This window comes from Corvus cornix, chromosome Z, assembly GCF_000738735.6.
Source record: "Corvus cornix cornix isolate S_Up_H32 chromosome Z, ASM73873v5, whole genome shotgun sequence".
NCBI classification, from domain to species: Eukaryota; Metazoa; Chordata; class Aves; order Passeriformes; family Corvidae; genus Corvus; species Corvus cornix.
This window is the reverse complement of record NC_046357.1, coordinates 63368540-63627204: the sequence shown is the minus strand read 5'-3', so window position 1 is coordinate 63627204 and position 258665 is coordinate 63368540. Positions and strand designations below refer to the sequence as shown.

At 39.2% G+C, this 258665-nt stretch overlaps 1 protein-coding gene and 1 long non-coding RNA gene across 6 annotated transcripts; both read right to left on the bottom strand.

Moving 5' to 3' along the window:
- Positions 1–49296: 49296 nt before the first annotated feature.
- On the bottom strand, positions 49297–52871 carry LOC109143658. Its single transcript, XR_002043965.2, has 3 exons — positions 52471–52871; positions 50032–50153; positions 49297–49936 (listed from the first exon to the last, which is right to left on the bottom strand). It is a non-coding gene; the product is annotated as an uncharacterized LOC109143658 (long non-coding RNA).
- Positions 52872–59614: 6743 nt separating this feature from the next.
- Positions 59615–221008, bottom strand: GLIS3 (GLIS family zinc finger 3). 5 transcript variants are annotated; one of them, XM_039567598.1, is made up of 10 exons: positions 220938–221008; positions 185596–185803; positions 180133–181249; positions 106820–106981; positions 105322–105432; positions 88094–88235; positions 78895–79042; positions 70334–70515; positions 64810–64992; positions 59615–63603 (listed from the first exon to the last, which is right to left on the bottom strand). In XM_039567598.1, the coding sequence occupies exons 1-10, from the start codon at positions 220999–221001 to the stop codon at positions 63467–63469; spliced, it is 2454 nt and encodes an 817-aa protein (XP_039423532.1). In that variant the 5' UTR covers positions 221002–221008; the 3' UTR covers positions 59615–63466. The 5 variants fall into 5 exon arrangements, with proteins under 5 accessions (XP_039423532.1, XP_039423533.1, XP_039423535.1 ...); XM_039567599.1 differs by having other exon boundaries at positions 78895–79039; XM_039567601.1 differs by lacking the exon at positions 220938–221008 and adding an exon at positions 220602–220824.
- Between the last annotated feature and the right edge of the window lie 37657 nt (positions 221009–258665).

Here is a 258665-nt window from a genome sequence, read left to right as displayed (position 1 = left end):
TTGTCCCAGCTGGTACACCGACTCACAGAATCGGTTGGGCTGGAAAAGACCGCTGAGATCGTCGATTCTAATCTGTGACCGAACGCCACTATGTCATCTAGACACGGCACTGAATGCCGCGTCCAGTCTTTCCTTAAACACCTCCAGGGAGGTTACCGCTGCGTGTGATAACCAGATGCTCTCCTGTCAGGCTTTGTCTTCTCCTTCCAGGTGTATACAGAGCCACAGGGTTGGAAGGGATCAAGGCAGGGTCACCCAGAGCAGGTTACAGAGGAACATGTCCAGGTGGGTTTTGAATGTCTTGAGAGAGGAGAACTCCACGACCTCGGTGGGCAGCATGTCCCAGTGCTCTGCCACCCTCAAGGTAAAGAAGTTCGTCATGTGGGTAGATGACCTTGAGGTTATGTACAGTGCCCCCGCATCTACTGGCTGGTACTATGTCTCCCTGTAGTCTCCGCGCCGCCCTTTACTAACCAGAAAAGGGTTAGCTCTGAAGCTTTATACACAGTTGGCAGCAGTCTGTCTGCCCAGTAATGCTTGCCTGTAATCCATGTAAACCATGGAGCTCCCTCTTGACCTGTGTAGTGGTCTGTGTTGTCACATGTTCGTTCTACCAACACATGGTTTACCAGTCACATCTTTCTCCTACCTCCTGCTAAAAGCACCTGACATTTGTGTGGAATGCCCTACAATCAACTCCAGTCCACCAGTCCCTACAGAAACAAATTGAAATTGCTCTTACTTTAGTAGATCTACTCTCATTTTAGGGCTCTGTGTAATCATCATAAGCTGTAACAACTATTTACTAAAAAATACTGGGAAATAAGGTTAAGTACCTACAAACAAGATCTTGACTGACAGAGATTTAAAGTCTATAACAGAAAAATTTTGAATTAATAAAACTAATTAAAGCATGCCTATAGCTGAGGCTATGTCTTGCTACTTCTGCTGTGGAACCTAATTTTCATGAGATGCTAAACTAGTAACTTCAGCTGAGATCTTCAATCTCATAGGATGTCTGGGTGTTTTAAGAGCTCACACTTACTTGCATGACTAGCCTTTTTAAAAACATGAAAATGAGACACAACTGTAAGCAATCTAATTTAATAAAAATATATAGCAATGCATTCAGTTAATTAAAGGTGAAGTGTATTTTGATAAGCATCTTTCATTCTGTCTATTTAGCAAATACAGGTAGTTTAATTTAGCTGGTACATGGGAAGGTTTTAGGATTTGGGTTTCATGCAATTTAAAATTTTGTATGAACAGGGTGAAAACCAAATAGAGGTGTCAGATACTGAGTAGTTTTACCAGAAAATTGTTACCTGAGTGATGTGACCTAATTCCATGGTAAGCTTTAGCAACATTGATGTCATCTATGTTGCTAAAGGAAGTGTTGACCTTAAGTATTTTAACTGTGGATAACTGTGGATATTGTCTTTTCTGTTGTGTCAATTGTCACTTGTTATGTGCTTGGCAACCTTAGTAGGGTGAGCTGTGGTAAATGCAGTAAAGCTGGAGGATAAAAGCACTGGTCTGTTGTTTTTCTTCCTGAAATCACAGAACTTTATGTATCTATCTGTGTGGAAAGAAAAAATCAAGGCCTTGGCAAAAATTTAAAATATACGTATAAGTATCCCTATATATTTTCCTTGAGCCAGTATATTTGCAAATATTTTAATCTATAGCAGCATTTCAGTCTATAAGAACATGATAAATTTCTGTCTCAAAGAGAAATAACTACTTTTGTTACAGGAAAATTATTTAATAATTTCAATATTTTCATGCTTCTATCTATAAAGTTAATTTGTACCTACTTGGATCAGTCAGGACCTAATGGAATCTGTTTCAAATAATTTCAAATAAATTTCTGGAAATCTTTATCTCGACATTTTATCGATTAGATCTTTATCAAAGAATGCATGTCTCATCGTAATTTTTGATGAAGTCCTTTTTTTTAACTTATTCAACAGTTAGTCACTTCAATAGTCACCATTAATAGAATTTTTGTAACTAATGACAGTATTAAACAACCTGCCAAATTTAAATATGAAAGCAGTGTTGATTAAAAGTGGCTGTGTTGCTAAAAGGCTAAAGGCCTCTTGTTTTGTATTTAGATGCAGAATATGCTGCATATCTCAAAGTAATTTTATACCTTACTATGTGGATAAGGAATAATCAGAATATAATCAAAGTTTTTCACCAGTGAACTAAAAGGTGGTTGGACAGAAGTTGCTCATGTACCTTGAAAATTACCACTTTTTGTTGCCAGATTCAAAATTTAAACACTTCTGAAAAAAGAACTGGTGTCATATGCAGGAATTTCTACTGTAATTTTTTATGTTGAGAATGGTAATGGAAGAAAGACTATTCCAATGAATTACTTTTTTTTTTTTAATACTAGATTTATAATGCTTTAAGTTTTTTATTTTCAACAGAGCTACATTGCCATCCCTCAGAACTTTTCCAAAATACGGAATCTTATGGTTTGAATATTTCTTATAAAGTCCTAATTAGCCTGTCTAGTAATTTCATACATTGCCCATTTTTTCTTTAAGTCCATTTCAGAAGTTGTTTGCATTTCCAAATGGTTTTCAGATACATTCTACCATTTGTAGCATATCTGAAAGGTACCATAAGGCATTCCTGTCAGCCATGTTGTGCAGAACACAATAGCTATGGATCTTATGAAACAGTATGAAGACAATCCAAAATACTAAATAACACGTGTGAGAGTAATCAAACTGATTCAGACTGTGGGTACCTCTAATCCAGTATACTTACTGGTCCAGACAGTATAAGTTAATGCCTAGGCAAGTGCAATAAGAAGCATAAATGCATTCTACTTGTTTAATTTTGCCACCTTTTGGCCATTTTCAGCTGAGTGATTTTCTGAATCCTACATGATTAATTTTTTTTATATACATCAGAGGATCTTTTCCAAGAACTTCTGTAGTCACCCCTTAAACTCATGTATAAGCTTTGCATTTGCAAAATCTTTTGTCAAGAAATTCCAACTGTGTGGCAGCTGTTATATGATGAAACAAGCCCTTTTGCTTTCTCAGAAGTCTAGTCCCATTGATTTCTATGGTTTTAATTGTCAAGAATGCTCATGATGTGGGGGAAAAAGGTGAAGGAGGTATGTATAGATGCTGATGTTAAAGGATAGGCAATTTAGGCGGATCTAGAGACTGCAGTGTCCAATTGCTTGCCAGGCATGGTTCTTTTGGATACTGTAGTAAATATACAGAAGACTAAACAATTCTACTTAACTAAGTTAGTTAGTTATTACTTACCTTTTGGGTAAATAGTAGGACATATAACAATGTTACTCTTCCGTTATCTTATAGCCATAACAAGTCATTCACTTGTCTCTTGAGTATTTCTACTTAGCTCCCTTATGAAGTGAATGTCTCCTCTTACTTGGTGATCTGCATACCTGTACTCCAGCTATATGTGGTACATGTTCTCCAAAGGCCTACTAGTATTCTGGGGTTTGTATAGGGTTAGGTGAAGTTGTCTTGGTCCATAGATTCAGTCCCTTGGAGTTTGCATGAACAGTATATGGGGTTTTTTATGTTGATTTCTCTTCTTCAATTAGCATCCTGGAATGTCATAGAATCACAGTCCTAAAATAGTTTGGGTTGGAAGGGACCTTTAAAGGTCATCCAGTGCAACCCCCCTGCAATGAGCAGGGACATCTCCAATTATATCAGGTTGCTCAGATCCCTGTCCAATCTGACCTTGAATGGTTCCAGGGGCATCCACCACCTCTCTGGGAAACCTGTCAGTGTTTTAACACCCTCATTGAAAAATACTTCTTCCAAATACCTAGTCTGTATCTACCCTTTTTAAGCTTAAAACCATTACCCCATCCTATTGCTACAGGCCCTACTAAAAGGTCTGTGTTAATCTTTCTTTTAAGTCCCCTTTATAAGTACTGGAAGCGCACAGTAAGATTTCCTGAGAGCCTTTTCTTCTCCAGTATGTTCAACCCCAAATCTCTCAGCCTCTCCTTATGGCAGAGGTGCTCCAGCCCTAAGCCTTGTGGCCCTCCTGTGGACCTGCTCCAACAGGTCCATGTCTTTCCTGTACCAAGGGTTTCAGAGCTGGATGCAGTACTTCACATGGAGTCTCACTAGAGCAGGGTAAAGGGGACAGCTACCTCCCTTGTTATTCATTCAGGTACATCAGCATTTGTCTATCAATCTGTAGCAGACAGTTGAGGAACTGAGACTCCTTTTCCTCTGCCGACTCAACTACCTGTGCAGTCTGTGTGTTTGACCTTGGGGATCGGAACAGATGGCCTCACTGCTTTGCTGGGCAGGAGGCTCAGGTGTGCGCACACTCCAGGGTTGCCTAGGCCCTCTGTTATACTGCTATGCTGCTCTGCAAGTCCTGGGTTCTGATGAGGATAAGTTGGTATCTTTTCCACATAGAGAATACTTAATTTTCTTAAATTATATTTTATCCTCGCTGCTGGTCCTCTCATCAGTGGCTGATGAGACATCACTGGTAGACCAGCAATTTGGTGTCTTCCTTGCAGTATGAGCTCCCTGTCCACTTTTACAAGAAGTGCACTTTCCTGGATTCCCTGTAGGTTCCCATGTGGTACCCTGTTGATAATTCCGAGACGCAAGTCATGGGTGTTGCTGTTGTCCCCAGGGATGGCGAGAATCACCACACAGAATTCAAGTCCAGGATAGAATGGAATTATTTAATTAATTACCACCTCGTTTATGTAACTTGATTCGCAATAGAGAAATGACATTATTGGCTGCTTGACCATACACCTCCCAGAGTGATTGGCTGAATGCTACGATGCCTATTTCAAAATATTTTCTTCAGTGAACCAAAACAAGACCATGCAGGTGCAAGATAGAGAGTTAGTTTACCAAACCGTCTTTCACTGTTTCTCAGCTAAAGCATGAGAAAGGAAAACTTCACAAAATGCTTCAGCAGCTGGAAAATTCCTCTGCTCCCGCTTTTTAGCATCCACACATGGGCAGTACTATCATTTGCAGGAATGAAGAAGGGGCAAGATTGCAAGAACTGATCATAAAGGCTGATCATAAAGAGCATATGTAAAACTGATGACACCTGGCCTTTTATGTGCGTGAAAAGCACGGCAGGGTGTGCTGTACGTACTGAGCTTTCTCCTCCTACCTCTGTGCTTGCTATACACTGGTGGACTTAAGTGGGTGCAGCCTGATCACTGCGTTGACGCTCTTGCGTCTGCATTAGCAAATGAAACATGTTATGTGCACTCATGGAATGCACCTTCCATTGGTTACATTGGAAAGTGTTTTGAAAAGTTGTATGTAGTTTGTATGTACCAAGATGGCATCACGAAGGGAATCAAAGCACAGTGACTGAGAACAATGGTTTTGCCTTGACAGTGTATGAGCTTTGGTATGAACTGAAGCACTGTAGTTGCACGTCCATGGATAATTCAGAAGCTTGACATGTTAATCAGTATTTTCAGTATAATTAGGAATTATAAAAAGGGAGGGTGTATGACCTTTTTATGAAGAAGGAGTAGGTAAGTACAAGAGTACAAGAATGTGATTAGCACAAGTAGAGAGAAAATTAGAAAGGCAAAATCTCATCTAGAACTCAATCTGGCCACTGCTGTGAAGGATAAAAAACTTTGTAAATACATCAACAAATAGAAGACCAAGGAAAATCTCCATCCCTTGTTGGGCATGGAGCAATTGATTGTCACCAAGGATGAAGAAAAGGCTGAGATCCTAATGTCTTCTTTGCCTCAGTCTTTAACAGTAAGACTGTTATCTTCAGGGCAACCAGCCCCCTGAGCTGGGGTACAGGGAGCAGAATAGATCTCGTGCAATACACAGTGAAGTACTAAGCCATTGAGACACTCAGAAGTCTATGAGATTGGATGGGATTCATTCAAGGGTACTGAGGGAGCTGTTGGAAGAATTCACCAAGAAAAGCTCCACCAGTCCTGGCTAACTGGGAGGGTTCCAGACCTGGAGGCTGGCCAATTGATGCTCATCCATAAAAAGGGTCGGAAGGAGGATCTGGGGAACTACAGGCTGGTCAGTCTGACCTCAGTGCTGGGGAGGGTCATGGAACAGATTATATTGATTGTGATCACTCAGCATGTACAGGACAACCAGGGGATCAGGCCCAGTCAGCAGGGATTTAGGAAAGGTGGGTCCTACTTGGTCAACTCAATCTCCTTTTATGACCAGGTGACTTGCCTAATGGATGAGGGAAGAGCTGTGGATATTGTCTACCTGAACTTCAGCAAAGCCTTTGATATTGTCTCCCATGGCATTTTTCTGGAAAAGCCGGCAGCCCTTGTCTTGGACTGGTACACTGTTCACTGGGTTAAGATCTGTCTGTATGGCCAGGCCTAGAGAGAGGTGGTGGATGGAGTTACATCCAGCTGGTGGCCGGTCACCAGCAGTGTTCCCCAGGGCTCAGTACTGGGGCCAGTTCTGTTTAGTATCTTCATCAATGACCTGTACGAGGGTGTCAAGTGTATCCTTGGTAAGTTTTTGAACAACACAAAGTTGGGTGGGACTTTTGATCTGCTGGAGAGTAGGAAGGTTTTTCAGAGGGATCTGGACAGGCTGGATCAATGGGCCAAGGTTTCCAGGTCCTGCCCTGAGGTCACAACAACCCCAGGCAGTACCACAGGCTGGGGTAGAGTGGCTGCAAAGCTGCCCACAGGAAAAGGACCTGGGGGTGCTGGTGCCAGCAGCTGAACATGAGCCAGGGTGTGCCCAGGTGGCCAAGAAGGCCAATGGCATCCTGGCCTGTACCAGCAACAGTGTGGCCAGCAGGACCAGGGCAGGGATTGTCCCCCTGCACTCAGCCAGTTCTGGGCCCATCGCTGCAAGAAGGACATGGAGGTGCTGGAGGGTGTCCAGAGAAGGGCAGTGGAGCTGATGAAGGGTCTGGAACACCAGTCCTATGAGGAGCAGCTGATGGAGTTGAGGTTGTTTAAGCTGGAGAAAAAGAGGCTCAGGGGAACCTTATCACTCTCTACAGCTGCCTGAAAGGAAGGTGGAGCCAGGTGGGGGTTGGCCTCTTCTCCCAGGCAACAAGTGACAGGACAAGAGGAAATGGCCTCATGCTGTGCCAGGGGAGGTTCAGGTTGGACATCAGGAGGTCTTTCTTCTCTGAAGGGGTTGTTAAGCCCTGGAAATGGGCTGTCCAGGGAGGTGGTAGAATTACCATTCCTTCAGGGTTTCAAGAAATTACTGGATGTGGCACTAAGTGCTATGGTTGAGTTGACAGGTAGTGATAGGTCAAAGGTTGGACCTTATGATCCTAGAAATCTTTTCTAACCTAATGGTTCTGTGCTCATTTGATTTAAAGTTGCCTAGAGTTTGGCTACACTGTGTTTTTAATAAACAAGAATCATACACAGAAGTGTAATTATTTTTAAAATTATATTGAGATATGTTCTTAGAGCACCTTTACCTGTATAATGAGTAAAAATAAGACATTTATTGTTCTTCAGTATCTGATACTACAAGTAAAAGACATTTACTAGGCATATATTATGCCACATTGTATCTGAAATAGAGAAATACAGATTTGTTTGGTTGCCAAGCAAAATCTGAGATTATAGAAGCCACTGAGAATCCGTATTTCTTTTCAGAAAATTACAAAAATTTTTAGCCCTAATCCTGAAAGAAATTCTTTTGATTATAGAATTCAGGGGTTTTAGTTCTTTAACCAGAGTTGGGATAGTCTGTGGTGATGCGATACCTTTATTGTACTTTTATATAAGTTTTCTGTACCCCAATGGTTCAACCCTGCCTTCCCCACTCCTATTCCCAGTTGGTTTCCCCCAGACCCAAGCCTCTCCCCCGGTGCTCCCTACATGGTTGTTCTCCTCCCCTTGTTCTAACTCTTTCCCTATCAATCACCCAAACCCCTCCTGTTGTTCCCGAAGGTCCAGTGTCCATCATCTGAAACCTCCCAATTTACCCTTATGTGGTCCCCATCAATCCCCCGAGACCCTACCCCTCTAGATACCTCCCCCTTTGGAAATCCCCTAAACCTCGATGCCCCATTAGGGCATGTGATCCCTTTCCCTCCTCCGCTTGGGGCTATTGGCCCAAGGAAATGTCTATCCTCGTCCATATCCCTCCCTTAGAGATTTCTATTGGTCCCCAGTTAAGCCATCCCCATTGTACCACCTCCCTTTATAAGAGGTTCCGTGGAGTTGCTCGAGGCTTGTCTCCTGGGGGTTGCCTCCAATAAATTTGGGTTTTCCCGTGTGGCAAGCCTCCTTGCTACTTTTTATCCTCTCCCTTGTCGGGACTGCTGACAGCCACTGTGCCTGGAGGGAGCTTCAGCTCCCGTGGGCAGAGCTGAACTCCCGAGGAGCAGCTTTAAAGCCGAGAGCCTCCAGCTGCTCCCCACTCCTGTTGCACACTGCAGGATCTAGCCTGCGCAGTGGTCAGTGGCAGTCATTGCGACAATAGTCATTTAAACAATTGCTACGGAAGTAATTTTGCTCCAGCTTTTTAATGTCAGGGACTGGTGCCAAATCGATGACTTTTGTAGGCATGGCAGTATCAGACATTTCTGAGTCTAAGCAGTTTTTACAGGCAACAGAGAAGTGAAGTGTTCAGCTGTCTGGCTGGTCACAGATGAGGCTTCAAAATTTCTTCTATATACTCAAAGACAATGGCAGAAAAGTCTTTGGATGGATGGATGGATAGATAGATCCTCAAGATCCTCTTGATCTGTTCTGATTAAATCAATCCACTTCAGACAGTGACAAAGGATAAAGTAATTAATTGTCACTTTCCGTACTCTGGTGTCTGGCAGAGTTAGTACAAGTCCTTGCCTTCATCCCGTAACTGCTGTAAAGATCAAGTGAGCATTGTCCTTTCCAGAAAAACAACTTTCAGATACCTGAAGTAGTAAATGAATGCAACACACAGTACTGCTTGTGGGAACTCTACTGCCTATTCCATGAGTAGGTGATATTGCAGATGAAATTTAAGAATTCAGTAGAGACTTTCTCTAATACAAATACCCACCTGCAAGAACATATGCCTAGTAGATCTTAATTTAAATTCAGCATCCAATTATAAACCAAATCATCCACTTATTTACATAGATTTGGCTTCTTTGCTGAAGTTAAACTGGGATACTTCATCACTGGCTGGGCTAGAGTAGACCAATCTAGGGTCTTGTAGTAGGCTTGGCATTTGTAAGCAACAGCCTTTGTTTGTGATATAAGGCTTTGTATGTTGAGTCAGTGAGCCAAACACATACAATGTTATGAAAAACAAATTAGCAGTGGGGGTTGTGGAATACAGTCAAGGGCACTGTAGCCTTACAGTTCTGCACTACACTTTTTTACCCATTGCAGTGAGCCTAGGGAAAACATTTATTCAAGCCTCTTATGTACATTTTCATTTCTTTCCTAATTTGTACAATCAAATCTGTCAGATTCAAAACCTGTTACATACTAAAGCTTAAAATCTGTTGCTATTTTGGGATTTACTTTTTTTCTTTTTGGTAGCATCTAAAATTAAAATCATGTAAAAAGACTCAAAATGTGTACATCCCATTCCACATAGGCAAGAGTCCCATTTACCTGACTGTGGCTCCGTGAGGTTCTCCAGCTCATTTTCACAGTCTGTGATACCTCTCCTGGAGGCTGATCCTATAATGAAACTGCTGTCTGTGCGCATGGGTGGTGGCTGCAGGGCTGTGAAATGGAGGCAGACATGTCTGTCCCAGCAATAGTGGTCAAGCAAGTGCCCAAAAGGCCTGCCCCAGGAGGCTGATGGGGGGACCTGGGCTGCGCAACAAGCCTCCTGCTTGTTTAAAGCAGCAGGAGGCATGAAGAGCAGAGGTACTATTTGCAAGAGCTTGATAATCAGGGCAGGTGCAACTGCTGCCAGCAAGCCTGCTTCGTAACCTTGGTGCATCACTCAAGGGGTGAAAGAAGCTCCAGTTCTTTGAAAACCATGGGTGTGAAATCCTTCCTTGCTAAGAGCATCACATGAGCTTCCTCAGCAAGCTACATCGGGCTGCGCAGGACCATCTTATGGGTAACTGTGAGCCAGGGTAAACAGGGGCATCCTGTGAGTGCAGAGCTTCCTCACCAGGCTGCTGGTCACAGGATTGCCATGCAGGAGCATGGCATGGCAGCAAAACAGGTAAGTCAACACAGGATACCATGTCCCCTGCAACAGCAACTAGGAAAGGCAAAGGCCAAGACTCAAGGCAAAACGTGAATGGTCAAAAACAGTGGCACAGGCTGCCATTAAAAGATAGGGGCAGAAACAAATATTGGTTTTCATCCCTGTTCAGGCTAAACCCTCTTTTTTTTTCTTCAGGTGCTGTCGAGTTTTCTTAAGGCATGTGATATACAGAATGAAAGACTACAGATCTACTCCACATGCCCTTGTACTTTTTAAATACAGATTCAGATCCTGTTCTTTCTTGTTGAGAGAATATTGACAGTAGCACAGTGTGTCCAGTCTTTATTCCTGTGACTGTACTATGCTACCACTGGGTCTAACTGTGGTTCTAGCTCCAGAATTGTAGAAGCATCAAAGCTAGTTGGCACCTCTGGAGCACACACAGTCCCACTGCTGCCCAGTACAGGTCAGCCACAGCAGGTTGCTTAGGGCCATGTGTTCGATTAAGTTCAAGTATTTCTAGGGATGGAGACTTCACAGCTTCTCTGAGCAGCCTGTTCACAACCACCCTCATTCAGCCTTCAATCAGTCACTCTCATGGTAAAAAACTTTCTTCTTATTTTTAAATGGAATTTCGCATATTTTGATTTTTGCTGTTTCTTCTGTCACTGAGAGAAGCCTGGCTCTGTCTTTACTCTGCTCACTGGATATTTATATACAGTAATAAGATCTCCCTGAGATTTCTCCAGACTAAAGGTGCACACAGCTCTCTCAGCCTTTCCTTCAGTGAGAGATGCTTCAAACTCTTTATCATTGTGACCCCTTGCTGGACTCACTCCAGTATGTTCATGTCTCACTTGTGCTGGAGAACTCAGGACTGCACACAGCACTCCAGATGTCTCTCATCAGGGCTGAGCAGAGAGTGAGGATGAAATCTCCCTGGCTGCTGGCAACACTCTTCCTAATGCAGACAAGGAGGCTGTTGACATCTGCTGTAAATGCATGTTGCTGGCTCATGGTCTACTTGCCCTCCAGGACCTCCAGATGTTTTTTGGTCAAAGCTGCTTTCCAGCTGGTCAGTCCTCAGCCTGTGGTGGTGTGGAGAGTTATTTCCCTCCAAGTAGAGGACTTGGCATTTTCCCCTGATGTTTCTGTTCACCGATTTCTCCAGCCTGTTCAGATCTATCTGAATAGCAACACTCATCTCAGTTTTGTATCATATGCAAATTTTATAAGGTTGCACTCTTGTCCCACCACTCCTAGGCCCTTAATAAAATTGTTAAACAATAGTTGGCTCAGTCTCAATCCCTGTAGCATACCAGTAGTGACCATCCCACACCAGCTGGTGTTTGTGCAAGTCACTATAGCCCTTTGAGTCTGGGATTGAGGTGAGGATGGTAAGTCTGTAGGTTTCTGAATCCTCCTTTGTGCCCTTCTTGAAGATGGGGATGGCATTTGCTTTTTTCCAGTCTTCGGGAATGTCATCCATTTGTAGTGACCTTTTGTACTAGCTTGAAAACAAACCAGTGGGAGGCACCAAGTCAGAATACCAATTTAATGGGGAAATTAAAGAAAAGGAAAAAAAATAAAACACTGGTTCAAACTGACAGAGTCAGGATACAACCTGACTCCCTGTTAGGCAGGGTGGTGGTAACAGTCCGATAAGATGGTGGCTGCAGTCCTCCTGAAGTGGTGGATGTGGTTCTGTTGGAGCAGTGATCCTGTAGAAAGGGTCTGCTCTTCCTCGGAAGGTCCAGTGGTGGCTGTGTAGCTCTTGTCCTCTGGGAATCCAGTGGAAAAGTTGTCTCTGGTGTTCAGAATCTCAGATTATATCCAGGATGGAATGCTTGGTTCCTCCCTCTGGGTGGAGCATCTCACAATGGGATGATGAGTCATGAGGCCATGTGTTGCTGGGCCCATTAAGCAGAAAATAGTCTGGAGGGAGTTATCCCCTAGTCATGTGGCGGGGCATTGATGGGCCATTAACAGAAAGATAGTCTGGAGGGAGGAGGCAAGGAAACACTGCCCCACCTGGTTTCAACAGCTCATGAGGATGGTAATAGAATACACTGCAACCCAGGACACCTTCCGAAGATGCTTGAAAGTGGCCTCACAATGACAAGGGCCAGTTCTCTCAGCACTCATGTGTGCAAACTGTCAGGTCCTGTGGATGCATGAATATCCAGTCTATTTAAATGTTCTCTAACCTGCTCTTCCTCCACCAAGGATAAGTATTCCTTGCCCTGGCCTTGCTCCCTGGTCTTAGTGAACTGGGACTGTTTTATCTCTAAAGACTGAGGTGACAAAGGTATTGACTGCTTCGGCCTTTCCCATGTCCCTTACTTCTAGATCCCTGACCATTCAGCAGTGAGCCCACATTTTCCCTTGTCTTCCTTTCCCCAACAGTATACCTGTAGAAAGCTTTCTTTTTCTCCCCACATCCCTCATCAGAGTCAACTTTCCTAACCCTTCATAAACCTCTCCCAACATTAGGATTTGCTTAGTAATCCTTAGCCATCAGGACCCAGCCATCTCATCACCCCTCCCAAGGCAGAGAACCGTCCCAAGGCAGAGACCCATGCATCCCGACTGCTCTCTCACATAAAAGATGATGTCCCCTCCTCACCTTCCCAGCCTGTTCTTCCTGCAGACCCTGCATCTGCCCATTGCAGTTCTCCAGTTCTGTGACCTGTCCCAACATTCTCTCTGATCACCAAATTTTGTTTCAGGCCTTATAGTTATTGCATATTTGTGCTTTTAAGCACCAAGTAACTGTCGCTCTCATGATGACTAATGTATTTTCATAATCTTCGTGAATCACAGAAATCCTATTGCACTTGAGTATTTGGACCATATTTCACAAGAATCTAAATACAATATATGTGATAAAAGTGCACTCTTACTTTACATCACTCTTAAGAAAAGTCAAGAGTATATTTTCTGAATTTAGACATCCCTGATACAGAATTTCATGTAAGGTTTTAGATGAAATGTGTTTTAAAATGACCGTGATTAAGTGGATGTATCACAAATTAGAAGTTATTTCAAGTAACTGTAGCATGTTTTATCTTTTATTTTTGGCAAGGTGTAGGGGGAACAGTAAGATCTAGATTGTGCAAGTTGCTTACTGCCAAATTCAGTATCTATTCAAATACAATGTTATCATCCAAAGGAGTACAAAGACAGTTTTTGAAGACAGGAGAACAGAAACATGAAGAAGTGTGAAGATTTTTCCATGATCACACACTGAAGCAACAGAAAATCAAAAAATTTGGATCCTCATATTCTGCATCTTGGTAAGAATATTTTACTTCACTTGTACCTATACAATTATTACACAAGTTCATAAGGCACAACTTAAACCCAGGAATTTCATGACATTGTTATTATCTCTATGTCCATTCAGAGAGTACAATCTGTAAGTTGTGTTTGTTGGCTGCAGAGACACAAGAAACAATTTTAGCATGCAGTCCAAATAGTATGCATTCATAGTCTAGCTATGGACAGAGTGGAAGGAATTGAGTGCTGGTCTTTGTCCAGGCAGTGGAAAGGGAGCTGTGGTGGAAGGGTAGGTATTTTTCAGTTCAATACCCACAAACATATTTGTTGCAAAAGTGAGTTTACAGTATCTACCAAAAGCAGAAGCTAGGGTCCTGGCTGCCCATGAAGCTCACACGAAGATTTTGTTGCCGTAGGAGTGGTTCACTGTCTCTTACGAAGGCCAAAACCATCTAGCTTTCAGACTACCCACTGTTGACAGTGTTGTGCTCCTAAGCCTTTCATTCTGGTAGAGCAACAAGATAGAAACAACACAGAATCACAGAATCATCTAGTTTGGACAAGACTTCTAAGAGCATAAAGTCCAACCATTAAACTCCACTGTAAAGTTCACCATTAAACTTGTCCCTAAGTGCCACATCTATGCACCTTCTAAATCCCTCCAAAGCTGGTAAATCTACCATTCCCCTGGGCAACATGTTCCAATGCTTGGCCACTCTTTCTGTGAAGAAATTTTTCCTAATATCCAACCAAACCCTCCATTAGCACCCTTGAAGCCATTTCCTTTTGTCCTGTCACTTGTTACCTGGGAGAGGAGGGCCAACTCCCACCTTGTCACAAACTCCTTTCAGGCAGTTGTAAAGCGTGATAACATTTCCTCTGAGCCTCCTTTTCTCCAGGCTAAACAATCCCAGCTCCCTCAGCTGCTCCTCACAGGACTTGTGCTCCAGACCCTTCCCCAGATCCATTGTCCTTCCCTGGACATGCTCCAGCACCTCCATGTCCTTCTTGCAGTGAGGGGCCCAGAACTGGACTTGAGGTGCAGACTCGCCAGCACCAAGTACAGGGGGACAATCCCTGTCATGGTCCTGCTGGCCATCCTGTGGGCAGCTTTGTGGCCACTCTGCCCCAGCGTGTGCTGCTGCCTGGGGTTGTTGTGACCCAAGGGCAGGACCTGGCACTGGGCCTTGTTGAACCTCACACCACTGGCCTTGGCCCATCGATCCAGCCTGTCCAGATCCCTCTGCAAAGCCTTCCTACTCTCCAGCAGATGAACACTCCCACCCAGTTTGGTGTCATTCATACAGTGCCAGAGAGTGCACTCGATTCCCCATCCAGATCATTAATAACAATATTAAGCAGAACTGGCCCCAGTACTGAGCCCTGGGGAACACCACTGGTCACTGGCCACCAGCTGGATGTAACTCCATCCACCACCACTCTCTGGGCCCAGCCATACAGCCAGTTTGCTTTCACAGTGTACAGTCTACCAATTCAAGCCAATTTCTCCAAGAGAATGCTGTTGGAAATGGTGGCGAAAGGTTTACTAAGTCCAGTTAGGTAGCACCCATATCCTTTCTCTCATCCAGCAAGCATGTCACTCTGTCATATAAGGAGATTGGGTTGGCGTCATGATCCGCTAATGCAAGTGGGGGTCGTGATGGGTCGTTTATCGATCTCAGAGTGCAAAAGGACACAAGAGATTTCAGTTTTAATCAAAACAGTGCGCCTTTATTAAGTGTCCACAACACAGTAATGCAATAGAGGAGAGAAAGAGAGAGAGAGAAAGAAAAACAAAGTAGAGAGGAAGAAAAAGAGGGGGGCAATAGCTAACAACGGATGAGACGAAGTCCTCGTGGTCTTCCGCCAATAGATTCGTCTTCTTTCCGTGGGGAGATCTCGATCTCAGTTATTTCAGAAAGTCCCTTTATAGTCCTTTTCCGAAGCGAGGGGCAACTGGCCAAGATGTGGGGAAATCTACAGCCGTTGTTATGGGGCCCGTTGCTTTGGGAAACAGGTACAGGACAGACGTACAGGACAGGCGTACAGGACAGATGTACAGGACAGACGTACAGGACAGGCGTACAGGACAGACGTACAGGACAGATGTACAGGACAGACATACAGGACAGACGTACAGGACAGGCGTACAGGACAGGTGTACAGGACAGGTCGTTCCTTCCCGCTTCAGTGCAGTCCTTCCCGCCTGGGCAGCAAGAACAGCACAGTCCATTGCGACCTGCACTAATTTTCCTCAGGAATGCGTACCAGTTCCCAGTGGGCACACCCGTAGGCAACACTTGGCAGACATCCCACCTCAGCCAGGCCAGGACTCCTGTGTTTAGCCTCTGTCCTCGGCGATGATCGTGAGGCAGATGAGGGATCTTCAGACCATCTCTTACAGTTGGTTAAGCAGCACCTGACTTTCACAAACTCCTACTTACTGGCTCTGATCCCCCTGGTTGCTCTGCAGCTGCCACATGATGAGACTCGGGATGATCTATTCCACAACCTTCCGTGGCACCAAGGTCAGGGTGACAGGCCTGTAGTTCCCTAGGTCTTCTTTCCAGCTCTTCTTATATATAGAAGTCACATTTGTCAAATTCCAGTCAGCTAGGACCTTCCTGGGTAGCCAGTACTGCCAATAAGTCACGGAAAACGGCTCAGCAAGCACTTCCACCAGCTCCCTTAGTACATCTGGTTGCATCCCATCTGGCCTCGTAGACCTGTGTGTCTAAGTGGTGTAGCAAATCAGTGACTGTTTCCCCTCGGATTGTGTGAGCTTCATTCTGCTCCCCATCCCTGTCTTCCAGCTCAGGGGGCTGGGTACCCTCTGAACAACTTGTTCTGCCATTAAAGACTGAGGCAAAGGTGCCACCAAGTACTTCTGCCTTTTTCGCATCCTTTGTCACTATGTTTCCCGTGGCATCCAATAAGGGATGGAGATTGTCCTAGCTTGCCTTTGTTGGGAATATATTTAGAGAAAATTTTTCCTTTGTCTTTTATGACAGTAGTCAGATCAAGTTCTAGTTGGGCTTTGGCCCTTCTAATTTTCTCCCTGTATAATTTCACGACATATTTGTAGTCCTCCTGAGTTGCACGCCCCTTCTTTCAAAAGGCTTAAACTCCTCTTGTTTTCTTGAGTTCCAGCTAAAGCTCCTTGTTCAGCCAGGCTGGTCTTCTTTCCTGGGACCTTGTCTTTTGGCACATGGGGACAGCCTGCTCCTGTGCCTTTAAGATTTCCTTCTTGAAGAATGTCCAGCCTTCCTGGATATCTTTGCCTTTCAGGACTGCCTCCCAAGGGTTTCTGTCAAGCACTGTCCTAAACAGGCTGAAGTCTGCCCTCTGGAATTCCAAGGTAGTTTCGCTGACCCCTCTTCTTTTCTCTCTGAGAACTGAAAACTGTCACTTTGTGATTGATGTGCTCAAGACAGCGAACCACCACATCACTCACCAGTCCTTCTCTGTTTACAAAAAACAGTTCCAGCAAATTCCTTCCCCAGATGGCTCACTCACCAGCTGTGTCAGGGTATTATTTGCCACATGTCCTGGGCTGTTGTATTTCCAGCAGACATTTGGTAAGTTGAAGTCCCTCACAAGAACAAGATCTAATGGTTGTGAGACTTTTCCCAGCTGCTTATAGAATATTTCATCAGGCTCTTCATCTTGGTTGTGTGGTCAGTAACAGAATCCCACCAGGATATCTGCTCTGTTGGCCTTTCCCCTGATTCTTACCCCAAACCTTCAACCCTATCATCATGATTATTAAGCTCTAGATAATCAAAACACTCCCTAGCACACAGGGTTACCTCACCTCCACCCTTGCTTATCCCTTCTGAAGAGTTCATAGCCTTCCATTGCAGCATTCCAGTCGCAGGAATCATCCCACCATGATTCTGTGATGTTGACTATGTCATAGTATTCCTGCTGCACAGGGTCTTCCAGCTCCTCTCGTTTCTTGTCCATGCTGTGCACATTGGTGTAGAAGCAGTTAATTTGGGATATTGATCCTGCCACCTTTTCAGGGGGAAAAGCTCTAATGCTTATGTCACCATTCTCAGGCACATCTGTGGTTTCTAACACATCAACAGCCCTCACGTCTTTGCTGTTCCATGGTCTTCATCTGCTACCTCTACTGAGATGGCTGCGCAAGTGACCTCACTAGCACACCACCCCTCAGTGTCATGCTGCTCCCAGGCTTATCTCTAGCAGGCCCTTTCCTCTAGATTTTATCAATGAGTCCTGTTGGCTCCTGTGCAAGTTCCTTTTCCTCCTTTGAGACAGGTGTACCCCATCTGTTGCCAACAGGCCTGGTCTCATGTAAACCAACCCATGATCAAAGAACCTACAATTTTGCCAGTGACACCAAACTCAGAGCCAGATATTGGTCTGTGATCTTCCTGTTTCTTCTCTTATCCTTCCCTGCAAGTGGCAGGAGAGAGGATGACAAACACTACATGTGCTCCTGATCCCTTAACCAGTCATCCCAAGGCCCTAAAATCTCTCGTTTGCCCATGAACAGAGACCAGCAGAGCCATGAGGCTCCAATTCCCCCTACTCGCCGTTACACATTGTGTATTTGTGAGCAAAATCCTGGGAAGGGGAGAAAAAGCAACATGAAGGTACTTCTGCAAATCAGAATGAAGAGGCCTGTAGGAGGAGGGAGAGCATATGTCCTCAAACAACGCCAAAAAGCAGAAGTAGTATTAGCAGCAGGTGAAGATTTTGACAGTAGGCGTTAAGTTCAAGAATAGTAAAAGAAGAAAATAAAATACCAAAATTTGTTATGTTCCAGGTTTTTTTGCCTACTGCAGATTGTTATCCTTCACCTCTTTTGATACATGGTGTCATTTTGCTGTGTTACCCCTAGTTGTAGGATACAGGCATTGCATGTTCCTTTTGATGCAGACAGGAAAGATGCTATGGTGATTGTAAATGATGGGGTGTTGGGTGTCCCTTTTGTATGTAAAGATTATAGCATAATAGGTGAACTACTGAGGCAGCTCCAATTTTAAAATTAAAGTTTGATTCTGGCATTTCTTGAATTCCAAGCATAACTTCACACATTTAATATTCTTTCAACCTGTTTTTTCTGTAGGGAATGTTAAAAGAATCAGCAGTAGAGACAATTCTGTCATGTATATGCACAGACAATTAGACTAAGTTTTAGAATACTCACAAGTGATTCTATGTAATTCTCTGTCTGCAAACTCAAAGAGCCAAGAGGATGCCTTCAGAAAAATGTTTACTTGTTTATGCACTTTCAATAGTTGAAGGAATGGGATTCTAGAACAAAAGTATTGTAAAATTATATATTAATTTTAAGATGTACTTTCTTATAAATATAAGGTATTATGTTTTTAATACTAAAATGTTTTCTTGTTACAAGTTCTCACACAACAATGTTTCCTTTATAATTACTTCGGGTGTTTTATTTTGTTTTGGGGTTGGGGGCTTTTTGTTGTTGTTTTTATTTTTATTTCAGGGGTTTTTTTGTGGGTTTGTTTAGGTTTTTTTAGTGGTTTCTGTTTTTTTTGTTGGGTTGGGTTTTTTTTTGGTGAATTCCTTGGAGATCTCAGGATTATTGCAGTTCTATTTTTATTGCATATTTTTTATTTTTTTAATATAATATATGATGCAAAATCAATGGTATTCTATTGCATTCTTCCCTCAGTATATATTGCACTTTTCTTGTCTGGGTTCAAATAGACTTAATCAAAACATGAAAAGCAATTTCTCTGGTGCTGGCCCTTTTGATAAAGTCTCTAGGCTCCATGCTTATGAAATATATATAGTTATTAGTTTACTTAGCATGCTAGTTAATTTCAAAGTGTGATCTTTTCACTTTTTACCCCAAAAAAATCTTGTTTATGCTAATAATTAAAGTACAACCCCATCTGAAAAGTGACTACATAATATGGCACCTTTTTTATTAGACAAGGACTCTGTATATACAGCCAAGACAGATGAGATGTGAACCCTGAAGATCTCATAAGCAGTGTGAGAGACAGGAGAAGAACTAAACACGAGAGGAGGAAAAACTAACTTCACAGGTGCATGTTAGCACTGTAGGACTTCCTGTCCTTCTACTGAGAGAAGAGCCCAGTTGGCCCAAAAGAAAAAAGGATTAAAGGAAGAGCCTGGGGTTTTGCAGTGTTTGCTTGTTTTTAAGGTTCAATAGGAAACAAATAGCTTGGGAGCCAGCTTGGGATGCATTTAACCACTGCGGAAGATAGCCTGCCAGGCATTGACTTAATCCACTACTTTTTGACTTTCTGTTTGTATACGGGAATGTGTTTATGCCTTACCAGGAGACATTTTGATAATAGTAACTCAAATATAAGGTAGTGAAGTGATAGGAAGGGAGAGGCTGAGTGGCATTCAAGAGCTAATTAGAAATAATTAAAAGCAGAAGAGGAAACTATCTGTGTGATACTGGGGGGCTAACAAGATGCACTGTGGATGGTAGCTTGCTGCTACCATTCTGGCTGCTAGTTTAGGGAAAGTGTTATTTTATTACTCCCCCCCCCCTTCATTGCCCCAGTAAGTCTGCCTGGCAGTGCCTGAAAGTTAAAAAGTTGCACTGAAATTTTGAATGCATAATGCAGCAAGTAGTGTCAATATTCTTTCTTTTCTATAAAATGGGTTTTTCTGAGCATACACATCCTTTTCTAATAAGTCATTGTTGGAAGGAAGCTAGCTCAGCACTTTTAGGAAGCCTCCCCAGGAGACTCTCTCTAAAGTCATTCGGAAATCTGAGAGTAGATTTTCAAATATAAGAAAATTTGAGTTCTTAGAGCAGTCCAAAGCAACCTAAGCATAAAACTGTCAAGCTTTCTGCACCAAGCTTCCATTGCATATGAAAATTTAAGAAAGGAAAACTGCCCTTCAGGACACAGGTGGTTTCTGTCAGTCCTGCCTCTGCTGTTTCTAAAACATTGAAAAGCTCACCCCTCCCCGCCCCAACTCAGATTGTAACTTCTCTGTGCACGTTAGGAAGGAAATACTGAATCTCGTTTTCTGGTTTTTTTAAATATTTGTATGGCTATAACCAGCACATATCAGTACTAGAAAAACACCAAGGAAGTGGTAAAGCTGAACACCAGTTAAAGCCATGCAAGCATTTTGAGCTATCATAGTTTAATTTTGCCAAGATGTCAGTTTCCCAAAAGAGCTGGACAAAGGAATACTGCCACAGTATCTGGGACCAGCACCATCAAAAAAGAGAGTAGGGAACAAATCAAAACAAGTAGGTTGCTAATGGCTCTTTCAGCCTCCAAAAATGGCTGTATAGATTCTACTGTGTCCCCTGCTGAGAGAAATTATAGGAAACTCCATCCTGACCTTTCCCATTTGTCAGGGCCAGAAGCTATGACACACTCACTGCCTGGTAGGTCAGTGTTTATACTGACCATCAGCCCACTCTTTGTCCCTATAGCCACATTTATAGGACCTAGATTCAAAAAATTATATGTCAGTCTTATGAGGTAAAAATAAGTGGCAGAATACTAAAAGACTTCCTAGCAAAACTATGTAGGAAGTACATAAACTTAAGTAGTCCTTATGCTGCTAGAACAATTTTATCTGGTTTTACCTTTGGAAAGCTAATGTAGGAACCAGTTAGAAGATTTCTACTACAGAAGAACATTAATATAGTAGTAGTATTTCCACTTTCACAGGAGAAACAGCATGTCTCAAACAGCAGAGGAAAAAATGAAAGAAACAAATGGTAAGGGATTGTTATTTCAGCCTTATCCCTATAGTGGCATTCATGGGTATTGGTTTAAAAAACTAATACTGCCAAACTAACCAACTGAAAATAACTAGTCACTACTTCCAGAGGAGACTGGGTTTGAAATTTTTAAGATTTTTAAAGAGACTATACTGGCTCAGCCTCTATTTACCTTGGCAAGTATTCTTCTTGAGTCACATGTTCCCCAAAATGAAGTCGTGTTTAAAAGTCAAAATACAGCCTTAAATTCATGTGAGATATTTCCTATAGCTGCTGAAGGACAACTCCTTTAATCCCCAGCCATTACAAGACAAAGAACCTGCCTTTTCATCCTTCTAAACATGATTAGTCTCTTGCAACATTTTACACAGTCTTGCCTCTAATTACTTTGTAGTTTATTCTTTGTACTCCTGCATCTCATTTACTTACCTTCTCTTTACACTTTAGGGTTCCAGTGTACATTTTCCAACATCTCTTTTGCTTCTCATACTTTCTAAGCAGCATTTCACAGTGCCCTGTTCAAATCAACTATCCTCCCCATACACAGAATGAGAGCAAGTAGTCCTGGTAACCCTGGTCTTCATTAAAAAAAAAAAAAAAAAGCCATACAGAAAGCATTTTAGCATCAACTTAACTTCTAAGAATGCCTGTTTACTGAAAATTCAACTCTGCACTAATCTAGCACACCTAAGTGTGTGCTAAAATTCTCTGACTTGGGGCAAGCAATGCTTTGCTTTTAAGCTAGCAGAGCAATATCAGGGTATCAAAGCTCAAAGGCTGCTGCTGTAATGTATCAACTAAACTTGGAATAGTTTTTGTTAATTAATATATGTAACCTGCATGCAGTTTTTTTGCAGCCTGAATTTTCCATAACTGTACTAGCTTACATGACTTAATCAGAAAACAAACACTAATTTTAAAGAAAAAGTATTTATCCTGTTGACTTCAGCCCCGCTGAAAGTAATGGAAATGCATGGACTTTTGGGTGGGAAAAGTGGACTGCTGAGTATTACCACTTACATGCCAAAATATACAAGGTTTGGCACGACTGCTAACATAAATAAATTAACAAATGGAGATAATGTAGACATTTCCTACAATGCGCTGGAAAAAGTTGGAACCTGTCCAGGTGAAAGCCATGTGCATTACAACAATAAAGACAAAGATATAGTTAATAATGATGATGATGATGATCATCATCATCATAGTAGCAATAATAATAGAATTTTAAGTTCAAGTCAAGATGGAACTAAGAAGCATTTAACCATTTCTCTTCAAAAACGATTACGTAAACTGCAGGATGACATAAATTATAGCATTTATATAGGCCAAAGGACAGCACTAAAACAGTTAAAATAGTTCAGAACAGAAAAGATTTACAAAATGCTTTCTACATACTAAAAGACTGTATAAATTTACATTGGCAGAAGCCCTGCTAGGGGTCACTAAAGTTTAAATGGTTACCTTAGCACTTGATCTGTGTAATCCATAACCAGCTGTTACGTGTAAAGGGAATGGCTCCCTCAGCTGAGCCCGACTTGGGGACCAACAGGCTCCTTTGGAGCCTGTTATTCACTCACAGCTAGTTTAAATGCCATTAGCTTCCAAAAAATGAATTTTTGGAGTCACTGGAACAAAACTCTCTACTACAATTTGTACAGTTACTGCATTAATACTCAACCACAGTCCTTTCATAGCAGTCAAAAGAGTCCCTTTGACACAAAGACCTAAAAAAAGCCAAATCATGAGCAAGAGATGAGAGGTAGACAAAGCAAAATCAGCTAAAAGTGGGAACACTCTGATTTCAATACTCTACCAATACACAAATTTAATTAGATTTTTTTCCTTTCAATTTTAAATTATGGATGTTTACTCTTCTGTTCCTGTGGCAATAGAGGAGATGATATTAAATGACTGAAGGGTAAAGATGGGTAGAGACAGGTAGGAGAGATTTTAATACAACCAACAAAGCTTAGCACATCAGAGTTAAGCTTTCAATGAGGTTTCTCTCAGGTATTTCCACTTTTCTATAGTAGGGGCTTTGGTGCAGGCCTGAGAGAACAGTGATGAGAGGGATCAGATGAAGCTATAATTTACAGCCTTCATAATCTGTCTGCATTGGCCTCAAATGCACAGAAGGAGCTGAGAAACTTCCACTAGGCAGGCAAAACTCCTCCTTCAAGCAACTCCTACTGTTTCCCACTGGTGCTTGGAAACAGGAGGCCTTGAGCCCTGGTGCTCTTTGCCAGTCTCTGCAGCCTGTGTCTGATCTTTTCCAATTATTTCTGTGTTACAGTTAGTATTGAGTTTGTTGTGCTAGGAAACTGTTTGGCCACAGATGTGAAATCAGTAATGAAATAATTAGGAGAGACGTTATTTCATTTCCTTCAAAGTATTAAAATGAATTAGTTTAGTATTTGAGAGGAAAGGCCATGATTTGATATTAAAATGGAAAGTGGCAAATTAAGCTCTAGTTGTTACCAGCTAGCACTAGCTGACCTGTGCAGTCTTAGGTAGAGACCTGTGAGCTAGCTGGCATTTCATCCAGTGAGCTCACATTGCAGAACAGCTTCATGACAATACCGTCATTAATCCTGCAAGAATTCAGGCATGCGTATTGTAAAGAACGAGAATGGTCCCAAAACCCCAACTGTCTCAGCATTTCTTCATAGGGGATTTGCTCCAGCCCTCTGGTCACTTTTGTGGCCCTCTGGACTTATTCCAGTAGAAGTCCTATAGCTGGATGCAGCACTGTGGGTGGGGTCTCATGAGATCAGAGCAGAGGGGCAGAATCCCCTCCCTTGCCCTGCTGGGCATGCTGCTTTGGATGCAGCCTAGCACGTGGTTGACTCCCCGGGATGCAAGTGCACATTGCTCACTCATGCTGAACTTCTCATATACCAACACGCTCAAGTCCATCTCTACAGGGCTGCTCTCAGTCCATTATCATCCAGATTGTACCCATGTTTGGGATTGACCCAATGTAGGTGCACGATTTTGCACTTGGCCTTACTGAGCTTCATACAACTCACACTGGCCCATTTCTTAAGCTTTTAAAAGTCCTTCTGGATGGCATTCCTTCTTTCTGGAGTATCAACTGCACCTAGAGTATCAACTAAGCTTGGCATTGTCTGCAAACTTGCAAAGGGTGCACTCAATCCCACATGCCAACAAAGATGTTAAATAATACTCAGTACGGATCCCTGAGGGACCTAAATGTAAAATGAGAGTTTCTTGTGCATTTAATATATTAAGACAGGTATCGTTTCTAAAAAATACTCTATAGAATAAGGAATAGGTAAATCTGGCTCTACTGTTGAAATCTGTTTGTTTAGCTGAAATCTGCTGTCGTACCTGTTTATCATGGTTTTTTTCTTACTTCTTCAAAAATCAGTGATCAAGATATTGAAATTTATTTTACACTTTTCTAATGGTTAAATCACCAAAGATACTGTGCAGTATATATAGAAGAAGTGATCTCAGGAAGAAGTGATCTTAGAACATACTTCTAGGTAATAGGATTTTAAAGAATTTCTGTGGCATTTTGGAGGATGTATATAAACAGAAGTACGATCCAGAACTGTTTTGAGAAGTTAACTAGTAGTTTTTTCATTAGTGTTAATTATTCCTAACTACATAAAAGGACTAGATGAAATCTGCTTAGGTGTTCATTAAACACATACCAACTGAAATGACCGAAACCTTTCAAAGATCATGCTCACAGTAAGTGAAGAAAACGCACATTATTATCTATCTTCTGCATAGGACATGAAGACTTAGAAAATCAAGGTAAAATACATTAGGAAAAACTTAATTCCTGACAAAAGTTAATAAATTAATTGCAGGTAAGGGGGAGAAGTATGGCTAAGGTTGGAATACACTATGCTTTTTAGCGTGTGTAACTTCAAGCTAAAGAATGTTTCATTAAGAGTAAATGTTTTTTTTCCTCTCTGCCAAATATCTTTCTCTTTTTTTTTCAGTTTATGTCATGATCTCCACTCATGGTGATGCTGAAGAAAAGGTAAGAAGCCCCAGTGGATAGGAGATTCCATCTCTTTACCTTAAGTGACAGTATAGTAGTAAAATGTTTACTATAAAGTGGGATATAAGCAGATAAATATAGGGTAAGAAATTAGGCTTTTATATTAATGCATTAAAGCTAGACAATTAAAATGGAAATCTCATGGGACTGTTCCTTCTGCCCATCCTTGCTATTACCACGTGAGATTAGAATAAAATTTATCTGAAGTTTTTCAGCATGATGGTCTTGATCCCACATTACAGCATGATTTTGATATTACAATCCTACCATATTGAAAACTCTCACAGAAGGAAGGCAAATAAATCTGGTATTAAGGAGTATCACTCTTGTTTAACATATTTCTTGTTATAAAACTGAAACATTTCATTTACACATTTAAAATTGACTTTTGGCAAGGCAGCAGTTCTATAGAGGAGTCTTGGCTATTGAACAATAGTGAATAAAGGGCTCCACACTTTTCCCCATCTGCTTTTCCAAGTGTTAAAATAAAAATAACAACTCTGAATGGGAATGAAGTATTATTTTATACAACATTGCCTTGCAAAAACATTTTTGGTGTTGTTAATTTAAAATTTCTTGATCTGAAATCTCCTCAGTACTGATTACATCCTGCAAATTTTATTCTCTTGACATCAGTCTTTAGTAATAGAGATGTTAACTGACAGAAGCTTAAACACGTCCTGTGCCTTTGTATTATCACAGTGTACCAGAGGTGATTGGGCCATGTGCTCAAAAGATCTTGTTATCAACTGATGAGCAATGGTGCCAGGTCCAACCTCTTCCAGGCAGAAGAAACAGAGATACAGAAAAACACCCACCGTGTTCTTCTTCTAAATTGCTGCCAGTGTTTAGATTAGTAGTTGCAAGGCCATTACTTCAGGACTCTCCATTCACAGGGATACACACTTAACCAACAGACAAGCAATAAATTAAAATAAGTGTTACTTACAGATTATCCATATAAATTTAAGACTCAAAACTTGTTCCTGGTCAAGACAACACTTCGAGGCACTGACTTACCACCTTCAGTTTATTTAGTTTGTACTTTTCTGGTAACTAGCAGAGGGACCAAGATTAAATGAGGAAAATAAGTTACTTCTCAAAATTGTGCAACTATTGGTGCATGTATGGAAACAAAAGCTTTTATCTCATGGGCTGGAAGGATTCATCAGCCATGTAACTACTGATCTTGATATTCAATTAAATCAGTGATGGCTAGAGACTCTTCACTGAAAGAGGCAAGGGCCCTGGCTCTGAGGCATTCATAAGAGAAGCTAAAACATAATATGATTAAAAAGACCTGTTAAGATTAGGACAATATAAAAACAATGCTCAGTAGTTGTGACAACGTACACGGAACTGCAGCTCAGGAGCATTTTTTTCTTTTCACTGAGGCAAGCTATAGGAAAAATTAAACAAAGCTATACAGTTTTCATTGTTGTTCCCACCTTCCGATCTTAACAAGGCCAGACAGAAATTTGGGATGGGGCATGTATTACTTCAAGATCTAACAGTCAGATGAATGGTTAAATGTCACTCTGAAGATAAATATATTAACCATGTACCTCTGCTGTCTATTGAATACTGAAGTGCCTTACTGTTCAGAGCTGCTTCCAAGCACCTCCTATTGTCACCTGGATGTGTATGTTAGGCCCTCATTAGAAGTGTCTTTCTTGGTTATTTTAGAAGTTATAAAATTAGAAAGGTATCAAGAGACTTGAGCCCAAAGGTACTGCACCTGTTACCAGTACAGGGAAATCAAATACCATTCTGTGCATATTTTGCTCACCCTAACCACAAAATAAACATCTCCTTGCATTTTGCCCTTTCCAAAAAACAAGAAAAAATCTTCAAGGATTTTGACAGACTATCTTTGTGCAGCATATCACCTGGATATATATGTGCTATCAGCCTCCCTGAGTTTATTCAGGCATATTGGAAAAAAGATTGGAAATTAGGATTGCTGAAAAAGGCCATATGGAGATGCATAAAATCAGAAGATGACGTACGTTCTGTGTGCTTCGTAAATATCCAGAGGAGCTGATTTTACTGTCATATCTATGACTATCAGAGCAGCATGAACTCTTCATTCACAGCCAAAATTACTCATTTCAATATTAATGTTTTGGTTTGTGGCCTGCCATGTGAAAAAAAATGAACCATAGTTACTCAGCAAAGTCAAATTTGAAGATGGTGGTCAGAGAACGTTCCTTGCCATACTTACTCAAGGCCTCAGAAATAAAGCAGACATTAAATTCTTCATATGAAATAAGCCAATGTTCATACATGTATCATAAATTCATATCCTGGTTATTCTTCACCTTATATAAGTGATTATCAGAATTTTTTATACTACATTCATTCTTTCAGTTAATCAGACTCATGAATCTCCCTTTTAAAATAAAGACAATGGATTGATCACAGCCCTCATATACACTGTACAACTTCAAGTTGAGAGATGAAGTAGAAATACTCTTTAGTAATAAATAGATGATCTGCATATTTATTTCACTGGAACAATAATGGAAGAAAAAACTGTCAGCCTGATTATCATCTGCAAGACTTACTTCATGTACCTCAGTGCTGAAGATGATGAAAATAGACATATTTACATTAGCATTACCATCAGCCGAAGTATGAATTGTAGGGTGTTTTACTGGAGTGAACAAGATGCTCTGGAGCAAAAGCATATCACTTTAAAATAATACCATTCATCATGACTGGGGAAGGTAAAAAAAAAAAAATGAAGAAGAAATAAACAGCTTGTGCTGACAAACATTGTCAGTTCTGTGTTCTGTCTTCTACCGACTTGTGCACTTTGGTAACATGATGTAAAAGCTGCATTCTTGCATGTTCATGTTTTGTTCAAGTACCATCTGCCAGGGACTGGGAAAAGCTAACTGGGTGCCTGCAAATGCAATTTCTGCAGAGAAACTTCACTGTTGACTGCAGGAAAGGCAGCTCCACCTACTGACATTTCTGTCTGTCTGCTTTTTAAAGGGTGGAGGGATTACTTAGAAGTGGCCTCTACTGTCATTTCCCAGAGGAAATGCAGCTCCCAAAACACTGGGAACTAAGTTCTAACCTCTAAAGATAGAAGTCAACATTAGGGTCTATTTTCTCTCTTAGGATATCTCAATCATTCTGTAGATGCCGTTAGTTAAAACATGACTTTCTGAGAGTATGACATCTTACAAGGGCAGTACCTTAGCACATTTAAAATGAGATACCAATTTGACTTTACCCGTGATATGTCCTGAAATAGCTTAAGTCTATCTCTTCACTTTTGATCTCCTCATATTTTTATGTATTCCAGGTGCTCAAATATTTTTCTTTATAACCTGGAATATATTAGTTCTCAAAGGTCTTTCAAAGGATTTTTCAAGAAACTTGAAACTTTTGTCAGGTTTGTTTCTGATACAACATTGGTACATACTTGGTACATACCTACTTGGTACATCACGGGGTTTTTTTGAGAAAATACCAAATGCATGCTCAATGCCACTGAGGCAAATAACACTTGACTTGGATGGTATCAGGATTTGGAAGTGGATGACTCGCAAAACTTGCTCCATGACCTCACAAAGACTGCTTCTGACTGCTTTAGTACAAGTCAGAGAAACTGAAAGCACACCTTTCAAGTGGCCAGATGTGAAAAAGATGAAAATATCTGTTGTGCCCTGAACAGCCTAGACTGACTGCTGTAATGAGATGTTTGGGTGGAAATGTGAGTGAAGTGAGCTTGATCTGAATGCTAATGTAACCGTAAGTAGAGCTGACCTGATTTCTACTGACTGAGTGGATGGGAAATGAACTTACACAACCTTTATTCTGCTTTTTCTGGGGAGGGCAGATGTCAAATACACATGCATCCCAGATTCTTACAAAAATAAATTATTTTTAAAAATTCTAAATGGCACAATTTTGCCCCCAGATTTCGCAGAATTTTGAATAGTTTGACTTAATTCACTCACTTAGAAAAAGTAAACTTCTAAGTCAAAACAAGCTTGCCTTGCTGACTTTGTTGCCTGTGTACTCCCTTTCACTAATCCAGACTTTTTTTCCCAGTTTGATTCACATCTATGAAAGTGAAAATTAGGTAATCATAAACACTGGTCAGTCCCCTAACATATCCAGTAGATGGCTACTCACCTAAAAGCAACTTGTAGTGGTATATTGATCACAACTTGCAAGAGAACCTTGCTTGCTGCAGTGAAGACATGCAAAGGCAGAAACAACAGAGTACCTTAGTGGCAGATATGGTGGTGTAAGTATTAGCAGGAAAAAAAGTAGTGCCCAACTGTAAAAACTAATATGAGGTGTTTATCACTAGACTAGTGCCCAGTTCCATGCAGAAAAACACTGGTTTTCAGATTGAATCTGTATTTAAATATCAAAATTGCAAACTGCTCTATAGCTTGAGGACAGGTGCCTGAGAGCTTCACTAGCAGCAGAAGATATTACTGAGTGATCAACTTCAGCCAATACCTGAGAAATGACGGTGTTATGACACAGAAACTGACATTTCTCAGCTATGACAAAAAGCTACTTTGCCTGCATTTAGTGTTTCACTGGCAGTTAAGGAGCGCTAATTTTAACAGTGAAGAGGTAAATGTGCCAGCACTTCTACCAGAGAGGTAATCACAACCATTGTCAGGTTAGCATGCAAATGGTTCACCTAGGCTGCTGTTGAAAACACAGTTTTGAAGAGAACTGTTTCTGAGCCTCAGAGACATAAGTTGTTGCCTCTCCAGAGGCACACAGCTCAAGCTGAAATAAACCAATTCTGCCTCAAAACCTAGAGTCCTAACTATTCTTTAACACAGGACTCCCATTTATCATGTCTGATATTTCTTGGCTGAGTAACTTTATGTGCATTATTTCATTATTATGCTGGAATACAACTTACTAAGTGCTCAGCAGAAGAGGAAATCATTATGGCCCAAGGTCAGAAGTATTTCAACAATATAAAATTAACCCTTAAAATTTCTTTGTTACCACTGCAGATGTGGTTCCATCTCTTTTCAAAGACACACATGTTGTAAATGTAAAGCTTAGGGAGCTATATATGACAGCTCTCAGAGGCAAAACAATTTGTTCCATTGTTTGTCAGGTGATTAAACACAAGCATGTTGAAACTCCTCTGTAATGAAGTTGTGCCACTTTGCAATAAATACATTCAATTAACTGAGTTAAGGTCTTCATTTTCAGAGGAGTAAGACAGCATTGGCTTTTTTCAACTTTTTAAAGCAGTTTCACAGGTGCAAAGCTGATATTCAGAATAATTTCAGAAACGATCCAAGTCCAGAAACAAGGGAATAAATGAGGGTGCTAGAAAGGAAGACTGATGACAGATAGGCAGATTACCAAAATGATGTAAAAACCACAGAGCTAGACATAAAATAAAAAAATTTTACTCCTTCCCAGAGAAGTTGTCTATGTAGAGTCTGCTAACACTACTGCTCAACAATATAGGGGTTTTGTATGTTTTATTAATATTTTTCACCAAGGCTTACCAAATTGTGTCACTAGTTTTTGATCAACATAGAAAAGCCTTCTGCAGATCTCTAAAAATCCCCTTCTATGTGAATAAAGGATATGGATATTAGCACATTTTCCAAGACACACTAATTTGTGAAAAATGAATACCCTCGTGTTTCTTTCTCATTTGGTTTCTGCCTCATATCTCTTCCAGTTCTTTATCCCTATCCTCTCTTGTGCAAGCCTACTGTTCTATTTCCTCTTCTGTTTTGAGAACTTGAATTTTGCTGTTGGCTTATGTTCTGTTATTATGAAGTCACAGTATGAGATAAGTTACTGTAGGTCCACTGAGCTCCAGAAGATTCTGCTCCAGTAGAAAATGCAGACCCCTTGCTAGGGACAGTAATGAAAATGAGGACAGTAGTCTATTGTCCACAGCAGTTTGATTTAACAACTTCAAAAAGGCTCAGGGTAGTACCTCATCACATCATTGACTGCTGAGAAATTCCTGAAACTGGTGGAAATTTAGGACGGGAAAAGAATGGAGACTACAAGACTCTTAGGTTTACCTTCTGTGAGCTATTTTATGGCATGTCAAGAAAGTGAGAGTATAAAAATTATTTCTGCATAGTTTTATAAAAATCCATTTTCTTCTGTTTTCTCCTCCCCTCTCCCCCCCCATAAAAGATGCAAGATTTTATGGTTTTATTGTTTATATCTACTTTTCCAGGCCTCAGTTTCTTGAGGATCTTTACCAACAGCATGAAAATAATTTGTTCAATCTGAAATAATATTTGAAATACATTATAAAAAATCACACTCTAAAGTGTGTAACTTATCCTTGCTTAAATTCTTAATTGATTTTCTGTTTTGTTTCCCTGTTTTATTTTCCCATTTTGGCATGTAAGATTGTTGGTTGTTGCCATGGTAATTCTAATTTTTTTTTACTGTTATTGAAGCTTTTCAGAAGAGAAGCCCTTCTTTATGCACATTTTATTTCCTGTAGAACAAATGATCACACTGACTGCTATTCAAGTGTATAACGCAGCATCATCTTCAGCAGAGTGTTAGGCCTAGATGCCCAAATTCTTACCATAACGATCTCTTGTATACACTTCCTGAATGAAATCTGAGGTATGGCCTTTCTAATCTATCCACACAAATAAGAAATGTCTTTCAGGTCTCAGCTGCCATCCTAATTTTCAAATGTAATTATGTCAACTCTCTTTTATCTCTGAGCAAAGCAAAATGTTTTCACTTGCAGCTCTTTAGCATGCTAATACAAACATATTTTCACTAAACTGTGATTTTCATTACCTACCTGGGCCCTGCCACACTCTGGAAATTTCTCTCTCTTTCACCAACCATAAAATATTGATTTTCATTTTTATGTCTCCTTTTAGTCTTACCTCCCATGTTTTACTTCCTCATCCTCACGAATCCATCTCCTTCCTCTAATCTGTCCAGAGTATTAGTAGTCTTTGTTGCCTGTTATTTATACACACAAATAAACATTTTCACATACTTCCTCATGATCAGAAATAACTTTCACTATCTAAGGCTAAATAATCTCTATTGCAAGTGTAATGATAAAGCCAAGAACATCTTCAAAAACCTCTGTAGAATTGTTCTTTGTCAATCATAGTTTTAAAAATGCAATTAAATGTGTTTATTTATATTTTGGTGTCATTTCAGGCATCTAGTAACAGAAGGGAAACAGAACATCTAATGTGTTGTGATGGTGTCCACATTTTGCAATCTATAGTGCTTAGTCAAACACAAGTATTATAGTTTTGAGTAATAAACATACACATATATGTAATTATATCTACAAATAACTGTATATATGGGTATGTATATAAAATATATGTACTCTCCACATATTTTTTTTAAAGCTATAATTTAAGTATAAATTTAATTTTTTTTAACCTGAGGATATGAAAAATATGGGAGGAAAGTGATCACTTTCTTAAACTTTTCTGTAGAAATACAGAGAACAGAGCAGGATTCCTAAACAGAAGAGTCTAGAAATTTCTTGAAAGGATGTGATAATTGCAGAAGTGTAATAGCACCAGAAGGCATGCAGATGGCTTTGACAATACGCAACATTTTTTCCGTTATTCATTGTCTCAGAAAGGTGGAACAAAACCAGGGGAGTCTCAAGACAGCTCCACAGGCTCAAGACCAAAACAATACAGAAACCAGTTCTCTGTTTCTCTGCGAAGCTACACATTTTCTTGCCTGCAAACCTATGAGCACAGATTTATGTTTGCTCTTCTTCTTATCCCTATCAGACTAGTGCAGCTCCATTTCAGGGAACTGTCTACTTGGCTTTCACAGCCTCAGCTCTCACCCTGGATTAGCATTACCTCTGTGGTGCCACAGAAGCAAAATGGTGCTTGAGATCAGCCTGTGAGGGGAAGTGTGCTCAACTTCCCAGTGCGTGGTAGCTCAGCAAGAAAATTCAGGACTCGTCACTTCCCACTCTGAGAGCACAGAGCACAACAAATCTCTTTTTGTGGCATATTGAGGTTTTGCTGCACTATGACTCCTCTGATCTTGTTATCTTCTATTTGCGCTGTGGAAACACTCCATGGCCAGTTACTATATGGGCTGCTTTGGAACAGGAAATGATGAAGCTTTAACACCATTAGTCCCATTATTGTTCAACATGTTAGGATAATTCTTTTTAGATTCACAAAAGTTAACAAAGGGCTTTTCTAAATAGAGCTTGAATGTCTTAAAAATAAATTTGAGTCTTTAATGCTCTGTAATTATCTTGTCTATTATCTCATCTGCCACTTAATCTTTCATGCTTTCTCCTGATCCTTTAACTACATGGAGGGGTTGCCATTTAAAAAAAAACCAACATATCTCTTCAAACAAATTCTGGGCATTTTTGATTTTTTTTTCTCTTCCAAAGCTTCATAAAATTCACTTGAAGGAAATTAGTTTTGGGTCCTCATACAGAGATCACTGGCTTTTTAAACTTAAAAATAGTATCTAATTATGTGATTGCATAAGAGTTGCTGAATTTAAAGCAAAAATATTTTTTTACTTGCCTAAAGCACAAAATGGTAATTCTATTTCTTTCCTGTGTTAAGTTGTATACAAAGTTTTTCTGCCCAGACATAGTAGCATTAAGGTGACTTTGGAAGGTAGATCTGTGGGGGCCAATTTCTAGATTTTTCTGTGAAGTAAAGAACTTGTGCTGAGTCCCACACAGGATTAGATACATAGGCTCAACAACATTGACTTAGAGCCAACACACACCATCCAAGAAATGTAACTTGGCTTCATGCTATGTTTTAATGCATTTTTCATCCATACTTTATAGAAGGTAATCTGTAATCAGTGATAACTTCATCACAGCTGTTGTTAGGAGTGTAAGAGACCCAGTAATTGGTTCCTGCCTTATTTTGACAGGTTAATTTTGCAGAACAGAGTACCTAGGGAGGTGGTAGAGGGAAGAAGATTACCTTCTCGTTCCAGGGTACTGATGGCCAGAGATAGTGATTAAATGTATACACAACTTATTCAACAATATCACAGTCTATGACCAGCACCACAGTAAAAAGTTTCATCTCTTGTGTGCCTGGAATTTATGCATTTCTTCAGGCAGAGGAGAGGGCGGGATCTCTCCCTGTCCCGCTGGCAGCACACCCAGTGCCCCCCAGGAGGCTCTTGGCCTTTTGGCCGCAGGACACACCACCAGTGCCATTCGCAGGTTGATGTCCCCAGGCCCTTCCCTGCCAAGCTGAGATGGCTCCCACAGGAATGCAGCTCCGGGGCCTCACTGGCTGTGGGGACTCTCTGCCAGCAGGGCGGGGGACCCATGTGGGATGTGGGACAAGAGTCTGTGGGGCTGCCCCAACACTGCAAGAGGGGACTGTTGCAGAGCTTGTGGAAATGTTCAAGCCTGGTGCTGGTGCATCTGGGGAAAGGATTCAAAGTGGGGGACTGGGATGGGCCCAGTAAGACTGGGAGAGGGGTGAGAAGCCCATGTTTTGGCCCACGGCAGAGATATGCTTGGCTTGCATGGCAGTTTGCTTCCTGGGTGGCTCCCGAAGCCCCGGGATGCTTGGAGTTTAGAGCTTTGCTCTCCAAAAAACGCCAAGCTGAGGTGTGCAGGTCAGCAGATGGTCCCCAGCAGTATCTTTTGTGAAGCCTGAATCCAGCCCTCTCCTGCCTTCCAGCCATGGCCGTGGGGTTTGGGGCTGGAGGAGTTGGGCTGCTGCTGTACAGACGTGTCGGAGGAAGGCTCAGAGGGCTCTGACAGGGGGATGACCGAATTCATTTGGGTGTGGAGGCACCAGGAGGGAGAGGGTTGTCAGCATGGCCTGTATCTGTGGACTTGGCTTTGCTTCAGGTCAGGCATCCTGGCTGATGGCCACAGGGCTTGGACAGCCATGCTCTGGTGCTTGGAGAGGGAAGGCTTGGGGAGTAAGAGTGAAAGGGGCTCTGTCGCAGCATTTATATAAAGTTCACAGCACATTCCAGACATTCTGCCCTTTTGTTTTCCTACATTGATGAGACAATGCTGGAAAGCACTGCCTGCAGTGGCTTTCTTTGATTTTGAGATAATCATGCTCTGAAAAGCTTCTGGATCTTTGTTCAGTGTCCACAAAGCCAATGATTTTCCAGCACCAGCACAACGAAGTGGAGAACCCCAGCCAGCAACTAAGTTCCGTGCAGCCACTTGCCGCCCCCTGTAGCATCAAAATTTTGTAGCATCAAAATTGGAAAGACAAGATTAAACCTTGGGTTTAAGAACACTTTAATAATTTAAAAAATAACAATACTATTATGACTAATAATAATAGTATTGAAAAAGAGAGGCAGAGATAAAGTAACACCTCCCCCTAATTAGTGTGTTCACATGCAATATACCAAGTGGTTTTGAGAGACGCGCACTCTGGAAAGCTGCTGGATATTCATTCCAAGCGCGTGAAGGCCGCAGGCCGCGCTCCCAGAGGATGGCAGGTCCCCCGGCAGGGCCGCTCGAGCGCAGCCTATCAGGCAGAGGTGTCAGAGGTCCTCGGATCTCTCCCTCGGCCCTCCGCCGGCGGCCCCCTTCTCCCGGCAGCGGGATCGCTGCGGGGCCGGGGGCGCAGCTGGTAGCGCCAGTGCGGGGATGTGCCGCGCACCCTGGGCGCGGCCGCGGCGCTCTGCCGGCAGCCGGCCGGGCCGAGCACGTACTCCTGGTAGTCGTCGTCCGCCCGGACCGCGTGCAGGATGCGGCCGAAGCGCTGGCGGCAGAGCGGGCAGGCGGCGCGCACGGCAGCCCACTGCCGGATGCAGCCGAAGCAGAAGGTGTGCAGGCAGGTGTCCACGTGGGCCGCGTCGTCCACGTCGTCCAGGCAGATGGGGCACAGCCCGGCCGCCGTGGCGGAGCCGCTGTCCTGCAGAGCCTCCTCGGCACCGGGCGCCATGTGCTGCCGAGAGACGGGCGGAGTGCCGGAGCTTCTCTGGCGCCAGGACCCGGGCAGCAGAGGGGGCCCCAGGGCACGGAGGGGAGACAGGGGCCTCCCGAAGGGTCTCCTTGTGGGGCAGGGAGGGGAAACAGGGGCCTCCCGAAGGTCTCCCTGTGGGGCAGGGAGGGGAAACAGGGGCCTCCCGAAGGTCTCCCTGTGGGGCAGGGAGAGGAGACAGGGGCCTCCCGAAGGTCTCTGTGCAGGTGACTGGAAAGTGGCCGACCGGCCCCTCAGCTGCCTCCAACAGGTGCCTCCCCCCCTCCGCTCCCCCCAGGCACGCTGCCCCCCATTGCAGGAGAAACCTCCCTTCCACACTGCTCCCGCCCGGCCAGTGGGACTCAGCTGGCACAGGGTACCTGCAGGAGGCGGTCGGGGAAGGAGGAAGTGGCTGGGAGCCCTCAGCGGTGCCGTGGGGCACTGCCAGTGCAGGGCCAGGGTCCTGCTGAAGCCCTCACACTGGGCCAAGTGTGCAGGTTCAGGAGCCTGTGGCACCCGGCCTGGTGAGCGCGACAAACATCCCAGAGGGGGAAAGCCCCCGCTCCACAGCTGTCAGACGTCTTTTGGTGGCCTTAAACCCCCCAGTTTGTCCTGTGGTGTGTCTGGTGCTGCTGTGCCTTCTCCAGGGAGAACTGTCCGAGCTCTCTCAGCTTTCCCTCATAGGACAGACACTCCAGTTCCTTCACCGTGTTTGTGGCCCTTCCCTGGGCTCTCGCCAGTAGCTCCTCATGTCTCCTGGGCTGGAGAGCCCAGAGCTGGGCACAGCACTCCAGGTGTGGCCTCACCAGGCAGGGGAGAGGGCGGGATCCCTCCCTGTCCGCCTGGCAGCACTCCCAGTGACCCTGGCGGGGCACTGGGGCAGTCACTGCTGGCCCGTGTTCTTCCTGGGCCTTTCTGGCCAAGCCAGTGTTGGTTCATGGGGTTATTCCTCCCCAGGTGCAGTGTTTGGAGTCTCCTTTGTTACTGCATGAGGTTCCTGTTGGCCCCTTTCTCCAGCCATTTAAATAAAATCGTTAAAATAAGTTTTGAAAATTAAGTTTTGAAAAACACAAGTGATAAGGCAATAGTAAGAATGTCTAGGTTAAAAGGTACAATCTCTTCCTACAGGGAGACCAGAGGAAAGAGGAACAAGAATGAAGAATTAAATTTTCACTCTTCTCGAAGAAAAAATAGTGAAGGGGTTTGGGATCCAGTTGTATTCTCTGCAAGGTGAAATGAAGCAATTGTACTAGTATGTCATTGCTCCTGACTCTGAGAGGCTTTCTCCACCTCACCTTTGGCCTTCAGAAGACACAGATATCTCTAAATTTGTTGTCTTGGTTTGCTCTGCTTTTTTTCTTAAAATCTAGGACATTACTTTTTCATTGATAAAAATTTTTAAAGTGAGGTTCAAACAAGAGATTGAGCCCCACCCATGAGATGTACCTTCAGTCTTCATATCCTCTTTTATCCTTTTGCAGGTCCAATTTATAGAAATTAGTACTGATAAATGCAATGTACATCAGTGATGCTATAGCATCTGAGTCTTCTGTAGTCTATAGCCTGTAGTGAATTCTCAAACTAGTCTTACAGTCTCCCATATGTTTGTAGGTTTAAACTTCATGAAAACAAACCTGAATGATAGCAACTGACATTTAAAAGCATTGCTATATGTACTGAATGATTTATGCAGGCCTAAAGTTGAATCCAGATCTTTTTCTAAATCACAGAATCATAGAATCATAGAATGTTAAGGGTTGGAAGGGACCTTAAAGACCCTCTGGTCCCAACATCACTGCCATGGGCAGGGGCTCCTTCTGTTAGACCAGGTTGCTCAAGGCCTTATCCAACCTAAAAAATAAACATCTACCTGGAATATTGCTCTGCATCTCTGGAATAGTCTTTCTTCAGAAAAAAGTACCAAATTTCAAAGTTGATTTCTGAAAAGCGTTTAGATAATGTGTAGAAGTCACTGACTTAAAATTTGGCATGCATCACATGAAAACACATGCTCGATGATCTCTCACTGGTGGCTATAATAATGATGTCCTAGAGAGCTACAAGACCATTTATTACCTGTATTCCAAGAATGTTGCATGTGGGTATTAAGGTGCCTTCTGCATGAGCAGTAAGCTCATCATAGGAAACTGTATCACTTGGCATATGCAAATTTACTGTATCTTTTTGGAATGACTTGCAACTGACTTTTGATTTTGTCCTGGAGCTGCAAGTAGAATGTTGCAGCTGACAATAAGGAAAAAAAAAAATCATCATCATCTTATCATGGTATCTCAAAATTCATTTATTTGCATTGCTTGTCTGTCTTGTCAGAACCTTGCTGTCATTTAGGTAGTATGTAAAAAAATTCCAGATACTTTAAGAAAGATATGAGAGGGAGCAAGCTTTAAAAAGAAGGAGAAGATGGGAAAACTCATGAAGTCATTTTGGGTACTAAAAGCAGCTACTGAAGCAAACCGCTAATTATTTTTTCAATAACATTTTCTTATCCTTTTTAAGTACTCTGTACAAGTTTTATACAGTCAATAGGGGAAACTGATATGGATAATAAGGGGCATTAGGGTAATAAATTAGGATGAAATATATCACAATAGTGAAAAGGAATCTTTCTTTGTTAGTTTAAAGGATAATCAATTACACTTGTAGCAAAAGTGGGGATTAATTATAAGTTGTATTTAATGTTTTAAAATGTTTGTAAACATTTTTTACAGTAGAGTGCATTGAAAGTAAGCATATTCCTGCAGGGGATTTCAACTCAATGCCGCAATATCGTATTACCACATGAGACAGCATGTTAAAATGAATGCACTCAAAAAATGAGTCTGCATGGTCTGCTTTTATTGTTCTAATTGAAAAAAAAAATAAAAAGAGCCATAAAAATGGTTCCAATAAAAGGGATTTTTTTTCATGGAAGTTTTTTACAAAAGATTTTTTAAAAGACAGGTTTTAGTCTGTGTCCCTTTCAGTTTGTGAGATCAGGCAAAAAAACTTCTTACACCTACTCATCCTTCACACTGCCCTGAAGGCTGGCAATTGGTAAGATAAGTAGATCTCCATTTGCAAAAATAATGTTTTTCCCACTTTTGATTCTCCAGAAGTTTCAGAGAAAGCAATCATCTGTATGATTGAAATACTACATTCTACTTTTCTTCAAGAAGAGCACACTATAAAAGAAGTTCAGGGAATGCTATTATTCTTTTCACAGTAGGCTACAAAGAAAAAAACTAACACTGATCTACACAAGTCATATGAAGTAATACAAATAGCTTGTATCTTAGACACATTTAATTCAATGAACCTACTGTCAAGTTACAATAAAAAACCTCTTTCTTGCTGTAAGAGAGGCCTAGCATCTATTCAGGGTAATGGCTGCCTTAGCAAGCAAAATGATTATATTAAATCCTCTTGCTAGAAGCATCAAGTAGTTTCTCAGAGAAACTCAACATAGCTTTTGGTTTGTGTAACAAACAGTCTGTATAAAAGTCAGATCACAGTGTACTTGGTGCATGAAGAAAAGTTTTATGTGTGGACATAATACAGATACAAATCTAAACATATGTGTTTATTGTCAAGGATTACCCAGTCTTTAAGGTCTTATTTCATGGCATTGGGCTGCAATGCTTATCTAATGTAAATGTGGTGAAATATTTTGATGAGGACAGGAATGAGAACTGGTTGGATCCCTCTGTTTTTTCCTATGTCTGTATCTGGAAGCATGTTACATTTTTCCTACTGGTAGAGAAAAACTGCAAAGATCTGTATTTTCACGGATTTCATGGGATTCCTCAGGTGACCCAATACCTAACAATGTAAATTAATTATGCAGATTGCATATTCTCTGTGGTGTATCTGTATCCTAAACCACTGACCAGATAATAACACAGTTTTGTGTTTTGACTGAAATGTTACTTTCCTGAGGTCCTTATTTTCCCCTTTCATTATGTTAGTACCACAGCTAGCTATTAGGTCAGTGCTTTCAGTTACATAATGTACTGATTCAGGTTGAAAAAATGTGACAAGAGGTTTCTTCATCACCCGTATTTTGTTATTGATTTGTTCATCAGAATAGTGGCAGGGTTTTCTTGTAACACTTTGACACGTAGTGTTGGATCACGTACTATACTCTAAAATGTCAAGTGACAGCCCAAGATATAAATATAGTATGACAGGCTGTCTTCGAATAGTCCCTCACAGCTGAAGGACACATGATGGTTAATCAAAGGTGGCAGATTAGCCTGTTAGAGAAACGTTTCTTTTATATTTGTAGCTGGATTCAGTGTTAATTTTTGATGCCATGGTTTTCTGAATCTGAAAATATTTTTGTCTAGAATAGAGACCAAAATGCTGTATTTTAATAAGTTTTGAAGAAATGCAAGATTTTTGTGTTCTCTAGGGCTTCCCTCCTTTAATTGGTGAACACCTAGAAGAAGGGTGCAAGGCAAGTCTAACTTTCTAAAAAAGGTGGGAAACTCATTGTCCTGACACTCCTTTCTGTGGTTCAGCAGAGTTAGAAGAGAATATGCTTTTGTCCTGCCATTTCGGGGATGGTCACTTTCCCAGCTCTGCCTGCATTCCTTCTCCTGAAAAGAGCTGCTGGGTAAGAGAAAACAGCATCTTCCAGGCTTTTTGCAGCATCTCTTAGAGCTGCAAGTGACCCTTCAACTTACCCAGATCCTGCTTTTCTAAACAAATTGATTAATCCCATGATTTTCCAAGAAATACTTTGTTTTCTGTAACATTTCTGAAATTCCTGGTGAGAAATAAATTTGTCTGGCTTTGTTAGACTGAAGTCTAAGATGATGGAGAAGAGAGAGATGGGGAATTTAAACCGTGTGTGAAACTCAGAATTGCCTGCAAAAATGTTACACCACACTAAGAAATTCTTCAGTCCATTTCATAGTTTGAATGTTATTGATAAATTTTATAATTGGTAAATAGAAGTGTTATGTCTAAACTCAGTGATTTAGTGCTTCCCCTTTCATTGGGTTGTAAAAATGTCCTTCCCTTCAGCTCTAAGTTTGCAGTTACCTTGTGTCTCCCACACATGTACTAGATTTCACTGCCAAAAGACCAGGAATGGTGGAGAAATGTCTACAGCTGGTCTGTATTGTACATATGTTGCTTACCTGTAATAAATTATTTATCTTAGCTATAAAACAGACATAACTTTTATGGATACATCTAGGTTAGACACTTTCTACTTTATATGCATTTCCATGATGAAATAACAGTTGTATGCAATTAATTAACAAATTTCAGCTTCTTTCTTTAAAACAGTATTAAAAAATTAATTTAATGTTTCAGACATAGTGTAAAAAATTCCAAATGTTTTCTATGGCTGTTGTGAGGCAATGGCCTACATCACACTGTCCTTTTAAAGAGGAGTTTATATTGTATGTTATCTTAGTCATTGTAGGAATCAGTGTATTTAAAGAAAAAGAGATACGGTTCTATAACTCTACATCTCCCTTAACTATTCTCCAGAGGAATGTAGAGTCACTGAGTTTGTTTGATGAAGGACTTCCCATCATTAATACATGACTCCAAAAGGAAGAACTTAGGCTTAGCACAGAGTGTTTGCAGAAAGAGCTGTTGTGGAAAGGAATGGTAGGAACCTTCTCAGTGCCCTAAGCAATGTGAGACACTGCAGAAAGTGTCTGGATTCTCCTTGTGATTGCTGTACCATTTAAAGATTCCTCTTCTGTAGGTCATAAAAGAAATACAGCATTTGTACAGTAAAATAATTTTCATCTGATAGTTTGACCCTTTTGTATTTTTGGTTTTTTTTTTTTAAACGGATGCAGGAATATAATTCATTAGATTAAACCTGTTTAAGGTATTACACTGTCTTGTACATCTTTCAGGTCTGCTGCTAGCCCGGCTGCAGAAGAGCTATTTTCTTAGGCATGTCATAAAAGAATGTCCTTTTCATATCGCTTTTCTTTGTTTTTTTGATGACAGTGAGCACTGAACTATTCTTCCAAGTACATCTTGATTTATAATTTAAATGCAGTGCTTAGTTTATTCACCAGGGGTCATCAAAGGTCTGGATTTTCTTTGTCTACTGAGGTGAACTGATGACATTTCACAGCTTTCTTCAGGATTTTGCATTTGGAAATGTTCATGTACCCTCTTACAGCTCTATTGCTCAGTCTGTTGTAACTATAGAATGCATTCTGAAGACTTATTTCAAGTATCTAAGACCACAGTGTTTGCTTTGGCATACAGTTTAGTTCAAGAGTCTTTTTTATGCAGCATTATTTTAGAAAATGCATAACATAACGTAACAGTTCTTGTCCCTTGCAAATATTTGCAAAAGCAAATACGGGATAAAGTGGCAAAACTTGCATTAGGTACAAATTTGGTCTTGCTCTGAATTCTGGACTGTTTTGACAGCAGACAAATCACTTTTCAGGTCTGACAGCATTATAATGTCTCACAAAAGCAGCAACAAGGAAGAAAGCAGATACACATTTGTCTAACGAAACACTTCTAGTAACTACTTTTCCAGCACTGGGTGAAACGTGTACTGCTGGAGATAAACAATGCAATGTAACGTCAGTATGACTCATTATCTGTAGGCTTTTGTCACTAAAACACTACAGAAGAAGTACTTATTGTCCTGAATCAAACTTGTTGATGCTGAATTATCAGATCAAGTATGTTCTCCATCAGCTTCAGAGACTTTTGGACATAAACTGGAAACAGTTTAACTCACTTTACCAGGCACTTTAGGATCTACTTCCTAATCCAAGCCTGACAACAGAATCAGTGAGAGCTAAGTTCTGGGTGGCAACAGCAAAACCAGCAGCTTCAGGTGCTCAGACTGAGTCTGAGGTGCTCTTCTTACTGTTTCTGCTAGTGAATAACGGCAGTTCCCTAACCCAAGATTTTGTTGCACAGAAAATTATTTCTAAGAGGCTGAGATAGTCAGGTAGTGTAATTAAAGCATGTGTATTAGAATGTTGCATAGATAAACAATTCTGACAGACCAGCATTCAGACAGTAATAAATGTCCTGGCATTACTCTGTCATGCCTAAAAGTTCATTGTAACCTACTGTCTTCTCTAAACTTCATTATTGTTTGCTGTGGTAGGTGTATTTAGTGATCACCTCACTTCCATTAGACTAAATACCAGACCTGTGACACATGGATTTGTCTCTTTTCAGAGAACCTCTAAGTTCTCTGTAAAGTGTACCTTCCACCCAAGACATTAGCCACACTTCTAAAACATCCAGCTCTATGAGCAGTAAATCACTATTTCCTATGGTTTCTGTTTCGTGTTTGCATTATTCTGTATCTTGGAATAGATGCACTCGTATTAAAATTTGTCCTATAATGAGAAATTTTCTCTGTATGTTTTCAGTTTCTAAAGGCCAACTGCATTCACCCTGCATCCTGTCAGTGAGTCACTGGAGCACTGATTAATTTTCTCTTTGCTCTATTTTATGTGCATCTGCAAGAGCTGTTATCATTGATACCTGTGTCATATTTGTCTAAAACTGACCAAAGGCATTCAAAAATGCTTAGGGGAGACTTGACTGACAAAAACATTTAGAGATAGCTAAGTTATAAAACATACTGTTGCCTTTACTCCCAGAAAAATACCCTAGGAAAGAGACATCTAACAGCCACACCATTGCCTTGAGAGAGATTTTTTTGTTCATCTTTTTTGCACTTCTGTGCTGTCATTTGTAACACTTTCATGACAATTACTATATAGATGTTTTCCACTTCAGGTTTTTTAAGTCCTTATCTGGGTCTTTATATATATTTTTGTCTGCATATATGGCTAAAATCTTCACACGCTTTTATGATAAGAAGCTTGATAGGCAAAAAGAAATTACTGAAACAGTAAGAGAGTCATGTCTAAGGGAATACTTAAAATATGGAAAAAAACCAACAAAAATATTCTTTCTTAGCACACTTTCCATATATTCTGTATATTCTGTAAGTTGCTTTATGACCTTTTTTGAAATCTCAAAAAGATTACATACTCTGACATACTCTGTTTTACCAGGAATACATATCTGATTTACCATCATGATGGTCATAATGGGCTGAAGGTAACCAGACAGAAAATGTACATATTTTGTCTGAGATTAATGCAGCAGTATTGATTTAGACCAGCTAATTAACCATTCTTAACTCAATAAGGGATTTGTAGGTCTGTACAATTAATATTAACTGGTTTTTTTCTGAAAAGCATCTATTTAATAGTCTAGGCCAGGAATAAGGAAGCTGAAGGAGAAAACAGCAGTGAGTGAATTGCCAACACTGATATACTTCTTTTTTGAGATGAATTTCAATGAAATTTTCCAACATATAATCCCTTTGTTGGAAGGACAATGAAAGATAATTTAAATTAAAAATTACAGATTGCCTGATTATAATTTAATCTGTTTTAGTATAAAATGTGTGTCATCAGAGGTATAAGCAAGAAAGTGTTCAGCAAATAGAGTCTCGGTGACTGAGTAGCATGTAATGAAATACATTCAGTGTGTGTAAGGGCACCCTAAGAATTTCCAGTTTTCCCTGTCTGCTCTGACCTTTACCCGCGCTGAATTTCCCTCTTAGGCTTTATATATACCTACACATATATGCATATCTGCATATGCAACGGCAACTATATATATGGTAGTAATACAGTCTTTTGCTCCCAAACAGGAAAGCACTAATTAGTGTACATTTAATGCCTTTAATTGTCTAGAGTTTGTGGTCACCTTCTTTGATGCTGTTGACAGACAATTGCATCTTTATAAGCTTAAGTGTTTTCAACAGTAACACTGAGAGAAGACTAGTGAACTCTGCCAAAACCACACCCAGGAAAAAATGTTTTGCCAGCATTCTTTTACCTGGTTTTATCTCACAGATCTCAGGATTGTTACTGGTAACATGGAGAAAAATGCTCAAGTGGTGTCAATACTCCTTATACACTTGTCAAGCAATTCTTCCTCTTGAGGGAAAAGGATAGCAAATAGATATCTGAAGCCTCTGATAGTTAACTTTTTGTAAGCAGGCCTTGCTCAGCTCACCTAGAAAAAGTAATCAGTTTACTTTTTTTGCAACTTTCACTTGTGGCAGTTGGGATAGGCAGAAGGCCATGAGCTGTTGGTGCATCTGCACTCATCTCAGATCTTTGCCTGTCTCATTTTATACTCTAAGAACTTCTACAGATAAGGAGCAGATATGCACACATGCCAGGCTGCAGCATTAGACTCACCAAATTTACCATAGTGTCAGTCTTGAGCGAAACCAAAGCTGTATTTCATTGTTTAACAGATATGTCTGTCCAACCTGGGCTGTGCTGACTCCTGTTGAACCTAAGAAAGCTTAAACTAACTTCTTTCACATACAGGCTGTGGAAAAACATTCTCAGAATCAGAAATATAATGGATGATACTCTTTCTCTGAGCCTAGTTGCACAATTTTCTTGACAGTCATTTTCAATTAACTATTCCCTTCTCACCTGTTTTTATGTTCAATTTAGTGAAGAATGGCAACTACTAGAAATAAATTTCTTTTAGCAAAGACAGAACATCATATTACTCTTTGGAACCATCTTTGAGATAAATAACTTGGAAAAACAAATTCGATTTCTGTCTGCGCCTCATAATTGTCTTAAACACTGTTAAGATCACCAAAGGGTTTTGCCCACTGTGGCAAAGTGTATAAAAGCTGTGACCACTGAAGCCCAAATATATATTCACAGGGAATGTGCTTGGGCGTTCCCACATATATCTGAACATGTATGAACCCATTGAACTCTATGTTTTGTGGGACAACCCCACTACTAAGAAGACAAGAAGAAGAGGACCAACAGGACACCACTAGATCCACAGGGGTGGTGATTATCTTTCTGCTTAATCATAACACTGTCCAAGGAGGGAGGCAACAAGTCGAGGCAACACATCATTAACATAAGTATAGACATTGACAAAACGTTCCTAATTTACAAACACACAGGTAATCTGGGTTTTAGCTGTGGAGGTAGGAGTGTGTGCTTGCTTTTTTGTTGCTGTGGGGTGTTTTGTTTCCTCACAGACAGCAGTTTATCTTTACTTGTCTTTCATTTATGAAACTGTAAAAGAGTCAAAAGTAGCACACTGGTTTGCTATCAGTGTTACCTATGAAATTGCAGCAATGGGATATGTTGCAGACTCCATTAAATATAGAGTGCAATAATGCTGAAGTTGACAATTTGAAGTATGAGAATGCACTTTACCATCCTTTGCCATCTTTGGAATAGATGTAATTGATTCAGTATTCACTTCTTTCTTCAATCTATTTGGAAGACTTCTTACCAGTTGAGTAACATTTATGTCCTCTCATAAATGTGTGTACTAGTATGTAATTCCCTGTGCACTCCCCAGAGTAAAAAATGTTTCTGTGCTGGAGACAGGAAGAAAAGTGAAAAGAAAAGTGTGATAGTAACAGTCAATAATACTTGCTATGATTCTATGACTCCTCCTGATTAAACAACTGTTACACCATACCTTCCCATGCCTTGCAGAAGCACAATACAACAATTGAAACTGCTCTGCAGAAAGCATAATGCTATTGTTTATATGCTTTTGCTTATTTTTTCAGTTTCATAAAGTTGTTATAACTTTCTTAGTTGAAGCTCCATTTAGACAGCAAATTTTATATTGATTTTAAGACTGTTATTGTCCTTGACTACCATTAAAAATGGCTTTAAATTATTCAGCTTTACTTTTCATAGAAGTGTGTTTTTCTGTTTTTTTGTTATTGTTGTTGTTTTGATTGGGGGGGGGGGCTGTTTTGGATGGTTTTGTTGTTTTTAACCTGGGGGAAACAACATAAGTGTAAGGACACAGCATAAAAACAGTCTCTAAATTAATTGCTGGAATTCTATGCAAATGTGGAGAAAAAATATGTGAGGGGGTTTCTTTGGACAAGTGTGGCAACCAGGTTAAGGAAAAGAGTAAGTTTACTTTTTAAAAGTAATTAACTTTATAGACTATTATCCCTGTAAATGGATGGATTATATGAGGAAAAGTTAAATTTGAAATTTATAGGAGGACAAACCAGATAAAATTAATTATCAGATGCAAGCAATAGCACTAGGAAGTGTGATAGCACAAAACAGTGAATAGTCGTTGTACTAATTCCCATTCACATTTTTTGCTGACTCTTACAAGAAAATCATCTTGGTTTTGTTTCGTTTTGGCTTTGTTTCCTCCTGTGTTATTTGTAGAAAAAATTGTAACATCCTCTGAAATACTTGTGAAATCTGTTCATTTTCCCCATTAAAAATCTATAACTTTGGCTTGAAAATTTCTTCTTAGGTTTTAAAGAAAGAGGAAGGCTGAGAAGATTTTTAGTGCTCCAACTTTGAATTTTGCTTTTGCTATCTATTTTCTGCGTGACCTTTACTTGAAGTGCTATATAGTTGCCATCATTAAATGCTATACACTACTGAAATTCTATCAGCTGACACTAATAACCTGGCAAACATGCAGCAGCACATTTTCACATGAATTATATATCCTTACCATCTTTTCCAGATTATTTTTAAAATAAGGTGTTGAACTCTGACAAATCAAAAGGTTTCAAAATATGTTTAGAAGCAATTTTCTGAGGTATTTTCTATCAAAAGCATTTAGACATCTATCTGTTTCTTGAGTTAGCTTCTAGGCAGTAATGCACTTAGAATTGAAGATCAGTAGCTTATTCATAAAGTTGTAATTTAAGGTAATCATTGCAGTTGGTACATTTCCAACTTGTGCTGGTTTTTCCTCCCAAACGACTTCTTTGACTGATAGTTTACTGTTAAGGTATGGTAATTATGTTTCTTTGCTTTTAAGTAGCACTTCAATTAGAATCTCCTAGAGTTTCCACTGGATTTGCTTTTTTTTAATAAACCATTATTTGTTCTGCTGTTTGCAGAACTTCAGAGTGCTTTGTTACTTGTTTAATAGCTATTGGAGTTTGCATTTTAAAACTCTATTAATCAGGGAACTCAAAATGTCTTTCCTAATTTGTTGTTTGTTACTACACCAAACTCTGTCTCAGCAAATTTTTCATTACAAATCAAATGTAAAAACTGAGAAGTGAGAGACTGGAATTTTTGTACCAAATGCTGCATTGAAGCTGATTGTGTTTCCTTTAAAAGTCCTTGCTATACCTGTATGTAAAGCCTTGACATTTTTAATTGGTTTTGACAGGATGGAGTAATATTCCAAGTTGTTCCAGGGATATGAAAAAATTCAGAAGTTTGATAAAGGCTCTCACATGCTTTCTTCAAACCCAAGTATCTATGGTGAGAGACTTTTGCTGTTGAATGCTGTTATTGCTGAGTTGAAGGTGTTCTAGGTCAAAAGTCTAGCCTGCACTTCACCACAGCCACTTCCATTACTCAGTCTTAAAAAGTTTTCGTGGCACTACACTTATTAGAATTGAGTGATTTTCCTGTTCTTCTTCTTGTCAAAAGCTTTCACTTCCCTAATCTTGATCTTGAGCTTCCCCTTCAGCTTCCCCAGATCTTAACTTTCTAATTTTTCTTCCTTGTGACTGGAAATACTGCACTGGTTTGCTCTGCATATTTAAATTCTTTTACAAAAGGATCACAGGGTGCTTTGGGTTTTGTGGTTTTGGTTTGTTGTTGTTGGGGTTTTTGGTTTTGTGATTTGGGTTTTTTTTTTTGGTTGGGTTGGGTTGGGTTGGGTTGGTTTGGTTGGTTGGGGTTTTTTTACATTGAGCATTTACTATTACTTGAAAAATCTGTTTGTTGCTTTTTTGCAGGTCTTTCCACACTTCCCTGTTGCGGTGAATAGCACAAGCTTGTCCATTAAAAACTTGCTAAGCAAGATTTTACAACTTCACAGCCAAAACTTTCTGTAATGTCTCCAACACTAGGAATACGATTCACTGGTCTCCAATACACAAATATGCCTCCTGGAAACGTTTTATTCAGCAAACAAAGAGAAGACAAAAGAAAAGTTAGGAAAAAATTAAAAGTTATACAGTTGAAACAATGGAAAAAAAATATGGTGAACTTCTGGACAATGAGATTAAAGATGAACACTTTCTATCTGGATTACTCACAACCAGGAGTCAAGCTTAAAGTTGTTCAGTGGGAGGATGCTGCTTCTTTGTCTGAAAACTGTCACCCAGTTTTATTTCATGGAAGGGGAAGGAGCATCATACCATCCAGAGCTATAATTCACATAACCTGCCCCCCCCTCCAAGTCTTGGCATTTTTATCAGAGTGTGCTAGTGACATTGTTTGCATCTCCATGCAGAAGTTTGTACCTGTGTTTTCTGCCACCACTGCTTGCTTTTAGCTTACCCAACTAGAAAAGTCCCCACTTGGACATCCATTTCAGATTGCACTGGATCTATCCTGCCTTCTTTTGTACCATATGAGCCGATGGTTTGTTTTATTTTTTAAAGGAAAAAACTAGACGTTTTCCACTTACACCAAAAGGTAGAAGCACCTTCAGCCTCCACAGTTTTCAGGCAATTTGTATTCTGTCTGAAGTGCTTCACACATTAAATTGTGACATGCACTGCTGTATTTTGGCATCCTCACTGTAGATCAAACCACAGGGTGTGCAAAACATAAAATCATACCAGGAAAACCCTTTGAAAAAACTATCAATAAATACATCTTACATAAAAGTTGAAATTTTATTTCTTTCTTGTGTTTTTCTTCATATAAAGTCAACCACCACCAGAAAACGGCAGTATGTGGATCAGTAAAGGGCCTCTTGATTAATCATTGATGTACTATAACCTTCTGGCATCAGGTAAAAGATTCTGCATATCAAAGACGGGAGAAAATTTTATTTCATAGTTAGATGTATTCCAGTACTAAGTTATTTAGGAATTTTAAATCTTAGCATTAATCATACCTCTTTTTATTTTTCATTTGTGACGTTTCCTCAAAAATGGGGAAGTTTGTTGCTTTTAAAATCTCTTTCTCTTCTTTCCCAAATAAAAATATTGTCCTCTTCCCACAAGGAAATTGAGTAGTCTGGTATAATAACAAATTGCAAAGAGCAGGTATTAAAAGGTTTGAGAGAAGAGTGAAAGAGCAAAATATAAAAGTTTAATTTGAACATCCATTATTACACAAATTGTCTGTGATTTCAACAGTCTTGTTCTTTTGTTGGAAATTTTAAGTATGGGAAGGAGTTAAGATTTGGCTTTTGCACCAAAACAAAATCAGGAAGAATCACTTGTGGAAAATAGAGAACTGATACAATTACACTCAAGTGCTTTAAATTACTACACATTAAAGCATTGTAGATAGTATAGGAAATGAGTAGACAGAAACTAGCATTAGTGAAAAGCAATTGCAGTTAAACTAGACTGAGTTTAGGGCAGGATGTTGTCTTGGGGCTTCATCAGCTTAAGTTATGTTTATAGACAAATGGTAGTAAAGTACCTCAGAAGTTTCTGTGAGGATTTTGCCAGTGAAAAATTAATTTTTTCTCATTACAATTTTAATGATATCCTTCATGGTTGAGAAAAATATATGAAATATTCTTGGTCAACATTTGCAAAAATGTGCTCATAAATAGTTATAACTGTTCAAAAGCTACTACAGGGAAGAAAGATAATAGGCATTATTGTTTTGAGAGAATAGGATAAAATAAAAATCCATAATTTCTTAGAAGTTTTTGAGTGGAGTCAGAATGCATAATGAGAAACTGAAATCTGGAGCCAGATTTAGTACAGTTGATTCTGACTCAAAACAGACATAAATTTCAAGATAAAAAATATAATTTACTCATCAATTGTCATATTGGAGATTTCTATCTTTGCATTCTCTTCCGATTGCAGCCATCCTACAAACACATACAGCCAGTTTGCATTACTTTATAGTACAAACTGTACAAGAATACGGAACTAAATCTAAACAGCTCTTAGAAAAATCAGTAAATACTGCTTCAAGATGCATGACTCAAATATTCATCAGCATCTATGGCTCTTTTTAAATCACTCTTACAGAGATTTTGGCACAATCAGAACTCATCAGATTTGACTTTCGCATTTTGAAATACTTTAGTTGACAGTTTACAGTTAATGGATGGTAGACAAAGATGAAAGGTATGCAGTGCAAATAGTTTCTCTCAGCACTACCAAGAGAATTACTTAGACATGGCATTGTTATCATACACTGATCACAAACATGAGATTAATGGTTAACCATGGAGTGTATGAGTCATGAAGCTTTCTTCTGGTGCTTACTTCAGAAGGTATTTTCCGTTGTGTACCATGTGAGAAGAAATATAAGGTAAGGGATTTCTAGCTAAGGATCTAATTTAAAAAACCAACAAACCAAACACAAAAAAGGACCATCAAGGAATGTCTTTGCTTATGAGAATAAATTGTCTCAGCTGAATTTAAGAAGACATAATCACATCAGTCCAGACTTCACTGTAGTTTGACTGTGGAAATGAGACCATTTTATCCACACTCCAGCTCACTTTTAAAGACTGCTAAGCAATAAATTTCTCACTTCATTCACTTTTAGGTCACCTTATGCTGCTACATCTGTGGCAGATTTGCTTTGGAAAAGTAAAGAATGTGACATTGATGACAAATTTCTATGCATCTGCTTGCAAATAGTTTGTAGTTTCTTTACAGCCTGTCTTGCCACCCAGAACATCATAGAGAAGATCCTCAGAGCAAAATGTAACTGCTACCAGCTGTCTTAAAAACCAAAATTCATCTAAATATTTTTACAGTAGAGTGTTCTTTTGAGTTCCTTACAGTCGGGGCTCCAAGGGAATGGATCTGTACACACTTCCCAGCACAGTCACTTTCTAAGGCTGAATGCCTGATTTTGACTCTGCCAGTACTGATTTATGTCAAGCTAGTTCCAGGAACTTCAGAGAAACTGCTGCGGAATTATAAGTGCCATCATTACACAAGTACATATCTGATCAGTAACAGCTTCCTACATAAAGGAAAAAAATCCTGTGAGCTCATTTTAAGATATCTCCTGAAGTTTGACTGTACTTTCCCTTGTACAGAAAACTGCTCTTTCAGTCTATCAGTACAAATAGGCACCATATTAATTTCCCAAATATTTTTATCAGTGCAACCTTTCAAATATGTGTAAAGCACACAGCACATTTCTGCTAAACATAAGCATTCTGTGTCTTCCCAATGTAAGCATAAAATTAATTCCATGGAAACAGAGTGATACTGCTTCAAAATCAGAGTAGCTTAGCTCAAAACCAGGACTATCAAACATAAAGAAAGGAAGCAAACAAAATTAGCATTGTCAAGCAGTAGGACTGACGACTGAGACAATCAACAAATTTAGAAATATCACATACCAACTGAATGAGGTACATCAACAGTTGCAGGAGTGAGGGCACAGTTTCTTAGAATTCTATGACTCAGCAAGGTTATTTGAGTTGGCATTAAGATTGGATTTTTAAAACAATTTGTTTATTTTCACTTGTCTTGTGCAACTGCCACGTGTTACCAGGGCTGTTGCTTTGAAACAGAAACCTTATCCTCTGTTTCGTTGATTTTTTTTTGTGCGCATAGTTTTTCTTGGTTTTATGTAAATTTAAAAATCCCCTGGATAGTAGAAGAAACACATGCTTGCAGTTGATCTGCTGCGTGAAACATGAGTCTTGCTAATTTCACGTTTTCCTTTTTGGTATTGAAGTAACTCAGTGGCCAGTACCAGCTTTTGTTCTTTGTTGTGCATGCTTCTAAGTTGTTTTACACAACAAAGAATCCCTTGAGCTCAAAAAGGCATTTTCCCTGACATTCTCAAGAATATTCTAGATACCCGTGATCCCAAGGGAACAGGCAGGTGTGGGGCCTAGATCTCTCAGCAAATGCAGAGCCTGGGCAGAACCTGCTGTTATTTTTATCAGCACTTTCCTCTTGCTGCAGACAGAGGGAGAGAAAAGGGATAAAGCCTCAAGGTTGTTTCACTCAACTCCTGCATTTTAGATAGCAGGTCTTATTGTCTCAACATGTTATTCCATAACAGAACTTACTTACCTTTGCTGAAAAGAAGTTATGCTCACCCACATCCCTGAGTTTTCCTCAGCTGCTAACCTTGTAGTACCATGACCAGCACTGAAAATGGCTTTGTTACTTTCAGATATGCTTGATGGTGATGACCTTGTAGAAAGACAGCAAGTCCAGGAGATAATCTGGGCAATGCATCTTTCCAATGTATCCTCACTTAGAAAATGCACACTCAGAAAGGAGAGGCTGGGGGGCAGGGGTGGTGGGGTGTTATCTTTGCTGAATTTGGTCTGGGGCATAGCTTGATTCTGCTTTTCAATTTTTTTTCAAGATATGCCATGCATATATTTTAGGGGCCTATCACAATTATGTTATTCAAATAATTAATTAAGAATGTGACCCCTTGGAGAAGTGTGGTCAGGCAGCTTTTTTCACCATGTTGTTTCTGGAGTGCCCTTGCACCCCATTAGATTTTGTTATGTGCAAAGACGCATGTTTGAAATTTCCACGTATATTTTCCAGGATTAATTAACTGGAGGCTGTAAGGAGACTCAGAGAAGCAAAGAACCTCTCAATTCTTGCCTGTATGTTCTTGCAGCAACAAGCCTTTACACACTTACGCAGGTTAAATGATGCACAAACAGGTGACATACTTGTTAGCTGCCATTTTTCATCAAGTGCTCCATCTCCTTTGCTGAGAAGAGTGGGCCTATTTCTGGAGTGCATGAAATGTTGTTGTACTGAAAGCATATGTTATCCTAGACATCTCAGTAAATTATTAACATGCCATCATGTCAGGTGCTCTTTGTCCCCTTTTTCTCTCACTCAGTTCTGATAATTATTTGAAACTCAGCATTTAAGAATACTGTCTTTGTTAAATGCCTGTGGGATGAGGTAAGGCCATGAGATTAATTCCAACATTTTGCAGACCCACACATAGTTTAGCAAGTAGCAGCTTTGAGAGGGAAAAGAAGTAGATTACTCACTTTTTCTCTCCTCTTCACCAAACCCCAAGTGTATGAAATTTAGATGAGCTTTTAGTGTGGCACTCACTAGGCTTGATTTGGTATTCATGTTCATTACAGGCTTTCACACTACAGACTGTAGGAGAATCACTCCTTGTTCACTACAGTTCAAATGGGGCCTGAATTAAAGTTAACGTTTCTGTGTCACTCTTTTATAGACTTTTCTATTATCTCCCACTTCAACAAAAAACTGGATGAGAAGATCACAGAGGTTCTTCCTGACTTTGGGGTGAGATTTTCTGTACTTCCCATGTAGGCACACTCGTCTTACAAATGAGTCTCAGGGTATTCAGTAAGTGCAACAGAAACACCAAGGAAGACTGCATATCTGGTATCAGTTCTCTCTCAAAAAATGCAAGACAAAAAACAGAGGAATGAAAGAACAGGAACCAGTGAATGCAAAATTCTCCTCTGTGGTATAGTTTAGGCAGTTGGTTACGTCAGGGAAGACTGGATGTACAACTCTGCCATGCCAAAATGATAGTACTTGTGAACATGGCAAGTTGCTGCTAATAGGTACATATAGCAAAGTGCCATTGAGAATCTGCTCAAGGGTTTACATGGAATTGGAATAAGACTCTCAAGTGCAGTGCACGTAAAATCAAGGTAAGACAAAATTGGAAGGCAAAACCCCATGATTGTGAGGTTTTCCAGGTTATAAGCTACCTATGTCTTCCAGTAACTACTGATTTCTGTTTCTGATGATGCTCGCAATGGCTTTACCTAGACTGAAAATATGTAATTGATAGTCTTATAAATGCTACTGGCAACTACAACCCCAAATTTAGGTTAATGATGCATTCTCCTCCTGTTTTAGGAAACAACCTTGAGACCTTTGAGAAGAAAAAGCTTTTGTCAGCTTCTGTATGTCCTTTCTCTGTCTCTGTACATATATAGAGGTATATTGTACTATGCTGTACTGTTTTTATTTTTTCCTTCACATATCACATTTCCTTCAGTAATGTGTTTCCTGAACTTATCTCTGACTTATTTTTGCTTTTGAATCCAAACTTCAGTTCAAATTTAGACTTCTGTATGATTCTCAAGCAAGACATACAACATCAGTTTTCCTACTTACCTTTTTCTGCAAAGAGAAAGGGGTAAATTTACCCTCATTCACATCTGTGAAGCCCCAAAATGACTTAAATGTTTTGTGTGATTTGTCAGGAAGACTTTCAACAAAAAAACAACAACAAAAGAGAAAAGATATCATAGAAAAGAGAACAACACATGGGAAAACATACTTTTTCCCTCTCCCTTCTTAGTACTGATTTTAGCATAAAAATATGCTAAAGCCACTAAACAGAAAGACGCAGCAGTAATGACAGGAAATACTAGACTGTATTAATTTGATGCAATATGTTGCATTAATTGGGAACCCTGCAATACTAGGTTTCTGCTCCAGTTTTTCTCTAGTACAGGCAGTCAGAACTACATCCAGTGCCTTTCGTGTTGTTCAATAACCATGCTCATCCCAAGTCCAGTGTAAAATGCAGCTGGCCAGCTTTCTGAGGATCCTTCCCATGGTGGCATTCTCAGGCAGCAGAGAGTCACCAAAACTACTGACCTTTGCAGAAAGCATATTTGGAATAGGTGCAGGCTGCAGTCAGATGTGGGCCACACTGGTCTCCAGTTGCTTCAGTGAACCTTTTGCCATCAGAGTGCTCCAGTTTGCATTACCAGGCTCAGCAGTGGTGATCCCTTTGTCTAAAGCAGCATGAAGATGTCTTTAAGCTATCACGTCCCCTAACGTCCTTGTTTATCTGCTAACAGCCTTCATTGTGTGTGATGACTTGTGAAAGGCCGTAATTCATACAGTGAAAGTAACAACTTCATCCATAAGGCATGAAAAACTGATCAGACAAGCATTCTGGCTTCTGCTTGTTCCTGTAAGGTAAATGTCCTATTAGAAGTCACATAGTGATGTGAAAGTAAAATGAAGGACAATGGGATTGGCATGATCAATTCCTTTTGTCCTTTGAGCCATTAAGCATAGCCTCATTTGACTGTCGTGTTAGGGTTAAGGATCAAAGAAGAAAGTTTAAAGTAAATGCAATGAAGCTACTATAAGTCCCTTTCAGCTAGATACAAACTTGCCCCGCCTTTACTCAAAGTAGGTTTGCTCAGCAGTGGTATAGCATGCAGTTTCTATGAAAAAAGCCCACCAAGATAAAAAGCCCAACTGCCAGCACAAACTCTGTACCTAACAGCGAAATAGGCTCCTGAGTACCTGAAACACACAGCTGCAAGTAGGGAAAAAATGTAGCAACAAGAGTACCACAGTGGATATGAGTGCCATTCTTTCCAGTTCAACCTTTAAGCAGCATTTCTGTTAGTTGGGTGAAGTCACCTTTTTGTAAATGTTAGTTCAGCTTTGGTTTGAGTACTTCTGATTGAGTAAATCTCCACAGTTCTGCTTTGTGCAGGTTCTATTTTAGCAGGTTCCCTAAAATTAGTTTAATAATTTTAATACAGTTTCCCTTCTGTACATATCTAGATGACAAAGCTGCTACTGTATTCAATGCTTTTTTGGACTGTCTTAACAAAGCCACAAAAGAGAAAATTGACACTGGAACTAGAAAATTTTACCAAGTATTTTTTGGCTTTTACAGAATGGTTGGGAAAAAAAAAAAAGTATGATAGGAATGCAGCCTTCACTGATTTTAAACTTCCAGGGTAAAAACTTCCAATTTCTTTTAAGAACTGTTTTAACTCCTCATTGCATAAAAGTCAAATTGATCATGAATAAAAGTTTAGTGCAATAATGGTGCCATGTAACACTACTCCTCCTTCTCCAATGGATAAGCCGGCCCAGTATTACTGCTTTATTTTTTTCTCTAGGAACTTCCCTCATATACTACTAATTTAACTTCCATTAAAATAAAGTATCCTTCCTCTTCCTCCAGTCAAAGATAACTACAGCTTAATTACAACTGTGCGCTATGCAAAGTGGTGGGTGAAATCACAGTGCTGCCAGTCTAGTTATTAGGATTGTAAATACGGCAGCCACAGTTGCAGAGCCACTTTGGTTTTTATTTTTCCAACAGATTTTAGCCAGAATTTTCAGGGAATAAGGCCAGCTCACCCTTTCATGAGCTTAATCAACCTCACTCTGTCCATTCCTGGACTAGCTGAAGCTAGATGATTTACATGCAGCCAAGCTTGGAGTTTGCCCACTGATACATTTTTGATCAAAAGGGAAAAAAGTATAATATTGAGGAAATTGTTATATTTTCTTCTATCTGCCTAGATATATTTGTTTTATCCTGTGTACCTAGCTGCAACCATGCATAACGTTTGCATTTTTTAGTTATAACAAAGGCATGTTGGAACGTTTAACTAGACACATAGAAAGGTGCTCTTTGTTACAGTTCACTGAACTAACCCATCTCATTTGTGAATCATTAATGATACTGACTGCTGGGTAAATTTACTTTGGTTGTAAATCTATAAATGGCATGGGAAAATGTGGTAGAATGATTTTTCATACTTAACTTTTAAATGAGAACATTATAGTTTCAAGGAAGGTAAAGGAGAATATAAATTAACATATTGGAAGGAGACATAGCAACCCTAAAAGAGCTAACATTTTTCATTCTGTAAGATTAATTTTACCATTATGTTTCTTGTAGTTTATTACAGTAAGTGAGTATACACAGTCATGCACAAGTTGTCCACTTTAAGACTGTCCATTATGGGACAAAATTATTAAAACTGCTTCTCAAGGAGTAACAGTGGGTAACAGAAAGAGTCTGAAAATCAGGGAATTCAAAACACATGTGATGTTACTTGGAGTTATAAAGTGATCCGAGGTAGGAAACAGCAAGTTTGAATGTGAAGCATTTTCTTGAGGATCATGGCAAGAATTTTACTGAGGATCATGGTCTAGGAAAATGGTCAGTTTTGTTTTCATATATATGTTTTCACTCTTATCTTCAAATATAAGGTATTGTGTAATTAGATGCAGTAAATACAAGTAGATACATATTCAGAGTGGAAGAATTATGTTTCTTTTTTCCCCTCTTATTGAAGGAGATTGGTGCACATAAAGCTTTATTGAAGTGTTTTCCATTAGGGCAGAGCTGGTATAAATTCACAAATACAGTGGGCTTTGGCACAGCTGCATGGGAGAATTCATAGCTATAAGTACATACAAGCAATGAATTAACACTATCTCTCCCACTCCCCAAATTTTCATCTTGGGAGAATTTCTGATGTTTCAAAATGGGATTTTGTTCTGAAAACCCTGAACACCAACACTTTATCAAATAAAAAGTTTAGACAACTTTCATTCAGAAATTATGTTCTTTGGAGGAATATATTTGTCACATAATTTCTTTACTATTTCTTTACACTTGACTATTTTGCTGTAGGATAGTTTGCAGGACATCATGTGACACTGGTCCAGCTCAAGCACACAGGAAAAGGCACATGGCTTTGAGGTATTTTGAGCCATGTTACTCTCCACTGCATATGGAACTTGAATACTTCTTTCATACTTCTCATTTTAAAAGCTCTTTGTTAAAAAAGAAAATTGAATTTTGAAACACTTGAATTCAGCAACTCTCAGTTCTTCATGGAAGCTTATAGAATTCACTAACAATATTTCCTAAACCATGGAGCCAGTTTCCTACATTAAATTAAAATGCAGTGTAAATAAGATTGCACCAGGCAAAGTTTATTTTTAGCAAAACTCTACAAGATCATATATGTAAGTGTCAGTGACTGTAGGCTTAGTAGTTTTTTTCTGCTCATGGTTGACACAGAGCCAACCATGTTAATAATTTCATAGTAAGATCAGCTAGGACCATTATTTCCAAAGGTCTCTTTGCAACCCTGCAGCAGGATTTTTCTGCACTTAATTATTTTATTAGATTGTATTGTGTCCTTTGATTTCTAGTCCAATATGTGGGTGTGGTATCTCCTGTTGGATTCTTAGGATGTGTTTTGGATGTGAGCATGCATCAACTTCTGCCTCTATCTTTTGTTTTCATTTTGACTAATGCAGAGTTTAAAAAAATGTTCTCTTCCTTACATTAAGTGCTCTGAAATAGCTTAATTGCTTGAGTATGTTAGAAACAATAACCAGACAAAAAAGCAAAATGCCTTGATATGTTGTACTGTCAAATCACATGACCAAAGAAACCCATAAAAATTAAAAATTATCACAGCACAAAAATGTAATTAAATAATCTTCTTTTATTTATGTCTCCACCCAGGGTGTAAACACACACCGCAGCATTCATTTATCTCTACAAATCTCTAGCTTCACCATAATAATAATAATTAAATCCAGACTTAAAACTCTGAGCCAAGTGGGTTTGAGAAATCTCTGAGGGGTTTTTTTCCTAGTTCTGTTTCTAATTATACGAATCCATAAAAATACAAGTAGTTTTATGGTGAAGGACAAGAGCTGGAGCAGTTTAACGGCATCTGACAATAATATGTTCTACAGGTAACGTAATGGAGTTATAATTTTCCAGTTTTATTTTGTACCATGCAAATACACCTTTCATTTTTACCTTTTACATAAAATAGAATGTTATGAAACAGGACAAAAATAACTTATGATTGTATGAAAAACAACTGTAACAAATCACAAAATTACACATACTAGTAGAGCAAAAGATGTAACTAATTCTTTTTAATTTTTTTTTCGTGACATGCAACAGACATTTCTTTAGAGCAAGATATATCAGCCAGATATACAGTATGGCAAATTAAGATCATATGTATATATGTAAGCATGTATAAATATGTAGATTAATCTGTAAGGTTTAGGAAAAACATAATCCCACTTTCTCTCCTCACCAAAGTGCTTTGTGTAAAAAATATTACACAAGATGCTGCTTTCTGTACAGATGCTGCTTTCTGTACAGAACAAAAGGATTTCTTTTTCTTAAATAAAAACTCACTCAGCTAATTTTAAATTGTGGTCTTTTGCTTTACCTGCTTCAAGGAAATATATATATATATATATATATATATATACATATATATATATAAAGCCCCAAACCAAGAACAAGATTTCATACAAACAATAAAAAAGTGCTGTTTTAAAAAATCTATAAAATTACACAGGGAAAACAGGGAATAAACAGTTAAAATGTAATCTTCATACTCATTCACACCTTTTCAAGAAAAGCTGAAAACAAAATACAGTGTGACAGATGGCCTCAGCACTGCAACGCTTCAGCATCTGGTAGTAGTAAGCCACAATGCCTATATGGTTTTGTGTACACGTATGTAGAAAGGGAGATCCAGATACACACGTGCACCCTCATACACTTCCACTTGTACACATGCACTTTGAAACTGTATTTTAAACTCCAGTGTAGAACCATTTCTAATGCAGATATAAATAGACAACTGAGTTGGGAAACAGATGAATTGTATAAAAGAATCATTGTAAATAATTTCTTTTGAATATTGTTTAATGTCCACAGTCTAAAATAACTTAATCTCTTATATATGAATCCCTTTAGAAAGTTAAAAATACAGCAAGTAGAATAACAACACAAAAATCACTGAGGCACAAGTATTTGCAAATAACTTGGTTACACAGATAACCCACAAAACTGTATTTTCTCAAGCACCATTTTTCATTGTGACAAGCAGAATTCCCTATTTAAATATCCAATACATATGAGATACAATGGGGCTTTTTATGCAATTGCCCTCAGTGATTAAATTTATGCCCCGAAGTCAGTCCAACTCCAAAGAGAATAATGAAATAATAGTGAAGAATCCTTTTTGTCTCTGAATGAGAAGTAAACAAAGGCATGCCTTTTTACAGACTGGTAGCCTACATGCATGTGCTTGATTTGACTGTACTCTAGGTCCTTCTTTTTAGGATTAAGGCTCATGGAAAGCTGTAAATATATATATATATTATATTTATGTGAAAGAATTAATTAATGACTTGCAAAACTTTCCTTTTTAAATGTAACTGATGAACCCCCAAATTAAAAATGCCCTTTTTGAATTCAGTACTCCCATTTTCCCTTTGGTCAGCATGTTTCAGAATGTATAATCCCCCAACTCTATGGAATAACTTTCAGATACTAGAAAAAAATATTTCAAAAGGTTTAAAAGTCAAGGTGGTACAAATCTGAAGACAGCAACAATATTTCAATTTTGTAAACAAATTCTGGACAATCATGTGGTTAAAAGAATTTTGAAGGATTTCTATATAAAAAAGTGTATAGGTGCATGCGTATGTACATGCATATGTCCACACATAGTCTGATCCTGGCCTTGCTGACTTTGGTGGAACAAAACACAATTCCACACATTTGAAACTGAAGTGTTCAGTGTGACTAATTATTCCTACTGAACCAAGTTACGCTTGTGCAGTGACCACAGAATGGGCTTTAAGATAGCACAAAATAAAACTTTATTAAAAGGTAAAACTTGCAGTCAATGCACATTAATGCAAAAGGACTGTCTTTCTGATTGCACATGTGAGGGATGCCTGGTGTCAATTAACCCAATGCAAATCACATACCGTAACATCTAGACCTCTCAGTGCAAGCTGGAGCAGAGGGACACATGCACTTGTGATGTGAGAAGCAGAATAAAAGGGGGAAGAACTTAGCACAGAATTAGTTGTATTTTAGTCACATTACTTCTCATTGTACTTCATTTATGTGCATGGTTTATCCATATATTCTATGTATCAGATGAAAATGTCTCCATTAAATATTTAAGCACTTGACTGCATGTGAGAATATACCTCATGAATACAAACCTTGAAAGATTGCCAGTGTTCACAAACATCTGGACATAAATTCATCTATTCCACATAAGGGCAGATTAAATTATGAATTTGAGCCAAATTGGACTGAACAACTCTCAAAAGTTTGCCAGGGGAAAAAAAAAAGCTTGTATAAACATTTTTTTTAAAGTTTATCTTTTTAGAAGAGCGATTTCAGAAGCATAGTTATAGTCCAGCCTGCAAGAATGAACTTCAAATTTCTGTCCTTACTCTATCAGGTCATGAGAATATTAAGATGCACACTACACAGTAAGAAGTCCACAAAATGGATGAACAGGAATTAAAACCTAAAAGCTGAGTCTTACTAATGTAAGAATTGTTCTCAAGGTATACAGGATCACGTGATGACATCTCCACTGCAGAATACTGGTTTTAACTCATAACCTTGTATGTTTCATGAAGGACAACCTCATTTGCTTGCATCCTGGACTAAATTTGAGGACCTTGAGCCTGACATTTAGCAGAAAAATCAAAACCACCAAACCAGTCCAGTTTTACCTCTCTAAGTAACCAGAGGAAACATAGTACCCTTAAGAGTAGTTCTTCTTTCTGAAAATGTGTTATGGAAAAAGGTTAGGACAACCAAAATTTATTGTATCAGTACAGATAGCTTTTAAAAAAAAGTGTGGAATTTAAGGAAGAATCTTTCCTACAAAATATTTTAAACCTTCCTGCAGAATCCTATAGCGCATACAGCAACAATGCTCTACAATCTAATTAAAAAGCAACTGAAAGTTAAAATGCATTTATTCTTATCTGGCAGGTGTGCTAAACAGAGACAAAATCTACATAACTTTTTGTGTATTTAACCTTTCTTATTCATGCTTATAGCATTGGGTCAGATGAATATTGACAAAATAGTAATAGCCATATTGAATGGGTTAAAATGCAGAGGAAAGGAAAGGACACCTAACCTGAGGCCTGTAAAAAATCCGGTACCAATGACCTTTGATCCAAAAAGAAGCCACACCAATGCCTCCAACAGGTAGTGCCAACATGTATGTCTAATTTCTCTCCCTTTTGGATACTGCTGTGTGGTTAACTTTGGAACTGTCACATGCAAACAGATTGTACAAAAGCTGTATGCCTTTGAAATGCTTGTAGTATACTCTGGTTTTACTTATTTTTCTTTTTTGAAAAAGGAACTTTCTAAAGCTGTTCTTCTGTAAGTACACCCATTCAGCTTGAAAGGATTACAGCCAACAACCAGTTTTCTTATTTGGCCTCTGAATTCCCTTTGAGAAATTAAAAAGAAGAAATAATAAAAAAGTATAGTTGCTGTACCACAGATGAGAAGAAAAGAAACAATTGCTAAGGTTTTGGCAAAGCTTGCTTTCTCCAAACAGTCTCTTTTCTCAGTTGTCTGCTTGATTAAATGAAGAATGCTTGGTAATTGCTATTTTCCTCTCCATTATGTATGTATATCTAGTCATATCCCCATACATACATGGCAGTTCCATGGAGAGAAAAAAATTTGTAGGGAAATACCAGAAGGGCAAGATGAAACAGAATCAAGTTCTTGTAACTAGATACATTACTTTAGCCTTCAGTGTATACAGAAGAAAGCTGGCTGGAACAACGATCCACTGCATTTACTTGTAGGAAACTGCTGTCCTCTGGCATGCTGCAAGCTGAATCACCAAAGATACTTACAGACCCTGCTGGAAAGTCATACACTAGGAAAAAAAACAAAATAAAACAAAACAAAAAAACCCCAGTTAACAAGTAGGATAACTATATAATGAAGTATGTCCTAATACTTCTGCATAGAACTGGAAATGGTTTTAAATGAAGTACACAAATAAAATAAATAAGCCAGCATATGTATGAAATTAATTACATAAGTTACTGCTTACCAAGGGAGGAATTTTCAGTTCTGTCAGAATCAAGTCTGAAGCAGAGCAGATTTCATTGCAACTAACACCTCCCCATTTAATGGGTGTTAAAATCGTGATAATTTTAAAAACAAACCTCACGATTCTTTAACAAATTTCATCATATTGAACACAGGATGGAAGACAACAAAATATTGTAGAATGTATTTGTTGTAAAATAGACCCTGGCACAGAAATTACTACCTTTTAGAAGTGGCAGTAGTAAGCACAAAGAGTAACTGTTTTCGGACACACTCCCATCTTTTGGATAACACGTTTACATACTGTGAGATGCCTCTTTGAAATAACAGGTGCACTGGCTTTGCAATACACTACTGAAGGAGCAAGACATAAAAGGGACTTCAAAGCACAATAAGTGGATTCATCCTGTGTGGAAGGACAGTAAAAGACCTGCACATTACTTGTGCCCTAAGATTAGGCTCACTGTCTTGTGCTGATCCTTTGCACAGAGATAACTTTCACCCTTCCAGAGCAGCATGCAAGCCCCTTCAGTACTGTTCATCTAGGCACAGACTAAGTTAAGTGCACACAGATGAGTTTGCAGTTTTTGTCATGGAAACATGAAAAAATGAAATTCAAGACTGATAGAAACCAAACACGCACAAAGCAAAACCAGTGGTTTGAATGATGAGGTCCCTGCCACAATATGTGCAGTGGAGTGGAGCGGCTGCACAAACATCCCAGAGGGCTCAATGGACTGTATTTCAAAGCAAATACATGAGCCAGAGATTGTCTGAGCCCCACAGGCTAGAACCTTAAGAAGCCTTCACCAGTGTGAAGACTGCACACAGGCCAGTTGTTACTGTCACCTGTGGTGACTGCCTGCCTCCCAACACCAACCTCTCCACGAAGGTCTGAAAGCTATCTCCTCTTTGTGAAGAGTCAAATCTGTCATGACATGTCCCACCCAAATACACAGCTCAAGAACATCTGCCAAAGTTCACAAACTGTACACAGTTATCCACGGAATCACCAGCTGTTATTTACCTTTGATACCAGAATGACCTGAAAAACTTCGATGGAAAATGCCAAGCCCTGCCTGGCCCACTGATGTGGGAGCTAAGCAGTCTTCAACAGGAGGAACCATACTGCAAGAAACACTGTCTTGTATGTTCTTCTGAGTGTCAGCATAATGTGGAGGGCAGAAAGTCTGAAGCTGCCCATAAAAACCTAGAATGAGAAGGCCGTAAGTAAGAGCTGGACAGAGATACAAAGGATAGTATGTACAACCATGGCCATGAGAATGATAAAAACTTCAACTGCCCTACCACCAGGTCTTCAATAATTTTAAACAAATAAAGCAGTATTGATATGATACTCCCTAAAACTTCCTCATGTTGCTACTAATTTCAAACACAATCTGCTACATGGACGTCCTGATTCCACCATGACCTGTGAGAGGCCCTGACTGGCTAGAACCTGAAAGTTTTCAGGAAATTCCTCCCTCTACTGTGTAATCCTTTGTTTGAACTGGTACTCTTCAGAGTCACACTGCGCATCTGCCTGAAAAATCTAAGAAAATGCTAAATTCAAAATAAAATAAGATTACCCAAGTAAAGTCTGAATAAAATCCACAGGTCTATCACTGATGCCAAGACAGCTGGCTGATAGCATGGTCATGCAGAGAGACGCTGAGCAAAAATTTTTTATGATGGAAAAAGAGCACAGAAAAGTAATGTAACTTTCCTTGATACAAGTCCTTTGCACAATTCAGTGTAAGTTACCCATCTTTTAAAATAGAGAGCTGTAACAAGAAATAAGCATATGTAGTTCTCTTCCCCTCAGTTATTTAGCACTATTCTAAATGTCTTGTGTGTATCTGCAGTGTGTCAAGCCAAGGTGTAGAGGTCTTAGAACTGGAGCTCAACATCACACAGCAAAATCTCCTAACTTGGTGTCTTTGTTCACACGTGCCATGGCCAAGATAATCTGCAATAGAGCTGAATGTAGGATAACAAGAAACCATATCCAATACAGGCAGTAGATCCTGACCATACCTGAGGTATCTGTTAGGGAACTAACTGTAGCATCAGTTTTCTGTGTTTTCACGCAGCTAATAAAGTTCCAGCAACTGAATGTTTCAGCTGCAACTCTGATTAAACTGTTTAAAACACACACATGCACAAGACTACATCAGTTGTGTTTCTTTGAATCAGTACACTACAGCCAAGATTCATGATGTCAAGGCAAAGAACAAACAGCTACTTTGATGACATGACAGCATTACTTCCTTAGGAAAGTGAAGTATTTTTGAATATGATAAAACAGCTGTAAGCTGTAAAAATTGCTTCTAAAAGCAAAAAGTTCTTGTTTTTAATCACATAAGGAGCCTTGTCCTGAGAGATGCTGAGCATCTAAAAAAGCCATGGCAGTTGTGGTCCAGGTACATTTGTAATAGCATCCTTATCCTACTGAACTGTTGTGGACAAAGATTTCATTACAGATATGTAATGAATGACTACCACAATTATAATTTCCATAGGGTGGGAAGTTTCTGACGGATATCTATTTCCTACTCAGTCATCTCTCTGCCTGTCACAAGAAATAGAGAGTATTTTCTCAAGAAAATCATTATAATTGCCATTCAGAAATATATGCCATGCGTGAGTAGCCTTTGCTGCTATGGCATGGAAAAATTCCAGCTGACTTCAGTCTGAAATCCTTCAAGATAGTGTTTCTTTGTGGTATATTTCTGCTTGTCCATTAGGCAAATTACACAAACACCAAGTAATCATGTGGTGCCATCTGACTGTGAAGAACAAAAGGAAAAGAAAAAGTAAGAGAGAGATCTAAGTCCCATACTATACTAAGAGACTGATTTGCAAATGTGAAAAGAATATAAGTGTTTCTGTTTATTAAAATCTTATTATTCATAATTTAAAGATAGCTGTTACTAGTAGAGCTGTCTGTATAGCGGCATAATATAACTAATTCATATCAGCTAACAATTTTTTTAAAGAAATGACAATTTTTCTTTTTTTTTAAATGAATACTTTGGATGATTTTTACATTTCTTTCATTACTCAGACAACACTAGTCATCAGCTAACTCACAAACACATGTGACCAGAGCTACAGACACAATTTTAAAGGACAACCAGATTGTTAGTGCAAAAATGTTCACAGTATCAGACACATACAAAAGCAAGTCAGCTATGCCCATGCCCAAAAAAGTTTTGCTTTATACTACAAGCACAATAAATTTTCTCACTGTGAAGAGGGAACTTCTGTTGCTGTTCTTTTCTTTCATACCTTGCACATCTTTTCTGGCTTGTCTCAGAGCAAGCAGTACCTTATTCCTGTAGCTGCCTGTGTACTGTAGATGCCTGTCTCTTCAGACACCTCTCCTGAGAGTAGTTTTTCATGGTTGAAAAGAATCACCAGTACAATGCAGGTGCTGGGCCAATTTTTGCAGACTGCCAGCACCTGTACTTGTCTTCTGTCTACAAACACGTGTTGATATACAACAGCATCTAGCGGGGAAGTTGTCATTCCAGTCTCCAGGTCAGGGTAGTTTCAGATTTGCTGAATGATAATCCAATAAAAGATACTACAATCTAATAAAAGGAAAAGATGAGCTTCACTCCTACAGCTCAGTGAGGCGTCTAACATCATCACTGCCAAACATTCCATGCAGCAAAGGATGTGGTGAATTTCACAAGAGCAAGAAAAGGGAATATTTAGTCGATTATGTAATATTAACTGAGGCAATAGAAAGCTCTCTCTGACATTACTGTGTAGTTGAAAATCACTCAGAACAAATAATGAAACTTGAACTGTAGACAATGTTGTTCCAAGAAAAAGACGTTTCACAGTAAAAGTAACCATGAGATACAAGAAGGCTGTCAGTCTTGGATCTCATACATCATTTCTCTCTAAAGGATAGTACTCCAAGATCACTATGATCTTTTAGGATGCTCAGGCTTTCAGAAACTGAGTCTGTTTAGAACTTGTTTTCTTCAAAAAGCTTTTGGGCAATGAAATTCTTTCTTCCTTGATAGAGCCAATTTAAATGGAACTGACAAGTTTAAGACGACATACAGAGGTAAATTGTCACCACTGTCTGGTAGCAGAATGAGCTGGGGTGGTTATAGTTACAGCACTTTAAACCTTGAAAAGGCAGGTTATGAACTGCAGGAGATAGAAATTAACAGAACCTCCCACAGCCCTTTCTTTTATACAAAGTAGTATAGTCTGGAGATAACTCCATGGTGTTTTTCTGCATTGTGATGGTGTGACAAAGGAAGACGGCAATCTTTGTATTGCTACTGGGAAAACATGAACTCTTGAAACATCTGCTGTTGAGAGAGAAAGTTTAGGTAAGCCTTTAAGGCGCACAGGACAACACTTCCAGTGTAGCATACAGGATGAGACAGCTGTGCTTAAGGTGGAGGGAGTGCATTCCGACAAAATACCTTGTACAGTGACAATAGGTTACATGATCTTTGAAAAAACATTTAATGCCCACATTGTGGGTATTGAATTGCACTGTATTATATCTTTCAATACTAAAAAATAAATAAATAATTAAAGTTCAGTCTACATTGTCTTCATATGGGTTTTAAGTGCCAAGATCTTTAGAATTTGAACTTTGAGTTATCTATGTGCATGTAATTCCTGTCAGCAGTGTCTATTTCAACACAGGCTTTCCTACGAGAGTGAGGCAGACACAGTAATGCTAACGTGGGACTAAGTATGGTATGGGTTTAAGGTCCAAGCTCTTGAAGTCAGCCATTTTTTGATCTCAGAAGATAGTATTAAACTGCATCTTAAATTTGGATGTGTAGTAGGGCTTCAATTTGAATATGGCATTCACTCAAATGACAGTCTCTACTGGGTCTTCTTCTTATAAAGAATGATGACCCACATCTTCTGTCCTTTTAAATCCTCTGTGGACCATAGGAGAAGGAGACGGGAATGTAGTGGCATTGTTGTGGCCTGCCCTAAACAGAAGATTCCCAAGGAGACATGAAAGTTGCTGCACAGCCCGGTGCAAGTCCTGTGTGGAGGACAGTTAATCCAGGGTGATTTGTGAGCCCCTGGGAGGCAGGATTCTTTAGAAAGTGTTCTACTTTGAAGCAAGTGGTTGTGATCCCAGCTTCTAAGATTCCTAAAACTCTTACCACCATGAGAAGAAGAAGGTGTTAAAGCCATTTGTATAACTGAAAGACAATTTTTGTTCCAGGAAGGAAGACAGACCTTAATGTCTCAATGCCTTTCCATCCAGAAGATGAGTTCTTGCCTTTCCAGAAGATGAGTTCTTTCCAAATGTTCAGCAAAATATGGAACAGAGTAAAATGTTTTGTACTGTGGAAACAGAAGGGCTAACCTGATCCCTTCATGCCCTGCACTAGGAATTTACTGGACCTGTTCTGCCATCTTTTCGACTATGTCATATGACAGTGAACTGTATGTTAATAAATTTCACCTTGTACTCCATTGGCCATACATTATTAGTGAAACTTCTATCAGAGAATATAGAAAATCAATAAAAACTGCTTACATCCATTGGTAAATTTCATGTTCTTCTAGTACTAATCAGTGCTGTAAGGAATTACTACTTTCTGGAAGAAAACCGTCAGTCTCAGATCCTGCTCCTGTGTAGTCTAGCATGATATGAAGAATGTAACAGGATTGGCACTTTCTTTGCTCTCCTTCACATTTATGAACTCAGGGAGATGCCCGTTTCCTCTCTTTGCCTAGAGAGACTGCTTTCATCAGTGGAAGAAAAGAAAAGAAGCCTTGCTTTTCCCAAGGTGTTTCCTATGATATCTAAAATGATAATTCTCAGGAAGCCTGATCAATAAGCAGAATCCTAAGACCTTTAAAAAGAAGTCCAGTCTGCTATGTACCTTGTGTCTATAAATACGGCAAACCATATATTTAAACAGTTGAGAGGAAACAGCAATACTGCTGTCAACACACTCCTGAAATGTTAAGGTAATTAGCATTCAGTCTCCATACCAGCTAGGAAAAACAAACAAACAGAACAACCCACAAACTGTTAATTTTCTTCTTGGCTACAGAAGAAATATACTGGATTGAAGAGAGAGGTCTTGTAGAAGCTGATTACACTGTACAAATGGGAACACAGCTGCAAGAGTCTTCCATGCTTACAGAAGAGTTCTCCATCTTCCCACGAGCACAAGGGAGAAAAATACCCTACCTCTTGAAAACCTGGTTAACACTTACGTGCTACATCAGAAGGGATTAGGAGTGTAACATTAGAAAATTAAAAGCCATCATAAAAATTTTTGCCATTCTGTTTCAAGAACAGCACTGAAAATCAGTCTGAAGAGAAACCTTCAACTCCATACCGGGATGAATAACAACTAGCTAAGGTAAAGAATTTTAAGGAAGTCTGAAGGCAGAGTTCTGGAGGCTACTTCCCAGGGTCTTTCAAATGGAAAAGTGCCTTAAAAATATCAGTGCCAGTCCCTGAAGCACTTAGTTTGAAGACAAGCAATAGCAACAAACAACTAACACCAGTGATGAAGGTTCTTCCTTCTTACCCTGGATGTGAAGGGCATTTGGCTGAAAAGAAGGGCTTTCTGCAGGCTGGTATGTCTTCAGAGGCATTCCTGCAGGCTGTGGAAGCTGAGGAGGTTGTGGAGTCTGTCTCTGCATCACGGGGTGTTGAATGGACATCCTCTGGGGGCTAATGTGATGAGGAGAAGGAGCTGGAGCAACAAACCTAAAAGTTCAAAGCCACAAAACAGAAAAATCTCTAAGAAATAGGAGCTAAAGATTGTTTTTACTTTATTTAGATCACGTTAGTTGTTTGCATAGATACAGACTTCCAAAACAGCAGTGTGCAGCCCAAACAGAGATAACACTTTTTTAAATGGTGACTATCATTAGGTTCGACAACTGGGAGATTAGCAGGCTGATTTGCCCCTTATCATGGAAAACTACTTTTAACCCATTCCTTCTGTGGGTGTGTCTAAGTCTTAATTGGAGGAGATACCTGATTTTGGAGGCACTGCCAGCTGTTCATTGTAAGGCTTTGTATCTGCTTTATCTATCAATAAATAGCTGTTCATCACTGACAGTAAGGGGTCAGTTCAGGTCATTGGTCACTGAGGGGTTAGATATTAGGTTCAGGTGCAGGTTTCAGGCTTTATAAATCTTTGCGTGTTACACAGAGCTATTTGAAAATAAACAATCTGATGTCAATATAATGCAGGTAAGGGCAAGTGTTAAATTGCTTCCAGAATCTGACCACATCAAAATGTTAATCTGGACTCAAAGTATAAACTTACAAGCCTGGCAGAGGAGAGAATGCTTGAGAACAAGCCTGGTGGTGCAGCTGTCACAGAGGTTCATCACCTCAGTGGTATGTTTTGCACAGCTCTGTCACTACTGGCACTACAAGGATACACACTACTTTTGAAGATTTTACATGTAGTTTTATGGGATTTTTTACTTTTTTTTTCTGTATTTCCTTAAAACTGCATACCCCAAAGTACATTACAGATAGGTCATGTGATCTTTTTTGTGGACAGACAGCTAAGGTTGTAAGAGCTCCTGTTTGTGCCCCAAACTGCCCACTAGACTGATGGGATCTGGTTAATTACTGAAAGCTCAGGAATGGCTCTCGGCCACTTTTTCATCAATGAGAGGAGAGCTGGAACCATTCTCAAACACCAAAAAAGAACATGATATTTTTGCAAGAGGAGGAGCGGAAAGTGATGTGGTATTCCTGTTGCAGATCAGCCTATGTCTCCACCACTAAAAATAAGCTGCAAGTCTGCTGAGAAGGAATACCCTTCTCTGTGTGCCCAGTGGCTGCTGCTAGGAGGGGTCAGTGCCTGCTGTTAACACAGTCTACCGGTGTTCTAAAGTGTGGATCTGGTCCCTGTTGTCTTGAGACTGGACCTCAATACACTAGATGACTTTTTTTTAACGTAATAAAAAGCATGTTTTTCCTGAAGAAGTGTAATGAAGTTTTTATCACACCCTGAATACAACAGAAGGTGCAACTGCAGTAGCAGCTCTATGGAACACCTCTGGGCAGGGTCATCATGCAGGTTATAACTGTATTTAAATCCAAGTCATTTGAGATCTTTTATGCTGCAGCTAAAAATCTGTATGTGCCACACGTTACCTATGTGTTTTTGACTTAATTTGAAAAGTATTTACTACATTGCTGGTGACCATAATCTACATTTGGAGTGCAACAAGTGTCAAGATGAACTCTGGATGATGTACTGCCTATTCAGTTTTCTGTGAGAAGCACATTTTTAAGCATATTAGGTAGGGTTTGGATTGGTCCTGGTGCTGATGTGATATTAAATTCATAAACATATATTACTTCAGAAATGCTATATGGATGGAGGAAATAAAGATGTCACTACTGAGCCATTGAGTCTTTAATGTGTCAAATATTTCATTTTTCCAGATTACTGATGCAGAGTAGACTGAAAGACATACCAGGGTGGAAGAAAAGAAAGCATTCATGTATTTCACAATAACACTAGAGAACAAATTTTTTTAGAAAGAGAAATCAGTAGTTATATTGTGATAAAAATATCAGAGATTTTTAAAAAGTGCTATAACTACCTGGTTAATATGTCTCCTGAGCAATAACTGGAGTTAGTTTTTTGTACAGAAATCACATAGACTGTTATCTTGTGCCAGAGATTGAGAGCCATGCACAGACAGCCTTTAAATACTGTCATTATTTTAAAAATCATGAGATATCATCCTTTGTGTTTTCAAGATTAATTTGTGAAAATTAATTGCTGAAAAATTATCTTAACCAGTAGCTACTAAAAGGGAAAAAATCCTTTTCAAAACTCAAGTTGGAAAGCAGAGTTGTACAGATTTTACATTTGATTTACCATCTAAACAACTTCCCCCGAGTAATAATGCACTATATTGTGCAGCCAAACAGGACTCCTTTATAGTAGACATAAGTGGTCTTTATGATGATTTATAAATCAGTTTATGAAACCCTGGCTCACCCATACCCATGACTGTAGTTATCTACTTTTTCTTTCCTTCTGCTCAACGAAAGAGAAACTTGTGCTTGCCCCAGCCTAGATTTGTCTCTGAACAAATCTCATTATGTTCCTGGGAGAACAGCTAATATAATCTTATTCTTGAAATACTTGGGACCAGCTTGTGACCACTTGGAAACTGCAATCAAGAGCTGTGGTCAAGCCCAGGTGTCAATTCAATCAGGAACTAGCCAGATTTGCAGAAAGTTGCCCTTTTCTATGCCTGATGGGTGTAAAATCTGAGCAGGAATGTTTCTGGAGCCATTAAGAAACTACTTTATCTTCCAACAGTAGCTGTGAAAAAATGTCCTGCTGGGAAATGATTAGATTTGGTAGTAAGCAAGATAGATTACGAAGTTACCAAAGCTTACCTGTTTTGATGAGATTAGTTAAAACACCACATACAAAGTGGGTTTGTTAATAACCAGGACTGGTCATGACTACATGGAAAAAGAGATTTTACTCTAGCATTTCTTTACTGGAGCTGGCCCAGTCAACATTCACTACAACTACATGCACAACCTAAGCAATATGTGGAAAAGGAAGGGAAGAGGAAATCTAAGAGTAATAATATGCAGTATAAATAGTGCATTTATATAGTACTAATAACCATTAATTTAGTTTATTTTATCATGGTTGGCCACCTACAAATAAGTTCTGGGTGCAGTGGGGAAACAAACTCTTATGTCTCTGTAGCAAGGACATACATAAGATGTTTCTTCACCAAGTGCTTTGCAACTCCTCAATTCATTTCACTGCAACCAAGTATGTTTTAAAAATACATTGAAAGAAAGGGAACTGTACCTGCATATAAAAGACATAATTTACCTACCATTAATCCATGCAACACTATGGCACTAAATGCTACTAAAATTAAATATTTGAGACAGGAACTATGTAACTATGTTGCATGTAGTTCCATCTTCATTACTCTTTTTTCTCAACTTTGCACTGTAAATTAAAGCCTATGTCACCATTTAAACAAAATGAATCCTTATGGTTGCTATAGATACATTTCTGAAGTGGAAATTGAACATTAAAGCTGAGAACTTTGGTATTTTTTTTTCTTCTGAGGCCACAGTTTTCTTTGAACAACTTGTAAACACAATTTATTGGGTTGTTGCTCTCTGAGTCCTTTTTACTGGGCTGCAATAGTTTGGGAACATAGACAGATGTTATGCAGTTCACATGGCAAGGTGATCAGGCCTTCAGCTTGCTGAGCTGAAGGTTTGGCTGGACAAAGGACTGAACTACAAGCTCCCTGTAACAGGTTGCTGTCTCCAACAGTGTCCTGTACAGTGCTGCACTTTCTGACAATGATAAACGAGGAACAATCTACGATCATTCCTTCTTGAATGCCTTTCTATTTCTAGGCAAATCCACAACATCTGGGATGATGTCTCCATTCTCTGTTGTGTCATTTTTCTGTGAACTCACATTTTGGGTAGCTCCACACTTTATGCTGCGCGTCAGTGACTTTACAGATCCTCAATCCCCTGTCAGTGAGGGAAATGTTCTGTTGTAACACAGCATTCTGTGAAGCCCAGCATATTGCACTGTAAGTTAGTCTGGCTAGCTATCAGTGACAATCAAATAATCACGCTTTAAAAACACATTTAAGGAAAGCACATCTTTTGCCAAGAACAAATTTCAAAAAATCCTGTGTTTTCCCCAAAGTTACAAATATATGCATTTGACCAAAATAACAAAAGACTAATTTTTTACCTCTCCAATGATTTCTCTGCTGCAAGTTTTGTTTTGTTTTAAGGGAATGCAATCTTCTTGCAATAACAGAAATATTTTGGGCAACAAAACCAAAATCTAGCCAAAAGAAGGGATGAAGGAAGAAAGAATGGGCCCTCTGACCAGCACCTCATCTTCTCTTTGATGAGAAGATGAAAGGAAAATTTGAAGTGGAATTTAAAGTGGAATTTAAGGAAGAAACCTGTGAGTAGGCACCTCAATATACAGACTCCCTGGAAGCAGACTATGTAACTTTTTATAAAATCTCTCAGCATTTTATGCACCTATATTGTATTAGAGAATTAAGTTTCTTGCAAATGTGTAGAAGAGGAAAAAAATGCCTTTGGAAAAAAAAAAGAAGAAGTGTGAGAAAAATTCCAAACTTTGCTAGGTTTGCTCTGAAAGGAGGTTGTAGCCAGGAGGGATTCAGTCTCTACTCCCAAGTAACAAGCAATAGGACATCCTCAAGTTGTGCCAGAAAAGGGTTAAATTGAATAATAGGAAAAATTTCTTCACAGAAGGGGTGGGCAGGCATTGGACCAGACTACCCAGGGAAGTGGTGGAGTCACCATCCCTGAAGGTATTTAAAAGACGTGTAGATGAGGTGCTTGGGTACATGGCTTAGTGGTGGCCTTGGCACTATTAGATTAACAGTTGGACTTGATGATCTTAAGGGTCTTTTCCAGCCTAAACTATTCTGTCATTCTGCAACTCTGTAGCTCAGGTTCAGGGTTAGCATGACTGACACCTCCAACTCAAGCATTTGTCATTTATATGTGTTGTTTGCTCACTAAAAAGACCACATGATTAGCAGTCAATCCTCTGAAGTGTCCCATGCCTGGATAGAAGTTAATGTACCTATTTCAAAACCACACTGTAAACTAAAGACCTTCTTTGAGGCAGCCCTTTGTATGCTACATACAAGGGGCTTTATAACTTGTGAGGGTTGGGTGTCTTGGCTTCTTGGTTACAACTACTCAGAGGCTTTTGCTTCTCGAAGTCTGGCTTGAAGCTACTCATTATTTTACAGTGAAATCATAAAGGGAATATAACCACACACTCAAGCAAAAAGAAGCACTGTTGGAGAACTTATTATAGCATAATGATGCTGCTAAACTGAACAGTTTGGCTCTAAGTTCTTCTTGTCAGCCATACACAGTCTCTAGAAATTCCTGTGAAGCAGGGATGCATCATGCTTCAGGGACATACTGCTAGCTCTGGTTCACAGGAGAGTAAAAAAACCCCCTGGAACACCAAGTCCATGAAAAATTTTGTTCTGGTCTCACATTAACAAGCTAGTTCTTGCTCAAAAGCAAGATGTATATTTGGATAATTCATTAAATAAAGAATTTAAAAATATTAATTTCAAGAATTTAGCACCATCAATTTTGGGCCACTGAGCTGCATATGTTAACTATGCCATATAAACCCATAATTTTTGATCTGAGTTTTAATTAGATTGTTCTTTCAGCTAATCTGTATGCTCATGCCTTCTTGTATTACAGAAGTGCGTGAAAAGGAAGTGAAGTACGTATTCCCTTTTATAGATATGCTTTCAGGTACACATTTGGTACCTTCATTGAATAGCTGCAGTATTTCATATTAGTGGAGCACTCAAAGTTAGTATCAAAGAGCTGGCACAAACAAAATGTAGATCTGCACTTTTATTATTTATGTTCTCTCCTTTGATAAATGAAGTTGTTTCTTAGATCCAAATTCTCTAACTGACTTGCACTATGTGTTCACAGAGTTTTGTACACATAACGAATGCAGTGTAAGATGTGTTCTGTGTTTGGCTCAGTTTCTCACATTAATAAGGCTTAATCAGGTCCACACTTTCCCTCACACAACCTAAAGGAGAAAGACACAGAAGAAATCCTCCCATTATTTCTCTATCCCATGGTATCTGGAGGTGTTGAGAAAGTGCTTATTTCCTTCTGCTTCTGTCTCTCATAAGCCTGAGTCTGCTGTGCAAAAAGTGGCACAGGTTTGGCCCCCAGGGTCATCAAAGCAGCCAGGCCAGTTTGGATCAGCTTTGGTCCAACAAACACAGACTTCTGCTGGAGCAAGTGGTGGTCAGCCCGTCCTAGCTCTGAAATGACCCCAGGCATGCACAGTGTGTCAGGAACCACACAGCACAGAACCACAGAACCACAGAACCATAGAATAGTTTTGGTTGGAAGGGACCTTCAAAAGTCATCTAGTCCAACCCTTACTAGCATGGGGGGGGGGCGGGGCAGGGAGGGGAACAAATCCTCTACTTGCACCCTTAAATCCTGCAGTCCTCTCAACAATGACGCTGGAATAAACAGGATGACTCACATCTTTCAAAGACACTATCTCTGCCACTTTCTCTACTGAAGGTTTGTTCAGTTCACATTTTCACAGCTATCATCACACCCATGAAGTGACATGGACAGCCTACTCACAGGGCCCCATGGCGAGTGTACTGTATTAGATTCTGCCTTAGTTCTTCTTCTAAAAATTTCCCTTAATTTTTACCCTATGTGTAGTAGTGAAACCAACACTGCTTTTCCTTTTCTGAATTTAAATTGCCATTTGTCACACTACCTAAATGAAGACACTGAAATTTTTTTTTTTAATCCAAAGCAGCTCCATGTATGTGAATTAGCACTTAAAGCCTTTTTAGAGAGAGTGTATACACTTAACACATGAGAAAGGAGTATACCATGTTAGCTTTTTACTATTCTGTAGAGTACTCTATTATCTGGACATCTGAAATGCCTTCCATGAATTGAATTAAGTCTCACTCTAAGCACATCTGCTATGGTTCTACAGCAGTAGAACCTCAGAAATGGGCTAATAAGAAGATCATTGTCTTTTATAATGACATTTATACCTGTAACAACGATTAATGTATCCCTGCCTGTCACCTCATGCTCTGGCAATTGCTGGCTATGGATGTTAGATAGAACATTGCACGAAGAGAAAGCTGTACAGGGACAGAAAAGCCTCTGTGTCAGGCAAGAGAGCATGGACAGTCCCAGAGGGAGTGCACAGAGGGCCAGAGCCAGCACAAGGGAAAAGACCAGGATCGTGGGGGCAGGAGTGGGGAGGAAGGACTGAACAAGTAAGTGAGCTCCAGTGATCATGAGGCAGTCAGCTCCATCTCAGACTGATGTACAAAAAGCTCAGCAACTTCCAGTGGCTCCAGAACTGGCTGAATTCACATGTGAAGTCTGAAATAAAATTGTACTTTCACCTGTTGTTAATTTCCTGAGACATCATGTTCTTCTATCTTCCTGATACAAGGCAGAGTGAATATTGCTTTCATCCAAAGAAATTATGCTCATTTAACAGTAATTGAAATCTAGTGAATGTTGTTTTCAAGTTTATAATTGGAGATTTTGTACTCTTCAAATTACTGCCATATCTGTCACTCAAGGAAATGAAATACTTTGAAACACATTAGTGAAACACAGCAATTTATCATTTAGAGAGCACTGAAAAAGAATTTTACAAGATCATGTGTAAGTATCCATGAGCATATAGTAAGAGTTTAGTATTTTGTGTAATGACTTCTTGACTTTTCCACTAGAAACCTATTTACTTAGGCCTCTTCAGACTTGTGATTTGGTAGACAGGGGGTTCAATGAGCTATAGATTTGCACATCTGTAGTACCATACACTACCTAAGTCATTGGAAAGATTGCTGAAAATAATTTAGGGAATGTCTAAAGATGAAAATCAAGACATGTCTAAGCAATTGGTTTTTATGTCACTGAAATATCTAAAATCATAGAATTTACAATACTTAACCAGCATATAATAAAATATACATAACTTTCATGAAATAAATCCTGACTAGAAATCAAACTAAAACTAGTGAAATGAAAATTTGCTTATTATCTACTGGTCTTAATAAAATAGCAATTAAAAAAAAAAAAAAAAGGCATGTTCCTGCAGAAATATTTGGTATTGAGAGAATACTGACAGAGTATGACTCTTCTCTCACAAGTAAACAAAAACATGAATCTCAGGGCCCCCATTCTGTAAGGGATGACTGTGGTCATCTGAAGTTGAGTGTGCCGGCTAGTACCACTTTCCTCGCTTGGGCCATTTGTGGGGATCAAGAAGGGACTGGAGGAAGTCTCTGAAATGGAGATGGATGGAAAGTCTCCCTCCCAGGCTGCAATAACATTGTCCCTTTTCCCTCTCCTTCCCCTGATAAACCCCTACCCAGAGCAGTTGCTTGGCCAGTGCTGCCACCAGTGCCTTTCTGAACACCAACAATTGTATTTCCCCTGTCCTGGCAGCTCTGAAGGCAGTCCTGCCTCATGCTCAAGCTGGGAAACACAGGGTCTTACCTCTCTGAGTCCGCAGCTGCGAGAAGAGGTATCTGGGGAGGATGCAGAGGACTACCCTGTATGTTATGTCCTGGGGAGGAGTGGCTGCCAGGGTGGGACAAGGACACTGTTCCACTTCGATTTATCTGTGTGCTGGGGATCACAGCTGCTGAAAGTAAAAGAGAGAAGTAATGCTCATCAGGCAGGAAACAACACTGATAACTGACCAAACAACAACAATATTGGTAACTGACCAAACACTACCATGCACCTGTCAAGCTGTACTGCCAACTCTTAGCAACTAAGAAAATGAAGGGGTTTCTGAAGTGTTGTTTTCCATACAAAGGGAAAAAGAAAACCCACATGAAAATAAGTAAGTATTCTTTGCTGCTTCCAAATGACACTTCTGTAAAACCAGGCACAAATGATCACAGCCATACTCCTTGTCTTGGAAATTTTTGTCTGAATAAGGCTGAAAATCTTCCATACATTTCTATTGTAGAAGAGGTGTCAAATACTTCCTAAGATATGTATTTTTAGAACTAGTGAACAGAAAGAATGCTTTCTACATTTTTGCCTCAGCTGTAAAAATCACAAATTTCTTGAAGAACATTGCTATCATTGGCCCAGATTCCTCAGTAATACATACAAAAATTTCAAACCATCTTTAACAGCTTAATAATTTTCTCAGAGTTTTCTCATGTATTTTTTCCGATAAGGAAAGGTTCCAGATGACTAAACAAAAAGCAATACCGGACTTTGTCCAAATGTCCTATTTAGCTGATTCCAAATCCTGTAACCTTGTTTTCTTGTAACCCTTTTTTTTAAAAAAAAAGTTTAATCAGACAAATTAAAATGTTTGTATCTCTGAAAATCCAGTTTCCCACCTATTTCTACTGACATCTGTGTCAAGTAGCTTATGTTGATGTTGATTGGCAGACAAATACATGCTCTTTAATATGTTATGAACCCAGAGAATTAGATGAGTTAGATAGGCTGTCTAAAAGATAAAAATGATGCCTCCTGTTTGTCTGGCATATCTTCCAGTCTCTTTTAAAAAAAGTATTGTTCAGGCCTAGTTTACAGAATAGAATTCTACCTATAAAAATTACATTATGCTAGTGAATATGTTGGAGCTAATGATTTGAGTTTCTTGATAAAATCCTAGAATTTAAACCAGTTCCCCAGGGGGCACTGTCACCAGTAAAACATCTTTCTAGGCTAAAACATGTGCATGGATGCAGCAATCCTAGCAGAAGAAAGACTGCATTAGAGGTAGCCTCACCACAGATCAGTCTTCAAGAAAATGATTTCACAGGTCATCATTTTCTCATTCACAGGTGTGACTGTTGCTACAGAAGATCAAAAAGGTGAAAACTCATCTCATCTCCCAACTCCTCATTTTATTTCTGGAAAGACTCTATTAATCCTTACAAGTCCACCTTTGTGACACACTGGATATTCACTAAGGTAAAGCAGATTGAAGAAAAGGCTCAGGAGTCTAATTATGCTGTAGCCTCATTAATGAGCAGTCCTGGACACGTTTCAGCTGGTGGAAATGATAGTGCAAGACAGGAAACCACTTTGTGAGTAAAAATATCCAATATAGATGCTGTAGAGGTAATGTCAAAGTTTAGGGGAAGTTGACACTGGTGGTCAAAGCTGGAGGAGTGGAGGCTGAACTTGGTTCCAGGCTCTGCTGTTTGCTACTTTGTGTATGGACAAGAGCCTCCTAATCATAACCCAAGTGACGACAGGGATCTGACAGTAGAAGACATCCCAGACCTTAAAGAGGAACAGAGGAGGCAGATCCCACAGAAAGATGAGGCATCACTTAAGGTAGCAGAGTAACTCACAAAGAAAGGGCTGAGGGCATTTCCCTACTAAGACAAGGGAATCGGTTTTTTCCACTCTGCTTATGCACTTCAAAAGTTATTTTTTCCACATCTGTCTCTCAGGGTAGCATCAAGACAAGTGCAGAAGAAAAAACCAAAGGAATGAACTTTTGAAATTCTTATTTTATCTTACATGCAGCACAGAACAAAATACTGGAAAAAAATCAACTACACATTCTGACAGAAAAAGCAGAGAGACTATTTAATAAATCACTGCAAAGGAAAACCCCGATTGTCTAAATAAAAAGAGACTATTTAAATTATTCCTTGGCAAAATAGGGTAACTTGCATTTTACCATGACAAAAACTAATAAAACTATGTAAAAACATACAGTGGCTTAGTTTACCAGTACTGTGATCTTTGCATTTAAAATTAACCTCTTCAGGATCAGGAGTAAAAAGGCTGGATTATGATGGGTCTTCAGCACAAGGTAGCACGAGTTATTCTTCCTGACATAGCTGTTGTCTGCCACAACCATGATTAGTATTCCAGGCAAGTATTTTCTAAATCATGCTTGCACATTTTCTAGCTGGTTCAGGCTGTGGTAGCACAGGTTCCCACAGCACTGGCTAAGACCTGGGGATTCTGTCTCTGGGAAAAGGCTATCTGTAGCCAAGCACAGGCAGCCACTGACAACATTCTGGCTAGGTTTCCCAACAGTACTTTATTTTTCTGTTTCTGATGAAGAGACCATACACAGTGTAAAGTAAGAGCTAACTATGACAGGGACTAGAGGACCAGCTAGGATATTTAAGGATAAAAGCGCCTGTGTATTAGCTGCAAAAATGTATTCCTTTACTCAGGGTGTGTTAAATGCTCACAGCATGCCAGAAGAGTGCATCTGGGCTCCCGTTATGCTTTGTAATGAAGTCTCCAAATGCAGCACTACAAATGACAATGTGGGAGACCAGGGAACATCTACTGGCAGTGCAACACAACTTTTGTCAGTGAAGCTTCTTTCAAGGCACTGTGTTAATAAAGGCACCTCCATGGGCACCCAGTGACATGAAATCACAATACTAGCAGCTTCTGCCTGGCAAAAATGCAACTACTAAAACTTTCCAGCATAGACACGGCACTGGTCCAACCTACTACCTGAATGTTGTAAATAACACCTGAAGGGCAACATTGTCAGGCATTAGCAGTGTACAGATGTATGGCAGTCAAAAAATATTGTCAGTGACAGGTTACTTCACTGGCAAAGACTAATAGAAAACTTTGGACACTATTTTAGAAACTGCTAGAAAACTTGACCACTTATTCTTGGGAGCTCTGTGTTTGGCAAGCTTTCCTAGTGGGTTGGCTGTTACATGTGATTTACTTGATCAAAGTGTTGGTGGTAAATATCTTCACAAGGTAATGTCTTTTCAGTCCTGATCCCCTTAAATACCTGATTCAAGGGGCATGAAACTGAACAAATGTTCATGACAACCAGCATGCAGTATAGCACTCCATGTATGTCCACACACAAAGATGTAGAATTAAGCATTAGTTTTAAGTGGGTTTTAAAGGGAAAAAAAAAAAAAAGAGGTTTAGATTAGATGTTAGGAAGAAATTCTTTACTGTGAGGGTGGTGAGGCACTGGAACAGGTTGCCCAGAGAAGTTGTGGATGCCCCATCCCTGGAAGTTTTCAAGGCTAGTCTGGATGGGGCCCTTAGCAACCTGGTCCAGTGGAAGGTGTCCCTGCTCATGGCAGGGGAGTTGGAACCAGATGATCCTTAAGAATTCTTCCAATACAAACCATTCTATGATTCTATCATTCTATGATTACTTAACAAAAAGGTTTCTACAAAGAAGGTTTTTCTCTCTATCAATACAAAATAAACTAACACCTTTAAAGAAGTTTTAAACAGATTCAGATATTCTGAAAAAAAACCAAAAAAACCAAAAAAACTTCAATCTAATAAAAACCAAGGAATTGTGAATGGTGTTCCTCTGCATCCCTTAAAAAGTACAAGCTATGACATTATTTACAAGATGGATACAGCTAATTAGTCCTGACTGCGAACCTCAGACTGGGGGACAAGCACAAAATTTCAGCCAAAGAGGAGAAGGAGTCATGTTTTCTTTTCTGGAGTTTCATCTTATATCCATTGATCAGCACGTAAGAATTTTCCATGAGAATATTTCTGAAAACAATTCTCTATGAGAAGTTAAATTCACATGTATCCTCACAATGCATAGGAATAAATTAGGTGGTTGCAAGAGAAGATGATGATTCTGAATAAGGTTTCTTTAAAAAAAAAAAAAAAAAGCCAAAAAGTAGCATTTAAAATGTTACAGAATCTAAGGCCTAAAAAAAGTTATTTTTCAAACAAGTCAGAAACCTGTAATTTCATGGAACCTATTTAAATGCATAAGAATCACACCCTCTCCTTTGCAAATTATCAACAATGCTCTAATTGGAGAGCAACTTGGACTTATTGCCATCAAATCAGCCCTCTTAAAAACAATTTCTGCCACCAAAATACTTGTCTGATTATTGACAGTATGAGTTTGGAGTAGGGCTGAGAGTTCTTACCATGTGGAGTAAGAGAGTGAAGGTTTAATTTTGTAGGTCAGTTAGTTACAACATACATACAGTTGCAAGGTTGTGGTTTTTTAATTATTAAATATAGCCTTCTATTTCTGCAAGGAATATTTATGAGGTGCTTGACAACAACTGATATACTATTGCACAGAAGGAAAATAATGAAATGCTTTTTGCAGTTGGGAGCATCACTTGTATATTTTCTCCTCTTTCACTTCCCCTAGGAAGCTCACACTTCCCTACAGGATTTTGTAGCCAGGTATATGTGGATATATGGTGTGTTGAGTTGTACGTGGTAAGCCCAGCAAGTGAAAACCCTATTGTGTGTTTTACCTTTATCCTCAGCTCATCTGTAAATCTGAAGTCTCCAGAGTGCATGAAACTCAAGAAGCCATCATGCATTAAGAAGTACAGTAGAAGGCAAAATTGCATTTTAAAGAAAACAAATCTGTCTCCAAAGCTGGTCTGTCACATGGACCATCTGCGCTGACGGTCTCTCTATCTCTTTTCAGGTATTTTGCAAGCAGATCAGAGATACTGGAAAACATTAAAGTACTGAAGCAATAAAGCAGGGTCTAGACTAGTATTTTAAGCCATTCCTGAAATGGCATCTTTAGATCACATCCCTGCCTTCTACTTTCTTTTTAGTGGATTGCAGTTTCTGAAGTTCAGTCTCATCACGATGAATGGAACTATAAATGGTGCAAGTGGCCGTATTGCCTACAATGTTGTAGCAATCCATAGGTAAATGTTCCTAAAAGAGTGAACCCAAAAATTACATCAATTTTTGGAAAACCATTAAGTTGTCTCAAAATAGAAATTATAAACTCGTAAAACGGGTAAATAAAAGGGAAAGTCTGAGGGGAAGTAAACTATCCTCCTTAAACTAAGATAGTGTTATTAACACATTTTGCCCCCTGTAATGCATGTATGGTCCTACCCGGGACTACAGCACATTTAGCAGGAGTTCTAGATATGTATGCAATACTTAAATTCAGCCCGAAAGGTGACAACAGACATCCTCTTTGTTATTGGTAGTCCTACATTACTGCTCCTTTTGCATCCATTCCCTATGCAGCAAATACAATTCTGTTTTTCACAGCAAGGGCCATTCATGTGTCAGTTTTTCCTTCTCATTCTTCTATTTTTCTTACAGGAATGAGCTGTAACTATTTTCCAAGGCTGTCACCCTTAACAAACTACTTTTTAAAAAAAAAAAAAAAAAACAGACCACTTTTTTTGAAAAATACAGACTGCTTTTTTCTCAGACATCTCTTAGGGAGTTTTACTCACTAGGACAATTGCTTTAATAAAATTCTTTCATTATTCCTGAATGTGTCCTTATCCTCTACCTGCCTGTTGTACCTACCTACTTTCTTAACATTACCTTAGATACAAACTCCTGGGGGATTGGATTTTTTTCTTATTGTGTGCACAGAGCACCCAGCTTGGTACTATTTCAGTGGGGGAAAAAACCAAAGAAAGGTGTTACTTAAGCAAAGCACAGCCAGTCATACACATAGAAGTAGTTAGATTGAAGTTTCACAATACAGCATAAGACATTGTTTTAAAAATACTTAGAATTCAAAGAAGTTCTGTAACTTTCCTGATACAATTTTAAAATTTCAACTTACAAAGAAAATCATGCAGTTGACAAGCTTTAGAAAGAGCTTCTTGCTTTGGAGCAGAGCTGAGTGTGATATCCAGTAACTGCTTATAAATGAATTACACATTCTGGCTTATGGTTAAATATGAAATGGTCAAGTTTTATCCAATCAGCACAGTAAAAAGATGGGTTTTTTTCCTGCTGCATTATTTATGATTCTTCCAGTTTTAGTGACTCTAGATTGCTCTGTACAAAGTAAGTTCATACTATTTCACAGTAGAAAAAACATAATCCCCATGTTCTTATTATGAATGCATCACTCACATCTTCATTGTGTGAACTGAATAAACCCAAAAGCCTAGGTATTGTTCAAAATTAAAACCTAGATGCTATCACAATGCTTAGCCCTCAGTCTGTCCACTTGCTTTAGACCCGTAAGTGTAATTTTGTGTCATTTTTAAGCAAACGATCTGTCATGCTCCTTCACTGTATTAGTAAGATTATACTCAGTTTGGATTTCTTCTATGAAGTCATAAAGACTACAAGATAAGAAAAAACATTTTTGGAGACTTAACTTCAAGTAATAGATAAATAATAAAAAAGATTGTTGTATTTCGTTTAAATGTGTCTGTGTTTATAGATTCTGTATTTTAACAGTACTGAGAAACTGTACAGTGGTCACTACAGGTGTTCCACTATGTAAGTGAAAATGGAATTTTGCATCTAAACATATACTTTTGACATTTCTTACTTATTTCTAATACTTTGCTTTCAAATATTTATTCTGTAGATTTCTTCTACAGGAAATAAAACCTATCTTTGCTTGAAATGTGCATCAACATAAGCCAAGTCACTTTCAAGTAGGAAAAGTTTGATTTGACATCACTGGAAGAATGAAGATCTACTCTGCCTTCTACTTTAAAAGTAGCACAGAGACATTTCAGCTAATATGCTGTCTCAAACAGTACCCAGTAAAAATAATTTATTTAATTTTTCAGAAGTCTCCAAGCTGTTAATTATATTTACAAAAAAAAAAATTGTTTCCAGAGAATTTTGTAGGGCAGCTTCTCTGAGGCAGGACACTTATGCTTTTGTGTATTTTACTTTTCTGTCTGTGGGACATGAATAATTTTCATGTTGCCCTTTCAGTAAAATAATTCCCTGCCTGTTGGAGGGAATGTATTCACATAGTATATTATTCTGTAGCAGCCCTGTGAGTAGTTAATGAAACAATTAATTTCAGATGGGTTTGGTGGTTGTCAAAATGGAGTGACACGGATTGATCTATACCTGACATAGTACCCTCAGTTAACTGGTATGAAACAACACAAGTGAATAAAACTACAAGAAATTTGCCAAGTTATAGACAGCTGGGAACACATGTAAGAGAAAACAGATTATTCCTTACACAGAAATTAATGCTGATAAGAGTACGTTGATTAATTACCATAAAAATCAATTTACCATAAAAAAATGTCATACAACAGGAAGCAATGCCAGGAAAGAAACTACCGAAATAAATTATTATACCAAAGAATGTTCATAGTTAGCAGTGCTGCAAACATCAGGTACTGAAAGACAAGGCATGAATGAGACTACAGAAAGTAATGTCTCAGTCTCAGAAGCTGTCTGTGAGACATCGTGACTGCAGACAATTGCCAGCTAAGGGCTGGCTGGAAGCAGCAGCTTTACCCAGCTTGTCCTGGGCAGCAGGTTGTTCAAGCCACTGTCAGCCTGTGTTTGACTGACCCAGCAGACAGACCTGGACACTTAATCACAGCCTGGAAGCTAGAGAGGAGTGCTTAAAAAATTGCTGTGGAAATCTCCTGTGAGAATATCCTCAGTTTCTGAAAATCTGGTCACAGCTCATCTGGCACACTGTCCCATCCCAGCTTCCATTCTGTCTAGGAACTTGAAAAAAAGTGAAAAGCTGAGTCTTTATTATCTCTCAGTTTTGCATGTTACACTTGGTAAAACCATTAAATAATTTTTTTAAAATCCCAACATTCCTCCCTATCCAACTCCCTCTCAATGAACAACGTAAAATAAGCAACTATAACCAGCGACATGTTCCTAGAGGTTCTCTGGCCAAAATCATATCTCTAAGATATGAAATTTCCCTTTTCTTTCACATAGCAAATGTCACACTCACTCTGTACTCAGACTAAGGCATTTAAAAGTTAACAGCATACAAGTAATAGCAACTACTTAATAAACTAGAATACAATCAGTCACAGCTTTAAATGTCCTGGTTTTTGTCATATAAACCTACATCATCACCAACTATTGTACAACTCAGCCTTGACAAACATATGAAATAGAATTGATAGCTCTACAAGCCTCTCAGTAAAATAAAACCACTTATTGAAGTGGCTACTTCATATAATGTAATTTTCATTACTGCAGATAACATCAATGAAGCCAATTCATTCACTTCCTACATCTGGTTCTCACTTAAAAGTTGAAGTGATAAAAGATGTAATGTGTTCTGCCTGAAAGTTAAAAACAGATGTCCTCACAACTATTAAAATACTGCATTAAAAATGTTAACATCCTGCCCATTGTGAGTATCCTACCCATCTCCCTCTTGAGCTTTGAGATTTATTATCATTCATAACTTACCAATTGTTTCAAATTTATTTGAAATGTGAACAACAATTGTACAATTGTAGGCAGGTATGACAAAGGTATTTTAGTAGGAAAATCTCAGATATTTAACTGAAACAATACAATAGGATTATTACATTTATAGTATAAATGTGTTTATTGTATATTTATAGTCAAAATATGTGAGCTCATAATGAAGCATTTCAGTTCCTTAATGTAGATCAATTGAAAACCTGATATGTGATCCACAAATAAGGCAGAGGAAAAACAGTGTGATTTTAAATGAAGCTTAATGTGTTCAAGATGTCTACAAGGAATGGTAGAAGTGAATTGGTAGCAGAATCAAATGCCTATAGAGCAAAAACATCCCTCTATGTTGCATTAGGTCTTTTCATGGATATGTATGATTTGTCCAAAAAACTTATAAAAACATGTTTAAAATCTTTTTTTATATTACTTTTCATATTCTAGCCTTCTTACGAGATAGATACGGATTTAAGAGTACATTCTACTCTGCAAAATTATTCCTAATATTAAGCAAGCAATAATACAGCAGTTTTTTATCTGTCTTATTCTATACCTGGGTAAATATCACAAGCAGGCCCTGGGGAATGTCCCATGGTATTATCTACAGCATCATGTGGTGACAGGGCTGGCTGGAGGGGCTGGATTGCAAGGCAGTCATTCAGGATGTCCTGGCCAAGCTCCGAGCTTGATCGCAACTGAAAAACAGGAGAGAAAAAAAGGGAAATTATAACAAAAGATGGACATAGACAAAAGAAAGGGAAAGTAAGGGAAAATCCTTAAGACAGTGAAAAATTATAATGAAGAAACGTTGAGGTTAGAGAAAAAATGGAGCACAATCAGAAATCTTCTCTTTTAAATCCTGATTAATACCATCCTTTCATTCCAGCAGGCATTTTTTGAATCAGGGGAATAAAACACTTCCAGATGCTTAACAAGACTGTACTGAGGAAAAGGACTACTTGTACAGGTAGGATCCTGGACAGACGGACTTCAGTTTGCTCTCTTGTCACACACTGCAAAAGAGAAGAGTGTCCTAGTTAATGGGCTTGGAGATTTATCAGATGTCTGACATTGCTTATGTCAGAAGAGGGGTACTAAAATGGTATTTTCATGCTGGTTTAGTGTCCTGAGCTGCCCCACTGCAGGACCAGAAGAGCAAAGGTGCCCGTAACACTGAAAAGGAGGGACTGGGAACAAGCAGCCAGGAGTGGTAATATACAGGCAAGTCACAACGGAAACGGGACCACTTCCTACAGACCAAAGTTGTCTTGAGACCCCATTCTTAAACAGACTAGGACTACATCTGCTTCACATTACAGCAGAACTGTGAGTGCTCTGTAACTGCCAGTAATCCTAGCTGCATGCATGGCCACCTGCCTGGTACCTGATCCATCAACAGCAAGTCTGTTAATCTGGCTCATCACCAGAAAATTCTCTCTACAAACAATTAATAAACAAATTCATAACAAGAATTTTCCTTTGGATGAAACTGGATGGAGAGTCTCAATGTGAGGCTGCAATAAAATACAGTAAAAAAATACAATTAAAAAAAAATCCCAACACCAAAAATAAGGAAAAGGGATAAAGTCTGCTGCAGTACCCTAACAAGGATGACATAGTTGTAATGCCAAACTGCACCCTGAGGTTTAGGACAGGTTATGGATGCTGCTGCAGGCTGCTGGGACTGATGCCTATCCTGATTTGCTGCCTGATGTTAATGTTATATATAACAAAAATTTGCCTGTTCCTTAAAGCCATTTTGGTGTATTCATTTAAAAGCCTGAAAAAGGAAGGTCTGTGTTTACAAGCACATGGGCCACTGCAGTGGCTGAGATGCCCATAAATACCCTGTCCTATCATCCAGGTTCATGCAGCATGATGGAAAGAACCCTGACCTAGTGCACTTGGGTGTGCTGCACTTTCCCAAGAAGCAAATCTCACAGAGGCAGCTGAGCCTTCTCCTCTCTTGTTTGGTGCCATGGGGGGTGAGCAGGTAACAGTTAACTAGAACATAACCTCTAAAAAACTCTTAAGGGGAGGAAGAGGAACAACAAAACTAATTTCTGCACATCCTATACTCAGAAATGAGTCACAGAATGGTTTGAATTTGAAGGAACCAAGTTCCAACACCCCTGCCACAGGCAGAGACACCTTCTACTAGATCAGGCTGCTCAGAGGCCCATCCACCCTGGCCTAGAACTCCCCAGGGATGGGACAAATGAAGAAAGAAGAGTAAGAGGAAATTATTTGAGATGCAACCATAAAAAGACCCTTAACCACAAGATGATCCTTGTGCCAGAAAATACTGATAAACATTCAAATTACTTTTGATAATATGCACTGGTGTAAAACCATGGCAACTGAGTGGAGAGTTGGTCTTACACATCATAAGCACCTGACCCTGTAGCTGGAGATACTACATAGCTTGTGACACCTATGCACACACTGTGCATGCTGCAGGTGATTCCTTCTCTTAAAAACTTGGACAGTCATTACTAAGCCCCAAGGTACACTACTTCTCCGGGGCATGTTTGTTATTCTAGAATTGTAGGGAGAGATAGAATGGATAGGGAAAAGGGAGAAGGGGAGAAATACCCTGACAGATGGTTTTGTTTTCCATATTTGCAATCTGTTATAAGTACAAATGTTTCTTCCAGTTTGGCACATGTCATTGTCTGCTATTACCCAGTAATTGTGCTAGGTTTGCTGCTATCACTAGTAACATGGCTTTTTCATGAAACTAAGTGCTTGTGAAATTAAATGTCAAATATATCCTCATTCAAATTCTTACAGTTACGTTATTATTAAGCATTATGTGAATTTAAATTTCTATGGAATCTAAAATGAATATAATATGAAAAATCTGACTTCTATAGAAGAATCAGGATTCTATCACACAGAATACACAATCACAGAAGTTGCCTGTGTAAAGTTGACTGTGTGGTTTTTTATAAGAAATGGACCAATTTTCTGTATCAGATGGCACTCATGGATAAAATGGTGAGAAAAACTAGAAAAGGAGAGCTAAATATTTATGCATTAGTTACAAGAATTAAATAAATCTCGTAAAATAAAATAGGCAACCATCTATTTTACAGATTTTTCTATTTTGCACTGTTCAGGAATCTTGCATTCATAAATCCTTTGCTATTTAGAACAAACCTATCCTGACAATCTGTGCTGGCATAAATTTTCTGGCTTTTCAATGCTTATAAAAATGAAGAAGACCTAGGATCATCAACAAAAAACCAAAAACAGAGCAAGAAACACTGTGAGACAGCTGTGATGTGATTTCTGAGGGTAGTTCTTATTTCATGCATTGGCTGTTGTTGATTAGGATTTACAACCACAAGGGCTAGAAACAGATATGTTGTAAACTTACATATGCATACATACATGCAAATGTATGTATTACAATATGCATTATTATATGTATATAATGTGTAATTTTAGAATGACAAGATATGTATTTAATGTACATATGATGAAATATCCTGAGCAAGAGGTGGGTATTCCACTGACTTGTGCAACAGCAGATGCACCCTGCTAATTCAAATTGCCACTGAAAATACTAGCACAGGCCTACCATATTAACTCTCCCCAGATAACAGATGCTGGGAAAAATTTTATCATTCCCTGCTGCAGGGTATGCATGTGATTTGCTCTTTTAAGAGTAATTACTGTGGTACCACTGGCAAGAGGAGAGCAAGGGCTAGAGGAGCCTTCCCTACCCTACTCCTTGAACAGCAGGACCAGAAATGGGTAAATTTCCTGTAGCAGAGCCAGCCATTAAATGACAGCTGCTTCCCAAACTACACACTACTGGAAAACTCCATTTCCAACCATTACTGTTTTCTCTTGACAGAGGCAGTAGCAACGATTTCTTTGGTTATTGGTCCTCCTTCCTCTGCCATTTAAAGCTCATCTTCCCTCCAGTGTTTTCCCAGATCTTTTCTCCATAAGGAGGCACAAACTGTGGCATTTTTGGAACAAAATAGAGGGCAAAACACAGATTCTGGTTCAAATACTGTTGATCAAGGCATTTCTTTTTCCTGTAAAGGCATTGAGAGTAAAACCCCACTCTATCTCAGTCAAGTATTTTTACATATTTCACAAAAACTTGTAATTAAAAGTTTTCACTGAAACCAACTTGCATTTTGACAAATGCAGGGAAATCAGAGCTATGACTTTTCTTTAGTATGTCAGGAAACACAGAACAGACAATGAAAAGACAGTTGATCTTAAAACCAAGCAAAAACCATGAACCGTTCTCTGCAACCCTAGGATTTTATCTTCAGTTAAAAAAGCCATAAAAGAGAAATAATAATTGACCAGATATAACTGCTGCTGTCTATTTCTTGCTCCGTTCTAACAATACCACTTTTCTTTTCCAGCCTGGACTGTAGCTTTATCATTCAACTGCAAAAGAAAGTTGACGCTCTTTGACATCTACATTAATCCTATCCCAGCACAGATCTCCCAGCACTGTGACTGAAATGTGTCACTTCCCCATGATCATCTTGCTTCTCTCATGATCACTCAGCTGAGCACCAGTACAATCATGCTGGGACTGAAAACTTGGCAATCTGTTTTTAAGAAATGTATGGTTATGAAGTTACCTCACGGAATGGTGAAATCAATAACTGACAATTCTACCATGCTGAGCACAGCCATTTTCTGTGTGCTGTAATATAAACTAAATTTATGGCTGACCAAAGTTCAAATTAACAATCAATTGGTCTGCTCACTTAAAACTTTTCTGTATTTGATATTTTTTCCAAATAATAGTTTTTGAATTTATTAACTCAATTTTATGGTAATACTTTTGAAGTTTCGTATTTGGAAAAACAGAACCATTTCCACTGGTGGAATGTGGCAGTTTTTTCTAATATACAAAACAATCTGTCAGTCATGATTTACAACTGTTTTACTTCTGTGACAATCAGCTAATGTTTATCGCCTTTCAGAACAATGGATGGAAATTCTACTCCTGTACATTTTGCATATGAATAAATAATTACCCAAGATTAAATGAAACAAGCAGAAGTAATTAGAAGGGAGTAAGATTCTTATTCCTCAGTTTTCAATTTCATTATACTTGAGTTCAAAAGCAGAGGCATGCTGTTGATTTGATGAGTGACATAATTCCGGAGAAAATGTCTCCTTACAAGAAAAGGTCCTTTTTTTCATGTTTCTCTCACCCGTGTGTGTTTTATCTGAGATCTGCATGTTTTTGTACCACCTGGCTAGTTTCTTCAGCATTGCTGCTGTATAACAGAAGTCAGACACCATCAAGGAAAACTTACAATAGTTGTGTTTATGAATACACTTCATAAGAAAAGAAGCAGTATAGTTTGAGAAATCCTAAGCCACACAAAATAGTTCAGTAACTTCAAAACCTGCCTATACATATTCAGATTAACTTGATTAATTCTTCACCAAAGTCCAGAACTCCTTCAGTCATTCAAACATGCCAGTTATCTCATCAAATCATAGTATTTTAAATCTTGCTTACATAAACATGTGCTTAATGGATTATATATGCATGCTGTGCACCTAGTAGAGTATTTACATATGTGAGACATTAGTGATAGTCTATTTATTTTATGCAAGTTAGATATGTGTCTGCCATGTCTAAAACCAGCAAAAAACCCCTAAATACTGCTATGTTTCATTGACAGGAATTGTTTTACACTAACTGTGATAGCTCTATAGATGTGGTTTTGTTTTGCATATAAAGACAAGGAGGAATTTCTGCTATTCACATGGTCTTTGAATTAAGCTTACTAAGAAATACTTGTCAAATACAAAGTCAGTAGTTTTTACTCATTTTTATTGTCTGTAATTTAAGCTGGCATTGGGAGAGTGAAGCACACCCTGTCTACACAGAGCCACATATTGTACTAGCTTTTCTGAAGGAGTAGCCAGAATTTAATATTTACTCGTACAGTTAGAGTAAAATTATGTCCTGTGAGTATCATGACATTGAGAGTACATAGATGTCCCCACTAGAAAATTACAAGTTCACTGTGAAGTGATGCTGTAAGACAGTATTTACTCATATTACAGTTTTGCTTGCTAGATACAGTTCACCCTTTAACTCACAAAGATCAGCTTCAAGGTCCAGTGCTTTCTTGCACAGTACGAAACCTTTCTCTCAACAGAAAATGACACAGAATCAATAAAAATTGTCCTAATTCTTGCTTCCAAAGGCTTCAGACTTCTTGGGGCAAAGAAGCAATGCAGACAGAAGGGATCCCTCTACCTTTTGTTTTCAGTGAGTCATCTGTGCAGGACTTCTAGAAAGAAATGTTCTGCTAATTGTCTACCACAGCTTCCACATATGTGTGCGTGCATGTGTGTGTGTGAGTGTGCTACTTTTCCCTGCTTTTACATTCTATTTCAATTAAACCCTTTGCCAGAAAAACAATAAAAATCAAGTTAAACTAGCCTATCTGCACAGTAATAATGTTAGGTTTTATGCAGGAAATAGTTACTTTTGTTACTCTCAAAGTTTTGCTATATTGAACATTTAAGTTCAATACAAAAATGGTTTCCATCTTAATGTTCTAGCATAAATCAGGAAAACATACTAAAAAGCATCTTGCATTAAAAATCAAAAGGACTTGGAACCTACACGATTAGATAACTTTGGCAAATTTCAAGTTGAGAAGAAATTCTGATTTTAAAGCAATACTACAAGAGGAAAACATGGTTGAATTAAGACTGACAACACTAAAATTAATTCTACTCTTATTATATATAGAAAAGAGAGTTTTCTTTTGATTGGTATTATTCTAATTTGAGGAATATTTTGGATTATATCATCACTAAAATGATACAGACCACCAAGAACACCACTTTAAGGGGAAAAATTGCAGCTGGGCCAGATCTGAAAGGAAACTTTGAATACCAAAATCCAACTGAGAATCTTAGTTTAAAGAAGGGAAGTACAGTTTGAGAGAGTGCAGTGGCCTTTTTCTAAAATAAACAAAAAAGCCACAGTTCTGCTGAAAATTGATTATTATTTTGCTTCACACAACTAAAAAGCACCCATACAGATGTTTGCACACACACACACATATTACTTCTCTGACAGGTCCCATATCAGATTGTATCAAATCTGAAATGTTATATAAATTATACCTATGACCCTTTCTATTTCATCCTCTTTTTCAGGCAGTTCCAAGAGGCTTGTAGCTGATTGTTGTGTGAACATCAGTCTAATAGCTGACCTGTTCATATTCAAAAAGCAGGAAAAAACCTACTGTTTCATGCCAGAGGGATTTGGGGATATAGCTATTATATGATACTGCTAAGCATCAGTTTTCCCAAGTAAGTGCAGAATTATTTGCTTTCCCTTTCCAAAAATACATCTGTTTGGCAAATTTTCACTTCATGAGAGGAAAATTGTGTAAAATAAACATATACTTATCCACCAGGTGCTTCATTTAACACAAACATATTTTTCTCCCCATCACAAATCACCAAAAATTGCCATGAAAATCTGTAGATAATGTCAGCAATTGTTAGTATACAGAAAGAAAGGTTCTCATATTTTCTTTTCTTTTTTTTTTAAACTGCAGCATCCTTTATATAACATTGGCCTGCACTTTAAATATCTGATTTTGTATTTATCTCCACCAGAACCTAAGTGCATGCATGTACCAGGTCATACATGGAAATACTCTGTTCAAAATAATATCTTGATTAGAGCCTAGGACTAGAACTGAAAAAACTCTACCATTCAACTATCATGAGATCAAAAGGATTAGCCTTCATGCATATGATTTTTACTTTTGTAAAGATTCCTCTGGAAATCCCTGTACATTTTCATTCACTGTCTGTGAGTTGTCCGTTTAGTGTGCTACCTGGCATGATACTGACATCAGCCAGATAGGAACTTTCTAACACAGTTTTGAGTATTAGAGAGCAGGCATTCTTTAGTGCAGCGTGCTGGTCACTCAGGGGATCCTTCCTCCAATTGTGTGTCCTGAGCATTGGGTGAACAGTGTTTATCATACACACTGACCACATATTCATTAGCTATCCCCCATTACTAGCTGTTTATATATTAATTTAGTTGACATAGCTGCACCCCTGATTAGAACTCCTTATAGGTTCTTTGGTGGTTTTCAATGTCCCATGTCCTTTTTATGTGGCTTGATCCCTGCTTTTGAGTAAGTGCAATATTGTTGTTTTGCATAACTTCTGCTTTGTCAGCAGAGCTGAGCTGGCATCCTGCTTGTGTTTTGCATGGCTTCTGTTTGCCTGAACTGCATCCTTCATCTATTTCTCCAAGGCTGTGCTGTTCTGTTCTACTCTCCTTATCAGAGTAAAATGCTGTTCTGCTCTACTGTCCTTATCAGGTGAGATGATAATGTGAAGTGCTGGCTAGGTTGGCACTGCTGACTTTCCAAGTTTCTACTGCCTCTGATTTACTGTTGAGCATTACTGTGTCAGGTTGGGGTTTCTGTTGTTCTTAAAGCCATAATTCAGCTTACAGAGCAGTCTCATAAGCAGCTGTGCCAGAGAAAGGGCAGAGTTCTGCATCACAGGGAGGAAAGAAATGGGCAGATGAAGGTCCTCCTCAAATGGGCACTGCCAGTGAGGCCAGTATATCACTGCTTCAGGAGCACTACTGAGGACTCCAAAATCAGTACTTGCCAGTGCAGCTGCCCACACCCATATCCAACAATGTGAAATTGCAGAGGACGTCTCAGTCTGGAACAGGAACATTCATTGAGGACAGTACTAAAGACTCGAAGGGTATTTGTGCTGGTGTCAGGGTGCTGAATTGCAACCTCTTTGGCATCCTGTGCACAGTTTATAACTTGCTTCCTCAGACCCTGGTGATGCTTAAGGGGCATAATGAACTGGACAGTGCATTTAAAGCCCAGGCTGAAGAGTGACAGGCTAATGAGAATCACAGAATTATAAAAACATAGAATAATTTAGGTTGAAAAACGCCAGTATGGTCACCAAGTCCAAGTATACACCTACCACTGCCAAGTCCACCCACAGATTCTCTCAACCAGGCCATCGAAAGAAAGACTCCTTCTCTATCAAGACCATGTTCATGCATATGCTGTGGCACAGAAGTGAAGACAAAGAAATAGAGAAAAGGGTATTTTTTGATATCAAAACTGGACCCAAAAAACATGATATGCTATGAGCATGCACTGACAGCTGTTTACAGAATTTTGAGACAATCTGGACTTATTTTTTTGCCATGGGTGTAAATATAACGAGGGTGACAGCACTTGTTCTTTCTTTCTTGCACATTTTTCAGCACATCACACTGCCAGAGTACAAGCTCAGGACAGAAACCAAGTGCAGGAAGGAATCATCATATGGAATAACAATGTTAACGAGTAAGTAAAATTAATCAACAATCTTCTGGTTATAAAAACTGCCACAGCAGTCAGAATACTATGAAAATCACTGGGGGATTTCAACTTTTCCTTCTCCCTGGTGAGCAAAGTACTAAATGTAGTGCTGGCAAAGCATAACCCCCACAATGGAGCTTCCATGAGAGGCATGTGCATCCCACCACAGCACACATCACTGCTGCTGCAGCAGCTGGCGCAGGGACAGGGCAGTCAGCCACACCAAAGCTACACTGCTTTCAGAGTCTGCTTTCCTGTTTCTCACTGGCAACACTCAAAAGAACTCGTCATTCCTAGTCTCAAAAGTTTTCCAACAAATTGTATGATTAAATTCCTTAAACACTGCTGCCCATTCCTAATCCGTTTTTGCAAACTTCCCTTTCACGAAAAATTGCTGAACACCATGGTGTCTGATTTATATTTCATTCTGAAGACAGGAAGTACAGGGATTAAAGTTGAGGATTAAAACACTTACTCTTTACTGCATTTTCTTCTGCAGAATAGTTTCTTAGTTGCCATGGGCACTGCTCACTGACCTCTCGCCCCTGAATGCACTTCTTTTTGCATCGGTGACATTTTTAAAGTGGATTCCATAGAGAACAAATGAGGGAAAATATCCTTATTTTCAACTACTCTCAAAGCAAGAAAATAGATTGGCTTCTCTTTCAACCCATTCTCTCCCTTTTGCAATTTAAACAGTGAAATCTGAACCAAGAGTCTGGATAAGGTCAAGCAAAAACTGAAAGATGCAGAAGCAGCTTATCTCATATGGTAGTATGTTCGCTCCCCATGTGGAAGGTATTCTCAAACAGAGCAGTTGCTCCAGATTAATATAGTCACATAATGGAGACTGTCACTGGTAATTAGCTTAGTGCCTGAATGACCTTCTGAAACACCAATGGTGTAATGCTCTAACCCTCCTTGGCTCCCTCCTTTCTCATCAGTTGAACCTTCTGAGCAGGAAAAAAAAATTAATTTCTTTCATGTAAGAAACACAACAAGCACTGTGTTTCTTGAGTTGCAAAGAAAGCTTAGTTCAAATACTGAAAAAGAAAGGAAACGAAAGAAAAAACTGGAAACCCATCATGACATTAACACATAAAAGATACCAGCTAAAAAAATCCCCAGACACTATTTTCTTCTCATGTTATTCACAAAATCTAAAGGCAGGTATAAAACTTTGGTTTTTCTAGAATCTTTAAACAAACTGGTAGCTTCATCAGTTGTGTGATAAAATCAATATGTAGTCACAATAAAAAGCCTGTTTCTACTGTACTGTAAAGCAATTAAAAAATGAACGATCAAGAAGTGTAAAGCTGCATAAGAGGCAAGAGGTCTGTATTATTTTGCTGAGGGAATAATATATTTGCTGACATAACCCACAAAATAGACATCCAGACAATCTCTCAAAACTTTATAGAAATTTCCATGTTCACCTTTTGAAAACACCTGTATGCCTTAGTTCCAGAGAAATTTTTTTCAATAGGTGAATATTATGACTTTAAGCAATAGGGTTTTTTCGTATTTCTTGTTTTCATTGTAAGGTGGAAAGGTTTATATATCATAACTTCAGGTTGGGCTGAGAAGTGTTTGAAATCATCCCTGTGGGGGCGATGATTGACAAAAAACTCCACATGAGCTGGTAACGTGCACTCACAGCCCAGAAAGCCAAATGTGTCTTGGGCTGCATCCAAAGCAGCATGGGCAGCAGGGCCAGGGAGGGAATTCTGCCCCTCTGCTCTGCTCTGCTGAGACCCCACCTGAAGGGCTACATCCAGCTCTGGGGTCCCAGCACAGGAAGGATGTGTGGATTGAGTCCAGAGGAGGCCACAAAGTTCATTAGAGGACTGGAGCACCTCCCCTACAAGAACAGACTGAGGAAGCTGGGACTGTTCAGCCTGCAGAAGAGAAGGTTGCATGGAGACCTCACAGCAACCTTCCAGTATCTGAAGGAGGCCTGCAGGGAAGCTGGAGAGGGACCCTTTTTCAGGAACTGTATTGACAGGACAAGGGTGACTGGCTTAAAACTGAAAGAGAGTAGGTTTAAATTAAATGTCAGGAAGAAATTCTTTACTGTGAGGGTGGTGAAACACTAGAACAGGCTGCCCAGAGAAGTTGTGGATGCCCCATCCCTGGAAGTGTTCAAGGCTGGATGGGGCTTTGAGCAACCTGGTCTAGAGGGAGGGGTCCCTACCCCTGGCACGGGCATTGAAATTAGGTCTTCTTTAAGGCTCCTTCCAAGCCAAATCATTATATATTCTATATACCTTATAGATTACAGGGCTCTAAGAGAGAAAAGGTGAACTGTTAGATAATGAATTTAAAAACACTAGGCTTCAGAAGAATTCAGTTATTAAGATCTGCCTCTAAAGGTGAGGATTTTGTATCTCCTTTTTGCTAAAATGGGGGTTGCACAGTGGGAGAAGAGGAATACCTTCAGGACCTTTATAAGCAAGGTTGCTTCTGTAAAGCCCCCTCAGTTCAGACGGGAATCCTCATCAAGTTCAGCAGAGGCCACTCTGCAAGGCAATGCCAGTAATTGCTTTGGCCAGACAATTTATAGCCTTATCCCATCATTTTCAATGTGCTCCACACCTAGTGTGGACTGTCTGCTCTACTACTAGCCTCTACTACAGTCTGAAGAGTGGATATGGCTGAGGTGTTATACTGCTTGCTTCATCTCAGCAGTGCAGTCTATCACCATTTTTCTCATCATGATGAGGAAAAGCATTATGAAAACCTACCATTGTTAGCTGATCAGTTTTGGAAGAGCAATAAATGCAATGGGGAAGGGATCATGCATTAATAGGAGCAAGATCAGAGAAATTCTGTTGCCTTCTGTCCTTTATTCCTGCACAGCAAAATAAAAGCTGAAAAAACCTCCTTCCAGTCAGATATCACAGGAAGAAATGATAGAAGCATCCATTGTCATTGGGATAACATTTTGCTAACTTCCCAAAAGTGACTGTTCAGCCATCATTTTACAGCTGACCAATCTGTGTGAAAAAGGAAGATTACTGGACAGAAATAAATCAATCTAGAAGCCATGCACATACCCCTTATCTCTTTTGGTCTCATCACTCCATCTATTCCTTAGTGATTTGGTACATGCACCATATAAACTACAATTTAAAAAAATCTCCATAATGTCTAGATAATTTTTAGAAATATCCTTTGGGCTGCCTTTTCTAAAGCTATGCCTCTATGATATTTGATTTCTGGCAGAGACAGTACAAAAACTTTTGTCTCAGAAAAAAACCAGAAGAATAAACATAATTCCTGTGTTAAGCTAAGACTAAATAGTAACCTAGGAGTGTCACTGATGCATCTGCTGAGGTGTTAACCTATCTGATCAGCTGAATCCTTGTATGGGTTCCTCAAGACCCATTTGAATGGTCTAAGACGGTGCAGGTTTACAGAACAGACAGCTTTTAGAGGCAATTGTCAGGAAAGCATTCAATATCTCAAAGCTTGTCTAAATAATATATCTGACGTATAAATAATTTAAATGAAAAGAACAAAGATGTGATCTGGTCACTGTTAGAACTGCCAAGGAATCAAAGGCTGGTGAGATGAAAGAGGAAATTATTTGGTATAAATCATCCTCCAATTCAAAGTCCAGACTTGGACTTTTGCATTCCCTTTAGCTGATCTTGTTTATGTCAACTGTTCAAATTTTCTCTTCCTTTTTTTCACAAAGATGGAGCTATCTTCATCTATTTCACTTTCTTTTAATTAACTAGAAACAATCTTTCAAATCTTCATGGGGTTTGGGTTTTTTTGGCAGGACATATTGGCTTAAAGAACTATTATATATGACAACAGCTATTCACTGGTATGGATAAAACTATCTAAAAGCATAGCCACTGCATTGTTCCAATGATAAGGTCAATGTTACTGAACTGATCTTGTCTTTGCCAAACAGCTGCACAAAATTAGAGCAATCTTTTGTCCTTTTTAAATTGTCTCTCATCTATTTGAAAATGCACTTTTTTAAAAGAGAAAACCTTTAAGAAAGGCAATGCACATTGCAGATATTCATGACAACATCTACACAAAGCCAGTGGAGAGTCCATTCCATTCCGTTCACAGTGGGAACTGCACTGCAGTATTTGAAAGTGAATTAAATATTTTCTTTAGATTCACAAATACAGATTTCTTCAGCATGACTGCTACAGAAATAGCAAATTACTTTTCATGGTATACTTACATGGAAAAGACAATGATCTCATACTTGTACAAGGCTGAGTGCTAGGTTACACAACAAATGGATCTTCATGAAGAGCATAATGGTGGTATTGACCTTCTATACAAGTTTCAAACTGGGTCTCTCTTACAAAGAATGCTGAGAGTTGGGCCTGTTCGCCTTGAGAAGAGATGACACAGGGGACCCCATCAATACCTGTAAGTGTCTGAAGGGAGGGTGTCAGAGAATGGACCAGGCTCTACTCAGTGGTGCCAGGCAACAGGACAAGAGGCAATGGGCAGAAACTGACACACAGGAAATTCCACCTGAATATGAGCAAGAACTTCTTTACTGTGTGGGTGACCAGGCACTGGAACAGATTGACCAGAGAGGCTGTGGAGTCTCCCTCACTGGGGATGTTCAAGAACTGTCTGACACAGTCCTGTGCCGTGTGCCCTGGGATGACCCAGAACAGGGAGGCTGAACCAGAAGACCCACTGTGATCCCTTCCAACCTGACCCATTCCTGTGGTTATGTGTTCTAATAGCACAGGATCTGGATTGTGTTAATGATATGATATGGACATGATAATGAGTAGAATGATATGAATGGAACAGAACAACATTTCACTCTTATCAAGGACAGTAGAATGGAACAGCACAGCCTTGGAGAAATAGATAAAGGATGTAACTTAGGCAAACAGAAGCCATGCAAAACACAAGCAGGATGCCAGCTCAGCTCTGCAAGGCTGACAAAGCAGAAGTTATGCAAAACAATGATATTGCACTTACTCAAAAGTGGGGGTCAAGGAACAGCCACCTAAAAATGACAAGGGACATTGAAGACAAACCCCAAGGAACCTATAAGGATATCTGATTAGGGGTGAGACCATGTAAAAGAAAGTAAAACATATACACCAAGTAAGGGTCAATAGCTAATGAACATGTGATTATTTTTGTATGATAAAGACTCTGTTTACCTGATGCTTGGATTTGATTGGAGACAGGATCCTCTGAGTGACCAGCACGCTGCAGTAAGGAATCCCTGCTCTCTAATACCCAAAACTATGTTAGAATGTTTCTATCTGGCTGATATGTTCCACAATTGCATTTTCATTTTCAACTTCAATAAAAAGAATTATGAACTAAAAGAGCTATGGATTCTTGATTTTGAATACAGTACCATCAGTTCACAGATGAAAGACATTTGTGCTTTACTGAAATCAAAAAAGTGTAGCCAACTGAAAATAAGCTTACTTGTCTAGCCAACTTACAGAAAAAATCTTTTAAGTTTTCCTGTCAAAGCTGAAATGAGAACAAGATTAAAAAGAGAATACATTTCAAAAGTAATTGTAGTTGAGGGGCATGTTGTACATTAACATTCCTCTCAGCATCACTATAATCTCTCATTTTGGGTACTGTCTAGTTCTCTTTTACTGACTTCCTGGCTTAGAAGAAACTCCATCTATCTTCCCAATGGGAAGATGAAATCCTGGCAGAGTCAGCAATTTTTCTTTTTTAAAATAAGATAATAAACACTGCTTTTTATTCCACCAAAATAATTTAAGATTACAGACTTGTACCTAAAATATTTTACTAAAGATTTTCAGCATCTGTTCACAGATATTTACATGGTCTTTGTGTACTTGTTTGCCCTCATTTTTATCAAGAATTTTTCAAATTACACAAAGATGATGAAAGCAGGCATGACTATATTTACTCTCTCATGGCTCTGCTTTCCTTCGAAGAGTAAATGAAATTTTATTGTACTATCCATTAAATTGCTTTCATTAAATGCATTTGTGCTGGAATCTTCTTGGTATACAGGATTTCATCTCATTACCTGGAGAGATTCCCAGTTAAATGTATTTAGTGAATAACTACGGAAGGGGAACAGTGACTGCATTATGGATTTGCAGGAAAAGCATTTTTGCCTTACATGGTAAGTCATAGACCTATATCAACAGAAGTTGCTTAAAATAATTGAGAGATGGAAATTTACCTATATCCCATTGCATAATCTGGCCCTATCTTAGAGATCCAAGGAAAGAGTCAAATACTTTGAAGAAACATCTACAGAATCCGGGGTGAAGACTCAATGTAAACATCAGCACAGCAAGTAGCTGATTCTACTCCTATGAATACACTTCATCCTGCTATTTAAGTCTGTGCAACATCAAAGACACATTTGCAGGTACAGTCTTGGAGAGCCAGCAACCTAAGACGCCACAACAATGTCACTTGGTATGCAGGGGGAGGTGAAAAGGAGGATTAAAACCAGTCAGGCACGATATATTAAAGGAATCCATGACTAACGGGGTGTGACAGCAAAGGGTTTCATTCTCTGTAACAGAATAGATCCCTACGGCTGGAAGTTATTAGTCCACTGTGTCTTTATCACCTTGGAATTTTTATGGTTATTTTTGATGAATTCACATTTTCGTAATTACCTTTTTGACATTAAGCCAATCTTCACTTTTAATTAAATCCATAAATAACCTTAATTCTTCAATAAAAGGGTTTTTGTTCTTATTTTTTGTTATTATTACTGTCAGAAAATATTTCAAATACCAAAGCATAATATTAGTTAGTAATTATAACTTCTCAAAGGTCCAGCAACAAACTATGTTGTACCTTGTAAACATTATGCAAACTTTATCTGTGTTTTAAGTATCTGGCTTGATAGAAGCCACAATTTTTCTTTTGTTTTTGTAGAAGTTTGGCATATTTCTCCTTATATATATTAATATATCCCAAGTGACCAGTGAGCATAAATAAATCCTTATTAAAGAGGGATGAAAAAAATGGATAATTTTAAGTCTAGAGTGTGCTCAGAGAGAGTGAAGTGAGGAGTAAAAAGGGCCAAGTTTAAACTGTTTGGCACACAGAGGAAATTAAAAATGAGCAAAATCAAAGAGTGATTGAAATGCAAGAAGGAAAATCTGACATAGTAGTGCAACATGAGAAAACAACAGAAGCAGTAACGTTATTTCACCTTCAATGACAGTAACTCTACAGCAGAACTTTAATTACTATATTAAGGTCCATTATGCCAATTTTAATTGAGACATCACACAACTTCTCAGAACGCAATGTGCTGACCATGCTTGTAGGAGATGGTGTCTGGATGGCCAAGTTGCACTTCTGGGACAGGCAGGACAAGGCTCACAGACCTCATTTGGCAGTCCTGCCTCTGGGCAGCATTCATAGGAACAAGGGAGCCAAAGAACTACTTACTAAGGTGAAAATGAATGCTCATTTACTTAATCTCTGATACAGGAGTGGACACACATAAGTTTAATGGGAATCCCTCATGAACACTGTAGGTCAGTTCCTACTGCCATGTCCTGCTTCAACAAACCACTGAATAAAAACTTACTCTTCCAGTTTTTATACTGCAGCTTTAAATACTGCCACTCAATGCTTCCAGTGCTGCACAAGTGATTTTCTTGCTACTTTCTGTGAATGGCTGTGCATTTAATTTTAAAACTTCTAAACTATAACTTGTTCAACATGGGGTTGACATCTCAAAGGTTTATCTGTCCCTCCCTTCATGCATGTTTCCATTTTATCAGAACCAGTTTCCTTTAAAATGAAAGCTTAGACTTTCAAACTCAATAATCTAAATAATCTAATGAAATAGTGCCAGTGATTAATATGAGCTATGATGAAAAACGCTCCCCCCCAAAAAAAATCATTCCCTTAGGTCACAACTCAGCTCTTTAGAGATGCACTTATAAACAGTTGATGACTCATGGACTTGATATCCACAGGGAATCAGCATTGTGAAATATCTTGGTGTTGGAAGTATCTGGAATATGGAAATATAATTCAGAGCTTAATCTCACATACTGCCCTCATCCTTCCATCTGAGACTGGCCAGTATTTTGTAATATTGTGTATTTACCAAGTGGCAGAATTTGAAACCAAGCACTTCTGTTGGCAAAAATTATTTTTATTTGCCTTGTTATGTACACTTAGTGATTAACAATCACATCAAAAAACATAAATCTTTAAATCAGGTAGCCTCATTAAGTCAAAGTTGAAATTATCTATATATGAACCACATCTAAATATAATTTGCTGGTTTTTCTAATTCACAGTCTGAAATCAACCCAAGTACTTGAAGATGCATTGAAACATCTAATACTATAACACTGATTTCTTCTCATAAGCTTTACACCAGTCAAGACAGTAGAAAAATTACCTTTTTCCTGACTTGTTGATCTTTGGGAGAATGGGCTTTCACATGCTTTCTTAGGGAACTTGGATCTGTGTACCGCTTAGTACATCCTGGAATCTGACATGCATAAGGTTTCTAAATCAAAAAGAAAAAGGATAAAGATGCTGTTTTATCACAAATTATTTTAACTCAGGAGAATCCTTTTTGAGCCTTGGGATGCTGCAAACCACACTAGTACAGAACAAAAATGTACATTATTACAAGCAGAGTGCTGCCAATTTGTTAGAGGGGGAAAGGATGAAGTAAAGCTTTTAAGGAAGACAAACAAAAGGAAAGCTTTCATTACAGCACCTTTCATTGTTACCTTTTTTTTCTAATCAGTACAATGAATATTGCTGGATATACTTACAGTTCTTCCACCCTCAGAGCAATCTTTGACTTAATCAGAAATTACAGTCTTTAGTGAATCAGGTAAAGAAACTGCAGTAAAGGCCCAGAAAGACTGTTTAGGATTATAGAAGGATCTGCTTCAGAAAAAGAGAACAAGAATAAGTGTTAGTTTACTATATTACAAAGAAGGCAAGCAAAAACCAAACCAAGTATTGAATATTGAAGTTTCAAAAGTATAACATACAAAAAAAAAAAAAAAAGGCATTTTAATGTGAAGTACCAACCAACTGCTTCAGCTCACATTTTCTAATAATACTTCATTTTAGAAAAATACCAGTCTTGTCATATCTTTATAGTTTTCTTAAAGGAAAGCCCAATAAATCTAACTCATATAAATACCTCATCTTGAGTGTTCTAATCTGTCTGTCTTCCCTGAAGATTTGTAGGTTCACAATACAAAGTATTAAATGAACATTAGGTCAAACTGTTTCCTGAAATTAGCTATTTTGCAATTTATCCACTTATGTTTCACAAAGCATTTCTGAAAACACCTTGTACAAATAATTAACTTGCCAGCTGTAGTATCAGCTATTCAAAATCGATAATTTATTTTTTAAACATCCATTTAACTCAAATGGCATTGTTTTAATTGTATTTCTGAACTCCTGCCCTTTGGAAACCGTCTCTGTGAAAACATGGTCTTTTGTTCTGAAACAGTTTTTCAAACAAATCTCAGCTGTGACTCAAATTTAAAGCAACAATCTGTTAGCATGAAAATTTTTAGATTAACAAAATTATTCTACCTCTCTTGACTTTCTGGTACATGTCCTAGCCTTAAGTTTTTGTCAAAGAAAAGGACTTATTATCGCAGATGGCTTCAGTTTCCCTAAATATTAACTAAGTGGAGGAAAGCTACTGCCTCTACCTGCAGCAAAGACCATGGAACTGTGGTCTTCTCATCAACTAGTTTGGTCCATCTTCTTTCATGCTTAGATTACTGGGTCACTTTTGAAGCAGCTTCAACAGCCTCATCAGACCTATCTCTTATGGGCTACCTGCTGTCACCAAGCTGGAGGAAAGGATCAGATGGTCTATTGTACAGGGGACTGCAATGGGACTTCTGTGTCCTTACAGTGTCCAGGTGTGTCCTCTGGTGCTTGGCGCGGTCACTGGAGTTGCTGAAAGCTTTCTGGCAGCCAGGGTGCTGGCAAAGGTACGGCTTTTCACCCGTATGGCTCCTTAAGTGAATCTTGAGATTTTCTAGTCTGGAAAAGGCTTTCTTGCAACCCTCAAACTAGAAAAGAGAAAGAAATTATTTGAAAGGAAAGCACACACAGTAAACTGCAACAGCAAACACCGAACAGGAGAGTAAAAGGGCATGCAGAGACCTCCAGCCTGCTATGGCTGGGTAGCTCCGCAGGGCCTGGCTTGGGTGTTGCTGCAGGGTTCAAACTATTTAGAGTGTAAAAATGTACCTATCCTCCCTGCACATGGCTGAATTAGGAGAGCATGTCCTAGATTTTGCAGATGGCACACTGAGACCCAAAGGGACCAACCAGGTGAGAATGCAGCACCTGTCTGGTTAACACAGCACCAGCTGATTCTCCTCCCTGTAGCATGCCAAGAGCAAAACACTCACTGTGAGGTTCCCAAGACCTCTGCTAACCATCCCTATATCAGCTCCAGGCTTCTTTGGATAATGGCAACTGACCCTAACTGAGGCATCTCTTAGTACCAGCCCAACCTACAGAGCAATAGCAAAGGCATGCGGGGAAGTATCAGTCTGCTCTGCCTGGCTAATGGTGATGCAAAAAGTAAAATGACTTCTGAAATATATTTTTACCTTTCTACCATGGGTAAATGTATGAAGCACTAAAAATACTGTAAGCCTGTCAAAATAGGATGTAATTCCTATGGGAAACCAATAACCCTGTGGCACAGTACTTCTATACTTAATCAAGTACTGCATCTGTGGAGAAATCTATGTTTATAGGAACAGAAAACAAGATTTTCATCATCGTGTTCTCATAGTATACTGTAACCTAAGGGAAAGTAAAAGGTCCATTCTATTTGACACCAGCATTTTTATATGCACTTGATTTCAATTAGACTTAAATATTTATGACTATCAGAAGGGCAGGCTTTTTAAAATTCCATCAGTCAGGATCAATTAATCTCATTAGTTTCAGCTGCTGCATATCCCACTATGCAAAGCCACTATCTAAAGCTTCTGATGCATAACACGCTAGTTTGCAGTTCTTGCATACTTGCAAAAGTAATTATTCTGTAGCGGAGATATCAAACATTTCTAAAGCTAACACAAAAATTTCCATCATTTTGCTACCTGTTAATTTTATTCACTTGAGAAGAAACAGGCCATTTTTCACCAGTGTCAGAATAACACAACTAAATTTTATTATATATTATGCAGCAATATGTTTACAAAAGCACAGATAGGAAAAACTGACATAATTCTGATCATAATTGGCATGCCTTTCTTATAAATCAGTAACTTCCTCAAAAAAAGAGAAAAAATATACAAAATTTGTATCACTTAATTTTAAGACCATCTGTCTTTTGGATTACTGCAAAAAAGAATTACAAGTTCAAAGAATAAAGTATAAATCACATTACCTGTAAACCATCAATATTAAAATTAAGATTAAGAAACTAAAGTTTGATAAAGAGGATGAACCACCCCACTATACCATAACTGTGATTTATCTTTCCCACATATTCATTTCAGAAAATGGCTCAATCCAGGAAACTTTTTATTTCTATTCCATCCCTTTATACAAAGTGAACCAGTGCTTTTCAGATGATCCCCTTTGATTTCAGATTATCCAGATTGACCACTGAACATTAATTTATGCTTGTATAAATAGCGTTGCCTTTATGTTTACAGACCTTTAGCATGCATACAAAACATTGTTGCAAGTGTAAAAATATTTATACTCTTAAGGATATATTTTTAGAAAATATTACAGAAAAAAAAAAAATACACCAATACACCTTACAAGTGTCTTGATAAAAATATCACATTTCTCTAGGAAAAAGTAAAGAGTGGAGAAAGCATAAAAACATGGAAGCTAAAAACTGATACAAGAAATTAATCACAAAAATGATAGAATTATAGAATGGTTGGAAGGGATCTTAAAGATCATTTTGTTCCAACCCCCCTGCTATGGTAGGGACAACTGCTAGAACAAGTTGCTCAGTGCTCCATCCAGCCTTGGCTTGAACACTTCCAGGGATGAGGGATCTACAACTTCTCTGGCCAACCTGTTCCTGTGCCTCACCACCCTCACAATAATGAATTTCTTCCTAACATCTAATATAAATGTACTCTTTCAGTTTTAAGCTTTCAAAAAAATGACCTTCAAAAAGCAAAATAATTCAAGAGCACCTATGTTAAAATTAGAAAGAAGTCTACTGATTAGCCCATCTTATACAAACAAGTTATTCTTTTGTAACAACTTCATAAAAGAAAAACCATTTATTCTAATGACTATGACTATGCTGTACAGAAGTATAATTGTAGTACCTCAAGAAGCCATTGATTTTATAGGGTAAAACTCAGATCAATGAACAAGCTGTAGAAGCATGGCTCTGTTTTGTTTATTTTGCAGGTTATTAAACTTTGAATCTTCAAGTATGCAAATGAACTTAAACATGTAAATGATTTTTTTTATGGTTGTAAAATTACTATTAATTTTAAATGGGCAAAAATGCTTAAGTAAGCAGAACTGGGGAGTGTAAACATAAAAATTTAAGAATTGTTATTTCTGAAGACTTCTGCATTGCTGAGTATAAATTGGAAGAAAAGATAGTTCTCTCTTCCCTCCACAGCCTTAAATTACTGTCTGGTATATTCACAAGGCAATATATAGTTGTGTATTGCTGAAAAGGTCATTCTAGCAAAACAGAGTCTACAAGCCTGTATTATTAAAAAGACCACCTTTACTCAACAGTTAATGAACGTTTCCTCTATAAATCAAATTTCTTGAAGCCTTGGAAATCTCTGATTCTTAAGATAAAAGGAATGAAAAGATACTCTTTTCAACAACACAGCATACATTCTATCCTCATAAACAGATTTCAGTGGAAGTATCGCAGACAAGACAGGATTACTTCTGGGGGGGAAAAGTCAGGGAGTTGATAGCTGCATTTTGAAATGGAACCCAAGTTTTCTAAGATATTAACTGTTGTAGTCACTTTAAGTATATGGCATACATTTAGCATTCTGAATCTGTTTAACAGCCCTAAACATATGCCTGATTAAACAGGGTTTTTTGCAAGTATTATGTGGAATTAATTGTGCAATGTTTTCCTAAACTGCAATACAGAAATTACATTACTGAGCTTTTATTTTTACTACTGCATGCAAATTGAAACCATTAAGTAGCTCATACAGAAAATTTCCCCTCTGTACTTCCCAAAGTTATTTTTAAAACACATTCATGTTTACTTTCTCCTTTTATAAGGCCAGTTATGAAAAGCAAGAAACAATATATTTACAGGGAAAGGTAAAGCACGTCAACAGAAAGAAAAAGCAGTGTTTTGACTTTAAAATATTAATGTTCTCATGAATGCACTGTTCATCCTTACTTATGCAGCAATGATGTTCAGTATACCAGCAACCCTCCTGTAAAATGACAATATAATCTCATAGGTTATAGAAAATAATCTGTTCAACATCCAAAGCCCTGCTGGATGCACCATGCATTTCTGAGCCCTGACTGGAATTCAACAGCCACCTTCACTATAAAATACATTTAGACTCTTAAACAATAGAACAGCATGGTAATATCTCTGTGAATACTTCAGTATCAGTAGCAGATAATCAGTGGCCAAGTGACTAAGAAATTAGTCAGTTTTCTCTGCAAAAGGAGCTGTTCTGATTATCTCAGTTGATCACCAGTATAGCAAGGACTGAAGAACTTGTTCTGGCAGACATCTGTCTGAGCTCTGCCCATTCACTGAAAAGTATGTAGTCTTCATTTTAAAAGTCAGTCAGCCCAACTTCTTCTTTATCCCCTATCTAATATAATCTGGTATTAAATATATTCACATTTTCCTGTCTGAATTTGTTTTGCTTTTGCACCCAGTGTCATTTTTTTCTTTTGTCAATTTTCTGCTATATTAACATTATAAGCAATGTAAAAGGTAACTTTTGATTCTAGGTATTCTCTGTTATCAAGTCATTTAACCTTCTCCCAAATTATTTATACATATCAAAATTATTTGCTTTTTCACTATATACAATGCTTCCTCAGACTTACTTTGACATTGATTCCAAATCCCCCCAAAATGAAATTAAATACTTTTAGAAATACTGACACCTGAACAGTATTTGATTTTACAGAAATGTTCAATTGAGTATACAACACACTGTTACTATCTTCAAGTTTGGGCTTTTAGTATCTTTTTTCATCTGAACCAATTATACAGTGATCCACAAATATTTTTAAGCATCACTGTATGTGGCAAAGGATCATCTTTTATTTTTTGAAGTGTGAAGCATAAGCATTTCCCTTCTCCATTGTCATGTGTGAGGAAATATTTATGTGATATTATAACAAATACGTTTCATTACATGTTCCTCATCTGGCCTATCTCTAAGTTTACTGGGAGAGGTGTGGTTTTCCTTTTTAAATTTGACTTTGCTAAACATTAGCCTGCCTATAACCATTAAATTGAAGCATCTGACTTTCTGTGTACAAGAGCTAGCTATTGGGCACACAAAATCTCCATAACAAACCTAGATATTTTACTGACAGAATACATTCATTCTTCAATAAAACTGAATACATGTCTCAGGCAAGAAACAGACTGAGAGCCCCTCAAAAGGCTCTGATATAGGGAGACACATGAGCTGCATCCAAATGACCTCAGAAAGTTAGATATGGCATGTGCTTGATGGAAAGGTGAAGAACTCTTCAAATCTCTGCCAATCTGACTTGGGGGAAATCAACCCAACCCTAAGCACACACAGAGGACATATTAACCAGGTGGTTCAAATGCATACCCAGGAGTTTCAAAATACCAGCTTGTTTGGCTTAGTAACCTATTCACTCATGGGGAACCTCTGATGAAGCAAAATGAGAAGAAAAATGTGCACCCAGAAGCTAAGATACGTATCAGAGGGGAGAAATTCCTCACTGATTTTAAAAGGTCAACAAGATAAGAAACTTTACCCTAGCAAAAATACTTTCCATGAAAAACAATAAGAAAATAACCAACATCTCTACCTTCCATGCCTTTTCTTCATTAAGCACAGTGGATGCCAGAGTGGTCCAAGGATACATGGCATCATGACTGTGGGACTGGGCTTTCCCCACTGCATCCACACAGGTAAGACAACCAGCGGTTTCACAGATATACAGTTCAAATCAGACCTGGCTCCTTTTTTTGCCAGCCAATGCATGGCAAACCCACATTAATCTATGACTGATTGCACATGACCACATAGACACATGTACTAAAAACTCCTCACACAATGTAATTTGGTCCCCTTCTGACTACTTCTGTATTCACCTGGGATACAAAATACATGATCAGTATTTCAGTGGTAGTCTTATCAATGTTAGGTATTCAGGTAATATGAATCAAACTCCCTTTTTCACTTATTTCAGGATCATCCTAGCCTTCTTTAAGTCATAGCATTTTACTGAGGGTTTTGATTACAGTTGGTACTACTAAATTCCCACTCAGACTTTTTTCTAGGCATAATTTCTCATATTGTAATCATAAGCTATATGTCTTCCTTCCTGCTTACATTTCTTTGCATTTGGCTGATTTACTATGTACCTTTTCATAATTCAATAATCCAGCAAAACTAATGAGATCATCTCTGTCAGTGGGATACTCTCGGTATTTGTAGCTCTTCTAGTCCCTGTTAAATGCACGAAGTTTAACTACTTAGGACCACTATTCTGGGAACAAGTGAAGCACTCTTCATCTACTATGTACTCTTCAAATGGAATTTAATACAAAAAACTTAAAATCATTTTAGGTTGGAAAAGACTCTTCAGATCACTGACTCCAACCATTACCCCAGCACTGCCAAGTCCACCACTAAACCATGTCACCAAGCACCACATCTACAGGTCTTTTTAATGCCTCCAGGGATTGTGATTCTGCCACTTACGTGAGCAGCTTCTCCCCGTGCTTGACAACTCTTTCAGTGAAGAATTTTTTGCTAATATCCAAACCAATCCTTCCCTGGCACAACTTGGAAGTTATTTCCTTCCATCCTAACACCTGTTACTTGGAAAAAGAGAAGAATACCCGCCCCCCCAGAGCACTGTACCAACTCATGTAATGTATTGTTCCACACCCATTTACAACAGTGAATTACTGTTGGAGATTGGCATGACAAGCTGCTTGACTTGCCTACTTTCATAATATTCATAAACTGACCATAAGTATGACAAGTAAAAGTTTTAAATCTTTAACTTTGAAGGAATATATCTGAATAAAAACATAAACCATTCCTAGACCTTAGAAAATGCTGTAATTCATTAATATGTATGTGCAAATGGAAGAAACGGTATCCCTAAGAATAGGAAAAAATAAATCTAGAGTAACATATACATAAGGTCCCAAACCAAATCTTTGAATTATTCAATAGCCATGCAGCATTTTCTAAGATTTATTAGCAGATAAAAGGAACATTAATTATTTAACACTGTCCATCTGTCAATTAATTTTGAATGCTTTGAGATGCTGACCAGGTAGGTTCTTCTGTGTCAGCACCTAGGCAGGTGGTATGACAAGGACAAGGTATCTCTCCACAGCTTTGTATTTACCACACAAACAGAAGTAAAAGCTGCTTCTTTTATGGCTTTCAAACAAGAACAATGCATTTCAAGCATTAATTAATAGTCTTTTAACCATTTTCCTTCCTCAACAGTATTACCAGGGTGCTTCTCTGCAAAAGAAGTAAGTGTTTTCAAAAAATTGAGAGTAAGACCTCATATGAAAACCTTTTAAATAGCTTTTTATACCCCCAGACTCTCCAGCCTGGCAATCTTGTGAATGACACATAATTAGTGTCAGACATCATTCAAACTGCTGACATCAGGTGCTCACTGACAAGGAGGCTGCAGTCACAGCTGAGATTTAAAGGCCCAGGTTCATCTAGTGCAAAGTAAGTGCTGTGCTTTTAACCCTTGAAGTGTTTAAATGGGGGAAAATGTAGCATTCAGAGCAGCACTTTACTTTAGTGCCTATCTGAACAGAACATATTTTCTAATGTGGTGGCTGAATGCTTTGGTGAATGCACTGAGCTTATATAAGGCCATATATTTTCCTCAAAACTGTGCAATGGCTGGCATTTATTTTTGCTTTTATAGTTAGGCTTATGAAATTATACAATGTCTGGGAATTTATTGTTCCAGTAAATAATGACAGATTATGTTTATATGTGTTACATTGATTATAGCAGATACTTGTTTGCCCAGTTTTTCAATGACAAACTGGCCCAGAGGTAATTAGCCTCTTTTGCTTTCCTCTTAAAAAAAAGAAGGTTCCCTTCATTGCAATATCCTCACTTTGTGTTTTTCTGGTAGATTCCTTAAAATTTTATGATCCAGCATGCATAAATGTAAATGCAAACAAAAGATAATTACAGACCATGGCAAAATCTAAAGTAAATTATTATTTAGCCTCTTTGTACTTCCTAGTTTATGTTAAAAGGCTTATTATACTCAATAGATAGAGAGTAAAGTTCATATTATTAGTCAGATGTAAGACTTAATAGGACTAGTCAGTGCTTATAGCTATAAGGTTCACATTTTAAGAGCTTTTGATTGAGCAGCACAAAATGCTTTTTTTGTTTGCGTGTAGGAATTGAACAAGATTAATAGACTATATCCTAACCTGATTTCAGTTTTCCGATACATCTTTGGGTATTTTTAAGTAAGAAGAGATACATGCTGCTATACAGGCAATGAAATCAATGGAAAAGAGGGTATATTAATACAGACCAAAAATCTACACATTGGTTCACATGGGAAACTGAATCAGGCTACTTTTTCAGACAGATGCACATGAGAGGCTAGTTTCTTGCATTCTCTTTGAATAATTGTCACTTTTTTGGTCACACTGTACACACTTGACCATTCCTGTATATAGACAGATTACTTGAGTGTCTCAGTAAGATTTATTTTTAATCTCCTTTCCAGGGAGGTCAGTATTCTGATGTCAGTTCTGATAAGACAGTGGACTAAGGATGGCATGTAATCGCAGTAAAAGTAGGAGACTTAAGTAACTGTCCCCACCTACCACAGTATTTCATTGTGAAAACTCTCTTTACAGATGGCTTTTATTCCTGTGTTTTTGATAAATGTAGCATGCTCTTTTTTTCCTTTTCATATCAGATCTCCAGAATTCTTCATACTTTTCATGTTCTAGAGATCTGCAGCACAATGTAACCTTATTTTCTAGCTAGCACCATGCCTAAGGACACAAATATCTCAGTTGAAACTAAGCACAGTGCAATGAATGTTACTCGTCCCTGAAATAATGGTGTCAAGAGATTCATTCACCATGGAAATGTCTCTTGTTTTCATCAGTCTTAGTACGCATGGCCATTTCAGCCTCACAAGCTATTTCTGTTGCTGTAGAGAAGGTAAATATTATGACAACTCCCTTCAAAAGGAGCTATTACCGAATACATCAGCTGCTACTGATTCAAAAACCATATGGTATGGAAACTATTAGGGGGAAAATGAACATTTTGGGAATTCTTTCTTTGCTTCCTTTTGGAAGATGGTGCTTGCAAATTCTTTTTTTCTTCTGATTTTACTCCTTTCTTTCTCTTCCTCTTTGGCTTTTCTAAAAGGTTGTCTTTGATCCTCATGTAACTGAGGCCATAATCTGTAATCATGCAGCTTTTTTCTCCTAGAAATTGTTCACTGTTAAGGCAGCTACTATTATTGTAAGCCCCAGAGAAGTCCTATGCATTTGAATACATTTTCCTTCTTGTAGACATGCAAGAACTAAACAACCTTTTGTCAAGTAAAAAACCAGTTGTTTCCTTGCAGGTATTTAAAAAAATACATGCAGGAATACCATCTTCAAAAAAATGAAAACATGCAACTACATCTCACTTATGTAGTTCTGTTTTCTACAGGATTTCATGCCAGACATGCACTATAAATTGAGGTAATAGGCTTTCAAATATGGAAATGATATAGTGTAAATCACATTCTCACTGGGAAGATTCTGTTGTTTTAGATTTTGCTCTTTCTGAATTTCACAAAGGTCTAAAATCTGATCTCTATTACACTAGGTAAAAACGGAATAAATAACCAGGAAAGCTCTGAACCCATAGCTGAGCTGCAAAAGAAACTTCCTCACCATACTCCATGTCAACATTATCATTCATGATTCATTGTATTTTCTATAAATAGTAACTTTGTACAAATATCTATTTCTATCATAGAAATAAGAGTATTCCATTCCATCCTGTCCTATCCTATTTATAAACATGGAAATTGGGACTGAAAAAGTGGAAGAAACATGCATGCTGCTCTACAAACACTAACAAAGTATTTATTCTTACAGTTATTTGAAAATATTAACACCTGATTGCCATTTTTCACAGATACAAGGATATTACAGACAGGAAAGCACTAAGACAGTTCTCAGTAAACTCTTACTTATGGTGCATAGCTCACAGTTGATACTGTAAAACTTTCAGCATGGTGTTTTACAAATCTGAATATGAGGTTCTTTTTATTCCCAGCAAATGTACACAAGGCCAGCTGCTATCTGGCACAGGACCTCTTGGTAAACCCCATTTCTTATTTAAAAGGTCAAACCTCAATTTTCTTAGAGTTTTTTTGTTGGTTTTTTTTTTTTTTTGTTTATTTTGGGTTTTTTTAATTAAAAAAGCTGTTAGATAACTGTCAAGAGCAAAATGGGCAGTAAGAGATCCATTTGATAGTTCCCGAATGCAGCATTTGGACTCAAATGCAAACATGCCAAGATACAGTACGTTTCTACAAATACTAACTTTGTGTCCAAAGAAATGATGTACTTATGTTATCCTGGAAAAAAAAAGTTTGACTGGCTCCGAATTTGACAGACTGACACTGATGTTACTTAAAGGGCCCGGTTAAAGTAGTTTTATTAAAGCAAAAGTGTAAGGCATAATTTAATGGGTTACTTGTTTACATTAGGCAGTGTTCAGCTTGAAGTGCCTGAGACAAAAAGCACAATGCATACCGAAAGAGGCATCATTAGTGGACAGTATTATGCTTGGTCAAACCTGGACTTGAATTTAGAAGTTTAAGTTGCACTTGGAAAATGCAAGAACAATATACTGAAAAGGCAATTCTCTTAATTTTAATACAATATTTACATACCTGTTGCACTATTTTCTTCTGCCAAATTGGCTCAAACATATGTAACCTCTAACATAAACACATTTTTTACACATATAAGTAGAATACCTTGAAAATAGCAAGATTAAACTGTGCCAGTATGTAATGGTTTGAGAAGTACCTTTTTCAAAGTATGCTCTTCCATAGGGATACACAGAAACATACTGTTTGATTTCAAGGACCAAAAAGTCTGATATTCTCCATTATGCAACAACAACCTCATTCTCCATTATGGAACAACAACCTCATCAGGGGACAGAATTTTTTGCAAATTTCATATGACAGAATTGATTTGACTCTTTTCCCTCAGAGAGGTAATGTTTCTAGAATGTTTCTTATGGAATTAATAAGTTCAGGCTATTCAATCCATGGGGTGTATTCATGGTCCACTCAGTTCATAATGGAGAAAAGACTGTTTCTATTACACTCTGGCAGAATCTCTGCCAGTAATAATGATTTATAACAAATGTGGAGTGGTGACCAAAACTTTATAGGTACTATTTCAAAAAAATTTTTGCACTGCTTTTTAGTAGCTTTTTTCTTAAAATACAACACGTGCATCTCTATAGTTATGGCCGCCTAGTATACTTCTATACATAGCTATAAAAATTACTTGGCTACTCTCTAACTATATTACTAACTTCAGATTTCCATCTTTTTGGAAAATAGATATGATCCATACTGATTTTTTCCTACCTCTGTTTCATAATACTTACTCTCTACCATGATAATGCCATCTCACTGATATTCATGAGAAATTTAATCCTGATAATTGTATGTAAGAAGCAAACAAGAGTATACTACCTTGCGATACTTTTAACTATGTGGATGCAAGTAAAGCATACAGAAGTTACATTCAAGGCTATATACAGCAGTAAATATTCAACATTTTCTAATACTTGAAGTGGCTAATTTGGGGTTACAATTGTAACACACTCACTTGAACAGTCTGAAGCATATTTAATCAAAATATGCTCTGTAATACCTAAAAGCCACCCCACAGACCCCAAAGCTAAGTAACTAGAAATTAAAGAAAATTAATATCTTAATGTTTATTTTCTGAATTCCAAAACTTCTTAAAACAACTCAATTACTTTTAAATCATTGGTGCTTTATTGAAAAGTATTCAGATTAGTATCTATGGCTACTGAAAAAATCTGGACCAGAAAATTCCCCAAAATCTACTATTCAGCAAAAACTTAAGCAAATTAAAATGGGGCAAAGGTGAATTCTTAAACAACCTTAGCATGGCTGCATTACTGCCAGTCCATACTACAACCGTTCTGTCATAATAACCAGGTCCCAATTCTACATTACTTCAATATGCCCCACTTTCACTTGAGAATTTGGAATATGTTAGAAATGTAGAATTACAAGTAGTTTCCTAATCCTTAGGTCATAAGCCAAGATAATTACAATGCCTCAACTCATAATGTTGCTGGCTGAACTGCAGCTCTGCAGCACATTTTAGGGCATGAACAGCAGGATTCTGCTGAATTAGTCTAAAAATCATACCAGGAACTTGCTTCTGCACTCTGATTTGTAATAGGTAATTTAAAATAAGCAACCAAAAGATTAGAGTGAAATGTATTTGAGCTGTTTAGCAATGTAGCCTTACTTCTTATTCTCTCTTTGTCCCGTTAAAGGGAAATCAATAATACAATTCAGCATTTAAGATCCCCACTTTCTCCTGTTCTGAGCCGAGCTATTTACACAGCTGTCTTTTCATGGCAAAACACAGAACACTCACTTCACAATTTGATAGAGACAGATTGCAAAAAAGAACAGTTGTGGAAAACAAGGCAAAAGTGCTTGCATTTTAATCAGTGGGAGTCCATCACAATAGCAAACAGCCAAGGAGGTTTATTTCTTACCCCGCAAGTAAACCACAGAAAAATTTACAGCAACATTCAAAATGCACTTCCCAGCCCAGTAACTGTTTTCTATTCTTGACTGCTTAACACTCTCAGCCTTTTTTTCAATTAGAGCCTGTTTGTTTAATTAGTTAAAAAAAAAACCCAAAAATCAAAAAAAACAGGCAAGAAAGAAAGAAAGAAAGAAAAAAAGCTTTAAGAAAAGGATTAAGCCCTGTATTTTATGGAGAAAGAACATAAATTAGAAATTCTTTTCGAATCTGGGGTATGCATTATTTAATCTTCTGCCCTGCTGGGAAGTGTAATAAGAATAAAGGCAGAAAGAAGCTTTCTTGCTGCATTGAATTTGTTCAGTGGAAGATATGCTTTTGACTATCTGCAACTAAATCTCAAAATTCATGACGACTAAGACAATACTCCCACATGTTATAAGCCTGTGGATTAAAAAGAGAGCAAGGAGATCTTACAGAAACCCACCTGGTGAGCAAGCTCCCCAGATTCAATAGGGCAAGACAGAAGGTCATGTGAAGCAAACAAGCCATCACTGTGAGAAGATGGTGACAAGACTTCAGGTACTGGAAATGCAGTTCTTCAGTGTCATGTGGCTTCTTAAGCAAAATAATTTTCAAAATAATCTACAGATCTGACTGATGGGTGTGAGTTGGAGATAAGAAAACCAATGGAAGCGGCTAAAGATTGGAAAGGTAGAAGTGTTGGTTACTGTTTCTTTGCAGTAGCATTTACTAAAATCTAAATATTATGCTTTGAATTTAAAATTAAAACAAAGATAATTTGACGAAAAAGATAGAAGTCAAAAGGAATGCTAAAAGCAGATATAGGCACCATCTTCCCTTCAGGATAGCAAATCCTCTTGCCTGTACGTGCCTCGTCAAATTGAGAAAGATTTTTGCTGACATCCCATGACAGTAAAAACAGCCCAAAAAAGAAAAGAAAAACCCTTAGAAGTTATTTCCCTCCTTTTGGTGCAGTGTATCCAAGTGCAAAGAATCAGTATGTACATCCAACAGGAAAGCAAACAAAGCTGCTGTTCCTCCTCTCCCTCCTCCCTCTCAACACCAGAAAAAAACATAGTAAGGAAGCAGCATGAACTCCAGGTAATGGCTAGGATTTAGCCTTCTGACACCCCATTTAATGCCAGCTAAGGTCATCCCTTGGTTCCAACAACTTGAGTACACACTGCATCACCTGCAATTCAATTTACATGCACCAGAACATCTTGCCTCTTGCAGACATGCCTCACACCAGATAGAAGAACACATATGGTGTCAGCAGAAATCACAGTATGAAGGCAGTCGGGGATGTATTGCAGGCAAGGCCTGGCTGGAGTAGGACCATGAGCCTTGGCTGGGCCATGGCTGCAGTCAGGACAAATGGCAGTCACTTCACTCAGACTGCCCCCAGTGAGTTAAGGCTGATGCCTGAGATAACAATGTGATGTGCAATCTGGGAGCACAAATATTTGGGTTAGACTTTGGTTTGGAAGGAGGCAGGGCCTTATCTAAATTGACAGATGTGTCTGGTTACCAGGGACGGGACTCAGGGTTCAAAGCAAGGCTGAGCACACAGAACACAATCAGAAGGACCAGGCAAGGCTTGGAGTTGGACTGTGCCCTGTAGAGCTGCTGGCACACACTTGCTGCTTGTAAAACTGTGGTTAGGGCACAATATGTTTTTTTCTAAAGAGCTCAGCAGCCAAGAGCTCCTGGCTCAGGAAAATGCCAATGCCAGTATTTTCTGACTCACTACAGGGTCGTTATTTCTTCTGCCACACAGATGATACAAAAAGGTTCAAGTTTCAAAAAACAGAAGATAAGGTAGTGCAAAACCTGTGTGGATCCCTGCACTCGTTTAAGTCACACACGTAACAGAGGATTTTGTCCCGTCTACTGAGATGCTGCCTTATGCAAACAAAAACCTTATAACAAAAGGCCTGCAGTGAAGGGACTGTGAGGGATAAATGCAAAACAGTTCCCTCGGGTGAGCTTCTCAACAATGAAAAATTTAATACAGGAAAAGTTGAGGAATAAGCTAATAAAGACACTGTGGTGTTGAATATTTTTTTATTTTCCATTTTTGAATAAAGTTAAGTCATTCATACAATATTACATCAAACAACCAACCTTTAAAACACTGAAGACCTCCTAACTAGTAATGCAAGCATGTTGGTATTTCATATCACGCATATCTTAAATCTGCGTTGAACCTTTTAACCTTTTTCTTTCCCTGGGGCTCCTGAGAAAAGTAGCATGGCAGTGACTCACAAAAAGAATTCCTGTCTAATTTAGGATTAAATCAGGTTCTCTGCTATGCTCATCATCCAATGTATCTAGGAATGCATTTCTTCCCCTCACATATAAGTAGATGAGCCTCTTATACACCTTACACAGAAGTGGTTCTCACCATGCAACTGAGGTTTCAGTTACGATAAAGCTTAGGTGATCATTAGAGAACAAGGGCAAGAAAGAGTAAATACAGGCATCAGTAATAAATGTAGGGTGTCAGCGGAATAATAACAAGCCTTGATAAATGTAATGATTTTGTTCCTCTCCTGTAATGATTTTGTTCCTATCATTAAACAGATCATTTTCTAGGGAAGCCTTGACGGGTTTACAGACTCTACAGAAGCAAAACACTTTGGGAATAAATCCAAAGCTAGGATGAGAGAAGCTAGTCTAAAACACACAGGGCCAGGCAGAAAAATGAGATGCACAAAATAGGGACAGGCAGAAAAATAAGATCAGTACCCATGGCATATTACTAAGATAAATACATACATCCTTTCTCAAGTGATGTGTTCAATGAGTGAGTTACCAGACTTAATTTATTTAAGTGGTATATCTGGCACCACAACTGGTTATGGAATACCTAGAGGACATATTAGATAATAGCAAGTTAGTGACTGCGCCTAATTTTTATTGCTTGTCAGTACAGCCAAAGAGAACAAAAAACCCAAATACCTGCAGATTCAGAGGCACAGGGCATGAGCTGTGCAATTTTCTGAGAGCAAGGATAAAAAAGCTTTGAATTTCATCAAAGGAAAATAAAAGGATGACTCAGTAAATAACTATGCTTGTGAAGTTAAGGATTTTTTTTTTCTCCTCTCTTTGGTGGACATTGCATTCTTCTTAGTATATATTTCCCCAGGGCAACTTAACATTTACCTCATTCTCTGTGAATCATTACAGCATTCAGTAGTCTTTGAAATTAATCTTTTCCCACTGTGAAAGCCTGTCTTAGAGAAGCTACAACAGATATCTGAGCTATTTTTGCTCTGTTGGACAAAGTCATTGTTCTTGGTTTTTCTTAATTGACAATACAAACTTTATTTTCTATTTTAATTGTTTGTACCGTTAACACAAAGCCAGATGATAAAAATACAGATAAAAGCACAACACAAGCACTAATTGAGAATGAATAGCATCAGAAGTTCACATGGAAAGAGAAGACTAACTCTGAGCCCAGATTATGCTCATTTCCTAATCAAGTGCAATGCTAAAAGTGCATGTTGATGTATGCCACAAAATCAGTTGAAAACACGGCAGAAGTGCTTTATTGCACTTCACCTATTTGGAGTTTCTGTTTCAAAATAACTTTATGTTTATACTGCTATGGAAAAGGTTACCATCTGCTAGACAGATGTCCAAAGGCAGGGTAAAAAAATCTGGTATCTATATTACAAAAATATTAAGTGGATTAATGAATCTGATAGGCATTTGTAATTAATACCTTCATTAATAGAGAGGCTAGATTATTTTCAGGTAACAACCACATAAGTAGAGTGTGTGGGAAGGAGGGAATGATGAGTGAGGGGAAAACTAGCATGGTTTTAGAGTTCTGGAAGAGTCAAGAAACTGAAGTGAATGGGCAGGCTCAGGACAGATCATGCTGGACTAAGTGCTTACTGACTCCAGTCACACCAGCAGTACTGTGAAAAACATCTCTGATGTCTCTATTCTGTTCTTCCCTTTCTATCTTATATACTAATAAAGCATTAAAACCAGAATGGTTTATCTTTGAAGATCAATTGAGTTTCAGACCTTGGAAGTAACTCAAAGAGGGTGTACTGCACTGGCAACTTATATGGCCCCTAGAAAATTGACCATTTGCAGAAAAAGTGAGGGTTTAATTAATTTACTTTCAACATTGTTACTCACGGGGAGAACTAGAGCCCAGCAATGAAGAAGAGGGTTGGTGATGATGATATTGCTGGCAAGAAGATGGCAATATGGATTGGTTTTTTTCCTGAATTAGTGTTTACTTATAAGAAGGCTGCAGATCTGATCTGCTAGCAGTGACATTTTGATGCTTATTAACAGCATACACTGTAATTACAAAAACAACACACACTATGAGATGCTGATGTTGAGGCTACATCCCTATAATGGTTGTATTCTCTTTAGAAAAAGATATGTATAGATCAAACCCTTCACACTTTCCATTAACTGCATGCCAGCTGTTACTTTGTTACTTACACTACTTTATTACTTCGCTTCGGTTGCTTTGTCCTACAGTCTGAAGACCCAGGGAAAGTCTGAATAAGTCTTTTGCATTTAGCTACATCAACATACATATACACATACTTACCTGAAACATTGCAAGACACTATTGTCCATAAAAGTCTAAAGGCTCTTATGAAGATTTCTCTTTGATTTCTACAATGTATAGCATGAAAACTGTTTGAAAGGCTGTTGTTTCCTTCAGTTTCCTGATATCCCACCAAAGCAAACTGAATTGATTGAAACACAGCCCACTGATGCTTTTGTATCACATTAGAAGCTAATGGCAACCTTCCACCTCTTTTGTTGAATGGTGTAATTGGCCCCAGAGAGGATCTGGGATTTGAACATGTTTCTTGTTTGGCTGAGCTAACCAATTATTCTGCAGTTGCTATCAAGGCTGCAGACTTTTCTTCATTGGGGTCATTAAGCCTGTCAAAACTAATTTGTCACCACAACTGCTGACCCTCATTGCCTCTGACAGCAGCACAAGTGTCAAACTAAAGAGGCCTTTGCATTACAAGAAAGCAAATGACTGATCAGAGCCCACCAAGCATCCTGACCATATGCCACAGCATGCCCTTCTGACACCAGGAGAGGTGGAAACAGTACCAACTAAATTACATGAGGTCACAAACAACATCACTAATCATTCTGTACAATAAGTAAACAAAGCCTCAAACAGCTAAAGGGAAAGAACACTTGAAGGCAGTGTATGACCTACATGGATGATAGTGAATCATTGGGTTGCTTTCTTTCTAGTTAAGAAGATGATGCAAGTCACTTAGTCTGAAACAAAACTCTGTGAATGAAGTTACCAGCTGACTCAGGACATATTTTTGGAAAGTTGATAAGAAACAGCAGCTGGCAGTAGCGCACTTTGAGCCGAATCCAGTAGATCATTACTGGATAATCCTCTCTATATCCTTGGCCACCCAAGTGACATCTGAATCAGGCCAGTGGCAGATTCCTTATCTGATGTAATACTAGCCACTAAGTGCTTAATATCACACCACATTTACTACAGTGGGGTAAAATTTGTCATAAAACCATCTGCATATACCTAGAATTTGCTTCACTGAAAGTACAAGATGTAAGAGCCTTATAATGGAGTTAATCCCTTCTAATTATCCATATTGCTTTATTTTGGTGGCAAATAATTCATAACCCTCTCCTTCACTCTTGTGATTATATTGAGTTTAACAAGGAAACTTGGAATTAGCACCATTCCCTCAGTTGCTTTAGGGCATTTGACAGGAGAAGAGAAATAAATGAGAAGTTTCAGAGGAACATTTTCTCTCAGCACATTCCTAAATATTCAAGGCATCAGTTCACGAAGGGCCTTCATCCCCAATACCATAAGAGCTCCTTCTTGGTTCAGTTGAGATGACTTGTACTGCCACAAGCTCATCCCATAAATACATCTTTGCAGTGTCAGGACCTTCACCTGTATGCTGCCCTATAGTACAAGAAAAGTTCTGTAAATACAGTAACAGCAAGATGTGTTCAGTTTTCCCCCTAGAAGCCTTCAAATTCTGTCACCTTTTCTCCATACTTTTTGTAAAGCAGTTATTTTTCTAAGTCTTTGGGAAGGTATCTTTTTAATGAAAGTAGGCATATGCAATGATGCTCAGCAAACAGGATCCAGTCTTAAGAGACAATGACTGTTGTTGGATGTCTATGTGAAATACACTTATTTAAACAAGGCTCAGTGACTTAATGGTTCATCAGCAATGTAATGACTTTGAACATCGCTGTTCCCATTTAAGAAAGGAAAACAAAAGAAGAGGAGGAAAAGGGACAAAGAAGAAAAAAAAAAGAGTAGAGCTGCATAGGATCCCAGGATTTTGTTGAGTTCTAATGATGTCATTCAGCATTTAATCTCTGGTGACAAGAAGACTTTTTTTTCTCCTTTCAGCAAGAAAGCAAATTCAACATTAACAAAGCCCTGTATCTGAAGCCAAGATTGGATGTGAATCTTAAGTTGTTCCTAGCCTTCTCTATTTGTTCCCCCCAGACATAAAGAGTAGCCACAATCAAAAAGTTATACTTAAAAAAGCCACATAATTATTTTGAGCTTATTTTTAATTTATATTTGGGATAGGGTTGTACAAAAGGACTATTACATCCATCGCAAAAAAAAAAAAATTACAACGGTCATTGTGGTATGAAGAGTTGGGGAAATGACAAATATTGCAACTTGCCAAGCATCACAGACGGAAGTTTTTAAAATATGCACATTCCTTGATTGGCATGTTTTATTGTTAAAATCAGGCAGGGGTGAATCAATCTGAATAGGGGGGAGGGAAAATAAGACTAGGGAAAGAAATGTGACACTCTTCATATATCCTAACTGCTGATCACTTCTGGAGTGAGGTACTCCTCATGGAAAACAAATTACATTATTTCTTGATGTTTTTATTTCATGGAACAGCGTTGATGTTAAGAGTTAGTATATGCAGAGAAAGGGGAAAAAATTGTTTTTTCCTTTCATTTACCTTAATGGTTAGCATTCACACAAAGCCAGATGAACTCTTGCTCTCATGTGTTGTACATCAAAATTTTACAGGGTCAAAGTGTTGAATGGGCCAAGTAAATATGCAAACCCAGTACTCCTAGTTTACATCAGAAAAGTTTAATTTAGAATTTTTTACAGTTTTCCACTAGCAGCCTGAAGCAGTAAAAGTTCAAGGCAAAAATAACAGCTAAATGCATATGACCAGTTCCACAAAGGTTCTAAGTTGTGAAAGCAGCTCCTTAAGTTAGAAAGCGGCTTCTTTTTTTTTTTTTTAAGGATTTCCACCAAAAGGAATAGGAAAATAAACCCATTATATATAGTTTTTATTCTCTGAAAACAAAGAAGTATACCCACCAAATGCAGATTCTTACCATACTAAGTGCAGTGTACTTCATGTCACCAACAGGTGTCAGGGAACAACCATAGGTGTCAGAAAGAAAAGGAAGAGATGGTACCATGCAAAAGTACACAATAAGCCACTCACATATCAATAATCCTCTGTCATCTTCTCATAATTCCCTTAATGTGCCTAGAACACGTAACTGTTCCAGGAACCAACAAGAAGGAATTAGCATTGTTCAGATCACTGTTACAATTTCAACCAGAAATCTGTGACCCTTGACTCCTGAAGGTACACTGAGAAAAGTACAGCAGCAATGAAAAACTGCATTTTGATAGTAGCTCTTCAGACCAGTCATTCGTCCCAGAACTAGATTTATCAGGTTAAAATTCAAGGTCAGGTCGCTATACCTAACTTCTGCAGTGTAGAAACACTATGTCTATTCATGGGAATAAAGCACATTTTTCAGTGTAAAAGTTAGAGACTCCAACAAAACTATCCCCTTAACTGCTGTATGGATCTGGCTTCTATCAGAAATCATGCTTTATAAACCTTAGAATAGACAGAAGCTGACTAAAACTGTGAAGTTGTGAAAGACAGCACGGTACAGCTACATGTAAAAACTGGGAGTTAGGTTTCCAAGTATTGTTTCTAGTCAAGTTTAAAACACATCTCTATTCAGTCTGAGCATTCTGCAAATCTACATATTTTAGCACAGTTTTATAAATAACTGATTTCAAACTGACATGCATTACTCTCCAGGGAAAACACACTTTAGTGTATTCCTAAATATTTGTGCTGTTCATACAAGAACATGAATAATTTTAAGTAATAAAACACAGCTTGTGTACCCAACCAGCATACAAAAAAGATTTTGAGTAAAGAGCTCAAGGAAAAACGTTAGGATCAGTATGTGAACATAAGTTAAGAGTTGTGAGACACTACTGGTCTCTTTTATGCTGAGAATTTCAGAAGTGAGAAACTAATATGAATAAGATTTAGAAGTACCTGTAGAAGAAGTGGCATTTTGCATCCATTTTAATTACATATAAATATGTACATAAGTGCAGCAACATCAAGAATCAAACCTAAGGAAAATTATCTAATATTCGTTATTACAAAATACATCTGAGACTGAAATGTGCTATAGGAATGAGCTGTTCCATGAATATGAAAAAACAGATGCACTTACAAGCCATTCTATATTTAGCTATATTATATATAACTAAACCTGCATTTTTCAGATTATCAATAATTTAGTAGTTACCTGCATTGGAAAATGATTAAAGATCTTGGTGAAAAATTTGTCATTAAAGAGATGCTGTTTACAACTCCAGGGCATGTTGTGGTAGGACAAGCGGGAATGGCTAGGGTAGGTTTAGATTAGGTATTAGGAGAAATACTTTGCTGTGAGGGTGGTGAGACACTGGAACAGGGTTGTCCAGAGAAGGTGTGTTTGCACTTTCCCTGGCAATGTTCAACGCCAGGTTGGATACAGTTTTGAGCAACCTGGTCCAGTGAAAGATGTTCCTGTTTATGGCAGGGGGACTGAAACTAGATGGTCGTCAAGATCCCTTCCAACACAAAGCATTCTATGACTATGAAACCAACTGCCCAGAACTTTGAATCAAAAATATACTTTGCTAGTTAATTTAACACAGTAATTTTAACATTGTTCTCACTTGATTGATATATATGGACCAAGTCAGCAAGATAAGATAGCTTATCTGTATTGGTGCCAGCCAAAGCTGACTCCAACTTTAACTGCTCGGTGCTCCCAAATGGTTTCCTAATTGCTCCACCAACACTTCTGATGGAAGTGATGATGTTGCAGTGCTCCTTCATCCAAAAAGTCAAGTAGGTTAGTTTCTATCATTAGTATTTAAGCAAGAAGCCTTAATAAATATGCACATGACTAGGGAAAACTTACTCTATTATGCAACTTTCAAAGCCAGCAAAACACAGGAAGAATAAATGCCAGCAGAAACCAGCTACTGGGAGAAGCTTTGTATTGTGTCATTACACTGTCCACAAAACACAGTTTTTATGGTTGTGCCTGAGTAGTCTGGATTTTTTTTCAGTGGTATTCATTTTTTCTAATTGTTAATACTCATATTACAAAGGAATACAAATTTGTTCCTCAGTACCTTGGAGTCACATGTTTTACAATAATCTGTCTGCTCATAAAAACCTCCATGGAGCCTTCTGAAGCAAATGACAAGGTCAGAAGAGCTCTTCATCAACTTTTTGGTGGGTGTGAATTTATGGCTTCATACACAGGCATCTTAGAATGTCAGGTATCTTTCTACAGATGATAACTAAGAAAAGGAGCAAAAGTGAGGGAGGATGAGAAATCTGTAAATTTTCCTTCCAGGGAAACTCTAAGATTCCTCCTCAGATTTCAGTGTAAATTGTTACGTTTTCACTCATCCAAATACAAAGTAGAATTTCTCAAAAATAATTTTAAAAAAAAGTCAGCAGAGAAATTCCAACTCACTCAAAACTGGACTCTGGCATGAGCAATGCAGTGAAATGTTTACAAGGATCCTCTTCTCTAGACTTCCTAGTCTACCTAGTCACAGACAGTGACAGTTCTAGGTTTTTGTGTTGTTTCTGCTGGTTAAGCAGTGATAGTTCACCTGAATGCTAGTTTGCATGACTTAACAATGTTTTGTGTCAAAGCTCAGTTAAATTTTTGACTTGGTTGTGTCCTGTGCTTTGATATAAAAAAAAAAATACTCCACCATGAGTTATACAGGTAGTATATGCAGACAGATCAGTTGGTACCTGCCAGCTGTAAATCTTGAGCTCTTGACAAATGACACATGCATGATAGAGTTTTGAAAAGCAGGTCTTCAGCATTTAAAGCTGAGCAAAAACAAGAGTGATGAAGTCCAATTTAGGAGTTCTTTGAATATTTCTTCTTACTGGACATCCCAGTTTCACAACATAATTCCTCCAGCAGCAGCAGAAGTGACAATTTCAATATCTAGGCCACGGTGCAGGAGCACTGCCTGTTGCTCCTGTAGGATTAGGATTCAACCCCAGTCTCCATGTTCAGTCAAACAGCCACAGTGCCCACTGATCTCTGCTGTTCCAGTACCCCTCCCTTCCAGTGAAGGAGGTAGACTAATACACTTCTAACCAGTGTAAATAGAAATTAATGTACTAATATGAACTGGGTTTCCAGTTGTGTCTCACAGTATCCACATCTCATTACTATTTTCAACTTTAATTGTATTAATTTCCACTTTAATTTTAAAATGGTTTTGGTGATCAACATGATTAAGATTCATCAAACTGGCACTACATGTTGAAATTCAATGCTTTTACCACAGGTTTTCATGTTTGATAATCAGCATTTCCCTCTCTTGCTTTCTTTAACAGCCAGCAAGCCAACTTTTATTTTGATTTTCTTCTACTTTAAATGCAAAGAGAATGCTGTTAAGGTAACTTGAAAACATTCATAATTTTGTCCTCCAGTAAAATATTAAACACAACCAATGCTCTGGCACTAAAGAGCAGAAAAAAACAATTAAGCAAGATCCCAAAGGAGGATCCTTTGGAAGAAGTGGAGAAAGAGAAAAATAAATTTCAATCAGAGTTTGCACTTCCTGGCATGTATTTTATCTACCTGTGATGGAAAACAAAATCTAAAACAATTCGCAGAGAATTTAGGACAAGATTTTTATAAGACTGCAAGAAACCAGACTTTTTTTTTCATATATGGAAAGCTGGAGTGCTGACTGCAGGTGAATGAGTTCTTGGAAGCTCAGTTTATGGGACTTTAATATGTCTGACATTAATAAAGCCCAAGGGCATAAATAACCAAATAATCTAATTTACTGAAACAATTTCACCTTGCCTAGAGTAAATTAATTGCAGTCTCTTTACTTGAAAAATTAAGTGTATATTTGTCCAGTCTTTTCAATGGCAAAAGACAACTGGAAAATCATGACTAAAACAAACTACATTTACTTTTCAAAAACAGGGTTATAATAACTTACACGTCTTATTTTCCTCAAATTACATTGTGTTACAAACAAGAGAACAAAGACTCATAAGAATTTTCTAATTACAGCTATCTAGACCACAGAGCTGGATTACAAATCACTGTTTTCTCCCTCTAATGAGAAAGCAATGGGGTATTTAATTGAAGCAAGGTCCCACTAACAGGAAAGGATTATGCACTCTTCATCAGCTATATTTCAACTATTAAAGTCACTACCTTAAAGATGATTCTAAATGGGAAAAGATACAGCATTGTGCAGACAAAACTCGGCTAAAACTCAACAAGTTAGTGCTGCTGATGGCAGACATGTAGTCTTGTCCCTCCAAATAATACTCTTAGTTTTTCTTGTCCACCACTATCTTTATGATCCCCTACAGATGCACAGAGTTTGTTTCTGAAAACAGCTTCTTCCAAGGTCTACAGCTGTGCATACTCAGATCATTAACAGATGGATGAGTTTTGTAAAATCTCTCTCACTTTTCAGCCTGATTTGGCTGGGCGGTTTCTAGAAAAGCACAATTTCTTTAAAAACGAACTGTGAAATCTCTCATTACAGTTATGCGGCACAGCTGGAAAAAAACAGCAACTGGCATTCCTGTTAGTTGCTGCAAAATACTCCATGTGAAGTAAGTTATTTAGACATGAAATATGGGTACAATAATTTATGGCCAATACTTAGAGTGACAGGTACAGCCAGCCAGAGTCGAGCAGACCTTACAATGTCTCACTCTCCTTTTAGATTCAATGCAGCAGCACCAAGTGCAACACCTAGCACAGAAAAAGGTCGCTTCTCCAGTTTTCTCTTGAAAATCCCACAAAATGTGGACAGTAACAGGTTTATACTGACACAGAATGTATTCCTCTTTTCAAACTATTTTGGAGGCAACATTTCATTTCTTCTCCCCCTCTCCCCCTCCCTCCCATGCTGGAATAGCCTATCATAGGATTTCACCTGGTTTATTTAAATATACTTGGTTGCCTTTTTTCTCCAAGTGGTGGTCAATTACTACCAAAATTCCCAGCTGTGGAGAGTGTTGGTGTATTTTTTGGAAAAGTAAAGCAAAGACTAAGGAAACTTCTCTTAAAACCAATACAAAGACACTGTCAAAACCCATTATATGCTTATTTCCAGGGCCACTGGTTCAGCTTGAACCAAAACCTGTAAATTTTAATCTTGATTTTAAAAATTCTTTGGGCTGATTTCAAGAAAAGCATGAATGTGTTTAATTTTTTGCTAAAGATGCAATAAATGTTATTTTTAATCTGGACTATTGTGAAAGCAACAATTCAAAAAATGTATTTTTTGCTACTAAAACATATTTTAAATTGTTTTATCTTACTTCATACAGAAAGTTTTAAAACTTTTTATTTTACATTTAATTCTTGGAGTGTTTGGAATTTTTTTAATTACCTCACCATCTCATTTCTCATGACAGAAGAAATTGAGCTGAACCCTCTCAGTCTTCAAAGGACAAAGAGCAGACAGATGCCCAAGAATAAGAGGGGACAACGAACTCATGAGCTGATAAAGAGGAATACCATGATAATGAACCAGAATGGAAGGAGGCTGAAAACATCACCATTCTCCCACCTGTTGCAGAAAAAGCTGACCATGGAGGTAAGAAACCTCCTCCAAGGCTAGACAGGGTGCTTGCAGCCATGTGAACAATATTTTTTTTAGGAATAAGCATCTTCCTTATCTGTATGCATTGTATTTTCTACATAAGTGGAAATGCTTGCCATTGCTGAAAACTTCACACATTGTGCATACATCTCAAGAAAGTTTGCAGCACTTGTGGAAGCAGACCTAGGAAATAAAAAAGCCCCACAGCTTTCTGTGGACTTTTAGACTTCTTTTTTGCAGCGACGGAAATCAGGAGTTGAAACAGCTTACCAGAACTACCACACCTTTGGCAGGGAAAAATTGTGCACAACATCAGGATACCTTTGACTCACCTCTGTCTGCTTCAATCTGGTTCAATATTGTGATGTGGCTGTCTGGGTACTGGCAGTAAAGGATGCTTTTGTGAACAGTTCAGCTTTTGGAGAGTAACAAAAAAGAACAGCCTTGATAATAACCCTGCTCTTTGCTGTGAGCACTATGTTCAGTTATTTCACTGTTTCACTGCCCAGAGAAATTTTCGTTCCTTTCTCAGAAATCATGGCCTACTGCTGAGTTTCATTCAAACCCTGTAAAATCCAAGGACACAGAAATCTTGGTAAATGCATACTAACAGCTGACATCTTTCAAATTATCAAAATTACTCTCACAATGAAGTTCTCCTGTGTCTTGGGCACAATATCTGAACAATAAACACACACAGAAAATCAGAGTTGAAGATGCAAGTTCTTAGGTAATTATCATTAGTCAAAAGTAAAGAAAATGTGAATAATTGGAAGTTCAAAATTATAAACAATGTTAGTTCACAAAACATGGACTAAAACCTAAAAAATTCAGAGTTGAGGTGACAACCAGCAAAGTAATTTGAAATAGATACAAGTAAGAGTAAAATTTACTGAATGTGAACTCACACAACTGAACACCCAAGAAATCTATAGAACACAGAAATGTGCTGAGAGGTACACTGTTGTATTTAAGCAAAAAAGAAATATTTCGAGAATACATAAGATGTCACAGATTTCTCTGAGGAGCAACTCTCTAGACCCTTCCCCAGCTCCACTGCCCTTCTCTGGTCTTGCTCCAGCACCTCAGTGTCTTTCTTGGAGTAAAAGGCCAGAACTGAACACAGGATTCAAGGTGTGGCCTCACCAGTGCCAAGTACAGGGGGACAATCCCTGCCCTGGTCCTCCTGGCCACACTATTGCTACCTGGTACAGGCCAGGATGCAATTGGCCTTCTTGGCCACCTGAGCACACCCTGGCTCATGTTCAGCTGCTGGCACCAGCACCCCCAGGTCCTTTTCCTGTGGGCAGCTTTGCAGCCACTCTGCCCCAGCCTGTGGTACTGCCTGGGGTTGTTGTGGACCGCCAGGACCCGGCACTGGGCTTTGTTGAACCTCACACCACTGGCCTTGGCCCATGATCCAGCCAGCCCAGATCCCTCTGCAGAGCCTTCCTGCCCTCCAGGAGATCAAAAATCCCATTCAACTTACTGTCATCTGTGAGCATACTGAAGATACTCTCAATACCCCCATCCAGATCATCAAGAAACACATTAAACAGAACTGGCCACAATACTGAGCCCTGGGGAGCCCTGCTATTGACTGGCTGCCAACTGGATACAGCACATTCACCACCACTCTCCTGCTCCAGCCACCCAGCCAGTTTTAATCTCAGACTGCACCTTGTCCAAGGCATGGGCTGCCTGGTTTTCCAGGAGAATGCCATGGGAGATGGTGTCAAAGGCTTTGCTGAAGTCGAAGTAGACAATATCTACAGCCTTTCCCTCACCCATTAGGCGGGTCTTGTGGGGTATTCAGGGTCTTGTAGGAGCTTCATGGATACAAAGAATCTAGGATGAAGCTAAACTGAAATCAGTTTAGCCTATTCAACATCACAACACAAATTTTCTTCAAGTTATCAGTTATATAAAAGAACATAATCTTGCTAAATGTTTAAATTTTATAGTAAGATGCTTCCATAACAATGTATTTTTGACTTCTGGCATATATTATGCATGTAAGCTTAGGCAAATTAATGAGGACATCTTATTTAATAGCAGTTTAATTCTCACCTCAGCTCTCAGTGAAAAATGAGGGTCACTGCTTTAACAGGATAGAATAACAGTATTATTTAGACCCATAATCATAACATAATTTGTACTTGATATGAATAAATAGAAGGGCTCTGTAAAAGACTGTGGTGTGTGTGTGCCCCAACCCCACCAGTTCAGTAAAAAATATTTCTTAATTCATGTTCTATAATCAAGGCTATTGAAAATGGGCTCATGGAAAAAGTACTATTGACTCTATCTTCTGTCTGAATCAGTACAGACCGTCTGGCTCTTTTGTTCTCTTTTTTCTTGCTTGCTTTCTTTCAGAATGTTATTCTCACTTCCCTGTAGCTGGTTTCCAACAACTCAGCTAATTAAATACCACAGTGGTGACAGTGAATTTCAATAAGTACTACATGATTACCCCATGGACTCTTGCCAGCTTCCTAGCTCAGCCTTCAGAGAAGTTCTCGCTGTACAGCAAGTTCATCATGTTTCTGCATATACTGCCCATTGGCTCAGTAAAACATGGGTTGGCATTGTACTTCATGCTGTAAGAGGAGAGTAACTAATTGCCCCTGTAAGTACTTGCCATAAAGAAAATAAACAATAAAGGGGGCGGCATACCTAACAAAAAATACCACTGTTGCAAAGATATCAATGTTATGATTTTCAGTTAATGGAAAAGCTTCAGTGTGGGGACAAGCTAAAGATAAAATCAAAGAATGTAAAGGAGAAACAATGTCGGTAAAGATGGGAAGAATGGAGGAAGCTTTTGATTTATGGGCAGGGCAGACAAAACCCAGGGAAAATGCTCTATGAAAAAGGATCTTTTAGTGGTTCCAGCAGATGCTTCTATCAGGTTGAGTATTTGCAAGCAACAGATTTCTGAACTAGATTTGTTTAAATTGTTTTCTAAACTGAATTTGAAGAAAAGCTGTTACCCAGCTTTGTGTCCCCAAGTGATGACATATGTCTACTGCAGAGATGGGTTTAGATGACAAAACTGAGGCAAAGACAACCCTGTCTGAGCCATGGTTTATTCCCAGTGGTCAACACTGAGGTGGAAAACCTAGGGAATACTTACCTCAAGACCCTGCAGCCCCCTGATATCACACTTCTAAGTTTGAAGCCCAGGGAAGTGTTCACATCCAAGACCTTGAATACTTCACAGATACACCCAATGGATATGCTGCCTATAGTTTTTGAGTGGGATCTGGTGTTCAACAGTACTACTTGGGAACACATCCACAAATCTTTTAAATATCAGAAAAACAGGAATTTAAGAAGATAGAATAATCATGAAAACAGAAACCCACTTCCAATCCCTTGGTCAGATTTCTGGGCATATTTATGAAGCTTAAACCCACAAAACCTACTAAAAACAAAACCTACTACAATTAAGGATAAATTATCCTCAAGTTTTTATAAACTGATATAGGCTCTTATGCCATCAGCAGAATCATATGTATGAGTAAGGAATAGCCACAACTTTAAAATCCATAAACTAGATTCTCAGGAAAGTAAGCATTCCTGCGGGGATCTGTTAATCCATTGCTTTTCCTATTTCACATGTTCCCCCTGTTCCCTGCCCTAGCCCTGGACACTCCCTCGGTTTCTCCCTATTTGCTCCTGTACCCCCAACCCCGCCCAGGGACCGCCCCTGGGCCCCTGACAAAAGCACCCCTCACCCAGACCTCCTTGTGTCTCTACCTCTGATCATCGGGGGGGAAAGATGGGATTAAAGCCATCTCAAACGCTCAGGAGAGACTCTTCTCTACCTTCTTTACCACCACTGCCTTGTAACACTGCTGGCTGCCAGAGCCAGATCGTGGGCCTGTCTGAAATGGACTCTGGGATGAGACTGCTCGCATGCCCTAGGAAAGCCTCGCTGAGCTCTCAGGCAGCAGCAGCCTGCTAGGCAGAGTCCAGCGGTTACAACACATTGCGATTTCCAGGACTAAAAGGATCTGACTAAGGTCTAGATTTTAAAGTAATTTTAAAGCTGAACAAATGAGATTTTAATCCTTAAAATTCTTTCTTCTTTGCACTGCAACTAAACAATGTTCCTCTGAGTTGTTTCTTGGAATGGAAATAGAACTCTGAACAGCTTCTCTAAATAAATACCTGAGGAGTTACAGGATGAATTCTTTTATATGCTCTGCTCATGAGCATCTTGTTACACAGATTCTGTATAATCCTTTAAATTACTATTCAGAAAGAGCTCCCATGCTCCTCATCAGACTAAATTAGTTCTTTTAGTGGCACCCCTGCCATGAAACATTCACTCATGTTCCTTGTTGTGATTGTCATACTTTTAAAAGCAGCTTGCTAAGTTGCAGCTTTTCTTTCTAACATACTGCACATGAAAGCAACAGGTTTATTTACAGCGTGCTGTCCAAAATACACAATAGATACCGAAAGTAATGTGTCATGCAGACCTTATCAAATCAGAGTAATGTTCTCACTGTATATTCTTCCAAATAACTTCTCAGGATGTTTTGGATAAACTTGATATAAAGATACATGTTATTGTTATATGTTAGTGTTATATCTTAATACCGAGTTCTTGGGGAAAAAAGAGCATTTTTACCCTTTGGTCAGGATACATAGACTCCAGGAGAGGACAAATACAACCAGCTTCTGCAGTCATGCTCAGTAGAAAAAGCTTCATAGGCTTCCACTGTATTTCCTGGGTCATTAGGAGGATAGGATACATCATGAATGGGTTTTCATTTTAATATAATTCTGACTATAACTGAGACAGAGTGAAAGAGAAACACTATGGTTTTGGTTTTTGGCATATTTTTGAAGCACTCGTGGAAAAAGAGGGTCAGTATAAACCCAGCTTAGGGTGAAAACAGTCCACATGAATGGAGCACTGTCCTCATGGATGGAAAAAGTCAGTGATACAGGTCTAACTTTGGTACAAACATCCTACACTTGGACACTGTGATTAGCAGAATCAGCCCTGGAATAAGAACAGAGTCCACATTTAGTCATTCTCAAAATACCATGTGTGAGAACAGCTTTCCATTTGGTATCCATGAAGAATCAGCATTTAAACAATTCTGTTTTGTTCAGTACCCTGCTTTCTAAATTAGTAATACTAGGCTCATGTAAAAAAGTTAATCTTTATTTCAACTGCAATATAACTGGTTTGGTTTATTTGGGTTTTTTTTTAAGTTACTCTGAATTTTCCTCTGTGAGTTCATTAGTACTTTACAGAATAGCACACTTTAATTCGTTTGTTTTGTTGAAGAATTATTGTATTTACTTACAGAAAAGAACATGACATTCCAAAATGCACTCTTTCCCATAATTTGTTCTGCCTCTAGCAGCATGTGTAAGACTACTCTGAATTTTGATACAGCTGCATATATAACAAAATAAGAATGTTTACTAGAAAATTAAAAAAAAGGCTAACATAATTATTACAGACCACTTCCAGAAGCATCTCAATTTTCCATTTGTTCTTGCAGTGAAATGTTTAAATGTTTGCAAGATGACATGTTCTTTCACACTAATAGGTTAATTGCATTCTTCTTTTTCAGTGTCCATTTATACAAAATAAAGACAATCTTTGCATTTGCCTTGGTGGGCCTCTCCTTCTACTCATGGTATAAAACCCATTCAGGAAATAATAATAATTAAAGAAAAAAACAAAAACTTTCTCCAAGCAACTGAGGAATTTCTTTTCTGGAAGGACTTTGTTGATGGCACATTATATGTGTAAGTGGGAAGTACTGTAAGCATCAGATTTGGATTCACATCACCATTAGCATCCCAAGAATCTTTCCAGTAGCCATCTAAAGCTAAGAATACTTTAGTCCAAACACTAACCTGCTTCAGTGCCAAAAGCTGAAATATGTAGCTTTTCCTTTCAACTCCTATGCTGAGGGTGCCCTTGTGTTTCATATCTTTAATGTGTATAAAATTTTAAAACAGCAACTGCATTCTTCAGCTGAATTTTATTCATTCAACACACACAGAAATCAACACTTTATTCATCATAAAGAAAGAGAAAAACTAAAGATTATATTTATGGAATGACATTGAGAGGTCTAATGTCTTTGGTTCAAGTGTGTAATTGGTTTGCAACTGCCAGACTTACAAATGTGTAACTCTGTGCTTAAAAGTAAAAAGTATTTCAATTAGAAGCATAATATGTAAACTGAAGTGAATAATGCAATTAATTTCCATAGTTAAGGTTATTGCTAAAATATCTTTGATCATATCTCAGGCTAGAATAAAAATTTTATACAATTTTATCATCAATCCATAGATTTTATTTAGCTCATAAAATTGAGGAAAATTACTTCATGGGAAAAAGAAGTAATTCTTCAAGGCCTTGTAATAATTTAAGCAGGAGACATTAGAATAGCTATTGTTCTAAAGACAAGTGTTCAGTTTGAGCACAGGAGTATGGGTTGTGGAGTGAACAGCACAGCAGAAAAAATTTATTGCCCATACACGCAGAACAGTAGAGTGTAAGTTGCCAAGATGTTCCATCCAGGTTTTATTATTTTTCCCCCTCACCTTCTCTCAGTACCTCAGATAATACTTCATGTGTCTGTGATCACTACAGCTTCCCCTCTTATCTACTTACTCTGCCTCACCTCTTCAGCCCTTCCTAAACTCCAGCTCTCTCCTGGGACCTGCCCCGTGCCCCTGGTGGGAAAAACAGCAGCCTATGACGTAGCAAGGTTGGAATAAAGGGCACTGATTGGACAGGGTGTCTCCACCAATCTGAACGAATGCATTATAACTGCATTTCCCTTAACAGAAGTAATAATTTAGGCTCCTCCTGGAGCCCAAATCAATTTTCACACAAGCTACAGGAACTTCAGATGTGCTTCAGGACAGACCCTCTGTTTTCTCTCTGTTTCTCTTTATGAACAGAAACTGCAATAGTGAAGCTTTTCCTCTATCAAAGAGGAGAGAGCAGGAAACCAAAAAAAAAGAAAAGATGAGAGAGCAAGGATCAAAAGTTTAGTCTACTGTTAGATTCATGAAAGTTTACTTCATATATGTATCAGAAATTTCACTTTTTATCAGATTTCCTGTATTTGTGCTGCATACATCTCAAAACCACTTGGGTTATCTGCAGTCTACAGATCTTTATCCCGTGTATCAAGACCAGAAAATTATAAACTGAAACAGGCATATCTTTCATAAAGCTATCCAATTGTGGTTTAAAAACTCTGTGTTTCTTGGAAGATAGAATGGTCATTGACTAAGTATTTCATCACACCTTTATCCTCACAGTCACATTAACAAGTCATTTAGGATTAGCTTCCGTAAGTCCAGCTAACCCAGATGACATTTTTACTTTGTCAGCTAGATTTTGCTTGCTGAGTTATCCCAAATATCCATTCATATGGATAACTCCAGGATGTGATCTTGCAACATTTTAATGTTCTTTCCAGCTGCGGCCTTTCAATCTCTTTTTCTCTCTGTGAAAAAGTCATATTCTTTGCCTCATTCTCTCCACCACAAGGATTGTTTTCAGAAATGTGTATTTCACAAGCATTTTCTTCCAGGCTCTGTTGAAGTTCTCTATCATTATAATGAGTGGCGTATTAGATTTTTTTCTGCCAGGGTTGGCCTGGAAAAGCTGCTCTATATAGTTCTTCATATGCTCTATATGAAGAACTCTTCTTCAATACTTCATTCCTTAGCTAAAGCTAACACAGACCTTGCATATTGTCTAGGTTGTGCTGATCATTCACTGGTCTTTCTGGACTCTAGGAGTGAGGCTTTTCAAATGGTTCATATCTACTTGAACTGCAGTGTTTGACTGAAGAGATTATCACTAGACCAAGAATAAGTTAAGGATAGTATCCCCATTTTATACAGACAGTACTACCACCTACAAATCCCTGTCCCGAAAGTCTCATTTCCAGCAGAACAAAATTACTTAATGATATTTCAGCTTGAGGAGCAATATTGTATTCTTTCTTTTTCCCTGACAAATCTGTTACTCGGACAAGGTCATTAGGCTCCTACATGGTTCATTATTACTGCCTAATTACAGTCCCTTATTTTAGTTCTTAATCAATACCAAAACCAAACCAACCAACCAAAAAAAAAAAAAAAAAAAAAAAAAAGATAGCTTTGTATTCTGATCTTGATTACTCAAGTTCTGAATCACCAAAAGCTTTCAGAAAGAACAATCACAACATCTATACACTCATAAGTGTCCTCTCATAAGGGATACTGGGGTCAGATATAAACTAAAACCAGCACGAGCAATTGCTCTTTAGAATGAAGCTGAGCCTTTAATAATAGAGCAGATGTTTGAGAACAAGGATGATGTCATGAACACATCTTTGCTCAGTTGAAAGAATCCAAATTATTTCTTCAGTTGTCTGGCTGTAGTCCTTATTTACACAGACTGACTCACCGATGAAGGAATTTGGGGAGGGAGGAAGCACTTGAGTCACACAGCCTCATCCATAGAGCTACTCACTGTATTTTCCTGAAATCTCAGCTCAACTGTATTTACATATTTCTGGTGATAACCTCTACTGCCTCCTTGTCTGTCTAGTCTGCTAGCACATTATTCATGCCATAAGGATGTTTCCTACCTCAACATCTAATGTCTGACTAAATCCAGGGTTGACCAAGTACATGAGTCAAGTTCTCTATTTTCACTTAGTGTCAAAGCATACCCATACAGTGTCAATTACTAGCCTGTTTTAGGACTCCATACATTTTCAGTGAATTTTTCTTTTGCTTTTAAGAGTTTTTGAAATTAAAAACTCAGATGCTTTGGTAGGGACATTAAAGATCATACATTAAAGATTATCTACTTCCAATCCCCCCCCTTCCACTGGATCCGGTTGCTCAGAGCCCTATCCAACCCGGACTTGAACACTTCCAGGGATGGGGCATCTACAGCTTCTCTGGGCACCCAGTTGCAGTGCCTAACCACCCTCACAGTAAAGAATTTCTTCTTAACATCTAATTAAACTGACTCTCAGTTTGAAGCTATTAATCCTTGTCCTGTCACTACATGCCACTGTAGAAAGTCTGTCTCCACGTTTCCTGTAGGCTCCCTTATGGTACTGGAAGGCCACAGTTAGGTCACCCCAAAGCCTTCTCTTTTTCAGGCTGAACAGTCTGAACTCCTTCAGCCTTTCCTCATAGGAGATGTGCTCCAATCCCTCCAGTATTCTGGGTGTCCCTCCTCTGGACTCTCTCTAACAGTTCCATGTCCTTCCTGTGCTGGGACCCCAGAGCTGGATGCAGCACTGCAGGTGGGGTCTCAGCAGAGCAGAGCAGAGGGGCAGAATCCCCTCCCTGGCCCTGCTGCCCACGCTGCTTTGGATGCAGGACACCTTTGGCTTTCTGGGCTGTGAGTGCCCATGGCTGGGTCATGTCCAGCCTCTCACCCACCAGCACCCCCAAGTCCTTCTGGGCAGGGCTGCTCTGATCTGTTCATCCCCAGCCTGTGCTGATACTGGGGACTGCCCTGACCCAAGTGCAGCATCTTGCACTTGGCCTTGTTAAAACACATGAAATTTCCACAGATTCACTTCATGAGCTTGTCCAGGTCCTTCTGGATGGCATCCCATCCTTCAGGTGTGTCAACTGCGCCACTCAGCTTGGTGTCATCTGCAAATTTGCTGAGGGTGTACTCAATCCCTCTATGTCATTAATGAAGACATTAAATACCTCTGGTCCAAGTATGGACCCTTGAGGGACACCACTTGTCCCTGATACCCATCAGGAGTCTGTGCCTTTGACCACTACCCTCTGGATGCCATCATCCAACCAATTTCTTATCCATCTAACAGTCCACCCATGAAATCCCTCTCTCTCCAGTTTAAGGGAGAAGGATGTTGTGGGGGACCATGTCAAAGGCTTTACAGAAGTCCAGATAAATGACAGCTGTAGCCCTTCCCTTGTCCACTGATGTAGTCAGTCCATCACAGAAGGCTGCTGAATTGGTCAGGGAGGACCTGCCCTTGGTGCAGCTGTGCTGCCTTGTCCTGAATCACCTCCTTGTGCCTTAGCACAACTTCAGGGAGGGTCTGTTCCATGATCTTCCCAGGCACAGAGTGAAGACTGACAGGGCAGTAGTTCCCTTAGACAAAGAAAACCTTCTTTAGACAACAAAATGGCATTTGATTGGCAAACTATTTTTTCTGTATAAATATGTCCATGTCTGTTCCTTCTGACATGACTACAAGGATATGTGAGACTGGAGTGGATGTCCCTTGTTGTGTTTCAGCATAAGGGAATGTGATGATGCATAGTTTTAAATCTTCAGAAATTTAGGAATAGGGGCGTTTTGTTTGGCTTGTGTTTGTGGGTTGGTTTTGTGTTGTTTTGGATTTTTTGGGATTTTTTGGTTGGTTGGTTGGTTTGGTTTGGGGTTTTTGGTTTTGTTTATTTTGTTGGTTTTTTCTTTTTTTAATTTTACCTAAGCATACAATCTGAGTGTATAAAACCCCATTTTTTCATCTTTCTTAGCCTTGGTTCTCCCTGATCAAACACAGGTGCCACCTGCAAGCCCTGAAAAAATGAAAAGTGACTGCAGCTGAAGTCCAGCACTGAGACTGTTTAGAATTGACTGCAAGATTTAAAGTCTCATTTTCTACCCTGCAGTCCTCATATACAGTAATATTTTGTTCCTGACTGCATTATGAGTATGGCTAAAATTGTGCTATTGGAGGCTTGATCCAGGTACTTTTCACGTGTTACAATAATACACCATGAGAAGAAAAGAGATATTGAACCTGCAGCGGACTGCTGCTGAGTAGCACCTATCCTTTATGGCAAACAGCTCACAGCTGAAATCAGTACATCATGATTCAGTGAAGTAAGGGTCCGTACTCAGCACCCCTAAACACAATTCTCTATAATCCATGGGTACACTTAGCTCAGGAGACAACTCATCTCCTCTATAACAGCTGGAAAACTCTACCTGTGAGATTCAAATAAACTGCAATTTTTATGTATTCAAAGATCAAAAGGCCATATATTAAACATTAGAACCTCAAATTATACAGTAATTTGAAGATCAAGAAGTTAAGATGTAAATTTGCAGAGAATTAAATAATTACTTGCTCCAATGTCAATTCCAAAGAGAGCTCAAGCTCAGATACAGGAATTTTTAAAGGTTAAAGAAAAATGACAGTGGAAATTGAAGTCATAGCAGATCATAGATTAAAGAATAGCAACTGCAGAGAACTGCAGATCTTCAAGATGACCTCATTAGATTAGTCCAGACCTAAAGGCATACATAGAAAAGAGGTTATAGCAAATGCTAACAAAGTTAGTTTAGAAAAATCATAGGGCTGGGAAGAATTTTATTAAAAAAAAAAAAAAACCAGAAAGAAAGAAAGAAAGAAAGAAAGAAAGAAAGAAAGAAAGAAAGAAAGAAAAAGCATGACTGAAGCAGTCATTGAGCTGTAATTCAAAAATCTTGAATGGGCAATAATGCCTAGCAAAGGCATCAGATCCAGCATATCACACAGGCTACTTGCTATAATGTCTATAAACTCTAAGCGTTTAGAGCAGTTCAAGGAAAGTATTGATATCCCACAAACAGTACTACACATATGCAGGCTTGCTAACTGTGCTTTTCCTATCTTAAGTGTTTTCCAGTTTGCGTCACCCAAACTCTGTAAGTTCTTCATAAAGCTTAGAAAAACCAATTTGCCACTTTTTAGGGATTTGGCTGAAATCTGCACTGTATCTTTGTCTCACCTGTGTCTCATTTATGCCAATAATTTTGAGAAACTTAATATATATACGCACACACACCCCCGCCATGCACACTGCCTTGTTCCTTACATTACTATGCAAGATGTAAGGTTAGACAGCCACAAATAAAAATAAAGTGTGTTACCTCATAGTCAGCCCTGAAAAATTTTGCCCTTAGAATGCACAGGTTTTAACATAATAGACAAATACTACAGATATGCAGCAAGATGGAGGTTTTCATGCAAGTGCCATATACCCCAGTAACTGACCCTGTGCAGCATCTGGGAAGCCTGGCTACACCCCAAGGACACCTCAGCAGTTCCCAGAGCCACCACCCAGGCATGGGGATGTGGTGACAGGGTCATGGGAGGGGGCACAGCCTCCCCTGTGCTGCCTCAGCCTGTGATTACAGGCTTGATGTCCCTCTTCAGCAGCCTTGCCAGCAACACAGAGCAGCACTGGCGTCCCTGAAGTGAATCACACACTCAAAACACCCAACTTCTATTTTCTGCTGCTTGGATAGTTTTGCCTTTTCCAAAAAAATCAAATCTCAAATGAGACCTGCATCCTCTAAAACAACGAGAAGCCCCAGGGCACCCCAGAACAGCACAGCTTGCCCAGGCTTTGGCGGGGAGGCTGCACGATGCTGCCTCTCTCGGCCTCCTCTCTGAACCATGCTTCCCAGCAGGAACCTGAATATAGCTTTCAGGTACAGGCTGGGCAAAATTTCTGCTGTGTGAGTGGGTAAATGGGTGACCTCTTCACAAAGCAAACTCTAAAATGCGGGCTAACTATAGTCAGGTACATTTTGGTTTAAAACAACCACTGATAGGAAAATAGAAAAGGCTAGTTCAGGAAGGATGTTCTCTTTTTCATGTTTCAGTCTTGTATGCTGAACATGTTTAGAACATTGCTGCTGTATCTCCTGCTCCAATCAGGCTGGTCAGGACAAAAACCAATCAGGCAAGGACAGCTAACCCAAACAAATTTTTCACAAGAATAAGCAGGTCTGACTAAATATGCACATGGAAACTCCTATTCTTCCAGTTGTATATACACTGTTTCCATATCCTCATGCAGTATTTTCTTATTTTTAGTTTAAAACTATCATCTATAAAATTATTATACATGTAAATAAGAATACTAAGAGAAATGTTTAAAACTTTAAAAACAATTCAATTTAATGAATTTCAAATCTTTCAGCTAAGCTTTAGGTGCAGCTGTTCAGCAAAAACATAATCTTTTTTGTGTAAGGAGTATGTACTCTTGGCTTCTGAGTTATATTTCCACGTCATACCTAAAAACTTTGGCTAAACTGTATAAGCTCTGTCACCTCAGCCACAAATTGTGAGCAGGCTAATCATACCTACTGTGCTGCTGTAGGTTATGTCTGGCAGAGACCATGACTAAGAAGACAGTTCTGGTCTGGAAAGTCAACAGGAGGGATCAAAGAGCAGACAGACAGCCCCCCTTCCTGACTTAAGTACAGGCCCGTACCCTGACAGAGGTGTGGACTGGAACACCAGTTTAACTACTGACTATATCTGGCGAAGACGGGGATGTGAGAAGCATACCCTGAGCCAGATCTCCCTGCCCAAATCTAGTTTCCAGGAGGAGTGCTCTAAAGCCGTGGCTTTGTTGTGCCCAGACTCCCAGCACTTTTTTCCATGTGTGCAAACTCTCCTAAGGAAAAACAAATAATCAGGATCCCTGAGCTTGGCAAGATTGCGGTCACTTAAGGATTGCAAAACAGGTAAAATAGTAGGTGCTACAGAAATCAGAATCAGGGACTGAAAAAGTAAGTATTCACTAGAACACCACCAAAAACCTCTGAGAAAAACCTTAAGAATGTTCTGTCCTGATGAGAAAACAAATTTCACATAAAAAAAGGAAAGCAATGCTGCGTGTCACTCTTACATAACACCTCTCTTCAATTCTGGAACTTAAGTCTGAACCAGCAAATTTTATTTCTCTGTTTACTTGTGGGACAGAGCTCATGAAGCATGAAGACTTGTTAGACTTTTGATAGACATAAGGAAATACTCAACCTCTAGAACCTATGGATCTAATACAAAGCTCAGAGTGATTTTCCAGAATCCTAGAGAAGGTGCAAAAGATAAAATTAATGCACTGCAGGTCCAGGACAAGACAAGTTTGGAGTTAGATTTAAATTTCTACATCATCCTGTAAGTCATACTTTGTAACTAGTCTTCGTCCATTTATCTTAGTTTTAATGAACATCTCATCAAATATCTACTGTTCAGCTCCATGCAAGTAGGTAGTAAATTACTGGTTTGTACTTTTGGCTTTAGTATCTTATGTAAGATATATATAAGATACTAAATTAAGTCAAACTAAATGTATTTGTAAAGCTAACCAGAATACAAAAGTAAAGTGTTACCCCATAAACAGCTGAATACAGGCCTCAGTTCAAGAGTTATGGCCATCTAGGTCTTGCTTTCAGCCACCCCTTGAATTATGGGAAAATTCAAGGTGCAGTTGGGACAAAAGTCTGGGATCATACTGTTTTTCACAGGGAACAAGGAGAATCTCCCATTTAACCTAAAGGGCACAGCTGTGCAGCCATCAAACTGCAAACTGCTATTTTGCTCAGCCAAGGGTGCGCCAGCATCTGTGCTCGCCACTGGGCTTAAAAAGGTACTGACCTCAGCCTGTGCTATGGCACCCCTGTGCACAGCAGGAGGCTGCCAGACACAATCACTCTAGTATCTCCTTCCTGTGTCTTCTTAGGAAGGACTCCCTTCCTCCTTCTCGTCTGGTACTCTCACCTGGCCCCTTGTTACCTGTCGCTCCAGCACAGCCTCTCTCCAATCGCACTGGCCAGAATATGGCTAAGACAAAAGCATGGGCCTGTGCTTTGCTGCTGTTCACAGGTTACATCCTCAGAAACCAGTTCCCTGTTACCAGACCTGTAACTGTTCACCCTGAAATTCAGGAAAAAAACCTTTTAATTAGCATGTCATTTTACCCCTTGATACAAAACATATTAAATAAAGACTGCTTTTTGCAGCTTGTTTTTTCAGTGCTCAAAGGATTAAACACAGGGAAGGTGGATGACCAAATTAAGCCTTCCTAAATAAATCTGTGCTTATGTATTCTTCAAAGAGACAGCTAAATGCAGACAGAAGATGATAATGTGGGCTTGCAGCACTCCTCCCTTATACTGCGGCCCCCAATTTAAGCATGGACCATCCTTCCTGAGAATTATGTGCTTCTGTGCATACTTTAAAACTCCCACACAAGGCTGTTCTATATCATTCTTTTCTTACTAAGTGAAACACTGAAGAATACTGCCATTCGTTATTTGTCATATTCTTTGAGGTTTTAGATGACTACAACTTTGTTCAAAGCCATTACAATCTCATCACCAGATGGCAGATGGTCACATAACACAGCCACCACACAAACACTTACACTGGAAGGATTGATTAAGTCTCTGTGGTGAACAATGAAGCTCGGGAAATTTTCTGATGGATCATCTGCAGCTACAGTTCTCAACAAGCAACATTTCTATTGTTGAAGAAAAAGCACACACAAGCTTGCTCTTACAGTCATGTTATCTAGTCTTGAGTGCTGAGGAGGATACAGACAAGAGCTTTTTCTCACTCTTCAGGAAATACTGCGCCATTCAAAAATCTTTCTCTGAGTGTTTCAAAGTCACATACTCTCTTAGTAGAACTTTGTGTGCCTGAGAGAAATACATTAGCCTAGGCAATTAAAAAAATCATACTATCTTTGAATGATTACTATTTGTCACGCATTTTACTTGCAATAATATGACCATCTGCCATAAAGACTGTAAATCATACAGAGTAGTGCATTTAATCAATTAAAAATAATAAGATCTCCATGTTTTTCCTTCACAGAAAGAGTCATTAGCTGAATCTGTCTGAGACAACATAATTGGATATTGAAAGCACAGGTCAAAAGTCAGAATCTTATCAACCCTAGCCTCACAAACAAAACATTATTGGATATTGAGGAAGTCACTTAGTATTAAATTCAACCGGGGACATAAATACCTTAACAATTACAATGCTAAGTTTTGGACTTCTTGTGTTGCATGCAGGGCACAGGGAAAAAAAGTGAGCCAAAGGAAGCCACTATCATCATATTTTCCATCAGACTCATACACAAATATGATTGGTATTTCCCAAAAATGCCAGCTTGGTTGAGTCCTCAAGGAACAGACAGAAGGACAACTATTTTATGACCTGACTGGGAATCAAGAATGAAAACTGTGCTGAGTCACTCAGCTCTGTGAACACCAAATATTTGCACACATTGTCACCCAGAACTGCAGGTGCCCGTGGGACTCCAAGGTCAAGAAATTGCATGCTTATGGACTTGCCCAAAGCCAGTAGTTTACTAAGGAATTTCAGGACTGTGGTGCCAGCACAGACACAGGGTTTCTTCTTCTGGGTCTGACCCTGTCTCTGTAACAAATGAAGACCTGCTCTCTAACAATGATCTGTGCCTCTGAGTAAATTCTTCGTAGCTGCACTGGAAGGTTACACAGCATTTCCAATCCATAAAGAGAAGCACCTTCCACCCTACCTTTTCCTGCATTACAGTACTTAAATTTGACATTTCAGGAGTCAGGCTTGGGAGTTAACTCTCTGGTTATTGAATTACACAGTGACAGACAAAAGATAAACCCAGTCCTTTGAATGAGGTATTAATTATTCTTATATTAAAATTGAAGAAGTTATGTATAAATTAAACTGCACATACTTTCCACACAGAGAAATGGTGAGAGGCATACAAAAACCCAAAACTTTCAGATGCTGACCAGTTTGCATAGACAAACAGCAAAAGATTAAAATATGCTTAGACAAAGTAATACAAGAATAGCTTAACTGCACTGTTTCCCCAATTACAAGCAACTACCCAGCTGTTTCTACCTAAAGTAAAAATTCCTATTTCTACAACAAATTTTCTTCCAGATGTGTTCTTCCATGCCTGTATGTCCTTTCACCTGAGCTAAAAATGTCAGTAGACACAAAAAGTATACAAAGATACAAGACTACAGAAGTTGTTCAAATTAATGAACATCTCCCGCAATTTAGAAGGATGCAGCACTTGCAGAGAATAGTTTGCACATAGCTTTTAACAGAGGTTTCTGTGTTTACATGTAGAGAGAAAACCTTTTACATCTGAATAAATTACAGTAATTAAAAACTCTGTTACAGTCAACTTATAAAAGACGACCCTGAAAAAATCCTAAACTAAACCTTTGGGAACCTATAACCATCCCCCCTGCCCCCCCCCCCCCCCTACACACTCGCAAGTCATATATATTAAAGAATTAAATTATATGTGAAAAATGGCAATTTACAACCAACCTATCAGAAATTTTTCAAGAGAGGAAAATTACTTATAAATTAGTATTTTTTCTGAATTAGTTAATGTTCTAAAAAACCTATTTGGTTTCTGCATTTATTTTATTATAGAATATCTGTCTTGGGTAAAAAACTTAATTTTCTTTATTTGAAGATTTCAATCTCAATGTTTTAACTTTTAGCTTCATTACTGTAGGCTAATTTTCCTTTCAAATGAATATTTCATCTCCTCTCACTTCCTTTTCACATTTTTACTTTACTTTTTCTTCTTTCACATTTCTAAGACAGGAAATACACGTTAAGTCAGAAATGTTCTTGTAGAACAAGCCAAAATAAGTATCTTGTGATTCACTGCAGCTATTGGTCCCTTTTCCACACTAGAAAGGAAATGGACCATCAGGCCCTGACTCTGAGAAGCTGCATGTTTACCCAGTTCTGCAGGAGCTCATGCCTTTTAAGGAGGCAAGCCCCCATTCAGTTGCCACTAGTAAGTGTCAAACCAACTGGTCAGTGCGGGTTGCATGTTCCCTTTGTGACCCCCTCTGCAGACTGAGTCAGAATCCAAGAATGAGCTTTATGATGAGCTGTTAAGGCTCACATTATGCCTCATCTTTCCCCAGATTAGCCCTTGTTGCAAGTGATGGCAGCCCTCAGAAAAGCATAAATGCTGTTCTGAGACTTCCAGCACTCTAAATCTGATGTTCCAATTAGTAAGAAACAAGTTTTAAAAGCTGGCAGCAGCCGCAATTTAATAATCGCACCATCAGCTAACAAGGACCAAGAAAAGATAGGAGACAAAATCCATGCCTGACTATTTTCATCCCATCTTGAATGGGAATTCTGTTAGAAGAGCAAGGGTCTAGAATAGAAAAATCACATGTTAAGGACTCTTTTCCCCTTAGCTGTTCCTTTGCTAAAAGACTGAAGCATCAGCAGCAAGAAATTACAAGAGTCTGAGTAGTGTGTGGACAGTGCAAGAGCAGTGTCCAGTGAATAGGTACTTTTTATCATGCTCACAGAAAACTATAGCAACAAGTGACCTCAAAAAGCTAATGATTTATGGCAGCCAGCATCTCCTCTACCCATCTTTTTCTGGAAAAAGTTAGCAGAGACACTGTAGATAAGTTGAGATATCCCATCCAGTGACTGTTTTAGGATCAGATGAATCGCCCCTTTAGAAATGTTTGTCTGCCTGTGTGTCTCCCTGCACAGAATCTGAAGAGCCTAGACAGCTTCCTGAAGAGAGTCAAATCCCACCAACGGAGTGCAGATATCAGGGCAAGAACAACTATCAAAAGCTTATATGACAGATCCCACAACCTCATGGCACTTTTTAATCCATATCTCTGTAATAAAAGATCTGTTTGCTAACAACTGCACAGAAAAAGTTACACAGGCAAATAAATATGATAAACAGGTTTGAAAACATACTCCTAGTCAGGCTGTTTCTAGGAAAGATTCATCTGCTAACAGTGATCCAAAAGGACCTTCCAAGATCACTCACTGTACTTTTTTTAGTTGCTTTGGAGAAAGGCCAAAGTGTACATATTTCTATAGCTTAGGAAAACTATCAGTATTGTTTCTACACATGATGTTGCTATTCACAATATATTTTGATATATTTTAAGTTTATTTGAAATTTGCCTGATACATTACAAATATATTCAAACTTGAGACAGTGTCTGAAACTTAAATAAACTAGTAAGAAAAATCAACATGGTAGAAGGCCCTGTGGATTACTTTCAAGTCACACAGGGAAAAAAATGTATAGTCCCTTAATGCCTACTACCTTCTGGTAGTAGTTCTGGTACTACCTCTGGTAATACAGAATTCAGCAAACATTAGAAAAAAATACTCTGTTTACTTTGTGATTCATGGTTTCAAATATATTTCAGGCAAGCACAAAGACATATAGACAAATGTTACTTTTATAACATCTGAGCAGTCCTGCTGAGACAGACTTTTGTGAAGATATCCCTCACTTACTCCTGAGGAAATGAAAGAGAAATCGGACTTAGGCACTTTTACAAGCCACAGAATTGATTTTACAAACTTGATTATACTTTCCATTGCTGCTGACAGGCTGTACATTCCTGTGTGCACTTGAAAACAGAACAAGTTCCGCTTCACTTTAAACGGAAATACACAATGTTAATATACCAGGAGCCTGGCAGGCACAGCACTCACTCTGACTGGTTACCACACAATTAAGCCCAACAGCTAACTGGCTTCTTGCTAAATCCAGCCTGCTTTCCAGCAACACTAACCACGTTTTATGGAATCTGGGGAAGTGGAAGCCTGTAACTACTGGTGCTCAGATCCCTGGCTAAAAAGAGTAGCAGCTGGAACATCACTCTACTTATAGGACTGTGGGACTAGAGAAGAGCCTTTAGAAGTATTCTTGGCTCCCCAAATCTGAAAGTGAGACTCAAAGTGAGATTTAATAAATCATGTAGATAAAGAGATGTTTCATAATCTAATTATACATAAGAGTATTTTCTGTTGAAGTGATTAATATGGTATCTTCCATTTTTGACATTCCGTAAATATTATTCCTTCCGTGATTGTTTCTCTTGAAGTTCAAAAGAGAGTTACACAGCTTGTTACCAAGCAATAAAGATTACTTTTGTCAACACTCACAGAAACCTCTAATTACATGAGTCAATGAAGGTTTACAACTAAATAAACTGTTAGGAGAACTGGAAAAAGTTGTTATGGAACAGATAATGTCTGACGAAAAGTGTGATGCCCAGCCATTTACTCATGTCTTACATGAAGCATCTATTTACAAAGGAAATAATGATGGAACATAAAAGTGATGAGATCCTAACAGAATTAATTTCTTTGGGTACATTCATCAAAGTAATAACATTGTATTGAACAGACTTTAAAAAATCTTTTTTGAAAAAGGCATCCCTTGAGTTTTCACGAAACAAAAGGCATATTCTGATCAGAAAGAAATGCCCTTTTGCGCACACAAATAAATTCTTTTCTGCTCCATAAACTGTTCATTCTACTGTTATGTTTTTACTGCTCTTGTGAGACCCTGCCTGGAGTACCGTGTCCAGTTCTGGGGCCCTCAGCACAAGAAAGATGTTGACCTGTTGGAGTGAGTCCAGAAGAGGCAACAAAGCTGACAGAAGTATGGAACACCTCTCCTGTAAGGACAGGTCGAGACAGCTGGAACTCTTTAGCCTGGAGAAGAGAAGGCTTTAAGGAGACCTTTTAGCATCTTCCAGTACTCAAAGGGAGCCTACAGGAAAGCTGGGCAGGGACTTTTTACAAGGCACATAGTGACAGGACAAGGGGCAATGACGTCAAATTGAAAGAAAGTAGTTTTAGAGTAGATACTGGGAAGAAATTCTGTAAATGAGGGTGGTGAAGCACTGGAACGGGTTGCCCAGAGAGGCTGTGGGTTCCCCATTCCTGGGAGTGTTCAAGATCAGGCTGGATGGGGCTCTGAGCAGTCTGGTCTAGTTAGAAGTTCCTTGTCCATGGCAGAGGGTTTGAAACCAGATGGTCTTTAAGGTCCCTTCCAACCCAAATAATTCTAGGATTCCATGCTTAACCAGTGTGTTTTAGTATCATTAGTTTGGACCTTGAGAACCAGATATGGCATTTAGCTTCAACAAAAAAGACTTACTTTAATGGCAGAAATAACTTAAGAAGTATTTCCTGACAACTGGTACTATGTTTTGAAATACCAGGACCTTTGTCCTCATTCAGGGATCATAATAACCATTTCTTTTAAAAAAACCAACAAACCATCCTTAGAGAAAACAGAAATTCCATCATGGAAAATCAGAAACAGAGACTCTAAAAGACTATTTTTCACAGTACTAGATATATTCCAACCACTGATGAATTTTATCATATTTACTTTACTGCCTTCTCATGCTTGAACTAGCTTCCATTAGAAGGAATGAGAGTCATTCCTTCTCTGGCACATTCATTATTCATTTCTATGAGATGTGATTGTAAAACCATTTCATCTGATCAATCCAAAGACTACACTGGTCTCCTCAAGGGCTTTAAGCTGGGAAAGTTCGGTTAGCTTCAGAAAAACTTATCTTTTTATTAATTCATGTTCATTCTTCCTTTTCCACTCCTTCTGCTTCTATTTTTCTCTTTTCAGCAAAGAAAAGGACTAAATTTCTTTCAGATACAGTAGAGAGTTATAAAATTCTCAATTAAAAGAAGTCCAAAACGTATTTAAGGGCTGAATGTTGCTGGGATATATTATCTACAAATGTGCAAGGGGAAGCAGTCTGACCTGCTGCTGGGTTCTTTAGCTGCTGGAGAGTACTACACGTCACACCTAGTCTGAGCTAGCAAAGAATGAGGTGGGAAGTAGGAAAACTGAACTAACAACAGTTGAGATATGCTTCACTGTAAGCCAGGGGCATACAAAAAACAAGTTTAGATGGGCTACACAGTATACTAGATGCCACATTAACACAGTGATTGCTCCTAGCACTACCAGAATAAAGGTATTTCCATGCAGAAAATCATGCAATATTACCCAGAGTCACTGTTGATTTCTGGCACTCAGCTTCACTAATCTCAAATTACCCCCACTTCCAGGGGGCAAGGGAATGATCCAATGATTCAAAAATGCTTCTTAGAAGATGTTTTAGTTAGGTACTGAAAACCCAGGGCAGACCAAGCCATAGGTATTTCTTGTCCTTCCTACAATGCCAGCAAAAGGGTAAAACATGACAATAGGCTTTGCCAAGGGAAGATCAGCACTCTGCAGCATCCTGATCTCTTATCCAAGAGAGAAACCCTGGTTCCTGTCTTAGAAATTAGAATGTGCCCCAGATGCATCCTAGACTGAAATCACAGGAAATCAAAGTGCTGCAGAGTTGGGGCAGGACTGGCTGATGCAGATGGGATAACTACAGTTTTTTGGTTTTAAGAGTGGCACTAGCATGTCAAACCATAAATCCTCATGCTATTGTATTGTGATTAATTTATCCTCAAAAATTTTCAAGCAGAAATGTTGCTACTCAAAAGGTTATTGTATTCATGCCACTGAAACAATTTTCAGAATAATTAGTATTTTCTGATTTTTCAGAATGTCTTTTGTGAATATCTTTAAAATTTATAGTAGAAATAGTTAATTAATCTTCAAAGAAAACAGTCAATTTCTACTATATAAGTCCTATTTATTTAGAGGATTATCCATGGATGCAACAAACACTTTACTATATGCTTTACTCACATGCCTCAATGTCCTGAGTAGAGCTGCTTCTCTGAATCTGAACCATGGAAAAATACTTATCTATTTGCACACGAACAAGCACATAATTATTTCTGCTTCTATCTTTTTGACTCATTGCAGAAGGCCCACAGAAAGCCAACAGTGGAACAGAAACCTCCCCTTATGCAAAGGTTATATTTTTCTCCCTGGTATTGATAAAAAGAAGACACCCTCTAAGATACAAAAAGCAAAATACAGGACATATATGTAGTAACTGAATAGAAGAGAATAATAGGATGCATATCTATGTTGGTATGTTTAATTACATAGAAAGTTGAAAAAGAGTAATAAGTACACAATCAAACAGACAAAAAGAACAACTAGGTTTTTTGATAAAAATTTTGCAATGCTTCAGCTAATAAGACTCATCAATGGAAATTATCATGTTCTTTTATAAAATCACAGAATGGTTGATTTGGAAGGGACCTTTGAAGATCATCTAGTTCATCCCACTTCCATGAGCATAGACATATTCCACTACATCAGGTTGCTCAAAAGCCCCATCCAAGCCAGCACTGAACACTTCCAGGGATGAGAAGGACAATCCTTCTAGGTAAGGAAGATCTTTTGGGAAAAGAAAGTAACCTTCTTTCAAGGTCTGACTCCACTCTGACCCCTTTTAATACTCACAGTATTTTCTTCCTTGTATATTACCTATTCCTCTGTATCTTTCTAGGTGGGTTTGGGTTTCTGTTTGGTTGGTTGGTTTTTGTTCGGGTCGGGGGGGGGGGTTGGGGGTGGTGGTGTTTGTTTTGGTTTGCTTTGAGGTTTTTTTGGTTGGTTGGTTGGCTTGGTTGAGTTGTTTTGGTTTTTTTTGAAGATGAGGCAGCTGTACATAACAGCCAGTACCTCTGCTTACAGTATTGAATATTAAAGAAGCTAACTACACACGTTGACTTGACCTTTATTTGAAATTCCTTGGTTAAATATGAAATAAATTTTAATGTCTGTCTTCTCATAGTTTTAATGTCTCTCTAGCATTTTCAAGCACCAAACATAGTTTTGTTCTACCTCTTCAAACATATACTAAGACTTAAATGTTTACAGAAAGCATTCAGTATTGATGTTAGAAAGCAAAGGGGAAATAAATCTAAATAATCCTGGAAATATAGATTTCCCCCCCTGATTTCCAAGTTCACTTTAGAAGTTAAAGCATAAATTCTACTTTTTAAAGGGTAGAACTCCACATGGCATACTTTTTATTCTTTATTTGCTACTAAATATTGACTTACAACAGTGGAAATATGCCAGAACAAAGATGTGGAAGTGTCAGAGCTCACTTTCCCACAGCAGGATTTGTTGATGTTACTTCTGCCATTGTTGCAGGTTAGCACTGAAAATGCCCCTGCTTTGCTGATGGTACACAAAGAAGGTGGCTGTGAGTTCTCCTTTCACAGTCCAAGAGGATATAAAAAGGGACAGAAAAATTTACCTACATTCTGCTTCATGATACCAGTTGTACAGAAAGAGTTTGAAATGTGTAAGCATCAGTCACATTACTGGGTCAAATACATCTGTGGTGCTTATGGATGCAAATATCATGGAAGCCACAGATAAAGCAGTTGGCAAGTGAAATGGTAGTGGAGGAGAACACAAGTAGAGAACTACAATATATGCTCAATGGATACAGCTAACATCTTCAGAAACAGAAGGGGACTGATACAGGGAACATTACCAAGAAACCATAGCGCTAATTAGGCTCCATGCTGATCCAGCCAACTCACGGGCAGGCTGTGAGTACAGCCTGTACAGGAACCAAAAACCACTTACAGGATGCTAAGGCAAAGCTGAAAAAGACCCTGTCCTTCAGAAAGATCCCATCTCCTGTCGTGGTGCAGATCAACTTTCTACAAGAACAATGAACATCACATTAGAGTTTTGACCCTATGTCATAGGTTAGCAAGCATAGTCCCGGAAGGGACGTCCTTGCTAAGGGGTGCTTACAGTTTCCTCTGGGACCTGATAGAACCTATCAGCTGGCCAGTTTGAATATGGACAATTCTCTAAGCCACTCAAAGTTGTGACCACCTCTGTGATCCACATTTAAGAATAGGCAAACTCCCCCTCCAAGCTCTCTCTCGTTTCCGGCGCTGGCACAGGTGGCTGCGGGCCCCGTGTGGGGGCCAGCGGGCCCAGCCAGGCCCTGCTTGGGCCAGGCCGTGCCGGGCCACGGCCATCCTGGAGCCGATGGACCTGTTCCAGCCGTGGAACCCCCCCACTGCCTTGCCATGGGCAGCCAGAGTGGCTCGGCTCTCCCCCCTCTCCACTTCGATGAGAAAAATTCAACATTCCAGCTGCAAAGCTGCAAGGCCGAGGTGAGATTAACCCTTTTATTGCTGTGAAGAGCTGAAAACCTGAGGGAAGAGAGAGAGGAGATGCTTAAAGCTGAAATTCTGTTGTGAAGCTATGATATATCAGAGTACCCATTGTAATTTCATGAAGATATGGGGGGTGGAGTGTTCAACTCGTGAGCGAAAGCACCTGCGCTGAGATAGGCAGATGCTGACGCAGCTGTAATTTCATGAGAAGTTTGGACAGGGAGAGATGAATCAGATGAGGACTTTTGCTCCAAACGGGAAAGGAGAAAACCTCAGTCCCTAGAGATGCTCCCAGAGATAGTCCTAAAGATGAAGATGATGAAGACCCTTTGCTCCCAGGGAAGGAGAAGGGCCTCTGTTTTTGTTTCTGAACGGCTCAACCTTAAAATTGTACCCCAAAAAACTTCAAGAGTGGACCCTTGAAAGCAGTTGCAGGAAAAGCTGCAAGTCGGGGGAAAGGACTCACACGCAGGCAGAGAGACTCCTCTTCCTAAATGGACTGAACAATATTTGGAAGTGGGTGGCTGTCTCGTTGTGATAATGTTTTCATAGCAATGAGCAAGAAGAGACTTCTCTTTCTAAATGGACTGAACAAGGTTATTATGGAAGTGGTAAACAGACTGAACATCTTAAGGGTTGTCTTTTTACATTGTCAGTGGGAGAAAGGAGGAAGGTGGGGGGAGGAGGAGAGTTCTGAAGGTGGTATAATTTTTTTCCCCTCTTTTAGGTCTGTTAATAAACTTCTTTATATTCTTTCAAGTTTGGTGCCTGCTTTGCATTTCTCCTAATTCTTATCTCACAGCAGATAAACAGTAATGAGTATTTTGGACCAAACCACTACACCCTATTTGTCATTCCTATGACAAATCTCACTAAGCTACATATCCTGTATAAATCTCTTACGAGAAAACTCTTTACAGCAAATAGAAAAACAATGTGGTATCTTTGACACATTTTACAAGTCCACCTCAGGATCAGTTAGCTTTTTCTTTAACATTTAAAACCTATAATAAACATTTTAAAATTATTTTATTGTTTCAGAGGTCAAAGCATTTTAAAACTACCAGATTTCAACTTCACCTAACAGCTAATGATAAAACATTGTTAAATCATGCTTAAAAAGAAGATATTTAGAGAGATGTTACAATATTTTCAGGAGAATACCATTGTAAGTAAAGAGAATCCGACTTAATATCCATGGTGACAGATTATGGAAAACTGTTATCCCTCCTGAATAACTGAAACACTCTTCTTAATTACAGACTGTAGCCCACACATTTCATTTAATTGAAGCTTTCTAACTGCTTGATATTTTAATTTCTTCAGGTAAATTTATTTTATATCTCTATTTGAGCAAGAATGAGAGGTGTTTTTCTATAGCTACATCATACAGGACTAATAATACAATGCAATACTTACTGTTTGGTCTTAAATTCTTGTAAGTATTTACTTGCTGTTTAAAGGACACCAGGCTTACTACTTAATTTGGTTGATTTAGTAGCAGAAAAGCATTAATCTAATGCTTAAAAGCTGAAACTATACAAATAAAAATCAGTAAAATCACACATTTAAAAAATTTAATTTTAATTAATCATGCAAATGAGTTGCTAGCGTAACTACTGATTCCTCCTTCCTGAGGTTTTCAAGATTAAATGTCTTTCCGTAAGGGATACTTCATTTATTCATAAATTAGTAGTTCAAAGTTTAACTACATAAAATATAAAAGTCCCCATTACTGGGCTAATTATTTAACAGACAAACAGCATCTCAAAATAAAGTCCCTCTCATCAAAAGAAGAGATATGTCTCTTTTGTCCTGTGGTCTTTAAAATATTTTGTTTACTCGTTTGAGAGTCTGCCCTATTGCTTCACACACGTGAATCATGCCCGTGTCACAGAGACAGTACTTACTCAGAACTCAGCACGTTAGCAGCACATCAGCTGAACTCTTGATCTCACTAAAAATCCTTGTTTCTGAACCTTTTTCAGGTTTCACTGAATGTTAACAGTAACAGATCTGTTCAAGGCATGGTAAAGATTTACAGTCTTCCTTGTGCACTTAAGGAGAGAAATAATTTCAAATATTGGGGAAATATAAAGAGTATATATTTTCAGATTGTTATGCTCTTATGCTGTCAGATGAGATGTTAAAGTGAGGATTTTTAGACTATTAGAGCATACTATACACTCAGCATTCTGGAAATGTAACTCAGCTTGATCCCTTTAGGAAAAAAAATTAGTCATTAAGGAATAAGATTCAACAGTCATGTTTGCTGAGTTCAGGCATTCCTCCTTTCTCCCCACTTCGTGGTACAATTGCAGACATTAATCTTAATGCTGTTGCCAATTTAAATAAGACCTTTAGAAGAAAGTAGGTATTAGCAAAAAAATGTGCTAAAAGCACACAGGTTCTCAGTTTATCTGGGTTTAATTTCATGTCTTCACACACACTGCAAATTCTCCAGTGCTGTTTATGGTCTTGGGAATCTGTGATTACATGTGCATCTCTGCTGATGACAGACAGCAAACAGACACCAAAGTTTCTGTTCCTTGGCCTCCTCCTCACAGAACTGATCCAGCACTCTATCAGCTGGGTTAGAGCTGATTTCTTCTCAGTAGCTGTTACATTGCTGTGTTTTGGGTACAGAATGACAATGGTGTTGATATCACACTAATGTTTTGGTTTTTTCCTAAGTTGTGTTTATCTTAAATCAATGAATTTTTTTCCTTTTCTTGTGCTCCACCAGTGAGGAGGTGAGCAAAAGCAACTGTGAGGGAGCACAGCTGGGACAAGTGGCCGGAACTGACCAAAGGGATATTCCACACCACAGAACATCATGCCCAGTATATAAACTGGGGGGGAGTTACCTGGAAGGGGCTGATCTGGGTTCAGGAAGGGGTGTCTGGCAGCGGTGAGTGGGGAATGAGCAATTTCATTGTGCATCACTTGTTTTTTCCCTTTTCATTATCATTATTATAATTTAGCATTACTACTGTGTTTACTTTCTTTTCAATTATTAAACTGCTCTTATCTTAACACGCAAGTTTTGCTTCAATTCTCCTCCCTTTCCACTGGGGTGGAGGGAAGGAGATGAAGGACTGAGCGAGTGGTTCTGCAGTGTTTTATCTCCAGCTGGCTTAAAACCAGGACAAGCACTAATCCAGATATCAGTAGAAGTGAAAAAAAGAATACTGTAGCAAATAGTTACAAGGAGCTTTTTTGTTTGGTTGCACATTTTTTTTGTTTTAATAGCAGTTGCCAATTGATACTGTCCAAGATCCCTCCTACAGTGGGGAATCACCAGCCAAAGCAACATTGCAGACCCATTGTCCTGTCATCACGTCTAAAAAACCGCCTTCAAGCTGAGAAAACTGACTCAAAAGCAGCTCATGAGACTGAAGAGGAAAAGCTGTTCAAGGATCTAGTCCAGGTTATTTCATTAAAATGTCTGAAAATGTTCCCATATATATAGGCTAAAAAAATCATGTTTAAATATAGCATGGTCTCAAAAATAGCATAGGGCTACATAAAATGTCACCAGATGGCACTATTAACATAGTGTTCAAGCTCTTTCAAGCACGCAAGCAAGCTCTTACCTTCAAGGCAGTGTATCTTGGTTTTTGTTCTTGTTTTGATTGTGAGGTACACAAAAGAAGTCTTTGCAGATAAAGGACTCTTGCTACAGTATGGGGGATAAAACCCCTCACAGAGAGTTAAGCAGTAACAAAGAGACAGAGTAGGACTCCTGGGTGTAAATTTTATACTGTTTATAGCCCGTTCAAGGGAGTTGTACTTGCAAGACTTTCCTGAGCTTACAGGGGACCACAGATCTCTTTTCTGAATTTTTCTTTCCACTGGAAAGACTGCTGCCTTCAGACCCCAAGCAGCAGCTGCGACAGTAGGGCTCAACTACCTTGTATGCAGTGCAGTTGTAATGTCATTTCTTTACTGGTATGAATAAAACTTTGAAGTTTTATTCAAAATATTTTCCTCCCCTGTCTCCTAGGAGAGACCACATTCTATTCACTTGGAATATAAAATTCTAAGAATGACAGAGAAGATGGTGTATGCTAAAACTCATCTATTTTTACCCAAGTTTTGCAGTGATGTGAGGTGTACAGTGAACTTTCCCTTGAAGTGTCATAATGTGGTGCTGCCTGGTATTTAGCCAATCTAAGTACTTAAAAAATCTGGAAGAGATTCTGAAAAATTATATGTCCTGTTCTTTGCATCACTTGCATAATGAGTTTATTCTGTTTTTGCAGATGGAAAATTATGGAGCCAAACATGTCCAACTGAATGGTGTAATGACAATATTTCAGAGAACTCAAGATTTTTGTCTTAAGCAATGTTCGTTCCTGTCTTAATATTTCATAACACTGAGTCATAAACACTGAGGAGGAAAACAGTAATGAATTCTGGGTACTTCTCCTCACCTCTTACATATCTTTGCATAGCAGAGTCCTCAGAAATATACTCCTGAGATACCAAGTTTTGAACATAATTTTTAAAAATCTAGACTACTATCATTACTACATACAGTAATGAAGACCTCCCGTATCTCTATGGAACACCAGTGACTAGTCTCCTAAAAACCACCATGAAACAGTAACAGCTTACCACCTGAGACTGGGTGGTTGTTCTACATGCTTCAGGTTAATTACAAAAATCCCAGATCTTCTGAAAAACCTCTCAAAGAATGTGCTGGGGAGTATAATGAGTAACTCTTTGCATTAGAAAGATTCACAGAACTTTGATCACTGTCCCAGGAAGCATCAGGTCACAATGAACTATACAAGCTGATTAGGGTCAACTATCATCATTCTACATGTCCACATTGCTGCTGTCAATTGCCCAGTCAACCACAGCAAAAAATACTCAGTAATAACCATTCATATCTGATGTGCTAACTAGGAGTTTAGCTACTTAATTTGTATAGAAGTAATTGTGAGGCTTTTCATCTATCAATGTAATTCCATAGAAAATTAAATCAAGCCATACCATCTTGATAAAAGAGACTGTAATGATTTACATGTTAGTGGTTCATTTTGTTGCTGGTTTCATAAGGGAAGCTCAAAACTCATATCTCAAACTAACTAGAAAAAATTCTGTATTTTAAAAGTCTGAGTCAACAGCCATGAGCATTTTAAATTATAGGACTCAGTACTTCTATTTTGTGACCTTCTTTTCCATTCCATAGTCAGCCTTGGAGTTTAATTACTGAGAATGAATTAAACAAATTAAACATTAAAAAACCCCTGCGGCTACACAACTTATCCTTCTCCCTCCATTAAAATGGTCCAGTATTTGTATTATGTTCAGTATTGTACTTACAGTATACATACTGTATACATCTAAGAATACACAAACATGTACACAAACATTCTGAAAAGGAATAAGGCACATGACCTGTAGGGCTCCTTCACTCTCCCCTAACTGATCACTTAAGAGATGGGAAACCACTGCAGCAAAGCATGATTCTCATTCTGAGTAACTGAGGTCAAGGTGGAAGCTATATTTTGGCACGGAGCTTAAGAGCCTCTCAGGAAGTTCTTTTCTCTGTCAGCACATTATCTGTCCCAAGCAGGCAGTCAATTACACAATGCCACGTGTCAGTGGTTCTTTTTTGATCAGGAACAGTTGATTTAGGAACAGTTCAACCTAAATAAAATAACCAAGATACATCTGGCCACTTCTGTTCTTCCATAAATCAATACTCCAGGACATGAAAGGCAAGACTGAGAAGCTGACAGAGTAGCCTGGAACAACCAGGATACTCCTCGTAGGAAACAGCAGAGATCCTCACTGTCTGCTCAGTCCTCATCCCTGCACCAGTATTCTGTATCAGATAAAAATCACTAGTCCTTAGTGTTCTGTTCTAGCTACTGCTTTTTAGCCATTTACTCATGGACTGCTTAGGTTTCCACTCTAGCCCAAATCCAGATTTTTAGCCCAGGTTCCTCTGACTGCTGCTTTGAGCCAATGGATGCCAGATGCTCTTGACAAAGTTTTTGACAGAGTGCCTTTCTTCACCTCTTTGATCTGGACCATTATTTACCTGATTGTGGCACTCAGCTCTACCCTTGATCATTGCCTAGGTCTGGCCGTTAGAACTGACCATACCTATTGTCAACAGAAATTTCTCTGACACTTCAGTTATTTGAACTTTAGGGACAAGATGAAAGGTACACTACTATTTTATTTTTTTAACTGGAAAAATGCACTTTTGTTTTGTCACACCTGTACTCAAAAACACCTGAGTTAACCCTATCTAATCTGAATAAACACTGACTATAAGTACAATGACAAATGTTCTTGATGTATCTACTTGGGAATGCATGAAAGAAGATTCTGTTTCTAGCTGTATTCTGCTTTCTTCTGTATTCTGACATATTTTATTAGGTGCATTTGATGTCTGTGTAGATAAGCACCACTGTGAAGACCTTTAAAGTGCAAAATAAAGCCAATTATATTTTAGAAGCATATGCAGTCTGATTTTTAAGATATGTGGATGTCAGTTTGGTAAAACATAGAGCATAAAAAGAAACAGATCACTAAAAATGGGAGTTGCATCTCACTGCAAACAGAATTCTTATGCATCATTCAGCTGCAGAAAGATCTAAGATTTTGGAGCAAAAACATATTCAGTGACACTTACCCTAAAATAATTATAAGAACGTGGTTTTCAACACATGGAAATTTCTGGGGCAAAAGAGTGCAGGAATTTTATGTCTTTTCTTAAGAACTATACTTTTAACCTCATGGGTCTTATTTTTTTTTCCCCTGTGAAGTGCTTAGAACTGTTTAATAGTTCACTGTTTGCAATGGACAAGTCACTCTGTTGTTAACAGATGCCTTTCCTTTAGGGTACCAGACGTCTCACACAACTGCTGCTAAAAACCTTTCCAACTGGGATAACATAGGGACAACAAACTGTTTATTTTTAACCTGTTTAAAGTAAGACAGCTAAAATCTGCAACTTACAGCCCACCCTTGGGGTGCTCAGTCCCATTTCAAGTCAAGAGCTTTTTAAACTTAGCTGCTGTTCACTGGAGCCAAGGAACACAGTCTCCATTCAGCATCTTACAGCAAGGAGCTACTCATTGCATGGCATGCAGCTTGGAGACTTCGGATTGTTCATTTACCTAACTGTGAATTCCTATTTGTGAGTCAGAACTGTTCAGCTTGAAAGCCGCTGTAATTAAGCTGACATGCCATTCAGTGACCTTGGCATAATCCTAATGAGATCTAAGTCACAGACAACAATTACTGAAAAAATAGAGGTACAGTTCAAACAAAGGAGAAAGTACTAACATTTTCCATGAGCAAGATCAATGTACTTTACAGCAGAGAAACATAATAAACTGCTTTATCAGCTAAGTCTCTTTAGCCACCACAAAAAGTGGCTTGTACCTGGACAGCGCATCTGGCAACAGAATCAGGCAAACAAGTTACTCCAGGAGATTAATTGACTGCAAACTAAGGCCTTTAATAGTGTTTCTTTCAGCAGACAAAACACAATGCAGGCATGCCTTTTAAAAAAGTCAGCAATCAATACTACTCCAGAGTCAGCCAGGTTTTGTAGTTACTGTTCTACACTGCAGGTGAGGAAAACCCGCTTACACGTTTTGTTGTCATTTCCATTGATGGTCTCCTGCTTGAAGTGAGAAATCAGTTTTCATTTCTCTTTGAGAGGTTATCAGCCCTTGAAACAGAGGTATTTTCTTCTACTTACAACTAAATTAAAAATGCATTTTAAAAGAAGGTTAACATTTGATCGTTTTTACAGAAATGCTAAAAGCATCCACGTTTAAGAGTGCCATTATATTGTAGATGACAGGTGTTCAATTAACAGAAGATATATCTTAATAAAATGAAGAGCTGTTAAGCAGATACTCCAGAACTAGTATAGAAATCATATATATGTTAAGCAGTAACAGCCATTTTTATTAGAAAAAGTCGAATGACAGGACAGCATATGCTGTTTTGTTACTCTGGCTTCATTTAAAATGTACAACTCCCACTACCAGTTGGAATTTCAATGCAAGTTTAGCCAGATGAGACTCTTGTTTAAAGCCATAGCAGAGTCAGCTTTAGCTATTCTTACAGAGTAAGAAGTACTTCTGATTGATTTCTGTTCAAATATTTCTGAATCACCCAAATTTCTCAAAAGAAATCTTATCTATGAAAGGATTAGTCTTGCAACTTAGCTATTTGTAGTGGTCCAAACTTGTGTTACTTTGCAATATACCTCTAACAATCTAATTCATATTCTGCCATGCATATGTCAGATGGTGTAATTCCTCATAAGAGATGAGAAAGAAACTTGTGATCCTCCCTAAGATGTGGGTGTTCTGATACATCTCCATTTAAACCAAAGGGCATCCACACTAAGGCTATAATATTTTTATTACCGCAAACCATGAAGATCATACACTTGTCAAGTAGCCAAGACTGAGATACTTAATTTCCTGCTCTAACAGGCAGCAAAGGGTGCCAGCATGTTTTACACAAGAGATATTCTATGAAGAGCTATTCATAACAAACAAAATTTGGGCTTTCAGAAAAATGCAGTTCTCAAAAACCAAAATGTCTATTTATATACACTAAATGAAGCAGAACTAATCAAAACTTATTTTAAACAGCTTCTTTACATGAGAACACAATTTGCAACTACCTCTGGACTCAGGGAAAGCCAGTGAGGAAAAACTTCATATTTCCTGGGATGGATCCCCTGGGACGTAGGTGTATGCTACGTGTTCATCGTGTTCATCTAACCCACCTGCATGCTTATCAGGATGCATCTCATTAACCTTCCTAAAATAATGAAACAATGGCGTGATAAAATCCACCTGACCTCCTGAATACAGCCAGTAAGTTGTTCCAGGTGATAATGACATTTTTCCAAAGAGGTCAGCTTCAAGGACAGTAGGACAGGTATTTCTCTGTGAAGTGCTCAATGCCCCACAGAAAATACAGTATAAACACCCTGGTGCATCTTTGATGTAAGGAAAGTGGTCAAGCTCTTTGCTGCTTCCCTACCCTTCCCTCTAATTTCTCACATCAGTCACAAAGCTCTTATACATGATCAAACACTTGATTTATTATAAGATTCATTCTTTGCACCCTAAGGACCAAAGTATAAATTTGATTGTTTCCAGGTCACAACTAACTAGGAAAAAGTACTTCCAATTTTCAACAATTGCTTTTTTTCTATCAATTATAATATGCTTCAAAATTTTTCTCACCGAAATATGCAGCTAATCACATACATGGATCAAAAAATGATGCATACCTTCTTTGCATCCGTGTTCGCTGACAAGACCAGCTCTTAGGAATCTCTGACCCAGGAAACCACAGTAAGGAATTTTGCAAGGGAAATTTTCTCCTGGTCAAGGAGGACTGGATTAGAAAACACCTAGGTAAAGCTGACATCCACAGGTCCAGGGGCCCTAATGGAATGCATCCATGAACTCTGAGAGAGCTGGCAGACACCAATGTTGGGCTGCTCATGATCTCTCTGAAAGGTCATAGAAATCAGGAGTGGTGCCTGAGGACTGGAAGAAAGCAAATGTCATTCCAGTCTCCAAAGCAAAGGTAAATCATGCATGACCAACCTGATTGCCTCTACAATGAAAGAAGTGTATGGATGGATGAGGCAAGAACAATGGATATTGTCTACCTTGACTTTAGCAAAGATTTCAACACTGTCTCTCACAACATCCTCATAGACAAACTCAGGAACTGTGGACTGGGTGAGTGGACAGTGAGGTGGATTGAGAACTGGCTGAACAGCAGATCCCTGAGAGTCATAGTGACTGTCACAGGGTCTAGTTGGAGGCCTGTCTCTAGTGGTGGCCCCCAGAGTTCAATACTGGTCCAGTATTGTTTAACTTAGTCATCAATGACTGTTAAGGAGGGGCAGATACCTCCTCAGCGAGTTCACTGACAACACAAAGCTGGGAGGAGTGGCTGATAGCCCAGAGGGCTGTGCGGACCTTCAGAAGGCCTTGACAGGGTGGAGAGATAGACAGAGAAGAACCTTCTGAAATGCAACAAAGGCAAGTGCAGAGTCCTGCATGTGGGGAAGAATAACCCTGGGCACCGCAACAGGCTGGGGGCTGATCTTCTGGGAAGCAGCTCTGTGGGGAAAGACATTGGGGCCCTGGTGGACAACAAGCTGTCCATGAGCCAGCAGTGTGTCCTTGTGGCCAACAAGGCCAATGGTGTCCTGGAGGGCATTAGGAAGAGCATTGCCAGCAGGGTGAGGGAGGTGATCCTGCCCCTCTACTCAGCCCTGGGGAGGCCACATCTGGAGTGCTGTGCCCAGTTCTGGGCTCTGCAGTACAGGGGAGACATGGAGGTCCTGGAGCAGGTCCATAGGAGGGGAATGAAGATAATTAAGGGACTGGACCACCTCTTACAAGGAAAGACTGGGATAGCTGGGTCTGTTTAGCCTTGAGAAGAGATGAATGTCAGGAGATCTCTCATTAATGTGTTTATGTATTTGAAGGGAGAGTGTCAAGAGGATGGAGCCAGGCTCTTCTGAGTGGTACTGAGCAATAGGACAAGAGGCAATGGGTAGAAACTGATATACAGGAAGTTCCACCTGAACATGAGGAAGAACTTGGTTTCTGTGCAGTGACTGAGCACTGGAACAGATTGCCTGGAGAGGCTGTGGAGTCTCCCTCATGGGGGATATTCAAGAATGTCTGGGCACACTCCTGTGCCATATGCTCTGGGATGACCCTGCTTGAGCAGGGAGGTTGGACCAAATGACCCACTGAGGTTCCTTTCAACCTGACCTGTTCTCTGATTCTGTGAACTACAAGTGTTTTAAAGTCCAGGCTTACTGAAACCTACACAGAATGTTTTAAAATTCTGACAGTTTCTTCTCCTACGCAGACAATAGGTACACTTGAAAGCCAACAAGGTACTAACACTTCACAAGTTACTACTTAGTAATTATTGTGTACTATATGTATATAACCAGTCTACTCCAAATGGGAACTAAAATGCATGTCTGAACTCAGCAGCTGTAACAGACTAAGTTTTCAGAAACTATTATTTACCATGGCTTTGCACAAGGCCAGTAACATGCAAAGCTCTGGTAATACAATCATTTGAAACTGAGTGCCCATACCGGTAGATTAGCCCATCTCCTCAGACTACAAAACCTTGCACATAATTCTATCAGCAAATGAAGAAAACTATAATACTTTTCCTAACTTAAGAAATTGTTCTTCAGATTTTCACATCAACAAGCTTGAATGACCAAAAGCTGCTAGCAGACCTGATATGACCAGAACCAGAAGACAGAACCTCAGAACAGAGCATTTTATCTTACCCTTCAGGCAGATATAGATGAAGATAATAAAAGAAGATAAATTATTAATAAATAAATGTGCCTGTTCCTTAACAGGGACAGACATGTTCCATTTAGTATTTTATCTTTCCGAAAATATATGTGTCTTTTCTATCCAGGTTTAATATTTCCCTGTGCAACTTTAAATAACACATTTAAATTATTTTCTTCCTCTGCATCTATTTTTGAAGTGGTGACTGGGGAAGAGGGTGTGACAGCAACGACACAATGTTTTATGAGATTGTGACCTTGGGAAAAATTAAATTATTGTGAATTTATAGAATGGATAATTATTTTTCTGTGACCCAAGTCAAAACACTTTTCTTTGTAAAGATTTTAATCAACTTTAGAAGAAAAGGCTACCTCTTAGTAAAATAGGTCCCCATTTCATTTAGAGAAATTGCATTTTGCCTACACGTTTAACTTCAGAAGTAAAGTTACTTAACCTGCACAGTTCAGTTTCTGGGAAGTCTACTGACCAGGCAAGCCAAAATACTCTATAAGTTAATGCAAAGAACCCCCAGTACCACTCAAAAATTGAAGAGTTCAAGCTATTTAATTCAGCCCCCTCTTTCCACACAAAGGGATTTTTAAAAATAGGGTTTGGTTTTGTTTAGTTTTTGTCAGGGCTTTTTTTAAAAAAGCCTTTCAATAAAAATGAAAACTGATGGAATACACAGCATCATAAGGTGTATCTACCAAACTCACAGCAGTAAGTTGGATTCTAAAACATCAACAGAATATATCTTGCATCTTCCCTAGAGTCATTCTAGAGGTAGAACAAAATAACTGTGTTTTGATTTCCTTCACAACTTTAGAGATGACGCTGTTTGTACGGCTCATCAGTACACTGAGGGAGGCTCTCGGGACTGCTAACATTGTCCCTATAGGTCTTAAACAGACCAAAGTGAGCTGACTCTGCCTGAGCTCTGAGCTTGCTGGATACATGCCAGAATAGATCCAAATACCACATACCCATGATTAGTGTTGGGGCCTGCTTCCGCTACACAGAATTGCACAAAGACTGAAGAATCTTTGCAACTAGAATAAAAGTGACTGAATCCTGTATATAAAGGCTAAAAATGGAGAAAAAAGGGTAAATTATAAGTACGCATAAGACAAAAATGCCTCAAATTTGTGTTTTGTTTTCATCACACATGATGTAAAGCCTGGTAGCCTAATTTTCTCCTCTTCCTTGTGACATGTCAGTTAAACTACTCAACCCTGTCCTTCCATCGCATCCTATGGAGAAACAAGTAGCCAGCTGCAAGAAATACCACATGCAAGCACCAGGTTATCTAAGAGGACATGCCACAGCATATGTTTTCAGTCTCTGCCACCAGCAGAGTCTTTTGCAGAAATGTTCAACCTCCCTACACCCCTAGACATGATCTCTGTATATACACCTGAGACATGACTCCCCCATTGCCTCTGAATGGAATATGCAGCTGCCTCACCCTGCTGCAACATTGTTCTGCATTCTCTGAGCCACTAAAGGCCTCATGCTTCTCAGTTATATTACACACACTACTGAAGAAAAAACCACTGTCTCAAGGTAAGGCCTGAGAGATGGATAACCTACTAGTCATTTACTGGGACTAGAAATAGAGCATCATTTGGTCTTACTCTCTTTCCTTTATAAAGATTGTGTTTTTACTGCAACAAGTTCTCATAGCTACTTACCATTACCAAAGTAGTTCATTTCCATATTTTGTTTCTCTTTAGATACTCCTAATATCCTTGACATAAAATTGTATCAGAACTTCACAGCCATGTAAGTCTTTACATGAGAATACAATTTGCAACTACCTCTGGACCAAGATGAACACCTCCATATAAGCAAGCTAGAATTCTCCTTATTCAGGTCACTTTGTCTTCTCAGTCTCCCTCAGGTTCAAAGAGTGGCCAGATGTACCACTTCCTTGCTGACCAGATACTATTTTTGCCTGATGGTAACAGGGTCTGTCACACCAGCAAAATACAGCATGAAATAGCAAAATGTTAACATTTTAACCTTAATTCAGCTGCAAAAGCTATGCTGATTGATTCAGTGACCCATCTCTTCTTTCCTAATAGAAAAAAATAGAGTACCCAGCTTCTTTTACAATGACAAAAGTATAAGAACTGAAGTTAGTAAACACAACCTGCTATGATGAGTTTATTTCTGCTGTCTTCTAAGCCTTACAAAGACTGTCTAAAAGCTTTCCACTGTAGATAGCTGAATGATGGGAGATGAGTGTCCAAAGAGGCCATTACCATTTTTCAAGATCTGTGATGATTCAGACTCAGTATTCAAGGCTAGTGTTGCATTCAGTGGCCCTTCAGCTACTATAACAATCAGAACTAGAACTAGCAAACCTCTTCCTTCAGAGAAAAGCTCAGCTCTCACAAATTCACATGATAGACTTTTGAGAAACTTCTCAGCAGGTCAACAATCCTTCAGATGGCTTGCTTTTAATTTGGAACCAAACTCTCCACTGACTCACTGAAATGCCATGTTCCCCAATGCAGGCTTCACAAAGATTCATTTAACTAATAGTCTGAGTTTAAATGCAGAGATGGCGCATATTTTCAGTCGCTGTGCTATCAATTACAATGATTTCTACAGTATTGTATACTGAGTATGAGTATGATTTGCTCAATCTGTATGTCTCCTTGACAACATATGTGATACTGGACCTGCTTCACTGGTGCAGACGTAAAATCAGTGCCACAACTTAGCAGCTCACATTGTTAATTTTTTAATTTAATAATTGGATTCAGACCACATTTATCCAGTCATTCAGAACTCAAGAGTCCTTGTGACACAGTCAAAGCTGAGCAACCTTGTTTCTCAACAGTGGCTCATTTTTGAAAATGCGGTCCCAATAACTTCAGCAGTCTCAACATAAATATTCTCTAATTCAGTTTATGTTTATCCCACTCCTTTAAACAAACAAATCAGACCTCATGTTCATGCCATCTACCAACTTCTGTAACAGATTAGCATCAAATACCTAAAACAAAGTTGGACAAGTATGTCTGAATCACTTGGAAACTTTAAGATCACAGGACTGAAACTTTGTCATACCAATTATGTAAAGCCACTGGAAAGAAATCCATGCATTTTTGCAAGCAGGCAAAGCAGGCTTTTCATAGAACAAAAGGAGCCTTGTATTTTTCTGTTATGCGACAACTCCTAATTAAAATCAATGATTTTTTATTGTTGGCCCAGATAAGCTTGTTTGCATAGCTGCCACTTCTTAAAACAGAAATCTGAATGTTATTAGGAAAAGACATCCACTGACAGTACAGCAGGCCTTGAAGAAAAGTGGCATTGCTTGATGTTAACACCTGATTAACCTTGGAGGCAGTTCTGCAAATGTTAAACAGTACAGAATATAGTAAAGAGCAAAAGAAATTTAATTTTGTTCTAACGTATTTATAGAATTGTACCAAGAGTACCCGTAAAGGCATGCTGTGGTCTTTTCCTTGAGCTTGTGCCAGTTGATGACCAGTAGAAAGCATTCAAAGAGGGAGAAAAGAGGTAGCGGGAAATTATCTGTAACCACTCTCTGTATCAAGCACACTGTTTCATGGACAGCTGAGTAACATTACATTTCAACATTTCATGCAGAAACAACTCGTAAAAAAAATTTCTTACCACAGTGACATTTCTCTAAAATGATTCACTTGTGATCTTGAACTTTGTAACTATGAGAGTTAATTCTCAAGAGCTAAGTACTAATGGAATAAAATTGCTAAATATTCAAAAAAACAATGGTGAGAAAATATCAAACCTAAATTGAAACAGTCTTTAATTGACAGGAAAAATAAGCATTCTGAGTGGATAAAATTGGTATCAGAAAACAATCACCAGGTGGCTATAGCAAAGTTTAGCAAACCCTGATGCATTTAACAGACCAGTTAAATGTGCAGTTCTAGACACAGCAGTCACAGCATCCTCACTAGCTCCTCTTTCTGAATTTCCTTTTCTTAATTAGTCCAGCACTCCACACAGACACAGACTGCACCTTCTCAGCGACTAGCTCTAAAACGACCACGCTGTTTGCATGCACCCTGTTCAGAAAGGGTGGTGCAGCAGTTATTCAAACCCTGTTAGCCCAAGATGAACAGCAGCCGTGTTTCTGTGACAGAGCACTCAACGCACTGGCTATATTTGGCAATATCCTTGTTCAAGGTGCCTATTTCAACCGCTTATAGGGAGAGTCTACTACAATCATGTTCTGAACAATGCTTAATCCTTATCCAGTCCAAGTTCTTTGGAAACCTACCCTACAAGTATGTATCTGTAAAAGCAAACAAGATTTTAGCATCTGCTAAATGCTACCCCAGCTAACTGGGACTATAATGACAATAAAACAGAATAGCTTCAGGGATCAGAGTGAATCAAGATGAATCTTGTCTTCTCAGTGTTTGGATTACTGTGCTTGAGGCTCAGGAGAGACCTTGCTGCTCTCTACAACTTGCAAAAGGAAGCTGTAATGAAATGGGGGTTGTTCTCTTCTCCCAGGTGCTGGGTAAACAGTTGGACTCTTGTGATCTGAAAGGCTTTTTCCAAACTAAATGGTTCTGTGATTCCAGACATATCATAAATCAATGGAATCACTGAACTGTGCGTGATTCTGCCTGGATGAATCTCACTCAAGCCTACACGACTATTGGTTTGCAACCTACCTTTTAAAACAGAACCAGTCCCTTCTCTTGAGTCCTTTAAGCATTAAGTCAGAAATAATATCTTATACTAAATCTGAATACTGAAAAAAATGCCAAAGAATACCTCAGGATGTACAAATGCTTCAGCATACATTTGCATTTGGCTTTCAACATATTTAAACATACGTAGTGCAAAACACTAAACATATTTAGTGCAAAAAATGTGGCATTTTTCCATTTCCTAACTACTCAGTACAAATAATCCAATGATTGTTCTAAGAGCTTAATGCTCAACACTCATTTTGAAAGCCTATGTTCACAGATATACCCTTAGACTTAGATGTCTGGGAAGTTTTCCACAGAACACCAGAAACGTTAATTAAACCCCTAATCCTTAGGAAATCAGTGTCAATCACCTGAATAAAGCCGACAGCATGTTTACTTTGGCTTAAAACTGTATTTCCTTTCTGAAGGAGTAACATTGCAACAGAATAGCAAAATCTATTAACTAGTTCCCTCTACTTCCCTCTTTCTTTAAAACAAAATCTTGTTTTATGGGAAAGGTCTGTTTCTGTTGTACCTGTACCATAACTTGTATTTTCTGTTTTCTCATCAGTTAGCCTTTTCTATCACTAAATGGAAAGTTTCAAAGTGTACTGACTCTGCTCCTGATAGAGGTCCAGTCACCAACCAAACAGGGATACTGAAAATGCATAGTAAAATCAGCAGAAAAGAGCTGAAGTTATCTAAAAAGATTTCATTACTTGGAGAGTAATCCAATCATCGCACAAATAGTCTCCAAACCATCAACAGTAAGATTAGCCCCATAACCCCCACCCTCTCAGATTTGAATTCAAGTAATTTTCTAGTTTAAAACCTAAGTTTAATAAACAAACAAAAACCCAAAACACAAATACAAAACCAACTGACCAAATACCCAACACCAGAATACCCTCCAAATTTCTTGCAGGCGAAATTTTAACAGATGTTTTAGGATTCCTTACTTCAAATAGAAGAAATTTAAGAGTGCTTCATTTTTTAAGTTTACCATTTATTTATAGTTTGGTATAGCAATGAAAAGTATCTAAAATATATTTTATTACATTTATGATGCTGGGAAATAAAAATAAAATATCTTTTTTGTGCCAATCCACAAGCACAAAGAGGTAATAAGTTAGAAACCTTTCCACACAAACATAAGTATCTGTGCAATTAGGAATGTTCACTTTTATTTTGGGATAATTCACATTCATGTTCTGGATTACTGTGAAACTAAAAATACGCCTGTTTGCAAAATTTCGTTAAAGTTCTGTTTTAAATTTTTCAATTATCTAAGTCAAAAATAAGCTATTCAAATACTTAAAAACAAATTATCCTTTAGAAGAAAAATAATAAAATTAGATGTTTCATAAGTGTTTTACTCTGTAACCTAAAATATGGCTCTCTGGCTATCATTTTTCACTATCATCAGTTCTACGTCTGCATGTAGAAAGGAGCTTGCTCTGCATTTTTTGAATGCATTAAGAGATGTTCCGATATTGAGGGTCAGTACCCCAGGTACCATAGGCCCTCTTGTACTCACTGTACTCAAGTGGAAGCTGTGCATCTTCAGCAGCCAAAGAAAAAGCACCTATCCGTACATTTTGAACTATGGACACTATATATTTCATGCCCAAAGGATAGTATTGAAAGAGCAATAGTATTGCTGAGAGGCAAAATTCATTAGTTTGGACTAGATGTGACCACATGAGCTTGAGCGGTTCGTGGAGGCACACCCAGAATTCATAATTTGTTTTTTCTTTAAACAGCTAAGACATCATAATCATGACCAGAAGATTACTAATATTGCACAAACTTGTGAGAGCTAGGAAGGCTTGGCTTTATAGCTGAAAACTAAAACGCAACTTTCTATATCCATACACCATGACATAGTCTAATTAATCATAGATCTCTGCTTTTTCCATGGTATTTCTGTTTCAGTTTGCTTACTCAGTTAGTGAAAAAATTGGCAACAGGCAACTGTAAATTTGGCTCTTTCTAATTTTCAGCAACTTGACTCAACAATTGAATTACCATTCTTGTGACATTGTTTAAGAAAAAGTGCTCAAATGTTGCTTTAGCACAGTGAAAAAGTCTTCTGCGAGCATAGAAGCAAAAAAAAAATCAAAAATTTTTATAGTTTCTATTTTATCAAGACTTTAGTGCAATATAGGATGTGATAAAAATCTTTTCCTATCCAGAAAAATGGCATGTACTGTAAATAAAATATTTGCGCATGCCATATGTAAGACGCCATATGAAGATACAATGCTAAAACCTGAAGATGGTAAAAACCTCCCAATCATTTTTACAGAATGTATTTCTGGTTTTAATCAAAATTTCAATGTGAACACCATTTTCCAAGGACATATTCTTCAAATAGCACACATACACACATCCATCTAAATACTCATGTTCACCCAAGGAAGCTTGCTTGTGTCTCAAAAAAAAGAAAAAAACCATTAGACAAGTGTTTTAAGTTTCATGGGGTTTTTTCACATACCTTCTGTTTTACATGCTTTGCAGACTGATGAGTTGTGGGATAATTTCAGGTATTTAGCAGATGTTAAATGAATGTTGCTTTGAATCTGACAGGAATCCTAGCAATTTTGTTGGTTTATATCACATCAAACAGCTGCACTAAAAAAAGTGTGGTCATGTAGTACTATCAATACTAATACAAAAGGCACTGGGCTGAAGCATAGCTCAGAATTTACAGAAAGAAACAAGACTGATTTCAGTTTCAAAAGGGGAAGCATTCCTAGTGCATCTGAATGAAACTGTTAAGTGTGAGCTTGGAATTCATCTCTAACAACATGATGTTGCTGCTTACACCAGAATAAATATGTTAAGCTTAATGCTTGCATAGAAGGACAATAAGGCTAATTAAATACCTCTTGTTGCAGCTGAACTTAAAAAGTAAAAATGTTCATTATAAAAGAAGGGAACCTGAGTAGAAAATAAGCTCACAGGTAGAGACAAAGAGAACAGGTCAGCACATGCCAATTGCTACTGTGAAGTTTCAACAGCTACTGGGAATTCTGCCTTTTTCAAATCCAAATGAAATCTGTGGAAGCCTCAAATGCCATTGTGAAGTAACTGCTGGCAAGCATTACAGATTATATCTCAACCGTTGTTGTACTTACTACTTGCATTTCAATATGAATTTTCATTCACATTTTTTCCTATTTGACTTATTCCTACAAAGTACAAACTAATGCACAGATTAATAGATACATTTGAACATGCTGTAACCACTTTATATAAAGTTTAGGAGCAGACACTAAATATGTATTAGTAGGTCATGAATAGCTTAAACCACTAAACCAGGTCACTGAAAAGAAGAATGCTTCCCAGGTGATGTAAACTGGAATAGAACATGAAAGATGTTTAATGAACAGTAAGGGAGCCCAATGCATTTTAACAGCTATTTAAAGAATTGTTATTCCAAACAAATCAACTTCTTGAATGCAGGTTCTCTTCAACTTCACAGATTTCCGTTCAATAAAGCAAGGCCAAACATAGTCACCTGCTTTGGTAAAAGAAAATGCAGGACTCCGTAAAATTCATGCTTTTTAAAATTAAAGGGTTTTTTTGGTAGTTGTCTAGAACAAGAACCAGTCTTCTTAAAACAGACAGGAATCAAAAAAAACCACTATTATTTTTCATTACATGGAGAAGGTAAATGAAATCAAACTGTTAAAACCTAATCTGCAGCTTCAGTAGCAAATTCAGTTAAAGATGGAAAAAAAGAGCCCAATTCACAGAAAAACAACAGTATGGAATAAATCTATCAGGACTGGTATGCAATTATTTTCCACTTTGCCCTAGTTACCTCAGTACGGAAGGAACAAATGCATTCTGAGTTTTTGACCTTAAGAACACTTGTCTTTAAGTTTGGATCTGATTATCCTGATTGTCAGATGTTTTTATGTGCTGATACTCGATTACTAATCACCCTTCAACACTTTTATCTTCCAGAATCAGAGAAGACAGCTCATCCAGAACGAGCAGGAACTAAAGAGTAGAGTATTGCTTGCAGCTTTAGCTTATTGCCCCAAATTTTTGTTACATAGATAAATAGATACTAATTCAGATGCCACAAAACAAATGCTGAGGTCACTTGACTCTGATTTTAACTATAAGAATGGTTCTGATTTTAACCATAAGCGTATCAAGTACTGCAGTCCTAGCTGTTCTGCAAGTCTCTTCTGAATGTTATTATTTCATCATCACAGAATAATAATAGAGAAGAATAGAATTATGTTGCAAAGTTAAGCTTATGCAGTTGTGTATCTGATTTCACATTATCTCTACTATTGTTACAACAATACAACTTAGAAGTAACCTTCACCTTAAAAATAACTGAAACCTTGTAAAGCTCATTGATGTAAAGCTCACTGACATACCACAGCAATCCACTGGGACACACAGCACAGTATATAATAATACACTTTCAATACGGAGCAGTACAGAGATAAGCAGCACTGACAAAAAAACATACTGACATGCTAAGTATACTGACTAGCACCCACTGCAATTCACGCTCAATGAGAAGATTGTCTCATGCAAACTGTTAGGAACCACGAACACACGCAGTGTTTACGCTATGATTAGTGTGTGATGGTACTAAGGGGACTGGTGTAACTGCCTGCCTTTGATAATGTAATCTATCAAGACATCCTTGTCTTGATAGATTACATTATGATAGTTCCTCCCAATGACTTACTACTTCTGCTACATTCTTCACAGTAAATCTGGTTCATTAATATAATAGATGTGTATTTGGCATTTTTCCTTCCGTCTTCCTGCTTGGTGTACTGGACTGCCTCTTACTAGTCTGCAAACTGCAGTGAACATAGAGATTATTACTTTATAACAATTTTAGAGAAAGAGGCATGCTACACCTAGAACCAGAAAATAAATTATAAAAAGACCCTAGATGGACAAATAAAGATTATATATGGATTGGTTTGATTTTGCACTTAAAAGAACACATTCATAGATTGGTGAAGAGTTTCAGATTTCTTTTGCATAATTTTTTGTTAATTAGGATATCATTCTCCATTATCATCTTGCCCAAAATGTTCTCCCAAATGTTCTCTCCTCACTTAAGATCTCTGTTTAAAACCATACATGGCATGGATATGATTGCAAATTTCACTGCTTGATGAAAAAGGTATGATGTTTGACTAAAGTAAATTTTCTAAATATATCCAGAGACCATGCTGCTGGACATTAGAAAGCCAAATACATTTTTCCACATTCACACCATTTGTGAAATGGTAAAGAAATAAAGCAGCAAGTTATTTCGCTCAAACCATGCTAAAGAATATCACTTCTGTTTTCTCATCCCAAGAAAGCAGGCCTATGTTCCAGATTTACACTCACATTATGAGGGTTATCATATCACCCTCAGTATTTCTACGTTTCATTACAATTCTTAACATGAAAGGAAGATAAGTATGTGCTGCTTCTGATATGCAAACTTCCTGGTGCTGTCCAGCAATGCTTGCTTAAGCTCAGTAAAATTAATCACAATTCAATGTTTAAAAAGCGATCACTCTTTGAGAAGCTGCTACAGACACCTCTTATTTTTTGGTGACACAGCAGGATTTGGCATGCACTTCCATTTTGGTTTAGTAATCTCAAAAACTTTATCATATGAAATACCTTATCCACTTACACATTCTTTATCATCAGTGAATGATGATTCCTTCAAAAGCTAAGGACTCCTCAAGGAGGTTTTATAATCAGGAGGTCACTGTAAACACCCTTTCTGAACAAGGGGGGAAGGGAGTTTAGAGTGTTACCAACTCAACGTTTTCCAATGTTTTCCCTAGTATTACAGGATCGTTCATCATAATTCTTCTATTAGAAAGACCCTGGGTACTTGGATTTAGTCTTTTTTTCAGTGTTCTTCCATTGTTCCTGACGTCTTTCTTCATCCTGTTGTCTGTCCATACTCATCTGCTGATGTCTGCCTCCATATCTTTAATTATATGTGATACTCCCTTGAAAACTCACTTTCTTGACTCATAATAATTCTCTTTTTTTTGCTTCATTCTCTCTCTTCCAAAAAAGGTGATGAGAAATCCTTAAGGAGGAATGAAAATTAATGGTAAACCCTGACCCAATATATCTGGAGAGCAGAAAAATAATATTATGGAATTTAAAACAATATTCAGGGAACAGAGAGCCTGAGTTAAGGCTCTGGTGTGACAAAAGGGAAGGATAAAAAACCTTTCTAGTGTCATGACACAATCTCTACCAGGTCCTTTAAATTCAGGAGAGAAATCTGGAAAGATATGCACTCTATCCTGAAGAACACTAGCCCTGTGAAGAAACAAAAGTGAAAGAAAGAAACCTTTTCTATTTACTGTACAAGCAAACATCTACATCATGCTAAAAAATTGTACAACAAGGCATACACTGATATAGACTCCAAGCACCAATTTATATTTCACAGCATGTAAATGTATATTTTTTAATCAGTGTTTATTCCTAGAAATTATATGTTCATCATTTTGTTAGTTTATGCTGGGGACTCAAAACTCAAACCTGGTGAGACTGCTTTCTGATGACACTAAATAAGCACTTAGTAAGGTTAAGCTTATTGTCGTCCAAAATACAGACCATATGTGAGGCAATTGAAAAATCTGAATTACAGAGATAATAGATGGTGCACTGGAGACTAAGCATAAACTGGTTCTTAACAGCCAGACTATTAACCCATGTGACTACCTATGTGCTAGCTTGACCTGCAGTGACCCTAAGAAAAATAGGAAGAAAAACATAACTTTGGGGATTGAATCCTCACTGCTAGAATCTGTGAACAGAAAAATTAGTATGGGATTTGTTCTTAATGTATTCATGGAAACAGGTAAGTGGGTTTGTTTTTTGTTAGTAGTAGAAGAAACAACTGCCTTAAAAATGTCCAGCTCTTCTCTTGTTTCTTGTGGTAACATTATGCAAGGTCTTGAAAATTCCTAAAGTCAAAAAGGTGTAACATGATGCAAGAATATTTCAGGATAAATGGTGACATTTATTCTGCAGCACTTTTCCTGCGTGTATCCTTCATGCAAGTACTTAAGTACTGATTGTGCTTCAGTTTTGCTTCATGAAGGTTTACCATATCACTTGTTGCAGTCTACAGTAGAAGTTTATAAATGTAGAAAATAGAACATTTTGTCTAATCTTATCTGTTGGCATATATCAAAATAAAGAACACCTTTCCTTTCTATGTAGGTGGGAAGATGGAAGTCTTTCATTCTCACAGAGTAGTTTAAAAAGCACACCATTAAATAGGAGAACCAAAGGCAGAATTACAACTTTACCACATTTTCTTAAGTAATAGAGATCCTTTAGTTGGTAAGAAAGACAGAACTCAGACTTACTGTGCATTTGTTTGGCTTCTCTCCTGAGTGGACTCTCATGTGAATCAGCAGTTTGTAACGGGCATTAAATGGCTTGAACCTTCGAGGGCATCCTGCCCAGAAACAGGTGAAGTCCTCTCCCTTCCTCTGGTCTATGTGGATCTTCTCTATGTGCCGCACAAGCTCCTCTTGATGGTCGTACAGCTTCCCGCAGTCAACCCAGCAGCAGCCATGCTTGCCATTGAAATCATCCAGCTCGCCACCTTCCTCCAGCAGGGTGCCTGGGGCAGACGGCAGCGCCTGCAGCGGGTGGACATGGCTGGGCAGGCTGTGCGGCTGCCGGTGCTGGTGAGCGTGGTACGGCGGGGGTGGCCCTTGTGGAGGAGCTGGTGGCAGCAGCAGGGGTGGAAGAGGCATGTCAGCAGTAGGGCCTGAGAAGTCATCCAGCTGTTCATTTTTCAGGATGTCCACTGCCTGGCTGTCCAAAGGTGGCACGCCCTGCTGGATCACCATGTTATTTGTGGCAGCCATCTGCAAGCTGGCTTGTTCCAGCTGTTGCATCTGCTGATACTCACCAGCCCCGTTTTCAGCATACCCTGGAAAGCTGGCATTGCCATTCGCCATGTGGAGGCCTTTCTGGGCTGCTGGAACTGAGAAATTTTGGGGTATACAGCTTCCTCTCACTCCCAAAAAATGTCCATAGACCTCAGGCTGTGGGGAGATGTTTGCTGGCGATACCCTGGAGCTGTTGATGTAGGCCACCAGAGAAGTTGGGGATGTACGGATGATTGTATTGAACTCGATCCCAATGCCGTCAGACAGAGGAGACACAGAAAGTGCTCTCTTTTTGGGCCGGGATGATTGAGACCAGACTGAGGACTGGCAAGGACTAGAGTAAGGGGAATGCTTATTTTCCATGCCATATAAGTAGGATGATAATGAGTTACCGGACACAGGTGTTTCAGGCAAAAAATTTAGTAAGTCCCCCAACTCACTGCCATTTTGTAAACCATGGTCAGGAAGAACAGAAGAAAGTGTCCTGTACCTGTGTGACCACTCTTGTTGAACACTCAAAGAGGAGTGACCTTCTGGCAAGCTTAATGTTGTAGAGGCCAGAGACTCACAAGACAAGAGTGACCTGAAATAAAGGCACAGTAAAGTAAGCAGTTAGACAATTCAGAAGTAGCTCTTTTACCTCCACACACACACTTGAAATTAAGGAAAGGCTACATGTGAGGAAAGGTCTCCCTAATATTAGGTAATCAAGTTTAGCACACTCTGTTCATGTACCAGTAGTTACACAAAGACAATATACATGTAAAAAGGTCACTTAGGAAACCAACTTCAAAACTTCAAGATTTTGAAGAAGTGTTGTTGTAAAGATTCTTCATACACCACTGCAGAAATTAATGCACTTCTTCTCATCAATTGTGGTATAAATAGGTTTGGACTTCTGAAGCCAAGGCATTATGTTCCTGCCTTATATGAAACTCACATTGATTTGAGTCATCCATTGTTTGTGCTTGAAAAGAACAGGAAGAAAACTGATTTATAGAGAATAAATATTCAATCTGAATGACTTTGTCACTTGTAATGCATACAAATATTACAAATACTTCCCTAAAGGAGTTTTATATATTAAGTTTATAAATATAGATAATATCTAACTTTACAAAACAAACAAAATAAATGAGTAATGTAGGAGAACTGGTTGAAGGGGTTTTTTAGCTTTGATTTGAAGATGTATCTGCCTCCAAGTCAGCAGTAAAAATTCTTCACAGAAGCGTAATCTTGCTGTTATCATTCATTTTTCACAGAGATATTATGAAAGTTCTTTATGCTGCAAAGATTCTTTGGGTAGCTTAAAAACCCCCAACATATAGGCCCTTAAAAGTATTGTTTTCCACAGGAAGGTATTGAAAGGAAATAAAAGGACATCAGGGGCCCTGATTCATGGGTACAAATGCTGGCTAAAGGTCAAGTGGATTTATTTCTTTGTTTCCAGTTCACGCCCAGGCAGACTTGGATTTCCTGCCAGCTAGTGGTGCTATCAGTACATAAATTTCTATGTTTAAGGCGTTCTAACAATAGGAAGAATCGGGTATGCAGCTAGATAAACCCGACCAGCTCACAGAAGCCTCTACATCTTATGTTTTGAGCATTAATTCTTGAGTTTATTATTTTCACAACACAGTTTTGAAGAAGCACAGAATTTCAATGACTGATCAAGGACACAGGAGGGGAAGCTTGGCACAAGCTGAGAGAGAGAGGAAGTAGTTTGCAGGTGCTGTATCTGTAAGATAGCTCACAAGCAGGGAAAATGTAGCTTAAAAGAACAGCAAACCTTGCTCTGGTGACTAGTGGGAGAGACAGTTAAATGCTCCTTTGCACAAGATACTTGCTTTGTAACGTGTCGTTGATCTGCTGTATCAGGATAAGAAACATCCTGTTCTGATTCTGTGTCAGTGCAGGGTACTGTCATGGACCTTATGTTACTCCACTAGGGTTTAAACGGCACTTGCAAAACAGAGCACTGACAAAAAGCACAGTTAGCATGCTGACTACCATTTGCATTGAGAGAAACGAGAAAAATGAGACTGCTCTGTCAGGTCAGTCTTGTATACCATTTAGATCTAAAGGGATGACTGTTTGTGAAAAATTTGATTTAGGCTGCTGGGTCTGTTTTCAATGGGCTTTGTTAAAGCACAGTTCATTATAGAGCGATTAAATCATGCTAGTATGCTGTGACCCCAAATACAGATCCACAGTTTTCAACAGAGCAAGACAAGTAAGCCAGGTTTGACTTCTCTGGGTTATGCTGTATATATCCATACCTAGAAAATATAAGGAGAGGATGGGGGTGTTTTGCTAGATTGTTTCTTTTAATTTTTATCTTCTCTTTTATGAATAAAGAGAAAGAAATTGTGCATCGATAAAAAGTCTATTTTTGTACTGACAAGAATTTTAATCAGATGCATAGTAGGACCAGTGTCATACAAAAAGCTACTAATGCCTAACACAAAGGGACATATCCATCAGTGAATCTGAAGAAAAACTGTCTTTTAAAAGTCTCATAATAGGACAAAAATAAAAAGCTGGCCCAGAATTCCAAGTATACAATAAGTAAGAGCCAGATATTCTGAAGAAGCTTGGTTCCCACTTCAGCATCTAAATTCAAAAATAATAAAGATTCCAGCTCCCAAAGAAATGAAGATTTATTTAAACTTCAGCCAACACTGTGACTAAGTAAGTAATTTTCTGGTGGGGGGAAAATAAATACACCTAATATGAAAATGAAGGACCAGATCTATCAGAGTGCCAGACTCTCAGATGGTATTAACTGACACATCTGCTTTATTGTAAGCTAAACCACCTTGAGTTTGGACCAGATCTTTCATTATCATTTACAAGAGATTACTTGCAATTACACTATATTCTCCCTCTTTGTACAGAGGCCACAATGTCAGATATAATCCAGAATCTTAAACATAAACACGGAAGAGTGAAAACTATGGGTTTTTTCTCTCTTCATGGTCTTCCATTTACTAGCTAAGAACCCTTTGCTCTTTCCCAGGTCCTTTTTTGTCAAAGCAAATAGCAGTATTACATCTGGTTTCAAGCAACACAACTGAATACTCCAAGAAAGTTCTGCAGAAACTCAAAAAAGATGGGGAAGGTTTTATCCCCCATGGTCTATACACCAGAATATGATGCTATCTGTAGCAAAACTCTCATTTTGCCAACTGTTTTCTTTCTTCCAACAGTAAAAATCAAGAAAATTCCCTCTGGCTTTGGTAAATTCAGCAAATAATCTGTTTTGGATTGAGCTGCCAGAACACAGTTCGTAGTGCTGAGAGATCAAATCCAGAGAAGGCACTCTGCCCAGGAAGAATCAGTCAATTTCATTTAGGCAAAAGCAGTTTACAGCTGAAGAAATTTAATCAAAAAATAAAACAAAAGCTCAAAACCCAACAACAAATAACCACCCCCCCCAAAAAACCACAAACAAACAAACAAAACCCCAGACTGTTTTGACAACCTGTGAGTTAAAAATCTGAGTTTAAACTTGTTTTGTCCTACAAAACAGATAATTTGAGGTCAAGATTGCTGAAACGGACACTCTTTGTGTGACAAACTTATTTTATAACACCTTCATTGATAAATCATTAAAAGATACTCTAGGGACACCACAGCCTTGGTTCTGCCAGAGTTTCAGCTTCTGTTTGCCCTTAGTAAATGTTTCTTTGAAATAAAACAAAAACTGTATAACTGAGTACTGACACAGTACATCCAACCACATATTCAGTGTTTGGAACCATACAGGCACCCCTAAAACTTAAATAACAATTATATAATTATATTTTTCTAGCATCAGTTTTATTCAATCTGAAAGGCATGTCTTTGGATTTGTCATTTGTCATCATCCTAGCACTGAATGGTTTTTGCTGACATGTTTACATAGGAAGCATAATTAATTTTGTAAATTTTCACAGGGGAGGGAGTCTTCTCAATTGAAGTGACAGAAACGTTAAAAATTATCCCAAGAGTAAAGCAAGGTTTTCTTCCAGCTGTACAAAACAAACTTTAATTATTTCAAGAATGTTCCTTGGCTTGTAATAAAGCAACATAGCAAAACGTAAACTGCTTTGAGAATAAAGACTCTTGTGGTCTTTTATAAATCAGAAACTACATTTCAACTCAGTAGGCAACGGGGAATGTAGATTCCAAAATAACACACTAGAATGTTTTCTCCTTGTATGCTTAACATCCAGGGATGTGCCTAATGTATTTGTAGGGTGGTTGTCAAAAACCTGTTTTCCTCTAACTCATGTTTGTTGACAATACTCATAGTCATAATCTCAAAACTTATTTAAGCATTTAAAATTAATTAATAAGTATTTATCTGTGGGGTAGTGATACAAAAGGGCAACATTCACAGGAAGAGGTCATAGTTTTCTTTAGCTTCTCAACAGAACTAGGAAAATTAACACGTTGTCAGAGACAATTGATCTGATCAACTTTATTATGTAAACAAACCATTTGAAAGCAAAAGTACTTGATGAGGAGAGCGAAACATGTCAGAGCACTTACATTTTTTTGTCTGTCCTTAGAGTTATTTGACAGGCACCAACATGGCACTCTTAGCACTATGTAGATGTAACATGTGGACTATTTCTACTTTCATCCTCTGTAACATTTCCTATACCTAGTACAAAAATCTAGTTCATGACTATAAAACAGCATTTATCTAATAAAAAAGTCCTACTATCCACAGATTTTGTGTGGCCGAATTTCACCCATTATTTGAATGATCCAAACAGTATAATTATAGCTGATCTGAATTAAATTGCATGGAATTCAGCTTCCTGTAGCATAACAGAGAATGATTTTCTGATTTTAATAATCAGAAATGTCACATTTTAATCACAGAAGAATTAAACCCCCTCCTTTTAAAGTACTGAAGATAAAAAGGCAATTGAGCACCTTGTATCTGACAGAGAAGCGCTCTGGCTGGAAGCATCCATAGACCTCTGTAAGCTAGGGCTGATCTGGTTGCATGCTGCTGAAAGCTGATTTGCCAAAGGTGAAAGAGGTCCCAGCTGTTGAACTGTCATGGGATTGCTGGCGACTACTGTATTGTTGCCGCTGCCTTTTCCAATGGACTTGTGCTTGCATCCATAACCAAGACCTCCTAAAATAAACAAAGCAGGTTACTATTTATCTCTCATGAAGCTGTGATGAGGCACAGAACTCACATCACTTTGCAAAGTCCAGAAAGTAATGGGAATCCTAAGATGAGAGCAAAACAGGGGACCTACACAAGGATTTTGCAAGCTTCTTTGCAGAACATAAAAAGCAGTAATTCTACAGGGGAATTAATAGATTCTACATGTGTAAAACATGTGCTGACATACATAAACTAACGACCAGACATGATGGAAAAACATCAGAAAGAACACCAGGTAAAACAGCAGCCCTCAGCTGAGGGACAGCTCTCTGTGAAGAAGACAGGAAGAGAGAACCCAAGGCAGCTGCCAGAACACCGCCATAACCCGAGCTCCACAGCTCCAAGCCATTGCAAGCCCTTCCATCATTCCTACCACCAGCCATGCAAAAAGCAAGGACACCACCAATATGCACACAGACTGCAGTGCTGGCTGCATAGTTTCACCAGCAGGAGAGAGTTACAGCTTGGAACCCAGCATTCCTCTGAGGGCTAGGTAGAGGAATCTGAGCTGAATCAAAACTGAGAAGCATTCTGGACTTTCTTTAAATGCCACAGTCTGCTCTTAATCACTGCTGCCATGACTCAAACTGATGGCTATACACAGTAGTGCCAAAGGCAGCTGGCCATTGGGACATACCATCAAAACGCCCAGTGTACCTTGTGTTGTGAGTTAGGTCACAGGAGGTGGTTTACAAGATTGCCTCCATCAAAACACATTTAGAGCAGAAAGTTAAAATGCAGGTCATAATATGGAAGTTGTTGGACATCTAGCAAAATCTCATCACAGCTGGAAATTAATAATTAGACAATTCACATTTCTAACTGCTTCCCTGTGTTCAGAATACTCCACAAAGCAGGATAGCAACATCAGGACAAGCAGTGAAAAGTGTTTCAATGTAAACTATTTTCCTAAACTAAATCTACTTTTGACATGGTTGTACAGCTCATAGAAGTTTTTCTCCAGGTTCTTCAGATGGGTTGTGGACTGCAGGAAGAAGTACATTAAGGCATTTATGGCCCTCCCAGTCAAAGGAGGAAAACCCAAATCCTTCAATCCCCTCTAGATCAAATAGTTCCAAGGACAAACATATAAAGAGAATTCCTTATTCTGCACTCAACTCCACTGTGGACACCAGAACAAAGCATTTAAGCTCTTGTAGGATTACTGTCTGTTCCCACTACAGATGTTTAATTAAATCAAAAGAAAAAGAAAGGCATTTTAATTTCTTTCCTGTGAAGCAGGAACATTCATATTTTCAACGCACTAAAACTGAATCAGTGTGCTACTCAGCAGTTGGTTTCATAATGTTACAGAGAATTAAATTGTAACCAGTAGCAAATATTAGGCAAAAAATGTAAATTGCCTCTGATAATAACATGAACACTACTCCTCTTAGCAAAAAGCTGGATGGGGTGAAATAAAAAATTTACAAGCCCCATTCACACTATAAAAACCACATAATATGCCTATATGTGTGTGTGTATCATAAATGTTCAGTTAGCTATTTTTCAGGAAAGTGTCTTTAGTATGTAGAACCAAAGACATTCTGCACCAAATGATATAAAAGAGAAGCGTGCTATAACAATGTAGGAAATCCCACTGGGTTTGACACTGAAATACAGTTGTGATGCTTCCAGAGTGTGTGTATATATATATATAAAAATCTTGGTAAGACATAAACCTACTATTTAGCATTGAGAAAATGTGCCAAATATATACTGATCCTTTCCTGGATGACACCCTTCACTTAAAAGCCACTTTTAACAAATTTCAGCACTAACAATAGTATCTACTTTATCATATCAGGAAATCAAGGACTGCACATTTGCCAGATTTCCACTAGGGAAAGGCCATAGGTCATCTCAAATAACAATCTGCAATGACACAGTGAAATTGCTATTTATTCATGGTTAAACCTGAGCTGCTTGGAACTTATATGTCAGAAAAAAGCAAATCCTAGCAGCAAAACCAGAAAAGAGCGTACTGTTAAACACAGAAAATTGCATCCTCAGTGCATCCTGGTTTCCTTTTCTAAGGGTCTGCTAATATTACAGGGTCTGCTAATATTTTCTCTGTATAAACAGTGCCTCAGGCATGCCAACAGCAGGTAAGACCATTTGTTGTGTTATGGTAAGGATGATGGCCAAACATGGCCTGGCTGCTAGCCACTGAAAGGAAAACATGAGAAATTAAGTACTTTGGAGAGACTGTATTACTGGAATGATAAACAAAAGTAATGCAAGACTCTAGTCCTCATGAACATTTGCCTGAACATTTCTCTGATGTGGAAACAGAAGCAAAAGGTTTTGTTCTTTTTACCATTGACAAACATTTGCTGTTATGAGGAAAAATAACAATTCTTCCACTTAAAAGAAGGCAGGGGAGATTATCACGGAAGAATACATCATCAGCTCCCACCACTTAAAGAGGCTGCGAAGTAAAAGACTGCTGCTATGAGAAGCAAAGTCATAAAATTTCATCAACTGCTTCATATAGGCATAAATGTGTCAAAAGACCATCATTAATACCTTGTTTGTGCCCTGCAGGTCACTGAACAGTATCAATTTGATCTGAATCAGGCAGCAGCATACAATCCCACATACGTTGAACTAAGTCTGAGCACAAGATGAGAAGCTTATGCTGACTTCAAGACCACTACAAAAGTACAGACCACATCTGATCCAGCATAAAGTTAAACAGGTGCAACATGGACATCTCACCTGTTATGAGCCTGTGGCTAAAAGGCAAGCTGCCTTGAATGTGTGTTCAGAAGCTCTGAAAAAATGTGAACTGTCAGAATAACTCTGTCCAAAATCAGCATTTGACATCATATATACCCGATGTGCCAGAGGAGCCCTCGGTCCAGGTTTCCTGTATCATTGTCCCAAAGCCTGAAAATTTCAAGACAGTGAAAGGACAATGAGAAAATCCTTTGTGCCTTGAATCCACATCAGCTGAGATAAATGGGAAACCCTGTGGAGGATATCAGTGGGTTTTAAATGACACTGGAGATTCTAAGAAAAATATTTGAAGCTAATATTTTAAATAAGCAAGAGAAGTAACTTCTTTTCTTTTATACTAGGATATAAATCGGGAGACAGTCCAATAAAGGCAACAACAACTGCGGAGGTGGAATCAGTCCTGCAGTAGCTCACAGTAAGAGTTACAGCTGAATAGAGCAGGTCCTTTATTCCAAATAAACATATTAACACATAAACCAAAGCTGCTCCTTATCAATAAATAACAATAATAGTTAACAAGTTAAAACAGTGAAAATATTTTATGGAAATATTTTAATCCATTCACTTCCTCATTCATTAGCCTGCCTATTTTGCCTGTTCATTTTCTATAGCTGGTTAATAGCTAAGCTTCACTCAACCTTGAAATGCAAAATTATTTCACTGTAATCTTCTGAAGAACATTCAAAGAATGCAGAAAAATACAACTACTTTAGATACACAGAATTTTAGATAAGATTTTTCTTAATTATATAATTCTCTTACTTTTTGGAGGCAGAGTATGATACGAGCTTAGTTTCATTTAAAAACCATTTTCCTTCATCAGATATTGATTGAAAACCAACCAATTCCTTTGTCTACTTCTCCATGTCAAGAGCAGTAATTTGTTAATTCTGCCAAGTAACTCAGGTTAAAAAATGAAACTACTTCACCAAACCTTTGAAATTGTAAATCATGTTTCCCATACATAAATCACAGTCAACAAAAACATATAAAAGCAAAACCAGTTTTAATTGTTAGGTGTTCTGAAACACACTACATACATACCTAATGCGTAACACCAGATCAAATTCAAACATCTCTTTGATCAATCAATTTTGTGGTTACTGAACTAATCACTATGAAACAAAGCTACTAAAGTGATCTGAAAACCTGTCCCTTGTTACTGCTAGAGTAACAGGTAGAAATAAAAGAGTTGCAACAAAGGAGAAAAAGTTAATTTCCCTAAGGGATTTTCTGTGTCCACATACACAAAAAATGTACACATTAAGAGCTTTGGAAGTGGATGGTTTCAATGTTTCCCTTCTATTGGGCTTCCAGTCTTGTTCGTGTGGACTCTCTATTCACCAAAATGGGGAGAAAAGGGCACAAGCAAAAAAGCATACTGTTAGACAATAAATACTGAAGAGGACAGAGACCAAAGGACTAAGGCAGACTCTGTGAATGTATTCCTCTTATAGATTAAAGGCACCAAGGCTTTTTGAAAACACATTTGGTCTTTTTTCACAACACATTTAATCTTCTGGATGTTGCAGCCCCCAGCTACCACACACATTTTTTCTCTGTGTGTCTCCGTATCTGCCGGGGTTGTTGATACCCTTTTTGGAGGGGTGGGCTTCATAGTAGCTGGTAACTGAACAAACTCAAATGTTTGCATAGAAGACTTGCTTCCTGATGGTAATATCTCAGTACCTCTCACCTTGAGCCTGTCAAAGTTTTCAAGCTTCCCCTGTAGCAATTTTAGTCGTATTATTAATGACTGCTAGAGAGCTAGCTCTTGTCCCTTTGTCCTTAAACTAAACAGCTAGATTTCTATTGTTTCTGCAGCCATCTAAGAGGCACTACTGCACAACTATGTAGACAGAGACACTAGCTGCAGGGCAGTGGATATCAGACCCCTTTGAATTTTCTTTAAGTGTGTTAAACTGGAGCTTCAAAAGGGAACAAACATATATTAAAAAAGGCAGTGTAGGGGGAATATTGTCATTTGCCTCTCATGACCATATGATCAGACAAAATCTTTGCAATTTGGAAATCTGGGCTTCTTCTAATTGGCATCATACCCTGAAGTCCAAATCTTTTTGGAAGACCTTGAGGTTTCTAGGTGAACTACACAAAAATTCAGTCACAAGTACAGTAGGTATGAGCTTTTTTTATGGCATTCAAGCTGGAGTTTTTCAGAGTACAAGTAAATTATTAAACTATCACTCGAAAAGTTGCTGAATTATCATTCGTGTTACAAGTCTTACAAAATATTGTAGTTTCTCAACTGCACTACACCACACAGATACTACATGATAGTGAAACAGTGATTCTTAGCATTTATTATCTTTAAAAACAAAACAAAAAAAAATCAAGGATTTGTAGTTAGAAAATTTTGAAATTAAGATCCTAAAAGCTCAGTTTTTAATGTCATGGTTATGATCATAGCTTACGGTTTTCTTAACACAAGTAGCAATGACTTTTTAGTGACAAATTTTCTTCAAATCCTCTGGAAGTGTCCAACCTGAACACCAAGTTAGACCATTAATCTGACTAGTGTTGTATATACCCATGTTCTTAACTGTTTACAGAGACTTAATCTTTACAATCAATAAAAATAGCCTCAGGAAAATACACTAAACAGAATTATATGATGGCATGGTATTAAGAGAAAGTACTGTGTATGCACTTTAAATATTCTTCATACTTTGAATCTTGTAAAGGCAGTTTTTTCGGTATCAGAGTGTGCTTGATAAATTAACTTGCACTAATTTCCAATGCTCTTTGCAATCATTGTATGAAGTAATCAAGCATGTACTTGCAGCAACTCTACTGTGAGACAAGAGACTGACAAAGCACAATGAAAAACAATGTCTCCCTTCAACTGGAACCAAGGTAAAAAATTATCCAGAACCGACCAGTAAAAACAATACCTCACAGGTGATTAACTTAGCTGGTTTAGAGCAGACAGCAATGAGATCACCTACTTCTATGGAACACTTTAACCACTAAATTTAAACAAATGAAAACAGTGGTCTTGTAATGACTAAACTAAGACTATATTATAAAAGAGTCAGGTTCAGGAAACTTCCAGGAAAGAATAGAGACAGTAAAACAAAGATTTTCAATTAGATCTACAGACATCTGTAATATCTCTTACTAATTTTGAATCCAGTTTATTTATATCAGGAAGATCCATCACTTATTAAAAAGTTATTTTGAAAGCTACTTTGTATTCTTATTTTGCATAAAACATAAGAAGTTATCAGTTAACTAGTGCACACACAAGTTAATGTTTAACTGAACTAAAATATAAGTGTTTTAGCTGCAATGGGTAACTCCCTATTTGTTATCAGTAACATTAGATGACTTCAGCTTTTGTCCTTATTAGGACAATATGGTATGTGCTCTTCTATTGCAGAAAACTTACAGCTTTACACCTCTGGTTTGCACTATTACTTCTCCACAGTATTACTAACCAGTTTCTATTTACAAAACTTAGCCTGACCATTTAGTTTGTATTTCTGAAATATTAATACATTGTGCAAGCCTCATAATCAAATAACTGGGATAAAACAAGAAAAACTCCACTAGCAGTGCAATATATTAATCTAATGGTGAATAATATCAGGTGAAAAAAACCCAACAAGTTTCATGTTTTAAGTTTCAGTACTGGCCAGCTTCTTAAAATACCACTACAGTACAGACAGAGAGAAAAATATTATTACAGTCAAAATGTAACTTTACAGATATTTGAAAGAACATAAGATAATTGTATTGGAATTAGAGATAATACCTTCCAGCTCCAGTGCCACTGGGCAGTTACTGCCTGAATCTGACCTAAATAAACACACATATATCAGCATGTGTGTGAGAGCACACACTACAATTTCACTTATATGTGGCATTACTTGGGAAGCAGATAAAAAAATAATATTGGTAAAACTTCCTCCTATATTATGAATTATAGGAATCAAATGAAATCAATAGGGAAACACTTTGCCCAGTGTTTAAACAGTGTTGCAGTCATCTGCAAAATAAGTGAATTGATTCCAGCAATTTTGTTGGAATACTTCTTTGTTGATACCATCTGATTGCAATGCAGCCACCTATGGAGGGGCAGTAAGAAAACATTCTAGAAAAATTAATTCTCTGTACTATGTAACACTTCACCTGCCACAACAACTTCTAGCACTCTTCAACCTTCACTGCACATCTGTGCTTTTCTTCATGTCAGAAATACATTCTTGGAATATTTTCCATTAATTCCTGATTTTTTTTTTCCTCAGTTTTAATTAAAACATGCTCAGATAACTTGTTATCTGAATGTTCTTAGTGTTTTTGAACATACCACATCGGAGCTTTGCTATCTGTAACTCTGGGCACATGTAGATCCATTACTCTAAAGACCTTATCATTCCACATATCAAAGCAAATCAGCACAGCAATGTACCCTCTGTTCAGATAGTAGTTTCTGATTTCTTGCTGTGTTCACTGGACTGCTATCTTCCTTGTGGCACACCTTATACATGCTTCTCCTGTCAGCCTGCCTGCATGGGCAGTGATGGGAAGAACAAGACCCCTTCCTCCAGGCCCCAGGCAAAGGGAAGATCTTCTGTCTCCTTTACCCACTTAGAAACGGGGATGCAGCAGAGCACCAAGAGTAAGGGGACAGATTCTCAGCAGATTAAGGCAGCCTTAACTCCAGTGCTCTGTGACAACATCCTCCAACTAAAACCTGCCACCATCTGTGCAGGAGTCCTGAGCAGAGGAGAGAGGAGCAAGAAGACGGCTTTCTACCTCCAGCATGGGGCAGGTCTCAGTCTTTGCCGCATAATACATCACTGACAGACTGTACTGGACATCATGATGCAGCAATAGCATGAGTTCAGCAAAAAAAGCACACAATAAAGGTGTTGTTTAATGTTAAACTCTAATCCCATGTGAGGCTCCTTTTCTAAATCTTTACAGATATTACAAAGGCATTTGACTGCTGTTTCTCAGAAAAGCATCCTTCCTCCTTTACGAGACCAAAACATACCAGGAGCAGAAAAGAAAAAAAGATAAATGCCAACCTGTTGAATAGTTGTATCCATTTAAAACTGGTGACAAATGTTAACATGGAAAGAACTTCAGAAACTGCAGTATGGAAGCAAGAATCTAAGTAACTTGCAGTCACATTCAGTATGTTTTTGTTTCCCAGATAAAGTCAATTGTTCAAGGACACTATGACATAATTTTTCAAACAGTGTTGTCCCTGAGTTTATGAGCAGTACATTTTTTTCTTTCCTCACACTAAAAACAAGATACTGTTTAAGGTTGCTCCTCCTAAAAGATAAGAATGTTATTCCAGTTGTCAGTTTAACCAGGCAGAAATAACAAGCATACAGCCCACATAACATACATATTCTAAGAGGCTTTATACTCAGTTAATTAGTTTAACTATTGCTTTCATGGTTCATTTAAAACTTTTATGCTTCATTAAATATCAGTATATTTTATCACCTCAGAAAAACTTCTCTGTAAAAAGACAATTGTCTTTTCAAGTGATAATCTTGTTAACTAATATATACATTTCAAGCATGTCTATCAGACACCGGCAAAGTCTGAATTGCTACAGTAGCACTATCTCAAGCCATTATGCACATTTCTTTCCACACACAATGGAAATTTTTTTTTTTTTTTTTCTGAAACAAAAGTACTTTGTCAAGGAAAAGAAAATTATTTTGACACAGGTTATTTTCATCATTTAAAAAGTTCCCACAGTGATCTTTTCCTTTTCCACCTTCACAACAACTAGCTCAAACATACCCTGGATTCAGTAACTGTAAATAAATTGCCAAAAGTCCTTAATTCATAAAGTCAGAAAATCATGTCCTTAAGGAAGCATAAAAATCAATTAAACTAATAGTTACAATTATGTAGAACCCAAAAGCCAAGTGCAATTCATAAAACAAACTCATGTGGTTACCAGATCATCTGTCCTACCAGAAAGGTTTACTTACTTATGCATAGTATGAATTTTCTCAATTCAGAAGATAGGAGTACATCAGAGCTATTTGGAAGAACATTTTCTAGACTGAGAAATTAGTCCTTACAAGTCCACCAGCATGATTACCACAAATTCACTCAAAATTTTCACTACTATCTTCACATGCAACCATTCTATGAAATATATGGCCAATAAGTAATAATAGAATGACTGTGGTTCTTATTACTGCAACTGACTTTTAGAGGAGGCCACTATCAGCATCTTCATGGTTCAAACAAAACTTTCTACTTGTCTTGCCACCTTAGCTCTTCATGTCAATGAGAGGCAAACCCTGGGAAAATTATACAAACAGCCAGAAGTATTTAAAATCTGTATTGGCACTACATGCTTCCACTCCTCTCAAAGCTTTAGACATTTTTCTTTCAATTTTATTCTTTATTCGTTATTCTTTTCATCAGCCCAAGGCATACTAATTAATCGGAGTTTCCCAGGTCTTTTGTTGTTGTTACCAAAAAGAAAAAAACAAAAAGAAAGCTTGTTTCATCTTTTTAAAGTGAGTCCATCTACCTTCCACAAAGCCAGGCTAATAAGAGGGAGGATTAAGGCCAATTGAATGGCTTAGGTCCCTGAATACCAGTCCTGCTCCTGCCCTTAGCCGTCATCCTTGCCAAAATTGATTTACAGAGAATGACGTCTTAACCACAGCTATTACTTTGCGAAGAGGAGGCTGCCGTGTTGGCAGGGTTTGGCAGCCAAAGTTGGCTACTGACTAAGGTCTGAGGTAAAGACACAGGAAACCACAGTGGTATCCCAATGCAATGGTGTCTGTGAGGGCCATCTGAAGAGCGGAAAGAAGTGCTCACAGACAAAGGCATAAAAAAGGCAAGTGTTTGCGTGCTCTGCTGAGCTGAGCACCTTTGTTAAAGGGTAGAAACCCACACAAATGTCCTGATGGACACTGAAATCTTTTTAAGAAGCTGGTCAACCCAACAGCATATCTCTCCTCCATACCTCTAAAAAATTCAAGTGGTAACCATCTTTACATTAGTTTGAGAGAGAGAATGTGCTAAATAGGTAAGAGTAAAATATTCAAAATGGATCATGTGATTTTTGAGGACATCATCCCAGTGAATTTCATTGAAGTTAAATTCACAAGTATGTAAGTAATTTTTTACAAACAGAACCTGGCTTTATGAGCTGCTATGGTAATTTTTCAAACTTCTGTCATATGCAAGTGTTCATGTATTTTTTCATACAATTTAGTGTGTACTATTTTATTATTCTGTTGTGATTTTCATTAAATTGTAAGGATTTGATTCCCTGCAACGCAGGGACTGCAATTCCCTAAAGTCAATGTGAATGGGATATAAATCTCTTACAGTCAGATGTCATTGTATTCCAATAACTCTGAAGTCTACACTCTATTCTACAGTTCATGAAATTTTATGTTAGAAAACGTGTTTGAAGTATACTGCATGCTAAAAATGCAAAGCAAAGCCCATTCCACTTCCAAAAGGCTAAACCAGGCTAACAGAAAAGACTTAAAGTCCTTATAATTGAAGAAAAGACAATAACCAAAACAATTGTTATAGTATTTTACCTTTTATATGACTAGCTTCTCTTCCTCAAGCAACATTCAAGAATCAAGTCTGCATGGGCAGGCTGAGTGAAGAAAGAGTATGTCTGCAGTCTGGTTTTGAGAGAGTTTTCAGTGAGTGCCCAGATGTCAGTTGCTGGCTGACAGATGCACACCCAGCTGGTCTCTCCCCCTGCGCCCACTATAGCACAGATAGCACAGGAGAAGAAAAGATGGGAAAAGCTCCTGAGTCAAGATAAGGACAGTTTAATAAAAAAGGCAAAAACATCATGCAGAAGCAAAGCAAAATAAGAAATGTATTCACTACTTTCCATCAGCAGGCAGGTGTCCAGCCACTTCCTCAGTCCAGGCAGCAGTTGCTCAGTAAGATGAATGCCATCACCAGAAATGCCCCCTACATCCTCCTCCTTTCCCTCAGCTTTCATGACTGAGCACATCATACAATATGGAACATCCCTTTGGTCAGCTGGGGTCAGCTGTCTGGGTTGTGTTCCCTCCCAGCCTCTTGCACACCAAATTAACAACTCATAAACAGGTAACTGTAAAGTCTGAAGTTTTCGTGACTACATTTTGATCTCCTCCTCGTTTTCTACTCGTCTAATCCTGTTATGGTCATGACAAATTTTTTAAGGAGACAGCCACCTTGTCTTTCAAAAGGCTGCAGCTAAGGGACAGGAAAAAGCCATCAATATTTCAAAGGTTATCCATGGGCTAAAGAAGGGTGCTTCACGGAACATACTATGCAATCTTGTTCCCAGTCTTATTCAACTTGTTTATCAACAATATGGACAAAGGGATCAAATGCACCCTCAGCAAGTTTGTTGATGATACAAAATCGAGGGAAATGGCTGATACACCTGAAGGCTGTCCTGCCATCCCGTGGGACCATGATAGGTTGAGAACTGGGCACGGAGAATGAAGTTCAACAAAGGCAAGTGTAGGGTTCTGCACCGGGGAAGGAATAACCCCAAGTACCAGTAACAGGCTGGAGGCTAACCTGCTGGGAAGCAGCTCTGCAGAGATGGACCAGGATATCTGAGTGACAATCACAAGCTGACCATGAACCACCAGTACCCTTGCAGCCAGGAGACCAACCGTATCCTGGGGTGCATTAGGAAGAGCATTGCCAGCTGGTGCCATCACAGGGAGGTGATCCTGTCCCTCTACTCAGCCTTAGTGAGGCCACATCTGGAGTGCTGTGCCCAGTTCTGTGCTCATCAGGACAAGAGAGACACAGAGCTGGTCAGTACAAGAGAGACAAGAAGAGGGTCCAGCAGGGGCAACAAAGACCATGGGGGGACTGGAACATCCCACTTATGAGGAGAGACTGCAGGAGCTGGGCCTGTTTAGTCTGGAGAAGAAAAGATAGAGGGGATCTCATCAATACATATAAATATCTCAAAGGCAGGTGCCAAGAGGATGGTGTCAGACTCTTTTCAGTGGTGCACACGACAGGATGAGAAGCAATGGCCATAAACTAAAACACGAGAAGTTCCATCTCAACATGAGGGTGGCTGAGCACTAGACTAGGCTGCCCAGCGAGGTTGTGGAGTCTCCCACTCTGGAGATGTTCAAAACTCACCTGGACATGTTTCTGTGTAACTTGCTCTGAGTGACCCTGCCTTGTCAGGGAGATTGGACTAAATTATCTCCCAAGATCCCTTCCAAGCCTAAAAATTCTGTGATTCTGTGTTCTTTGTGATATTAGTTTGAAAAAGTACAATGTGGTTGGCCAAATGGATAAACAACCCAACAACCTGACCATGTGCAGTGATGTAAATCCTTGGGAATAGGCTATCTCACATCAGTAAAGGTGTGGAAATTCTTCATTTATGGGACTGGATCACAGCTGTGATCAGAATAAACCTATACATTTCAACTAAATCATATAAATCTCAATAGCCACACCCAAATTTCTATTTTAAAGAAACAATAAAAGTCGCTTATTGGAAGCATTTTTGTTAGGACCATAACTTAGCCCCTGGTTTCTAGTTTACAAGTCTTTAAAAATCATTTCTTTCTCTATGAATTTTTTAAAAGAAAGAAATCTTGGTCAAGTTATAACATGCTAGGTAGTCACAAAGGAAAAAATGAGATTATTATCATTATGTTCAATGTTCAAACCCCTTGCAAAAGATTCCAATATCTAATTTAAGAGACTCATTTTAGAGATCTGTGGGTAAAGAACTATTCAAATCATTCAGTTTGACCATTAATGAACTTATAGGTTAGTATACGGTGAAGGAATTCACAAGAGCAATCATGTGGAAAGAAACTGCTCACGACTACTATTTGTTCTTGTTTTGCAGCACTTTTTTTTTTAGTCCAATCAATGTGGATTCCTTTCTGGTTTGACATACTACAAAGCTTTTTAAGTCTCCTCAGAGACTAAGGAATTCACAACCTTTCTTGAACCAGAACCCCCAAAACTGAATATACAAAGAAATGCAAAATAAAGGTCACCAAAAATATCATTGTTATTGTTTGCACGGAATCGATGTCCTGATGTTTGCTATATGACTGTACAAAAGTAAGTGAATTGCTGGAGCTCTTGAAAGGGGATTTTTATTAGTCAAAAATAGGAATGTATTTTGCTTGTATTCTTGAATACTCCCAAATCTACTTATAAATCAATACCACCCAATAAAAGACAAATTTACTTTCATAAAAATCAACTGTGAGGAAAAAAGTTAAAGATCACACTATATATATTTTTCCTCACATTAAAACCCTAAGTTGTAAACATATCTTCTGCTAAAAATACATAGTTTTACATGTTTTTTCCCTTGATGTTTTTGCTGAGTTACTTATTACACATAAAATGAGTGATAGAAGGCATTGCATGCCTCAAATGGTATTAGTGACTTGACATTCATCAACATTTTTTAACCACAGAGCCGTCTGTAAATGTACTCATGTGCATTTTCTTTTCACAGTCAAGCCACGACAGACTGGCAAGGGTACTGAGAAGACCCTGCTTGCCCGCCACCTCAACACCAAGGACACTGATCTCATGTTTATCAGCTGGCAATATAAGAATACCAAGATCAGGGTGTTTCAGCTACCCTCTGTAGTGCAAGAATCCAACTAGATGTTACCATGATGTCTACAACAGCAGGGAACTTGTTCAGTGCAGCTCCCAACCTACAGCTACCCGTTACACCTGCACCACACTCAGTCCCCACCTCTACTTCCGCAAATGTAAAGTGAGATTTTCAAAGAGTGTCAGCAAACCTTCTAATTCACCACATTAACATCTCAGGATCAGACAAAGTGTAACCATTTCTGAAGGCTTGAAAACAAGCAGTACCAGACTAACACAGCTATTCTTCTCTTAGGGGCCAGTAACAGGACAATGCACACTCCAAGGCTGACCCTACAGTGTTGGTCTAGAAAAAGGCAGACAATAGTGACGAAAGAGTAAAGAAAAGAAAGTAAATCAGAACTGCATCTGCCTAGTAAAACCTGTGAACTCTGAGGCGCAATACTTCCCAGGTCTCTCCTTCAGGAAGAACAGCTTTTCAAAACTTCTCAAGTAACCTGAATCTCATTTACACAGATTTGGTCCTTGGTGTTCCACTTGGCTTGTAGCAGGGCAATTAGCAGCATAGTCCCTTTGTCCAGCTGGCAGAATTATACTATGCTTAAGTAAACATGGGGCATATACACTTTGTTCTCCCTCTTCCTCCCACAGGTATCCCTTCCCACACTTTCAGCTCTGACACACAATTTCAATTAGTATCGGTTTTACCAAAAGTCAAAGTAAAGAAATCCGCATCAACAAAGCATATTACCTTCTGGTGCAAGAAGACTTCAGTCATTCACATGGCAGACATTTCACACTGCAGCTATACCTGCTCTGTATGTATGCCTTTCTGTAGCTGTATATAAAGTGTGTATTTTTAACACTAGGACATTGCTGCTTATCACGAGTGCTGTCACAGTAGCTCTTCATCGCTCTATAAAGGAATTGGACACTGAGAGGGGATTTGAGCACTGCTTCAAAAAGACTAAAAATAGAAGTTAGCAATGATGGGGAAATAACTAGAGCGCAAGGATGAAGATAGACTGGAAACAAAACCACAGTCAGAGAGTTGGAAAGCAAAAGTTACACTTTCTATGGCCCTCCACCTTATTTGATTTCACTGCTCTGTTAAAGGACCATCTGTCCAAAGGTGCTTCTGACATGCACTATCAGTTTGGGGAAAAGACAAGTACTACCCTGAGTCTTTACTGAGTTATCATGACTGTCAAAAGCACCAGTTTAGAGTTTATACTACTCACCATTGCCAGGAATTCAGCTTCCACATTCAATTACAGGCTTAATGCAAAGAATCAAGTTGTAAAATTTTGAACAGGACTCAGCAGCATGTTGAAAATGTTTATCAGCATTCATAGACTGGGTCCATTTCAGACAAAAAGACACATACAGAAGGCAAGTGACACGTACTGGAGAGATATGGTCACAGGCAATGCACAGCTATTAAGACACTTCCGTAATTTGCAGCTGTACATTTTTTGTGTGATAACAGTCATAGATTTTGGCAGAGTATTAGCAACAACTCAGAGCACCTTCAACAGGAATTGCTAGTAAGAAGGCAGCAAAACTGTAGTTAAGGGAAAGAAATTGCAGTTTTCCACAATAGGTAACAGACATGATCACAATGCAGGTATTTCCCTTCTTGTGCAGTAGGCTGGGGGGTTTTTTCATGTAAGGGGGAAAACAAGGCATCATGTCCTAATGCAATATAAAAAAGGCAGATGACGTGGTTTTTTGCTTCGGTGGTGAGGGTATTATCACAAACACTGAGAAGTAATCAGTGGCCACTATTTTTCTGGTCACAAGTTAGACAGCTACACTGCTTGATTCACTTGTACGTAGGAATAAAGGACATCTGCATCTTTCGAATTTTGAATTTGTGCTGCATTAATAATGAGCATGTAAATTTAGGATAAGTACATAAACTACTATATAAATAGATAATAAGCAGAAATACTTAGAATATTTAGAATAGAAAATAATTAGAATATTCACCAGGAAAATGGATGAGAATAGACTCTAAGAAGCAAACCTTAAACCTTACACTGCATTAGCAGCAGCAACTGACTAATTTCAATCAAGTCACCTGAACTTCAGACTGCACCCTTCACAACCAAGTATAAATGACTGAAAATATTGACGGTCAGTGTTTTCTTTCAATAATTCAAAACATTTTAAAAAATGTTTGCAGTCAGAAAATCAGACCCTTTGTTATTTCTTTAACAGTTTGTTTTTCCTTTTCTAGAACAATTCAAGGCTTTTGGAAAGTTTACAAAAGACAGCTAGACAAAAAGATCCTATATACCCTTTCAAAGATACTATTAATCCGTAAGTGATTTATCTTTGGCAGTTTGTAATCCAAACTCAATTGGCTTTCTTTTAACACTATTTTACCATATTAATTTCCAAAAAATCTGTTCTTTGCGGAATTCCATACTACAGGATTTAATGAAAATGAAATAAATAAACCAGTTAAAACGTATAGAATCAATATAAAATTTTCTTCTGTACATTCAACACTTCTGAAGAAACAGCCAGTATAAGCATAGTTTTCTATTAGATTCTATAGAACTCCAGCATTTTCTAATAAAACTTCTATCACTCCTCCACAAATGCTAAAAATAAATTGCTCCAGCAACCTTTCATTCAAAGTTTCAACTTCACCTTTTGGCAAGAAGTTGTTACAATCTGAAAGAAATTGTCTTTCCACCTGCACAGAGCTACCACCTCTCTCAATGGAAGAGGTTAATTTTAAAAATCTCTAGATTAAAAAAGAAACTACTGATGGAGACAGGGAACATTTCTGCAGTATTAGCTGATAACAAAAATGTAAAAATGCCTGTTTTCATGGCCAACAGAAGACACAGCTGTGTAGAAAGAACCTCCCAGATCGTATTTTCAGAACTCTCTGAGAGAGCAGTGGGACTTACCTTCCCACTCTCAAGGACCCATGGATAGCCATATTTTCTCCTCACTACACTTTTTCTAGTACCATAGTCATTGATGTTCACAACAGTCTTCTACAGAATGCACACAAAGAAAGATCCTTTTCCTCATACTAGGAGGAAGATGTGTACACTGCGTTTTAGGTTTGAAGGCTTCAGCCATTTGTCTTTCAAAGAAAATAGAAGAAAAAAAATTTTTCTCCTTAAAAATGATAGTGCACAGTGATAAGAAAATCCACAAGTCTAAATAAGTCTCTTGAATATTAAGACCAAAGCTATAAAAACAGATTTACAAACCCCACAGAAGAACTGAAGCTAATCACAATCTAAACTTGAATCAAGAGTAATGTTGGTAAGTAATTATACATGTATTTGAATTACACTTTCTAACTCCAATCCTGCTTGCCCTATGTATACCGGGGTTTTCATCTCCTGAGGTCCACATGATGATCCTTTACTTCCATTAGCCCTTAACCTTATATAGTGTAGTATTTAGGAGGCAACAGGTTTTCAGCATCTGTTTCCTGTATCAGATAATATTTACATCTGTCAAAGGCAAAATTTAAAATCAGTATCTATTTAGATTTATTTTTCATATTAGACTCTTCACTGGACTTGGGGGGGTTGTTTTTTTCCCACACAAGTGGAAGAGAGAATTCATGCAAGCCACAAGTTTCAGTTTCTCCACCTCACAAAATTACAACTCACTGTACTTGCTCTTTGTAGCTAGTTTTCCTTTCCCATCACTGCTGCTGACACACCTGGAAGAAGCTGAGCTGTAGGAAGGTAAGAGTGCCAAGAAGATACAAATGAGAAGACAGTTACCTGAGGTACAGGATGAAGCTCCAAGGCACATGCTGCACAAGCGTGCTGGTTTCTAGAAATGCTGGTTGACAGAGCAGTCATAGAGGGAAAGGAGACAGAATTGTGATGCTGGGGTCACCAGCACTTACCCACATCCCAACTGATAGGGACCAGTGGCCTTTGGTAATCATCACACAGAAGACTCTGTGGAAAAGGCATGGGTGAATAGTTTTCCAGTAGCTAACTAGACACGTGGTCTGACTCCTTTGTTTCTCAAGTATTTCCTTGGGCAGACTCAAAGCTGCTGCACATTTCAAACACCCAGTAAGTTTAACATCCTAGTGAGATATCAACCCTACCTAATTTCTGCACAAGACTGTCATGAGGCCAATAAAAGTTATAAAGCATTCAGCAGTTTCCATATTTAGCAAGAAAATTATTTTTCTTTTGTGAGAAAGGAATTCAAAGCAGACATAGGAAAAAAATTTTTAATTAATAGATTTGGTCTTATACAAGTTTCTAGATGGAGTTAGCAATTTAACTATTAATTACACAAAGCCATTTTGTGAAACAAATTATTTCAACGCCCATTCAAGTTAAGAGTAATAGATTCACCAAAAATTGACAGTTTTACTGGGATTTGAATACTGCCCAGATTTTGTGATTACAAATGAATGAATGGCTGTGAAAACATAAATCTAAATAAAATTAATTTCCTCATTTCTTTTCTCTATCCATTAATTTTTAAAATCCATTCAATGAACCAAAAAAAATTCATTATGACTTCCCTATTCCTTCTTCCATCTTGACAGCAAAACAAGTGCAGTTAAATAACAATTCTATGCAACCAATCCAGATGCCAGAAACAATATTCCCATCACATGAACCCAGTAATTTCAGAGACAAATACTCTGTTCTCTTATGAACACACATGATGCATTAAAAAATATATTACTTTTCACATGGAACTAAGATGTGTAACCACATTTCACACCAAAAAAGGGAAGTAGCTGAGACAGTACGTGCAAGATGGGGAAGATACACAGTAAGAAGTCAATACAGAAAGCCACTTCTGGTGGTGCAGCAAATCTAACAAGAATCCCAGCACAGGTTAAACAGGTGACACCCACCAGCCTTGCACCTCTCTGGACAAAGAGTCAGGGAGCAGCATTAACAATCCCATTGCTCATGGGTTGGCCACGGAGGACACACCGTGACCAACTTATCTTCCATCAGGTCTTGAGATCCCAAGATGAACAGCATTTCTCTTATATTACTAAAATTTTTTTAAGCATTTCCTCCTATTTGAAAGTCAACTAATTTTATAGCTACTTGCTTATGCAAATAAATATCCAAGCAGCCATGTTCTAGTGCCAAAAACATCAGAACACTCACAGGAAACAGTTGATTGTGTTAGAAGATATATTTTACTAATTAATTGACATCAATGCTGGGTCAGTAGTTTTTTTACAAACAACATTTATTTGTAAATATTGATTGACAGGCCAATTATAGTTTGCTTAGCTGGAACTTGACAGCCAGCTGCAGATTTATTAACAAATGTTCCAAGAATAGTATACAACAAATGCAAGTTCGATCTAGGTCAAATATTGTACAACTGAACTCTAAATAAGCCATTAAAAATGGCTCAGTAGGAAATAACAAGCACGTTAAAGTGTATGTTATACAATTAAGAACTGTATTTACCTGCCAAAGTGGCATGTCAGCAATGATGATGACTGCCTGTCATAATATACTGGTATTTGAATAAAGCATGAATTATGAATTTATTCTGGGTTTTCCCAAGTGCCATTTTATTATCTATTTTCTTTTTAACTTTCTACGTAAAAATTACTAAACCACATCTAGAGATTTCCTTTTCCTTCTTTAAACTTGGTGCTCAAAACATTACTTGGGATGTTTCCAAAACGTTCATAGTAAAACTCTTGGTAACCCCAAGGCCTTTACACTGGCCAAATCTCACTCATCTCAGAAACAGACAGACTAACTGTATTGCTTAACTGTAAAGTAAAGGTAACTTTTTTAAGTGCAAAAGCCAGAATATAACCCTAGTTGAAAGTACTCAAGTAACATTAAAAAAAAAAAGGCAAAATAATCAAAAGAGACATTCAGGTGAAATATAGAGAAACATTTTTCATCATAACCCCAAGATTTGAGGATACTGAAAAGTAGACAGGAAACTTTTTCATTTCTGTATATCCATCTTCAGTCCAGTCAGTACTAAATACCACCTTAACAGAAAAACCAGTACAATTTCATATGTTCATATGAAATCATCACTCTTGGTGTTCATAACCAACAAAACCGGAATAAATTATAATATTAATAACATAATCCAGCCAAAATATTGCCTCTCTGAAGGGGAATTCAATATCTTTTTGGAACCTTTTTTTGGAAATTACACTATAATATTTCTTCTTTCTTAAAGAAACAAACATTCCCAACATGCTTTCAAGGTCTTCTATCACACAGCTCCTGAAAAAGCAAAGAAGCTGGGACACCTTGACCCGAGCAGTATGTTCCTTTTAGAAGGGGCAGCATCAAGGTCACCCCTGGAGAAGAGAGGAGCTGCTGGGCAGCTTTTGGCAGCTGCTGGGCTAGTGGAGGGAGACAAGGCTGGAGAGACTACAGGGTACAACACAGTGCCAGAATGGAGCAGAAGCACGGCTGTGGGTAGACAGAAAGTCACATCTCAGGGGAACAGGCACAAAGACTTTGCAAAGGACTGGAAAGGACCATGCCTCACTGCACCCAAACCCCTGCACTGGCTGCCAGCAAGGACTCCATATATAAAGACCATAGGGCCTTTATGAATAAACATTTTGATTTCTCTTCTTACTGCTTGTACTCTTTTTTATGTTAGCTCTAGTTAACATCTAGCTCTAGTCTCTTCCCTAGTTATCTTAGCTATCCTATTTTTTATAACAGGTTAATTTAGAGAACTTACATAAGGCTTGGCATATCTGTTTTATAAAGGCCAACCAGCATTCTCCATCAGCATTAACAGCTGTTACCTCCACTTGCAGCTGAAGAACTGGATCAGACATCGCATGGAAATTCCATTTCCAAAATCGAAAAAGTACTATTCAGTAGAGCTAAACCACTTACGGACCACTGACACAGAAAGCAAATCTGCCAAATTTAATGATTTTCATTTTTAGTATTATCTTTGATCAATAGGAAAACGAGAGAATATTTTGGGGTAAAAGTGACTTTGAAGCTTACCACTTCCAGTTGGCATTTGCCATTTTCAATTTGCAAGCTCTTAATAGTGGTTTTTTAGCCACATTGCAAATTTTAATCTACTGGTGCTTTTTAATATACTAGTTTTAATCTACTGTTGAATATTTTAGTAAATAATTCTTCAAATCTCAATTCTGTAAAGGATTTTTTCTAAATACAAGGTAGGAATCACCCAAAAAATTTGTAAAAGCAGAAAGACTTGGATTTTCCTGCAGATGGTAGCAGTTCCATGAAACTTCAGGGAAAGAGCATTATCCCACTGCTCTGCTGCAGACCCAAATATAGCTTCTTCAGTGGGAGAGAGATTTTAATCTGATGGATTTTATTTCCCTGCAGATGAGATACAGACCAGATAGCAGTGGCCAAGCACATTCTCTCTTTTTTATTTTCTTTCTGTTTGTTTGATTTGAGGGGAAAAAAAGGAGCAGACATTGCAAGGAAGTAAAAATGGAAAAGCATGTGATTACCAGGTACTGCATCCACTCACAATTGTTTAAATATATTTTCTGCTTCCTATTTATCTCCAATAAAATTTACTAAATTTTAAGTCTTAATTTCATTAAAAAATAACCAAGGTAGAGTCAGACAATGCAACCTTTTCTGGACACAAAGGAATGCCTTCTGAAAGAAAATAACATTTTACCCTACCAGGCTGCCCTCAAAGCCACAGAACCATTCTGGCAATGCAGATAAATCACACCAATGTACAAAGAAATCCCTTACTAGAGCCCAAATATTAATTTCTGGGTACACCCTGATTTCAACTGGAATTTGGCTGGAGCCAGACTTGTTACCATTTCAGGGGACTAAATTTTTAGGCTTTTGAACATATTTGCAAGCAGCAAGTGCAGTGGGAAAGCCAGAAGCTTCCTCACTATTTCACACAGCTACCATGGGTCAGCCAGGACACCAATACTTCTCACAGGCTGAAGTTCAACCACGCCAAGCACCAACAGCAGGCTCGTGCCCTGAAGATGTTCCTTGGACGTTATGGGCCTACCATGTGAACACCTGACTGTCATATCAAAATTCTTTCCAGGAATTTTGCAAGGGAAATATTATGCAGCAACTGCTTTTTTGTAATAATGAAAGCTGGGGAAGGTACGTCTCTTCTACTGACCTCTCAGCTTGGTACTGTCCTCAGCAAAAAATGCGAGACTCAGGGTTAAACACAAAAACTTGAGGAGGTGGTGGTCCCTGCTCATTAATGCATAATAATCCACTATAGACAGGCTCTCCTCTCATTAACATTTGAAACCTCTAGCAAAGTGTCCTGGTTTAACTCCAGCCAGCAACTAAACCCCCACACAGCCACACTATTAATGTGTCAAATGGTTAGACTAAATAGGGATAGACTTCTCTAAAAAGCCCAGGAAAAGCCACTTAAACTATTGATTTTATCAAACACATAGTGTCTGTAGAACTGACTGCATGAAATCTCAACGAAATGAGATTTTTATCTCAAGTCCCATGTCATGTATTTAGAGCTGCAGCTGGAGAATATTGCCTGAACATGCGGTTTGTTTGCTTGGTTCTTTTTTTTCACAAGGGCCTATGTATTCAGCTGTACCCTCTATCACAAGACTGAGGGAGAGGGCTCACAGAAGGAAAAAGCGCATTCCCTAGTCCTGCCTCAGGCCCTCCTACATTTCATGTGAGATGTCTTCTTTACATCCCCTTCTGGGGAAACTTCTGGTCCGCCACATTCTGGGGAGACTATAGAGCTGATTTCCAACTTCTGAAAAAATTCAACAGCTAATCAGCTTCAGCAGCACATGTAGCCCTCTGACACCTAAATAATTCTAAATCTCTCTAGAACCAATGTCTATGAAAACACTGAAGGCCATGCTTATCACAAGCAGAATTTGACAAACATTGGTACAAAATGGCAGTATTTGACTTAGGCCCATAAATATGACAGTTAAACACATACCTTCCTCTCTGTATTCCCTGCCTAGTGCCCCTTCTACTGCACTCAATGCATATTGAGCTGGTATCTCAAGTCTGCTGAGAAAATGGTGTACACTTTTACCACTAGCAGCGAAAGATACACTCCGCTAGTTGAAGTTTAAGGTAAAATGCCAGAAAACACCTCAGTGGCCTGAGATGAAATTTAACCTGGAAGGTAGGTATAAGAGGAACAGAAACATAGACAAAGGGGCACGTGCAAGCCCTGTTTATAACTGTTTATAACCCAGTTAGAAACAGGTCAGGTACATATTAAGACAGTTAATTGTCCAAGTAAAGCCAAAGTTCAAACATGGAAGCATGGTCCTTTAAAAAAGTCGTATTTTTTGCCCCCGCTTCCCTGAACTCTGAGAAAGCACTAATTACAAAATTCAGCTTTGGAAAGACTAGGCGTAAGTAAAATAGAAAAGAAAAAGATCTCATTGGTGCAGACAATTCCTGATTTCTTCAGACCATTCCCAGTTTTATTTGCAGACAATTTGTAGAATCATAGAATCACAGCATGTTTCAACTTGGAATGGACCCGTACGAATTATCAGCTTCAACTCCCTGCTCCTTGCAGGAGTACTCCATGCATTTACAGCTGTGCAAGAACCCTGAAAGTAAATGAAAGACCATTTTGCATTTTATGTTCAGAATAGATGTCAGAAGAGCAGCTTCTCTTCTCATTGCTTTCTGTGGGTGAGGGGTATGAGAGAGCAGCTAAACCAAAGCAAACAGTGGGTTTGCTTCCTGTTCAGCGCCATCTAACAGGTCTACAGCAGCAGGAACCAAATAAAGAAACGCATTACCATGGTGAAGATCATGTTACAGCATTGCTGGGAAAGGCAATATACTTCTGGAAGAACACAATAGAAATATGCCAAAATGCCAAATCCAACTGCAAAATTTAGTATTTGCACACTTCTATGCTGAAGTACAGGACAGCTTTTTGGTAGCCCGCTCCTCTATGAAAAGGCATAGACAACCTCCCTCTCTATAGGTGCACATGCAGGTCTAAAATTTATTTTGTGTTTGACATCAATAAATTGTGCTTTATATGGGGATCTCAAATCACTTTATGAATGCAAAAATAACGTTTCAAAAAACTGCCAACAAAAAGAACAGAGGCACAGGAAATTTATGTGACTTACCCATATTCATACCAAAATAGTGAAATCTTAATTCACCCAGAGGAGTAGGTGGCCTCAATACCATTTTCAAGAATTTTCAGGTACAAAACTTGCGGAACTTTCATACTTCAACCATGTTTTTACTAAAATTTCCCCTATAAAAATGTGGCTGAAACATACATCTCTCTTTATGAAAACAGATTTTGTTAGTGCCATCTCCTGGTGATAAAACAAAACTGAAAAATCATAAACTAGATTTGATGATTCTCAGAGTAAAGTGAAAATACAACACTTCGATCAGGTTTTGTTTTCTTGTTTTTAATGGCTTGACCTGAGGCATCAAATTTTCCTCTCTGCAAACTTGGAGGATACAAAAGTCATTGGCCAGTTTTAGGATGACATAAATAAGCATCAGTGACAATGGAGGAAAACCACAAGCTGTCATCATAGTGAAAACAGGTGTCATAAAGCTATTGATAAATACACCCCATCCCCTCCATTGGGTTTGCCCCAGTCAGAAAGAATAATATTTGGTTTAGGAAAATTAAAGAAATATGAGCCTTACTTAAACCAACACCTTCACTATACTGCATTTCAGATGGCTGCCATTAATTTTAAATCTCACTGTCCAGGTCCACAAAGTGGAGGGTAAAGAGTATACGACTCGGTATGAGAGAAGTTAAAATACACTCTTGACACAGAATGGGTAACTGTTGGCAATATGCCTAATACTCTTGAGTGGATTTACAGTTCTTGTGTAAAGTAGCCCCTTTTTGGCATTAAGCCTAATACTCTTCAGGGCATTTTTCTAAGTTGCCTGGGCCTTTATAACACATAGTCCAACATGCATTTTGGCATCACCAGCTTTTTTTATTTTCTTCAACATTTTGTTCTTAAACGTAATTCTGAATCCTAAGGTAAAGATTGTAAAAGTACAGAGTCAATGTAAATCATTGCCTTCCATCTGTCATTTCCGTTTAAGAGTTGCCCAGACATCATTTATGTTCAGGAGTTGAACCATGCCTGAAATATGAAAGATATGGGAAAAAATAAATAAGCCTGAAATAAGCACTCCAAAGGAGTGTCTTGCAACAGGAACCTATGCACTACCTTTTAAATAAAAGTTAAGTAAACTTCTTGCACGTTCTAGGAGAGGCATACCAACAGCAACAGCGAACCTGCTCAAGCCCAACCAAGACTGCTGGTCATCCAGCCCCTAAAACTAATTGCAGATTTAAGCTCAAGGAGTCTCATGTTCACAGCTGTGCCATTTGGGAAAGTCCTAGACAAGAGAAAAGAATCCACCAAGGCCCATCCTTATTATCTTCAGAATGAATTTCTCCAAACAGCTGCCAGAGCTGCAAGTAATTATTTTCTTGCCTTGATGGATTCTGTGGTTTTTTTTTCAAGCACATCAAGGCCACCAAAAGACATGCAAAGCTGAAAAATGTGTCACGCTGGAAAAAACTAAGATCATTATCACTTACTTTGTTATACTTAAACATCATCAATAACCAGGCTTTAAAACTGCCTGGTTATTGATTATAGAAAACAACTGAACAAAGAAAGTGAGTTTGAGTAAAGCTTTCTGCATAAGGAACTGCACAGAATACTGATGAATGTCTTTTTTTTCAGACTCCGCCAACTGACACATAAAAAACAAAAGTACTAGAGAGCAAAATAAGTATGTTAAAGAGATTTCAAGTGCAGCTCAAGCTGCTTACTGATTAACACTGCAGCATATAACACTGCTCACAGACCTGCGTGGTTATTGTTCAAAAGTGAAACAAGGCTCTTTTGGCAACTGGAGAGAAATTATCCTCCCTGACCAAGTTCACAGTTCTCACACAGCTTAGCAGCACTGGAGCTGTTTCTTCTCCCATAGTCTCTGGGGGGAAAATCAAATCAAATCAAATCAAATCAAATCAAATCAAATCAAATCAAATCCCAAGTCTGTCACCTATTTCCAGGATAAGGAAGAGCCTTAATAATTTCTAACAGAAAACAAGCTCATCTTACATGCAAACAAATGAGCCAATTGACTCATTTTACCAGAAAAAAAATTACAATCACATTTGCAACAAAAAATAAAATACACAACTGTCTTTCACGTCAATGAATAGGCGACACTGCAGGAACTTCAGAAATAGAAGATGACAGCTGTCTTTTCGGTGCCTGGAAGAGGACAACAAAGGGGGTCCATGGCTATCTGCACAAGTTTCTGTGTTTCTTATTGAAGTGCCCCATCTGGGGGGCTGATGTCCAGATTTGCTTCCTCAAGTTCCATTTCAAGTATATTTATGTCAAGTCTTCACAACTGTTACACAGTCCTCATCACACACCCACATGCTGACTGCACTGATTCCAGTAGACCAGTCAAGGTAGAACAAAAGGCCAGACTGGTTTCAATTGACTTGAATTCCCCCCACATGTAGTGTGACCTGCTCCAGGGAGAACGGGGATGTATGGAGATGGCTAAGGCACTCATGACTGTGAGCCACTCACAATTACTGAAAATCCTGCCAGACACACCAGCTCAGTAAGACCAAACACCAGGCAGACAGGTTGCCTCTCCCCTCCCCCTGTACGTTGGACCTCTCCACCAGGTTATGAGCGCAGTGGCTGGAGGTGCTGCAGCTGCAGCGATGTGACTAACAGCACGTCAGCAGGCCATTTTGCTCACAGTAAAAATTCTCCATCAGCCAAATCCAGGCTGCTTTAAGACTACAATATATCGTATTAGTGCTCTTAAACTTTGAATGAATAGTCATAGGCATGTTAAGTATGACCTCGGTGGTTCAGATTAAGGATCCAACTCCTCCAGCAGGATCCTCCCTCCCATAGCGTTCACCAATAATGCCGGGGGAAAAATCAAAAGTGAGCTCCCTAATTATTCCCAGAGCTACCTCCTGCAACTACCTACACCAGCAGGGGTATGTTTATCTTTAATACTTCTCAATGAACTTCAAAATCATCTTTTCATTGACTGAGTATGAGAACCAAGTAGAAGTGTTGAACATACTAATGCTTTCAGAAAGTATGTGCTGTTTTCAGAAAGATTTGGGATTGTTATTACAACGTGAGACATGAGAACACTCAAGGTATGCCTGAATGTGGTCCAGCTCACACTCACAAGTCCACTGTCTGCACATAGGAATGAAGCAGTAAGAATAGCTACTAGACTTTCTAGAAAACAAAATTACTATTCAGATGTGCATAAAGTGCAGATATGCTGGTACTAAATCCTCAAATATGTAACTTTTGGACATCACAACACTAGATTACTGTTCTAATTTGAACTGTTTGAAATTTACACACCTTAAAATAAATTACGTTCTTATTAGAACGTTCAGTAAAAAGCTGGCTTTTAAAAACTGTATTATTTTTCGAAACAAAACTTCTGCCAAAAGAGCTGCATTGATGAGAGATGTTGAAGACCAGTGCTGATATCTGAAGTCCACATGTATCTTAGGAATATCACACTGTTTATACATAATCTTCCCTAATGCCAGCCTTCAGCTGAATTTTCTACTTGCTATCCCACAAAAGAGAGGACTATATTACATATGTGCAAGTTAATCAGGCTGAGAAGGACAGGCAGAAATGACAGCATCTAGGAACAGAGCAATCAGGCACAGCAGATAAAAATCCCATTTCAAAATCCACAAACCAGGGACACCAAACTGGCTGATGTTCTCTTCACCTTCACATGCTGCTCTGCCACATATACTGTAGGTGGATTAGCTATTATGCAGGGCTATTTTAAAGATCCCAGTACGGATTCTCAGTTTTCAGACATATAATTTTGAAGACAGCAAGAATCAGGCTCTACTTGTAGAGAAAGAGAGATAGAAAAGTTCCTCCAAAACTATCATGTGGAGAGTCCACACCTCTTTTCGCTGTATATGCTGTGGGTTACACCCACCATCTCCAGCACTTCGAGCACCAGATCAGTGATCTCAGAGGTCACGCAATGAATATGTATATGCATTACCACTGGTCTGACTCAGCAGAGCACTCAACGTGCAGTTAACTTTCAACTAGCTCTGGAATGGTACTGGTTTCAAGTTCGCAAGCCTTGCGAAAGAGGGATGAACTTCCTAAATTTTCGAAGGGAAGTAGTAAAGAAAAACAGCAAATGGAGAGAAGCAACACACTTGGAATAAAATGGGAAATCTGTCTCCTTTTCTCCACTTTCACTTGGATAGTAACCCAAGCCATTTTCTATTTAACTTATTTAATCTTGAACCATTTAATTCATTTCTGTCCATTAAATTCTCATGTCTACGTACATTAAATTTTGAAAATATGATAAAAAACTCCTCCAAAGGAACATCCTCATCTCCAGCATGATCAGAGTCAAGAAGTATTGCAAACTTAAATGTTCCATTTTGACTTTTAAGACACAAGAGCAAACGGTCAAGAACTTTCTCATCTGATGCACAAGCACTTACTCACAGAGAACCAGACTCCAAATTTTGTGAGAGTTATGCATCATTAATTTCTACAGCATAAACAGTGATTTCAAGAAATTAATTGCAAATCTATAGTTAAGACAAAGCACTCCACAGCATGTCTAGCCTAGACACCTTAAAAAAGCATGACTATTGCTGCTTTCATCAGTAAGCAGCTGTTAGTCACCAGTGGAAAGGTGTGTTCATGCATTCAAGGAGTATTCCTGATAGCACTGACAAAATTGTGGTGCCATAGAACATAAAATTAGTCTCTGGATTTGTTGAGTCAAAAGGTTAGGTTAGCAAAGCAAAGATACACTGTTTATAAAGAATCATAGGACAACTCAGTGATTCTGAGCAACTGCTGTGTAATACAAAGTCCCTGAGCATAATCAAATTATGAATTTCTTTCATGGAAAATATCAAGACATCTTGTTGCAGTGTCTCTTCCTTTGTAGGAAAAGAGTGGTAAAGAACCGACTGGCTTCCGTTTACTTAAACCAATACCATCTAGATATGTGCCATTGGAAAAAAAATACTATTGCTGATGGCAGTAGAAAAATGAATATTACTTTCACCTCTGCATGGGGAAAAAGTATCTGAAAATTCTTGCTGTTTTAGCTTTAAAAACTGTGGGACTTGTAATAAAGGGTTCTCTTTTGTAACCACTAGTTACTTGGACTTTCGGGCAAGGGTGTGAATAGGACTGTCAATGACGCTTCTCTGAGGAGCTATCCCTCCTCCAAGTGCAGGCTGGCAGACAAGTTTCCAGTAACTGGTATTGGGGTGCTGCTATTTGAAGATGGGCAGGGTGTTCCTGCATGAATTCTGATAGGTGAGGTCTGCTGTCCATGGATGATCCTAGGTCCATGAAGAATACTTGCTGTCTGATGGCTCATACTGTATGACCTCCCATTCCTTTTTAAGAAGTTAATGTAATCAAAGTGTGTTTTTACAGACCCACAGCTATTACTGATATCAATCCAAAGTCAGTAAGAAATCTACTGTGTATTATGCCTGTTTAAAAAAATACATAAATAGAAATAAATTATATTGTAGTAAGTAATAGATGAAAGACGACTGTACATGACTGCTGACTTTGTGACTTTACTGGTTGCAAGAAACAAAGTGTGGTCTCTCAGGAAGAAAAAACAAAGCCAAGCAATGACTTGAGCTCTAACATGAAGAAAACCTTTTTTTCCATTCTCCACTCTTCAAAAAGCTGAAGTTTCAATAAGGTCGACTGCCTTCATATTATCTAAATCAGCCATGACATTAAGTGAATGCTGAGCAAGTACAATAAGGCAGCCAGGATTGAAAGGACCCTCTGATAGGGAGTTGTCATTAGAATGAACTCAGCTACTGCACTTTTTTCTGCCATCTCCTCAGTCTATGCTGAAAAGCACATGCAGTAGGGGACCACCATGCAGATACTGACAAAATAGGAAAAATTGCAGTACACGTTCTAAAGGATATACATACAACAACATGAAGAGAAAACACCAAAACCACAGAAAAGACTCTGTGGTTCCTCAAACTCTGTGGCACTTCACAGAGAAGTACTGGAAGAAAGCACAGCACAGAAGCATTCATAAACACAACTGCAATCACTTCAAAACAAGATGCTTATAAGCCTATAGATATGCCATAATTGAAATGTAATCACATAGTAGTAAATCCTCAAGAACATCTTTCCAATTATACCAGTAATTTTTGAACTCTGACTTTTCATCACTTATGTTTTCCTATTATTTATTCTTACAAGACAAGACTGGTAAGGGGTTTGAGAGATCATCTCAGCCACAACCTACCCCAAGGCAGAACCTACTAGATCTGAACATTTCCTGATATAAAAAAGATTTTTAGGCAAAAGCTGCACTTGTCAGTGTAACTCGCTGGGCTAAGATATCATACAGATGGAGTATAACTTTAGCCCTAATTCAGCTGAACAGCTCAGGCCCAACTTTCGTCACTAGGTTCATCTGTTTAACATTAAGCACGTGTTTAAGCAGTTTGTTCAATCATAGACTCGGTGCCTAATTAACTTGTTCAGACAAACAAATTAAGCTGATAGAAACAATACTGAAGTATGGCTTCAATCATGGTTTTCATTCATACAGGCATTAAGGTTTTAATGAAGTGTTATGGTCTTGTTGCAGCAAAATGCTGAACGGTAACTTTATCTTCAGCACAAAATTTTCAACACTGAAGCCAGTAAGATTTTAACCAGTACATTCATGACTGACTTCATGAAACCTTCATACTTACACCTTTGCTTACTATGATTCTGCAGTCTCCATTTTCTCCATCTGTGAACTGTCAAAAAGCACAAAGCATCCCTGTTTATTTCACAAAACTGCATTCACAGCACACTTCTAGACTGAAAGTCATCTAAATGTCTACAAAGACATCTATGCATAGTTATTCACACACAGTTTCCATTTAAAACTCACTAAAAATGAAAGGCCTAAGCATGGTATCTTCAAATGCAAGAGTAAAACTCCTAACTAAGAGAGATATGCCTTAACCACACTTAAATGGTCATAAAAGTCTTATTCAACATACTATTTTTTATTGTTACATTTTTATGTTGCAGGAATAAAAATTGTAAAGCACACCAATAAAAATCAGTACTACTTATTTTCATGCCTGGGTGAAACATAAATCACTCTCTCCAATTCAACCAAGGACAGGGAGAGCTGAATGTTTTTAAATTCTCAGAGTTTATTTTAAAAGCAGAAAGTCCTTTGCCTTAACACAGGTGATTAGGTCTTCAGAAAAGGACATACTAAAAAAAAAAAAAAGGCATGTTTTGCTGGCAAGGGTTTATACCATGTCACTATAAACTGGCTACAAATAAAAATCATTCTTCCCTATAATTCTTGTCTGCAATTCTAACTGCACTAGAAAAGTACAAATATAATCAAGAAAAGATTTTAACATGATGAATGAATTACCTTTACTCAACAAAAGCACCTTTAGTTTAATCAACAGAATTTTTCTACACAGGTTACACAGACCTACAAACCCTATAAACTGAGGTCAATATACAACCTGTGTTGTTAATATGCTGGTGTCCCTTGCTATTCTTCTCTAGTAATATTATATCTTACAAGGAATGACAGTGTTCTATACTATTGTCTTTTCTCATTAGCTTCTGCTGTGGTTTTTACCCTTGAAGAAAGGCCTCTGGACCCTTAATTTCTTTCCTCATGTTAGCAAACTCTTTTTTGAACCAATTGACCTGCAAGTAGAAACAAACCAAACTTTTCTATGAGAGTAGAAACATGTTAAGTCATTCTTCTACATTTTCGTCCTCTAGTCTCCTTTCTGATTGTTTATGAAAATGTATAACATTGCATTGACATGCAAATGGGTATTTTCTTTCTTTAAAATATTAAACACCTTGGAGAGCGTAAGCCTTCCCATCCTTAAAAATTATTATTTTGTGGTATTTTAGTATCAATTTCCATTAAGAAATCAGGACCTTCTCATATTAGTGGCCAAGCTGAATCAGACCAAAACATCAGATTATCTAGAGGTGCATTAAAGCATGCATAACTAATTAAATGCCAATTGGACATGAATTCTGTTCTAAAAGTCTAACTAACTTTTGCATCAGATCCATAAATAGCTACCCATAATAGAAAAACCCCATACATTTCTAATCAAAGTGATCTTGGAAATTGTGGGAATACAGCACCAAATCAAATTACTTATTTAGAAATAAGTTTTGCAGTCCTCAGCAGGGTTGACGCTTAATGCTTCAAGTTAAAACACACAAAAATCCCCCCAAAACCAAACAAACAAACCCCAGAAATAATAATATCCTGAAACTGAATCGCTGTATGGACAAATTCTTTTGTTCTACCAGAGGAACAGAAGCACTTTCTATCTTTTAATGCACTATTTCTGTCCATCAGTAAGATACTGTAGTTACCTTTTTGTGCTCCCACAGATGTCAAAAGAACACTTATGTCTCTTTTCTCCTAAGCTGACCTTACTCAAAGCTCTATGACTCTGCATCAATAATATTATGACAACATAAGTGCTCAAAATCCATAGCAATGATTCATAAATTCAATTTCATTAAAATAAAATTTAAATTCAAGCTGAACTGAAGCCTTGGAAAATCCAAACATGAATACTTCAGAAAGCAGAAGAAAAAAAAAAAAATTCACAAATCTATGTCTGTAGTACAGTACACTATATACTCTACTTTTACAGTGCAGTTTTGAAAAGTAATCGGAGTTCGCTTACTGCTTCACCCACAAAAGAAGAGGTAAAATACTTCTAAATTTCAACAAAAGCTAAATTACTCCACTGCAGAGATCAGTTTAAGGAATTGTAGTAAATCCAGCTCAGGAGATGCTTTCACAAAAGTACTTTTCAGATGCTGGCACTTTGCACATAGGGTAGCAAGCACTGTCTCAAAGGAGAAGACTGAAAGACAAGGGACTGAACCATACCTCCTTCCTATTCTTCCACTGGAGACATCTCACCTCTACAACAGCTACCAGACACCACAGAAAGCAAACACAAACCATAACCCCCTCCTCTGGGACTGTGTGTTCCAAGACTGTGAGTGCCTTCCCTTATCCCAAACATGATGACGGACAACCAAGCCTCTCACCATGTCCCCCTCCACAATTTCCTTGGCACAATTCCAGGAAAAAATTTACTTCCTACCAGGGCTGAGCTACCACATGGCCACCTAAAGGGTCTGCCTACCCTAAAAGCTCTATTCTCCCCTGTCAGCCCTTCCATCTACACGTGGCCATGGTATTTGGAGCATTACCTCTCAGTGGCACCACAGTGAAATACTCAGAAGTATTGACATCACACCCCTGATGAGCCAGTCTGGGTGGACAGACTGTGATGGAGAGAGGGAAGAAACAGGCACCAAAAGCTGTAGGGATGCTTCACCTTAGCCTTACTGACTCCTGAGGTTTTTGTGTCTCACAACTGCTTGTGAGAAAGACACACCCTAATATAAGTGTAAGCTGCCATGCATTTTCTAAATAGAGCACACATGCATAGGAAGTATTACAGCTTTTGTACGGTTATCTGGCTTTAGCTCACAGACCAGAGCATAGTAATAAATTCTCCTTGAAAAGGAAAATCACATAGAGATTTAACTAGGAAAGAAATAATAACTGAGAGCTTGAAATTAGGCTTGGAACAATAGGTACATTAAGCATCCCAATTGCAATAAAGGAAGACAATGTGCTTTCAAAACTGAGGCTAAAAAACAAGCTTTTGTCTCAATTTATATAGAATTTCTTCCTCACCCTCCACATCTGCCAGCATCTCAGAACTCATGTACTACTGAGAATAAGAAATACATCATATTAGCATCCACTGTTTTGGTCATTTGTATCCATTTCTTGACAGCTGTATTCTTGAACTACCACAGGGGGCTTCATTCCAAACTGCAGTACTCCGATAATACCACATTTTTCTAAGGCCCAGGTCGTCAGCCAAGGAAAACTAGAAAAGGTCACACAATCTGAAAGTTTTGCATTCTCAAGTATCACCAGAATGCCCTCTTGATACAGCATGAACAAGCAAGGCAAATGATAGCTAAAGATCTTCCACAGCACTTGAGGCAACCAGCCCCCAAACATGATTGAGTTTCTCAGAGCTACTATAATGAAATCTACTAATTACTTATTACTTGCATCACTATAATTCCTAGGAAGATTAGTCACAGAAAGGAATGCCTTTGTGCGAGGGACTGTACAAACACAGAGCAGAACAGTCATTGATACTGCTGCAACTGCCATCGAAAGGGCAGCCATTATCACTGGACAGGATGATGTATATCCTAGTGTAGTTACTGTTTTTGCCATTCTGCCCGAGAAACCTTCTCAATTTTATTATGTTAATTAAGATCTCCTAAGCTTCTTCTCTATCAGGACCTTAAGTATCAGGGCTGTGCTAACTCCCTGTTTTGTTGCTCCAAAAGAACAGCATGAGCTTTCCAGGAGCAAAGTTATTCTCATTAGGGCTAGCTACAAACTTCAGACAAGATGCTTGAAGAACCTAAAAAGTACAAATTGGCAGCACTGAGTACCGGCGTGTGAGGCAGGCTTTCTGACATGCCATCAGTGGCCACAGCATCCTTACTTAGCAAACAAAGGTTCCTGCAAACCCTGATTCGTGCACCTTTTACTCTCAATGCCACTTGTTCACTTTGCCTGTAATGGCTTTGGAGTTTCCAGAAGTGCAGGCACAATTCCTAATGCTGCAGTGTCAGCAATGGTGAGATCTTCAGTCCATGCAACACATAGGAAACCACCAATATCCCCATGTGAGCCGATGGCAAGGCGGAGGCAGAGACATGGGGCCATTGGACATCTGCCCTGCCCTGGTGCCCCCACTATGACCACCACTCGTGGTGGGGCAGTGCAGGAGGCTACCATACACTACCCGGTTGATGGCCCGGGGGACAGCTACCGCCACCCTTATCACAACCACGGCTCACCCCACAGACCTCGCAGCCAAAGCATGAGCAGCTTCAACCGGGGCCAAAAGCGAATAAGACAGGAGGGCACAGCTAAAAGCCATGAGTTGCGAAACTTTTAAGTTTAAGAGGCTGGAGTTGCTAGCAACATACAGCCGAGCAGATGAACAGAGCTGTCACCTCACCAAGCTCGACACGACTGGTCTCTTGCGCCCGCGGACAGTCTCTGGATGAGAGGAAGCCCCGGGCGGGACACTGCCCGGCATCAGAGCCACGAGCCTCCGCGCGGCAGCCCCGCGGGATGCACATCACTCCGGCCGGCACCCCCGGCCGCTCCCGGCTTCCCGCCCGCGCCGCTCCGCAGCCTCCCTCCGCGGGTACCTATCTCCGGTTATTCACCAGTGGGATGACAAATCTCCCGGGCGTGTGTCTGTCCCGTCCTTCCAGACAGCGCTGCGTCCCCATCTCGGCGGCGGACCGGCCGGCGAGGTGAGTAACCGCGAACTGACGGCACCACAAGAGCGTTTGTTTTGCTTTCCCCTCTCCTCCGCCCTCCCCGCGCTGACACGGAGGCCGTGAGCCGCCGATTCACCCTCTCCCCGCCGGGGCTGGCGGCGCGGGGCTGGGGGCAGCTCCGGCGAGCGGGGCAGCGGAGGGGCTGGGCCGCGCCGCACGCCCCCGGGCGCGGGCAGGCGCGGCGGGGCGCGGAGCCGCCGCGGGGCTCGGGAAACTCACCTCCCGCCTGCCCCGCCGGCAGCGCAGCTCCCGCCGAGCGCGGCCGCCCGTGCCCCGCTGTCATGTGCCCGCCGCCCCGCCGTTAACCCTTCCCGCGGCCCGGGCTGTCCCCGCCGAGCCGCGCCTGCTCCGCCACGCGGGGGGAGCGGCGTCCCGCCGGCAGCGGCCCCGCCGCGCCCCCTGCTCCGAGGGACGCGTGGGTGCGGAGGGACACGGCTGTGCAGGGGCCGGGGAACCCGGCGGTCGCGCAGGTGGTGGAGGGGGGCTTAGTGGGGTGGCCGTGTAGGGGCTGGAAGATGCCGAGGGGGAGGCTGGCGGGGGACTGCATAGGCGCTGGAGGAGATGGGTGTACGCAGGGGTGCCACGGGGGCCGGAGGGGTTTGCAGTAGGGGAGGGGGGGCGGTGTTTGTATCTGTGTGTAACGGGACCGGAGGAGGTGCGGGGCTGCACCAGTTCTGAAGGAGGAATGTTTAGAAGCTCTAAAGGTTGCAGGCTCCCTGGAGGATAGTGTGGGGGTACACACGGGCTTTATGGGGAATGCGTGGGGGATTGCACGGAGGCTGTGAGAGGGCCTGGATGGGACCTGTCTGGGAGGTGTACCAGAAGATGTAATGGTAGGGCAAGGTAGCAGGTAAACCAGAGGAACAGGACCTTGGAAGTGGGAAAGAGGATGAAGGGGCTTAATACCTGGTGGCACTTTTCCACCGGGCATAGAAAGCTGCGACATGCCTGCAGGAGCCTTTCTCAATTAGATGGAGATCTGACTTCAAAATACCATAGGACTAGCAATGTGATAAAGTTGGAAGTATCCACTCGGAGCAAAAGCACAAGGATATTGTGGCCCAAGGCTGAAGATCAGCTCTTGCAAAAACAGCTGCAGCTGAGAGGTAAATGCCACAAAGAGCACCCATTGCTCTGGAAAAGGCTCCTACACATGCAGGATATGGCCCAACAATTGAAACACATGGGTTCTTTCAGTTTGAGTCAGTTTTATTCCCCTCTGCTGTAGTTGGGGAATTGAGGGTGTAAATGAGCTGAAGCTGGAGGAGAATGAACCAGCTGAAAAGCCAGGCTCAGAGAGCAGAAAACTGCCCTATCACTCTACCAGCATGAGCATGCAGACCTTATGGCAGGGTGCCCTATCAGCAGGGGAGTTTCCCAGCAAGGGAGCCCACTAGCATGTATGGGTAATTGAAGAGTGCAGCAGGTGAGGGCCTTTCATGCCAAGCATGGCCAGGCCAGCTTTTAAAATTTTTTTTAATCCCAGTTCTCCAAGAATGAGAATGGCACTGTGGTAGTCCTGATTGCTTCTTCCAAGGAGAAGGGGAGCCTGTATCCCTGTTGTGCTGCAAGAGCTGTTTGGAGGAGAGTTGAGGAGGAGGGATGTGTTTTGGTGTGTCCACATCACTGGGCTCCTCAAGGTTAGCCTTAATCCTTAGCTGAACAAATTCCTCTGTGCTAAAGGTCCTTTGTCATTCATTCATATTGCATCCAATTTATGTGACTGTGAAGTTTGTAAGAAGTCAATATTGTGTTCTTTTCATACCTGGAAAATATAGCAGAGATATTGAGGCTTCAGTCTTTCTTTTAAGGTTTGTTGCTTTCCAGTGTTTTGGGGTTTTTTCTAAGTGTATGGACCCTTAGGGATTGAGATACTTGTAAATAAATTTACTATTCATAGCACATTTAAAACAAATATTTGTAAGCTGTGTCTCTCTTTAAAAATCATATTAAAAGAACTGATAACTGAAGGGGTCTTTTCCACATGAAAGCAGAAGATTTACTTGTGAGCTCAATGAGTTTTTTGTTTACTGTCTCTTTACTGGTGCTATATGCCAGAATTTTCTATGCAATTATCATTTAATTGGAAGTCATCACTAAAAAGTTCAAGGATTATCCCCTAACTGACATGATAGCCATGGTAAGGATAGTGGAAGACTCACACTGAAAATGAGTAATACAAACAACAAGAAAAGGCGTATACAATGAAAGGGTTTATTGTCATTCAAATCTACCTAATAAATGGTGAGTTTGCTTAAAATAAATTGCTTTAAATAAACCCTGACAACATCAGAAACCAAATCTAACCACCGTTAAAAAGATCTATTTGCTTTATCGAGTTATTTCTACGTATGGAAAGTAAATTGCCTCAGTTTTTCAACTGAAAAGAAGTGATGGATCCTATCAATGTACCAGCTTGAGAAACACATGGTCTAAAACACTAAATAAAGGCAGCCTCTACACGCAGGATAAGGGGTTTTGTTGTCATGGGCAAAGCCTGCTGAGAAGTCCTGAGCATGAAGTAAGGAAGACAATCAACACCTCATATTTACAAAGTTAACATTAGAAACTAAATAGAATTCTTATTTTTTGATGCGCTGAAATAACAAGAAAAGTTTATGTAAAATAAGCCAGGTGAGACTAGTAAGTGCACCCACAGTTTTCTTAGTGGGTAACAAAAATGCATGTTCATATCTGTCATACACCATTGCATATTCATACCCATCAATATGGACCTGTACTCATTCCTCACATAAAGCACACATCCCAATTGTGAAAAGGCCTTCAGAAAACTACTACTTTTTATTTTCTCTATTGCAAATTTTATCCCTTCTATATAAAAGCATGTATCTAATGGAGCTAGTGGATTCCAAAATTCCATAAATGTATCTGAATCTGTGAACTTGTTCTGCCACCCATCCAAGACCTGAGGGTAAAAATTGATATTTGTCACTTCAGTCTCAAATTTTCTTAGTTCAGTAAAATCTTTTAGTTACTGCTCAAGGAAATGTATAGTTACATGCTATGTGAGGGTACAGTGCACCTTTGAATTAAACCTTCAGTTTACAAACTGTCAAACACCAGAAGCATTTTTCAATTTTTTTTTTTTTTTAAAGAAAAAAATGAGCCCTTTCCCTTCTTTTTCTCTTTCCCAAGGCCTGTTGGAATAATGCAGTATCCACCAGTCCTTGCAAAGTCTCTTCCTAGCCTGATTCTTGTATTATGCCATTGTTGTCCTAGAGTTTTACTCCCAGGTGTGCAGGAAAAGACACATGCTCATATAAATCCTCGTCTCCTTTGTCCCAGGGAAAGACCATCTTTATAAGCGAGCCCTGACAGGAGATGGTCAGTGACTAAAGATTCTGAAAAGGGCTCATTTAATGGGGAGAAAGAAATTGAATGAAGATGAGATTATTTATTCTGTTTACTGGTATATTTGGAGGCCTTTTTGAGAGAGGAAATGACTCTCTTGGCATTGAAGCATAATTTATAGAAACTCAGATTATTTTTTTCAGGGTCCAGAGGAAAACCGTTGTAGCAGAGGGAACAGAGAATAAGGAATGTGACAACCCAAATATACAGCTGGTTTTAGTTTTTCTTATCTCTTTCTTCTGTGTACTGGTAGCAGCAGAACTGAGTTTTAAGGAAAAGATACTATGTAGCAGGACTGTTAGACAAATTAATTTTGTTGCATTTCTGTAGCAAAACTAAAAAAATATTTGACCCAAACACCTTCGGACTTGGGGCAGTCAGTTTAATGGGAGCACAAGATACCTTTGAAAACAAAAAATCTCAAGAGTACCTAGAATACAATGATAATTGGTTAGAGAACACTAATTGAATTAGGAGGTCTTGTCTCTTGATGCCTCGGACATACTGATTTGAACACAAGTTTGAACATTCACTTCTCAGATGCAAACAGATATGCAGTAGCTTTTTCAAAAAAAATTTTTTAGTGGCAACAGTTAAAAAAAAATTCTTGCTAACTAGCACTCTTGGTCTAATTCTATAATTTTACCTCAGATTTTCCATTTCATATCTATTCTGTTTTCACAGTTGCTGTGTAAATGAGAACAATTTTTTTGGTAGTTACAGAGATATGACAAAAAATAAAGACAGTCACTGAATTCCATCTCAAATAACATAATGTATAATAGAAATCTTTTACTGACTCAAGTATATTAAAATATCATCAAATTGGGTTTTCCTGTTTTAGGTGCAAAAGCAAGACTTGCACCTCTCCCATCTTAGCTTAGACTGACTCCCTAGCAAGGGGGAGCTCTTCAAGGGGGCTGTTTGCCATCATCCATGGTCCAGCATCTCAGGGCTGATACCTCTGTTTAGTAGAAAAAATAGGGGATTATGGGCGTAAGTTCTGGGGTCTGATCCGTTTTCTCCATCTTTCCAATCACAGGTCACAGGTTGCATTTACCTGCTCCTCACATGAGATCAAGGAGGGCTGTCTGATACTGTCATGACATAGCAGGGCCACAAAGCTTTTTTCTGCGTAATTCAGTTTCCCATTTCCTTATCCACAATTCACAAATATTACTTTTGTAGTGCGTTTTACTTGCTACACAGAGGATGGGGTAATATATTTCTCCTCCACACTGTAAGAAACCAACACTATAAAGAGCATATTGCTAAGATCTCCAAAGCTCCTTACAGCATCTAGATACCCTTATAACAAATCAGTTCCTCTCCTTGCAGCTCCACCAACTCACCCTTCATTGTGAATTGACGAGATGTATAAAGCATGTTCCATTCCCACTCTTACATGTAAGTGGTCAGGTAGAAAGAAATCTGTCTGTGGAATAAATATGAAAAAAATATATGCATTCTATTTACCTCCCCAAAGAAATTGAGTTTGATTCTCCAGCATTCTTATACAGACAAAGCTGGTGCTGGTAGACAGGATTAATTTATTTAAACTGTAGTCTAGTTTTGTATGGTATGAACACACATGCAGAACCTTTGCAGAAGAATGCAGTCACTATGACAGTATGTGATGATACCATGTACCTTTAGGATCAGAAAATAAAATTATTAGATGAAAGTTAATTGCAAGGGAGTTCTACATTCCTACAATGCACCTGAAGAAGCTGGAACTGAGACTGATGAGTAGAATAAGTTTTCCAACTTGCATAAATTAATCAGTGAAAAGACATAATATCAGCAGTGGAGTTTAGCTAGGACAGTCATATACCAATACTTAACTGACACTTTTTCTACATATTTCATACAATCGGGTTCAGGTCACAAAGTGGGAATATCATGTACATCGACAATTAGGTGAAGAGAACAGAGGGACCACATTTGCTTGGGAACCTCTGTCTTCATGCCTGAACTGCATTTGAAGTCAAATTGAGTTTGATGTGGACCAAAGTATTCTAAATCAAACATGTCTAATTTCCATTGAGAGACTATAAGGGATTTCAGGCTACCATGACATCCATTTCCCAATATCCACTGATGAATGGCATTGCTAGAAATAGCATTATAAGTAGGATGCTAATTGAGGGCAAAGTAAGAAAAAAAGAAGGAAATTTCCCACAGTCCACTTAGAAACCTTAGAAGAAAATGCTGTGATAAAGTGGAACTGCTGTTTGTCCTACAGTAAGATCTTCTGATATTAATAATGATTTCTTTTGTAGGCCCCAGCAATTTTAGATTGAACAGCAGATAAGTACAATGTTGAAACTCACTTTTCTTGTTTGGGAGAGTAAGCATTTTATTAATCACTTCAGTGGTATGCACATACCACTGCAATTTTTCTCCTACTCTTGTTTCTGTGCCTACTCACCTCAACAATGATTTTTAATGTTAAATTTTACTTCATACCCTGTAATAAATACTGTCATGTGTGTAGTTAGCTTTCTTCTTTATAGTACCTTTGGACTTCTACCAAAGAAACTAATAGTTCAGAAAATACTGGTGGAAAACACACTAAAAAGTAGGTTCTTGATCAACCAGATATTGAACAATTCACCCCAAACATGGCTATCTCCAGCAGCCAGTGTGCCTCTTCCCAAAGAAAGAGTTCTGGGGGAGGCACATGGACGAAGTTATGGTGCTGCATGTATAGTATTGCCACGGGAAGCTCATTGCCTGGAAAGAGGCAACAGTTGTCTCCATGAAGCCCAAGTAAAAGGTGTCTTGACTTTGTACTCTCTCCTATGTCCTTAAGAAAATCATCCACACTCCCTTCTTTTCATTGTTTTAGTGTATTTCCATTATGGGGAGATGTGCAATTTAAAAAGAACATGCAAACAATTTTATGCTACTCTTTTTTTGTTCAATTTTACATGCAATTCATTCTGATAGAAATCTAACTTTTTCCTAGGATCATATATTTTACTGTTAGAATTTATTTCTTATGTTTTCTGCTTCTGCATTGTTGAATATGCTCCCTAAAACAGTGTTTCTCTACTTGGAATTAGGACTCCTATAGCCTCTACTGAAGTTAAATCAAAGTGCAGATATATGGCTGGTCACACAGTACTCTCAAAATTTTGTGTTTAGACATATGTAAGAAATAAGAGAGTTGTCTATATGCTAGCCAAGTGCCAAAATATTGACTTACCTGACTTTGTTCTCACAACAGTACTCACTCATATGCCCAGCCTAGTTCACATAACTGTATCAACATATCTTCACATTTAATTAGCTCTGTAAGCACTACAGGGAAATAGTGGATTGGAAACTCATCTCCTGAGTCTTGCCTTGAATTTATGTAAAGCAATGCTAACAACTTCTCCCTTTTTATCCATTTGTAAAGTGCATGAAAACAGCCATGATGATCTATGTAATACTACAGTCTTTACTAAATACCATTGGAGTTTGTTATTCTAAGCTGCATGAGTCTACATTGCACAAAAAAACCCTTACAACTGTTGCCAATTCCCTATTATACTACTCTGCTCCAGTTTAAAGAACCCTAAACAGAAAAGAGTAAAACCAAGTCACAGGTTCCACTCTTTCTGGGGATACGATGTGTCTCAGAAATGATCAAAAATCCACAAGTGCACCTAAGTTCATTAATAAGCTGTATTTTACTTATTGTTATACTACTCAAAATTCTACTCTATGGTATGCCTATGCACTTCACTAATTTCCGTGAGCCTGGCAATACTTATCCATAAGCATAAGTAATTTAGGTACATTTCTATCTATTTCCTTCACATTGCTAAAAACACATTCTGATCCTCCCAAAATGTTACTTTTTTATATTCTTAATTAATTTTTTAAGGACACTTAAAGCTCTCTTTTAAAATCTCTTAATTAAAAGCAACTTACTTCTGTGCTCTGTAACTGAAGGGGTTTACAGTTCCACAAAAATCTCTGGCATTTATGGATTTAAATGGAGCTGACTCAAAAAAATCACACTGTCAGTAAAATTCTACAATATAAGGATTAGACAAGCAAATCCAGTGAGCTTTAGCTGTAGAAGAAAAATCTTCCAAGGTTTCCAGAGAAGTGCTCTAATACTTAATGAGATCTCCTTCCTTTCCTTTTCTAGCTTCCTGATTACACCTCTAATGAAGACTGAGTCCTGACTTCCAGCAATACTTATAAATTATTTCTTGTGCAGCTGAATTCAGACTGCTTGTTGTTGCTGGGTTAGATTCAAAGTGTCATATGTGCTAATATGGTCCTTTTTTTTTCTGACAACTCTGACAACATAAAATGTTGTCATGCATAAAATGTCTCCATGCATAACATGGGGATACATAAAGTGTGGAAAAACCTGACCACAGAGAAACAGGAAAATTAAATACAAACAACCTTTATAAAATATTGTGTCATTGTTTTCTTTCTTGCTGACATCCAAGAACTTTGGCATCACCTATTTTTTCAAGAGATACCATATCTCTAGAGAGGATATATGTACACACATATGCAACTCAAGAATCCAATCAAAAGTAATCATATCAATGTCTAATGAAAGCCTATACCCATTAAAATACAACAATACTGCCTGCTAGTAATGACTGTCAATACTTATGAACATTTTTGTTGCATTGACCCCTTTTTTTTTTTCTTGAATTTTCACAGCACTGCATGTTACTATTAAAGGGAAAGATTTCAAAGACTTGAATTGGTTTGATTTCAATAGAGAAAGATAAAAAAAATTTAAAATTAAACAAGTTTTAAGTGATTAGCTGGACTGCAGACATGGGTTTTGGTATCTCACAAGGTAGAGACACTAGGAAAGAAGGAATATACAAAAAGAAATGCTGTCTGGCTCGAAAGCATGGGTAGACAGAAGGACTTTCCCCAAGCTAATGATTTTTCAGAGCATATTCCTTTGTGTATTGGCACAAATGAAACCTGATCTCTAAAGTAGATGCTGATTAACTTTCATTGCTGCACCATTAATACATTCAGAGGTGCTTCTCGGCTTTGATGTTACAGTGCCTGGGAGAGGGTAGACTGCAGACTGCCTCTTCAGTCAGCTTCTCTCCTGTGGCAGGCGTATTTATACTGTTTGGAGTGCCTCATTCCATGGAATATATTTGCCCTGCCAGGACTGGCCTACTGGCCCTGATATACTGTGAAAGAGAGAAGAGTAGGAAAAGGGCACCCAAACATGAGAAAGAGGTACTGGGTCTTATTTATTGAGAGCTTGACATCACATTTTTCTACTCAGATATTGCTGGGCTCCTCAAAACCTGCACTTTGAAAGACCACAAGCACCTCAGGTCTTAACAGAATAGAATTTTACTGTCCTTTCTGCTCTGGGTGATGTTTTTTGATGTTGGCCAACTATTAACATTCCTTGGTGAATCTTTTCATTTCAGCCTAAACTAATAAATCAGTAATATAAATAGCAGGGGGAAAAAACCCAGCCACCTCTGTCTTTAATTGCCTGTTATAATCACAAGTTGTATGATCATTTCTGTTACATGGCATAATAGGACCATTAGGTGATTTTTTTACATTTTTATGATTATTCAGCTCAAGACAGAGCAGCTATTATAACACAGTTTCACTCTCAGAATAATCTGTTTCTTACTATACTCCTTCACTGTTTTAGCAACAAAGGATGCTGATAGCTTTACTCAAGTAACAGTCATAAAGTGGATATATTCAAGCATGGCTGACTCCTGAGTCACCTTTTCTTATTATCAAGTGTCTGTATTCAAGTATCCTTTTTCAATATTCTGCATTTCACTATGCATACAGGGCTTTTTACATACTCTAAAGCAAACTTTAAAATCCTCTGTGGTGTTTATTATCTACAAAATATAGAATCATACCATGGTTATGGCTAGAAGGGACATTTAAAGATAATGATGACTCACTACAGGGGCATCCTTCACTAGATCAGGGTGTGAAACCTGACCTTGGACACTTCCAGTCATGGGACAGCCACAACTTACCTGAGCAACCTGTTCCAGTGTCTCACCACCCTCATTGTAAAACGTTTAATCCTTGTATCCAAGAAAATCTACCCTCTTTCAGTTTAAAACCATTGCCTCCTCTCCCCATCATGGGGAAGTTGACTGCGATGAGGTTTCCCCTCAGTCTCCTCTTCTCCAGGCTGAACAGACCAAGTGCCCTCAGCTGCTCCTCCTACGGCTTCCCCTCCAGACCCTTCACCATCCTCGTGGCCCTCCTTTGGACACTCTCCAATAGCTTTATATCTCTCTTATCCTGTGGCACCCAAAACTGCCCCAGCACTGGAGGTGAGGCTGCCCCAGTGCAGAGCAGAGCGGGACAATCCCCTCCCTTGCCTGGCTGTCGATGCTGTGCCTGATGCCCCCAGGACACAGGTGGCCCTCCTGGCAGCCAGGCACTGCTGACTCATGTTCAACTTGTCATCAACCAAGACTGCCCCAGGTCCCTTTCTGTGGCACTACTTTCCAGTCTGTACACACATCCAAGGTTGCCCCATCCCAGGTGCAGATGCTCTAATGCCATGGAAAAACACAGGACACACAGTCACTCCAAGCACTGGCTGCAGAGCCCCACTGCAGCCAAAGCTGGAACTTCCTTAAGTTCATGAATCAAGGTCTAAATAAAACACTTTGAGGTCCTATACCAGCTGTGAGCCTGCATGTTCTCCTTTAGTATAAACTTTGCAAATACTAATGTAGGATATAGGCAGAAGCATGAACTGGGCTTTTTTCCTAAAGCTTATTTCAGTGGTTTGGAAACCATGTTCCTAAAACAGTGTCAGGGGAAAAGAATCAATATGTCTTCTTTCACCACTTGCACTCCGACACTGTAGATAAACACTTGAACAGTCATCCAGAAAAAGAAACCTTTTATTCAATATAATCACATCGCCATTAAATGAGGGTTAGCATCTAAGATAACTTTTCCCTAAATGCAGTCTGAGGTTCAATCCTAGTGTTGAAACTGGTTTTTCAAAGGTACTATTAGCTTTTTTCTAATTTGAAAAGCTTTATTTCACCTCTCTTCAATATTAACAAACCGTAAAAAGCTTTCACCAAAATTCATAGAAACAATGTCACAGACATCTGTGAAATTGCAAATCTACTTAAGGTAGGAGAAAATCAGAAGTCCAAGAACTGCAAGTTTTATTCTAAGTTAGAGTTCAGTGTCCATCTTTGAAAGACAAAATGAGCTGGAGTCCTAATTTTTTCCTTTTCCTGGCTCAGAGATATTAAGTCAAAACACAATGTTTACTAATGTCTTTCTCTCAAAGTTACACTGAATCTCTCTGTGAAGGATACATGACATTTTTATTTGTCACTGTGCAAACAGGTGAGAGATGTAAATAAATACTTGTTCATAGACAAAGACACTTCAGCCTGCATTCAGTGTTAGCATGATAATACTGCAAACCAGCGCTGCAGTTGTCGCAGAAGTGGGTTTGCAGTGACCTCTGTAGGACAGACCTGAGACAGGGTCTCTTCATGACCCAGACTCACTTTTTGTGAATCCATAGTTATATCGGACACTGCTGCAGCTTCAACATAATCACGGTGCAGATTTTCTGCCTACTCATACTAAGATAAGAAATTGTGGGCCTTCAGCCCCTGATACCCAAAATGCCTGACAGTTCTGCTGTGGCGGTGTGGTAGTGACCTCCCCACTAGTCCCTTTAGCCTTTAGACATGTTAGTACCATTTGTGAATGTCAATATGATTAAGTTCTGAAAAGTAATTTCTGCGAAACCACCCATTTTGCTAGATTTCAAGGTTTATGGTATACGGAGATCCCCCAGGTAACCAGACTCTGGCTCACCTATCATAAGGAGAGACAACAACCAACTACTAAATGTTCAATTCAGTGTGACTATTGGAATTATTTCTTGAGTAACTTTGCTGCAAGACAGGGACAGTTTGTGCAGCATTTTGATCTCTGGCCTCTTTTAACAGAGCAACATTATCTACCTGTTCCTTCAGGAAAAAGTCAATGGGGAAAAAGCAAAAGGTGAAAACATTGAGTTACGGCTTCACGGACTTCCAATCCCAGCCCAAGTTTCTGAATCAAAGAGGCAAAATCGATTCCAATATATGTTGTTAAGCAAATCTCTTTTGCTAGCTCAAGTTTCACGCTACTCACTTATCCAGGAAAACTGCAGTAAATTATTACTTTTCGTTACTACCCTATACAGGCCTCAGGACTAATCACCAATTTACAGGAAAACCAGGGGATCAGGCCTAGCCATCAAGAGTTTGTGAAATGCACGTCTTGCTTGACCAACCCGATCCCTTCTATGACCAGGTGACAACCTTAGAGGATGAGGAAAAGGCTGTGGATATCTCTACTTGAACTTTAGTAAAGCCTTTGACACTGTTTCCCACAACATTCTTCTGGAGGAACTGTCTGCTCATGGCTTAGACAGACACACTGTTCACAGGGTAAAAACCTGTCTGTATGGCCAGGCCCAGAGAGTGGTGGTGGACGGAGTTACATCCAGCTGGTGGCCGGTCACCAGCAGTGTTCCCCAGGGCTCAGTACTGGGGCCAGTTCTGTTTAATGTCTTTATGGATGACCTGGATGAGGGCATTGAGTGCACCATCAGTCAGTTTGCAGGTGACACCAAGATGGGTGGGAGTGTTGACCTGCTGGAGGGCAGGAAGGCTCTGCAGAAGGATCTGGACAGGCTGGATCATGGGCCAAGGCCAGTGGTGTGAGGTTCAACAAAGCCCAGTGCTGGGTTCTGCCCTTGGGTCACAACAACCCCAGGCAGTGCCACAGGCTGGGGCAGAGTGGCTGCAAAGCTGCCCACAGGAAAAGGACCTGGGGGTGCTGGTGCCAGCAGCTGAACATGAGCCAGGGTGTGCCCAGGTGGCCAAGAAGGCCAATGGCATCCTGGCCTGGATCAGCAACAGTGTGGCCAGCAGGACCAGGGCAGGGGTTGTCCCCCTGTACTCGGCACTGGTGAGGCCACACCTCAAATTCTGTGTTCAGTTCTGGGCCTTTTACTCCAAGAAAGACTTTGAGATGCTGGAGCATGTCCAGAGAAGGTAACAGAGCTGTGTAGGTTCCAGAGTACATCCTGTGAGGAACAGCTAAGGGAGTTGGGGTTGTTTAGACTGGAGAAAAAAGCCTCAGGGGAGACAGACTCACTTTGAACAGCTACCTGAAAGGTTGTGGAGAAATGATGATCAGTCTCTTCTTCCAGGCAGTTAACAATAGGAGAAGGGGAATGGTCTCAAGTTGTGCCAAGGAAGATCCAGGTTGGATATTAGGAAAAATTTTTTCACTGGCAGAGTGGTTAAGCATTGGAACAGGCTGCCCAGTGAGTGGTGGAGTCACTATCCTTGGAAGCATTCAGAAAACAAGTAGATGTGGCACTTCGTGCTGTAGTTTGGTGGGCATGGTGGTATTTGATCAATGCTTGGGCTTGAATATCTTGAATATCTTTTCCAACCTAAGTTATTCTGTAACTTTGTTACCTGGGAAACAGTATTGCAGCAAAGAAACCCAGCAAAATGCTTGGCTATACTGGTAAAGGCAGATACAGCAGATCCAGGGAAGTTATCCTTTCCCTTTTAATGATCAGCCCTTGTGAGGTGGCTATGAATTGCTGGGTCCAGTTTTGGATCCCAAATAAAATAGGGAAGAGACTTGTATATTGGGTTAGGTTCAGCAGAGCCCCCCATCCTTCTGTCAACCTGGAAAAAGGGATAGGAGATTTGGGGAGATCTGTTGCTTCTCCAACTTCATAGAATGATAGAATATTTTGTGTTGGAAGGGACCTTTTCAGGCCATCTAGTCCAACTCCCCAGCAATAAGCAGAGACATTTTCACCTAGATCAGGTTGCTTAGAGCCCCATCCAATCTGAACTTGAATGTTTCCGGGGATGAGGCATGCACAAGGTCTCTGGCAACCTGTTCCATTGTTTTAACACGTCATTGTAAAAAGTGTTTTCTTTACATCTAGTCTGAATCTACCCTTTTATTTTAAATGTGCTACCTTTTGCCCTATTGCTTCAGGCCCTCCAAAAAAAGTCTGTGTTAATCTTCCTTATAAGCCCCCTTAAATATTGAAAGGCTGCAAATAAGGTCACCCCAAAGTCTTCTTTTCACCAAGCTGAGACCCAACCCTTAGTCTTTCCTCATAGGAGAAGTGCTCCAGCCTCTATGTGGTTCCAGATCATCTTTGTGCCCTTCTCTGGACCACCCCAACAAATCCTTGTCCTTCCCATGCTGGGACCCCAGAGCTGGATGCAGCACTGCAGGTGGGGTCTCAGCAGAGCAGAGCAGAGGGGTGGAATTCCCTCCCTGGCCCTGCTGCCCACGCTGCTTTGGATGCAGCCCAGGACACGTTTGGCTTTCTGGGCTGTGAGTGCCCATGGCTGGGTCATGTCCAGCCTCTCACCCACCAGCACCCCCAAGTCCTTCTGGGCAGGGCTGCTCTGATCTGTTCATCCCCAGCCTGTGCTGATACATGCAGTTGCCCAAGTTGTACTTGGTCTTGTTAAACCTCATGAGATTCCCATGGATCCACTTCTTGAGCTTTTCCAGGTCCCTCTGGATGGCATCCCATCCTTCAGGTGTGTCAACTGCACCACTCAGGTTGGTGCCATCTGCAAACTTCCTGAGGGTGCTTGATCCTTTTGTCTGTATCATAAATGAAGATAGTAAACAAAACCAGCCCCAACATGGACTTCTGAGGGACACCGTTTGTCACTGATTTCCAGACAGACATTGATCTGTTGACCACTACTCTCCGGATGCTGCCATGCAGCCTTGTCCGCTGAACAGCCCACCCATCGAATCCCTCTCTCTCCAATTTAGAGAGAAGGATGTTGTGGGGAACTGTTACAAAGGCTTTACAGAATTCCAAATAAATATCACCTTTATCCCTTCCTTTCACACTGATCTGGTGCCTCCATCATAGAAGGCCACTTGGCTGGTCAGGCAAGACTTGCCCTTGGTGAAGCTGTGCTGGCTATCTTGAATCCTCCATGTGCCATAGCACCTTCTCTAGGTAGATCTGTGCTATGCTCTACTCAGGCACAGAGCAGAGGACTCCTCAGGGTCCTCATTTCTATCCTTTTAAAGGATGGGTACCATGTTTCCTTTTCCACTCACCTCTGGGATGTATCTCATCAGGCTCTTTAGGCTTACGTGTGTCCAGGTTTCTCAAGTAGTCCCAAACCTGATCTTCTCTTAGAGTGGGAGGACTTTGCTCCCCATCCACTCCAGAGGTGTGGGAACAGATTGCCAGTGAAGACTGGGGAAAAAGCTATTGAGCACCTCAGCCTTCTCCTCCCTCATCTGTTGTTATGTCTGCCAGGTTTTTTCATCAGGGAGTTACACTTTCTCTGACCTTCAAATTCCTCATGGGAGGATACGGGGAAGGTAGAGACAAATTCTATTCAGAAGTGCACAGACTAGAAGCTCAGACTAGAAGTATTAAAATGTTATTTACAGGGAGGTTTTAGAACCTGTCTGCCTGTTCAAGGCTGTGATTAACTTGCTGTCATTGACCGTGATGATGGACAGAGTGATCTCCAGAGGTGCTGATGAGGCTCAGCCACTTGTGATTCTTTGAATTATCTTCTGCACAAGACTGTGCCAAGGAACTCAGCACTGAATTTTTTTATTTGCTGCTGTTTAGCTCAAACTAACAAAGAGCAGTAACTACTTGGCTCCTAAGTCTAGAGTCTCAGAACAAAAGTATTCCACTGACAAGTACCATGTGTCTCATGATTTTAAATTGCAAAAACTTCAGAGAGCAGTACAAATTCTAACTCTATAGATGACTAAGAGAAAAATGTTGTATATTTCTTCCAACTGAAATTACCATAAGCAAGCACTCAATTTCCATTAAGATACCATCAGGATAAAATTAACTGAGAAACTGGTATTGAACTGAGACATCTATTTCAAACTTGTCTTTACTTCAAACGATACTTATCTTGAAAGATAAGTCATGTCAGTGCTGAAAAAAAACCACAGTTCATAGGTGTATTTAAGTGCTTTCTGTGTGGAGATCACATCAATTAATGGCAATGCAGGTGGTGAAAGGATGTTCTCTATTTACAGATAAAGAGCCTGACTGAGCCTGGATGTATTTACAGCCTCTCTCAACAATCTTAAGGTTAATAATGCAGTCTTTGCCTTGAGTGCTATCAACGAGAAGCACTTAAGCAGTTACCTGGAAGATCAGTGGGAACAGAAAAAGGTGTTTTCTTGCACCAGCACTTATCTCACAAGTTCACATCATCATGCTACACAAAATATATTTCTATTACCATAGAATATTGAGTCATCGTCTTACCAAACCAGGAACAGGGAACACTCCAGAAAGAAACACTTCCTACACCTTGTGTGCCTGAATCTTGTTAGAGAAGACCATGTATCTGTTTTTGACTCAAACCCTGTCTCAATAACTCCACAGACAATCAGTAGCACAGTACATCCAACAACCTGGATTTCATAGCCTATCATGTTTTCCTTTGTGCCCAGTTAGGCATTACTGACACAACTCAAAGACTTGTATCATCTGTACAACTCCAACCTCCTAATCAGCCATCAAAGCAGCAGCCCACAATGTCATTCACTGAACATAGTCTGTTTGCATGGCTTGTGCTGCATGAACATAGTTGCTTCATGCCATTTTGTTCCTCTCCAGCTCCTATATAAGACAAGAGAGGTCCAGTTCCTAGCCAAAGCACATTCCTGTCTACTCTCCCATTGGAAGCAGATGCTGCACCCAACTGCACCACTGCTGAGCAGGCAATAAACTCTTCACACAGCTGTAGCTCACCTACATGGAGACCTCTAGGCCAGTCAAATAATAGGGCTTTTTATCTGAATAAAATGCAAGCACATGCCTCCTCATAGTTTCTCACTAGTCAGGACTTCACAGACAAGGGCTGACCAGTGGAGAAGGGTGTCCCAGGTTGTGTTCGAAAAAAGTGTCTCAGGAACAGCCAAGCTGTGGATGACAAGGATGCGATAAGAGTGAAATAGAGGTAGGACAATGTGCCATAAAACAACATGTCCTGTATGGCACACAGTATGCCGTGTATGGCATGACTAGGTCAGGAAGACTTTAGGAGCTTCAAATGTGAACACCAATTTCAATATAAAGTGTTCTCACTAGGCTGGAAGTATGATTTGAAAAAAATGTATGCAGAGAAAAAAGGTTATTTGTGCAGGGCCATAACCTCAATATCTGTAAAGTGCATTAATATAATAATTATAAGAAGTGGAATTTAGAAATCCAGTCATTTTCATAAGTATTCCTCCAGTTTGTTTCACCACTGATTCTTACAAGCCATTCCTCTCAGAGCTGCCCCTTTTACTTCTTTGAAAGTAAAATGTGCTCCTGTCAGTGAAGTTACAGAACAGGTCAAGAGTTTCTTGAGAAAATAGTTTGGATCTCTGAGCATAGTTTTTCCCATTAGTGCAACAACTGATCCACTAATACATTATTCTACCAGAGCTCATACACAAAAATATGAAGGCACTACATTTTCTTCCTTTGGCATTCAAATAACCTTCAGGTGGGAACACTTCACAAAGAGCTTAGAGTTATCGTGGTATCTGAGACTGGGCAATGCTTTACTTAGAGTTCCCTCTGTGGAATAACCATTCACCTGATCCTGCAGCAGTTTTTCACATTTGTTTCACATCCTCCTTTCTGAGTCATTGCTTACAACCCTGAAAAAAACCAGAAGCCCTGTTTTGGCAAGTATCTGAACCCTGTTCCTGTATCATATCTATGCCCTGATCATATTTATATCATATATCTGTAGTTGTTTCAAAATAGTGTTTTCACAGAAAGTGCTTCAAGCTACCTGTGAGACGGCAGTAAAATCTTCTCTAGATGCTGATAACTTTTCTTCAGCATCATCATTCCCAGACACAGACTTACACTTAATGGTCATTTTCATAGCAGATCTGCATGAAAATCTTTGTACCTTGTCAAAAATTTAATATAAAACTTTCTGTAACTTGCATTAAATTGTTTTTTGTAGTGGGGTTTTTTGTTTGTTTGTTAGTTTCAATTTTGTATGGAAGCCCTGCACTGACTTTATGGCTGTAAGGCTAGGCTGTCTTTGTGTGAAGGGGTTAGAGGTGATGATAAGTTACCTTTACACAGAAACTGAGCAACACCTTAGATGTGGTCTGAAGGAGGATCCTTGCATGGACAAATAGTGATAGCATGCAGTGGCAGAAGTTTGAGATATGTAATATGGGAAAGATATTTCTGGCAAGTGAAACAGTTCCTTGATAACAGTAGGATGTTCAGCCCGAAGACACATTTATACTTCAGCAGCTACTTTGACATTTGTTATGTTTCCATAAGAAATCTCTTGTTTGGTTTTAATTTGTTGCAGGAGCTGTAACGTCTTGGAGGATCTTTGCTGCAAAGGTGAGGAGTTGCCAGAGGAAGTGATCAGGCTGCACAGCATAAGGGAAGAAGAAAGGGAGACAGACAGGATGTTCTCTGAGACCCAACAGCTTGAAAAGCCACCAGCCCCACCTGCAGCTGAGAAGCTGGCAGTGTTCACCCCTAATGTGAAGGTATGTGTAACCTCTGGAGAACGGAAGAGTTGGAAGCAGGTGCCTTATAGCACAAAGAGGAAGGCTCTTATCTCAGCTAAAGGCTTGCAGCTGCATTATAGGTTCAGTATCCTCAAAGCTGAATTGGAGCTTCATGCGCCTTCAAGCAAACTATCTGGTCCACCTGACCCTAAACGGTGCAATTTCCACCAGGAGGAAACAGTGATTAATTGCAATGGGTGACTCTTTGCTGCAGGGGACAGAAGCAATCATCTGTTGACCTGACATATCAATTAGAGAGGTTTGCTGCCTGCCAGGGTTCTCTGTCCAGGATAATGTGTAGGGACTGCAGAAGCTTGTCTGATTCATTGATTAATATCCCTGCTGATCTTCCATGAGAAAGGAAATGATACTGCTAGGGAAAACTTGGGCTCTTTGGGCCAGAGAGTGTTCTCAGTCCCGCTGGTGAAAGGGAAAGAACCTGCATGTACATACAGAAGACTAAAGGACCAGATGAGGTGCATCCCAGAACCCCGAGGAAATTGCGTTATATACTTGCCAAGCCACTCTCCATGATATTTGAAAACTGATGACAATCAGGTGAGGACCCCAGTGACTGGAAAAAGGAAAACATCATACTCATCTTTTAAAAGAGTAGAAGGGAGGACCTTGAGAACTACCAATCTGTCAGCCTTCCCTCTGTGCCTGGGAAGATCACTGGAAGATCCTCCCAGAAGCTGTGCTAAGGCACACGTAGGACAGGGCGGTGGTTCGGGACAGCCAGCACAGCTGCACCATGGGCAGGTCCTGCCTGACCAATTCAGTGCCCTTCTACAATGGGGTGACTGCATTAGTGGGCAAGAGAAGGGTTACAGACGTCATTTATCTGGACTTCTGTAAAGCCTTTGACATGGTCTCCTACAACATCCTTCTCCCTTAAAATGGAGAGAGATGGATTTCATGGGTGGACTCTTAGATGGATAAGAAAGTGATTGGTTGGTGGCATATGGCTCAGAGTCCCAATGGACATCAGGGACAAGTGGTGTCGCTCAAGGGTCTGCACTGGGACCAGTGTTATTTAATATCTTCATTAGAGTTAAACAGAGGGATCAAGTGCACTCTCAGCAAGTTTGCAGATGACACCAACCTGAGTGGTGCAGTTATCAGACCTGAAGAAAGCCTTCCAGAGGCACCTGGAAAAGCTTGAGAAGTGGGTCTGTGGTGATCTCATGTGTTTTAACAAGGCCATGTGCAAGGTGCTGCACCTGGGTCGGGGCAGTCCCCAGTATCAGCACAGGCTGGGGATGAACAGATCAGAGCAGCCCTGCCCAGAAGGACTTGGGGGTGCTGGTGGGTGAGAGGCTGGACATGACCCAGCCATGGGCACTCACAGCCCAGAAAGCCAAACGTGTCCTGGGCTGCATCCAAAGCAGCGTGGGCAGCAGGGCCAGGGAGGGAATTCTGCCCCTCTGCTCTGCTCTGCTGAGACCCCACCTGAAGGGCTACATCCAGCTCTGGGGTCCCAGCACAGGAAGGACATGGAACTGTTGGATTGAGTCCAGAGGAGGGACACCCAGAATATTGGAGGGATTGGAGCACCTCTCCTATGAGGAAAGACTGAGAGAATTGGATTTATTCAGCCTGAAAAAGAGAAGGCTTTGGGGTGACCTAACTGTGGCCTTCCAGTACCATAAGGGAGCCTACAGGAAATGTGGAGAGAGACTTCGTACAAGAGCATGTAGTGCCAAGACAAGGGGGAATGGCTTCAAACTGAAAGAGAGTAGGTTTGGATTAGATATCAGGAAATATTCTTTATTGTGGGCGTGGTGAGACACTGGAACAGGTTGCCCAGAGAATTTGTGAATGTCCTGGAAGTGTCCCAGGCCAGATTGGATGGGGGTCTGAGCAATCTGATCTAGTGGAAGGTGTCCCTCCCCACGGCAGGGGGGGTTGAAACTAGATGATGTTTAAGGCTCCTTCAACTCAAACCGTTCTGTGTTCCATGATTCTATGACAAGGAAAACACTGTATAGAATGTTATAGAATACATATATAGGTATGCCTTCTTTGCCTCAGTCTTTACTAGCAATCCCATCCTTCAGAAAACCCAGAGACACATGAAAAATGTGGAGAAAGGAAAATACATGCTTGGTGGAAGAGGATTAGGTCAGGGAACACTTAAGCAATCTGAACATACCAGAGCCCTGTTGGGATACGAGTGCTGAGTTAACTGGCCCATACCACTGTGAGACCATTCTCAATAATCTTCAGTAGATGTTGAAGAGACTGGAGAGTGTCTCTGTTGCTGCCTGTTCCAAGCTTCCCTTCCCCCTTCCCAAGACAAGCCAGGACTTGCCTCTGCCATGTGCTCTGAACCCCTTTGTTCCAAGCGCGGGCAAAACCAAATGTAACTCAAACTCTTTAGCGTGTCTGACTGGCCGGTCACCCCGGGTCTGCCCCCAGTCCTCCCCTTTCCCCTTCTCCGAATAAAAGAGAGGACCAAGGCGGGGCCCGCCCTCTTTTGGCTTTGCAACTCTTTCTGCGAGCATCTGTGTGCTTCTGTTTCTTTTGAAAGCTTCTGGTTGTGGGAAATAGGCAAGCTAAGAGCTGTATTTCTCCCTCTTTGCTTCTGCTGGTGGTATTAGATTTGCAGCTCCTATTGGCCGCTTTTAGAGCTACTGATTGCCCGTGCTACCTCTCTAGGCTGCACGAGGCTTTCTAAGGCATTGAACTATTAGCCTAGCCAGTAAAAAGCTGTGTGTATTTCCACATCTCTTGTGAGAAAGGACTGAGATGGGTTCAGCCCAAGAAAAAGAACTCATCCATACATAAAAATGCCCAAAGAGAGAGTGCAACAAAGAGAGCCACACTCTTCAGAGGGGCTCAGTGACAGGAACAGAGGCAGTGGGCACAGACTGAAACACAGGCTGTGCTCTCTGAACAATAGGAAACTTTTTTTTCTGTGAGGGTTACTGGGCACTGGCACATGTTGCCCATACAGTTTGTTGAGTCTCCCTCATTGGAGATCTGCAAAAGCCATCTGGACACAGTCATGGGCAACCAGCTCCAGGTGGCTCTGCTGCAGCAGGGGGTTAGACCACAGGATCTCCAGAGGTGCCTTCCAAACTCAGTCATTCTATAATTCTGTGTTTCATAAAGCCTATCATTTGTATATCTCACTAAAAGAAATGACAAATAACTTCGAATTCTTTTTCAAATTTTGATCTTACATAGTGATAAGTTGCCTAATGCTCCTGCTGAAAATGTCTCTAAAGTGGTGAAATACTAGTAGTAACTAGGGTAAATCTTTTTAGCCAGTTTGAAGTGTTACATGAGAGAGCAGAATTAGGCAGTTAATGATCCTTATCAGATGTTTTTGCCATTGCTTTCAATGCAGTTTTAGATATGAGTCTCTGAGACCTTATTTTGTAATTTACTCCTGCTATCAGACCTAGACCAGATTGTTCAAAACATGGGCAGTTCAGACTTATAGTATTCTACACACAAACTCTAAGACATGAAATCCCTGCTTTTTCTAACTTTTTTTTTCTTGTGATCATCTAAAAGCTCTTGTGCAAATGTGTATCTTACTCCTTCTGGTATTCCCAGAGTAGGGTGAGGTACTTTTTCATCATACTGTTACTATATATCATAGCCATCTTATGGCAATAGAATTTCAGCCCTAGATGCACCATTGCTTTCCTTAATGTTGTGATGCTCCTGGTACCAGTGCAGACTGCTGATTTCCACCAAAACTGATCACTTGCATTGGTTTTGCTGTGGGTGCTTGGGCTGTGCCTTGGAAGGGGGATTTCCAATGTCCTCGTCATTAAGGTTTCAGCACCTAACTGAAATCCAAGACTACATTGATGTCACTGGCATTAAAGTTCATTGCTAAGTGTAACACATACGTGGGACTCTTACAAACCCTTCTCAAAACCACTTTTTTTGCCCTTATATAAAGCAGTTCACAGGGGCAGATATCCTTGGCCAGCATTCATGGGAGCTGTACCTTTACTACCTGTTTCCTTTCCTAGCTCTGCAACATACCCCTCTCTTAAAAAAAAACATATAGAGTGCCAGGGAAAATTACAACAACATAAAAGCCTCAACCATATTTCCTGCAGGGGCAGATAAAACTATCCATGTCACTATGACCATGCTAGGCAGCAACAAAATTATTTCACTTGAAAATTTGGCCTACTACTTGCCACATGGTAACAGTTTCTTCCTTGTAAATGATCAGGATAAGGCATTTTGGTTTAAAAGGGCAAATAAAACTGTCAGATTTTTACAGGATTCATCAGTTGTTTTCTTTGTACTGTGCTAATACTGATAGTTCTTATTTAATAGTGGATTTTCACTGTAACTTTGGGAATGACAAAACATCCATGTAATATTGTTGTAGTCAGAGGACATACAAGAGGGGAGACTTAGGACAGTGACATTTGCAGTCCCCTTTATCTCAGAGTTACATACACACTTCCCCATCTGTCCCATTGCTTTATTAACCAGCCCTCTTCAGCAAGAAGAGTTTAGTCTTTTCCAGAAGGAATCATTAACTTTCTGGTACAGACTAATTACAGTTATAACTGGCTGGATTTTGTTTTCTCCTTTCTGGGGCTAGAGTGAGATTTCTTTTGACATTTAACTTAGGCTAGTTTGATTTTATTAAAATATTTAGTATCTCTTCAGCCTGAAGCTATACGCTGCACTTTTATCTATTGCAGGACCCCATCACTCAGCAGTGAGCAAGTCTGCAGAGTAAGGATGGCAAAAGCAACAGGTGCTATTTACCTTGACTAAAATTACCACAAGATGTCACCAGTGTCAAATATAAGAAAGTTCAAAAAATATTTCAGAGGCTTATTCAGGAAGTGTTTGCAAAGCTGATTTACAAAATACACGTCCTATAAAAATCACCACTGTTGCAAAAATTTGTCCAGTTAAAGCAAGAATTTTTATAATACAAGTAACTGGTGGTACACCAATCTTTTAGATCGATTTAAACAAGGATTTAGTTTGTAGTTGTTGCTTGCATCTAAACCAGTTTCTTGGGTTTGATTTTGAACTTTTAACACTTTTTAAAGTATGGGATCAAAGATAAATACTGAAATATTGAGATAGATGTTCTCTGAGCAGCCAATATTTTTCCTGAACATTGTGTGTTGTGTGGTTTTTCAGTGAATTAATTTCTTTTACATTGGCTATGTGCAAGATTCTAAGTTAGGAGGATTTCCAGGATAATTTTGTACTTGGAAAGACTTTCTCTTTTTTTTTTAGTTTTCTTCAGAGTATTATGGTGATTTGTTTTAAGGTTTTTTTTTACATTATGTGTGCTATGTTTGGAGACACTGCTTGACATCTTGCCTTTTAAATAGTTTGCATCAGCACAGTTTAATACATTATCCCTCTAATCTGCTGTTGTTTTATATCTACATTGTGTTAGTAAAAAGAAGACATAATGAAGATGTAAGGTTGTGATAGCTCAAGATGTTAGCTCAAAATTGTACCCATTTGTTTCAGCTACAGGGTTGTTAGTTAAGAAGTGTAATCACCATCTTAGCGATGTCATTTTAGTGACAGACATCTCCATTTATCATTGTTTTCATACAAAAATAGGGAAAGTAGGGTAACTTGAACCCAGATAGATAAGGAACTGGACCCTGTCCAGAGCACTGATTCATCATATGATTGAAGGGAGGGGATTCCTATTCTACCAGTATCTTCACAAAGCAAAACCAATAAAGCTGCCAGGAATGCAAATATTGCTTTTCTACATTGACTCTAAACTCCTTTTCTTTCATACTTTAACCATATCCAGTCACAGTTCTCTCAATAAACCTCAGTCTTTTCGTACTCCTCCCTCTAGAGGGTTTTTATTCTCATTGTTCTCTTTCAAAAGCACTTTACAAAGCACGTTGTGATGGAGCTATGCACTTTTTTCCATGAAAACTGTTCTCAAAAGACACTTGAACACTGTAGCTCAAACAGAGCTTCAACCACACACATTTCTGACACTGAGAGGGTGTCCCTGCCCTGCCATTTGTGTGACATGATTTTAAAATTCGTTGTTATCATATGATTGTGTTGATCCCCAAATGTAGTGGTTAAGCCTTGATATATTTGTCCTAATTTTATAGTTATGTGAACCACTTACAGAAGATGATCAAAGGCCAAAAGCCAGAGAAGCTTCACTGAAATAGGAATCAGAAATACAGTGTCTGAAAAAATTAGGAGCCTACAGAACCAGCAATCTTAATATCTACCTGGAGATCCCACATGTAGTACATGACTGGCAAGAAAAAGTAATACAGATTATGGATGTGTGGACTGTGAGCTTCAGCACGAGGGAGATGCACTGGAGCACCCATGTGGCCCTTTCTGTCTCACACTTCTGGGGCTCAGGAAGCTCCTAAGGTGCTCACTATACATCCCAGAGCTGACACACTGTGGGTGCAGAGAAAGCTTGGGCACTTCTGCTCTGCTTCTACCTTGTTTTCCTCATTTGCCTTTGAATGCAATTGTCAATTGAATAGTAAAGTTCAGGTGTCCAGTTACCTATTTCACATGTCAGGGGGAACAGGTTGGTGGGCTACTGCCCCGTGATTCCACTGTCCTCTGTTGGCAAGGTGTCCTGGGTTGCAGTGTATTCTATTACCATCCTCATGAGCTGTTGAAACCAGGTTTCCTTGCTTTCTTCCCCCAGACTATCTTTCTGTTAATGGCCCATCAATGCCCTGCCACATGACTCAGGGATAACTCCCTCCAGACTGTCTTCTGTTAATGAGCCTAATCAACATTTGGCCTCATGACTCACCATCCCATTGTGAGATGCTCCACCCAGAGGGAGGAACCAAGCATTCCATCCTGGATATAATCTGAGATTCTGAACACCAGAGACAACCTTTCCACTGGATTCCCAGAGGACAGGAGCTACACAGCCACCACTGGACCTTCTGAGGAAGAGCAGACCCTTTCTACAGGACCACTGCAGCCACCATTCTACCGGACTGTTACCACCACCCTGCCTAACAGGGAGTCAGGTTGTATCCTGACCCTGTCAGTTTAATCCAGTGTTTTCTGCCTTTATTTTTTTTCTTTTATTTCCCTATTAAATTGTTATTCTGACTTGGTGTCTCCCACTAGTTTGTTTTCAAACTAGTACACAATGAAATGAGATCATGTTGGAGCAAACATCATTTCCTATGCAAGTCTCTGTCAGAAATGCTTGGAAGAAAAGCATCTGCTCACTGGTCTGCCAGAGGACAGCTGTAAGCTGAGGGCCCAGCATCCTCACAGTAAAAAAGTATTTCCTCATGTCCAGAGGGAATCTCCTGTATTTCAGTATGTGAAAGAAGCACAAATAGGGAGGCAGACTAGTGGTGCCAGCTGTTCTTTGCAGCAGTGCCAAAGGACACCCAATAGCCATGATTGCTGTGTCTCCTTCCTTTGTTTTCTGGAGAAAAGATATGTGACAGTGGGAGAAACAAGGTACCCACAGCCATCCCAGCAACTGTAAAACAGCCCCAGACATTGGGCTGGCTGGCTGTTGCAGGCTTCATAGCCAAAATGGGTGTAGTCATGACACCAGGCCTACCATGAAACACATGTATGAATGATTGAGTCACAAAATGAGTGAAAAGTACTTTTTGAATGTGATTTATTTTCTGCTTTCAACACCTGTTGTGACATCATGGCAGTACAAATATAAAGGCTCTTTCTTCTCCCCCTCTCCCAGTCAACTTCCCAAGCTGGGAGAAATCAGGGTTTGAGTCTGGGGACTTCTAAGTCACCTGCAGCAGTACTCTCCATTTCATATCTACCTCCAATTCTGCTTCAAAGATGTGCTCTATAATAAATACTTGAGACAAGGAGTGCAAATTCTCTTAACTCATAGCACAGTTTCTTTCAAAGCATCCTCTCTGTCCATAGTCCTAGAAAAAAGCCACAATGTTTCTTCATCAGTCCCATGCTAAGTGAAGGCGTTAAGACACTTCTCTGTTCATACTGCCTGTGGATATCTGGCACCAGCATCTTAAAACTGCTCATTTGAAGATGTGTCCCTGTCCCAAATGGCTAAACCAGATTCTACGACAGCCAGGGACTTGTAGCAAACTGTACAGGTTCAGTCTAGAGTATTTCCTGTCTTTCCAAATGTAATACTAGATTTCTCAGCAATAAATGATGTGCAAAAGAAAGAGGAACAAAAGGGCCAAAAATCCCTTTTATACATTTGCGTTACAAACATTGTTTGTTTCAGGTGCTGCTGTTGTGATCTACTTTCAGGGTATGTCAAGCTATTATTACAGGAGAAACAGGAAGAGACACATATAATCAAAAACAGATTAAACAAAAATGAACACCCCATCTCCCCTGACGAGTAACATTGTCACTTTCCCTGTTCAGCAGTGCAGTACTGCATACACCTGTCTGAACAGAAATGTAGGCTGGACTAAACAGTCCCTTCTGGGAAAATGACCTGAGACCACCAGTCTGGTGGTGCAATACCAAGACTGGATCAATCTTTTCATGTGTTTATTCTGGGTTAAGTGTACAAGCAAGTACTTGGAAAATATCTCAGTTATCCCTGCAGCAAACATTTCTCAGTCAGTGACCAGTTTTTCCTAATGAGGCTGTTTATCCTTTCCATCTTTAGCTGTGCATTGTGGCAGGAAACTGTTGCACCACCTTCTGGGCAGCACCCAGTCAGCCACTGCAATTTATTATAAAACTGCTGCCGCTGGGGAGCTTAAAATGCTAATTTCTTTATGAAGATTGTTATTCACTTCTTTTTACTGTGTGCTCCATGAAAAGCGTTCATTCTCATAAAGGTCACCATCAACTTCATTGCAGCGAGTAAGAAGGGTTGTGTGGCCTTCAGAAGAATCACAACATGGGTTTGGTACAGGTTGAGCTGTGGGGACTAGGCAAGTGCCTTTGCAGGACAAAATGATGGAAGTGAGCCCTAGGCAAACTGCAGATAATTTCCACAGAGTCTGAGGGTCCCCAGGTAATAGTAGTACATCTTAGTGTCTTATACCAAAGCTATTCCTCTTCCTTTCCATCAGATGGGCAGGAAAGGCAGAAGCTTGCTGCTGGGAGACAATAAGCTCTACAATGCAGGCAGACCAGAAGTAGGCGTTTCACATACCCCCTATATTCCTCAAGGGAATTCCCTCGGTCATATCTGACCTTTCATCTCACAACTTTCACTTAAGACATAACACCCCATTTATTTCAGGTTAAAAAAAGACTCTGTAAAAGACCCTGGAAAAGTGAAATGCAGATAGTGTACTAGTCTTTGAGGCTGTACACCATTAAGTGGCAGTACAGCCTTTTATTATAATAATTTGAGAAAGCACATTTTTTCTTACATACATCAAGCTTGTATAAAATTCTACTTAAAAGACCAGTTGTACAACAAACCTTTTTGAAAAACAACTGTCTAAACAAGAGTTGGCTTTTTTTTTTCCCCAGCCTTCAGGCACTGTTTTGTACTGGTGTGACATTACACAGAGCTACAAAAACCAAAGTGTGTTAGGTCATAGTATCAAGACTTCAAAAGCCAGGAAATAACTAAATTCAGGTTGGTGTCAACTGGCAGCTGTTTCTGGAAAACAGCAACGGAAAGTTTGAGACCAGGTGCTTTGTTGATGCCAGGCTGCTCAAACGCAGCTTCCAACAGTGATGAGTAAATGCATTGAGCCAAACAGACTTGTCACCCACTCTAACTCCTTCCTATCATACACTGATTATATGCAGAGTTAAATCTTAGTGATTTTTTAATAATACATGAGAAAATACAGCAGTGCTGTAATTTGGAGGGCTGTCTTTTCCAAGTTGAAATATGAATATTATGAATAAAAAGTTCTGGGGTACAGAACACATGACTAAGTGTTTTGTTGTTGCCGTGTTTTGAGCTAATCAACACAAAGATAAATAATTTAGTAAACTCTCATGTTCCAGACAGGGTTGTACTACAATCAGTGATAAACATACCTTCAAAGATATTGATACAAATATTTGAAAGCAGTGTTAGTGACACAGTGCAGCATGTTGTTCTTTTGTTTTCTCACTGAAGGCAGGTCCCACATGTCCTTTTGGAGTGACATGCAGGACCAGTTCTGCAACACAGTGCTGTAATACAGAAAACACAACAGAATCCTCCATCAAAAGGGTTTTGATGGTAAATCTTAGGCAATCAGAAGTCAAAAAATGCCCTGAATATAGGTATCTATATGTCCTGCTTCACTTTGCTGTGGATGTCCGCACCAACAAAAAGGACCCCATCTACACTGACTGAAGGCACAAAATTACTTAGGTTTTTTTCCCCTGGCTGCAGCCTCCTTTCAAATCCCACGCACTCCTCCAAGAATGTGGGTGTGGAAGTGTCCCAATGTGCAAATATGTTGTACATTTTTCAGTGCACCATGTGCAGTAATCCACAATGAGCCACTTCAACAAGCAAGCAAACCTTGACAGAGTTACCTTTCTCTTATTTTTCTAATATAGCCATTTGTGTTTGTAGATATTCTGAGAGTTGTGGCTACAATGTAGGAACAGTTACTCACCATTTAAAATCACAGTATATACCACTGGCTTTGTGGCCCCCCATAAAGATAAATTTTAGTTTTAGCAGAACTCTGTGGATTATTAACTGCATTTTTTCACACTGAACAGCACACAAAACATCCTAGTGTTAAAAAGTTTCTAAGTCTTCAGACCTATGCTTAGCTTTAATACAAAAGTTTGAAAGAACAATCAGCACCCCATGCTGTTTTCTGTTCCCAGAAATGACAGTCATGCCTGGGAAAGCCCTTCAGAACTATTCAGCAATTATGTCTCCTCCCATTTTTGTATTTGGTTTGGAAACGAGCGCAGGGGAGGCAGACTAGCCAAAACTAACACTATATTGCAAATGTGGGCTTCATACAAACCCTATTCATTCACACCTATCTCAAGAGAACTGTATGTAATACCACCTAATTTGCTCTTTGCACCGCCAAACTATAACGGAAGGCTACTTTCCAATGAATTGTGACAGTAGGAAGTGTATACAAAATTGGAGTTTGCTTTCAAATAGTAATACTGCTTGATTGTTGTCTGCTGCAGAAGAAACTAGGAAGAACTAGGCAGGATTCCTCACATGCTTCTTGTCTACATCACTGGAAGAGGCAAATGCATCCAAACATTTCAGACCAGGCTTTGCACACAGTATTTGCTAATTTGGTTTTAAAATCTGAGTTTTTTCTCTCTGCAGGTCCACTTCATTGGAGGTGACAGGCAAGAGGACACTTTAGGTCTAGCTGTAGTACTGTACAATTTTTCTGCTTTGATTACCCAGTAAAATGGGTCCCCTAGTAGCTATCTAGAAGTAGGGGAATGCTAAAGACAGGGATGAATTATCTCTGCAATTCAGTTTTCCAACAGTTGTTTCATCTGCTTATTTAGAAGGACGGACCTCTATCCTGAGAACATAGCTAAAATGACAAGGACATGCTCAGAATCTCAGCATCTAGGCATCTAAATAAAGTAAATCTGCAAATTTGTAAACATTCCAGGTGTGCAGCTGTACTTGTCTGCTCCTTCTGTGTCTACCTCATTTTGTTGAAAAGTTGTCCTTGCCATATGAAGCCTTAAGAATTTGAAGGGCACTGTGCTAGTAGACTGGGAAGTCTTAACTTCTGAAACTTCAAAATGCTTTTGTGCCGACAGGCCTTTCAGAGAAGATGACGCAGGCTGTTTCCCAGCAACTCTTTCTTGAGGAGTTCCCCATCTAGACTGCTGGCTGTATGCAGGATGTCCTAGTAGAGAAGAAGGGATGGACACATTAAACCACCATAGAAAGGATCTTTGCCAGCCCTGTGTTGTGAAAGCAAATTCTGTCTTTTTAAAGGACAGTATGTTGGGAGCACTGTTCTTTCCACAAAGGCACACTTAACTTCCTCTGCTCTTGGTGCAAATCAAACACGTAAGAGCCTGTTTGAATACGAGGCTGAGCATAAAATTGTTTGACTGGTGATGTCAGTGCAGACTAGTCACTGTGACAGCAAGCCCTCATTAAGAAGCATAACAACTCTAATCAGTGAAAAATGTTTTCAGTTCCTACACCAAATATTCAGAAAAATCTAATCATTGCTTTAAAAATTATGGCTCGTGACTCTCTTACATCTTAACACTGCTATATTTAAAATGGTCCATTCTGAAAAAGATACAAATTTATCATACACAGTCAATGTTTGCATGTTCTTAATAGCCTGGGTTTAATTCACAGCATGTATGTAATCACTGTTAGATAAAAGAAAAAAATAATACAAGTTTAAATAATTCAACATTAAACTACTGACAACAAATCTGGAATACAGTGCTTACCCAACTTATTGAATTCTAAATCTAGTAAATGGCTGCTAACTTGATTTTTGTTATCTGGTATTACATTCTTTCCTTTTGTATTCTCACAGTATTCATTTCACTTCATTTGTTTTATTTCCTTATACAGTCTTATCACCTTTCATGATTACTTCATCACCCACCACCTTACAGCCCAGCACATACTCAGTGCAAACTCTCACTTAACAGCAAACCATTCCTCTGCTGTCTTTGCATTGGGATGTTATGTGGTCATCATCTTTCCAGCTCAGAAAAAACAGGTTTTCCACCCTTCACTTTACAATTCTTCTGAAGTTGCATCAAGAGTTATACTCTGTGCATCACGCCCAGTTATTCAGTCTGTACTTTAAGAAAATCCCCACCTAAACAGCTTTGCACAAAACTAGAAGTATTGTTTCCTGCCTCTCTGCCCTGCATATGATTTAGAGATGTTGATGATTTAATCTTATTTAAATGATAATAACATGAATTATAATGAACACTCCATACATAAAAGAAAAATTTATGAGACAAAATTGTTTTGCAAGGCAGGACAGAGGCAACATATGATGAAGCAGAACTCTACTGACCATTACTTTTGCAAACTACCCACAGAACTCTATTCACTTTACTGAAAAACATTTAAAATATAAGTTTCTATAAATTAGGGTTCTGCATGTTTATACTGAAAAAGGGGTTTTGAATGTCTAAGTGGTTTGAGTTGATAATTTCAGCCAAAATAATTGTTACTTAATAAAAAAGAGGGGAAGCCATAAGGAGTAGCTGAACTTGTTCTGTTCAATATGGAGGAGACTGAAGGGAGACCTCACTGCAGTTTCAACTTCCTCATGAGGGGAAGAGCAGGGGCAGGCACTGATCTCTTCTCTGTGACAGGACTGGTTACAGGACCCAAGGGAATGGCCTGAAGTTGTGTCAGGGGAGGTTTAGGTTGAGTATCAGGAAAAGGTTTTTTACCCAGAGGGTGGTTGGGCACTGGAACAGGCTCCCCAGGGAAGTGGTCACAGCACCAGGCTGACAGAATTCAAGAAGTTTGGACAATGCTCTCAGGCACATGGTGTGACTCTTGGGGTGTCCTGTGCAAGGCCAAGAGTTGGATTTGATGATCCTTGTGGATATCTTCCAGCTCAGGACATTCTGTGATTCTGTGAAAAGAAAAAATCATCCCAAAGTCAAGGAAAATGTTCAAGGTGCTTGGAGAAAAAAATTAACCCAATTCTAGGATCATACTAATTACCCTCTCTAAAGGTAAACCACTAGGGTGATGCCACATACCAAGGAGTCTCCTCTTAATAGCATAAACCAAAGAAAATAAGAGGATGCAATGAATACATTAAAAACCAAAAAATTCAATTATTTGAATAACTAATTAAGTCTCTTTCTTATGGATATGTATTGTACATTGTTTCCTCAGCAGGGTTTTTATGTTTTCTGTCTAATGTGACTTGCAGAAATTTTGTATCTTGAGACTGTCTTTGCATGTAACTAATGATTCTCAAGGTGCAAAAGTAATCCCAAAAAGAGAGGGAAACAAACGGACACATGGGCACACACAAACACATTCACAGGCAAGAATGCAAGATCAGATAAGCCTCATCCTCTAGGAAACCAAAAATGTTCTGATGATAAGCTCCACAGAAGCTCTTTCAAATAAATTAAACACATGAACTTTTCTAACCTGATTTGATCAAAAACTAGTCCACTTGTCATCTGATAACTGTTTAGTAGCCTCCAGCCCATTGCTAATGAATGGTGACCTATAATAGTATCCTGTAAACAACAACAGCACAGAAAACAGAAAATTAATGCAGTGTAAACTCAGATCCCCTTTGTCCCAACACATCAGGCAGCACAGGGCTGCTTGCATTGGTTGATGTATGCTTTTTTGTTGTAGATGGAGGGCTTCAGTTCCCACATCCATCTGCCTTGTATCTGCCATGAGAACTGGTGCAGAATAAAATAAAAGCCTGAATTCGTTGTTGAGCAAAATGAACTGCTCACCATCTAAATAGTATCTGATCAGAAGCAGATAGAAAGAATGAACAGCAACATATGAGAAGCAAAGGGAGAAAAGATGTTCCTACTTCCATGATTTTCTCTCTTCCATTCTTTGCATTAGTACTTCCTAGTGTGTCAGAATAAAACTTTGTCCTTGCACTGCTCTGGTACACGTAGAAAGTCCCTGTGACCATAGACATTGCATATCTATGCTTTTAAAGTTGCACTTTCAAAAATGAGCTCTGCTAGACAAAACATTACATTCTTATTTAGACTGCCTCAACATGTCTCCTTCTATCTGTATTCTCATGTTGTTATCTTCAACACCAGCAGATCATTGCTGGCACAAGTGCAATTACCTTATTAATTTTCAAAGACAACATATATCATGGCAAAACTCCCCTAGTTTCAGATTTTTCTACTGAGAAGCCAGGTCATTATCAAAATGTGTTGTTATGGATGAGACCAAATTAGGATTTTAAAAAAACACAAAAAAAAGCAAACCTAGCAGTCAACCAAGCAACCAACCAAGACCTTTACCAAAACCAAAAAAGATGACAAGTTGAAAAACAAGACAATAGAAACAAGAGACTAGAAGGTAAAGCAACTGCATGCTTAAGGGCAGGAGGGAGTTCACAGGAATGGGAGGCAAATTTATTTCCATGATGCTTCTGGCACTGACCATTACTAGAGACAGAATATGAGCCTAAATGGACCTCAGCTCTGATCCAGAATGGTGATACCTGTGTTTTAACACAACCACTGATAGATGCAGGAGAGGATTTATTTCTACCTAAGGAATGAAACGACACACAGCAGACTAATCACTAAACCATGGCCAGGGAGGTGATCGCTATAATGATGCATTTAGAACAAGAAGGAAAACAACAGCCCTAATGAATATGGGTGGGTGGCCACACCACCTGGGAACAGAGAATTTATTTTCCCACATATGTGATCCCTTACAAAAGCTTGATGAGATGAGAGCTGCTGAGCAGGGAAGAAACCAATGTGTGCAAGCATCAAGTTTTTATGCAGGGTAAGAGATAAAAATAATTTGTACCTTTTGAGACCCAAGAGCCATCACAAACAAGTACTTTAAAAGTTCAGCGGGGAAATCTAACCATAGAATCATTAATTTTACATATTAGATGGGTGTTCTTGCTTCACGGAGGTCAAAAGGAATTTTGCTACATGATGAAAATTTTGAATGTTTTTGCATTTGAAGGCTGAAAGAAAAACATTTATTTAATTTACTCATTCTCCATATGAAAAAAAATCAGAAGCTTAGCAGCCCAGATTCTCAGCTACATCAGAAAAAAACCCCAGCAGTACAGGTCCTAAAAGTAGAAGTAATTTCTGTGTTCAGCTAATAGTAGACCACTCTGAACAAAGCCAGAGGTGTATACAAATTTGGACAGAGACATCAGGCACGAAGTTTCAGCAGAAAGCAGTAACTGGCCCTCCCATGCACTCCAAAATGGAGCATGAAGATTGGCATGCGACCTGCTAAGTCTCTCTCATGACAGATGATCTGCGTACATTAGGAGGTCCTCTCATGGCTGAGTTCAAGATCAGAATGTGCATTGAAGGCAGAATAATTGGCCGCAACAGATTTCTCTTTTGATGCTGTTATAACCTTCAATAAATGAATGGATAGCCATGGTATTCACATGTAAGGGCGCGCTTGGCATTACTGGAGACTTTTTACCAACAGGTTAGACAGACTTGCCAATAGCCATGGCAACTGTAGCTAGAAAAGGGAAGTGGATTAAATTTCTCAGAGTCTCTTCCTATTTTATCATGTTCTGCGAACTTCTTGAAACCATTTAACACTGTGGTTGTTACACTGTAGTTGTAGTTGAATTTGTCATGCTCTGCTGCCCTGACAATAATAAATACATTCTAATATTAACTTAATTAGACCAATTTCTTTCAAGTTGCATTCTGTTTTCAACACATTGGAGTAAATTAAGACCTTTCTAGGCTGTGAGAGTGCAGGGAATTTGGAATGTGCCACATAAATGACTTGACCAATGCAGTTTGCTACTCCATATTTGCCATTATACAGTGAGCATGACCCAGAGTTTCTGGTTTCAGATGCATGCTCACAATCCTCAGGACAACAGGACTATAGCAAAGATAAGAATTTGACTGCAGGGAAGCATGCTTTTGAACATTTACTGTGTTTCTGTATGCGGTATAAGGGATGATACTGAAAAAGAGACATTTGTTCTGAACATTATAAATTAAAATTCTGCCTCTTTAAAAATATTGAAATTAGGTTCTGTCAAGAATTGAAATGAAAATTTTAAGTAGCTAGTTCTTTGCATAGTGAAATGCTGAAAGTGTGATTCAAAACCTACAGGTAACTTATGTTCTTCAGTAGATCTGTAGAGACATGTGTTTGCGATCAGCCCTGCATCCCAGACACGGTTCCAAAGGCTGTCTCCATAGACAGGGATGTCTGCTTTGACTCCGGGTTCTATCCTGCAGAGTGCAGCTGCCACTGAGCCAGGGAGGCATTGCTTCAGCCTGTGAACGAGCAGCAGACCAAGCTGCACTGCAGGAGACACAGGTCATCCAGAGGTGGCTTTGGCACATACAAGTGATGGTAGGTGGCAGGACTCTGCACTCCGATTCCCTTCAGACAATGCATCAAAATAATGACATTCATGCTAATGTCATATCCACTTGAAATAAGATAATTTCTTACTTTTTAAATTTACAATATCTTGATCAATAGTTTTGCACACAAAATTAACACTTACAGACACTTCCTCTCACTTTGTCAAAAATCTAATGATAATTAAAGCATTCTAAAGGAAAACACCTAGAGAGCTCTATTTCCCGATTCAAGTATGTTTTCATTTACAGAGGCCTACTAGACATTGACTTCAGACAAAATCAACAGAACAATCTTTAAAAACAAACAAAAAAGGACTTGAAAATTACTATATTGTTGTAAATTGTTCTGTGGCTTTAAAAGCAGAAAATTAGAAGAAAAAAAAGTCTAACACACTTTCAAGGAATGGAACTATCTGAGTGTGCTGGAACTAAATGGTTCTAAATTGTCTGATACTGATCTGAAAAGCAGAGGAAGAAGCTGGGATACTTCTGTTTTTCTTAAGAATGAGCAATACATTCCTATTTTAAAAAATCTGTGACACAGAATCATGGAATCATAGACTGATTTGGGTTGTAAGCAGCATTAAAGATCATTGAGTTCCATCCCTGCCATGGCCAGGCATCATTCACTAGACCAGGCTGCTCAGAGACCCATCCAAGCTGGTCTTCAACACTTTCAGGGACAGGGCATTCACAGCTTCCCTGGGCAACCTCACCACACTCACAGTTAAGAATTTCTTAATATTGTGTAATCTAAACCTTCTCTCTGTCATTTTAACACCATCAGCCCTTGCTCTATCATTACATGCCCTTGTAAAAAGTCTCTTTTCAGGTTTATGTAGACCCTCTTTAGGTACTAGAAGGCTCCCTGGAGACTTCTCTGCTCCAGCCTGAACAGTCACACTTTAATCCTGTCTTTACAGGAGGAGAGGTGCTCTGATCATCTTTGTGGCCCTCCCCTGGACCTGCTCCAACAGGTTGATGTCTTCTTATGTTGTGGCCCCAGAGTTGGATACAGTACTACAGCTGGGGCTCTCACAAGAGCTTGAGCAGGGAGATTGGACCAGATGACCTCCTGTGGTGCCTTCCAGCCTGACCCATTCTGTGATTCTGTAATATATTGTGGCACTCAAAACTGCCCCCAGCACTGGCACTGAGGCCGCCCCAGAGCAGAGCAGAGCGGGACAATCCCCTCCCTTGCCTGGCTGGTGATGCTGTGCCTGATGCCCCCAGGACACAGGTGGCCCTCCTGGCTGCCAGGGCACTGCTGACTCATGTTCAGCTTGCCACAGACCAGGAGCCCCAGGTCTCTTTCTGCAGCATTGCTTTCCAGCATCTCAATCCCCAGTCCATCCATACTTTCCTTCCCAAGTTCAGAATCCAAGACTTGCTCTTGTTGCTCAACCCAACTTCATCCAGTTGGTGATTGCCCAGCCCTTTAAATTGTCAAGATCCCTGTCTTTAAGGGAGTCAACAGCTCCTCCCATTTTTATATCATCTGCAAACCTAGATAGTATCCTTCCAGTCCTGCCTCTAAGTCATTAATGAAGATGTTTAAGAGCACTGGCCCTAAGCAGGAGCCTTCTGGAACCCCACCAGTGACAGGTCACCAGCCTGATGATCCCACCCCATTCACTGTAACCCTTTGTGCTCAGCCCATCAGCCAGTTGCTCACCCATCAAATGATGTGTTTATCCAGCTGTGTGCTGGACATTTTGTCCAGAAGGATCCTGTGAGAGGCAACATTAAAATCTCTACTGAAATCCAAAAAGATTATGTTGACTGGCTTCCCTTATTCTACTAGGTGGGTACCATTGTTGTAAAAGGAATTTTTTTCAAACGGAACTCTCCCCTCATGAATCCATGTTGATTGTGACCAATGACTGCATTGCCTTTCAGGTTTTTTTCAATAAATCACTGAATAATCTTTTCCAAGATTTTACCAAAATAAACATCTTTCCTCCTTGCTTTGTCTTCACTATGTTCAAGCAACACTAAGGGACCTTGAGCACTGAATCACTTCATCAGTTTTGTCAACACCAAAGATTTTGTGTCCTCAAACTGGGTATATATGCAGAGGTCTAAGTCTGGTCCCACTGCAGACCATGCTGGTGTTTACAACATGATCTAAGCACAGGATGTATTTCCTTCTGCTCAGAATACACACCTCAGAAATCTAAAACTATTAAGCAAATATTTTTGCACAATCTTCTGCAGTGAGGAAGGGTAAATATATTGTTATCTAGAATTTTTTTCATTGTTTCGATGTGGAATTCAAAACTTCTGAAATAATTTAACTGGGGATTTAAATATTTGCAACATCGTTTCTTCTCATATAGGTAACCAACTCAACATAATGAATTAGAAATTAAAGAGTTGTTGCTGGTCTGGTATTCACCATGATGGAATTTTATTTAGTGGAAATATCAAAATAATCTGCATAGGATTTCTGAACTGGTTTTCCTGGAAATCCAGCTAAAAATACTTGATACGTGATACATTAGAGAAGCAGCAAAGATGAAGATAACTGTATCTGTGGAAAAGAGGAGCCGTTGGTGGAAAACTCCCTTTCCAAGACTTGTGGTTTCCATACTGAAAATACTGTCTCAGTCTATGCACTCAATTTCTTCTCACAACACCTGACCCAGCAACAGGTAGGAGAATATATTTGTCACTCTCCATTGAGCACAGCTACCCCTTGTTTCTTTTTTCCTTCTCCTGAAGCACAGAGACATTTAAAATGCAGAGAATCATCCAGTAATCCTCACTCATCTAATGTGGTTACAGAAAGCCCAAGATGCAATACAGAAGGTGGCAGACAAAGAATATGTATTCAGGTCTGGTGTTTCACGGTAAAGGTAAGATGACTTGGCTGTGCAATATTTGCCCTTCCTGCTGTTTTCTCTTCAACATCATACTGAAGCAATCATACGTACAATAAAATATTCAAATCCCTTCCCACTCCAAAGTTATCATTCACCTGGG

Excerpts from the sequence above, each read along its gene's own strand:
- GLIS3 (XM_039567598.1), bottom strand. The coding sequence starts at position 221,001 with ATGACAGCGGGGCACGGGCGGCCGCGCTCGGCGGGAGCTGCGCTGCCG. Across the intron at positions 106,982-180,132 it reads AGAAGCCAAACAAATGCACA|TTTGAGGGTTGCAAGAAAGC; the intron begins GTAAGTCTGAGT and ends TCTCTTTTCTAG. Across the intron at positions 88,236-105,321 it reads ATCAACAAGTCAGGAAAAAG|TTGCGATCAAGCTCGGAGCT; the intron begins GTAATTTTTCTA and ends CCTGTTTTTCAG.